The sequence below is a fragment of the Myxocyprinus asiaticus genome, chromosome 18, assembly GCF_019703515.2.
Source record: "Myxocyprinus asiaticus isolate MX2 ecotype Aquarium Trade chromosome 18, UBuf_Myxa_2, whole genome shotgun sequence".
Classification (NCBI taxonomy): Eukaryota; Metazoa; Chordata; class Actinopteri; order Cypriniformes; family Catostomidae; genus Myxocyprinus; species Myxocyprinus asiaticus.
Genome location: NC_059361.1, coordinates 26,085,094 through 26,287,009, shown reverse-complemented (window position 1 = coordinate 26,287,009; position 201,916 = coordinate 26,085,094). Strand labels below are relative to the sequence as shown.

The 201,916-nt window shown below is 38.3% G+C and overlaps 1 protein-coding gene across 2 annotated transcripts; it reads right to left on the bottom strand.

The window, feature by feature from the left end:
- Positions 1–1,754: 1,754 nt before the first annotated feature.
- On the bottom strand, positions 1,755–198,331 carry LOC127455990 (multiple epidermal growth factor-like domains protein 11). 2 transcript variants are annotated; one of them, XM_051724242.1, is made up of 26 exons: positions 198,238–198,331; positions 151,030–151,154; positions 145,844–145,967; positions 142,145–142,246; positions 140,766–140,866; positions 122,089–122,181; positions 86,750–86,996; positions 79,659–79,779; positions 76,031–76,167; positions 72,275–72,487; positions 71,184–71,358; positions 62,683–62,803; positions 47,249–47,412; positions 46,657–46,759; positions 35,331–35,477; positions 30,343–30,477; positions 23,899–24,027; positions 19,805–19,933; positions 18,816–18,944; positions 18,033–18,161; positions 17,210–17,443; positions 14,387–14,505; positions 13,385–13,439; positions 9,287–9,346; positions 7,822–8,031; positions 1,755–3,251 (listed from the first exon to the last, which is right to left on the bottom strand). In XM_051724242.1, the coding sequence occupies exons 3-26, from the start codon at positions 145,957–145,959 to the stop codon at positions 3,076–3,078; spliced, it is 3,345 nt and encodes a 1,114-aa protein (XP_051580202.1). In that variant the 5' UTR covers positions 145,960–145,967; positions 151,030–151,154; positions 198,238–198,331; the 3' UTR covers positions 1,755–3,075. The 2 variants fall into 2 exon arrangements, with proteins under 2 accessions (XP_051580202.1, XP_051580203.1); XM_051724243.1 differs by having other exon boundaries at positions 151,030–151,112; positions 198,238–198,254.
- Between the last annotated feature and the right edge of the window lie 3,585 nt (positions 198,332–201,916).

The window sequence follows — 201,916 nt, the reverse complement described above, 5'->3', positions numbered from 1 at the left end:
AAAACAACGGGTTTCCAGGCTAGGCAAAGTCATGGAAATTTCTAAAGTGAATACAATATACACTCACTGAGCACTTTATAAGGAGCACTATACTAATACTTGGTAGGGTCTCACTTTGCTCTCAAAACAGCCTCAATTCTTGGTGGCATGGATTCCAAAAGATGTTGGAAATATTCCTCTGAGATTCTGGTCCATGTTGACATGATTGCATCATGCAGATTTGTCAGCTAAACATTCATGCTGCAAATCTCTAGTTCTACCACATCCCAAAGAATGAGTATCTGCATTATTATATTCACTGCACTGTCGCCACACGACTGGCTGACTTTTATCTTATCACATAAATTAGATGGACAGGTGTTTCTAATAGTGAAATGAGTGTGTGTGGATATACAGTATAATATATATATATATATTAGTGTAGTGGCAAGTAAAAGTATGTGAACCCTTTGGAATTCGCTGTTTTTCTGCATTAATTGGTCCTAAAATGTGAAATCAACGTCACGAGTATAGACAAATGCAATGTGCTTAAGCTAACAACAAAAACAATTATAGTATTTCATGTCTTTATTGAACATATGCCATTAAACATTCACAGTACTGTGGAAAAAGTAAGTGAACCCTTGGATTTATTAACCCTCAACCAAGCGTTTCCATTAGCAGCGGATTAGACTTGCACAACGTTGAGAAGGAATTTTGGATCATTCTCCCTAACAGAACAGCTTCAGCTCAGCCATATTCTTAGGATGTCTGGTGTGAACGGCTTTCTTGAGGTCATTCCACAGCATCTCTATTGGGTTAAGGTCTGGGCTCTGACTGGGGCATTCCAAAAGGTGGATTTTGAAGCCATTCTGTAGTGGATTTACTTTGATGTTTAGGGTCATTGTCCTGCTACATCACCCACCTTCTACCGAGCTTCAGCTGGCGCACAGCCACCCGGACATTATCCTGAAGAATACCTTGATAACCTTGGGAATTTATTTTTGTAAGTCAAAGTAGCTCTAACCCACACCTCCATCTTGTTTTATTAACTGGATGCCAAGTTTGCCAACTCCTGACTCTAGCTTTTTTGACATCATTAGCCTAGGGGTTCACATACTTTTTCCAACCCTCACTATGACTGTTTGAATGATGTATTCAATATGTACAAGAGCAATACAATAATTTGTGTTATTAGTTAAAACAGATTGTTTGTGTTCATCATTGGAACGTAGATGATCAAACTAGATTTTAAGACAAATTTATACATACAGTAAATGCAGGTAATTCCAAAGGGTTCACATACTCTTGCCACTGTGTATATGTATATATAATATAAAGTGTTCATTGGATTTAATGGCTCTTTGTGAGTGTACTCTTTATACATAGATGAGTAAAAATGCTTATCCAATATTCTTGAAAAAATCATGCAAAATGAATTGGTCCAAAAGTGTTGGAACCCAGAACATATAATGTCCTCTGTACAATCACTGAGGTCTAAAGAGGATTTTGCTTTCTTTTATGTTTTATAAGAAAATGTCAAGCAGCAATTATGGTAAGAAATGGAATAAATTTGGTGATCTGGAAATAAAAAAAGCTAGTGGGGAACCACTATTGAGTTGTAGAGCTGGCATGGTTAATGAAATGCATTGTTTTTTGAATAAATGAATGATTGTCGCTATGTTATTGCTATAATGAGGGAATGTTGCCTTTTTAGAACAAAGCTCAAATCAAAGCAGCACTGGACTAGTCGAACAAACTGCTGAAACACAAGGAATGGGACACTTCTCCAAAACTATTTATGTCGTTTTTTTCTTCTTTTCTTTTTAAGACATGTATGAGGTCTCATTCTGTTGTGGAGTCTATTTTGACATGAGAGCTAACATATAATGTTCACTTTATATACTAATACTGTGCACAAATAGCACAAGCACATGAAAATAATTGGTCACTTTGGGTATCATCATTTGTTCATGCAAATTTTTTCCCTTTTAAAATATGTATAACTTTTACACTAAAGAAAACATCACTTGCACAAACAAGGTATAAACATCATAAATACATAATCACAAAATAAAAACCCTTCAAGGCCTGCTAACAGATTTTTTAAGAATGTAAACTTACAAAAAATAAAAATAAAAGAGAGAGTTGGCTCAGAAAAGTATTACTCAAGATAGACAACTTAACATCATGTTCTAAAGACATACACACCCAAATAACTGATAGCAACAGTCATAAACTCCTATGTAAAGTAGAAAGCACCAGGCTGGTACGCTAATAAGCAATGTATTACAAAACTCATGTTGACCTGGGATCTCTCATAAACTTGAATAAATACCTCTGTTTGTTTATAAGTGACAAATATCATAAGAATTAATTATAGTATTGAGCAATACTCCCGTCAACCAAAGTGATACTGAATCTCTATGTGTACATTCTGGTAATTGTCTTTATACGGTAAGAACTCTTAGTAATTCTAAGGCCTTGAAGTCCCCTCTAAATTGCTTAGGGGTCAAAAAAAAGAAAAGAAAAGAAAAAGAGACTGCCCCTTCATGGTCACCCCTGGCTCTTAGTTTCAAATCGATGCCAACTCCAAATGAAAAGTTCTGGATCATTGAGTTGCATTGATTATCTGTTCCAGTGTGCAGGGCTCAAGTCATTAAAAGTGAATATATTGTTGAGTATGTTTCAATGTAAATCTCTCTGTGTATAATGCTCATTCATTCCATGTTAGGAACCCACCAAAAGCCACTTTCAAAGACCTAAAAACAAAAAATGCTTTTCTAGACTTGTATTTCCTGATGTTATATTCACAGCTTGTTATAAAAGGTCTCTGAGAGGGATAAGGAAGTGTCGCTGGTGTACAAATCTTTTCAGCAGTGGAGCTCTTGCTTTGTTGTGTATCCTCAACAGAAAGAGGTATGCAAAGTCTCCCACGTGTCCTGTCCAATATAATCTACTCATGCATCTGTACTTGAATGTGTGTTTGAGAGAAAGAGAAATAACAAGAGAGAGATATTTTAAAAAACAGGTCCCAGAACTGCCAGTCTTCAGTCTGTCTTCTTCAGGCAGGCTTGGTTGACCAAGGGCTGGGCTCTACAGCAGGGAACTTGGGGGGCTCTCTGGAGGCGGAGGAGTGTGTGGGGGGCTGTGGCGCATGGGCAAGATGTCATAGTGACTCTGAATGTGGCTGTTCCTTGGGAGGTCGTAAGGACTCTGGGAGAAACCTGTTGCCAGTCCATTAGGTCCCTGAAGAACACTCACTGTGGGTTCTGAAAAAGAAATGTGGTGAGGGGGTCAACTACATTTAGTTGCCTTTGATTTGCTAAACTGCTCAGTTACATTTATTAAAATCTCTCTGAATCTTTAAAAAGGAGGGGGGGGGGGTAGAACAAATAATGGGAAATGTTGCCATATGGCAACATTTACATTTATTCATTTAGCAGATGCTTTAATCCAAAGCGACTTACAAAATGAGGAAGGATACAACATATGCGATTCATCTTAAGGAGAGAGTAACATGAAAAGTGCTGCATTACAAAGTTTCAGTTGCATCAGAAAAGTACTATCCATGACAGCGATTAGAGTGCAACTAATTTTTTGATTAATTTGAGTGTATGGTCAAGTGCTCATGAAAAAGTGTGTACCCTGCAGTAAAATTGTCTAATAATAGTTCTTAAGAGCATCAATCATGTAAATAAATTTTTATTATGAATTGATACATTTATACATGGGAACTCCTACAAACTCAAACTGAGTGAATCATTATCATTTATTCAGTTATATCCAATTCTGAAACATAAATCATTTATGTTACTTATGCATAGATAAAATGTTATTACTATAAACACTTCTAAATATAAAAGATACCACCACATACAAAAAGCCTCATATTTAATTTTGTTTTAATATACTGTATACACATATCTTCGTGCGACCCCGCATACACAAGCGTGTATGTTGTATTTTGGCGTCGCAATACGCAACACATAGTTAAAATGAATTTAAACCGACTGAATACTGTTCACGACACTTTAGGCTGTCATTTAAGGGTTAAACTTCTGACACGAGTCACGTGACGCAACAGTATGCCGTTGATTTCTGTGAAGTGCTTCTATAAGCGCAGAGCCAACAAAAAGGCCTCTGGTAAGAAACTTCTTTTAGGTTTTTCACTGAAACCTGTTTGGGTGTAAAGAGTAGCATCTCTAGTTTCATTTGATGTGCCAAAAAAAGTTAGTGCGATGATAAACACGATGTACACATAAGTGTATTGTGGATATTATTCCCACAAAAGTTGAAAAAAAATAAATAAAATAAAAATTAGTTTTTGTTAGTTATTTTAAAAAAAAATTTATTCTCTCCCCTTTTTCTCCCCAATTCCTAATGCACTCTAAGTCCTCGTGGTGGCTTTGTGACTCACCTCAATCCGGGTGGCGGAGGACGAATCTCAGTTGCCTCCGCGTCTGAGACCGTCAACCTGCGCATCTTATCACGTGGATTGTTGAGCGCGTTACCGCGGAGACATAGCACGTGTGGAGGCTTCACGCCATCTACCGCGGCATCCACTCACAACTCACCACGTGCACCACCGAGAGCGAACCACATTATAGCGACCACGAGGAGGTTACCCCATGTGACTCTACCCTCCCTAGCAACCAGGCCAATTTGGTTGCTTAGGAGACCTGGCTGGAGTCACTCAGCAATGTTAGTTATTTTTAATAACATTCCACATTAATAAATCTGTGGGTTATTTTGCTTAATTTTAATAGAAATTTAGTTATATCTTATTTTGTTATCACTGCACAATAAATATCGTGGACATCAAGTTTTAGGAAAACTAGATGCTCTAGATTTTTTTCCCCATTGTTTATTAGGTGCTACTAGTTACAAAACAAAAAGGGAATTGGGAAATGCCCACAGCAGTCATGCTCGGTTCCCAGGAGGTCTACAGTATACCTATATATATATATACATACAGGTGCTGGTCATATAATTAGAATATCATCAAAAAGTTGATTTATTTCTCTAATTCCATTCAAAAAGTGAAACTTGTGTATTATATTCATTCATTACACACAGACTGATATATTTCAAATGTTTATTTCTTTTAATTTTGATGATTATAACTGACAACTAAGGAAAATCCCAAATTCAGTATCTCAGAAAATTAGAATATTGTGAAAAGGTTCAATATTGAAGACACCTGGTGCCACACTCTAATCAGCTAATTAACTCAAAACACCTGCAAAGGCCTTTAAATGGTCTCTCAGTCTAGTTCTGTACACTACACAATCATGGGGAAGACTGCTGACTTGACAGTTGTCCAAAAGATGACCATTGACATGTTGCACAAGGAGGGCAAGACACAAATGTCATTGCAAAAGAGACTGGCTGTTCACAGAGCTCTGTGTCCAAGCACATTAATAGAGAGGCGAAGGGAAGGTAAAGATGTGGTAGAAAAAAGTGTACAAGCAATAGGGATAACCGCACCTTGGAGAGGATTGTGAAACAAAACCCATTCAAAAATGTGGGGGAGAACCACTACGCACAGACGTATGCAAGACATGGGTTTCAGCTGTCGCATTCCTTGTGTCAAGCCACTCTTGAACAACAGACAGCGTCTGAAGCGTCTCACCTGGGCTAAAGACAAAAAGGACTGGACTGCTGCTGAGTGGTCCAAAGTTATGTTCTCTGATGAAAGTAAATTTAGCATTTCCTTTGGAAATCAGGGTCCCAGAGTCTGGAGGAAGAGAGGAGAGGCACACAATCCACGTTGCTTGAGGTCCAGTGTAAAGTTTCCACAGTCAGTGATGGTTTGGGGTGCCATGTCATCTGCTGGTGTTGGTCCACTTTGTTTTCTGAGGTCCAAGGTCAACGCAGCCGTATACCAGGAAGTTTTAGAGCACTTCATGCATCCTGCTGTTGACCAACTTTATGGAGATGCAGATTTCATTTTCCAACAGGACTTGGCACCTGCACACAGTGCCAAAGCAACCAGTATCTGGTTTAAAGACCATGGTATCCCTGTTCTTAATTGGCCAGCAAACTCGCCTGACCTTAACCCCATAGAAAATCTATGGGGTATTGTGAAGAGGAAGATGCGATATGCCAGACCCAACAATGCAGAAGAGCTGAAGGCCACTATCAGAGCAACCTGGGCTCTCATAACACCTGAGCAGTGCCACAGACTGATCGACTCCATACCACGCCGCATTGCTGCAGTAATTCAGGCAAAAGGAGCCCCAACTAAGTATTGAGTGCTGTACATGCTCATACTTTTCATGTTCATACTTTTCAGTTGGCCAAGATTTCTAAAAATCCTTTCTTTGTATTGGTCTTAAGTAATATTCTAATTTTCTGAGATACTGAATTTGGGATTTTCCTTAGTTGTCAGTTATAATCATCAAAATTAAAAGAAATAAACATTTGAAATATATCAGTCTGTGTGTAATGAATGAATATAATATACAAGTTTCACTTTTTGGATGGAATTAGTGAAATAAATCAACTTTTTGATGATATTCTAATTATATGACCAGCACCTGTATATATATACCCCCAGATCATCACCGATCAAAGCCTCTCTAGGTCTCCGTCTAACCATTAGACGATCAGGTGGAGGATCGGTGATGATCTGGGGGTGCTTCAGCAAGGCTGGAATCGGGCAGATACATCTTTGTGAAGGACACATGAATCAACCCAAGTACAAGGTTATCCTGGAAGAAAACATGCTTCCTTCTGCTCTGAAAATGTCCCCCAACTCTGAGGATTGTTTTTTCCAGCAGGACAATGCTCCATGCCACACAGCCAGGTCAATCAAGGTGTGGATGGAGGACCACCGGATCCAGATCCTGTCATGGCCATCCCAATCTCTAGACCTGAACCCCTTTGAAAACCTCTGGAATGTGATCAAGAGAAAGATGGATGGCTATAAGCCATCAAACAAAGCTGAGCTGCTTGAATTTTTGCTCCAGGAGTGGCATAAAGTCATCCAACGATGTGAAAGACTGATAGAGAGCATGCCAAGATGCATGAAATCTGTGATTGAAAATCAGTGTTATTCCACCAAATATTGATTTCTGAACTCTTCCTAAGTTAAAACATTAGTATTGTGTTGTTTAAAAATGAATATGAACTTGTTTTCTTTGCATTATTTGAGGTCTGAAAACACTGCATCTTTTTTGTTATTTTGACCAGTTGCCATTTTCTACAAATAAATGCTCTAAAAAACAATATTTCTATTTGGAATTTGGGAGAAATGTTGTCAGTACTTTATAGAATAAAACAAAAATGTTAATTTTACTCAAACACATACCTATAAATAGTACATCCAGAGAAACTGATAATTTTGCAGTGGTCTTTAAATTTTTTCCAGAGCTGTATATATATATATATATATATATATATATATATATATATATATATATATATATATATATATTCCACATTTTTGTGAAATTATATTAGATTTACATCTATCTGACTTAAAATCTCAAATATATTTAAATAAATAAATAGTTGAAAATGAAATGTTCAGAAATGTGAAACTAATGCATGTGTCTTCCTAGTAAGGGGTGACCCTAAGAAAATCAGTCAAGTGATATTATTGGTTTCTTTAAAGGCTGCCTTTTTAATTCCCACCATGAAATCTGTTGCAGTTATTTGTGAATAGCAAGAAAGTGAAGGAAATTTGTTGCCATATGGCAACACCATACCACATTCACAACTCAAGTTGTGCTTAAAAAAAATAAATATGATAAATCTGGTAAAAAGGAATAGACTAAATACGCTCACATGACCTTGTGTAAGAAGTGCGTGCCCGTTTGCATTCATCAGACTCACCTATGTCATAGACGTTCCTGCTGGCAGTGCTCAGGGTTTTACTGGTGCTGGAGCAGAAGGTCAGGTCTCTGTGAGCAGGGGACTTCATCTCCACATAGCTGCTCTCAGTGTGCTTGCAGGCCAGACCGGGCGGATCTCTGATGGTGGCGTATGGGTTTTCACTGTTCAGGGAACATGAGCTGGAGCTGCACATGGAGGCCTTTATGTAATCTACACGCATCAGAGAACAGATATTACACTCACACATTCATTATTTTCATTTCAGGAAATGTAATCACCACATCAGCTTCTGGGAGAGAAAAGAACTAGGAGAGACAAGAAAGGAATAAATGATCTTGTTTATATACAGAACCATAGAAAAATTAAGTTAGATTCAAGAATTTCTAGTCAAAGATTCAAAAGAAGCACTTTTCAGTGATGAAAAGAAACAGAGTCCTAGATTTCCCCAGTGTAACATAGTGTTACACACAGCAGTTAAAGAGCACCTATTATGGTTTTTCAAATATTACCTTTCATGTAGTGTGTTATATAGCTGTTTGTGGATGTAAAAAGTCTGCAAAGTTTCAAAAATCAAAGTGCACGACAAATGGAGTTATTGACTCCCAAAAGAAAGAACCGATTCTGAACACCTGAAACGAGTCGTTAGCAATTCCAGACTTACTTCCTGTACTAACCTACGTAATTTGGTAACAAAAAACCCACCTCTGGTCTTCACTGGCTGCTCGCGAACAGCTTTGACCCGCCCTCAAACAACTACACTACGCGGTAGACCAATTACAACAGACTGGGACATCTGACCAATCAGAGCAGAGTAGGCTCTCTGAAAGGAGGAGTTTAGAATGAATCCTTTAGAACGGATCACTGAACGAGTCACTTTTGACGCTGGGAAAAAAAGCTAATGCTGCAATTTAAATTATGAGCAAATTAAAGTGTTTTTTGACCTTGGATGCATGTAAATCTATTGTATGAGACCTTTAAAACAAAATTAGGCACGTTTAAAAACCTTAATAGGTACTCTTTAAGATACAATAAAGCTCTGCATGTTGCTTGAAGATGAGTTTGTGAGTGTCTAAGATAGATGGTGGCTGCATTACATCATAAATCAGCCAAAAATATTGAGGATGAAATAAGTTGTACTATTTAGAATGAGAATTATTTATAATAATGACAGTACTACAGGCTTTTTATAAATCTTTTACACAAATGAGAACTGAACGTACTGCATTGTGAATGAGGCAAACACACTTCCAGATCAGATCTCAATGTGACCACAACAGTGTGTCAGTTGGCCAACTTTTCAAATCTTTGAATTTTCAAAGAGAAAGCAGTGATCTTGGTAATGAGACCACCACAAAGATGGAAGAGGGAACATTTTGTTTAGTTTGGTATGTTCATACATTTCATACGAAAGAAACAGTTGATAAAATAATGTCCAACACACACATACTCTATACACAGTCATTACCTTTGGCGATACGGGTGGTTTTGTTGTCCCTCATTGTAAGTGTGTCTCCACTTGTTACTCCTAGTGAGGCACATGAACAAACACATTCTGAGTAATTAATGACTCAGTATAAATGGATAATGAAGAATTAATAATGGTGATGGTAATTGTAAAGGTCCATTTATAATGACATGGTGATGGGGACAGGTAAGCTAGACTATTGTGCAAACGATGTGTTGCCCGTCAAAACAGAGCATGTGTGTGCTATATATGTCCTCATGACTTACTACTATATAATTAACAGGATATTAGTCAGACTATTTGATAAATTTAACTCTGTGTAATGCAAAAGAAATATTAAAACAAAATAATTTCTTTTTTTTTTTACACAAATTTGTACATTGCTTTTCATCAGCATTACATTTAAATGGGTTATAAAGAATAAATAAAAATTCCCCAAATTTGGCTTCTATTGAAATTAAAATATATAAAAAAATTTTCATTACAATGTGTGGGCATGATTTAGGAGTTATAGTTTCAGAATCGGTCAATCAAGAACATGTGTTGGTGGTTACAATCCTGGTACTTTGGACCCAAACTGAGAAAATATGATTTCTTCAAAGTTCAACAGTAACCTTTTCAAAATGGGGGGTGGGGGGTTTCCCAGGTGCAAACAACAGTACAAATATATGGAGCCCTTTAGAGGACAGAGCGGGAACTTTTTTTTCCCTGAAAAATCATTTTTGCGTTCACTCACAATAGTTTGTGCTCCCTCGTGATACATTTACCATGTTTTTTTTTTTACAGTAACCATATTTTAACCATGATATTCTTGGGGTTCTAGCACAGGGGCCTGGGCAGCTCAACGAGTATTGATGCTGACTACCACCCCTGGAGTCACGAGTTCGAATCAGGGTGTGCTGAGTGACTCCAGCCAGGTCTCCTAAGCAACCAAATTAGCCCGGTTGCTAGGGAGGGTAGAGTCACATGGGGCAACCTCCTTTTGGTTGCGATTAGTGGTTCTCGCTCTCAATTGGGCACGTGGTAAGTTGTGCATGGATCGCAGAGAGTAGCATGAGCCTCCACATGCTGTGATTCTCATGCACAACGAGCCACGTGATAAGATGCATAGATTGACTGTCTCAGAAGCGGAGGCAACTGAGACTTGTCCTCCGCCACCCGGATTGAGGTGAGTAACCACGCCACCATGAGGACCTACTAAGCAGTGGGAATTGGGCTTTCCAAATTGGGAAAAAAAAAAAAAAAAGAGGATAAAAAAAACAAAACAAATGATTCTAGCACATATGGCATCATTTCCTGAAAATCCTTTCCTAGGTGCTATCTCCAAACAACAGTCCAAATATATGGAGCCCTTTAGAGGACAGAGCGGGAATTTTTTCTTTTTTTTTCTGAAAAATCACGAGTTTTGCATTCACTCACAATAGTTTGTGCTCCCTCGCAATACATTTACCATGGTTTTACAACAGTAACCATATTTTAACCATGATATTCATAGTGAAACTTTAGTAATAATACAGGAAAACGAAAACTATGGTAATAAAATAATAATTTTGTGGTTATTATAGTTTTACTATACAAATACCATAGTTTAACGAATGTTCTATAATAATATTTTAGACTGTATTAACCATAGTTTTTGGCAGTAATCCTTTTTCTATAGTAATTGCAGTAACCATGACTGTTGTAGGCAAACCATGTTTTGTTTTTGTTTTATGGCTGAAAACATGGTTTTATTATAATATTATTGTAGTAACTTTGAAAAAAAAAAAAAAAAGTAAGTTAAAGGAATATTCCAGGTCCAATTTTGGGAGGGTTTAAAGGCAGAAATGTGAAGCTTATAATTGTATAAAAGCACTAATATAAACTTTTCTGTTAAAACTCATGTATTATTTGAGCTGTAAAGTTTTTTAAATCGTCATCTTGACAGTCATTTTAGGGTTTGTTGACATTACATCGCCATGGCAACTAAGTTATAAAATTGCCAATAACTTTACACAGAAAAGGTTAGTAAGCAATTTTATCAGACTAAAATCATGTTAACATGTATATTGTTTGTCTTGTGACTATACTTCTGAAACAGTATTTTAACGTTTACAGTTTGGCCCCATTCACTGTCTTTGTACTGTAAGTGCCTCACTTTAACTTCAATTTTTGCTTTTTTTAATTAAAGGAGGGGTAAGTCAAAACACATTTTTGTGTAATCAACATTATGCCACAAATGCTGTCTATAGAGCTTAACGTGTATCGAACCCAGAACATTCCTTTTCAGTAAACATGTTTGTCGGCAGTTTTAGATTAACCATTGTAATTCTTGTGGTTTACTACAAATAGTATTTGGAGTAAAACCATAATAACCACAAAATTATGATTTTTTTATTACCATAGTTTTCATTTTCATGTATTATTACTCTGATTTGACTACAAATATCAAGGTTAAAATATGGTTACTATAGTAAAACCATGGTAAATTTATTGCGAGGGTATGCAAAACTATTGCAAGCGCATGCAAAACTTATTGCAAGAGAACGCAAAACATATTGCAAGGGCACAGAAACCTATTTCAGAAAAATACATTCCCGCCCTGTCCTCTAAGGGGCTCTGTACAAATAGGCAATGTCCCATGAAATTTTTCTATACCTGTACTCAGGAGAACACTTAAAGTCCAAACCTGACTGTCATTGTGTCATGCGAGTCATTCTCAAACTGAAGCAGATCATTATTGCAATTAGGCAAGAAAATATGAAGATCATTATAGCAGAATACACAGACTGGCAGGCAGATAGGCAAGCAGAACTCCAGCTGAAAACAGTTAATGTAGGAAGAACTGTCTTTCCATCACATAACATTGCATGGGATATGCAAACTCTTTCGCGAAACCTAGTCACTCTTATGAGTATAATGAGTTAACCTTTAACCAAATCACGTCACTAAATCATGTTTCTCAACTGAACACCCAGAAATACTGCCAGGCCTTCAAGGTGACATGTTAAGATCATAAAATGAAATGCATCAAACAGTCCAGCAGTTCTAAATGTTCTAAAGTGGCAAGTGTTTTTTTTTTTTTTCTATATATATTTGTTTGGCTCAGTTGATAGAGGACAGTTGATAATATGATTTTAACTGAAAGTAAACATGAAATGAAAATAGACTCATTTAATGTTATTCATGTTTTGTTTTTCATATTGTGCAGGATTTATCAAGAAAAAATGCTTGTCTTTGTAATCTTTCATTAAAATGTAACTACTTGTTCAGGCTCTGAAATTAATTTCCATTTTCTAAGGGGTGTTTGGATTATTTGGTTTAGGGTGAAACTAAAGCAGGTCATTATTACAATTAGGCCAAAAAAGATGATGAATATGGACTCTTGAATTTTCCTTTCCACTGACATCAACTAGGCAACACGATCTCTAGTATAATGTTAACCAATAGCCAAACAGCTAATCGTGCAAGTGTTAAAAAGCATCATTCAACACTGTAATCAGAAAACAGTGTCACTTCCAAAAACAACATGGTGAAATCACTCTCCCACTTTGAATCTGTGGTCACTGGTCTTATTTCACTTCCTCTCTGGGCTCGCACTAGAAAATAATGGAATTACCCAACCTCGAACCTAAGTCTCTGAGGCCTCATATGTTCTGCCGAGGCCTTATCAGCAAACCTGCAGGCAGACATAATGGGGTGAGATGACTTGGGATGGGAAGTCACAGAGGTAATGAACTCCTCTCTCCCCTAGCCCGAGTGACCTTGGATAATGTAGGCTCAGCCTGACCTTCCACTGTGTGCCTGTGCCACCTAAAGTAAGGGCTTATTAAAATCGCAGCAGGGGGAGTTCTTGCTCTGGTGCCCGAAACTTCAATCAGTGCAAGACTTTAGCTCCGGCTGAGTGTTCGTGGCATGAAACCCCCAGGAATGAGTAAATAGTTCATTTCTATGGTGCTTTAAGAGAACAAAAATGTCTTATTTGTTTTGCAGAATAGACTGTAAAGAAAAGGATGATATATTTAATTCAATTCAGAGTTGTGTGAAAACTTTTCAGGCCATGTCTGACTGGATGGTTTGAATAGAGGGTAAGATAAGAAATTAAGTGAGGACACTGACCCAGGTCATTGAGGTTGCAGTACGCTCTCCATTTTGAACTGTTCCTGTCTCCTTTCTAAAGGGAAAAAGGAGAATTAGTAAATTATCTCTGCAAGATCTTTGCCTTGATAGTTTTGGTTAGAGATACAGTGTGTAATAATTGTGTATATATATATATATATATACAGTATACACATGTACATTAGAGCTGTCAGAATTAACGCGTTAACGAATGCAATTGATTAAAAAAGTTTGACGTGTTTTAAAAAATTTCAGGGGTTACACATAACACACATCCAACACATTGCATCTGAATATATAAAACTGTTGATCAAGCTCAACTGTTAACACTCACACCCTGTCTACACCAGACGTGAGAGTCGCGTCAAAGGCAATAGAACCCATTATAATCAATGATGCTGTCTACCATGGAAGCGTCCGTTATGGCGCATTGCGTTGCGCCAACAGTAAACAGATGTCCCGTTCCATTTTGCGCTGCATGCACTGGCACTACTACTGCCAACAACACAAATAAACAGTTTAGAAAGTTTGTGTCAATGTGCCCGGTGTAGACAGCCTCAAGCTGTTGCATTCCATCGCGTCAACGGATGGGCCCGGTGTAAACAGGATGTCAGCACCATAAAATATCAAACAGTCATGATATTTGATATATTCATGAATGGAACTGTTTACTTACAGTTTTGCATCAGGTCCAAGTGTTTATAACTGCCCCATGCTTCAATAACAATTCCTTTGCAAAGCTTGAATTGTTTTATGACTGGTTCACAAGCAATCCACATTGATATGAGTTAAAAAAAAACATGCAATCCACGCTGAAATACGCTGAATACACATCCACATCCAGATCCCAGTATCATCATGCACTGAAATACACATCGCTGGAAACGCGTTTAAATGGTCAAAGACATCCATCCTATGCATGATTTGTGAGGTATGTCCTATGCATGAAATGAGGTATGTCCTCATTTAGACAGCCAAGTAAAAGTTTGTTTGTGTGCTTGCCTTAAGAGTGAGAGTGCCATCCAGGTTGTTTGTGATGGAGGAAGAGATGTTGCACTGTGCCACAGTGTGGTAGCTTGGATTGGAGAAACACTGGCCACTGCTGCTGCTCTGTGATGTTTCTATAAGAGATTGCAAGGCAACAGATTTCACTTAACCACATTAAAACTCCAACGCACCACACCATTAAGCATACAACTAAACTACACTCCTGTCCTGTTCCATAAATGTAGGACACTCTGCTCTTGCAATAACTGAGTAGAAGGCAGTTTAATGGTAGAATGGGTAATATGACAGAAATGTATTTGATCAAGCCATTTACTGTATAGCCACATCATTAAAACTAGCATCTATGCAGCTTGCTTATGAAATGACCAAAAATATATTGTATTTTCACATGAATAAAATATTAATATGATATTTCAAGGAAGTTCTCTTAAAGGCATTCTCTTTGAGTTACTGAATAGACAAACATGCTACTATACACACTTTTCCAATAAAAAATAATTATATATGTTAACTGAATCTATAGCTATACTTTTTACATTGTAAAAACATTCATGAATTTCCAGAAGTACATTATTAAGTTGCTCCAAATTGTATTTGGACACTTTTAGACACTTGAGTCACACTTACAAAAGTTTGAAATGAGTGTCATTGCACTACATTAGATAAGAAATATCAAGTCACATGGCATCTGCAAACAAATGTAGACCTTTTCTCATATTTCATTTTTCAAAGCCATTTTTTGCAGTTACTTTTAACCAACTGGCTTCAAGGTCATTTTTAGAGGTTGTTTGAAGTCAGTTCCCCTCAAGTCCACACAGGTGTCCTAGCAGAGTAACCACAGGTTTAGTTAATCATGTTAACTATGGACATGTTTTATGACTGACAACTAGAAATAGTCACCAATCTTTGTCTTAGTTTTTAACAATACAGTGCATCCGGAAAGTATTCACAGCGCTTCACTTTTTCCACATTTTGTTGTGTTACAGCCTTATTCCAAAATGGATAAAATTCATTATTTTCCTCAAAATTCTACAAACAAAACCCCATAATGACAACGTGAAAGAAGTTTGTTTGAAATCTTTGCAAATTTATGAAAATAAAAAAAAAAACGAAAAAATAAATAAATAAATCACATGTACATAAGTATTCACAGCCTTTGCTCAATACTTTGTTGAAGCACCTTTGGCACCAATTACAGCCTCAAGTCTTTTTGAGTATGATGCTACAAGCTTGGCACACCTATTTATGGGCAGTTTATCCCATTCTTCTTTGCAGGACCTCTCAAGCTCCATCAGGTTGGATGGGGAGCATTGGTGCACAGCCATTTTCAGATCTCTCCAGAGATGTTCAATCGGGTTCAAGTCTGGGCTCTGGCTGGGCCACTCAAAGACATTCACAGAGTTGTCCCGTAGCCACTCCTTTGTTATCTTGGCTGTGTGCTTAGGGTTGTTGTCCTGTTGGAAGATGAACCTTCACCCCAGTCTGAGGTCCAGAGCACTCTGGAGCAGGTTTTCATCAAGGATGTCTCTGTACATTGCTGCATTCATCTTTCCCTCGATCCTGACTAGTCTCCCAGTTCCTGCCGCTGAAAAACATCCCCACAGCATGATGCTGCCACCACCATGCTTCACTGTAGGGATGGTTTTGTCCAGGTGATGAGCGGTGCTTGGTTTCCTCCAGACATGACGCTTGCCATTCAGGCCAAAGAGTTCAATCTTTGTTTCTTATGGTCTGAGAGTCCTTCAGGTGCCTTTTGGCAAACTCCAGGCGGGCTGTCATGTGCCTTTTACTGAGGAGTGGCTTCCGTCTGGCCACTCTACCATACAGGCCTGATTGGTGGAGTGCTGCAGAGATGGTTGTTCTTCTGGAAGGTTCTCCTCTCTCCACAGAGAAATGCTGGAGCTCTGTCAGAGTGACCATCGGGTTCTTGGTCACCTCCCTGTCTAAGGCCCTTCTCCCCCAATCGCTCAGTTTGGCCAGGCGGCCAGCTCTAGGAAGAGTCCTGGTGGTTCCAAACTTCTTCCATTTACGGATGATGGAGGCCACTGTGCTCATTTGGACCTTCAATGCTGCAGAAAGTTTTCTGTACCCTTACCCAGATCTGTGCCTCGATACAATCCTGTCTCGGAGGTCTACAGACAATTCCTTGGACTTCATGGCTTGGTTTGTGCTCTGACATGCAATGTTAACTGTGGGACTTTATATAGACAGGTGTGTGCCTTTCCAAATCATGTCCAATCAACTGAATTTATCACAGGTGGACTCCAATCAAGTTGTAGAAACATCTCAAGGATGATCAGTGGAAACAGGATGCACCTGAGCTCAATTTTGAGTGTCATGGCAAAGGCTGTGAATACTTACGTACATGTGATTTTTTTTGTTTTTTATTTTTAATAAATTTGCAAAGATTTTAAACAAACTTCTTTCACGTTGTCATTATGGGGTATTGTTTGTAGAATTTTGAGAAAAATAATGAATTTAATCCATTTTGGAATAAGGCTGTAACATAACAAAATGTGGAAAAAGTGAAGCGCTGTGAATACTTTCCGGATGCACTGTATACTGCATATTTGTATTTCAAAATAACAATGATAACAAAACATTTCATTTTGTCATGTTTTGCTATATTTCTCTGACAAATAAATGCTGCTTGGTTAGATTATTTATTATGTAAAACAAAGACATTCATACATTTTTTGTGTCCAAATACATTTTGAGACCACTGTACAATAGTTGCTTTGCATATTTGAATATTTGAATTTTTCCCAATATGAATATTTAATGATGATGATTCATAGTGCCAATGACAGTTCTCACCGGAGAGGGAGTAGTCAGTGTTGGTGACACGCAGGGCTGGGGTGTAAGAGACACTAGGCATGTCCTGACCCTTGTCTCTCTGTCTTTGCCTGAACCAAACAAACAAGCTGAGCATGGCAATGATGATGAGGAGCAGGAAGATGATGCCCATGACAGCGCCTGTGGACTGGCGCTCTGAACCCAGAGCGGGACTGATCTTAGTGTAAGGGTTCAACTCCTCCATCACCAGAGCGGCTAGGACAAGTAAAGTATAAAATAAGAAATATAAAGTATACAAGAAAAATATAAAGAATAAATGTTATGTACATAATAATTATTAGGATAAAGTGTGTGGCTCTCTTGTTTATGTTGTGAAATCAAGGGTAAAACTATTTGTTTCTGTGTTTGATTATTTCTGAAAAACACTGGGGTCCAAAAGTCCGCGACAACTAGTGACAATGCACCTATTTTGCATTACTCTAATTTATGACACAATTTTCATTATATTAAGAAATTAAAAACGTTATGTTCCATGATTTGAGAATGTGAGAATCATGTGTGCTTCAATAGAAGTAATAAAATCTGACCTTTTGTACAAAGGATTCAACATGGTCAATGTCATAAATGTGCTTTTATTTGATTAGTGATCATGAAACTATAGTGCAGAATATTTCTTCATTTTACGTCGTAATGTTCTTTGCTTTTAACATTTCAATATCCAAAAAAGTTCAATTTATTTCCAAAAAAATATATCAGACTTTCAATGTGTTCTCAGATTGTATGTGTTTGATCTGTAAAATAACAATGGATGTTGAGAGACAATGAAAGTAAAAGAGAGTATTACCCTGATCACAGCGGATTCCTTTGTATCCAAGGCTGCAGTAGCACGTTCCTGTCACATAATCACAGGTGGCATTGTTCATACATTCACACAGCTGCTGACAGCCATAGCCAAATGTCCCGGGAGGACACTCTGTAAAAAAAAACACAAGCACAAATAAAATTAACCAAAGGGCACACACTTTGTAAACAAAGAATTCAGAAACACAAGGTTTGTGAATGGCTGCAGTTGGTAGATGATGGTTGATGGGAAACACACACACACACAGATGCACAGTCACACTCACACACACAGATGCACACACACACACACACCCACCCACCCACACACACATACACACACATACATGTTGGTTTTGCTATACTTGTGAGGACCCTCCATAGACATAATGATTTTTATACTGTACAAACTATAGATTCTATCCCCTACCCCTAACCCTACCTCTAAACCTAACCCTCACAGAAACCTTTTTGCATTTTTACATAAAAATAAATAAAAAAAAAACATAATTTATTATGCCATTTCCCAAAAGGTCCTCACAACCAGAAATGTCCTCACAGAACAGGTTGATTCTCAATACTTGGTCCTCACAAGTATAGCAAAACCTGTACACACTCACTCACACACACACACAAACATACACACACACACACACAGATCATAACCACCATCATATTCATCTGAGCATCAAACATCTCTTTTAAGGTCTAGGTGGAATTAAACCCCCTCACAACCCCCTAACACAATCACACACCACCACATTCTTAAATAGGCTACAGCACTCACTCTGTTCACAGTTGGTCCCAATAAAGCCAGTCCGACATGCACACTGGCCAGTGATATGATCACAGTCAGCTCCATTTTGACAGCGGCACACCTCTGCACAGTCTCGCCCATAAAACCCTGAGGGACAGCCTGAAGAAAGAGATATCCTGCTACATCACATTAACCTACAACACAGTTGGTGTACGCTGATGGCACCAGCAATGGGAAACCCAGAGTTAAAGGGAGGGCGTCTGAGAAGCAAATTCCACAACATTCATTATCAGCGGATGACCTGAATTTATTGTAACACGTAACTGAATTAAACTGTATTAGCATGGCACTGTTTCCCCACTTCTGATGGCCTTATAATTTCAGACACTAATAGCAAGTCATAGACACACACACATTTTTACATAAATACAGAAACACGCAAAGACAGCCTGGCCACTACAAATAACAAGCTCACTGGAGCAAACATTGCAGCAAATCACAAACTGATTTCATCACTTCTCAAGAAAAAGAGTTTATATCAATGCTGTCATATGAAAAAAGTATCAAACAGAGTGGCAGCAAAGGAGGCATCAAGATCTTTGAAATGACTGATGTAATGAATGGGAGATGGATTTCATTTTTAGGTGTAATGCTGATGGTTTTTGATTTCTGCCTTCAGCAAGGTCATGAGTTAAATGACTGACATGAAAAAAAAAAACATTCATTTATTATTAAGGACAAATATCTGTGTGTCATCATAACATCTTAGGGTTTCACCAGTGCATGTTCACCATTGCTCAGCTGCAAATTACTCTCTCTGGTGCATTCTTCAAAAGCTGCCAACAGATGTCACTGTGTCACTTTGTAGAATGTTCATCACGTGTGCGTAGGACAGAAAATGTGTGCAGAGGAGAGTGTTTGTGTGTATTTGTATGTATATGTGTATAAAAGAGGCTTGTTTGTACATTTATATCTGTGAATGTGTGGGTATGTTCGTATTTGTGTTTGTGTTGACTCACGCTGTGTGCAGTAGAGACCGGTCCAGCCTGGGCTGCACCTGCACTCTCCATCGTAGGCACTACATTGGGCTCCGTTGTGACAGTTACATGAGTTCAAGCAGTCAGGGCCCCACTGGCCTAATGGACAAACTGCGGATGCCAGAGACATTGTCAAAAGACTAACACACACAAACACCTACAACTCTAATTGTGTGTGTATAGATAGACAGATAGACAGACAGACATACAGACAGATAGATACAATAGATAGACAGACAGACAGGCATGCAGACAGACACAGACAGACAGACAGAGACTATCTATACTAAATATTCTAATCTGCACCTTAACACTTTAATATCAAACGCATCTGTCGAGGCACATACAGTGAACAGGCCCCCTCATGTTCATTGTCATCACACACATACAAAATGATGAATTTAATGTAAAAACTCCTAATGCTTAGCAAATAAAATGTGGTGCTGGTACAGCCAAAATGAGGAAAAAAAATCACATTAAAATGAGGGCCATAGCTAGAAACCAAATAAAAAAAGATTTAATTCAGTTTTAAGCAAAACAAATTATAGAATTAATCATTTATAGGGGTCATGTCATGCATTTTTTTTTACGTTATTATTTTTCTTGAGGTTCACTTATAATGTAAGTATAGACTTTTACACAAAAAACTCATAATATACTATAAAAAAAATATATAAAATAAAAAAATTCCACCCTGTCTCTGGCCCTCTGTCTGAATACGTTTTCTGTGCTGTTCCCTTTAAGACCTCAATACGCACCCACTGTGTTATGATTGGCTAACATCTCTGATGCGCAAATACCATTGCCAACACTTGTGGAATTTTTTTCTTCCAAGAATAAAATAATGAAAATGTGCAAGAAATTTACAAAATCACTCAGTCCAGGAAAACATTAATAGCTACAGTATATGTCCCAATTTATGCGAAGCACGCAATTAAACTACTGCAGTTGTTCCTGTAATTGAACAAAACTGAACAACAAACTGAACAAAGTTGGTATACTGTTGCTCCCCAATACTTATATTATTAGGCATACAAGATTTGGTAATACAATAATTAGGGTGGCCAGACAGCCCGTTTTTCCCTGGACTTTTATTTAAGCACTTTTTCTAGTGTCCCAATTTATTCTGAAAAAATCGTGTTTTGTCCCGTATTTCCCCTCTCCTAAAATTTCTCTATTGTCTATGCGGCTTTCTCAGTCATGTGAGTATCCTAATCAAAGGTAGCCAAGGATACGGCTGGTAAAACCAATAAAATCACACCGTGTTATTTGAACTTTTATTAATTTGACTATCCAATCACAATCCCCTATCATTAGACATCCAGTTAGTGAAATGCTTGAAGAGTCAGTATGAAAGAGCACACAGATAAAATTGCGGCTGGAAAAATGTCAAGGAAGTGTGCATGTACATTTAATGAGGATCTTCAAAAAGAGTTTAGATATCTAAAAAAGGAGTTACAGACAGAGCCAAGTGAAATGAGGGGTGTGATTTGTGGAGGTCGCTTTTCCATCACCCATGGAGGCCACACCAACACTGCACAGCATCTTCATACAAAAAAGCATGTGGTTGCTGCTAAAAGTTAGTGTGCCACACCAAGTGATAGCGATTTTTTTGTCAAGCAAAGTTCTGAATCTGACAAGGTGCACACAAGTGAAGGACTATTTGCTTATCATTCTGTTGTGCACAGCCATAGCTTTGCACATTCGTGACCTGAGAAAAGTCTTGCAGGCCAGGCTGGAGGAATCATTCATACCCTTTGACATTAAAACGCAGTTGGATGCCCTGGTTGAAGCTGGTGACATGCGAGCAGATGATGTCTTTTGTGCAGTGAGAAACTTTTATTCAGCATTGGTGGATTACCTCCAAAATTGGAGCTGCTCATTGGAGAACACAGAAAAACTTGAGTGGGCCCTACTGAGAGACATCCCAGAGTGGAAAGGCATTCAGAGCAGCCTCGAATACTTCTACTCCAGAATCCCCGCTCTCAGTTTGATTGACGAAACCACGCTCTTTGATGAGCGCGAAAAACATTGCCACTCGTCGCATCACTGAGTGGAACATGAACAAGACAGCTGTCTGAGAGATGGACAGACGTTTTTCGTGAGCTAGAGAGCAAGACCATCAACTTCGGAGTCTTAGCCAAGGTCGTGAAGTTTGTTTTATGCCTGCCTGGGACATCTGCATCTGTGGGGCGTGTGTTCTCATTAATGAATGCAGCATTGACACTGGATAAATATTGACTCAGAAGAGTCATGAAGACTATGCTTTTTGTACATCTTAATTTTGGACTGGACTGCTCTGCATTTTACAATAAACTCTTGAAAGGCAAGCGCACACTGAGAAAAATTGATGCCAGTGAAAAGTACAAGGTGCAAAAAGTACAGTTACAGATGCGGATGCACCCTCTACTTCCCATTGATCTGCGCCTAGGCAAGGATACACCAATTTCATTTTTGCTGGGAGGGGGCAGTCCCATTTTCCACAAGCAGGAATCTGGTCACCCTAACAATATAATGCTATATGAAGTTGAGAAAAGTGACAATAATCCAGACTAAACAAGCTGCGAATGTGAAGGGTTAATAAATCTGTATACAGCTTTAATGGATGATCAACCTGGGTGTTTGCCTTTGAAGTGTGGCCGCTTCAATATGCATGCCGTGTAATGGGAAATACGGACATCCTGATGCGTTCATTTCTGCCAAAATACGGGACTTCCTGGGAAATACAAGACTGATAAGGCGGCAGCCACAAGACTATATATCATTGTGCTTTGTTGCACTCCGTGCTACGTGTTATTCTTACATAATAAAGTCATTTAATCTTACATCAATATTTTCTGAGCAATTATGTATTTCTTTGGTAAGTAACCATGTAATAAGCACAATCCGCTCTGGAGACCTTATCATGGTTTATTTTGCGATAAAATGGCAGACTATACAATTCCTTACATATCAAACAAACACAGAAGGATGAAACAGTAGTATTAAATGTGTTACTCACCAGCATTACTGTCAGGTCCAATAAGGTTGCTACATCTTTCAATATAAGTTTATTTGCAAAGTCTGAATCATAATAGTTCTCAAAAGAATCCTTAGAGAAATGTGCTGAACATAACATTTAACCCCACATTGACATGTTCAGGAACTTTGTTTTAATAAGCCACTCATTTCTAATGTTGGGATCCTTCAGCTGACTATGAAATGCTGTTTTTCCACAACCAGGAACATTTCCCAACAACATTTTGGGACCTTACTTGACATCTTAATCTTTTTGTTGGTTAAAGGCAAACTTAAGTAACAATAGTACCACCTTCAGAGTAGAAGTACCTCAACCATTCTATCAGTTCACCACGATGATTATGTATGTTGTGGAGGTGGGGCTATTCAAATGACACTGCACAGTGACGTCACAATGTAGCCGATTTTTAAAACAGGTCGTTTTTGCAGAGTAGATACAATAAATGCTTTTTTCAGATTGGAGAGGAAGTTTTGAGTTCTGAAACTTACAGTCTGTTTTTATAGTATAATGACCTCTTATATGTCAAAATATCAAGGAATTTTATTCCTCATGGCATGACCCCTTTAAACAAAAACCTTCCTTTTCCCTTGCATAAGGATAGAAAGGGTCACTGCAAATCCTGAGCGCTTCACATACAGCAAACACCATTAGATTTATGGCTCTAACTGATCTCACCTCAGCGCAAGAGTATGGGTGAGCTATAAATTTTGCAGGACATTGTTGCACTCATCTCAGTTTCATATAGCCGCTCTCCTGTGTGGAGTAAATTATTGAGAGTGTGCTATCAAGTAATTTATTGAGGAAACTGTTGCTCTCCATCAGCGGTGCTTGTGGGTTATTTGGCAAAGAAAATGGACATGGTAATGATTTACATGGCAATATGACATGTGGCGCCTATGATACAGCACAAGAGAAATGGAGGGAAATGGATGAAAATGGATGACAGTGAGAGGAAGTAGGAGAACAAAACAGAAACACACATAGAGGGTGAGAAGAAAGCACGGGAAGAAAGTGAAACTGAAAGCGTAACAGAGAGAAGGACTTAATTGGTTCATACTCTGTGTGCAGTCGTCACCAGTCCAACCTGGAAAGCACTGGCAAGAGCCGTCAATGGGGTTGCAGGTGCCGTTGATTGTACACTGACAGATCTCAGCACAGGCTTTTCCAAATTTCCCACTGGGACACACTGATGGGACACAAACACACATAACAGACATAAAGCAGAGGTTAAACCTGAAAAGTGATACTTTCAATGGTAATCATAAAGCAGAATATCTGTGGGATGCTAGCAATACTTTTACTCCTTACACAGATCTTAGGTCAGAAATTAAGTGGGGAATGGGTCAAAAATACCACGAAATACAGTTGTGCTCAAAAGTTTGCATACCCTGGCAGAAATTGTGAAATTTTGGCATTGATTTTGAAAATATGACTGATCATGCAATAAAACTGTCTTTTATTTAAGGATAGTGATCATATGAAGCCATTTATTATCACATAGTTGTTTGGCTCCTTTTTAAATCATAATGATAACAGAAATCACCCAAATGGACCTGATCAAAAGTTTACATACCCTTGAATGTTTGGCCTTGTTACAGACACACAAGGTGACACACAGGTTTAAATGGCAATTAAAGTTTAATTTCCCATACCTGTGGCTTTTAAAATTGCAATTAGTGTCTGTATATAAATAGTCAATGAGTTTGTTTGCTCTCACGTGGATGCACTGAGCAGGCTAGATACTGAGCCATGGGGAGCAGAAAAGAACTGTCAAAAGACCATTACTGTTTTTTTATTTGTAACAACTGATTTAGTTCTTAATATTCTATTATAGTCCTAGATATACATGAGTTAATGTTTTAATTCTTAGGGTAAGAGGTAATACATTCTCAATCTTGAGAGTTTGAATTAAAAAATTAAGTATTTTGTTCAAAGTATTTGACAAACAGATTTATGAGTTTATCTTTTAAACAATTAGAACAAAAATGCCCTCATAAAGGTCAAAAATGCCCCTGAAAATCAAATCCAGGGGTCAAATATTGCCTCTTAATGTAAAAGTAAATTTCTGACCCTGTCTATAGTAATGTCATAGTGCATACAGGTTACAAAGGTGAACAGGCAATATGTTTAAAAACGGCTTTTGCGATCACACATTGAAGTTAAAGATAATTGTGCCATTAGCGTCAATAATTGGATTTAATGATTGAATTGTTGAAAAATAATTATTGCTTCCCAAATACTCCTAGTTTAGCCAGTGCTGAGTAGTAATGGATTACATGTAACCTGGATTACATAATAAGATTACAAAAAAAATCAAGTACTTATTATTGGATTAAATTACATTTTAAAATACTTATAATCCGATTAAAGTTACTTTTAATGGATTATATGATTACATGGTAATTAGGCATGGGCAGTAAATTGTTCAAAATTTATAGATCCCCTTACCTGATAGTAGCCATTAGCCAGGTGGCTATAATTAAACTGAAGATGAAGAGGTCTCACTCAGCATTTGACCACTGGATTTACAAAAATCATTTCACTTTTAAGGAGACACAGGGCAAAAACAATACTGTGCAATGTAAACTCTGTCTTCCAAAACTTTATATCCTATCCACTGCAACCGATTCCACGTCAAATCTAAAGAAGCTTTAGGAGGTGTGCTTGCGTGTTTTTTCAACCTTACATTGCATATCTGAACTATCACTCCGTGTGTTCATATTCACAATGTAATCCACTCACATAAATGCAGAACAGATTGCATTAGTGCAGTAAAGTTAGTTTTAGTTTTGCAAATTGCTTTTGTTCTCAACTTCAAAAATGTAAATAGTTGCAATTTTGCTTTTGTGATGACCTTTGAGACTTTTTTGTGACGCTGATCTACAAATATAACTAGTCTGACCTGTTACCACACAGGGTTGGTGTTGGTAATGTCAAAATTGCCAGTGTAAGATCATGTTTGTTTAACATGACCCGTGGCACTTGTTCATAATTCTTGAAAGACTCCCATAAGAAATGCCTGTTAGAGGGCCTAGAGTTATAACAGCATCACAGGAGAAAACATGCAATTCCTTTTTTATCTTCACACTTTGTGAATACATTTGCGATCTGTGCTTCTTAATTTGTGGACAAAAGCACCACTCAAACAATTAGACCATGCCTTCTCATGAGGAATAATTATGCAAGTTACTAAACACTGCTAATATATAGCTGTGAAATACTATGTCTACATCATAATCAGTGATCTAACTAATTATTGATTCTGGAAGTCTGGGGAAAAAAAGCCATCTCGTACAAAACATTCATTTCAGTTAAAATGTGTTTTTGTGTTTCATCACCCTTTAAGTGCATTTTTTATTTCAGTATTTTCAGTAACAGACACATAGTGATTAAAACACAAAAAATCATATAAATTCTCAATTTGATTTATTAGTAGCTATGTTTTTAAAAAAATGCATTTAAGCAACACTGCATCAAAATTGAATAGATTATCCAACTCAAACGCATTTGACATCAAATAAACAAGAGATAGGTCAGAGGTAATCCAAAAGTAATCCAAAGCAATTAGATTAGATTACTTGAAAAATTTAATGCAACAGATTACGTTACAAATTAAAATTTTTGTCATGTAATTTGAATCAGTATCGGATTGCAATTCAGAAGTAATCTGCCCAGCACCGAGCTCCGCCCTCTGTCCTTCATGGTTTGGACAAACAAGTAATCCCACCCCAAACTCACACTATTTATTGAGCCAGAAATTGTCATGTTGGACTGCTCAAACAAACTCTCTGCATGTGAAAGCCCCATGAGATGGCTAGATAAGCACAATTTTCTTTCCCTTATATTAAATTGCAAGTAGCCTTTAGTCTACATAACATGTCAAATCAGGGTTCACAATCACATGGTCCATGATTTGCTACTGCTAGTTGGAGGCATGTGGTACTGGGGAAGGAGACATTCTCATTCTAGAGAGTATTTTACTGAACAAAAATGCAGATATGCCTGTGAGTGCAAGAGGAGTCATCAATATTTAGTTTTCCTAGAAGGGAAATACGAATATCTGCTAAAAGTTTTGTCAAATGTTAGGAGTACACTAGCATATAGATGGCCTCAAAGCAAACAGACATGGATTTTAAGGCACACAGTTGATTTTGTCTGGTCTTAACACTGGGATGGGAGAAATGTATTTTAACATCGAAAACATTTACACACTTCACCTTTAAAGTCATTAAGAACTTTATTGTGTACTATAAACATACTAAAATGTGTGTTTGTGTGTAGTTCTGTGAAAGTTCAGCAGAGTGAATTATCAGTACCTAATGATAAAGCAGAGTGACACAAGCACAAGTGATTGTAAGTCACTTCAAAGCGAAATCACCCTTCAAACATATACTGCAGTCACACTGTCCAATTATCCGACTTTGCCATCTCCGCTCGACACAGGCAAGAACAAGGACGACTGGTGTACAACAGAATTAAAAATAGAGCTTGTGTACATTTTAAATAAAATGAATATTTCACAGCGTACTGACACTTGCTTAATTTGAGATTTCATTTTAGATTAAAGCCCAACACTTTTTTGCCCCACTCTTTTATCTTGTTTCAATGAGTTCAGCTAGGTATATCGACGGTACTGTACCTCCTTTGTCAAAGACAAGGTCGTGATATGCAACAGGTAAATACCAGTCCCTGGAGAGCAGAAATATTATGGAATCACGTGTACGTTCCAATCAGATAGATCGTCCAATTAGAAGATGAATCTGAATCTTTATGGCGCTGGCTTTTACTAATTATATTTCCACAATCTTCTAATTTTATAGAAACTCTTTCAACTAACTCAAAGCTCGCTCTTATTAGCTAGTGTCCTCCTCATGCCACTGGCTCAGATTCACTCCGACAGTGACTAGCTAGTTCATTAGCTCGTTTTGAAATGGGTGAACGTGGGCTCAAGACATCTGAGGACGCCAAACTACAAAAAAGTAGGTATGTGGGCTAGGCATGGTTCCCCTGAGCCCTGACTTTCTTCTAGTCATTATGATCTGGACAAATTAAAACAAGCTTTCTCTCGAACCTTCTCCTTCCTCTCCTTTAAGATATCAAATATTTATTCACGAGACAGCTCTGAAAGCAATGAAAGTGAATTCCATATATTCTTGCAGCCTTTCCTTAATTTATGAAAAGACTAGTTAATTATTATGAGACGGTCTATCCATATTTCATCTGGACGCCTCAGTAGGGTTCTGTGGAGAGGGACGTGAATGTTTGGATTCATTAGTTTGCGTTTGAAATCTGCCTCATTGACCTGAAACTTGTCTCAATAACACATAACTGTATCTATGCTACAGTCAAAATTGAGTCTATATTTACTGTACTGAAAAACAGATCCCATGAAAATGTACAGTAAGTCTCAAAGAAAATATTACAAGAAAGTAGTATAAGTTATGTGCCAAAAATATGTGGACACCCCTTCTAATTAACAGCTTTGGCTATTCCAGTATTTTCAGTGAAGATAAATATTAATTATATGGCTTAAAATTATATTTGTAACTATTGTGTGCTTTCAGCTTTGTGTCAACAGTTTGGGTGGGGTACAAAGCGAAGTCCATAAATGGTTTACTGAATTTGGTTTGGAAGAACATGACTGGCCTGCAAAAAGTCCAGAGCTGAACCACACTAAACACCTTTGGGATGAATTGGAAGGTCGAATGTGAGCCAGGTCCCATTGCCCAACATCAAGGCCTGACCTTACTGTTGCTCTTGTGCCTAAATGGGAGCAAATCCCCACAGTCATGTTCCAACATTAATGGCCATGGTTTTGAAATGAACTGTTCGACAAGCACATATGGGTGTAGTTTTCATGCATCCACATACTTTTGGTCATGTAGTATACATTAGGTCCTATCACTATATTGTCTCTGGTTTTCAACTGGAGCTCAACAAAAACAGAGAGTGGCAATATCGACCTGACTCTTCACTGTTTGTCTCACTCAAAAGAAAGCTCAGCAATATTCAGATTTCCTGTGAAGGTTATTTGTCAGAGTGTCAGTGATAATGCCAATTATTTGCAGTATGGCGGAGCCGGAGAGTCAGCGTGGCATTGTGCAGATGGGCACAGTGCCAATGGCAGCACACACACATTATGGCTTAACATGCCATGCCATTGAAATTATAGATGGCAAGTACAGTGTGACAGGGAAACTGTAATTTATGGGCATCATTTATGTACTGTCTCTCTGAAAGGTTTATGAAATGCAACACCATCATTACATACCAGTCAAAATACAAATAAGCAATTAAAGGGATAGGTCACCCAAAAATTTGAATTCTCTCATTATTTACTCACCCTCATGCCATCCCAGATGTGTATGACTTTCTTTATTATGCTAAACACAAGATTTTTAAAGAGTATTTCAGCTCTCTAGGTCCATACAATGCAAGTGAATGGTGATCAGACCTTTAAAGCTCCAAAAATCACATAATGGCAGCATAAAAGTAATCCATATGACTACAGTGGTTAAATCTATGTCTTCAGAAGAGATATGATAGGTGACGGTGAGAAACAGATCAATATTTAAGTCAATTTTAACTGTAAATCTCAACTTTCACTTTCACATTGTGTAAGTGGAGATTTATAGTAAAACAGAACTGAAATATGGATCTGTTTCTCACCCAAAGTGATTGCAAAACTTCAGAAGACATGCCACTGGAGTCGTATGGATTACTTTTATGTGGCCTTTATGTGATTTTTGGAGCTTGAAAGGTCTGATCACCATTCTCTTGCATTGAAACTACCTACAGAGCTGAGATAGGCTTCTAAAAATGTTGGTTTGTCTTCAGCACAACAAAAAAAAGTCATACACATCTGGGATGGCATGAAAGTGAGTAAATGATGAGAGAATTTTAATTTTTGGTTGAACTATACCTTTAAACATTTCAGGCCAACAACCTCTTGGTGGATAAAGAGATGGAGCAGGCTCATATATTGTAAAATGTTGCATTTTAAGCGTGGCCTATAATAATTCACGTTTAGTACCACATTAATGTATTTACATTCTTGGTATTGAAGCCATTTGAAGGTATTTAAGTCATTTACATGTAAATTTCATTTGAATATTACTTCGCACATTTGAATGCGTGAGGGACAATGAAACATTTAGCTGAACTTTAGCTTCTTTAGCCTTGGTTGCAGTTAACTTAATATTGCATTAATACATATTTTCACTTGTTCAACAAATTAGCTTGAGATCAAACAACTTTTAGCAAGCCCCCTGCAGTACTGCTGCAGCCCTCTAGGGGTTGCAGACCACCTGTTGAAGACCTCTGGTTTAGATATTTAATTAGAAAGAAATTAAGAGTGGTTTATTGCGTAATTAGAGTGAAAGTATGGCCATAACTCTCTCTTAGAGCTAGGCTCCATGGATGTGAGGAGCCCATTGGTGAAGAAGAGAGAAAAAGGGAAACATGGCAGAGAAACAGAAGGAGAAAGATAAGAGCTACTTGCCTTGGTTGCAAAGCGAGCCGAAGAAGCCGGCCAGACACTCACAGTGACCCGTAATGTGATGGCACGGCCCTGTACTATGCACACACTGTGGGCATGACTGGCTGCAGCGGTGCCCATAGAAACCAGGAGGGCAAACTGTCACAGGAGCAAAAGACAGGAAGGAGGGGAGGAGAGGCAAGTGTTAAAAAACAGTATGACTGAGATGGAAGAAGAGATTAAGAGGGAAAGAGATGATAAAGCAGAAGTTTGAGTTAATAAGCGGAAAATAAGATTACAAGTCAACCTTATTTTCACATTACAGGGCTTAGTGTGCCTACACGCAACTAGAAATACAATCAAAAGAGTAAAAAAAAAATGTTGTACATGCACAAAATATGCTCGTCTTAAACTTTAGTTCAGTACTAGAACTATTATTGTATAGTCATCATATAAGGAATCCGCAACTGGGGTTTGAAATAGTTACCATGCTTTAACATTAACCCCGATGCTAATGCCACCTGTATTGCTAAAGCTGAAGAAATAATGAGGTGGATAGTCATCCTCATGGTCCGTCTCATTTCACAGTGCACGAGAGCTCAGTCTATCTATGACACTCAGCTCTGTCTGAGACTGGAGCTCCTGCAGGTAATCTTTCTTTATTAGAGTCTTGAACGGCTTTAATTGCTGTAGCTTTGTGTAATGCAGGAGAGTGGTGTGTGCTGACCTTTCCACCATGGGTGGTGGGACTTTGTAATTAAGATAATTGTACAAAAACGAATAGTGTGGGAAAGATTAAATCGCATTCCCTTGCTCTGCTCTCTCTAATCTTTCTACACACATGCACAACTCCTTACTGGGTGAACTTCATGAAACCTGCAAGAACATGTACTGGTCATATTTGACCCAACAATAATATATATATATATATATATATATATATATATATATATATATATATACAGGTGCTTCTCAATAAATTAGAATGTCGTGGAAAAGTTCATTTATTTCAGTAATTCAACTCAAATTGTGAAACTCGTGTATTAAATAAATTCAATGCACACAGACTGAAATAGTTTAAGTCTTTGGTGCTTTTAATTGTGATGATTTTGGCTCACATTTAACAAAAACCCACCAATTCATTATCTCAAAAAATTAGAATATGGTGACATGCCAATCAGCTATCAACTCAAAACACCTGCAAAGGTTTCCTGAGCCTTCAAAATGATCTCTCAGTTTGGTTCACTAGGCTACACAATCATGGGGAAGACTGCTGTTCTGACAGTTGTCCAGAAGACAATCATTGACACCCTTCACAAGGAGGGTAAGCCACAAACATTCATTGCCAAAGAAGCTGGCTGTTCACAGAGTGCTGTATCCAAGCATATTAACAAGTGTGGAAGAAAAAGATGCACAACCAACCGAGAGAACCGCAGCCTAATGAGGATTGTCAAGCAAAATCGATTCAAGAATTTGGGTGAACTTCACAAGGAATGGACTGAGGCTGGGGTCAAGGCATCAAGAGCCACCACACACAGACATGTCAAGGAATTTGGCTACAGTTGTCGTATTCCTCTTGTTAAGCCACTCCTGAACCACAGACAACATCAGAGGCGTCTTACCTGGGCTAAGGAGAAGAAGAACTGGACTGTTGCCCAGTGTTCCAAAGTCCTCTTTTCAGATGAGAGCAAGTTTTGTATTTCATTTGGAAACCAAGGTCCTAGAGTCTGGAGGAAGGGTGGAGAAGCTCATAGCCCAAGTTGCTTGAAGTCCAGTGTTAAGTTTCCACAGTCTGTGATGATTTGGGGTGCAATGTCATCTGCTGGTGTTGGTCCATTGTGTTTTTTGAAAACCAAAGTCACTGCACCCGTTTACCAAGAAATTTTGATGCTTCCTTCTGCTGACCAGCTTTTTAAAGATGCTGATTTCATTTTCCAGCAGGATTTGGCACCTGCCCACACTGCCAAAAGCACCAAAAGTTGGTTAAATGACCATGGTGTTGGTGTGCTTGACTGGCCAGCAAACTCACCAGACCTGAACCCCATAGAGAATCTATGGGGTATTGTCAAGAGGAAAATGAGAAACAAGAGACCAAAAAATGCAGATGAGCTGAAGGCCACTATCAAAGAAACCTGGGCTTCCATACCACCTCAGCAGTGCCACAAACTTATCGCCTCCATGCCACGCCGAATTGAGGCAGTAATTAAAGCAAAAGGAGCCCCTACCAAGTATTGAGTACATATACAGTAAATAAACATACTTTCCAGAAGGCCAACAATTCACTAAAAATGTTTTTTTTATTGGTCTTAAGATGTATTCTAATTTGTTGAGATAGTGAATTGGTGGGTTTTTGTTAAATGTGAGCCAAAATCATCACAATTAAAAGAACCAAAGACTTAAACTACTTCAGTCTGTGTGCACTGAATTTATTTAATACACGAGTTTCACAATTTGAGTTGAATTACTGAAATAAATGAACTTTTCCACGACATTCTAATTTATTGAGATGCACCTGTATATATATATATATATATATATATATATAAAATAGAAATAAGAAATAAGTATATTTTGTAAAAAAAAAATAAAAAAAAATGAAGCCTATTTTTCGACAATTAAGATCTTTTTAAATATGACATTATTTTTATGACAATTAAGCACATCACCACCATATTCTCATCATAATAATGCAATGTATATATACATATATATATTAAATTATTATGATAATATATGTTATATTAATATAGTTTTTTTTAAATGAGGTATTATTTAAATTCCAATTTGTGTATACTTTGTGGTATAGTATGTCTTTACTGCCTTTAAATTATTCAGATTATAATAATAATAATAATAATTTAAAAAAAATAATAATATAGTATTTTTACCGTAATACAGCAAAAATGAGTGATTACAGTAATAATTTTGATTTTAGGGTGAAATGTGACCTGGACATGTTTTTGTGAGATTCACCCTCCTCCTGCCACATACAAAACAACATACAAAACATACAGACTATTGTTTTGGCATTTCCTGTTTTCGATCCTTTAAAATGACAGCAATCAGTTGGCTTTTGCCTTGAGGGCACAACATGGTAAAGAGAGACAGCAAGAGCGGGAGAGAAAGAAAGACAGACACAGAGTGATGGAGAGAGATGGTGTCTTAAGAGGAAGACCCCTGAGAGGTTGGGTAAACACTTTTCCTCACAGAGAGGCTGATGAGAGCCCCATACGGACACTGCATCTCCACAGCGATCCAGGCACAGAAGTGGGGCTGAAGTGATTAAGATGTGTGTGATTAAAGATTTGCTTGCACATGTTCATGACTCTTCACTAAGTGCCTCCCTCTTCAGCCATCCCCACTCCACTCCAAGAGGGTCACTGTCTTGATGCAACAGCCATGACCTCCACTCATTCGCAACAGTTGTTTGAAGAGTTTTCAAATCAAACACTTAAGTGAGAAGTTCTGAGAAGGTGACATTGTACAAGTTAGTGTAAGTGTTGGGCAAAGTCAGAAATTAATCCGGTCTTGGAGCAAAAATAAAAATAAAAAAAAATAAAAAAAAATGCAGCAGATATTTAAAATGTGGGGCAAAAAATTCCCCTATCAACTTCCACTCTTTTTCATCTGTTATCTAACTTTCAATATTTTTCATAATATTCTACTCTAGGCTTACCTAGTTAGGTTTAGTTTCTTTGCAGACACTGTAGTGACCTGTGACTATCAAATTAGCTCTTTATTCTGTGTCCCAGATAAGTTTTTATGAAACAATCTAAAATCTAATCTAAAATCAGCTCTAAAAACACTAAATGTTGTTTTTTTCATTTGACAAAAATTTGCCCTGATAAAGGTAAAAATGCCTCTGAAAATCAATTCCAAATGGCAAATATTGCAACTTAAAGGTGCACTCAGTAACTTTTTTATTTGTGTCATCGTGAGCTTACACTGACACCTAGTGGTGTGGATGCTGAATCATTCAAACACAATAGCTTTCAGTTACAGATGCCATTGTAGAAATTCACTATTCACAGTCAGCCATGAAAAATTTAATCCATCAGTGAAAGTATCCAATAAAAGGGCGTTTACTGAGATCAAGCGAGTAGTCATGCAATCCTAACATGGCAGCCCCCATGAGGGGACCCTCTCCATGTAGAATAAAACAGCTTTTATAAGGTTACCGATATGACTGGAGTCTTTATCTCAAGTAAGTGGTTATGATTTTACACATATCTTTCAAAAATACAATTCATTTCATTAGTAGTACATTTTTGTAAATGAGGGAAAATTACTGAGTGCACATTTAATAAAAAAGTTAATTTCCAACACCTAGTTTTGCCAAAAAAGACAACATGTTTTGTTGGTCCTGGAAAAACATTCTGGTCAAAGAAACACAGTCCTGATCCTATCCCAAACCCGAATTTAACCCTAAAAATTAAAGGAATAGTTCACCCAAAATGAAAATCTTGTTTTGGTTTAGTGCTAAATAATGCAAGTTCTCACATGAACACGCAAGCCACTGTAAACAAGCTTCTCTCATAGCTCGCATGAATGCGCAACGGACGACTTAAATTGTGGGTTGTTTCTCAGCAAAACCTATTGTATGCCTTCAGAAGACTTGGAATATGACACATGAGCTGCTGACCCTAACTTTAAGATATTTTTGGGTCCTTTTTTTAGTTTAAAGTGATTACCTATAAACTGCCATTGTATTGAAAAGACGAACTGGGATACTCATTAAAAATTATAATTTTATGTTCAGCATTAGAAAGAAAGTCATACAGGTTTGGAACGACATGTGAGTAAATGACATAATTTAAATTTTAGGGTAAACTAGTCCTTTAACTACCCATTAAATCAGAGGGAATGGATTGGTTGATAATAATGGTGTACAAGATACAAACCCCAGCACCAAACCTAACAATCCAATTGGATGTAGATCCAGGAGCTTGTCCTATTTGGTAAAATCACAGTCACCATGAGGGTTGAAGGAAGGAAGCTGACAAGAAGCTTACTTCTTTTGCAGGAAGTGCCGCGGTAGCCGGGAGCGCATACACAAGTTCCATCTTCAGGAGAGCAAGAGCCTCCGTTCTGGCAGGAGCAGGTCATTGAGCAGTTAGGTCCCCAGAAGCCTTGAGGGCAGATGCTGTCACAGTGGATCCCTGTTAAAAGAAAGGGAAATATCAATGCATGATCTCACAAGCACATATTTACTTGCTTCCATAACAGACAGCAGGAGTGAGGATTGGATACAGAAAAGCAGAATAAAAAAAGCAAAATAAATAATATACATGTGTTTGGAGAAGGAACATGTACATGTATGGTTGGGATACTAGAACCTTAAGGGCATTGCTTTTTTGTTTTTTGGTAATATCGTATTTTCCATTGACATGGTAAATGAGCAGTGATCAGCTTTTCTTTGTACATGACAAAAGAAAAATTTACTGGAAAAGAAAACAATGTGGAAGATAATTTTCAAGATAATAATTTTTTCAGAGTATATATTTTATTAAGTTTCTTTCCCTGTCTGTTACTCATTCGACGTTATGGCTATGTAGTGACACTAGGGGTTCGCTCTTGAGAGCCCAAATCACCATTGCTTTATTCAGAAAAGGCCAATGAAAATTTGCGAGTGGAATTTGCATGCCACTCTCAGCCACAGACATATGGGTATAAAAGGAGATGGGGTGCACCACTCATTCAGACTTGTTCTTCGGAGCCGAGTGCACGTGTCTCTGTGTTCGTCCCGTCACCTTATTCTTTGCTGCTAGAATTTACGGACCATATCAGCGGTCGCCCCCACACGGTCGAGTGTTGTGCTTCCCCTGGGCGCTTCGGAGGCTGAGTCCACAGGTGTTAAAAGAGTATATTCCAAAAGAGTATATTTTCTCTAAAAGAGCTCGCACAAACGATTGGCATCTTTTTAAAGATGTCCTTTTGCATTTGTGCTACTGGGTGCGGCCATTATCTCTCCCCACCGGATGGCCATGAGATCTGTCTCGAGTGCTTGGGTCGCCAGCACGCCGAGGCAGCTTTCGTGGAGGGGTTATATTCTCACTGCGAGAACATACCCATGAGAACGTTGCAGTCGCAGCTCTCTTCCTTCTTCGTGAAGCAGAGAGCCAACGCGGCTGCTTCCTGACCCGGTCCGTCCTGGGTTGAAAATCAGGCGGCTGTGTCGGCAAGCGCTGCAGGCAATCTGGATGTGGATATGGGGGTGTTTCCGCTGGCTCAATCCCCGCAGACCTCCCAGTCCCCAGCATGCTTGTTCTGCCCGGTAGAGTTCATGAGCGAGGTAGGCAGTCCGCCTCAGGGAGGATTTAATATCTTGTTCGGGGCTCACGACGAGGATGAGTTATTGGTTGCAGCATCGGAGGGTGGGCTTCTGCTTTCGGAAGTGGATGAATCTTCTGAGCTCCCGCTCTCAGGTGGTAGAGCTCAGGATGGGGCGGACACTGAGTTGGCAGCCGTGCTTGCCCGGGCAGCCACGAACATCGAGCTTGAGAGGAACCCTCCACCCTGCCCTGAGCACTCGTGGCTAGATGATTAGTTTCTGGGCTCGAAGCGTGACGCTCAAAGATCTGCACGAGGGTAAGACTGACTTAGGGCTTATGTAGGAACTGCGTACCATGACCGACCTCGCTCTATGGGCGACGAAAGTCACGGCGTACACCCTGGACCAGACAATGTCCGCCTTGGTGGTCCAAGAGCAGCACCTGTGGCTCAACCTTGCGGAAATGCATGACGCCAAGAAGGTCTGCTTTCTTGATGCGCCCATCTCCCAAGGGGGGGCTCTTTGGCGACACTGTCGAGGATTTTGCCCACCAGTTCTCGACAGTAAAGAAGCAGACGGAGGCCATCAAACACATCCTGCCACAGCGCAGCTCGGCCGCCAATAGGCCTCTGAAGTCCCACGCCCCGTCTGCCTCCCATAAGAACGTTGTGGTCTCGGCTCTCTTCCTTCTTCGTGAAGCAGAGAGCCACCGCGGCTGCTTTCCGACCCAGTCCGTCCTGGGTTGAAACTCAGGCGGCTGTGTTGGCGAGTGCCACGGGCGATCTGGAGAAGGTCCGCTTTCTTGATGCGCCCATCTCCCAAGGGGGGCTCTTTGATGACACTGTCGAGGATTTTGCCCACCAGTTCTCGATGGTGAAGAAGCAGACGGAGGCCATCAAACACATCCTGCCATGGTGCAGCTCGGCCGCCTATAGGCCTCCAATGTCCCGCGCCCCGTCTGCCTCTCGCCAAGACCATCCTCCTGCGGTGCTGGCCCCGGCTCCCCCACCATCGGAGGTATTCTCCACATGTTAACCTCCCTCCAGTAGGATGTGGTCTCTGTAGTGCTCTCCCTTCTGGAGAGGGAAGAGCACTTCCCCAGTGCTATTCTAGCAGGTGTTCAGTGGGAAATTGCTTAATACAAAAATTAGGTAAGTCCTCCTCGCATCCTTATTGGGACCCTGGAGACGCCTTACCTAACTCGCTGGAAGGTCACGATGTGGTCAAGCGCTTGCTGCGAGGCACACAGCAGCCTGCCCGTGTCCGCTCCTCCATACCTCGCGACACGGTTCAGCGCCTGCGGCGTTTCATATAGGAACCCCTAGTGTCACTACATTGACACAACATCGAGTGAGTGACAGACAGGGAACGTCTTGGTTACTGATGTAACCTCTGTTCCCTGATGGAGGGAATGAGACGTAGTGTCCCTCCTGCCACGGCGCTAAACTGACCGCTGACATGGCTGGGACTCTCTCTCGGCTCCTCCGCACAACTCTGAATGAGTGGTGCACGCCATCTCCTTTTATACCCGTATGTCCGTGGCATGCAAATTCCACTCGCCAATTTTCATTGGCCTTTTCTGAATAAAGCAAAGGTGATTGGGACTCTCAAGAGCGAACCCATAGTGTCACCACATCAACACAACGTCTCATTCCCTCCATCAGGGAGCAGAGGTTACATCAGTAACTAAGACGTTTTTCTTCTCATTGGCAAATTGTATTTTCTTTTCTTTTTTTTTTTAACCATAAACCTCACTACATTTTGCTAGATTTATATTCAAAACAAGAAACAGAGATTGCCAATGGGGTAAGAAAGAAAAATAAACTTTACTCAAGAAATGCTCTCTGAAAACAAGTCTAATGCATCTTATAAGATTAAACATATAAATTAATAAGTAATGTAAATTTATCTTGTTTGAAGGATGTTAAAAATTGTACTTACAAAATTGATATTTTTACAAAAAAATAGAGTTTTTGAAAAGAGTTTTTGAAGTGTATGTGTGTATATGTGTTGAGTCCCAGTTTCTCTGAAAGGAGCAGTCCTGGTTTTGAAAGTGGTGTGTAGGTTCAGGCAACTCTTGGCCGCAGCACTAGGCTGCACTGTGCTGTGCTCTGTATACATTTTTGATCAGACTGGGCCTCCCTACCAGTGCAGTGTGTTCATTAACAGGGCCAAGACGAGCCTCTTCTCCCATTCTCTTTTAGCTGGCTTGTGTGTAGAGCTCCTCGAGGGACATGCGCCAGTACACACACATACGCACGCACGCGCACGCACACACACACACACACACACACAAATATATAAAAAGAAGAGACCTACATAGTCTCAAATGTTGAAATGCATTGAAATTAGTCAAGCTAACACAGTCATTTTGGGATTACAACACACTGTCAAGTCACACTGACACACTCGTAAACAAGTTCACATTCAGAAATCTCACAGTGCAGAAAGAGCTAAATACATATTATGAAATGGATAGTTCCAAAATCTATGAAGCCATTGTAAAATGTTAACTTTTAATTAATGACAAATTAATGATTGATAAATTTGATATTAATGCAGAAATTTGCAAGGTGCTTGGCAACTATCAACAGTTTACAGCAGGCTAATGAACTCTGGCAGAAGAATTGTCTATTCTAATTATTAGTAAATGTAACTAATTACTGAATAATATTTATTGAAAGTTGGTGTCTTTTATCATACTGTGGTTATCGCTGTTGTATAAAAATGTTTTATGAAACTTTATGTTTTTGAAGCATATATGGGTGTTTCTTCAGCTTAGGGACTTCAAAATTTTTCTTTTTGTTATATGAAGATCACATTAAAACTGACTTGGACACCTTTTATTGTGTAATAATGATTTCTATAAATGTTTAAAAAATTACGACTGTCCCACAGTCATTTCACAATGAAAACTTTGTCTCTAATAAAGCCTTTTCAAAAGTTAGTGTACTTGTTAACCATGTTGACAAAAGTGCCAGTGAAGAGCATGCTTGAGATAAAATATGAGACAAGTGATGTTTGAAGAAAACAGAAAAATCAAGGTAAATATCACTTGTGATTACACATCATATCACTGTGTAACAATTTTTATTTTATTTTTTCCTGGGTAGTAAGTGTTATTTCCTAATTACTTATGCCTCAAAAGTATAGAAAAATGGCTATTATTTCCCACAAACTTTGCTTTTGTGACCAGGACAGTGATGTACACTATATTGCCAAAAGTATTCGCTCACCCATCCAAATAATTGAATTCGGGTGTTCCAATCACTTCCATGGCCACAGGTGTATAAAATGAAGCACCTAGGCATGCAGACTGCTTCTACAAACATTCGTGAAAGAATGGGCCGCTCTCAGGAGCTCAGTGAATTCCAGCGTGGTACTGTGATAGGATGCCACCTGTGCAACAAGTCCAGTCGTGAAATTTCCTCGCTACTAAATATTCCACAGTCAACTGTCAGTGGTATTATAACAAAGTGGAAGTGATTGGGAATGACAGCAACTCAGCCATGAAGTGATAGGCCACGTAAAATGACAGAGCGGGGTCAGCGGATGCTGAGGCGCATAGTGCGCAGAGGTCGCCAACTTTCTGCAGAGTCAATCGCTACAGACCTCCAAAGTTCATGTGGCCTTCAGATTAGCTCAAGAACAGTGCATAGAGAGCTTCATGGAATGGGTTTCCATGGCCGAGCAGCTGCATCCAAGCCATACATCACCAAGTGCAATGCAAAGCATCGGATGCAGTGAATGCAATTGTAGAGCTCTTTAATTGCAATTCTTACTAGTAAGAATGTAATCTCAGTGCTTTGTAATTCAATAGTAGAGCTCTGCAATTGTACTCCTACTAATACAAATGCAAATAGTCCTATAATTGGACTTTTACAAGTAAAAATTAAATTACAGAGCTATGTAATTCATTTGTAGAGCCCAACTGCATTCTTACTAGTGAAAATGCAAACAGAGAGCTCTGTAATTGGAATTCTTACTAAAAGTAAATCTATTGTAGAGCTCTCTAATTAAATATTACTAGTAAAGATGCAATTACAATGAGCAAAGCTGGGAGAATTAAAAGCTAAATTATCTTGCTATATGCATGTACATACACTGTTGGACAAAACAAAAGAGTGTAATTTTTTTTTTTAACTTTAAAGAAGTCCACAGTGCTAAAAGTGCCTGAAGTTAAAGAAACAACAATTTACATACACAGATCTCATCAACTGAATTATACATAAATGCGTCAAGTCTATGTAAAATATCACCTACAGTTATGCTAATGAACAGTATTACGTGGCATAAGAATTGATAGTTATTCATTCAATATTGGTGTCTTTTATAATATAGCTGTTGCCGCTATTTTATAAAAGCAAGAAGCCACTCCCGGGCATATACATTATTTTATCAGGGTTAAGCGCTTTTTTGGCACTCCACTCAACGTTATGCCTAAGAATACCCCTTACTCATGGTAAAATCGTGTAACACAGGCCTCTTGTGGCTTATTGCTTTAATTATAAAATCTTAATAAATCAGCATCTATGTTCCAAATTCCATAAGCAAAATATAATAGCATAGAAGGGAGAAATTATGAGCACACACACTCCCTTATACACACACACACACATCCATACATACATACATATTTTCACACAAAGAATCAGAACACCCTTTCAAGCTGCAGCTCAGGAACCTCATTTGCAATTTCCTTTGACAGAGACTTTTCTGAGCGAGTGGCACGGCCCATTAAAACAGCATTAGTCCCAGGCCTTTGAATTAGACCAGGTCTAAACTCCAGGGACAGGCATCATGCCTGCATCACCTCGGTGGCAGAACAGAGAGGTGGCAGGATGGGGGGGCAGCAGGGATGAGCGATTAAGACAAGCCCAGCCAACACACATCAAAGGAGGGGCAAGCCTATTTGAGCTTCTGCTGGGCAGGGAAGAAAAAAGTCCTGCACTTCCTTTATTGTCAGCAAAGAATGAGAACAGAAGATCCCCCTGAAAGCCTAATGGTGACAAACATAGAGGCTTTTAAGCAGAGTGAGGAAAGAGAAGAAAGAGAAGAAGTGACTCTTTGCATATGAGACTTTTCTAGCAGAGAACTGCCAGAGGGACCGCCAGCCAATTAATGAGTGACCCGCAAGTACTATCACAAATTACTTTCCACTTTACATGTTAAGGGGACACACAAGTGCATGTGCCTGCACACACAATGCAAGGGTCTCTGCAGGGCACTCGGTTATATACTCACAATCCTCCACTACAGAGGCCCTGGAGCTTCTAAAATCGTTCCTCAATGTTTCTTTGCTTTCTTACTCCATCTATCTCTGTTACTTTGTCTTTTTCTCTTCCTTACCCCATTACACCAAAACTCATACTTAAACAAAAAGGTATGAGAGACTCTGTTACACATAAATGGTTACATAAAAAACCTATTACATAAATAAAAATACATAATACAAATATTAAGTACACATATTTTAATGAAATGATATTTTATTAGGCAAATTCAGAGCTTTTCAATTGGTGAGGCACGTCTCCCCTGGGGGGCACCAGAGAGCCCCAGGGGAGGCGCAGCGCGGGAAAAAAAAACATAACGGTTCACGTCTGTACATATCTGTCCTGCTAGCTTGCATGTTATGCATATGCGTGTTGCAAAATGGATCACTTTGTAGTGTCTACAATACAAAAGTCTACAGGAGAGGAGGCAGATTCCCTTCACCTCCACTTACTTATGTGAGTGGGTTTTCCGCTTTGACCCTGCTTAAAAGCAAATACCGATCAAGGCTGCCTGTGGAGGATGATTTACGTTTATTCCTTTCTACTGTGCAGCCCCGCATCGATCACCTGTGCTCATCAAAAAGTCGGACTCATTGTTCCCACTGATGTAGGGGCGATGAAAATGAAGAGGCAAAATCGGCAATCAGATTTATTTCTTTTCTTTTTCTTTTTTTGCTTAACGTAGGCCTATATGGAAGTGATTTTTACGCATTTGATACTGTGACAAAACAGCCCTGTCCATCTTGCTGATGTTGTTTGATGTCTGATGTTGATGTTTTCAAAGTTGAATTGGCTTAAGTAGCCTAAAATCTCCAAAATAGCTCTTATTCAATTGAGATAACGTTAGTAGCCTGTGACTGTTAATGAACATGTTTCCAGTTTAGTTATTTGACCGTCGAGGGTTATCTGTTCAGTGATCAGAATATAGAGCTGTCCATCGTGCTGATTTCATTCTATGTCTGATTTTGTTGGCTCTTTGGTTATAGGGCTGTTGAGAATACTTCGTTTAGTTTTTTGACTGTGGAGGACTCTATTCAGAAGGCAAATTTTTTATTTTATTTTTTCTCCCAATTTGGAATGCCCAAATTGGTGGCGTGGTGGTGATTCACCTCAGTCCGGGTGGCGGAGGACGAATCCCAGTTGCCTCGGCGTCTGAGATTGTCAACCCGCGCATCTTATCACGTGGCTTGTTGAGCGTGTTGCCATGGAGACATAGCGTGTGCGGAGGCTTCACGATACCCACCGCGGCAACCATGCCCAACTCACCATGCGCCCCACCGAGAACGAACCACATTATAGTGATCACAAGAAGGTTACCCCATGTGACTCTACCCTCCCTAGCATCCGGGCCAATTTGGTTGCTTAGTAGACCTGGCTTGAGTCACTCAGCATGCCCTGGGATTCAAACTAGCGAGCTAGAGAACCCCAGGAGTGGTAGCCGGCGTCTTTACCACTGAGCTACCCAGGCCCTCAGAAGGCTAATTTTAACAGTTTCCCAATTGCTTGAACGTGGTAAAAATGTGTTGCAAAGTATGTGTTCACAATATGTTTTAAAAAGAAAGACAAACGTGTTTGAAATGTTTTGAAAAAATATAACCTATTTCAAAATGAAACTGAATTTAAAATGGAATGTTGATAGCTTAATAAAAAAGTTTATCTTAATAAAAAAAATTATGTATATTGATGAACATAGCTTAAAAGCAATACTACTAATAAAACGTCTGTCTTCAAGTTCTCTAGTACCCAATTTGAAAACCCCTGCACTAGAAGATTTAGTGCCTGACATGTAAACTAAGGTTAGTTGGCTTCTATGGGTTATGCACAAAGTATTTACAAAGAAGGTAAACAAGTGTTTCACATCATAGCTCTTACTGTATCATGTATTCTACACTGTATGAAGTGATAACCTGCCATTGTTACCTTTCTACTTGATCTAATCCTTAAAATTAATTTTGCTTGCGTAACCTAATATAGTCAGGTTAAGTGTTTTTTAATTATTAAATTTATAATTATAATTTTATTAATTATATTTTTGACTTGAATCAAACCAGTTCATTTAATTAATTTTTTCCCCCAGTGTAGCATCAATGGAATGCTGCATTGACCAATCAGCATTCAGGACTGAAACTATACATTTCACACTGTGTTCTTAGAAGGTGCAACATTTCTCTGGCGTCACACTACATAGCACAGCATTTACTCTTTCAGTATGGACAGGAAAATAGCTTGTCGCTGGAAACTTGGTTATAATGTTTTATTTAGAGTGGCCATTTATTTTCACTCATCTCTCACTTGCCTTTTTTCTCTCTTTTGATAAAACACTCTTAGCTCGTCTATCCTCGGGCGTATCTCCACTCTCTTCCTGTACGTTTTACTCCTTCTAGTTTAGTCATTCTTATCCCTTGAATGTCAGAAGTCTTACACCTATTGCTCTCTGAGGATCATCTCTTTATCTTCTTACCTTCTCTAACTACAATTCTTAAATTAACAGCCTCAATATTATATTTATGACTACAGTTGAGTCTAGAATAGTCTACAGATTCCAGAGTTTCCTCATCAAATGTTCTCTTGCAATCTCTCTCTCTCTCTCTGTACGCATATTCTTTGTATCAGACTTGATGCTATCTTCTCATATATGCACTATGTAAGCCTAGCTCTGTCTCTCGATAGCTTCCATAAATCACTGATCTGCATAGTCTCTTTGTTCAGATGCTCGCAGTCTCTGAGGCCTATTTGCACCCTGGTGACTCCATTAAGACTGGCAGATGGTGGAGACCTGGGCAGGATTCAGAGCATGAGATTTTTGCATTGCTGGCTCCTTCTTGCAGATAATGAAAGCCACATCATTTCCCAGAGCACATGGTCAAAATTTAGAGTCCCGAACGGAGAGAGTGATCGAGGGCTTGCGGGCAAAGTCACACCTACAGACCCAACCTGCTCCATCTCTCTTTCTCTTGATCTTTCGCTCTCTTGTTGTGTAACACTTTCACATGTTACTGTAATGTTTCATAGATTGTAAACACAGCCCTTCTGTGGTATTCAAACATGTCCAATCAATGCCTCTCAAACTTTTTCTCACATGGACACACAGTGCTGAGACCGCTATAACAGAAGGTGTAAACACAGTGTGAAAGGCGAGTAAGCAAGCCGCAGAATGACTGCTTCATTCTGGGTCAGTGCAATCTAATTAGGTAATATGTTCAGCAACAGTTATAATAAATGCTTCATGGTTTGAAAGATCTCTTATTAATCTGCCCACAGGCTGAATCCTTGAACTCCTCCAAAGTGAGAACTCTTCAAATGTGGCATGTAGATGTCATGTGAGTAAATCTTTTGGAGGCATGGTGGTCCTGTCCGTGTACTGATTTGAACATTATACTGTATTTAACATGAATAATTTAATCTAACATACTGTATAGCATTACTAGGAGTTGAAGTAAAAAAATTGCTTTTGATTCGCTACTGAAATAGAAAGAGATTTCATATATATTTTCGTATATATAATTAGATTTCATAACTATTCGAAAATCACACATTTCCCTCTGGTAGAAGGCAATTTAAAGATTAATACTTGCTTGATTACAGAGACATTTGTTTTTAATATTACATTTAAAAGATGAAACAGATTGATACCACAACACTTTGTTGTTCTATTTTATTAATTCATATGGACAACTTGTCTTTCTTTTTTTTTTTTTTTTTTGAGTCACAGAAGCCATTATAATATCACAAATAAATGAAATGCTTCTGAATGTATTATATAGCATTTGCTTCATGAAAATCCCATTGGGTACACTGTAATATCTTGAGAGGTTTTGATATCTTCAAAATTGTGCCAGCTGACTCTGATAATTATTAGTGGTAGGTGATTATTACAAGGGCTAAATGATATAGCTTAAAAATTATAGCTCAATATTTATGTTTTGCTCTGAAATGGCTTAAAGGAATAGTTCACCTACAAATTAAAATTCTGTCATTATTCACATACCCTGATGCAGTCCCAGATGTGTAAGACTGTCTTTCTTCAGCAGAACACAAATTAAGTTTTTTGGAAGATAGAGCTCTGTCAGGTCTTTATAACAGAAGTACATGGCTGCCAGCACTTTGACGGTCCAAAATCCACATTTAGGCAGCATAAAAGTAATCCATGCGACTCCAGTCGAACAATGAATGTCTTCTGAAGTGAACTGATAGGTTTATGTAAAAAACAAGTCGATAATTAAAACGTTTTTAACTCTAAATCGGCGCTTCCATCCAGGGCTCTGATGCAGTTTGAAATGGCCGAACTGTCGCATGACGTTCGTTCTTCTGTTGTAAATAAGCGCCACTTCCGAATTCTTGCGTGAACTTGCCGACACGCTTTTTAAAAGTTAATAACGTTTTAATTATTGATTTATTTTTTACACAAACATATCGATTTGCTTTAAAAGACATTCATTGATCGACTGGAGTCATGTGGATTACTTTATTGCTGCCTAAATATGACTAACGGACCATCAAAGTGCTGGCACCCGTGTACTTCTATTATAAGGACCTCACAGAGCTCTATCTTCTTCTAAAAATCTTAATTTGTGTTCTGTTGAAGAAAGACAGTCATACACATCTGGGACGGCATCAGGGTAAGTGAATAATGAGAGAATTTTAATTGCAAAATTTCACAATTTCTGCCAGGGTATGCAAACTTTTGAGCACAACTGTATGTTGGTGTTATATAGGTAACATTGTGTATCAGATTTCCCTTTAAGAATTTCGTCCCTTTTCAAGTTAACTTATGTCAATGTGACTGTCACTCACCTGTCCATCCTGGCAGACAGCGACAGAAACCACTCACAAGGTCGCATCCATCAGCATGGTTACAGTCACAACGTTCGTGACACTCCAGCCCATATCTGCCATTCTGAATATTTGCACACACACACACACACACACACACACACACGTAGGTGCAGCTATCATTATGAGGACTCTCCACAGACATAATGATTTTTATACTGTACAAACTATAGATTCTATCCCCTAACCCTACCCCTAAACCTAACCCTCACAAAAAACGTTCTGCATTTTTACATTTTCAATAAAACATGGTTTAGTATGTTTTTTTAAGCGATTTCAATTATGGGGACACTAGAAATGTCCTCATAAACCATATTTATAGCATAATACACTTGTAATTACCAGTTTGTAACCTAAAAAAAAGTCCTTGAAAACCACTTAAACCTGCCCACACACACACACACACACACACACACACACACACACACACACACACACACCACAACCCATACTGATGAGTTTAAACTGCACTGTCATGACAAATATAAATATATAAATCAAATGTCAAATGTCTGCAGACAGATAGTGGAATCAGTCCCAGGAACACACTCACGGGGCAGGGTTGCTGGCATCGTTCTCCTCTCCAGCCTGAAGAGCATGTACATGAGCCATCTATTGGGTCACAAGCCGCACCATTGGCACACAAACAAGTCTGGTTACAGCCCAAACCCCAAGTCCCGCTGGAGCAAAGGATTGAGCAGTCCACACCCTGCCAACCTGCCAAGGAAAGGGAGATAGCACAGACATTTATAAATTTATTAGCACCATTCGTTCCTTTAGTAATTTAATTGCTTCCTTTTCCCACATTACCAGTCAAAAGTTTGGATACACTTGACAGAATATACAGTATATTTATCATGATCTTAAAGGAATATTCTGGGATCAATACAAGTTAAACCCAATTTACAGCATTTGTGGCATAATGTTGATTACCACAAAAAATAATATTGAAAAAAGCAAAACTCTGGGTTACAGTGAGTCACTTACAATGTATGTGAATGGGGCCAATCCATAAATGTTAAAATACTGTTACAAATGTTTAGCCACAAGACAATATGCGTGCTATTATGATTCTAATGTGATAAAATCGCTTACTAACCTTTCCTGTGTAAAATTATATCCAATTTTACAACTACGTTGCCATGACACCGTAAACCTTGTAATCCCAGTAAACAATGATTTACACAATTTTACAGCTAAAATAATACATGAGTTTTAACAGAAGAATTAATGTAAGTGCTTTCATAAAATTATAAGCTTCACATTTCTGTCTTTAAACCCTCCAAAAAATTACCCCATTCACTTCCATTGTAAGTGACTCACTGTAACCTCCATTTGTGCTTATTTTTTTTTTTTTAAGAAAAGGAGGGATGAGTCAAAACTATTTTTGCATAACATTATGCCATAACATTATGCCACAAATGCTGTCGATATACTAAATCATGAAAGAATTATCATTTTTGGGTGAACTAATCCTTTAACTTGTATTGAATCCAGAATATTCCTTCAAATGCCTGAAATTTATTTTGTAGCCAAATATAAATTGTTTTACTGCCTACATGCCTTTCCCATCTTTACAAAACTAAAACTTATTTTTTAAAATATTTTTCTATTCCTTTTTTTATCTTCTTTGTCTTTTTAAATGGATGAGTTAAACCAGATTTTGAAGGAAAAACAGCCAACAAGTGCCTAGCATATGCTGTATAACTCCAATACTGTTTAAAAAGCATCCTAGGTTGATACCTCATAAAGTTGGTTGAGGGAATGCTCAAAGTGTGCAAAACTTTAATCTACACAAAGTGAGGAAGAAGAAACGTAAGTTAGTTTTGATTTGTTACAATTTTTTTGGCCACTACACAATTCCCATTCTTCCATTTGTGTTATTTCATAATTTTGATGACTTTATTATTATTCTTGATTGTGGGAAATAGCTATAATAAAGAATGAGTAGGTGAGTCCAAACTTTTGACTAGTAGTGAATGTAAGTGCTAAGCATGAGATCAACACAACCAAGAGTCAACAAATTCAACTATCTTAGTTTTCACCTTTTCTCCCTAAGTTTTACACAAATAAACCTTCTCTGAGCTCAGCTAATGGAGCAGCAGAGGGAGAAGTAAGGTCATATCTAACAGAGGATCTAGAAGATTCGGTAACACTTTCTATAAAGCCCATATTTATAATAGGTTGTAAATGCATTGTAACTAATTATTAATGTATCATAATACACCTTATAATGTTATAACTTCTCATAAATAATTATAACCATAATTATAATAAATTATAATATTCATAGTTATAGAGTATAATGCATTATAACACATGCAACATCCAATTTTATCTGCAGAAGTTATAATGTATTATATATATATTATAGCATATTATATATATATATATATATATATATATATATATATATATATATATATATATATATATATATATATATATATAGACACACACACACACACACACTTGTGGCCAAAACGTTGGAATAATGTACAGATTTTTCTCTTATGGAAAAAAATTGGTACTTTTATTCACCAAAGTGGCATTCACACAATCACAATGTGTAGTCAGGACATTAATAACGTGAAAAATTACTATTACAATTTGAAAAAAATGTAAACTACTTCAAAGAGTTCTCATCAAAAAATCCTCCACATGCAGCAATGACAGCTTTGCAGATCCTTGGCATTCTTTTTTTTTTTTTTTTTTATATATATTTTTTTATTGGAATACACAAAGGGTACAACAATATTAATAAATCTATACATTCCTTATATATATATATATATATATATAAACAACTACTAAGGGTGGACACAAACATGAACAGTCACATCCCTCAGTGGGCCCTACCCCCCACCCACCCCCAAAAGAAGGAGAATAAAACAGAGAGGTATATTTACAAATAAATAAAACACATACATACACACCTACATCAATCTTGCACCTAGACATTCATACATAAATATATAATGTGACAAAGGAGTGTAGACACAGGATATCCGTAAGTTAATAACTACATATTATAAATCAGCAAAGACAGAGGGTGTATTCTTTACAAACATTTAGTAGAGGATCCCAGTTTTTATAAAATTTGTCAGTGGAACCTTTTAGTGCAAACTTTATTTTTTCAATATATAAAAAAGACATCAAATCTTCTAACCACGAGAAAGTGGGAGGAGATTTAGAGGACTTCCAGTGTAATAGAATTAGTCTACGAGCTATCAGTGAGGCAAAGGCAAGAACATTAGTATACTTCTTTGTATGTTCATCTAGAACTGCTGGGACACCAAAGATAGCAATCAAAGGGCATAGTTCGAGGGAAATATTAAGAATGGTAGAAAAAGTATCAAAAAAGGAATACCAAAAATCTTCCAGCTCTGGGCAATAAAAAACATGTGAGTGTGATCAGCAGGAGCCAGAGAACACCTATTGCAAGTGACATCTACGCCCAGAAATAGCTTACTTAGTTTGACATTTATAAGGTGAATTCTATGGAAAACCTTAAATTGAATCAGACTTAGTCTGGCACAAGATGAAGACGAATTAACCCTGCCAGCAGCAATTTCCCACCATTCCTTGTCCAGACTACGTCCGAGTTATAACTCCCATTGGTGTTTAAGCTGAGAGGTAGAAGACAAAACATAAGTATGAATTAAACTGTATAAAATAGATATAGAGCCATGTTTCTGTAATAAGCACTAAGTAATAATGAAAGGCCTCTGTTTTTCCATAGAACATAAGCAGAGTCTAAGGTTGAAGGCACAAACAAATGATTATTGCACATAGCACCATAAAGAGAAGTAGCAGCAAGTTTAAAATGCTGTTTGAATTGCCTCCATATCCTAAGAGAAGTGCGTAAAACCAAATTTGTTGTGTAATTTGAGGGACGACTAGACAAAGGAGCACACGCTAAGGCAGAAAGTGAGGATTAAGAGCAGGACTGTACTACTACCCTACACCAATCTATATGGGGAGAATTATACCAGCTGTGAATTTTGCTAATGTTTGCTGCCCAGTAGTAAATCAAAAAATTAGGCGGAGCAAGACCTCCATCTTTTTTATGTCTCTGAAGATTTGCCTTACTTAACCTGGGAGGTCTGCCCTGCCATATATAAGTGGAAATTGCACCATCCAATGATTTAAAGAAGGATTTAGGTAGAAACACCAGGAGTGTCTGAAAAAGAAACAAAAACCTAGGCAAAAAAATTCATTTTAATTGACTGAATTCTACCAAACAGAGTAAGAGGTAGCTTATCCCATCGCTGTAAATCTAGATCGAATAGATCGAAGAAGTATGAGATATTTACTCCTAAATAATGAAACTTTGTGGAGGAATGATGGAATGGCAACACCTCAGCTGGAATTTGTTTAGCTAAGTTATTTACTAGGAAACATTCACTTTTATTTATATTAAGCTTGTATCCTGAAAAAGAACCAAAGGTGTTAAAAATATGTAAAAGGTCTAAAACCGAGCTGACAGGATCAGAAACATAGAGCAGAAGGTCATCAGCATAGAGCGAGACATGATGTTCTATCCCTCCCCTAACAGTACCCGAGAAGAGCAGGGGATTTTTCAAAGCTATGAAAAGAGGTTCTATTGCTAAAGCGAACAGAAGGGGAGAAAGAGGACACCCTTGACCGGTACCTCTGGTGAGGGGGAAATATTGTGAACATAAAAAGTTTGTTCTCACATTAGCAACAGGAACAGTATATAGAAGGCGTATCCATGATGTAAAAAGAGGGCCATAGCCAAATCTATCTAATATATTGAATAAATAATTCCACTCCAACCGGTCGAAGGCCTTTTCTGCATCCAATGAAATGACCAGCTCACTAGTTGTGGTGGTAGATGGAGAAAGAATAGTATTTAAGAGTCGTCGAATATTTGATGACAATTGTCGCCCCCTGATAAAACCGGTCTGATCTTCAGAGATTATTTTAGGTAGACAGGGATCCAGACGGCAAGCCAGCACCTTAGCTAACAATTTCACATCCAAATTTAGCAGACTTATTGGCCTCCAGCTGCCACATTCATCTGGATTCTTATCACGCTTGAGTATAAGTGAAACAGAGGTCTGAGTGAGAGTTAGAGGAAGAGAACCATTCATTAAGGAATCATTATACAGGTGCATCTCAATAAATTAGAATGGCATGGAAAAGTTCATTTATTTCAGTAATTCAACTCAAATTGTGAAACTCGTGTATTAAATAAATTCAATGCACACAGACTGAAGTAGTTTAAGTCTTTGGTTCTTTTAATTGTGATGATTTTGGCTCACATTTAACAAAAACCCACCAATTCACTATCTCAAAAAATTAGAATATGGTGACATGCCAATCAGCTAATCAACTCAAAACATCTGCAAAGGTTTCCTGAGCCTTCAAAATGGTCTCTCAGTTTGGTTCACTAGGCTACACAATCATGGGGAAGACTGCTGATCTGACAGTTGTCCAGAAGACAATCATTGACACCCTTCACAAGGAGGGTAAGCCACAAACATTCATTGCCAAAGAAGCTGGCTGTTCACAGAGTGCTGTATCCAAGCATGTTAACAGAAAGTTGAGTGGAAGGAAAAAGTGTGGAAGAAAAAGATGCACAACCAACCGAGAGAACTGCAGCCTTATGAGGATTGTCAAGCAAAATCGATTCAAGAATTTGGGTAACTTCACAAGGAATGGACTGAGGCTGGGGTCAAGGCATCAAAAGCCACCACACACAGACGTGTCAAGGAATTTGGCTACAGTTGTCGTATTCCTCTTGTTAAGCCACTCCTGAACCACAGACAACGTCAAAGGTGTCTTACCTGGGCTAAGGAGAAGAAGAACTGGACTGTTGCCCAGTGGTCCAAAGTCCTCTTTTCAGATGAGAGCAAGTTTTGTATTTCATTTGGAAACCAAGGTCCTAGAGTCTGGAGGAAGGGTGGAGAAGCTCATAGCCCAAATTGCTTGAAGTCCAGTGTTAAGTTTCCACAGTCTGTGATGATTTGGGGTGCAATGTCATCTGCTGGTGTTGGTCCATTGTGTTTTTTGAAAACCAAAGTCACTGCACCCGTTTACCAAGAAGTTTTGGAGCACTTCATGCTTCCTTCTGCTGACCAGCTTTTTAAAGATGCTGATTTCATTTTCCAGCAGGATTTGGCACCTGCCCACAAAATGAGAAACAAGAGACCAAAAAATGCAGATGAGCTGAAGGCCACTGTCAAAGAAACCTGGGCTTCCATACCACCTCAGCAGTGCCACAAACTGATCACCTCCATGCCACGCCGAATTGAGGCAGTAATTAAAGCAAAAGGAGCCCCTACCAAGTATTGAGTACATGTACAGTAAATGAACATACTTTCCAGAAGGCCAACAATTCACTAAAAATGTTTTTTTTATTGGTCTTATGATGTATTCAAATTTTTTGAGATAGTGAATTGGTGGGTTTTTGTTAAATGTGAGCCAAAATCATCACAATTAAAATAACCAAAGACTTAAACTACTTCAGTCTGTGTGCATTGAATTTATTTAATACACGAGTTTCACAATTTGAGTTGAATTACTGAAATAAATGAACTTTTCTATGACATTCTAATTTATTGAGATGCACCTGTACATGTCTAACAATAAAGGTGTCAGATGTTTGGCAAAACTTTTGTAGAAATAAATTGGAAAACCATCCGGACCTGCTGCCTTGCCACGTTGCATAAGCTGGAGACCTTTCAAAATCTCATCTAAATCTAGAGGCTTATCAAGATCAGCTATATCAATGAGGAATGTCTAGACTGTCTAAGACATGTTCCATGATGGAATCATCTTCAGGTGGTTCTGATTTATAAAGGTCAGAGTAGTAAGAGGAAAAAACATCATTGATATCAGATTGATTTTTAGTTAAAGAACCAGACGAATCATACACCTGAGTAATTAGACGAGAGGCAGCAAAACCTTTAAACTGGGACGCCAGTAGCCAACCAGCTTTGTCTCCATAATCATAATAATGTAGCATCTGGACCAATCAGACACACAATTATTCATTATTTAATGAACAATCCAACAGATCGTCTCAAGACCTTAACAAGCAAAGGTCCAAGTAGGCCCAAGCAGACTCCGAGATGTCGGCTCTCCCACTAATCATTATGAGCTTTTACTCCCCCTTTGCTGACACTAGTCCAGCAACTAGTGGACCTCAGAGACACTCCAGGTGGGGGAAGGTAGCCACATGCAATGCAAAGGAATGTGGGAAGAAGTAACTCACTCCATTCCCCCATAGGAAAGACACATAAAGCCCATAAAACAGACTTTTCTTCATTAATTTATAGACAAAGTGTTCTATAAATGAACATGCATATCCTCAGGACATTGTGTATGATTATTACTGTCTCGTATAGTGTCTTTTGTACTGTATACCGTTTTGTACATGTTTATGACAGAACCACTAGATAATGTAAAATGATTAGTATCATGTTTCCTATCGAATTAATCCTTGTGCGATGCCCTAAACATTGGAGTATAGCACCCCCTTATAGAATGCGTTGTATGCTTGTTATATTAATCAGAGCATAAAGGGGCACAAACTGCTAGCTTACTCCAATGATGCAAATGAGTCAGCTTCCAAACAAAGGAACTTTTCCCGCTGGAAAATTGCACCTTTCTCATTGGTCAAGCCAAACTCGAGAGGAGTGACCTCCCTCAGGAGTTAAAGGGCACTGTCGGAGTGACCTCCCTCCTCTTCTTCTCTCTCTCTCTTCCCTCTTCTCTTTCTCCCTTCTGCTCATGGTTGCTGCTCATGTGGGACCGGAAACACCCGGTCCGACCGCGAGGTCACGGGCAGGCAGGCCTCAACACATCAAGCCATGTGTAACTACCTCGACCATAATGGAGTCAAACTAACACCGCAAGTTCATCATTTCTTCATTCAACACGGAAGAAATTGATTGCAACTTCAACACCATCAACTCCAGGAACCATCAAGACTTTCTGCTGAGACTGCATCCAGGCTCTCTCTCAACAGCCAAGGCATTGCAAGTATCATACAATTAACTAACTAAACAGAGGTTTAGTATAAGCTGTGAACCCCTTTGTTAACAAAGGTGCTTTGAAGTAAGAAACTGATGGTTCTTTCAGATGGTTAAATGACTCTTTTCATAGCTTCATTCATCTGTTCTATTCCGGTTTCATTCACTTTCACTTTTCCATTTCCCATGTATGCATGATTTGTGTGTATGTGTTTGTTTAGATTAGTTATGTGTTCGTGATTTAGTTAAATAAAGCTTTTGTGTACATTCTTGTGAGTTGATTCTGGTCTGCTTGTAAATCAACATCAATTTAATGATTTGATCACAGCTACATGCTAAGAAAGAATTATTTTTCTGTGGCCATGGAAAATATCCTTTCTGAGAGTTGATAGACGATCAATACTGAGTGTTCGCTGGACGAACAGATTAACTGATTGTAATATTAATTCAGCTACATCAAGTTAATTCTATTGACTAATACAAATATTTATAATTAATTATATTGAGTTATGGTTAATTATCCATATTCCACTTTTAAAGATAATTTGACTGTGGTATATTTTGATAAATAATCTCATCCCTGTTTTTAAAAGATTTCGCTTCAAAACTGTACCTAAATATGTGTAATATTATTTTCAATAAGCCATGAGAATAATATTACTCCAATAAGATAATTAATCATAATTCCCTTATTAAAGCTAATTCCTTACAATAGAAATTGTGAGCGGATACAACAAAATATTGTATTACGATTTTAATGGTGGAGAATTTTATTCAGACAAATAATCTAGTTATTTGTCATTTATCTAATTTATAATGGTTGTCGAATGCAACTAATTCCATTATAAATTTCCTTACATAATAATGTAGAATAAGGACAGTTTAATTTAATTCCTAGCTCACACATACTGTTTCCCTATATATAATGGTGGAGGTACGCGGGCACTTTAACCCATCCCGTGTACATTTATACTACCAAATTCGCTACAATAAGTAGCTTTAGTTCTTTGCAGCATAAATTCAGCATTCTTTGTACTAAGCAGATCAAATTCTGATTTTAGCTCCAATTTCTTAGCCCGCAGCTCAGGAGTAGGATTATTAAGAGACTGCTTATCAGTCTCAATGATGGAATTAATCAGGTCTTGTAACTTTTGTTTTCTTTGTTTGTTTTTATAACCAGTGTATGAAATAATGTGTCCTCGAATTACCACTTTGAAGGTTTCCCATCACATAGATTCTGACTTACTGGTCTTAATAAACACATCAATATTGGTACTGATATATTTACAGAACTGTTTATCTGATAATAATCCTGAATCAAACCTCCATTGATTTGCCCTACCTCTATTACAAGTGAAAATCAGGTTAAGGGAGTGTGGAGCATGATCGGAAATAACCATAGCTGAATATTCCAAGGAATTAATTAATGGCAAGAGAGCTTTATCTAAAAAAAAAAAAATCATTGTGCGAATATGATTGGTGTACACTGGAAAAAAAAAGAAAATTCCTTTTTTGACGGGTGAAGAAAGCAGCATGGGTCAATGCATCCAATCTGATCCATGAATGCAGACACTGCCTTAGCCATAGCTGTTTGCTCTAGAGTTTTAGGATTTGACCGATCGTATCTTGGGTCCATAACACAATTAAAATTGCCTCCTAATATAAGGTGATGGGAGTTTAAATTTGGAATAGATGAAAAAAGGGAAGTGAAAAATGTGGGATTATCCCAGTTTGGGGCATAAATATTCACAAGCACAGCTGGCATATAAAAGAGATTTCCAACGACTATAACATAACGTCCCTTGGGATCTGCAATGGTCTGCAGCGGAGAGAAATTAACTCGTTTATGCATAACAATGGCAGTACCTCTGGCTCTACTGTTAAAATTAGAATGAAACACCTGACCTATCCAGGGTTTCTGTAATCTGATATGATCTTTAATGCGCAGATGTGTTTCCTGAAGAATAACAAAATCAGAGTTCAAATTCTTAAGATGAGAAAACACTCTAGAACGTTTAATTGGTCCTCTCAAGCCTCGAACATTCCAACTGACCAAATTAACAGAAATCCCTCTACTACTTAGGCCCATATCAGAAAGAGCCATTTCTTTAGAGCAGAAAAAAAAAAAAAACAGAATCAAGAAGAAGAAAAAAAGAAAGACTGACCTTTAGTGTCAGGGAAGCAAAAATAATCTAATAGATGCAGTCTTAGCAAATAAGGGAGAGAGCATGTGGATTTAACTGTAAACTATGTTAACTGATGTAAGTAAGACAGCGTAGAAACTCGGTTTATGAAATAGTCTATTATCACAGTTCAGTCAAAGATCTAGTATGATGCTTCATAGGAAAAAGATAAACAAAGACAGCACAACTGGACATTATCCATTTTGAATATGTTCCTGGAAGTAATGTTCAGCAGCCTCCGGGGTGTCAAAAACATGCTCACCGTTATGAGTGATGCGCAGTTGGGCGGGGTAAATCATCCCAAAGTGTATTCCCTTCTTGTAGAGGCTTGACTTCACTTTGTTGAAGGCTGCACGCTTCTTGGTGATACCCACGCTGAAGTCCTCATAGATCTTTATGGTATGAACTTGATTTGAGATCTCTTTATGTTCCTTGGCCCAGCACAGCACCAAATCTTTGTCCAGAAACCTGTGGAATCTGACTATGAACAGCCGCGGTCTATCGCCTTGACGGGGCTTAAGCTGCGTTCACACTGCCAGCTACTTTGTCGCTGCACGTCACCAGTGGCTGGCGGTTAGGTCGCTAGAGGTGTGTATGGAGAATCTAAACAGCACTGTTTCTTTACAATTAATATTATTATTAAAATATTAGGTTGACTCTTTTCATAGCTTCATATTAGGTAAAAAGTAAGGTTATTAATATGGTATGTTTATTCACTATATCTGATCATTTATATGGTTTCGTTTGCTGTCATACATGTAACACATTTTCAAAACAAATTATTTAATAGTTAATTTTACAGGCTATTTGATGAATTAAACCTACTTGGAATCCCCGTGATCTCAGATATACCTTTCCACGCATAATTTTTCTTAAATATGTCCCTGTACGTGGGCAGAGTTATATAACACTGGTAAATTGCTAACAGCAAGGATTAGCCATTCCTCCATCTTTCCATCACTGCAGGAGCTGAGAGAGAGAAGGATCATGTGAGCTCTACCATCTTCTCTCATATTGGCTGTCGCTTCCGAATGTCGCTCTTCATTTGCATAAAGTTAAACATTTCTCAACTTTTTCGCATCGCTGGACGTGCCCACATCCGTTTGCCAACGGTAGCCATCGCTCGTGTCGCTGGAAGTCGCCAGCTCTCATTGAAAATGAATGAGATGAGGTCGTTTTGTCGTTGCGTGTCGCTGGCAGTGTGAACGCAGCTTTAGGCGCCAGACTCCGATGAGCGCGATCAATTTCAGGAGGGGTTGACAGAACATCTCCCATAGTTTTAAAGAAAAAGTCAGTCATGAATTCTCTTGCATTTCTGCTCAATTCCCTCTGGAAAGCCTACCACCCATAGATTCTGTCGCTTCGAACGGGACACCAAATCATCCACAGCGGAACCAAGCGTCGCATTTAGATCGTTTATTTGGCCTTTAACGAAGTGAATTTTCCAACTCAGTAATCCTACTGCTGTGATCGGCGAGAGCCGTCTCCATCTCCGAAATAGTGGCAGTATGAGAAGCCAGAGTGCTGTGAATGCTCTCCAAAGCTGTTTGAAAAGGGGATAGAGAAGAGTTCAGCAAAGCTGTAAATTCCTCTGACCAACTTCACCTTGACTTTAAGCTCCAACACGAGTACCTCTGTTGTTAAAGGAACAGGCGCCGCCGCCATGTCGGAAGCCTCCTTGCCTTTACCTGCGGTTTGCTGGTCTTGGTTTTTAGCACTGCCAAGTTTAGTATTTTTGCCCATTTCTGAATTTGCTCCACTCTCTATTCACCAAAGACACTTTATCACGTGCAAATTGTAAGTAAGGACAGTAGCAATAAACACTAATTAAGCAAAAAAGTCAGAGCACAGACACCGTGTGACCTCTCACTACATCGTAAAACCGAAGTCCGATCCTTGGCATTCTAGCTGTCAGTATGTCCAGATACAGTACTGTGCAAAAGTTTTAGGCACTTGTCAAAAATGTTTCATAGTGAGGATGTCTTCAAAAATAATGACATAAATAGATTTCATTTATCACTTAATGTCATACAAAGTCCAGTAAAAATAAAAAAAGCTAAATCAATATTTGGTGTGGCCACCTTTGCCTTTAAAACAGCACCAATTCTCCTAGGTACACCAGGACACAGTTTTTCTTGGTTGTTGGCAGATTGGATGTTCTAAGCTTCTTGGAGTATTCGCCACAGTTCTTCTCTCTATTTAGACTGTCGCAATTGCTTCTGTCTCTTTATGTAATCTCAGACTAACACGATGTTCAGTGGGGGGCTTTGTGGGGGCCATAACATCTGTTGCAGGGCTCCCTGTTCTTCTATTCTAATCTTTTCTATTTGCAAAAGTAATGTTTGAGAGTCTAACATTTAAATTTCCTACTGACACACTAAAGCTGAAGATATAAATAACCATCTTAAGACAAATGCTTTTGTGAAACATCTTATGTGCCTAAAACTTTTGCACAGTACTGTACTCAGGTGACATTTCACCCCACGCTTCCTGTAGCACTTGCCATAGATGTGGCTGTCTTGTCAGGCACTTCTCACGCACCTTACAGTCTAGCTGATCCCACAAAATCTCAATGGGGTTAAGATCCATAACACTCTTTTCCAATTATCTGTTGTCCAATGTCTGTGTTTCTTTGCCCACTCTAACCTTTTCTTTTTGTTTTTCTGTTTCAAAAGTGTTTTTTTCTTTGCAATTCTTCCCATAAGGCCTGCACCCCTGAGTCTTCTTTACTGTTGTACATGAAACTGGTGTTGAGTGGGTAGAATTCAATGAAGCTGTCAGCTGAGGACATGTGAGGCGTCTATTTCTCAAACTAGAGACTCTGATGTGCTTATCCTCTTGTTTAGTTGTACATCTGGCCTTCCACTTCTCTTTCTGTCCTTGTTAGAGCCTGTTGTCCTTTGTCTTTGAAGACTGTAGTGTACACCTTTGTACGAAATCTTCAGTTTTTTGGCAATTTCAAGCATTGTATAGCCTTCAATCCTCAAAACAATGATTGACTGATGAGTTTCTAGAGAAAGCTGTTTCTTTTTTTACCATTTTTGTCCTAATATTGACCTTAAGTCATGCCAGTCTATTACATACTGTGGCAACTCAAAAACAAACACAAAGACAATGTTAAGCTTCATTTAACGAACCAAATAGCTTTCAGCAGTGTTTGATATAATGGCAAGTGATTTGCTAGTACCAAATTAGCAATTTAGCATGATTACTGAAGGATAAGGTGTTGGAGTGATGGCTGCTGGAAATGGGGCCTGTCTAGATTTTATCAAAAATGACTTTTTTCAAATAGTGATGGTGCTTTTTTTTTTACATCAGCAATGTCCTGACTATACTTTGTGATCAGTTGAATGCCACTTTGGTGAATTAAAGTACCAATCTCCTTCCGAAACAGCTAAATCTGTACATTATTCCAAACTTATGGCCACCAGTGTATACTGTATATATATAACATACAGTATATATAATAGGTATGCTTTAAGTAAAGTGACAAAAGCAATGCTTTATAAATATCCATAAGATATTTTTAAGTGGTTATAAGACATTACAAGTCATGCTGGAAGATATATACATGCACAAAATACAAAATAACACACATTCAATGTACATTTTGAGGTATTATGAAAAACACTTGTAAAGCTACAAGGTTAAAATATATCAGAAACTCTAAATGTGTAATGTTGATCACACATGTATCCAATATTCTTACACCGAAGTATAAATAAAATCAAACTGATTCTATACTGGATTCTATTCAATAAACATTAATGTTTGTGCATCTTATTTGGAGACTTAATAAATAACTTCCATTATATAAGTTTGACTTGTATTGTATGATACAAGTTTATGTTATGGCTGTTTATTAGAAAATATTGCTTTTGTAACTTTACTTAAAGCAGGCAAAGAATGCTTATAATATGATCACGTCATAAAGCCTTTTGATTGTTTACACTATACAGCACTTATACGATTAACTTTATTAACTTCTGCTGCGTTAAAATTGAATGTTGCTTGTGTTATAATGCATCACTGACGTGCACAGAACGGGGGCTACAGGGGTGCAAGCCCCTGCCCCCTTCGTTCACAAATCTAAAGGTGCCCTTTTGGTCGAGGGGAGATTTAAGTGGAGGTGCCTTTAAGAGGACATGCTACAGCACAATCCCCCGCTGACAGGCTGAAGCGGGCAGCACAACAACCCCCCACCGACAACTTTTGGGTAGGTTTATATTTCAAGTCCCTGACCGATTTCTCTTCCCACTCTCTCCATTTCCTTGTTCCTGCTAAGGTCTGTGCACATCACTATAATGCATTATACTCTAAAGTATAACTATGAATAAGGGAAGTCTTATAATGTGTTATAACTGTAGTTATAATTATTTATGAGAAGTAATAACTTATTCTAAGATGTATTACGAGACATTATGAATGAAGTATGCATTTATAATGCCTTTACAATTCATTTTAAATATGGGCTTCATAGAAAGTGTTACCGCGGATTATTTTCTCTTGTGACTAACACTGCAAAGCAGTCAATGAGTGGAATATATGCATGGTTTGAGGTCAACATGAGAGCAGGGAGGGAGAGGCAGAAACGTTGTGTAGCACACTAGGGTTCTGCATTTTGAATGGGATGAGGATTATAAAGGTAGTGTCTCTAATGAGCTTCCTCCTAAACTGAAGGGACCTGAGTGGATGCTCCACTGGTGCAAGCCTTTCAGGATGAGCCAATGTTTATGCAATACAAGAGCTGCCCCACAGGTATGCTTAGCTGCGGTCAGCCAAATGCTGAACACATGGCTCTTGAGTATTCCTACTGATTTGTTATGCTTTTACAGCTGAAATAAGCCATACTATGTCTTAGTAAGTTGTAAGTGGTTATGTATCATTTGAAAGTGACCTAAAGGGGCTTTGAATCCTTTGATACTGAACAACCAGCTTTGCATAATGACAAAAATGGATATATGAGAGTGTCTGATGTCTGATGTACAGAGAGTGTTTGATTTAGCAGTATAATGGGCTAGTAAGGTGTACTAAATAAAAATTTTCAATTTCTGTTTCTTTTACTGTTTCATTACATTGATTTCAGTCTGTAAAGTAAAGTGAAAAATGATTAATCGTGCCTGGAAAAATCAATTGTAAAGATTACGATTCATCCTCACAATTTTATTGTATGTATTGATTTAATATTGATCTATTCATGTTGTTAATTTTACAACCTTGTTTTCGGGTTGGTTAAAAACCCACAATCTTCCATGGCTTTTTCTTTCTCACTACACAACGGAAAGCAAAAACAACAAATGAGATCTCTTTAATATCTCAATTGTTTCTCCTCAACAGCAAGAGATTAATTAAATAGAGATTAAATGGAGACTTCTACTTAAGTTTCTGGCTGATAAGATTTTGCTCCTGAGAAAAAGTCCCCAGTAATCTCACATGTCTCCATCAGAATTTCAGAAGACATCTCAACAATGTAGCAAAGTCTGCAATCAAATGTCTTAGATTTCAATATGAACTCATAAAATTATTTTAAAAAATCACATTTGAGGTAGACTATCCACACGCATTTTAAATCTCTTAACTCTTACTCTATGTCAACAATTATCTCATTTGGGTCTATTGTTATTTCTATCTAAGAAATTTTAGGAGAAACATCTGAGACAAAAGTTCTTAAGTCTCCAGAGCTATGAAAGAGCAATCTCTGCACATTCAAATTTTCCTTTGGGTATCCCTGTCTATAAGAGAGACACTGGGATAAGGACAGATGAAAAAGAGGGAAAGCATGAGAGCAGGTTATGCTGTACCTTCTTTACAGATGCAGGAGCCATTGATCGGGGAGCAGGACGCCTGGTTGTGACAGTGGCAGGTGGAAGTGCAGTTAGTCCCATATAGTCCTAGGGGGCAGTTCTGGGAACAGTCATCTCCCTGAAAAATGCAAAAACACAGGAATTGTTGAACCATTCATTAAATAGTAGCACTTTACATTACAGTGTCCATGTTACACATATTACATTTTCAAATAATTAGGTGTGCTTGCTAGGGTGCAGCCATCATTTCAGAAGTGAGGGGGACAGAATGTCAAATATAATAACAATTTTTACTGACCACTGACTTATTGATTGAGGTTTATTTTCTCTCATATCTCTACTTGCTCTTAATTGGCTTAATAGACTATTTATGCAATAAAATAGAAAGAAAGAAAGCCATGCATATGTTTTGTACTGTTTATAGCACATTACACTGTATATTGTACTATACCGTTTATATGTTGCAAATTTTATTGTTTAGTGTTTTTTTATATTGTATTGTATGTACATTGCACACAGTAATGGATACTTGCACATTCACATTCTATTTTAACTATTCTATTCTATTCTGTTCTATTCTGTTCTATTCTATTCTATTCTACAGTCCACTGTTGGGGAAAGCAATAAAAAAGTCACTCAAACAACACTATTGCAAAGAGACTATGTAATTGACCTGAAGTGGCAGCATTTCACTGTAAGAAAACTACTTTTATTAAAATATGATCAGATCTTATATCAATAGAGCTAAGAATAACATGCAGGACATCTTCAATCAACATTTAATTTCAAACAACTTTTTCAAGCTATTTTTAACATCTTTCTCTTTATGCTTTCTGACTAGTTTGTTCAAACTCAACAAAATATTACATAATACAGAAAAGACATGTACAATATTGCAAAAATAGAGAACCCTACAAATTAAAAACCATCACAAATCTTTAATGCATAACACATCTAAACTGTGAGTAACTTTAAATGCTACACATCCACAAAACTACTTTGTTTCAGCTATCTGCCTTTTCAATTGAATTATAAAGTATCATGCAAAAGAAAATGGTAGGGTTAAAACATGTTTTCCTAACGGTATGCTTGGAGTCAACTAACTGAAACTGCATAATGTTTAAAGTTATTATAGCAGCCTGCTGAGAGTCAGTCATTTTATTTATAAAATGCCAATGCTCAATACTGTAATTAGTGTAATTTTCGTTATCCTTTTGGGGTCATTACAATAAAAGTGATTGTTAAAACATGCAGAATACAGCAATGATAAAGACAGACAAATGTAGTGGCTGTTAATGTGTGAAAATATCAATAAAACATTAACAATCATCCTCTTTATTTTGAATTGAAGGGCTTTGGTAACATATTTGTGAAAATAAAAACAAAGTTTACGTGCACGTTTCAGTGAGTCGTTAATATTTGCAAATTATATTTATAAAATAGCTTTCTAATATTCACCAAGGAAAATAGGCAGAGTAAAAAAAAAAAATAGTAAATGATTAATCTTTGTACAGCACAATTCAGAGACCACATGGCAACTTACGTTACTTGACTTAATTGTAAGAAACAAGTGAAGGGTTTTTGCCACTTCGAGCTCATCATGATCTATGACTGTGTTAGTTGAGATTCAGCGTGGGTGTCTCTGGTGGGTGTGAGTGAGGGCGTGACAGGCGAATGATTGGGTTGTCATGGAAATGACGATGGAAGGTCACGTACTGTCTCTTTAGAGATTGGACAGGTGAATTTTAAATCTGGATTTATACATACTCATTTGCCCGATGAAAAAAATAACGTAAACCAATTTGCCCAATAAAAAAAAGTGCAGAGGACGAATTTAAATTTTATTAAAAGTTCAGGGGACACGTCCCCCAAGTATTCTACACCCAGGCTCATATTTATGCTTAGGAATTTTTGAAAACCCCTAACACAAAGTATAAAGTATAAATATTAGATGCACAACCCATCCCACACCATTTGTGCTTCAAACATGGATACCTAAAAAATTTTAGGGACCAGAATATCATAGAGAAAGGGGGGTTGGCTCATTTGATTTGGGCCAGTAAGCAATGCCCGAGCAACCACCCAGAACACCCTAGCAACTACACAGCACCACCCTGGCAACCACCCTCAACACCCTAGCATCGTGATGGCGAGTTTTGAAGCACCACTCATATTTTCTTTCAGAATTTAGTCTAGTAATTAATATTATTCAGTACTTCAGTAGTATCATTCAGTAAATTTCCAAAATATCAAAGCATATGAGTCAGATATGATTTTATGTCAGCCACAGTTGTGCTCAGAAAGGTGAAGAGCCTATATTAGGTTCAGATTATATTTCATCAGCAGCAAAACATGAAGTTTATATGTAGCTTGTGTCCTCATTGCTATCACAGACTGAGGATGCTCAGAGCTCTGTGCTAAAGGCCTGCTTTCCCCAGCTGCATTAATGAGCACACAGCCCCTGGCCCTCTGCACCTAATAAATCCTCTTTCCCAGCCAAACAACACCACTACAGTATCTGTGCTTTACCAGGCCTAACAAGGGAGGCGTCTGTATCCCAGAGCTGGCCGTCACCAGTTTCACCTTGCCTCATCCCTGGCTGTGACTGACAGCTGACAAAATGATTTAGACTCCCAATTAGTGGGGTCATGGCAGTTTGCCGTGTGGCTGCTGCCTCCATCTCCCTAGTGCTGCAGATTGAGCAGCAAAGGACCCGCTCTCTCATTATCATCTGGAACTAGAACTGAGCGGGAGACAGGATAAGATATGCCACAGGACACCATGGGCACCAAGAGGGACTTAAAGTTAGACTGAGCCTCTCAATATATATTTTATTTCCCCCTCTCTATCTTTCAATCTGTCATAATTTATCTTTCTCTCTCATTCTTTCACTTTGATACAATCATCTACAATATTTTCTCTTATTCCTACACTTTCCTTTCTTGTATGCTGTCTCTTTCTCTCTCTCTTCCACATTCTTCCACTGCATTCCATATTTCAAATATTCTCTCCATCTATCCATCTGCCTCACTCGTCCATCTTCTCCCCACATGAAAAGCTTACATCTGTGGATAAATATTTTATCAATCTACATGCAGTTATCTTTTTTCCACTAAAAAGTGACAGCAACAGGACTGCTAACAATGGCAGTTCTGTTTTACGGAAAAAGAGACTTAAAACTAGCGAGTATGCGGGGCGAGAAAGTTTGTCGGTTCAATTTTTCAGCCGACCTGCAAATTACTGGTGAATGGGCTGTAGGTTAAAGAGCGTCCGGCTCACAAATGACCACAGGGATTTGGTGAGTCCCATGAATGCTCCAAATTATACTGACACAGCCCTGAGAGCACTCACTCAACTGAACTCTTCTAAAAGCAAGGTAAAGCAAGTCTTATGTTCAGAGGTTACACATTCTGTAAACCTAAAGTTTTTATTATATAAAAAGAGGTCAGGATTTCACAAGGATCTTGTAGGCGTCCATGAATGTACAGACTACTACATGAAAGGGTCATTATAAGCTGATCAGAATTACCCAATTTTTAAAATCAATTTACATAGTAAAAATAATTCCATACCTGATCTGCCTCTTAAAAAGTAGGCAAATAGCGATAGATGCTATTTACACTAAGCAGTCTTGTTGCACTAAGTGTAAATAGCAACCAAAAGCATATTCTTTGCACTAAGTGCAAATAGTGTTAGGTGCAATTTGCACTGGTGCAAATAGTGGCAAATACCATTTGCACCCCTTATTAAATACTAACATACAGTATAGGGGCAGCACTGCAGCATGATTATTTAGAACCCCACAGACACCCTACACCAACCCCTTTCCCTAAACATAACCCTAACCTTTCCTTACTAAATTAACCATGGTTTTACTACAGTAACCATAGTTTCACCATGACATTTTGTGGTAAAATCATAGTAACCACAAAATTATACATGTACTGTATTAACACCATATTACTGAAGTAACACCATGGTTGATTTTACTCGGATCAAACCTTTCTCTCAACTCCCTGACCTTCACCGTGACCTTATCACTGCGAGGAAAACAACTTTTTTATTATTTTTTATTTATTATTATAAGTAGTATTAAAGGAAATATTAAAGAGTGGAGACAGGAAACTGGATGGGAAAAAGTGGGAAAAAAGGCAGAATCGAACCCGGGTCATCCTCACGAAAAAAGCACATCCACATTGTCGTTATACCCCACGCCAATGCAGCAAAACTGGGGGCGCAGATTGTCTTCAATTTGTGTGTTTCTACTAGACTACTGGAGTGCAAATAGCCGCACTGTGGCAGGTGCTATTAACACCTAGTGCAAATAGTCACTCCATAAAAAAGAATTATTTTCATGCAGTCTGGTTGATTCAATCATATTAAACAATTTTTTTTTACTTGAATTATAACAGTTTAATTAGATTAGGCTTAGGGTTTAGATGCACATTTTTTAAGGTTACCTGACAACATTTTTATAATGTACCAGTGATTTAAAGGGAGTTTTAGAAAAAGACTGAGGCGTTGTATTGATAACCAAAAAAGGTTTATTAAAAAATAAAAATAAAAAACACAAATATAATACAAATATATTACAAGTATAAAAATATTTAAGATTATTTAAAAATATTACAAATATTTGGTTTCAGTGGCATACCCCCCCCATAAAACAAAAAACAAAAAAAAAACAAACAAGGAGGATCAATTTGTTGGTATAATTAAAAGTTTTTTTTTTTTTTTTTAATGATATAGATTATGATAAATTATGAGACTCTCAGCCTAAGAAACTGCTGAAAAAACACAAAAATCTTGAGCCAAAAATGAACTTTTCTTATTTTTTATTTTATTTGACATTATATATCTCGGGGTATAAATAAGGTGGCTCCGATAATGTCACTTGTAACTGAGTAAAAATTTGTGTTGGTACGAGAAAGCAATCAAAAGTTAAAGCATTACAAAAATAATTTAGTGTCCAAAAACGTCTCCAAGTGTCCAAAAGTATCTCCAAACAAATAAAACATAATGATTGTACATAAGAATGAATAACATAACAATGACTAAAGGTATGCTCTCTCTCAAAAGCATGCAGGCATGAGTAACGAGATCTCATTCAGTTCCATTCAGTCATTTGAGTCATCATTGATTCCGTGTCATGTACTTGGCGCCATCTCCTGGTGGCCATATGTAATTAGAGAGAACAATCCTCTCTGCCCATATTTGGATGACTTCCAGCTCTGGTTGCAGCAATCGGAATCCTAATACAATTGGTTTAGTGTTTCATGATGCTGGACAACGTACTACATTTCCGATGGCCATCTGATCCTGGAAAGCTAACGTGTTTTTAGCCAGATAGCACATTATGTGCTGTATGCACATTGTCCTTTGTGTGGATTATCTAATGATACTGTATATACATCCGATTATGATATTTTATGTTCTGTTTATTTTTTATGAAGCTATTAGTGAAAACACAACATATAAGCAACACCTGTTTACATGTAAACAAATGGATCTCAAAAACCTACATGTGTTTTCAACAAGGCAGTACCAGCACTTTCGGCATCTACCCACTAGACACACAGTACCAGCAGCTCAAGCAAATATATGTTCATTTTCTGCCCTCATAAATATCACTCCCTCAGAACTCTATAGATGAGAGCTTTGGTGGCCATTACCCCTCTTGTTTTCAACCAGACTGCGGTCAACCTGTTAACCACTGTTGTTCTATAGGCCAAATGGAAGAGCTGGCTGGGAAATGGAGCATCATGTCCCCATTCCATCCCATCTCGGTCGTCTCAGACGTCTTGGCCAAAACTCCTCGAGCAGTGTTTAATAGAACTGGCAGTAGGACGCCTTAAATCCAACACAAAGAGCAGGTGGTGAAAATTAAGTTACAGCCTGTGCCTCCATCTGCTAGTACAAATTGCAATAGTAGTTCTGCCACAGAACACGGCTACGGCTACAGCCAATGTAGGAGTTGGCCATAAGTTCCTGGTACTGTGTCTTTATCATCCATATTGTACAGGTTTTTACCTGCAGCAATGTCTTTATTTTCTCAGCACACTTTCTGGTTTGCTTTTGCGTTCCATGGAAAAAAGATAGTCATCCAGGTTTTTTAGAGTATCATTACTGAACACAGAGAGTCTAGCCTTGATCCCAGCCTCCCTGCGGGAGGTTTTGCGTTTGTGTGTGTGTGTTATGTGTGTGTGTGTGTGTGTGTGTGTCAGTGCGTGAGAGAGAGAGAGAGAGAGAGAGAGAGAGAGAGAGAGTGAGACCGCTATAGAGATAATTTTCAAAGCAATAAACTGTATTCGCTGACACATCTGCTTTAAGTATGAGGACACAAAAATATTTGAGAGAATGATCAACGGAAGTGCTGAGTGGAAATGTTCTATGTTTATTTTTTTTTTCTCGTACTTCCAGTGTTCCCTTAAAATCCACAATCATAAACCATTAATCATAAACCATTTTAATGTAATTATTGGTTTTTCCACCTTCATATGCAGGGTTGGGGAGTAATGGAATACATGTAACCGGATTACATATTTAGTCTATTCAGTTGGAAAACATTTATCCATATAAATGATGCGATCCAAAGTGTGTTCGAACAGCGATGAAACACTTTCTTAAGATGTGTTTCATTCATATGAGCAGACAGAAGTAAGTTTGAAGTAAGTTTAGGGCAGCAGAAATAGAAATAAACCTTGTGTAAATTGTCAGCTTTACGTTAAGCTAAAATGCTATTTCAAGCCATTTTACAAGCACCTGTTACCTGCCACAATCATATTTTTTTATCAAGAAAATCCATGTTAGATCTTTTTTTTCTCTATTAAGACCTTTGATATAAGGGCAATTGCATTCTTGATAATAACTTTTGTATTGTTTTCCTGTAAAAATATCTAAAAATCCTTAAAACCAGATCAATTTGCTTTATCTTGTTTTGGAAGCAATAATGCATAACACATTTAGGCTTTTTCAGAGAATGTATTTTTGACATGTGTATTTTGTCTTTCTGTACTGGCAAAGTTTTTATAGTCAAAACAAGTGAAAAAATCTACCAGTGCTGAAGAAGTAATCCAAAGTATTTAGAATACGTTACTGACCTTGAGTAATTTAATGTAATACATTTTACAGCATGTATCCTGTAATCTATAGTGGAATACATTTTAAAAGTAACCCTCCCAACCCTGTTCATATGTCATATAATGCATGCACACACTGCAGCTAAATAATCGACAACTGTCATTCCTCTTCTGAGTGCTTAAATGAATATTCCGGGTTCAAAACAAGTTAAGCTCAATCGACAGCATTTGTGGCATAATATTGATTACCACAAAAAATAATTTTGACTCGTCCCTCCTTTTCTTTAAAATAAGCAAAATTCTGGGTTACAGTGAGGCACTTACAATCGAAGAAAATGGGGCCAATCCATAAAAGTTAAAATACTCACTGTTTTAAAAGTATAGCCACAAGATGTAAACAATATGCATGTTAACATGATTTTAGTGATAAAATCGCTTACTAACCTTTTCTGTGTAAAGTTATAGCCAATTTTACAACTTAATTGACATGACGACATAATGTCAAACCATAAAACCTTAAAACAACTGTAAAAAATGACGATTTAAACAACTTCACATCTCAACTAATACATGAGTTTTAACAGAAGAATCAATGTGCTTCACATTGCTGCCTTTAAACCCTCCAAATATTTGCCCCATTCACTTCCATTGTAAGTGCCTCACTGTAACCCTGATTTTTCCTTTTTTTAAAGGAAAGGATGGACAAGTCGAAACTGTTTTTTTGTGGTAATCAACATTATGCCACAAATGCTGTCGATTGAGTTGAACTTGTATTGAACCCAGGTTATTCCTTTAATCCAGTACACACAGAGATTGCTTGTGTCATTGTGGTGTTGGAGTGTGTTCTTGGCCTATATGCAGTGTTGGGTATATTTCTTCTGAAATGTAATCTTCTACTGATTACAAATTAGACAACTTAAATGGTTGTGTTTTGATGTCACTTTTGAGGTTATCTAATCTGATTACTTTTAGACTACGTATTTTGATGAAAATCTAATTTTAAGTGAATTAAGTACCAATTTCCACTTTTTACACACTTTTATTAAACACTGGTAAACATGAAATCAAACAACTTGCTACGTCAGTCCCTGAGACACACTCCCCTCGGCGATTCTTTGAAATTCAAGACTGATTTTTTTCATCGATTTGAAATCATGCAATCCATAAACAAGTTAATGTAATCTTATTACACCCATTTAAAAATATAATCTAATTACACATACTTGATTTCTGTAATCTGATTATGTCACTACCTATATGTCATGATTTTTTGACAAGAAAAAAAAAGACTATAATTTAAAACATTAGCAACTGTAATCATTAATGCTTAGTCAATTCCATGTGACAGTATTTCAGCCTGGCAAGATTTAGTAGAATTTAATGGATGTAGACAATGATAAATGATAAACATGGACTCACTGTGTAGCCTGGGGCACAGATACAGGCCCCAGTGAGACCGTGACAGTCTGCTCCATTAGCACACTGGCACGGCACACTACATCCTTCTCCATAGTAACCCGGGGGACAGGTCTCATTGCAGTATAGACCCGACCATCCTGCTGTACATGAGCATTCACCTGTCAGAGGGTGGCAACTGACAAAAAAAAAAAAAAAAAAAAGAGGGAAAGAAATTTAGGAGCAAATATACTTAGATATGTTATGTATGAAGCATCTAAACAGAAACAAAGGAGCCAAATCTGGAGACTAAAATCATTTGAAGTCCATTCATCCTGGTGTCTGTGAGCTCCACTCAGATGAATGGGGTGTCCTTTCTCTCCTTCATGTAGTAATGAGCCCCAGTGTCTTAGGGACTAATCTGCCCATACCAGGCATTAACATTGCATTAGCCATGAACGTAGCTAAGAAATAATGAATGAAGCACAGGACGCGATAAAGAGCAAGTGCTATGCTAAAGCTGAAAGGTGTTCAAATTTTTACTTGCAAGTCAAATGAAGTCAAATGGAGCCAAAAGCTCTTTACTCATGCCTGGCTCCAAAAGGTTAACCCAAGATAAATAGTGATGTCAGAAAAGTTATGAGCATGGAACTGACTCTTGTGTTTAACCAGAGGGGACTTCACAGAGATGTATAGTTTGGGTCAACTCATTTATAATCCATCAAGAAATATTTCTGTCCTGTTTTACAAATGTTGGGCACATAAATTAAGCTTGATCGCTTTGTAAGGAAAATATAGTGCAAGGGTCGGCAACCTTTTTGACATTAAGTGCCACTATTTATCTTTCTTGCTAATCACAGTGTCATATCACCCACCTATCACACCCAGTTACAGTATACAGTATATATTATCTCACAAATTCCTGATATAACTGATTCTATATCACTGAAATTATCAAAGGTGATCAGTCGACTACTGAACACAAACGTACCATTTAATTTGATTTGCTTTTTGTTCTCAAAATTCTGACATCAAATTATTACTCACTGCCCCTAAAACCAATTCTAAGCTTGTCAATTTGGTGCAGTCTTTTCACATGCCATAGTGTGTCTTACCTGAGTGTGTTGGTAGAATTACAGGGGCAGTATCTGTCACATATGAGACCGTAGAGGCCTGGTGGACAGAATCTGTCCTGGCAGTGAGGCCCTTTGAATCCTGTATCACACAAACACGCCCCATTGATGTGGTAACACTTGGCTCCATTCTGACAGTCACAATGAAGGGCACATTGGGGACCATAGGTACCGACCGGACACTCCTCCTGGCACCTGGGAACATTTCAAGAGAAACATTACAGAGGAAAGAGGGAAGAGGGTGGACACCCAAACACCACACCCATATGTGATTGTTAAGCATTTCATTTTAAAACCATGGGCTTAAATAGCAAGTTGGCCCTTCTTTTGCTGCTTAAACAGCTTCCACTGGTAGAAGGCTTTACATGGGCGTTTCCCATTCAGACACAAGAGTTTAGTGAGGACAGGCCTGGCTTGCAGTCAGTTAACCCCAAAGGTTTTCATGTCTGGGCTTTGTGCAGGCAAGTAAAGCCTTGTTCCATGCCATAATCAGTAAACCATTTCTTTATGGACCTCGCTTTGTGAGTGGATTTATGCACAAAGGGGGTTTGGTACACCCATTCTCCTTTAACACATTCTATGGCTGTATGCTTGATTTTATGCACCTGTTAGTAATGGGTGTAGCTGAAATAATCAAACTTGTTCATTAGAACAAGGTGTTCAAATTCCTTTGGAGTAGTTCTAAAAAAAAGTTAGGGAGAGTTAGGGGTCGTTCACACCGAACACGTTTTGAGCTGTTTGTAATTGTTTTTCTAGATAAACATGCTCTAGTAGCATGCACTGTTGTTTTTCAGCACCGTTTTTTTTAAGACAGTGTCAAGTTAAAAGAACTTCAACTTTAAAAACGTGCCTAAAGGCTCCTGCATTCTATTAATTGCGCTAAGTCTAGCTTTTTTAGCGTAAGAAAAAAACGTGGTCTGAACGGCCCCTTTCGTCAGCTATCTTCTAATCTAAGGGTCAAGGCTTTAGCCTTCTTTTTTGTTACTTTGGTTCATCAGTCCCCTGGCTTCTCCTCTGGGGCAACAGCAAAGTGAGACCGCAGCCATTAATTACAGTGAATACAATTAGACCTGGGCCCACTCTCTCTATTGAATAGCAAAGCTACTTAAGGAACAAAGACTTCCACAAGAACTTCAATATACAATCCTGGCAGAGCATCAATCTTGAGTGTCCAAAGAAGCCATTAGGAGACAGATAAATAGCTCAATTAAATTATAAAATGGACAAGGCATGTTTCATGTTGAAATTACACCCACGTCGTTTGTATCAGGAGAGACGGGTGTGAGAAGTACTGGGGGGATGGTGCTAACACAATCTGAAATTATCCCTGCTGGGATAATTCACCTGTCACAGATCAAATGAATGAGGGCAATTTTGTTAAATATTAGAGGATAAGAGGTGCCTGTCGTGGAAGTGTTTTCATTCTGCAGACAATCACTTTAGTACGCTAATAAACCTTAAGCTGCTGCAGTAGACACAGGGAAATAAAGACACCCAGCAATTTCAATTGGATCCTAATAAAGCTCCATTACTGGTAATTAATGGGAAGAAACTTAACAGACCAGTGCAGAGCTAGGAGTAGGGATCAATGGACACAGGGAATGCCATTAAAAAAAAAAAAATCATAAATTATTTACCACCAAATTTAGCATGCATGTTTATGTTAATGTTTTTTTTTTTTTTTTTTTTTTTTTTTTTTTAAAGCTTAAGTGTGCAATTTCTGCACCACTAGCTTTGCAGTCAAAAATATTGGCCCTGTCCCAATACCCTCACTTGCGGTTTTGGTCTTGCCTACTTACCCAATTGTCTTACGTATTTCCGGTGTTTGGCCACTAGTGTGCAAGTAGATGTGAAGACTGCAAGTGTGTGGATGACTTTTGATTGCACGTTGGGACACTCGTAAATTTATAGATGTTAGTGCTGGTTGCGACAGCTGTTTTTGTCTTTTCACGCAGCTGAAGACTGATTTGTTTTTGGTAGCAGTGACTGTTATAGCCTACTTAAAATAATAAATAACTGAAAATTTTACCAGTCTTTTCATTTATTAATACACTACTGGTTGGTAGAAATGTATTGTGCTGTAGAAAATATGTAAGTAAAAATTTGTATAATGTTTTTATTATGTGAAAATAATTGCAAAAGTTTATTATGTTTACTTATTTTGATTTTCAATACTTTGCACATTAAAACAATTTTAACTGTAAAATTGCATCATCCATAACTGCTGTAAAATATTAAATATATGCAATTTCTTTTTACTTTGTTTCTCAATACACTGCATAAAACTTAAAAATTAAAACTTTATTCTATAAACCTGTGTGATCCATTAATAGCTACTAATACAAACCATTTAAATTATACGCTTTGGCTTGTCATATATATAAGATGACCAAAGACTGCTTTACACAACTTATCAGTATGTGGTTTCATAAAACAAATAAAAAGCATTAAAACTTATATTTTAAATACATAAAGATGAGAAAGAACCTGTGGAAGTAGTTGATACATTTTTCATTTTAAAACAACATTTACTAGACCACATATTGTATGCCACACTGGCTGATAAATGACCAAAATAACCAGCAGTATTAGGCAAGAACAAACAAAATAAGGTGATTAATGGGCTAGAAGGTTAACAAAGAGGTATATAAATATACATATAAATAATATTTTGTAATTATGATGCTGCTATTAAGTCATCCCAAACACATTATATAATGTTCATTTATACTAAAATAAAAATATGCTTCACTTACGTTTCACTATCTGATTATAATAAATAACTTATGTTGAAAAGCTTCCCTTGACGTCATCATGGTGAAAATACACCGATCGCTCGTGTAGGCAGGGTGTGGCTCCTGATCGTGATGAACTCTGGGATACACCTAGCCTGAAAGACCGCTCCGAAGCAGTATTCGCACTAGTGTGGATTTAGTGTGGGTTAAGTGCACTGAGCTTTGGCATGTTTTAGACATGGGACAGTCTTGAACACATACTTCCTGTCACGTGCACACGCACTCAAGTGGCCAAAACCTCAAGTGTGGGTATTGGGACAGGCCAATGATTGTTCAAGCACTTTCCCCAAACACTCCCCCTGCTGCCATTAGTCAGACAAATGGGTAGCCCTGCCCCAAGCTCATGCAATAGGTTGAGCCAATGTTGCTTTGTCTTGAATATATTGATAGTGCCACAGAGCTTACACTTTTTTTGGGAAATCAACCTAAGAATTTTTATAAACTTCAGTGGTAAAAAAATATAAACTTCAGTGGTAACTCTTTACAATAAGGTTCCATTTGTTTATATGAGTTAACAACATTAGTTAACATTACCTTACAATGAACAATATTTATAAGGCATTTATTAATCTTAGTTTATGTTAATTTCATTATATAGTAATACATTTTTAAAATCAAAAGATGTATTTGTTAAAATTAGTTTATGCACTGTGAACTACCATGAAATAACTATAAACAATAGTATTTTTATTAACTAACATTAACAAAGATTAATAAATGGTGTAAATATATTGTTCATTGTCATTGTTCATGATACCTAATGCATTAACTAATGTTAACGAATGGAACCTTATTGTTAAGTGTTACCACTTCAGCTTGAAAGGACATGGAGAACTCAAAAAGGAAATAAAATTGGGCTGACTCTTACTGTCATGAACAGAAATAAAATCAGAACTGAATTTCCCTAATGACACTGAGTCTAGCCACAGTGCATCCATTTTACCTGTGGCCACTGTATCCTGCCATACACTGGCATTGTCCTGTGATGTGGTCACACAATCCTCCATTGCGGCATGAGCATTCCTTGCTGCAATTGATGCCATATTTGCCGAATGGGCACGGCTGGGCACACACAGACCCCTGTCATGCAAGAGGGTGGAGAGAGAGAGTTTACATTTGAAAACATTTTTTTTTATGGAGGACAGTTAAAGTGTGTTATAAGTTAATATACAAGGAAGCATAAAACATTTTGTTTATAATTAGTCCTCAATCTTTCCCTCAAGATTAGGAAGTCATCAAGTATCAACCTGATACTGCAATGTTAGAATATTATATAACTTAAAATAAGTATAAATTTAAGCTCCTAAAATGGCCAAAGAGAAACAGAACATGAGGGTTAAAGGGGTCATATTCTATGCCTTCAAAGCCACTTGTAATGTTAGTCAAGATTGCAAATTTAGTTTTATCTGATCATTTTCCACTGCCTGTCTGACCCTTAGAATTAATCAGACTTTTTATTGCTATTGTACAGATTTCTATGTAAATCACATTTGTTATGATTGGCTAACCTCTGTGTGCCAGCGTACTTCACACTGTTGATCATCAGGGCAGGCCAAGTTGCTAAATACTGAATAGGTGTTGATATGTATATTACAGAGGGCGCTCATATGTTAATGTGCTAATGTTTCTGACAATAATACCATGACAGTTTCTTAATGACCAGTATTTGCAGCTTAGTTTCAATAATAAAAACCACCAGCATTGCTAGTTACCAGCATATCTTGTGTCCCCAGGATGGGATGCTCATGTTCCTATCAGGTTTCTTAAAAGCTGTACTTGCAAGACTTCAACAAGCTTCACCAGAAAGTCCATGTTGGATGACAACCAATTTTTTTGTTGGTTAAAGGGATAGTTCACCCACAAATAAAAATGCTCTCATCATTTACTCACCCTCATGCCATACCAGATGTGTATGACTTTCTTTTTTTTTCTGCAGAACACAAACAAATATTTTTAGAAGAATATCTCAGCTCTGTTAGTCACTTTCAAAATGTGAAAGCATGTGAAAGTGAAAGTTGAGATTTATGGTAAAAAAGGAATTAAATATTGATCTGTTTCTCACCCACACTTATCACATCATTTCTGAAGATATGGATTTAACCACTAGAGTATTATGGATTACGTTTTTGTGGTATTTATGTGATTTTTGTAGCTTCGAAGGTCTGGTCACCATTCACTTGCATTATAAGGACCAACAGAGCTGAAATATACTTCTAAAAACTTTGTTTGAGTTCTGCAGAAGAAAGAAAGTCATACACATCTGGGATGGCATAAGAATGAGTAAATGATGAGAGGATTTAAATTTTTGGGTGAACTATCCCTTTAACATCAAGGCTATGCTGGTCCATCTGTTTGACCAGCACCAAACCAGCATCAACCAAGATGGAAATTCATACAGGTCTTTACAGCAGGCAGGTCTGCGTGAACTGAGGAGGGAAATTTGCATTGTGAACAGTTAAGCCCAAAGTATACTTCGGTTAGGAATACAGGACGTCTGATGCAAATTTCATCATTAGCAGTGCTCGAGCACTGAACGTGTGCAGTCCGATTTTTTTTAACCACACATATTTTGAACGTGCAGTGTGCAAATGCGCCCGGAATTATTTGCACTAGGTGGCAACACTCACACTTGAGCCATTGCTGGCAAGAAGAAGCACTAGAAGATGATGTATTGTAAACAACACAGAGACGAATGTGGAAACAACAACAGTGGATGTGCACATCATGAACGCGTGTGTGAGGAGGTCTGGACATACCTGCATTTGTATAACTCGAGTCTGAAGAAATATAAAGACATCTTTATGGGTGTAAACACCAATAGCTGTCATAGTGTGCAAGCGGCAACCACCTGAGTATGTGCGCTAGGCATGTCATGGTATAACATTTTCGCATCACGATAATTGCTTAAGCTTTTATCATAGTAAACAATATTATCACGGTAGTGAATTACATGACAAAAATGGGTTGAAAGATAAACAAACTTTATTGTTGTTCTCTTTATAAAAAGTTTAATTACTTTTTTCAATAGCAAACTGGCCTTTTAAATGAACAGAATTTTGAAACAAAATTGAAAAATTTAACAACTAATTGGCCAAAACAATAGTATGCATGATTTTTTACAATATAACAAGATAGTTGATAATATATAGCTAGGTGCTGGCTACAAATTTAACAACCGCAAATTCACAGCATAGCAACATACAATTGCATTGCATTCCAACTTGAACTTAATACTGAAATAATCATTGTGCCACATTGCCATTATTCTTCACATGACTAATTATTAGCTGACTATAACTGTATTTTAGTTGTTACTAGAAGAGTTTACTGTGTAGCTAGTGGAGTTTTAGCAAACTACTCTTCAGCCACTTGAAAGCACTCTAGACATTATCTGCAAATGGCAACATCAGTTCACTTTCTTTGTCATCATAGTTGCCACTTAGCTAGTTGTCTCTTAGAGTGTTGTCTTTCAGTTTTCAAAAACAGTTTGGAAAAACGAGCAGAAATGTCATAACTTACCTTTATCTCTATGAATTGCACAGGATGACTGTCCCGCAGATGAGCGAACATGTTGGAGGTGTTCCCTTGTTTTGCTGGCACTTTTCTGCCACATGTTTTACACAAAGGTAAACCATCATCCACAATCCCTCTACATTTTTATGGAACCCAAAATACTTCCACACTTCAGACTTAACCCTATTAGAATGCGAATAAAGGGTCAGCTGTGTTCCTCCTTCAGCCATGCTTCTCATCCATGCTGGTTTTGTTTATATCAAAGTGCGCATGTGTCATTTATGCTGCAGTGTTGTGAATCTTGATACGTTGATGGGAAAAAAAATACTGTGCGATCAGAAAAATGTAAACAGTTTGGCTAAAAGGTTATCTAGAAATATTTACGGTATTTTGAAGTGCCCATGATAACAATATTGTGCATGTTAATTACCATGATATACCATATTACTGAATACTGTCACATGCCTAATGCGCACACAGTCAAATGAATTATACTGTATGCACTGTATGCAGATGCTAAGCTTTGGCGTCAAAAACAAAATATATTTTGGTCTTAAGAATAAGCCTACACAGTACATTGACCTCTTTTATTTCAAAAGAGCATGTTTTTGATGTTATGTCCTCTTTCCGAGTGTATGATGATGCAAGGGAAGCAGTACTGAGGCTCAGGAAACTTCATGATTTTTTTCAAAATAATAATGTAAATTGCTCTGTCATGCTCTCTGCAGATCACTGCCGGTTTGTCCATGAATCTCCATTCAGATTCTACTCCACTCCACATCATTTACCACTAAAACTCTTTCTCCTTCCTTCTATTCACTTAACCCTCCCTTTTACTCTCTAATTACTCTCTATTCTCCTTCCTTCCTTTTAAGTGTGACTCACCTCTTCCATCATTTTAGTAGTTGGCCCTCTTACTCCCCTTCACTCTCTGTCCTCTCATTTGTCTTCTCATCCTTATTCCCCTCTGTCTCTTTTCTGTCTTTCATTTTCCCAGTCACTTTCCCTCTGTCCCTCATGTTTACAGTCTTTCGGTCCCCCCGTGTGCATTTTCTTACCGTCCAACCAGCCGGGCAGGAGCATTCGCCAGTGATGTGATGGCAGGTTCCTCCGTTCTGACAGGGGCAGCGTTGCTCACACTGTGGTCCGTGACTTCCAGAGGGACAGCGCTCGCCACAGCTACCAAACCACAGGAGCAAAAACATGAAACTCAGACAGTCATTGCATGGGATTGCAACATAAAACACATGAGTGTTCATAGACTTATGAACCAAAACTAATGACCCCCCCCCCCCACACACACACACACACACACACACACACACACACACACACATTTAGTACCCTCACAAGTACTTCACAGTGTTTCTGCTACAATGAATATAGACAAAGAATAATTATGTAGTATGTAGATTAAAGGAATGAGCCAGGAGTGCGTTACAGTGATTTAACTATGAGAAAGGGGTGTTCTTAAGCATGACACAACGCAGAGTGCATTCAATGCCCTTACCTATGATAAAAAAGCAGCAGCAACAGCAATATGATTATAAAACACCCCTATTTAAAATATTTATATATATATATATATATATATATAAGAGCATATTTTTTAAATATTTTAAATAGGGGTGTGTATATACAGTGGTGTGAAAAAGTGTTTGCACCCTTCCTGATTTCTTATTCTTTTGCATGTTTGTCACACTTAAATGTTTCAGATCATCAAACAAGTTTAAATATTAGTCAAAAATAACACAAGTAAACACAAAATGCAGTTTTTAAATGAAGGTTGTTATTATTAAGGGAAAACAAAATCCAAACCTACATGGCCCTGTGTGAAAAAGTGATTGCCCCCTAAACCTAATAACTGTTTGGGCCACCCTTAGCAGCAACAACTGCAATCAAGTGTTTGCAATAACTTGCAATGAGTCTTTTACAGCGCTATGGAGGAATTTTGGCCCACTCATCTTTGCAGAATTGTTGTAATTCAGCCACATTGGAGGGTTTTCGAGCATGAACTGCCTTTTTAAGGTCATGAAACAGCATCTCAATAGGATTCAGGTCAGGACTTTAACTAGGCCACTCCAAAGTCTTCATTTTGTTTTTCTTCAGCCATTCAGAGGTGGACTTGCTGGTGTGTTTTGGATCATTGTCCTGCTAACAGAACCCAAGTTCGCTTCAGCTTGAGGTCACGAACAGATGGCCGGATATTGTCCTTCAGGATACAGCAGAATTCATGTTTCCATTTATCACAGCAAGTCTTCCAGGTCCTGAAGCAGCTAAACAGCCCCAGACCACCACACTACCACCACCATATTTTACTGTTGGTATGATGTTCTTTTTCTGAAATGCGGTGTTACTTCTACGCCAGATGTAATGGGACACACACCTTCCAAAAAGTTCAACTTTTCTCTCGTCAGTCCACAGAGTATTTTCCCAAAAGTCTTGGGGATCATCAAGATGTTTTCTGGCAAAAATGAGACGAGCCTTAATGTTCTTTTTGCTCAGCAGTGGTTTTCGTCTTGGAACTCTGCCATGCAGGCCATTTTTGCCCAGTCTCTTTCTTATGGTGGAGTCATGAACACTGACCTTAACTGAGGCAAGTGAGGCCTGCAGTTCTTTGGATGTTGTTGTGGGGTCTTTTGTGACCTCTTGGATGAGTCGTCGCTGCGCTCTTGGGGTAATTTTGGTCTGCCGGCCACTCCTGGGAAGGTTCACCACTGTTCCATGTTTTCGCCATTTGTGGATAATGGCTCTCACTGTGGTTCTCTGGAGTCCCAAAGCTTTAGAAATGGCTTTATAACCTTTTCCAGACTGATAGATCTCAATTACTTTCTTTCTCATTTGTTCCTGAATATCTTTGGATCTCGGCATGATGTCTAGCTTTTGAAGATCTTTTGGTCTACTTCACTTTGTCAGGCAGGTCCTATTTAAGTGATTTCTTGATTGAGAACAGGTGTGGCAGTAATCAGGCCTGGGTGTGGCTAGAGAAATTGAACTCAGGTGTGATAAACCACAGTTAAGTTATGTTTTAACAGGTGGGGCAAACACTTTTTCACACAGGGCCATGTAGGTTTGGATTTTGTTTTCCCTTAATAATAACAACCTTCATTTAAAAACTGCATTTTGTGTTTACTTGTGTTATTTTTGACTAATATTTAAACTTGTTTGATGATCTGAAACATTTAAGTGTGACAAACATGCAAAAAAATAAGAAATCAGGAAGGGGGCAAACACTTTTTCACACCACTGTGTATATATATATATATATATATATATATATATATATATATATATATATATATATATATAGTATATATACACATAAACACACCGATCAGCCACAACATTAAAATCACCTGCCTAATATTGTGTAGGTCCCCCTAGTGCCGCCAAAACAGCGCCAAACCGCATCACAGAATAGCATTCTGAGATGATATTCTTCTCAGCACAATTGTACAAAGCGGTTATCTGAGTTACCGTAGACTTTGTCAGTTCGAACCAGTCTGGCCATTCTCTGTTGACCTCTCTCATCAACAAGGCATTTCCGTCTGCAGAACTGCCGCTCACTGGATGCTTTTTGTTTTTGGCACCATTCTGAGTAAATTCTAGAGACTGTTGTGTTTGAAAATCCCAGGAGTACAGCAGTTACAGAAATACTCAAACCAGCCCATCTGTCACCAACAATCACACCACGCTTCAAATCACTGAGATCACATTTTTACCCATTTTGATTGATGATGTGAACATTAACTGAAGCTCCTGACATGTATCTGCATGATTTTATACACTGCACTGCTGCTACACGATTGGCTGATTAGATAATCGCATGGATGATTGTTGGTGCCAGACAGGTTGGTTTGAGTATTTCTGTAACTGCTGATCTCCTGGGATTTTCACACACAACAATCTCTAGAATTTACTCAGAATGGTGCCAACAACAAAAAAACATCCAGTGAGCGGCAGTTCTGTGGACGGAAATGCCTTGTTGATGAGAGAGGTCAACAGAGAATGGCCAGACTGACAAAGTCTACGGTAACTCAGATAACTGATCTGTACAATTGTGCTGAGAAGAATAGCATCTCAGAAAGCTATTCTGAGATGCTGGTTGGCGCTGTTTTGGCGACACAAGGGGGACCTAAACAATATTAGGCAGGTGGTTTTAATGTTGTGGCTGATCAGTATATATATATATATATATATATATATATATATATATATATATATATATATATATATATATATATATTAGACACACACAGGTGTGCTCAAAAGTTTACATACCCTGGCAGATATTGTGAAATTTTGGCATTGATTTTGAAAATAGGATTGATCATGCAATAGGATTGATCTTTTATTTAAGGATAGTGATCATATGAAGCCATTTATTATCACATAGTTTTTTGGCTCCTTTTTAAATCATAATGGTAACAGAAATCACCCAAATGGCCCTGATCAAAAGTTTACATACCCTTGAATGTTTGGCCTTGTTACAGACACACAAGGTGACACACACAGGTTTAAATGGCAATTAAAGGTTAATTTCCCACACCTGTGGCTTTTTAAATTGCAGTTAGTGTCTGTGTATAAATAGTCAATGAGTTTGTTAGCTCTCACGTGGATGCACTGAGCAGGCTAGATACTGAGCCATGGGGAGAAGAAAAGAACTATAAGAACTTTATAAAGATGGAAAAGGATATAAAAAGGTATCCAAAGCCTTGAAAATGCCAGTCAGTACTGTTCAATTACTTAATAAGAAGTGGAAAATTCGGGGATCTTTTGATACCAAGCCAAGGTCAGGTAGACCAAGAAAGATTTCAGCCACAACTGCCAGAAGAATTGTTCAGGAGTAAAGGCTTCTTTCTGGCAACTCGACCATGCAGCTCATTTTTGTTCAAGTATTGTCATACTGTGCTCCTTGAAACAACCACACCGTCTTTTTCCAGAGCAGCCTGTATTTCTCCTGAGGTTACCTGTGGGTTTTTCTTTGTATCCCGAACAATTCTTCTGGCAGTTGTGGCTGAAATCTTTCTTGGTCTGCCTGACCTTGGCTTGGTATCAAGACATCCCCGAATGTTCCACTTCTTAATAAGTGATTGAACAGTACTGACTGACATTTTCAAAGCTTTGGATATCTTTTTATATCCTTTTCCATCTTTATAAAGTTCCATTACCTTGTTACGCAGGTCTTTTGACAGTTCTTTTCTGCTCCCCATGGCTCAGTATCTAGCCTGCTCAGTGCATCCACGTGAGAGCTAACAAACTCACTGACTATTTATACACAGACACTAATTGCAATTTAAAAAACCACAGGTGTGCGAAATTAACCTTTAATTGCCATTTAAACCTGTGTGTGTCACCTTGTGTGTCTGTAACAAGGCCAAACATTCAAGGGTATGTAAACTTTTGATCAGGGCCATTTGGGTGATTTCTGTTATCATTATGATTTAAAAAGGAGTCAAACAACTATGTGATAATAAATGGCTTCATATGATCACTATCTTTAAATAAAAGACAGTTTTCTTGCATGATCAGTCCTATTTTCAAAATCAATGCCAAAATTTCACAATTTCTGCCAGGGTATGCAAACTTCTGAGCAAAACTGAATATATATATATATATATATATATATATATATATATATATATATATATATATATATATATATATATATATATATATATACACTACCAGTCAAAAGTTTTGAAACACTTGATTGAACTGTTTCTCATGATCTTAAAAATCTTTTGATCTGAAGGCATATGCTTAAATGTTTGAAATTAGTTTTGTAGACAAAAATATAATTGTACCACCATACTAATTTATTTCATTATAAAACTAAAATTTAATAAATAAAAAAAAATGTATTATATGGAAAAGTTATTCCATAGTTTTGATGACTTTACTATTATTCTAAAATGTGAAGAAAAAAAATAATAAAGAATGAGTAAGTGTTTCAAAACTTTTGACCGTAAGTGTATATATATATACAGCACTGTGCAAATGTTTTAGGCACTTGTCAAAAATGTTGCATAGTGAGGATCTCTTCAAAAATAATGACATAAATAGTTTTTATTTATCACTTAATGTCATACAAAGTCCAGTAAACATAAAAAAGCTAAATCAATATTCGGTGTGACCACCTTTGCCTTTAAAACAGGACCAATTCTCCTAGGTAACCTTGGACACGGTTTTTCTTGGTTGTTGGCAGATTGGATGTTCCAAGCTTCTTGGAGAATTCGCTACAGTTCTTCTCTCTATTCCGGTTGTCTCAACTGCTTCTGTCTCTTTATGTAATCTCAGACTGACACAATGTTCAGTGGGGGGCTTTGTGGGGGCCATGACATCTGTTGCAGGGCTCCCTGTTCTTCTATTCTAATCTTTTCTATTTGCAAATGTTTGGGAGTCCAACATTTATATTTCCTATTGACACACTAAAGCTGAAGATATAATTAACCATCTTAAGACAAATGCTTTTGTGAAAAATATTATGTGCCTAAGACTTTTGCACAGTACTATATAGTGGCATATATAATATATATATATGCCAGTATATATATGTATATGTATATATATATATATATATATATATATATATATATATATATATATATATATATATATATATATACTGGCGGCCAAAATTTGGTATAATGTACAGATTTTGCTCTTATGGAAAGAAATTGGTACTTTTATTCACCAAAGTGGCATTCAACTGATCACAATGTATAGTCAGGACATTAATAACGTGAAAAATTACTATTACAATTTGAAAAAAAAAAAAAATGTTCAGAACTTCTTAAACTTCTTCAAAGAGTTTTCATCAAAAAAATCCTCCACGTGCAGCAATGACAGCTTTGCAGATCCTTGGCATTCTAGCTGTCAGTTTGTCCAGATACTCAGGTGAAATTTCACCCCATGCTACCTGTAGCACTTGCCATAGATGTGGCTGTCTTGTCAGGCACTTCTCACGCACCTTACAGTCTAGCTGATCCCACAAAAGCTCATTGGAGTTATGATCCATAACTCTCTTTTCCAATTATCTGTAGTCCAATGTCTGTGTTTCTTTGCCCACTCTAACCTTTTTTTTTTAATTTTTCTGTTTCAAAAGTGGCTTTTTCTTTGCAATTCTTCCCATAAGGCCTGCACCCCTGAGTCTTCTCTTTACTGTTGTACATGAAACTGGTGTTGAGCAGGTAGAATTCAATGAAGCTGTCAGCTGAGGACATGTGAGGCGTCTATTTCTCAAACTAGAGACTCTGATGTACTTATCCTCTTGTTTAGTTGTACATCTGGCCTTCCACATCTCTTCCTGTCCTTGTTAGAGCCAGTTGTCCTTTGTCTTTGAAGACTGTAGTGTACACCTTTGTATAAAATCTTCAGTTTCTGGCAATTTCAAGCATTGTATAGCCTTCATTCCTCAAAACAATGATTGACTGATGAGTTTCTAGAGAAAGCTGTTTCTTTTTTGCCATTTTTGACCTAATATTGACCTTAAGACATGCCAGTCTATTGCATACTGTGGCAACTCAAAAACAAACACAAAGACAATGTTAAGCTTCATTTAATGAACCAAACAGCTTTCAACTGTGTTTGATATAATGGCAAGTGATTTTCTAGTACCAAAGTAGCAACTTAGCATGATTACTGAAGGATAAGGTGTTGGAGTGATGGCTGCTGGAAATGGGGCCTGTCTAGATTTGATCAAAAATGACTTTTTTCAAATAGTGATGGTGCTGTTTTTTTTACATCAGTAATGTCCTGACTATACTTCGTGATCAGCTGAATGCCACTTTGGTGAATTAAAGTACCAATTTCCTTCCGAAACAGCAAAATCTGTACATTATTCCAAACTTATGGCCACCAGTGTTTATATACAGTATATATACAGTATAAAATATAAACATATGTGTTATATAATACAATAATATATACAATATTAAAATATAATACACACACATAATAAATTGTATATGTGTGTGTATTATATTTTAATATTGTATATATTATTATATAACACATGTTTATATTTTATACTTATATATACTGTATATATGTATACATATAGAATATTTCTTTAATATCAGAATACATTGCAAATACCTTATATACCCTACATTGCAAACCAGATGACTTTATCTCTGGTACTCACATGGGGCCCATATAGCCTGGTGCACATATGCATTCCCCTGTCTCATGGTGACAGGTAGCCCCGTTGAGGCATTGGCATTGCAGCTGGCAGCCCTTGCCATAGTAGCCAGGCTCACACTGATCCTCGCAGCGCCAGCCTTGGTAGCCGTCTGTGCATACACAGGCTCCTGTGATGGGGTTACACAGGGCCCCATTCTTGCACTGGCAGCGGTTGCTGCAGTGGGGCCCCCAGTGGCCACTTTCACAACCTGATACACAAAGGAGAAGAAACGGGGCTTTTTACACCAGCACAAAAAGGAGATTCTTCTACATAAATGCTGCCATACACTAGCCTGAGTTGAGGGAGGACACTCGCTGATCAGAATGACTTGGTTGTAATAAATCCTGAGCAACAGGTTGTGGACTGATAACCTGTAATCCCTAAATTGGCAAGTCATGAGATTTGTGAAGTAATTTAATTTTATTACTTACCAAATACTGAAATATATGGCTTTGCACAGCGTTTTATCAATACAAGTGAATCCCACTGAGAGTGGGGATAAGCTGAAGCATAGATTATTTACATTCTGCCCTCTATTCATGCTAAATTATCAACAAGCTAATATCACGATGGAATAAAAACCCATCAATAAAATGGGTGATTTTGCAAGCAAGTAACTAATATTGTAGCCAGTGGCCCAGAGATGCTATAAAAGACTGACACAGTTGTTTTTGTGTTTACACTGTGTTACAGTAGCTAGCATAAATGTTTCTCTGTGCACCTGGTGGTGTTTGACGTGATTGTGAGAGCCTTTTATCTCCGGGATCTCCCACCTCATACCCTAAAATTACTGCCTACTCAATATTTCTGCATTATTTCTGATATAGCAAACATGCTCACTAAAAGTGAAGTGAAAGTGCAATTCCCACACCACTAAATATTTAGCGAACTCTCCCCCTGTCGTCCATTGATTAGACAAACCCCACCCCAAACTCATGCTGTTGGTTGAGCTAGTGTTGCTATGTCTGGCTAGTTGAGATGCTAAAAAAAAAGAGCAATATTTTGATAATACCACAGAGCCACTTTGTTTACATTTATTGGGGGAATCAGCCATGGCTTGCCTATAGTTGTCTCTGCACATTATGTATAATGTTATGGACTGAAAATCTCAGTAACCATTCACTTTCAATGTATGGAAAAGTGAATGGTGACTGAGGCTGTCATTTTGCCAAACATCTTTTGTATTCCATGGAAGAAAGTCATACGGGTTTGGAACAACATGATTAAATGATACAATTTTCATATGGAAATAATGGAGTTTAATGTTTTGATGAACTATCACTGGATAGTAGAAAATATTTAAGATTAAACAAATTTTTTATTAATTAAGATTAATAGTTAAACTTCAGTAATTTTCTTGATGTTAAAACTGATTCACTCAAAAAGTGAAAACACCGTGGCTCTGTGGCAATATCAAAACATTGCTCTGTGTGTTTGAACATCCCGACCAGCTTGACACAGCAACACTGATTCATCCAATGGCATGTGTTTGGGGTGGGGCTATTTTTAAATTGGATAAGGCCTTAATGAGGGCTGTTTGCTGTGAAGCACCAGTGTCCGGTGTCCGTGCCAGACAAACACCAGGTGAATGATCAGCACTTTAAGAAGACAGCCTGGCACAGAGGAGGGTCACGGAACATCACGGCATCATGGCGAGTCTTTCCTGAGAGGAAAACACAATGTAGGCTGCTTTAAGCAGATAACAGAGGCCAGGAGGCAAGTTATTGATTTGAGTAAATCTGCCACGGATGAGTTCTCCTGTTGGTTGAGCTCTCACACCACACAAATGACCAGACCGCATTAAAGACCAGGAATCTGCGGGAGGTCAGTGGAGACAGATGAGCAGCTCATTGCCTGCTCCACTCGCAGTCAATCAGCACTCATCACTCTCCTTTCAGCTCTCCCACGCTGATGAGAGTAAAAAAAGAGCAGAAAAACACAACACATCCACTGTTTCCTACACTCGCCAGCCCCCAGAACTCGTCAACTCCCCATTAGCCTCAGAGTGAGTACTTCACTCTCAAAGATACGTCATACTGAGCCACAAACAGTTTCCCTCCCATTCAACATGGCAAATCCACTCTGCTTTGGCTTCATGTCTGCCTGAACTCTTCATCTGCAGCTCTACTAAATCATTGCGGAGGAGGCCAAATAAAGTGAAAATCTTGACAGAGCTTAATTTGCAGAAGTCTTTTTCTCAGAAGCTCCACAAAACGTTGCCATTGAAGAATCAAAGCCTCTTTTCCCCCTACAGCGAGATGCCTCAGCAGCACATTTCTTCCTAAAGCCCATTATCTGTCGGACTATCTCTTCTGCGTTTAGTTTTTCAGACTCGCCGCTGGCTGCCTCTCACTGTGGGCCCTTTGACAGCATTTAGCCGTGATTCAAGAGTAAGAGTTCACTTGGTGCCATGGGCAAGGCTGTAAAACACACAATCTTATTCCTATTTCTCTGTGTTTAAAGCTTGAAGGAAAGCTTCCGTAAGGATGAGTCTAAACAGAGAAAAGATGATGGAGAAGTGGATGAGGCCCCCTGTGGAGCAATGAACATTAGTGTGTGTGCATGTGTGGGCAGAGACTTCATGGTAAGTACACAAAACGGGCGACCTAAACAGCAACCCCTATTAAAAGAACTCGGCATTGCACTAACAGGCTAATCAAAGGATGTGTACTGGGAGAGAACCCATGCTCTCCTTCACAATATTGCACCTCAAGGCATCAGAGCTGAGTTGTGAGCATGAGTTTGTGTACTGTACTTTGATAAGCAGGAAAATCGAATGGTCTGCTCTGATCAGATGGTTGAGAAAGATCTCAGTGTAGGGCAGTGTCATGCACATTCCTGAGAGAACTGAGGCTGAAAAATCTGAAATGCTGCTACTTGAAGTTCTCCCACAAGTATGGTAAGTCTGCGCTAGCCTATCCTTATTACAGAGAAAGTTAAATCATTTCAGCTGCAGGCCTGATTCAAAAATTAATAAGGCTGAAAAGATAAATATGTATTTTGGTGCTGCCTAAATAAACAAACACTACAAAAGGCTAATTAGACAGACTTTCAAAGTGTAAACAGCTGTTTACATGCTGTCATAATTATTTAATTACCCTCATGTTGTTCTTAACCCACATGCTGTAATTTTTCTGTGGAACATAAAAGTTTTCAAAACTTTTAAGGAATTCTCACACAGCTCTTTTCCATTCAACAACAGTTCATATGACCACAACTGTCAAAAACACCATACAACAACCTGAAATTAGTCAGTTCAACTTGTGCACTACTGTATATTCCAAGTTATTCTTAATAGTGGTGGTGATTTTGATTCATCTTGGTGACTCAAGCCTTTTGAATCTGTTCACCAAAAAGATTTGGTTAGAGTCGTTCATTAATTTGTTCATTGACCATTTCTGCAAATTACGACCTTGTGCCAGTATTTTACATTTTGAACGAGTATTAACACTGAACCAAAAGCACAGTCATTCACGACTGGAACAAGTCTAATTATCTTTTATAAAACTTTGCGTCAACAAACATACTAAGAGACTTCAGCACTGCAGAGTGTTTAAGCATCATAAGCGTTTCCCCACAACTGACAACAAAGAATATTGATCATATTGTGAACTGCTGAGCATAACTTTTTATCAAGCTATACAAAAAAGACAACAATACTAGCCTATAAGATAATTATGAGTTTCATTAACGTCCATATGTCACAGTCCTGTCAGACCAAAACACAGACTGAGAGTGACTGGACCGTGGTACGTTTCATTGTCTGTCTTTGTGTAAGCGCACGGTTTGTATTTCCTACCGTGCGCTCTTTGGTCTGTCTTGTTTCATGTCTGGAGCACAGTGTCTGGATCCTGACTTCCTGTCTGGTTCGGTTTCGGTCTGTGTCGGGATCCGGATGTCTATCTTTTATTGACGTGGATACATCGTGCCTATGTCATCTTGGCAGCATGCACTCCTGTCAATAGTTTGTCTGGCTCTCGTGAACGCGGGTGCACCTTGCGTCATGCTCTCGTTGCGTGCCCGGGTCGCGAGCCATCTTCATGTTGTGCTGAGGTTCTAACACTTCGACCTAAGGTGTCGGGCGTGTGTGTGGCCGAACTCTCGCACAGGTGTCCTGTCTTGTTTTTGTCGCCTGTTGCGTGTATCGCGTGGCATATGCCTCAGGTTTGGTTTAGTGTGAGAATGCGTGGCATCGCTTTGTTTGCCGTTGCTACACATTCTCTCGTCTCGTTTGTTGGTTGGCATGGGCGTGTATTTCCTTATTGTCTTGGCGATGTGCGCTCATGCCATTCGGGTGTTTTGTTGTCTTGTAAAAGTACATGGCTTTGTTTTGTTTCTGTATCGCCGCATGTCTCTCTGTCCTACATCATACCCCGCCTCCTTGTTTGCTTATTATTAGTTAATTTGCCTGACCTGTCTCCTGTTAACCCATTTGATTTCTCTCCCTATTTTAGTCTCCTCGTGTTTGCTCTCCAGTGCCAGTTCCTCTTGTTTCCAGTCTTGTGTGTCTTGTGTTTCCAGTCGGTCTTGCTTCCAGTCCCAGTCATGTTTGGTCCGGTCGGTCCTAATTTCCAGTTACCCTCTGCCCCAGCCCTAGATTATATTTCCTTTGTTTTTTTCCCTTCGGGGTAGTTTATGTTTATTGTTTTTCCCCCTTGTGGGAGTTTTGGTTTGATTTTTGCCTTTTTTGTTTGTATTAATAAACATTTATTTTAACTCTGTGTTTGGGTCGTGAGTCTCTGTGTAATGTGTGATCATCATGCACTTTTATTCATAATTAATCCGGCCACTTTTCTTGTTGCACGAGAACATTCAGCTCATTCATGAACGAGTCTCATTCAGATTCAAATGACCGACTACTACTGGTTCAGTGAAGGGGCGTATTCGTTAAGTTGGTCAAACCAATAATTTGCTCCTCATAGCCAGAACTCAAATGCTACTGGCTCATGCTAAAGGCTTCAAAAGCAGGACAAGCAACACAAATGGAATTTACATGTCTACAAATTTTCAAATAAACTTTAAAAATAGAGTTTAAACACTATAACCATTTTCACCACAAATGGCAGGTTTTACTTTTCCTATAGGCTATTTTGTCAAAAGCTGGGACTAACTTTTACCAAGACACAGAAAATGTTCAAGAAAAGCCTATATATATTACACTGTGCACCAAAGCACAACATTTCCATTCATTATTGATGTTATTTTAACTTTATGGTCTTTAGTAATTTTTACACATTCATAAATTGGGGATTATGTTTTGTGCATACCTATTAACTTGTCTTAGTGCATTTCACCTCTTTCTCTCCTTGTTGAACACAGTTGACTTTCATGGCGATGACAGAAAATAATGACAGAATTTTCATTTCCGGGTGTACAGTGCTCTTCCTTTAACAAACCGTTGGGAAATTTACCCAAAAGCTTCAACAGTTGTCAAGCTGCAATTTGCCATTTTTTATCATCCAAGAGATAGACTGCAGCCATCAAAATGTTTGTAACAGGGCCAAGGGTTCCTGAATCGGTAAGTGTAAAAGGAAACACTGCACAAGAGCCTGATTACAGCACTGTGTCTCTATCACAGCACACAATGCCTCCAGGGCCAATTACTACTTCCTTGCACCCAGTCCAGCCCATTCTATTCCTTTAATTAGAGCTCCAGCAGTGGAAGGACACTCTGGACAACCTATCACCCAAGTTTTAGCGTTTGTGGTTAATGACTTGAGGAATTACATTCTAGACAATTACAGATAAATGAAGATCCCAAACCTTGACAGCTGAACTCTTCTGTTTGAGTTCATCTCTGCTAAGCCATGATGAATACAGGATGGGAGTTTCCTTACATGACAGAATGTATTAATTACTGCAAGTCAATGTCACTGTGCTGTTTGCTACATGACTCAAGTCTGTCTCTGTGCCTCAGTGACATTCAGAGCAAGTTCTATTTAGTTCCAGTTGAATGTCTTTTTCAGAGCACAGGTTATACAAAAAAAAACATATTAAGCCACTGTTAAACAGCATACAAAATGACTAAATGTGTCAGAAAAGATGCTGTTTTAAAATACATTGTAAATGGGAAACATTAATGTGCTCTGATATTACAAGAGAGAAATCATGTGATGGTTCACATTCAGAAACCACTTCTGACAGGATTTAGGTAGCAGTGAAAGCAATCTGAACCAATCAGGGGCATCATGCACCTATCGTTTATTGGTTGGCAGTACTGGTGCACTTCAAGGAATAAATAACTCTTTTGGACAGCCTGGTTTCATGAACATTACATGACTGTTGCAAAATTTTTGCAAAACAAAATTAGGTGTCTTATTACATGTTTGGCTGCAGTTTCCCAGTGAAATATCCAATACAATAGTACAATATTAGATACAATAGTGATCTAAAATCAAATGAGAGGTGAACAAAAAAGACATCTTACCCTAAACCAACACCTAAACCTAACCAACAGTGTCAAAAAAAATAAAAAAATAAATAAAAGAGAAATAAAAAAGCACATTTTTTGAAATAATCACATCATTTTGTGTCCCTTCTATGACACTCTCGTCTCACGTGTAAGCTTGCGTGCTTGACTGGTCTCAAAATCTAACTTTCTATGAGGTGAGCTGCCAGGGAAGATATTCACATTGGATTAAGTGTGTAAATGTACAGGTGAGTCTGTAAAACAAGCATTAAAATTAGAGCTGTCAAAATGAACGCTGTAATGCATGCAATTAATTAAAAAAGTTTAACGTGTTAATTTTTCTTAATGACAATTAACGCATTTACCGCTAATACAGCATAAACCAGCATAAACACTGGTTGGAAGGGCAGAACCTTTGCTATGTGTCTGCCCGGAGTCATTACACTGATGCACACACCACAACTCACACACAGCAGTGATTCAGTGTCAGTGACAAAGTGATGGAGAAAGGAGCTCTTGATGCTATATGTAGTACAAAACAAGCCCAGATGGAACTTCTGACAAAAATCAAGTATTTATCAGCCTAAGTAGGGCACATTTTAATTACCACAGAAGCACATCATGTCTTAACTATCACCAAAATTCAGAATGAGACGTTTTTGTCTGCAAGCGCTTTTCATGTGGAGTTCAAAGCAGCACTTGATGCTGGCGTCCTAATGCAAATCATGAACGTGGCTTCACGATTGCTGTAACAAAGTGGATAGCCACAGTCTTCTAGCAGATTAATATTGTGGAGGATGAGAGTTTAAGAGATTTAATGCCCATTACAATGAATATGCAGCCTATGTGGGGACTAGTTCTTTCAATTAGTTAACCTCCCACTTTGACTTTGGGAAACGTTTAATGTTACTTGAACTGGTACTATTTTGGTGCATTTCTATCTTTACAATGTTGAAGGCCTCGTTTGGAAAATTTTAATAAAGCATTATATTGCTACATATTCTTTTCTAAGAAGGAAATAAATGCATTTTTGACAGGAAAAGAAGTATATTTAGAGTCACATTTCAGCACCTTCAAAATCTGTGATTAATCACGATTAACTATGAAACATTATGCGATTAATAGCGTTTTTAAAAAAAATATCAAATGACTGCACTATTTAAAATGTATTGTTTTTCAAATGATGCCTTATATTAAAAGTGTTTAGATATCATAACATAGCAGTGTGTGAGTTATAGTGCAAAAAATAAGTGTTTATAAAGTCATAATCAGCCGTTGTAGTCATGATTTGTGTGAAAGTGAATAAAACACACAGTTGTTGTAGTGCCTTTAGCGTTAATTTCACCAGGAAACTACTGAAAAATGTCGAATTTGGCACGTAAAAGTCAGTTTGCAAAAATATAGTTATAGTAACTTTCATTCTATAAGACTAGGTTGCTTTTGGAAGTTGGACTAAAAAGTCTCTTGGCTCAAATACCTAAGTGGAAACATTTAAAGCTAAAAAAAATAAATAAAATACTACACACAAATATACTGCCTCTTTTCTCTCATGCTCCATATTTACCTCTCTCACCACTGCCATTGTTCTCTTAGCTGCCTGCAACAGACGAACGGGCCTTATATAGCTCTTTTTTTTTTTATACATTTATAAACATGACTCTTTTTGCCGAAAGTGACGATTGTTTGGTACACTGGGATGATAAATGTCTACTGGACATGCTGTTAAACTTACAGTTGTAAAAGCTGCCAATATTCTAACCATCAAATGACCCAGTGTGTCCTCTAGAGCGCCACTGACACTTATCACTATGTTATTTATTAGCACGCTGAAAGAGTCGACTGCTAAAGAATGAATTAGGGATACATTAGGGAATTTCTGATAAATTGTCTGGGGTGGGGAGCTGATGGATGTTTTTCTAAATATACAGAAGAAACTGCCAATATGAGGAGCGGATAGTGCTGAGTTGTAACAACAGAGGGGGGAGCGCTTGCACTGCAGCTGCCAGGCTGCCTCGACAGACTGGGGAGTCCCTCCTACCATAATTTATCTCAGACAAGCCCCTGCTACATGTTTCCTTTTCCCCAGGAGAGTGGAACAGCATGGGACATGCCAGCCAAAGCCTCAGGAGAGTCACGTAGCATAAGGATGTGCTGATGTCGTATCTTTTGCACTACAATTCACGCTGTGTTATGGTTCACATGTAAAGACTTTTAGTGTATTGTATTTTTGATGTATTATAGTACCTGCAGTACAAGAACAATTCTTGGAGCTTGTTCAAATGAATATGAACAGGTCCAATTCCTGGTTTAGTTGTGATGAAGGTATTTGTTTAACATTAAACTCGAATAATGTGAGAGTATGTGAGAGAAAATGTTTTATTACTATTTAATACTACTATTTACTACTACTAATATTGCTGTGGATTGAAATGCAACAAAGTGGCCATTCAAATAACCACCTCAACAATCTGTTTTAAAAGATCTTTAAAATCTTTCAAAGATTCAACTTTGCAAACTTTGGCAAATCCAAAGTTTGCAACTATTCTTCCTCAGACGTGCTCATTCTCGCTGCCTGGTAACGAAAAACTAAATTTTACTATTTTACTGTTTACAGTTTTACAAGTAGGCCTACAGAAACTAAATACAATTAGGCTACATTCACACCGCAGCTGAATGTGGCCCAAATCTGATTTTTTCACACACATGTGACACAGATATGTCACAGATATGTTAATTTGATAGAAATGTGAACTGCCACAAGCGCATTGAATCTGACATTTTCAAATCCGATCTGGGCCACTTTCAAATGTGGAAATATATCGCATACATATCTCATTTTTTCGATTTTTTTCAGTGTGAACAGCTAGGTCAGATTTAATGTGATTTTTATATCAATATAACTAAAATTTGCATACTTGATTTCCTGCTTATATAGACAATTAATGTTTAAAACGTTTAATTCCTAGTCATATCTTTTCTATTTAATGCATTCAGTTCTTTTTAATGAAAGATAAGAAAATTAAACGCTCAAAGGTTTGGTTCTCCCATTCGTTCGGACTACACGTAGTAAAATATGCGCATGAAAGCATCCAGAAATAGATTTAAGTAAGTGCTCTACTGGTGTCACTCGCACAGAAAACGCTCTTTCTATATTTCCTCAAACTGTATCAAAACGCGAATGCAAGCAATTCAGTGGAAATCTAAAACAATTATAGATAACAACTCTTCTTACCTTATATACAGTATATGTAATGCCACTTTTCCTGCTGTCCTTCAATACTATGGTTTCGCTCTTCGATGATAATTAAATTGCACCATACAAAGGCAAACTACTTAAAAATACTTTATCCATCAAGCCGGGCTTTCTCCATCACTTGCTGACGTATTATAAGATATATAGGCATTAACTGTCCTATCTGCCTTAAAAAAAAAAAAAAAAAACAGCTAATTCCATTTTTAACTGTTACTTAACTATTCATATTATCATGATGAACATGCCAGAGTTTGTTATACAGACAGTATCTGGGCTACATTTAAAATATCATGTGAACAACCTTGCACCCAGTCCAGCCCATTCCATTCCTTTAATTAGAGCTCTAGCAGTGGAAGGACACTCTGGACACCCTGTCACCCAAGTTTTAGCATTTGTGGTTAATGACTTGAGGAATTACATTCTAGACAATTACAGATAAATGGAGATTTGAACAGAAAATCTGATTTGGGTCACATTCAGCTGCGGTGTAAACGTTGCCTAATAGCGCAATATATGCTACTTAATCACTTATTTATTAAAACCATATCCATAACAATATTTTGATTCAATTATATATTTTGAATGACATATATGATATAATTCAATATTTTATTAATATAAATAGCTATTCATCACAAAATTATTCATTGTGAAGCAATATCCTAACAAATAGGTCAGTGGTAGCCCACTATAAAGTTTGAGCGCTCGAGAATTGGCAATAGCAGAGCAGACATCAGACTCATTGTACTTGTCCTTGTTCAGAAATGTTAGTACAACTACATTTTTGCAAAATGAGTTTTACATGCCTCGTTCTACGTATCGCTGGTGGACGTTTTCTGGTGAAATAACCACTAGAGGCACTATAACAACAACAAATTGTATTCACTTTCACACAAATCATGAGTAACATGGCAGATTATCACTTCATAAACAGTTATTTTTCACTCTGTTCCCCATAAAATACTATCTTATTTTATAAAAACTCTTTTACTATAACGCATGATTTGAAAGACGATACATTTTAATGCTTGCATTACCTAATCGGCTACGTGTATAAGCTTATTCAAGCATGATTGACTTGCACGGTGGCCGACTGATAGAGCGTCAGACTTTAAACGCAGAAGAGATCAGCAAAGCACACAAGTCGACATGTGAGCCGAAAGTGTCATAAAGGCGCCACAAAATGATTTGGCTGCTTCAGCTATTGAGTTTTTCATCTCACATTTGCCTTTATGACACTATCGTTTAGGTTTAGGTGTCAGATTTAGGGTAAGGATGTCTGTTTTGTTCACCTCACATTTGCTTAGGTTAAGTTTAGAAGATGTAGTCAGGGTAGGGATGATGGTTTTGCTAAATTCAAAATAGAAAAAAAGATCATCCCACATTTGCTTTCAGGACACTATTGGTTAGATTTTGGTTAAAGGTTTAGGTCAGAGAGGTAGGTTTTATAAATTTAAAACTCCATAGCATTAACCTTAGTGCCCCTCAGTGGACATTTCACCTCAAAACTGCAGCGAAACATGTAATGAACCACTTGCAAAAATGTTGCAATTTTCATGAGATCAGGCTGCCTTTGTTACAATGCTCCTCGTAGGTAGAAATAACTTTTGTTGTTGTTAAAATGTGTCGTCGCTAATTCCAATTTTTAACCACAAACGTGAGCAAAACTGTCACTCTGTACAGCACTGTTTAATGATTAAGTGTATAATTCATGTCATGTCACCAAAAGAAATGGCAAAAATGATGACTGTTTTCCTGTTCATCATTGGTTGGTCAGACAAAGTCCTACCCTAAACTCATACCATTGGTTGAGCCAATATTGCTGGATGCGCAAATAAAAAAATGTTTGACACCCAAAGAGCCACTTTATTTACATGTTTTGTGCAAATCATCTTACAAAAGGCTTACTTTTACTTGTCTATCCACATTGAGGAGGGAAATGTGAAAGTATTTTAACATAAAAAAAAAAAAAAAATTACACACATCACTGAATTCTGAATTCTTTGGTAAATCTGGCAATCTGTTTTCAAACAAAGCTCCTTGAACATGTTGTGTTCACAGAGGGTTGTTTAGAGACAATCTAGAGAAAGACATCTACAGTATATCAAATTAATTGCTGACTAATAACTTTCTAGGGAAGATGTTCCCCTGTGGATACAACTGGGTCATTTGTTCAAAATATATCTAGTGTGTGATCAAGATCAATATCAGCCCTGAGAAGTTACCTTCTATTCAATACTGCGCTACAGACATTTCACAGGCATACTGAGGGACACCACTATACGATCGCAGCTTCTTTTGTGAGGGTGGAGATGCAGGGATCTTTAAAGTGACTGATGCAGGCACAAGTCGGGTCATTATTGCACTCGTGAATAATTTGAAAAAAGCCATGACCTAGTGCAGCAAACCAGTAGCTTATTCAACAAAAGTCAAGAGTGTCCTCCTCAGCAGATTGTTACACGGGCCGTTGCTTTACCAAATTAATAATTCTATATTCCTCTTCTCCCTTGAGAAAACTATACAAGATCTCTATAGAAGGAGGCCAACAAACAAGTAAAGAGTTGTGGCTCTTTTAGGTTTCCTCCATTTTGAAAAGAAGGACCCGAGATAAAGAGATTCATGAGATGGAGATACATGAGACAAATGTGAGATCGGCAGTGACCAACAACTGCTGCTCTTGAGACAATGTCAACCCAATAAAGCCCACTAGTGCAGTGCTTAATTTGCACCCATCGATTTCCTATTTTCAATTATTAATTCTAATTAGGATGAAGTAGATTGTGCCAGAGGCTGTGGCAGTGGTTCGATGATGGAGAGACCAGGCAGATGTAGGCGAGTGATCCACATACGAGAGATACTGTGACTCTATCCTAATGCTGCATTTTGATGATGATAAACATAGATCACCAATTTAAACCCACATATTTAGCCATTATCTCCACATGTCCCATTGTTTTTATCATTGTGTATCCTGGGCCAAGAGGATATTTTGCTCACAATAGCACTTATTCCTGACCTGATGGCATGAAACTCTCTCACCAGGGGGCAGTAAACCACATTTAGTTAAACTGCGGGTCAATTTGCAGGAAAAGCCGTGTGTGCGCCAGCTGCCTGCCTAAAGAATGGTGCCTCATGATGTATGTTTAATTATGAAGTTGCTACAATGCAGTGATGCTTGCAGTCCCTCCCCCAACCTTGCACACCCATCTAGTGCTGAAAACACAACAACAGCCATGATGCATTGCCAATAATCCACAATACATTAATCAGAAAACATGGCAGCCCATTTTAAGAAAAGGGTTTCTTAAAGGGATAATTCACACTAAAATTAAAATTCTCATCATTTATTAACAGTATGACTTTCTGTCTCCGGTGGCAGAAAGTCATTCACTTTCATTGCATTTTCTTCAATACAATGAAAGTAAATGTGACCGAGGCTAACATTTTGCCAAACATTTCCATTTGTGTTCCATAGATGAATATAGGTTTAAAAAAGCATAATCTTGGGGCTAACTATCCCTTAAAGAACTACAAGAACCACTTGATCATTATTCCAAAGCAAATTAACAGAGAAATAAAGACCCAAAATAGGGCAATTAAAAATCATGTGTGGACAGGGAGACAATGACAGAGTAATGTAACACACAGATCTCTCTTGACCTACACTGCCAATGCATTATGAGTTACCATGGCATCTACACCTGCTGGAAACTGGTAAGGGGGGAAAAGGTGGAAATTAGGTTATGTTATACATCTTTCCTTCGGTCTGTTGCTAGTCTACTGAGCATGAACTCATTCTGCAGGTGTTGGCAATAGTATACACTATATTATGTGAAAAGGAAGGATCACATACAAAAGTTGTAAATAGGAGTAGGAGCAGAAATAGCAAGCCATCACGGATAAAAGTAACAAGCCATTTTGGTAAATTAATTGTAACATACTCAAGTGTCAAGCTTATTTCTTTAATAGAAATCATGACAAAATACACTAATGTTCAATAAACAGTTAAAGGAATATGTCATGACACCATTCACTGTCATTGCATCTTCTTTCCATACAATGAAAGTGAATGGTGACTGAGGCTGTCATTCTGCCTAACATCTCGTTTGTGTTCCATGGAAGAAAGAAAGTCATACAGGTTCGAAACAACATAAGGATGAGTAAATGATGACAGAAGTAACATTTTCAGGCAAACTATTCCTTTAAATGTATTATTACTTTTGGAATAAACAATTATTCCGCTAAATATTATTGTTCATTTTAACTGTAGGCAGTTTGCAGTTGCAAGCAAAGTAGCAACTTGCCGCATTAATATCAAACTTGCGGTCACATGTGTGTGCCTAAAGTCATTTTACAGCTTATTGGCTTAAAACGTGGCTCATCCACTCAGAATTTAGAGTCAAATTCATCCGCTTTTCCGAAAACAATTTTTTTTGCCATTTTTCTTTTAAATTGATTCACACAATTATAATGCACAGACATGTTGGAAAGAATGGTATTATAGGACCAGCACACATAAACTAACATTAGGTAGTGAAAAATTTGAGAAACTTTTTGTTCATCCCACCAAACGTACACCACACAGATCAGTATAATTGGCTTTTAATGATCTGACATTATGCTAATGTTCATTGTGAGGAGATACATTTTTTCGAGGGGTTTACGACTCTCGGCAGGTGGCCGTCTGCCCACCAGAGCCGTGGAGATTAAATATGGAGGACAGACTCAAGAAAACAACAATGACGTGCTCCATTATTGAGGGTCAGAGTGCATCAATTACTGCATTATATCAGATTGCGTGGGAGCGCAGATTATCTTATCTCCGCAATGATGACTTCATTTGTTTAATTCATCAACATTAGGTTGAAATTAAAACTTTATTTCAATTAAAACTTAGGTTACTATTTCTATTTTGTTAATCAAATAAGCAAATTTGTAACACTGACCATGTTAACTCTTCCCTACAAAAGGTCAGATTTCCTTGTTTCCACTGAAGCACACAAGATGCTCTTTGAAACATTCAATTCAAATCACAACATGGATCATCAGGGTTGGCACAAACATGTGAAGTCCAGTGCATACGGTCATTAAAGCAAAAGAGGGTCATACCAAATACTGCGCAATTAAATTCTAATTTTTCTCAATTGTTATGTTCATAATGTAATTTGTAATGAAAAAAAAAATTACAATATAAAATGCAAAATTGAAACATTTCTACAAGTGGACTCAAACATTGTATTTGTAAACATCAAAAGCTGTCATTGTTTGATTAAATAAGTGGGATAATTTAAATAATCCACAACCTATGCAAAACGTCCTATGAAAGTAAATACAGAGTGTTTAGGTTTTTTGATAAATATTGGGCTAATATGAAATTGCACTCTCTTAGCCTGTTTTCCACTTGAGCTCCATCAGAGAGCTACCCACTTCAGCAAGGAGCACATTAAGGCTTCATTAGCTGAGTGACTGCAGTGGTGAGAGAGGAGGTAAGGGAACAGTCTCAATGGTTGTAGGAGGCTTTGGAGTGAAGAGACAGATTCTGCGGCCGAGCTCTGAGGGTCTGAGGGTCCTGTGAAGTGGCCAATGTGTGTCAATCACAGCTGTCCCTCTCCTTTCTCATCCACTCAGCAGTCACATGAAGAACCCCTCAGGAGAGCTCCAGCCTCTCCGGAAAAGGTTGGCAGGTTCAGGGGCGCAGAAAATATCTGGAATGAGCAACGAGATCTCTGAATGCAGTTTTGTTCTTTCCATCTTTGGAAGCTCACTGGGGCCCATGAATTATTCCTGTGGATTCTCAAAGTCACAGTGAAGTCAAAGGTGCACATCAATGACTCCCTGTGAAATCAATTGTGTATCTCTTTCTCTAACTGACAGTTAAAATAGATTTGAAGAAAACGAAAGCCTGTTGCTGGCAGAGTTGATGGATTATTAGTCATGAACTCTTGCATGGCAATAAAACTGCTTGGCAATGAAAACAACTGGCAATCACAAGCCTCCCAACACAACCTGAGTGATTTGTAACCCGACAAGACAAACAGAAAGTAAATTAGAAAATTTTGGTTCATCCATTCTGTGGTAAAATTTGCGACAAAGAGAGAGAGAGAGAGAGAGAGAGAGAGAGAGAGAGAGAGAGAGAGAGAGAGAGAGAGAGAGAGACTGCCGTATTGATCCAATGAGGAAAAATACTTTTTAATCCCCTGATGAACAAAAGCAAACGATCTTATCTAAATCAGCCTTAAAATTAGTCTGCCTTGCAATAGCTGGTATTTACTCTTGCAGAAGTGTGTTCTGGAAAAACATTAATCAATACTGAACCAGACATTTAAAAATGATGTCAAAGAATGTTAACTTGAAGATTTTTGATGTACCAAATGTCTCAGGTGACCTCAGTTGACAACATGAACTCTTAGTCATAATTTTTACAATTATTATTAGAAAATAATTTTCATGCAATCTAAGCATAAAATTATGCTTACTTCCTTTCAGTGTCAATTAATGTTTTCATTGCAAACTTTATTATTTTATTGCAGCCCTCACAGTGACCTTGATTTTAATCATGGAAGCAACTAAATGTTCTGTAAAACTCTCCTTTGAACCTTATAATTTCATATGAACAGACTATAGACCCTATCCCTTCTTTCCTATCTTTACCATTGTGTACCGGCCTTTTTATTTCCCTTTGCCTCTCTCCTTTTACTCTGAGCCAAAAGACAAGAATTTAATTTAATTTCTGGGCTTTTAATGTCTGTATCAGGATAATCAAAGCAATCCAGTCTTCAGTTGTTTATCATGACCTTGAGTGCACAAGCAAGGACACATTAAGAGATAGCCATTGTCCTTTGTTTAAAAAACGAAAAACTAACAGTAATGCATAGAATTTTCAGTAATGCATAGAATTTTGACTCTGAAAAATACCAAAAGAAAGATGCCCAGGGTCCCTGCTTATCTGCGTGAACGTGCCTTAGGCATGCTGCATAGAGGCATGAGGACTGCAGATGTGGCCAGGGCAATAAATTGCAATGTCCGTACTGTGAGACGCCTAAGACAGTGCTACAGGAAGACAGGAAGGACAGCTGATCGTCCTCGCAGTGGCAGACCATGTGTAACAACACCTGCACAGGATCGGTACATCCGAATATCACACCTGCGGGACAGGTACAGGATGGCAACAACAACTGCCTGAGTTACACCAGGAATGCACAATCCCTCCATCAGTGCTCAGACTGTCCGCAATAGGCTGAGAGAGGCTGGACTGAGGGCTTGTAGGCCTGTTGTAAGGCAGGTCCTTACCAGACATCACCGGCGACAACGTCGCCTATGGGCACAAATCCACCTTCGCTGGACCAGACAGGACTGGCGAAAAGTGCTCTTCACTGACGAGTCGCAGTTTTGTCTCACCAGGGGTGATGGTCGGACTCGTGTTTACCGTCGAAGGAATGAGCGTTACACCAAGGCCTGTACTCTGGAGCGGGATCGATTTGGAGGTGGAGGGTCTGTCACGGTCTGCGGTGTGTCACAGCATCTTCGGACTGAGTTTGCTGTCATTACAGGCAATCTCAATGCTGTGCGTTACAGGGAAGACATCCTCCTCCCTCATGTGGTACCCTTCCTGCAGGCTCATCCTGACATGACCCTCCAGCATGACAATACCACCAGCAAGACAGGAATGTCAGTATTCTGCCATGGCCAGCGAAGAGCCCGGATCTCAATCCCATTGAGCACGTCTGGGACCTGTTGGATCGGAGGGTGAGGGCTAGGCCATTCTGCCCAGAAATGTCAGGGAACTTGCAAGTGCCTTGGTGGAAGAGTGGGGTAACATCTCACAGCAAGAACTGGCAAATCTGGTGCAGTCCACGAGGAGGAGATGCACTGCAGTACTTAATGCAGCTGGTGGCCACACCAGATACTGACTGTTAATTTTGATTTTGATTTTGACCCCCCCCCCCCCCCTTTGTTCAGGGACACATTATTCCATTTCTGTTAGTCACATGTCTGTGAAACTTGTTCAGTTTATGTCTTAGTTGTTGAATCTTTTTATGTTCATACAAATATTTACACATTTAAGTTTGCTGAAAATAAAAGCAGTTGAAAGTGAGAGGACGTTTCTTTTTTTGCTGAGTTTATATAAACAGACTTACTGTATGTCTAGGCCCAATTCTGCAAATTGGTCTTAAATATCAGGTACAAAATTGTACACTTTTTTGTTTTACATTTTGACAGTGCAACATGGTCAATCCTTCATTGCATAATAGATTAAATAAACAATTAAAAACTTCAATAGATTTATAGATATGCAATTCACAATAAAAAGCTGAAGACAGGAATTTCAAACTGCCAATCAGTTGTAGTCTTAGAGCACAGAACAACAAGACAGATGTAGAGAAAAATGCAAAAATGCAAAGCTGCCATTAAAGAGGTGAAGCTGGGGATGGAGGAAGATGTTAAGTGCAGTTTGCATCCATGCAATTGGAAGGCAGCTAAAGCACTGAATATAATGGAGGACTTACTGTAAATTGAACTGCTCTGATGAGCATCTGAAATGTATTGGCAGACGTGATCATGATCAGCTGAGCATCAGCTGACTGCAGCTTGACTAACGTGACCTGCCTGAACAGACGCTACACTTGATATACTCTCTAGTTAGTAGAGGTAACTTGAAATACATTTCGTTTTTTGAGTTTAGAAGCATACCGTCATTGCACAAGGAAAGATGCAGACATCCACATTCTTACAATATGATTTTTGAATTTATTTATTTATTTTGATTTTGCAAGAAAATCTACCGAATGGATTTTAAGTATTAAAGTATTACACTGTGATTGGTAGCTGACAGCATAATCAAACTGGCCAAAATACGTACATAATCAACAAACATGCAAGGTATTCCAGGTATTCCAATTCTGAGGAAATCCACTGAGCTTTCTGTGGAGTTTAGTGGGTGCAGATTCCGTGTGGTTGTTGGGCCTCATGTATTCAGATAGAAGACAAAGGCAGGCCTAACACAGTCGTAAAAACCTAACTCAAGCCCCCACATTCCAAGTCGTAAATTATACTGATAAAAATCGCGCCAAAATCAAACAAAGGGAGTCCAAAACAGACTACAAATCCCATGAAGCCTTGCTCACTAAAGGATCGAACTCTCAACTCCTATTGGATGAGGCACACAACAGAACGTCCCTCAAACATGACATCATCAGGAGTTGAAATACCTCTGAAATGCTTCCGGGATTTGCTTCCAGCAACTTTGTTTGCAGCGTGTGGACGCAGCTCATCGCTGCTCTCAGGTGCAACCTCGTGGCACAAGGAAGTAACATCCGACTTGAAACTGTAGCCATACAATCTCCATCTCGCTGGTCGAGTTGAGATTACTCTGTGTTCAACTGAACACTCTAACGGATCCGAAGGAGACCACCGAGCAATTTGCATCTTCATCCGTTTGCCTACAGAAGTGAAGAGATTAAAGATTTCTCTTCCATCTTCAATCAAGTCGACATTTCTGAGTTCTCCGCTAGCCCGCCGAGAATCAACAGCCGTGTCCACCAACAGAGAGAGGAAACGGCCTCCAGTCATCACCCGAGCCTCAAGGAACCGGATCGGAGTTAAAGGATGGAGGAAAACACATTCTACCTGTGTCCTCATGCGATTCAAGTAAGAGGTTTACGTCTGGGCAGAGATAGAATATTATAGTGTGTTATTCTTGTGTTTCAAGTTTTTTTGCCATGTCCGCTCATTATTAATACTAAGGGTATTAATTATCACGAATTTGTTTTGCTGTATTGTGGTCCAACCAAACTGGACTGTTGTGCAAATTTCACTATCGCGGGTGAGACAGGTAAACTGAGTTCATCCATTAAAGAGTCAAAGAACGCGGGACTATTTACGAGCTGTCCACCGCGTCTCTGAGCGATGAACTAACAGCTGCTTTCTCTCCCACGATCGTGAAATCGGCTTTAGGGCTGTCACTTCTCTCTCTCTCGTACTAACCACACACACACACACACACACACACATACACACACGCGACCCCTCACAAACATTCTGGCATACATTTTTGGCTCCTAGATAGCTTAATGCTAAAGCCCAGCTTTGTCCCTAAGCTATCGTACAAGCGAATACACGCGGTAACTGGTAGATGCCATTGACTGGTTTCTCTCCACCCACATTCGCGGTCATATTCCCTGGCCGGAAGTCTCGCGTGACATACTCTCCACGAGAGTCACATCCGCCATTTTGTGCGCGTTCCTCCTTACACACACACATACACACACTGTCACACACACACCTTATGTGTTATAGGATTATAATTATTTCCGTATCTAATCATATCACTGTTTAGTTTGTAGTTGTAAGTCAGAAGTTTATTGACTGCATTTTATTAATTATTAATTGATATTACTGCATAAATAAACTTTGTTATATTACAAAGAGAAGTGTTTTGGTTTGTTTTGCATACGCCTGTGTCATGCTGACGGGATGTCAGTGCTCAGATTCAAACCTTCATTCATTGTTTTTTTTCCCGAAAACTGATATTCTTCGGATGTTGATTTTCCTAAGAAAACAATCTAATATTGAGACTGTTTTACTATCTGGTTATTAGTCCCTAATTCCAGGGTGGTGCCTCGTCACTGTTAATCCTTATTAATATTCTGTTGATTTTTGATAATTGATAATTATCTTTGATGATTGTTGAATTTGAATGATCAATAAGCTAGTGTTAATTTTAATTAATGTTTCATCGATGTTAACAATTAACGATTATCTTTGATAATTGTTGATTTAGAGGATTAAAAAAAAGCTAACATTGATTCTCATCAATGTTCTATTGATTTTAATAATTAATAATTATCTTTGATAATTATTAATTATTGCTAATAACCAAACCCACTCCTAAACGTAGCGCACTACATTTACTGGAGCCCCATATGAGGTTTTAATGAGTTAGATTCAATTAATTAATTTAAATATTAATTAATAACTAAAGAAATAATTATTAATTATTTCTGATAGTAACACTGATCTAAACAACCAGTAAAGCCCTACATGGTCCTACTTGCATCTAATCAGATACATATATTAAACATCGCATTCATATACAGTATATGCTGGTTGAAAACCACCCATCATTAAAATGTGAAGCCAGCTGTTCCTGGTCCTTAATCATGCAAAAACAAATGGTTCTCTCAACAACCTTCTTAAGAAAAGTGTGTAACCGCCGACAAAGAGGAATGGAGCAGAATTCAGAATAAAACCCCAGTTACCTTGGGGCCTGCAGCACAATTTGATTAAAAGTTTGTTTTTCTTCCCTCTCTCAGTAACGGAGGGGGCTCGTCGATGCAGCACTGACAGTTAATTGGACTTGGCAGGGCCAGGAGTTCATTCGTCAGCATTGTGTGGGGTTTGCCAGAGAGGAATAGGACAATCAATGCCCCCCAGGATCGCCAGTAATCAGTGCAACACTACCATGGAGTGCAGGGCTAAACATCAGGAGACTGCAGGTGCAAGAGGATCTGAGGCATACTGCTAATACTTTAACCCCCCCACCCCACCACCACCTTCCTGAATGCACGTAATCAACCGAGCACCTCCAAGGACACCGCAGAGGCAAGGCAATGTGAGGTGGTGCCACAAGAACAAACACGTCATATACAGTGTGTACACATAAACAAGACAACACATGCTTTTTATACTGCATAATACAAGCAACAGCCTAAAATACCAAAACTGTCACTCATTCTGAGAACCTTTGTTCTATGAAACAAATCATTTGACTCAAAGGTGATGTAAACATTTTAAAATGTCCCTACTGCATGACAGATATCACTGAAATCGGTGTCCTGAAAAATCACACCTGTCTCTGTGACAGCCCTAGGCTCTGTAACAGCAAAAAAAGAGTCAAGGGGGCTGCCCGCAAATCAGAGAACTAGCCAGTCAGAAATGCTCTTTGTGTGTCAGTCATTTTGCACATTCAGGTTTGCTAACATTCGGTTGACTGACATGTCTTTGGAGGCCGGTGTTTTGGAAAGAGGACACATGCGGACAGAACACCGCACTAAAATACTCAGACACTCCAGAATCTACAGAGCGAAAACACACAGCGTGACCAGTGTAGTCCGAATCCAGAACAAGTGACCTTTTTTGAGCCGGTTCTTTTAATCTAGTGACACATACAGTGTGAGCAGTGTAATCCGATTCCAGAACAAATGACCTTATATGAGCCGGTTTCTTTTGAATCTATACAGTGACAAATACAGCGCGACCAGTTTAATCCGATTCCCGAACAAATTACTGTTATGAGACGGTTCTTTTGAATCTATAGAGTGACACACATTGCAACCAGTTTAACATGTTTCTCGAACAAATGATTGTTATGAGCCGTTTTTTTCTGTCTATAGAGTGACACATACAGTGCGACCAGTTTAATTAGATTCCCGAACGAATGACTGTTATGATCTCGTTCTTTTGTGTCTACAGAGCGACACATACAGCATGACCAGTTTAATTCAATTCCTGAACAAATGACTGTTCTTTTGATTTTCTGTGAAATTCTGAAATTCCATTTTTGTAAGAATCTCTTCAATTAAAATATGAGATGAACTCATCATTTGGTAACAGGCTGCTGAGGGATGCAAATCTAATAAGAATTGCATTTCTTATTTCCAAATATTTATTTCCCAAAAGTAGTAAAAGAATAGTTCACGGAACCATTAAGGAACCAGGATCGTTAAAGGTGCACAAAGTAATTTTTATAAGTATGTTGAAGTGGCTTACATTGGCTTACACTGACACCTAGTGGCCTGGATGCTGTCTCATTCAAACACAGTAGTTTCCAGTTACCAGTGCCATTATAGAAATTCACTATGCACAGTAAACCAGAATTAATTTAATCCATGAATGAAAGTGTATAATAACAGGGCAGTCACAGATTAAGCAAGTAGCATTCCGCTTGTCATGTGATTCTAACATGGCTGCCATGAGGCGACCCTACTAGTATGTAGAAAAAAAGAGCTTTTATAAGGTTACTGATATGACTGAACTCTTCATCTCACACTAGTGGTCATGATTTTATACATACAGTTGAAGTTTATATACACTTACTGTAGGTTGAAGTCATTAAAACTCATTTTTTTAACCACTCCACATTTAATATTAGCAAACTATAGTTTTGGCAAGTCATTTAGGACATCTACTTTGTGCATGACACAAGTAATTTATCCAAAAATTGTTCACAGACAGAATGTTTAACTTTTAATTGACTATCACAATTCCAGTGGGTCAGAAGTTTACATACACCAAGTTAACTGTGCCTTTAAGCAGCTTGGAAAATTCTAGAAAATGATGTCAAGCCTTTAGACAGTTAGCAAATTAGCTTCTGATAGGAGGTGTACTGAATTGGACATGTACCTGTGGATGTATTTTAAGGCCTACCTTCAAACTCAGTGCCTCTTTGCCTGACATCGTGGGATAATCAAAAGAAATCATCCAAGACCTCAGAAAAAACATTCATCTGTACAAGCAAAAGTACGCAAGTATAAACACCATGGGAGCACACAGCCATCATACCGCTCAGGAAGGAGACGCATTCTGTTTCCTAAAGATGAACATAGTTTGGTGCGAAAAGTGCAAATCAATCCCAGAACAACAGCAAAGGACCTTGAGAAGATGCTGGAGTAAACAGGTAGACAAGTATCTAGATCCACAGTAAAACGAGTCCTATATTGAACTAACCTGAAAGGCTGCTCAGCAAAGAAAAAGCCACTGCTCCAAAACCACCATAAAAAAGCCAGACTACAGTTTGCAAGTGCACATGGGGACAAAGATCTTACTTTTTGGAGAAATGTCCTCTGGTCTAATGAAACAAAAAAATTAACTGTTTGGCCATAATGACCATTGTTAGAGGAAAAAGGGTGAGGCTTGCAAGATGAAGAACACCATCCCAACTGTGAAGCATAGGGGTGGCAGCATTATGTTGTGGGGGTGCTTTGCTGCAAGAGGGACTGGTGCACTTCATAAAATATCAACATAAGAAAGGAAAATTATGTGGAATTTCAAGCAACATCTCAAGACATCAGCCAGGAAGTTAAAGCTCGGTCGCAAATGGGTCTTCAAAATGGACTATGACCCCAAGCATACCTCCAAAGTTGTGGCAAAATGGCTTAAGGACAGCAAAGTCAAGGTATTGGAGTGGCCATCACAAAGCCCTGAACTCAATCCGATAAAAAAGTTGGGGGCAGAACTGAAAAAGCATGTGCAAGCAAGGAGGCCTACAAACCTGACTCAGTTACAACAGTTTTGTCTGGAGGAATGGGCCAAAATTTCAGCAACTTATTATGAGAAGCTTGTGGAAGGCTACCCAAAACGGTTGACCCAAGTTAAACAATTTAAAGGCAATGCTACCAAATATAACAAAGTTTATGTAAACTTCTGACCCACTGGGAATGTGATGAAAGAAATAAAAGCTGAAATAAATAATTCTCTCTACTATTATTCTGACATCCTTAAAATAGTGATCCTAACTGACCTAAGACAGGGAATGTATTTTTACAATTAAATGTCAGGAATTGTGAAAAACTGAGAAAACTTCTGACTTCAACTGTATGCTTCAAGGTTACTATTCATTTCGCATTCAACTTTTTAAATGAGGAAAAAAAATTACTGAGTGAACTTTTAAGAGAGATCAGAATAGGAACCAGAATTGTTAAACTCATTTTTGTTCCCATACCTACTAGTGACTAGTGAGCATGAGAGGGCATGTATTCCTTAAATTCACAAATTAGCTAGTGAGAGAAGACCAGATCTTTTCCAACCTTCACATCATCATAACCCGACCTCTAATGCCAACAGCAATTTGTGTTCAGAATTTACATCACAGCCAGCAAAGAGATCATCAAAAGTAATGATCAATGCAATAAATTGAATTCTGTAGCGCTAAACTTCATAAACATGGAAATCAACCTCAAAATCAAGCGTGACACTGACTGTGAAATGACCACGACAGAGCCTGTTCTTCTATTAGTATGCATCCAGCAGCTTGTGGCTGCACTGTCATCATAACGTGTCAGCTATTTCAGACCTCACAAATATGTGATAGAGCTTTACAATGTCCTCATTCAATTATTCCACCTAAAGGTTGTTTAAAGTATGGATAATATTCCAGAATCTGGCTTTAAATCATTTGTGGGCATCTATTTGGCAATGATATCCAGTAACGGAAGGCATAAGTGATATCAGCGCAATCACAAGCACTGCTATCATCCCCGACACTCATCAAAATGGCTGGACCTTTTCTAAAAAGCATTCATTTGAGAAAGTCGCTGACTATGTTATGAGACAATATTGCTGATATCAACAATGTGCAATATGGAAATAACAGTGGCAGAGAAATATGCAAGCTACAATAGGCCGTATGGGACATTACTCTAAAATAAATTATGCTTGAATACAACAAAAGGCTGATGAAAAACTTTTCTCCTGGCGGGATAGCAAAAATATATTCAGGGCTAAGTTAAACAATACCAGTGGGGTAGTTTTTGGGAGCTTGAGGGTTTGTTTCTGTAAATACATATTTACAGTTGAAGTCAGAAGTTTACGTATACTTAGGTTGAAGTCATTGAAACTCATTTTTTTAACCACTCCACATTTAATATTAGCAAACTATAGTTTTGGCAAGTCATTTAGGACATCTACTTTGTGCATGACATGAGTAATTCTTCCAACAATTGCTTACAGACAGATTGTTTCACTTTTAACTGACTATATCACAATTCTAGTGGGTCAGAAGTTTACATCCACTAAGTTAACTGTGCCTTTAAGCAGCTTGGAAAATTCCAGAAAATGATTTCAAGCCTTTAGACAATTAGCCAGTAAGATTCTGATAGGAGGTGTACTGAAATAGAGGAGTACCTGTGGATATACTTTAAGGCCTACCTTCAAACTCGGTGCTTCTTTGCTTGACATCATGGGAAAATCAAAAGAATTCAGCCAAGATCTTAGAAAACAAATTGTGGACCTCCACAAGTCTGGTTCATCCTTGGGAGCAATTTCCAAATGCCTGAAGGTACCACGTTCATGTGTACAAACAATAGTATGCAAGTATAAACACCATGGGACCATGCATTTCAAGCAACATCTCAAGACATCAGCCAGGAAGTTAAAGCTTGGTCGCAAATGGGTCTTCCAAATGGACAGTGACCCTAAGCATACCTCCAAAGTTGTGGCAAAATGGCTTATGGACAACAAAGTCAAGGTACTGGAGTGACCGTCACAAGGCCCTGACCTCAATCTGATAGAACATTTGTGGGCAGAATTGAAAAAGCATGTGCGAGCAAGGAGGCCTACAAACCTGACTCAGTTATACCAGTTCTGTCTGGAGGAATGGGCCAAAATTACAGAAACTTATTGTGAAAGAAAGCTTGTGGAAGACTACCCAAAATATCTGACCCAAGTTAAACAATTTAAAGCAATGCTACCAAATACTAACAAAGTGTATGTAAACATCTAACCCACAGGGAATGTGATGAAAGAAATAAAAGCTGCAAATCATTCTCTCTACTATTATTCTGACACGAGTTTAAACTGAGTCTAAACTAAGTTTAAATGTATTTGGCTAAGGTGTATGTACATTTCTGACTTCAACTGTATATATATATTATATATATATATATATATATAAAAAGAACAGTGATTTGTACAACCAATTCTTATAAAAACACATAATTTATCAATGTTCTAATCATGGAGGAACATACATGCCAACACACACCTTGAATCCACTAATGGATAGCTGAAGGATTGGAGCAAACTTTCTTCAAGGTGTCTCAACTATTTCTTTTGTTTTGACTTTTTGGTATCCATTATATTTTCATTCCATCCTCATCCTCCTGCGTTGAGTTCTGAGAGTTTGGGGTCACTTACACAATACCAACAAACAGCAGCCCCCAGTCCCTTGCTTTCATCAACAGACATGCATCACGGGGGGGGTGTTGGGAGGGGTTTGACTGCAAACACCTGGGCAGTGTTGATCCAATTAGTGCAGGGAGGTCTCTGAGCGAAGCACACTCCCTTGCCACCCCTAACAGCGTGCTTTGATTTTTCAAAGTCAGAGGAAAAGTCTGTATTGCTGGTAATATCTGAAAGCTGCAGGTTTTGACCGTGAGAAGCACGCTGCAATGCAAAGCTGCTTTTTAAAGAAAACCTGCGCATATCGAACGATCACATTCATTCAGCTATATAATTTGTTTTTCCTCCAGCTCAAAATAAATTATTTGTGTTTACAGATGAGACGGATGAGTTGTCACTGTGTTTAGAATGCTCAATTACTGTAAGTGATAAGGTGCTGGACTTTCCTGTCACATTTATTTTTTATTTTTTTTGCAGATGCTCAAAAGAGAAAATCGAGGTTACAGAGGCCAATTTCTGGATGGTTTAAAGGCAGAAATGTGAAGCTAATAATTTTATAAAATCACTTAGATTAATTCTTCTGTTAAAATTCATGTATTATCTGAGCTGAAAAGTTATATAAATTGTAATTTTTAAAGTAATTTTAGGGTTAGTTGACATTTCATTGTCATGGCAATGAAGTTGTAAAATGGGCTATTATTTTACACAGAAAAGATTAGTATGTGATTTTATCACACTAAAATCACGTTAACATGCATACTGTTTATGTCTTGTGGCTATACTTTTGAAACAGTGAGTATTTTAACATTCAGAAATTGGCCCCATTCACTGTCACTGTAAGTCCCTCACTGTAACCCAGTTTTTTGCTTTTTTTAAAGAAAAGGAGGGGCAAGTCAAAATTATTTTTTGTGGTAATCAATATTATACCATAAATGCTGTTGATGGAAAAAAATAAACAATCGTCATAATATTAATAACTACAGTCTTGACCAACACAAAATAGGTTTCGCTTGAAAGCTTAGAAGCTCTCCATTCCAATGCATGCAGGCATTATGACCAAAACTGAACAAGTACATTGAAATTTGCAGATAAATCAGAAGTGTTCCGTTTTGATAATTTATAAAGAAATTTGCACTGTACATATTATTGCAATCAGTAAAACCATCAAACTGATCAAATAGCCATGTGTCATATGTCATTAGAAAGCTCTCAAAGAGTAGAATACAACCTGCCTATTTGTTACTAACAGACAAAAATATAACGAGTAATAACAAAGTATATGTCTTTGACAATTATGTTGTTATAGCATGTATGCCGCGTTTTTGCACATAATTTCACGAAAAAGTTGATATTTATTTCTGTTGTAATTAACATTATGCCACAAATGTTGTCGACTGAGCATAACTTGTATTGAACCCGGAACATTCCTTTAATTGTTCTGACAGTATTGAACTTTGGTTACAGAAATATCTAATTAGTTGAGAAAACTGTATTCAATGTATCAGGGAATAGATAGAAATAATGAATTTAAAAATAATGATCATTATTAAAAACATTTTTTACATTTGACTGATGAAATCCCTTTGTTGACAGTAAATTGCAATTCAGTAAATTCCTCTTCCTGTCATTCCCATTCAAATTACAATTCAGCATCCTGTGGGCCATTGCCTATTCAATTAAACTTTCTCACAAATTGAAAGGGAATTCAATTTAATTTATTTCCTGAATTCATTATTTTGCCCAACCCTGACATATGCCAGAAAACATTTAGAAATTAAAAAAAAATTAAAAATTCCTTTCTCGCTTACATACATAGAAAGCCTCACATGTATCCTGTACATAAAACAAATAATACAGCTTCAAAAAAGCTCTTATGAGTGTGAGCTGAAAGCACTTTCTGGTACGGAGTGTTTGTATTTTGAGTTTTTGAGAGCACAGCAGAAGCGGTGCTGTGAGATTAAAGGAGGCAAAGAGGAGAGAGGGATGGTAGAATAAGGAATGAGAGAATGATTTATTTAACTTCTTTGTAGATGACAGAGGAGAGTGGGAGAGAGTGTGTCCTTCTTTAATGCCAACTTTCACTTCTTGCCCCACCTTGAACATTGAATAGGTCTTCCATTTTTTTTCTGGTGTTTGCTCCCTCTATGTAAATTTCGATCTTGTCCTTGTTCCCCACTCTCTAATTACACCATCCATCTGTCGCATTTAATTCATTTCAGTACAATTCAAAGTTCAGTTCAGGTACATTCAATTCTCTCTCTCTCTTTGACAGTGTCATGTCAACACCATCTGTTTGAGGACCTCTGTTGATAAATGAGGTGTCGTAAGCAGGTAAGACTTGGGGCCCCTGGCGACCCCATCTCTTCCGTTTCTCCTCCCTTCAAAGCCTCCATTCTTTCACACCATCACAACTCACACTAATACAGAGAAATTGGCTCCTAAACTCATCCCAAGACAACTTCTATTAGAAGTCATTAGTTGAGAGTGCACTGTATAACTCTGATCATGATCTGACTCATCCAAACAGTGGGGCTACATCACAGTACTTTGTCATCTGAAATTAATCATTTGAATAGCAGTGCATTGGTAAAAGAAGACAAGAAGAGTAAGTGAAGCATTAGAATATTTTTTTTATCATTCACACAGACATGATCAGACATGATCTGTCACTCTTAAACCTCTCATTTTCACCTCAAATTAAATAATCTTTCTTTCCCGTTGCCAGTAGACTCTGCCATTTGTTGCCATGGCAGTCAGGCTGCCACAGAACCTCTCATATTCAGCAATGCAAAAATCATATCATCATATATTGTGCAACTCGACAGAGAATTTAATTATCACTGCCAAACAAATAATATGAAATGGTGCATGCTTGCTATTCAAAATATCTCTCTCTCTATATATTTTTTAAAGCAAATTCATCTTTGGTGGAATGAAGTCCATGTACTAATATAGAATTGAAATATGGGTTTAACCTGCCATAACTTAGTAAATCCTTAAGGGGCAGTTAACACCAAATGCATTTTGTGAACATCTGCACGTTTTAATTGTTTTTCTATGTAAGGCAGACGTCTTTGACTGAGAGTCTCGCAGTTTTTTCAGCATCTTAAGCAGGAACATTTTTAAGGTGCCTTGTCAAATTAAAAGAACTAGAATTTTTAAAAACTCCCCTCAAAGACTGAATTCTGTTGCACTCTTCATATCTTGCTGAATGGCCCCTAAGGGGTTCTGTCTTGGGGAAATGACCAGGAATCAGATTTTACTTGTTGACTAAAGGTTCAGAAAAAAGGTGACTATTTATAATTTTATTTCAAAACAGCTAGTAGTAACAAATAAAAGATGAAATGCATAAAAAATATAACTTTGATGTGATTGGTTTAACCATAAAATGCATAAATCGGGTCTTTAGTGACCTGGGACCTCATTCCACCCCTTGTACATCATCCATTTTTTGGAGCTGTGCCCACACCTCTTTAGTATTCCTCAATCTCTCTCTCTTATAAATAGTGTAACACACACAAAAAAAAAAAAAAAAAAAAAAAAAAATTCGGCATTTGGGTGTACTACTGAAATTATGTAAGTCTATTTAGACTCAATATGTGCCTGAATACTTATGTGCAGAGCATGTGAGTGGAGCGGAGCATTGAGCGGTGATAATTCCACCTGAGCGGAGAGCGCATTTTTGAAGATTCCGCTCCGCTTGCTCGGGCCGCTCAGTGCCACTCCCTCAACCCAGAATGCGCTTCGTGATATGCTGGTTTGGGAATCTGCGAAATAAGCAATAGGCCTGAGGTTATGGAGCACTAACATTGTTTTAGTGAATTTGCAAACCTTATAACCTAAATAAATGCAAAGTATTAATCAAAGCTAAGAACGAAGAAATCGAAAGGGAGTGTGGAGAGACCGTGAGAATTAGCAAATATTCCTTTTGGAATCATACACGTCACATTGCCAGAGAGCACGAGGATGTGCTATGCGAACATGGTAGCACAGCAGAAGGTGAGCTTGTAGGCTACTCTACTATTCGATAATAAATTAATAGATAAGTAATGTATCTTGTTATTTTGCCATCATGTCAGTGCAGCTGCCAGCTAGATGCAGACCCGGGTCTGCAGGGTTGCGAACATTAGAGCACCCTCAATTGAATATGTAAGCTTAATAATACTGTATATTGACAAAGCATTTTTCCTTGAATCCCGGCGAACACACAAAAAATCCCTGCATCAAACCTAATAAACATGTATGATCTTGCAGATCAGTGTGTCCTAATTTGCTGGCGCAGCATTCTGCTTTCATGCCTCTATTGTACAATTGATAATTTGATTAGTAAAGATTTCCACTCTCACATAGAGAATTTCATATTGGAATTATCTTACTTAATCGAACGCCTGTTGCTTTCGATTCCTGCTTCGGGATAAAGTGGCACATAACTGCTGGTCAGTTTTCCAAAGCCAAATCCACACCTTAATGAGAAGTGAAACTTAAACAAAAAAAGATTCTAAATTAGTGGTTGCAGATAACATCTTCCGACATCGCTTGCTGCATTCATGCGCAGAGAAAAAAAGCTACAAATGATTGTACATTAGAAAAAATTAAATGTTGGACTATAGTCTATATTTCACCCAGAGGGGCTCCTCAGCCCATGTGGGCAAAGGGGCAGTTGCTTGGGCCACTGTAGCTACCCCTGTGTACATGCTTGGAACCAAGTATACTACAGAAAAATGTAACGTCAGAGCGGGATTTGTGCGAACGCTTTTTTACCGGTGAGCGTGAGCGGTACTTGAGCGGAGCGTCTGCTTGGGCCGTGAGCGGCTGAGCGGAGCGCACACGCATGGACCGGGTTATTGAGCGGAATGTCACACCTCGCATGCTCTGCTTATGTGTAGCTTATGTATAGTTTATGTGTTATGTATAGCATAATATGTGTTTGAGACTCAGTTGCATCTCATAAAATTTCAGTGTGAAGTAATGAATACTATTCTAGATTTGTCCTGATTTGTTGCTCATTGAGATATGAAAAATAAAACATCAACATATATCAAAATATATTTTATTCTATTATTTTCAAATTGTCTTGAAAATATTTCAAAAATGTTACACTATCTGGGTATTTTGTAGATCCATTTGTGATAGATATACGTGCCGGGTCTCTAAAGACCCGAATATGTAAAAGTGTTTGGTGAAATTCCCATGCATTATATGGTTAAATAAACAGTATGTTAATACTGTATAAACATCTAGTAGCCTACAGAATATTACAGTATTGGTGCTTGTTGACAGTCGCAAGTGTAGCTACACTAAATGTTCCATGTGCATTTAAGCCAGAACCTGTGTAAACATTATTATGAAACGGGAGCATGAATTTACATTAGACTAAATAACAAAAAACAAATCCAAACCCAGAGAGGGGATTTTGCCTTGTAATTTCAGAAGTCCACCACGCACCACAGCCAGGAATGTTGTCTCATGCTCTGAATAGACGGATTTTTCATTGATAGATTACTTATTGATTGCTTAAGCTAAACTGGGATCTACAAACATCTAAGTAATAAAAATACATATGTTTGTTTTTGTTAATGCAGCACTCATTTGCACATTGAATCACGTTTAATGAAAGCTTTGTGCCAAACCGTCATGAATGTTTCAGGCAGTGATGGCAGCTAGAGACTTGAGACTTCCAGGAAAGTGTAGCCATCATACAGACTGCAGCTGGTGCAATATCAAACAAACCAAAATCTGTTACACAACATCCATCCTCAACCCCAGGCTGATCAATATCAAATGGAGACATCCGTAAATGTATTCTGGAGAAACTTTTCTCTGGAACACTCCCCAAACTCAGCATTCTCTTCAGTCCTCCATTCGACCATTAATTCTAATGCTTTGAACAAATTATCAAATAGAATGAAATCCGGTTGCCAAAGCAGTGGAAACAAATTTGAGACAGAAATCTTAAATAGAGCGTATGTGAGAGTGACTGATAAATGCACAGTGCTTCAATGTAAGAGTGTAATTCAGATCAGTGTAAAAGCTTTCACGTTGGCGAAGATCTTGCAGCGACTTTTAACACCAAGAGCTTTCTGGATGCTCCAAGGTTAGATCTCATCTTTGCAATTTGATAAATGTGATGGCTACATTGTCTTTAGGCAATTGTAGATTGACCTCAGCAGGAGTGAAATGACAGTCCCTTTCTATTCACCCTTCACAAGGCTCTCTTTCTGATTCTTTCATTTCAGTTCAGTTTTATCCCCTCATCCCGGCGATAAGCCCCACCATTCAGTCTTCATTTCTGACCCAAATAGCAGGCTCCTGGTGGGTGCTGCTCCAGTAACTCTGGCCAGCCTCTTTGATGTTGCTCCAGAGCGTCAGCGCAAAGCCTGTCACTTCAACTCTGAAGCTCTTCAGCCGCCCAAAAGCAGCTCTGCTTTTCATAGCCATATCATCCCCATTGCTTAGCATTATCCTATATACTTCATTCAGCAAATACATAATACTCAGCTTTAGCTCACTCTCATATCTCCTCATTGACTCCAACAGCAAACATATCAGTCTGTGACCCAACGCCCTGATTGTGATTAACAATCTATGACTATGTGTCTCTGTTAGCTAGGTGGATCCTCAGTGTGGTTGCAATATCCACTCTTGGGCCAGTAGAGCTTCCCACTACTTATCCATAAGAAAGAGAGGGAGAAAAAGAGGAATTTACAGTGAATGGCAAAAAAATGATGCACCATTTATGTATGGGTGAAAAAGGAGGTCAGATTTAATTTAAAAATTGGCTCCCATTTCTCATTTCTACAGATGAAAGCTCATAAATGAAAAAGCCTGGCCTAACGCCCAGTATGGAAATATAAATGTTATGAATAATGCTTCTGTCTCAATCACCAGGTCTCCTTTAGTAAGGTGGATTAGTATGGAACAGCACCTGCTCAAAAGAATGCACGTCTTCAATTAAAGAAATCCAAGGGGGGTCTCGAGTCTCAGAGGTGGGTTCCTTTCCTCTGTCCCACTCTGAGGAACCTTGTTATGGTCTGCAAATAAAATGTGCTGTAGAAAATCAGTCTGGATCATTAGCAGCATCCATGGCTGCACCTCCTCCACTGTGGCCAGTGCCTCAGAAACCAAGCTGGTGATTTACAGACTGTTGGTAATCATGAAATGGCTCCTTTGTTAATGAAAATGCCCACAGATCCATACAGACCGTTTTGCAACCATCATTCACTGGTAAATATGTAGCAGTAAGTGAGCCACAACCAAGCTGCACTGATAAGGCAGTAGATTTAACAAATTGGCTCAAAACATATGTCTTGAGTCAGAAAATCAGCATGTCTATGTCATGTACATTGACAAAGGCTGTACATCAGTGACTAATGTTGCACAGAAAGGACTAAGGCTTACAGTACATGCACACTAACTGTCAAATGTGCTCGCATTTATACACCTTTATCAGCAGGGAAGGACAAGGTCAAGAAGTTGGCTGTCCTGCTATCCTTGACGTGAAAGAGGTATATTGTTGTTCCCTGCCTTCAAGTTCCTCTTAACATATAAAAATCAAACTGCAAACTTTCTGCAGTTTCTTAAACTATCAGCATTTAGTTCAGGGATTGGCAAACTTTTTGACATGGAGTGCCATTTTTTATTTTCCTGGTCAATGGCTGTGCCAACAAATATGCTGCGTGATCATGAGGAAGGATTACATCAAGATGTAGATTGGAACGAAGATGCGGAATTTCATATGAATAAAATAGTCTACTCCTCTCTCGCTGTTGCTGATGTGCCAGTGATTACCCCTCCGTGTGCCATAGGTTGCCGACCACTGATTTAGTTGATTAGATAGTAAATATCGATTGTTTTCCATTTTTTTCCCTGATGTTTTAGCCATAGTGATAAAGCCCTGTTAACCAATTCATCTTAAAGGCACAGTCCACCCAAAAATCAACCTCATGTTGTTCCAAACCCCTATGACTTCTTTTAGTCCCAAAATAGAGCTGGCCAGCTTTGTCTTATCCATCAATCCTTCTGTCTATCCATCCTTCTTACCATCCATCCATAAAACCCTCCCTCCATCTATCCCAATCCATCCATCCATCCATCCATCCATAAACCTATCCTTCCAGCAATCCACTCATCCATCCATTCAATCTTCCTTTTATTTGTCCATCTATCACTCATCATTCTTGCCCACTTTGTATTTCGAATGTATGTTTGTCTCTTAGAGCTTTACCACAAAGCTTTACCATTTAATGCGACTGTATGATTAAACATCTCCTTTGTCCTCCATGACTTTCAGGTTCACTAGTTATTTCATATGGTAATTACATTGCTCATGCGAAGAAATATGGCATTCCGCTGCAGATGAAAGTTCAAGTTTGGCGATACAAAGAATACATACAGTATTTCAAAGCTGCATATTTTATTGTTGCAGGAAAGTGAGTAGAAAATATCTTTAAGATTTTGAATACAATATAATTTATAATTTGCTATTTGTGATTTATTATTTACTAAAACTAGAAGCCCTCCTGTGTGACATTATATCTTGGTCTGTTGCGTTGTCCGAAAAAAATTAGCGTGATCAAAGCCTAGTGTGACTGCCCCTTCATGCAGTGGAAGAAGGGGAAGAAAAAGAAACATGGTAGCTTTACAGTGGCATCTGGGGACTGGTGCAACCATTAACTATGTGAGAGTGAGAGGGCCTTAATGAAGTGAACTGTGCTCTCAGAGTTAATGAGAGAGTGAACTCACCACTAGAGCAGTCCAGTCCTCCCCAGCCTGGCTCGCACTGACACGTATCAGGAGATACACAGCGACCGTGGGCACACTCCTCAGAACAGCGAGCTATCAAAGAGAGAGAGAGAGAGAGCAAGAGAAAGAGAGAGGGGGAAAACAATAGGAAGAAAAAGAACAAGAGCAAAGAGATTTAAAAATAACAGAGATGGCCAAAATATTCTATTAAAACATTTTGCAGAGAATGAAAGATGTTTGAGATATGGTGCCATCATTAGCAGACACAAAAAAGAGGTTGGATCCATCTTGCATATGACTGTTCTCTGCAAAAATTACTGTTTAAACTCCTAAAGGTGTCCTTTTGACTGCTAAAGGAATTTTATCACACAATATGTAATTTCTACCACTAAACTAATAAGGTTATATTCCGTTCATTATAATTACTGAGTCAACCTCTTAGATTCAGCACAAGAATTTATATTTTACAAACAACAGTGAATATGCTGAATCTAATGAGCATGTGCAAGAGGAAATTAACATTATAGAACTCATTGCTCACTCACTCTAAATTAAAACCAAATGAACGGTGAGTCTCTTAAACCCTTAAAGCTGACTAGGTAGAGCATCGCACTAGCAACGTCAAGGTCAACTGTTTGATTCCCAAGAAGCACACATACAGTATACCTTGAATAAATCTGTTTAAAAAGGCTAGATGCAAAAGTACAAATATGTATTTTTATTTAAGCCCACATGATAGTATTAACATCACAACTTACAGTAAAATTTGATTATTTAAAGAACTTTTATTATAGAAATAGCTCACCCAAAAATGAAAATTCTGTCATTATTTGCTCACCCTCATGTTGTTCCAGACCGATATGACTTTCGTTTTCTGTGAAACACAAAATGTGTATGGATAAAACATGGAATGAAAGTGAATAGTGACTGAGACTAACATACACATACATTCAACATCTCCTTTTGTGTTTCATGGAAGAGTTTGCAACAAAATATGGGTGAGTAAATGATGACACACACTCATTCAAATAATTTTAAGATTTACACATTTAATTTAATAACAAAATTCCATTAAATTTGAGTAATCTTCCATTAAAAAAAAAAAAAAAAAAAAATACACATTTGAAGTTTTATTAATTTAATTTTGTTAAACATTAAACATTACACATTACATTTGATGGAACTTCAAAAAAAAAAAAAAAAAACAAACTGCATTTTTAAAACTAGAAATTTAAGGTATAACAAGTCACTAAACATTTTTTATTTGAAGAGACATTCATGTTTTTTAAAGTGCAGTTTTGAGTTTCCCGCAAGCCTTAATTTAGCCGCCCCCAAGTCTCAGCTGATCTGCTGAAATGAAGGATAATGACCAGACTGGCCATTTTCCAAAGATGGCTGTAACTTGTGCATTCTCACCAGAGCTGTCGAACAGAGAGCAAAACTGCACCTTTAAAACGCTCACTCTGATCAAACACTGAATACCAAACAATTACTTAGTACTTAGTCAACATCTTCACATGAACTGGTTGATCTGTGCAAAACAAGCCGATATAAGCAGCCAGAGCCATAAGGAAACAAGCTGTAAATCCCTCCAAATATGATCAGCCTGCTCTTACCACAATGCTCAAGCGCAGCACCAGCCAGGCTTCGTGCTGTTTACAAAGTGTGCAGTTTTCTTGAAAGTTGTTTATTCCTATTGAATAACACGGCAACAAATTGATTGTCTATAGTAGAATTAGTATTTCTGCCTGGGCCCTTGCATTCAGTCAGGTATTTGGATTTGGTAAAATTATAAAATGACCTACTTTGATTTTTTGCCAGCTTTTTTTCTAAATGTTTTTTTAAGCTTTTTTGTTGGACAGTATATTGAAGGAAAAGATGAATTTAAAGGCAAAATACATAGGCATATAGCATGAATAATGCTTGAGGTAGTGAAGGTCACCTGGCACAGCAGGACTCAAAGCTACAGGCTCTTATCAGAGTCAGGAAACAGTCGGTCCCCAAAGCTTCTGGAACAATCCACTTTGATTGGAATCAGCAGTGACTCTCAAAGTATGGGCGGAAGAGAGTTTGTACTTTAAGGGATTTCAGCGTGAAGGCAGCAAAAATATGTGTCAGGTGCTATGCCCTTATCTTTGACCATGAAATATGTGAAGGTTGGTTCTATCACCACTGCAGAATTAATATGGCTGGTCATCCATTTTTTGGAAAGAAACTTAATAAAACACAACATGATAACCAGCATTTATCTTGTCCAGTATCTTAGCAGTTAATGCTCGTATTATGATTCTCGAGTAACAGTGAGCGAAGTCATCGCTAACCTCACTGATATGCAAACTCAAAGTTTGTTAATGAATAATCCAGCTTCCCATAAAGTGTTATGTACCAGTGCACTGTTAATCTGAATAAATCAATTCAAAGAGAGCTAAGAGATATACATTTACTGGGGTTTCTCTGTTGCCTATTGTCCTTCTATGTGGGGCTCTAAATCACAAAAGAGTCACTCAGTAAGAAACAATATTTCAAGTTCTTTCACGTTCACAGGAGTCCAAAGTATGACACAAATCTTAAATGTCAACACCTTGGGAACTGTGTGTTATTTTGCCAAAGTCGTAAGCTGTATGCTTATGATAATCTGTTTTTAACCAAAAAATTGTTTTCCAATATTTCTATACATATTTACACTGAGAAGGATTGCAGATAATTTTTTTGATGCAAGGTGTCTTTATAAATAACATAAAGAAAGTTTTTATGCTTTGAAAATAAGTCTTCATCAGGAGTTCCACAATGGTACTGCAAGGGGAGCACCACTTATTGTTTAATCTCAAACAAATTTTTGTGAAAAAATTAAAATATGCAACGAACAAAATTCAATATTAACTAAAGATCAGCTAAATCTTTCATTGTCTCTCCAACATTAAAATATATTGAGTAAAATAAAATGTAATGTGCAAATGTCTGACTCTGTACAACTTTAATGATTATTTAAATGGATTTGCAATGCAATCATCACACACATACATTAATAATGGTACTATTGTATATGCATGTTATAATAGTCAAGATTTAAAATGCAACACTCAGTTGTATACAATATGTGACATGGGCTACCTGCTCACCAAGAGGTTCTTTGCCTAAAAAAAGGTTGAAAACCTGATTTTGAAAGCTTTTTAAGCCATAACGTAAAACAAATATTCTGGTCCAAATAAATGTTGTATGCAGACATTGCACATTGCTGTCTTGGTTGAAATATTTCAGTTGAATCTTTAAAAATGATTATAAATGACACTGTTTGAGAGAATGAATCATGCTCATATGAGTGAATTCATGTGCATGTTTTGATGCTGGCACACACTAAAGCTGGCCGCAGTAGGTAATGGATGAAGCAGGACTTGCCCTCATTCCTGGCCAGCCTATAGATTATCACTCATTCCACCTTTGGCTGGGCCCACACTACATTGCATGCCCAATTATTAGGCAAACTGTATTCCTCAGGATTAATTTTATTGTTGAACAAACACAATGCTCTCAGTCAATCCAAAATGTTATTGAACCTCAAACCTGAATGTTTAACAAAGTAAAAGTGAGTTTTGTCTTTCTCAGGGGAATATATAAGTGTGCACAATTATTAGGCAACTATTAGTGTGCACAATTATTAGGCAACTAAATTACAACAATAATTTCTCCCAACTCAATTGTTTATTCTCAATTTTTAGAGTAGGTGCAACAAATAAGTAACACAAAATGACAATTAAATAACATTTTTGGCCTTTCAAAAATATTCAGTGACCAATATAGCCATCCTTCTTTTCAATAACTGCCATGAGCCTTCCATCCATGGAGTCTGTCAGTTTCTTGATCTGTTCACGATCAACTTTAGCTGAAGCAGCAACCACAGCCTCCCAAATGCTGTTCCAAGAGGTGTATTGTCTTCCCTCACTGTAAATCTCACATTTGAGAAGGGCCCACAAGTTCTCAGTAGGATTTAAGTCAGGTGAGGAAGGGAGCCAAGTCATTATTTGGGCATCTTTGAGGCCCTTGCTGGCTAGCCAAGCAGTGGAGTACTTGGATGCATGTGATGGAGCATTGTCCTGCATAGAGATCATGGCCTTCTTGAATGCTGAGGACTTCTTCCTGTACCACTGCTTGAAGAAAGTACTTTCCAGAAACTGGCAGTAGGTTTGAGAGTTGAGTTTCAGTCCATCTTCAACTCGAAAAGGTCCAACTACCTCATCCTTAATGATAGCATCCCATACCAGTACCCCTCCTCCACCTTGCTGGCACCTGACTCGAAGTGGTGCCCTGTGTCCATTAGTGATTAGTGATCTGTCCATAAAACATTTGAAAAATCTGTCTTCATGTATTTCTTTGCCCAATCTTGACGCTTCAACTTGTGAATATGTTCAGTGGTGGTAGTGTTTCAGCCTTCTTGACCTTGGCCATGTCTCTGAGCACTTGACACCTTGTACTTCTGGACAGTCCAGGTAGGTTGCAGTTCTGGAATATGGTAGCATTGGAGGATAATGGGTTTCTGGTAGCTTCACGTTTAATTCTTCTCAAGTCATTTTTTGAATTTGCGCCTTTTCTTCTCCATGCGTTTTTTGCACCCCAGTTGACTATTCACAACAAAACGTTTGATTGTCCGGTGGTCACGCCTCAATAGTTTAGCTATTTCAAGAGTGTTGCATCCGTCTGAAAGGCATTTAACAATATTTGACTTTTCGTGCCAGTTAAATCTCTTTTTTGGCCCATTTTACCTGAGGTAAAGAAGCTGCCTAATAATTATGCACACCTTGATATAAGGTGTTAGTCACTTTCGCCACAGCCTCCCTCATTACACAAATACATACCACCTGAAAATGATTGAATCCAATAAGCATTCAAGTTTATATGATTTGGAGTTGGAAAATGTGCATGGAAATAATGATAAGATCAGAATACACACTTGCCTAATAATTGGGCATGCAGTGTATTAAGCACAGAAATGGGATGGGGGAGAGGGAGAATCCCAAGAACCCAAAGGACAGTACTTACTGCAAAAATGTTCCACACACAGAAAAAGCTAAATCTGCCACTGGCAAATAATGTAGTATGGATTTACACAGGACTGACGACCTGATATCCAAGTGTACCAGTTCTCCTCTAGCTTAAGAACAATAATTTAAAAAACCTTAGCATTTTGTGCTGACAAAGTCATGAATTTTACTTCTTGAAATCAATGAAGCTATATGACGCAAAGGCAAGGTTAAAAAAAAAAAACAGCCGGTGATGAAATAATTGATTTTTGTTACAATCAGCAATTTCTGATCAGACAGCAGAGAAGCAATGCTAATTTGTCACATCTTTTCAGGAAATTAAAATTAATTTATGTAATGTAGGTGAAAGGATAAAGCATGCCTTCTCCCGAGAGCTGAATGTACGTGTCTATAATACTTGAGAAAATAGGTCTTGAATTTTAATTAAAATTCAATGAATCTTCCTCCTCCTACACACAAAAAAGTCTATGTCTGCAGGCTCTGGTGACAAATTAAGTCTTTCATTTTGATAAAAGGCTAATCTAACTCATTACACAGTGGTGTTATCATACCATGTAACAATAGAGCTAATTGTAATTGTCATGCATTATTACACTGAATATTCTTCTGACTAAAGATTTAAACATACATTCTGACAATCAGTCAACCAATCATCGAAAAACCTATGGGTCGTTCCACCTACGCATCTACTGTAAAGGATTTATTTTCGACAGTTCACCCAAATATTACAATTCTTTTATCAGTTACTCACCCTACATTTTCCCCATATGACTTTCTTTCTTCAGTGGAATAAAAAAAGGAGATGTTAGGCAGAACGACAGCCTCAGACACAATTCACTTTCATTGTATGGAAAAAAGATGCAATGTAAGTGAATGGTAAATGAGGCTGTCAATTTGCCTAACTTTTTATTTTGTGCTCCACGGAAGAAAGTTTTTGGGTTACTATCCCTTTAAAAAAAGATCTGTAATCAAATGCAGGCAAATGCAAGATCTCATCATCTAATCCATTATTAAAACTGAGATGTGAAATCTACTTCTAATTGGTGTATGGGACTTTATTAGAGCACCTAATTCTCTAGTTAAAAGCTGCAGCATGCACATAGCATCATTAATACTTCATCACTAACTATTTGAGACTCTTCTAACCAGATGGTGTAAACTGCTTTGGCTCCATGTCCTTGTGGCAGCGGGGGCGTGGTCAAGCATCTCTCCGGAGAGAGAGAAAGCGGTAAGGGCGCTTACACCTGAGCTAAATTATGTCTAACACCTGTCTCTAATTTCAGTGAGCATGGGGAGAGCGGCATAAATAGAGCGACACAACACTTAGTCGAGAGAGAGACTGGATACGACAGAGCAGAGCCAGAGCAAGGATTTTTTAATTGTGAAAGTTTATTTGTGAAAGCAGTGTGTGTTAGTGTTTAGTTTAGTGCATAGAGGTAAACTGTAAAGTGGTGTCGAGGAAGAGGGGAAATAAAGCCTCACCTTAAGAAGGAAAAACTGCTTCTCGCTTCATCTTTTACACTGGTGCCGAAACCCGGGATTGAATTTTGGGTCGAAGATGGATGGAGGTCGTCCCGTAGAGTCCTCCCAGTTGGCGGAGATCCTCCAAGCCCTCGCCAGCCTACATCAGAACCACCAACAAACGCTGCTTGAGCTCCGACAAGATCAAGACCGCCGGTTTGTCGAGCTCATGCATGCTCAAGCCGAGGATCAGCAGGCGATCCGGAGCCTCCTCAGCCAGGGGGCATCCTCAGCCGCGACCCCGGACACACCCACGCCGTTACCCCCGCCAGCATTACAGAAAATGGGGGCGGCGGACGACCCCGAGGCCTTCCTGGATTTGTTTGAGTGGACCGCCGAGATCTGGGGCTGGCCGCTCGGCCAATGGGCAGCCCGATTGATCCCACTATTGTCCGGGGAAGCCCAGCTCGTGGCTCAACAACTGCCAGCGTCGAGCCTCCTGGCCTACGGAGATCTAAAATGAGCCATCTTGCAACGGGTTGGTCGCACTCCGGAGGAAAGTCGCCAACTCTTCCGGAGCTTGAAGTTGGAAAGCTCCGACCGCCCATTTGCCTTTGCCCAGCGGCTCCGTGACGCCTGCCGAAGATGGCTGCTAGCGGGGGATCACGACGTCCAGGGAATTATCGACCAGGTGGTACTGGAACAGTTCACAGTTTGACTGCCAAAAGGGATGGCGGAGTGGGTCCAGTGCCACCGCCCGGCGTCGTTGGAGGAAGCTATCCGACTTGCGGAGGACCACATGGCGGCGATCCCGAGGGCGGAAGGTCCCTCCTACGTTTTCTCTCCTCCCTCTGTTTCTTCCCCCTCCCCTCTCTCTCTCTCGTCTGCTCTCTCTCCAGGTCCCGTTCCTGCCCCATGCAGACGAGGAGGAACTCAGCCCCTGAGACCAGTTCCCCGGGTGTGGGAGGCGACACCTTCCCCTACTCCAATGCCCCGCCGCTCTCCCCCTCAGGGGGGGCGCCCGCCGATGCAAGTGCGGGCGTAGCGCCTGGGCCGGCCTGCTGGAGGTGCGGAGACCCGAGCCACTTCCGAGATCAGTGCCCTCTGATGGAGCTGGGGACGGTGGTGCGGGTCTCTGACCTCCCACAGGCTGCCCCCGACCGGGCCGGATCATACCGGATACCGGTAAGTGTCAAGGGGGGTACTCACCAAGCGTTGGTGGATACCGGGTGTAATCAAACCACTATCCACCAACGCCTGGTTCAACCCGAGACATTGGTCACAACCAAAACGGTGAAGGTGAAATGTGTACATGGGGATATTCACAAGTATCCGGTGGTGACCCTGACAATTAAATTTCGGGGGAAAAAGCATAGAGTGGAGGCCGCGGTTAGTTCCCGCCTCACCCATCCACTGATTCTGGGGACTGATTGGCCTGATTTTAGAATTTTATTAAAGGGTATTTGCGCGGATGGGTCCTGTATGAAAATAGGGAGATGTGTGATGTGCGATGCTCTTGCAGGGGAGGCGGAGCCGGGGCCGTCCTCGACAGCTCCACGTCATGATGACGAGAGAGGGGGAGAGGCTGCGGCCCCTCCCCTTCTCAGGGAATTCCCTGACGGGGATTTCCCTTTGGAGCAGTCGCGAAATGAAACCCTCAAACACGCCTTTGACCAAGTGAGAGTCATCGATGGTCAACGACTCCAGCCTGACATCGCCCTTTCATACCCCTATTTTGCAATTATAAATGAGCGGTTGTATCGAGTGACACAGGACACTCGGACCAAAGAGGATACAACCCAACTTTTGATTCCAAGGAGCCGTCGGGAAATGGTATTCCAGGCGGCTCTTTATAATCCCATGGCGGGTCACCTAGGAGAAAGAAAAACATTGAACCGTCTAATAGCCCGTTTCTATTGGCCGGGCATTGGCGGCGATGTCCGCAGGTGGTGTGCGGCATGCCGCGAATGCCAGCTGGTTAACCCACCGGCCACCCCAAAAGCGCCATTGCGCCCTCTCCCTCTGATCGAGGTCCCCTTTGAGAGAATTGGAATGGACCTCGTTGGGCCATTAGAATGGTCAGCACGCGGACATCGCTTTGTATTGGTCCTAGTGGACTATGCAACGCGATATCCGGAAGCAGTGCCTCTTCGCAACATCTCAGCACGCAGTGTTGCGGAGGCACTCTTCAAAATAATCTCCCGGGTGGGGATTCCGAAAGAAATCCTCACCGATCAGGGCACAACATTTATGTCACGGACACTACGCGAACTGTACGAGTTGTTAAATATTAAATCGATTCGCACCAGCATATACCATCCTCAAACGGATGGCCTGGTGGAACGATTTAATAAAACCCTCAAAAACATGATTCGTAAGTTCGTGCACGATGATGCTAGAAATTGGGATAAATGGCTCGACCCCCTGTTATTTGCAGTACGAGAGGTCCCGCAAGCCTCCACTGGCTTCTCCCCATTCGAGCTGCTGTATGGGCGACGCCCACGCGGTGTGCTTGATGTATTGCGAGAGGCCTGGGAGGAAGGACCTTCAAACAGTAAAAATGAAATTCAGTACGTTCTTGATCTTAGAGCAAAACTCCACACTTTGGGACAACTAACACAGGAGAATTTGCTCCAAGCTCAAGAACGACAGCGCCGACTGTATGACAGGGGAACTCAGCTAAGGGAATTTGCACCGGGAGATAAAGTGCTTGTATTGCTTCCCACATCGAGCTCTAAATTACTCGCCAAGTGGCAAGGACCCTTTGAGGTCACACGACGAGTGGGAGATCTCGATTATGAGGTTAAACGGACCGATAGAGGGGACGCTCGTCAAATATACCACCTCAATCTCCTGAAATTGTGGAGGGAGGCGGTTCCCGTGACGTTGGCCACGGTAGTTCCCGAGAAGGCGGAGCTTGGACCGGAGGTGAGTTCAAAACATAAACAGTTCACCCCAGTCATTTGCGGAGACCACCTCTCACCGAGCCAACTCACGGAGGTTGCTAGGTTGCAACAGGAGTTTGCGGATGTGTTCTCCCCTCTACCAGGACGCACAAACCTCATCCATCACCACATCGAGACCGAGCCGGGGGTGGTGGTACGTAGCCGCCCCTATCGATTACCCGAACACAAAAAGAAAATTGTTCGGGAAGAATTGGATGCGATGCTTGATATGGGGGTAACAGAAGAATCCCACAGCGACTGGTCCAGCCCAGTTGTTCTAGTGCCTAAGAGCGACGGGTCTGTACGGTTCTGTGTGGATTACAGGAAAGTCAACGCGGTGTCTAAATTTGATGCACATCCAATGCTCGATCGGTTGGGCACTGCTCGTTTTTATTCGACATTGGATTTGACGAAGGGTTATTGGCAGATCCCCTTGACACCAATTTCCCGTGAGAAAACCGCCTTCTCCACACCGTTTGGTTTACACCAATTTGTGACACTTCCATTCGGTTTGTTTGGAGCCCCGGCTACGTTTCAGCGTCTCATGGACCGAATCCTCAGACCGCATTCAACCTACGCCGCTGCCTATTTAGATGACATCATCATTTATAGCAATGATTGGCAGCGGCATATGCAACATGAGGGCGGTTCTGAGATCGCTGCGCCGAGCGGGACTCGCAGCGAATCCGAAGAAGTGCGCGATTGGACGGGTGGAAGTACGGTATCTGGGGTTCCACTTGGGCCACGGGCAGGTGCGTCCCCAAATTGACAAGACAGCAGCGATTGCGACCTGCCCGAGACCCAAGACCAAAAAGGGGGTGAGACAGTTCCTGGGGCTGGCTGGCTATTATAGAATGTTCGTACCTAATTATTCGGACGTCACCAGCCCGCTGACTGATCGCCTGGTGCTGTACATTAGCCGTAAGCTCTCGTTAAGGGAAACTAAGTACAGCACTGTAGAAAACGAGTGTCTTGCCATCAAGTGGGCGGTCCAACACTTAGTCGAGAGAGAGACTGGATACGACAGAGCCGAGCCAGAGCAAGGATTTTCTAATAGTGAAAGTTTATTTGTGAAAGCAGTGTGTGTTAGTGTTTAGTTTAGTGCATAGAGGTAAACTGTAAAGTGGTGTCGAGGAAGAGGGGAAATAAAGCCTCACCTTAAGAAGGAAAAACTGCTTCTCGCTTCATCTTTTACAGTCCTGTAAGCCTTTCTTGTGCAAAGAAGAGCTATTTCATCTTAGTATGTGCAAAATCTCTGTGTGGTTGTGGGGGGCGTGGTTGAGCGCCGATTTGTGAATGGAGAGCAAGATCGGGAGATGGGAACGGTAAAGATCATCACCTGTCATTGATTGTCTCTAACAGTTGTTTGTCATTGCAGTGAGTTGGAGACGGATTTAAGAGTGAGCCAGAAGCCAGTGAGACAGAGAGAGAGAGCTACCACACACACCGAGAATGTGTTGATTAAGCATGATTATTGAGTGAAGTGCTGAAAAGCCAATTTTGTGTAATAAAATAAATTCCGTTTGAGTTGGATTCGCCGTCTTCCTCCTTGCAACCCCATTACGAACTTTGTTACAATCTGCCTTCATTTTAAGGGCACAATCAAAGCTTCCCTTAAAAAACAATGGTAATGTTATGACGTCTTCCGTTGGTCTTAACATACATAGGTGCACCCCAAACTCACGTCATTGGTTGAACCAATGTTGCTGTGTCGGGTTGGCTGGGATGCTCAAACAAACAGAGTACTGTTTTGAAAGGGCCACAGATACCCTCTGTTTGCAGTTTTCAGGGGAAGTCAATAGCTTACACTTACTTATAATATACCAGCAGATAGGAGAAAGTAGCCCTTGTAACACTGAAAAAAATACATCAACTTAGTAGAATTTTATTTTTTGAAAGCAAACTATTTGCTGCATTTGTGTTGTCCTTTTAAACCCACTAATACAGTATGAGATTGATAGTAAGCCCATCAAGGTTAAATGATTGGTCACATAAAAGAAGAAAATGTCCTGTAATTGACCTGAACACAGTAGAAAACTCACCAACACATTACCTTCAAAGCAACTAAAGGCTATTTTGGTTTAGGCTATTCAAGAATGATGAAATTACAATATGGCTAATACACAAGGGACTGATTTGACTAGAAAAACAGCTCATAAAAGGCACATATGAGAGGATAAAACCTGCAAAAATCAACATATGTGTAATGAAAATGGCTTTAATACCTCCTCTTGTCCCTGTGCGGTTAACACAGCTAGTTCTACAAAGCTCTTAATCCTGCCAGTGAGAGCAGTGGGATTATTCACAAAGCAGAGACAGCAAAAAAGACAACCTGAAAGCCCACACACCACAATCTAAGATGACCACACCATCACACACACCTTATTAGTCTTCTTGCTGACTGGTCACATCACAAATTATCAAATTATCCACTGAAATCAAATAGTCAGCAAACAAATCCATGTCCAAATAAGGAAATATTTAACTTCAACTGCAAAAATTGTTTAAAAATAATAGCATCATTGCTTCAGGTGCATTGAGCCGTTGTGCTCATGCATGTGACAAAGGTTTGAGTCTGGTCTGTAATGTCAGTTCATATCCCCCTTTTCTATCTCTATTCATAATTTCCGGTCACTCTCGATTATTAGCGAGCTGGTGCAAATTAACCTACAGCTGTATGATCATTCGCATAGATACATTTTCCAAGACCATGTCATGCGATTTTTTTTGTTTTTATTTAATTAGTCTACAAAAGGAATCAAATCTACTCAAATACTAATACTTTAATTAATACAGAATTAAACTGCTGTGTGATCAGGTGTGGGTATAGGAGCAATTTTTACAACGGCTTTGAATGTGGCTCATCCAATCAGATTTCACAGTCAGTGATTTAACTATCCGTTTATCCTGTTTTGTTTAACTCTATGTACTGCCACATCCTGGCAAAATCAGTTGTGTAAATGTAAATAAGTTCTCAATCCCTTAAGCCTAGTGAACACTACATGAACTCAAGTTCGTCTCCTTTGATGTCCTGAGTCGGCGACTGATCTGCTACGAGAAGTCTTGGATTTCACGATGAACAGTCTTGTTATGTGTGCACTCCTGCGACATGCCAAGACTAGTCCCAGACGCTACGGCAGTTTTCAAAACAGCTTGATATCTAGACGTCTTGTCATCATGTGTGCACACAGTTCCAATGAGCGAAGACGGACAATGAGCCACAGCCAATGAAATATAGAGAGAGCGCAAGAGGAGGGCAAGGTATTAATAAGCAGAAGACAAAAAATAATTAGAAAATAAAATGAAACTTCACCCACATCTCCCTATTTTCCCTATTTATCTCCCTGTTTTTATTATTTTCAGCTGCTTTTCTTAAATGTTTCATTCTGCAAATAGCAAAATGGGCACAAGCCGTTCTTTCATGTTTGTTGAAAGAGGAGAGCAAGGTTTGGGTAGCAGGAGACAAAAAATAATTAGGAGATAAAATAAAACATAATCCACATCTCCCTACCCACTGTCTTTATTATTTTCAGCTGTTTTTATTATTTTTTCATTGGCAAATTAAAAACGGGAGCGAGCTGTTCTTTCATGTTTGTTGAAAAAGTGGAGCAAGGTATTATGTAGCAGGAGAAAAAAATAAATTAAAATAAATTAAAACATCCACGTCTCCCTACTTTTTTTTTTTATTACTATTATCAGCTGTTATTATTATTTTTTCCTGTGCAAATGGTGCCAATAAGTGCGAAATCATATTTGTTGACATGTTATCAAGAATAAACTGCATGAGTTTGTGAATGAATTTCATTATCTTTTGAAACTGGATTACGCTAAAGGCAACTGTAACGGACAGTTTTTTTGCCAGTTCCATGCCAATTTAAAGGGATATAAGCGTACGATCAGAAAATTTTAAAAAGTGAATGCATGAATATGTACAATAGGGACACAGTAATGAGCAGCATGCACATTAGAAGCTCAATTACAGGTACTGCACTAAAACAACTCAGAATTCTGCTCTAAACATAATGTTTGCGAATAATTAAAAAAGCAGTTTTTAAACGATGTGTGATGTGAAAGGCACTATACAAATAAAAATGACTTGACTTAAGAGAAACTTTGCAGCAGGTTTTTAGTGCTTTTTTTTCTCGTCTTTTATAATAATTATTTTTGCTTTTTTATCATTCTGTAAAACACAGACGTAATAATAGAGCGCAACAGTCACATTTTCAGCCACCTGGGTTCCAGAAATATTTTTCCCATTCATTTCTTCCATAGCCTTTTAATAAAATCCTTCATAAAAGAGTTGTGAGCCATGAACCAAACCAACCAGCTCAGAGGAGAATCACATCATCACAAACTTTGTTTTGAGGCAAAAAATTATTTGAAAATCGAACATAAAGACAAAGGTACAAGGCTGTGTACCATCTTTTATGAGGGCATGGACTACAATCCCATAAAGCATTGCGAATGATGTCACTGAATAAAAAACGATGGGAATATATAAAACTATTGATTTTAGGTTGTTAATTATAAGTATATAAACAATATATTTTACATTAATTGCCAATTATTTCGATATGTACAAATATATAGGTCGTTTAAAAATAAAGGGAGACCAACTCGATTATGTCATTCACAATGCGTCATGGGAGTGGGCGGTCACTCCGAGGTATGTTTCGTGGGTTTCGATGGCCGCGGTTCTCTGATTGGTGGTTCTTTCTCTGCTGTACCATGGGTAATGTAATTGTTTACCATGAATTCTGCTATCAAATATGATTTTTAAACAGTGGAGCTGAAATAACGCATACGAATGGCTTTAACGGAAGCATATTTAGTATCAACAATGAACAACCTCGGAGCTCATGGTAGGTTTATAAGTTATCGTTGACAATCAATTAAATCTATGGGATAAATGAATGGAATTTTTACTTCCGGAACCAGACTGTTGCGCTCTATTGATGTATGTCCTCATGAAATGAGAGACTCTCTCCTCGAAATCTGAACACAAGTGGTCAAAAGAGACAACCAGGTCTAACAGTGATGTGTCTCGCTTGTACATTTGTGATCGGATCAACCAAAACGCATCTTAATACCAGTGTACACATGGCCTCAGTAGGGGACGAATGATCGTGTAGTTGATACACTACAGTCCTGTAGTGTTCACACCAGCATGACTAAAAACAGGACAGTGAGTTGCGGGGCGCTGACCTACAAGTCATTACTTGGCTTTAAACTGGACAACAGTGCAGAAGCCATAAACACAACGTGCTGTCTGAGGTCACTGAGGAGAGAAAAAATTATTATCGTCTTCTCCACAGATGGTATGGTTCCATTACAGCAACAACTGTCTGTTAACATTAAATTGTTGCAGCTATTGTGTGGTAATGAGAACATTATTGATTACTGGCATTCCCTCCTTCCACTCACCAGACCACCAGACAATGTCAAAACTGATCCCTATCCCAGCTGCCCCTAATCCCATGGCTGTTAACGGTGCCTTCAGGCTACCAAGAGAGCTGGCCCCGATCCCACTGAGTAACGACAAAAACACAAGATCATCGTTATCTTCAACAGACCATGGTCACTCTCATTCAACCTTAAAAAAATTCTGGTTACTAAAGGTCATTGCAGAAACCTTATTCTTTTTATGACGGGAGAACATATGGTGCACAACCTGTTGATTTAAGTGGAGGGTTATATTTAATGTCTCTTTCTTTTATTAGCCTTTTATTGTTTAGTAATCTAAATTTCAGTGAAAGTGTACCAAGAAACTGTCAGTCTGTTTAGGAAATCAATAGTGTTATGTCATTTTCATCTTAAATATGTATAATTATCCACAGCTAAAAACAGAATCACTAAGTTTGAGTGTCAGTATATCAATTAAGTAATAGCCTGACACATCAAAGTGTTCAATACCTGTTATCCTGGGAGCTGGCTATGCGGTACAATTAAAGGCCAACGTCCCTGGATCAAAAAGTGTTTTCTATGGCATATGGAAATGACTATGCTTTTAAATTAAACTACAAAGACTGACAAAATCAGTTTGGTCCCCGTGACATGACAACGGCAAAACAACTGCTGAGTCTCAAGCCTCATTCCATGATAATGGGCAAAATTCTCTTTGACTGAGAAAAATTACAATGAAAATCAATTATGTATTAGTGTGACTTCATATAACATAATTGCAGGTTTATAATCAACATTTTAGGCAAGTACACTGTCTTTGGCTTCACCTACACTCTTTTCTTCATAATATTAAACTGAAGAAAAATTTTATGACTCCTCCCAGAGCTAGATATCACAGCGGTCCATATCAGGACTTAATTTAGGCAGTAAATTTCTCATGGAGGTCCAATCAAAATGCACTGGCTGATGAATTACATGATCTAACGCTTATTAACATCAGGATGCTTTAAGAGTGGACATAGAGACTGGACAGAATACATTTGCTTCTCTTTTTATTATAACCTTACACATGCACAGCATTAAAACACGATAATGCTGTAGACCAGGCATAAATTTAATATGGTCTATGTGACAGAATGTACCACTCAATGGTAGTAATGTCTCAACGGTAGATTTAGCCATACCTTTTATACCGCTGTAGATATATACGCATAGCTTTCAGTGGGTCAGACTGCTTTATGTTATTTACATGAGAGAGTGATGAAGAAACATTGGGTAATGAGAAAGTACAGAGCGGGACCTGTCCACAACAAGTCAAGATGAGAATTTGTTATTAAGGAGTTTAACACAAAGCAGAGTTAGGGCTCTATATTTGTAAGCATGCAAAGCGCAGTGCTCCGCGCAAAGACTGTGCAACATCTTATCCAATTTTCGTGAAAGCACTTATTCTGTGAGGAATTTATGTGCCAGTGCAAAGCGCAAGTGGGCGTTGGTGGGAGTGTTTGCACTATTTGTGGGTGTATGCGTGCAAACTGTGGGTGTATTGTATGTAAATGAAGTGGTGCAAAGCGCAATTTGCTATTTTCCTGAGAAATAGGTCATTGCGCTAACGTCTGTTTTAGCGCAAATTCTAAATTCAGTTCCTGCATTTGCAGTTTGGAGATTCCACCAGCAGGTGGTAATAAAGTTTATGTCCAAACTCTGAAAATGTAGTGGAACATCAAATTATGTCCATGACTATCACTGATGTAGTCATTTTATGAAACAAATATGTATGAGATTTGTGTTAAACTATCTTTAGGTCATGGTTTATTTTTCAATTATTATTATGTTTATATTTACCATTGTATTTATGATCTAATTAATATTGGTATTTTTCCACCTGTTGTCATAGAGTGATTTTTAAGTCACAGCAAAAGGGGCAGGTGGAAGAAATTGGAGAGGGTAAAATGTTTGGATTTGGTATGATTGTTTTGATCACTTTGTTATTTTGATTATATTTTTATTTTGTCTGAAGTGTAATTTGAATTTAAAGATGTTTTTGGTTATTTATTTTTTTTGTGTGTGTTTCAATAAATCAATTTAATTTTTCAAAATCGTCTGAAAGTAGTGAAGTTTCAATTCTTCTAATTCAGTGCATACAGTCCATTTACACTACTAACTTCTTATAAATGTGCTGCCTTTGTTTTTATTGTGGGTGCTTGAGGGAATTGCGTATATAATAGGATGCAGATGCTGCAATAACCGAAGAAGAACCTCTGAATTAATCTGCACCAAACCCATAAGCGTCAAACCCACTTGCGCCTAAACTTAGCACAAGCTTGCACGAAAATACCAAAACTTCCTGGCCATGCCCACTGATTTTGCGGTTATGATTTATGGAATAGTGCTGCGCTTAGCACTAGTGCTCTTAAAATAGGGCCCTTAGTTGTTTATGGGCGTTTAGGAACATTGGTACTTGTCGCCTTAATATAGACTTTATAAATTAATATAAACTGGCTATTTCAATCAAAAAGTATTATTCGCTTTATAATATAAGTTTGACTGTTTTATGTCTTTTGTTTTTAACTTGTGTTACATAATTTGAAGCAGTTTTTGCACTGACGCCAGACTTATCGTTCATTTGCTATCAATACTCTTATCATTTAGCTTGCATCCATCAAGATCCTTATAAAAAGAGAAAATAATCAAATCAGATCAAGTTCCTTTTATTCAGAAATAATTAATTTCACTGGATTATCTAAATTTAGGCATTACCGCATGACTATTAAGATATACATTTATTTAATTTTTTTATTTACAGCAAAAATAACTATATTGTGATATATCCTGTTAATGTCATTTAAAATTAGGCCAACTCATACCGTGTGATGTACTATTTTGTTCATACAGCACACCCCTAATGTAGTGTATATTTGGCATTGTTGTCTCTACTAGTTAGTCCAACAAGAGGAAGAAAAAGCTATCCAGCAAGGAATGTACTGCACAGACATCCATCAGAAAGGCCGCCCCGCCCCCTTCTTAATAATGCAGAGTAGCTGTGAGGGCATCACATCCCATTTACCGTTATGCTACATGTGTCGATTTTGATCCCCTCCCTGGAGCTCGGTAGGACCGTCATTTAACTCATCACCTTGACACATTCTTGTGTGAGGTCCTTTCATGCAGAGATTTTAGCATATTGTCAAATACCCGCTGAACCATGCAAGCCAAAGGTCTGCGCTGACTGATAGGATTCGCTCACTCATGATTAAAGCACATTAGAGAATAATGAGTCTGGCCTACACAATAACCAAAACACACATTTACAGTCTTGGCAGTATGAAAAGACAATGAACTAGTATAAAAGCTAACGTTTTTAACATTTATTGCTCATGAGAATAATCACTAAATCTATCATTAAGACCACGGCGAGTAAATTGTTATTTCCTTTATTAGTGCATTATCTCTGGAATGGGAGGAATTAGGGTAATGTATTTGTAGTGAATCATTCAAGGTTCTTTATTCCAAAAATGAGTGATAACTGAATGCTATTAACAGTGTTGTAATGGTGAACTGGCTGGGTTAAAACTGAATAAATGAGCAAATCCAATATAAGTAGGAACAGTAATGAAAGGAACAAATTATGCCAGATATATGCAGTTGCAAAAATGCCACAAAGATGGCTGAGATTTTGATGAATGCCTCCAGAGGAAGGAAGGAGCGAGGTTCAAGGCTTAAGAGGACATTGCTCAAGCAGATGAATGCTTTTATTGTGCTCATAACCACCTGCAAGAAAGAGAAATTAGACTGCACTGATTTAAGAGGAAATAAGCGAGCGAAAGACACTCACGGACACACAAGTCTCCATTTTCAAAGTAGCCGGGGCAACATTGTGAACGGCGCCGGTACATGGTCCTGACTCCGCGCCGGTAAGCAGTCTTGTAGCTGGTCCTGAGATGGAAACACGCACACACACACAAAGACACACAGTAGAAAGTATGATCATCAATAACCTGGCAGGTGAGCTCCACAATGACAGAGACACAAGGACATTACGACATGCAGCTGGCTACCATTAGCAATCTCTCCATGTTTAATAGGGATGGGTGGAACGATCCTAAAGTAACGATACTTCCAATACTGGTGTATCAAAAATATCGACCCTCACACAAAAATATAGATAAAAAAATAATAATATTTAAACTAGGGATATTATCATTTGGTTCCCATGAACATAAACAATAATCATAATATTCAAAGTGAAATAAAAGGATTAGGCTATATTGGCAAATACTTGTGCAGGATGGGAACTATTTCTTCTTCCGCTCATCTTAACATGAATAAATGCTGAAAGATACAAGCAGACAAGCGCTTGCACTGTCACAAGACTCGTTCAAACAAGAGAGATCAGTGCCTTGTAGAGATAATGATAGAAAATCAAAGAAACAGCTTCTGGAGTAAATTCACATTAAAATAACAACATATCTAAAGACATTTCTTATAATGAGTTTGTGGGTAATAGTCGTTAATAAATAATTAAATAAAATAGTTAACCATGGTTTTTCTAAAGTAATATTGAAGTAAGGGTAAACAAAACAGAAGTCTAATAATTTTCTGTTTAGGGTCACAAAATAAATAAATAAATAAATAAATAAATAATGACTTGAATTATATTTAAAATTACCCATAAAATCCCAAGGAAAAAAAAAAAATTTTAATAGAAGTATCGGTATTGGTATTTGTATCGATGATATTGGACTTGAAATTATTGGTATCGGATCGAAAAGAAAATAAGTGGTATCGCCCATCCCTAATGTTTAATCCAAGCTACACCCTAGAGTCGCATGCTAAAGAGGTGGAAGAGAAGAAAAAACATAATTAAAGCAAGTTAAGTAAACGTTTCTGTGTTAGTTGAAGGACATCACCCTTCTGAATGCTACATTTCAGCAAGGTGACACATTGAGCCTGCCGCTTTTAGCCACGACACTGGCAATAAAGTCTTAATGCAGCAATTAAAACCAATATAATGTCTGATGACTGTCAAATGGTCATTTCCATCCCAGCTCTGACCACAACAATCAAGGGCTGGTAACAATAACATGCGGTACTAAAGACACATCAGCATCTCTTCTGACACCTTAATTTTTATGTGCCTAATGAGAGAGTGCTGCTTGTTGCCATGGAGTCGAATCGTGACTACAGTAGATCAGAGGTCAGGGACTTGCTCACCTGTGTCTGGTGCATTTAAACCAGTTGAGGATGTCGGTGCACCTGGTGTAGTAGATCTGATCAAAAGGATGAGCGTAGGACTCTTGAACAGTCACTGCATAGCTGAGATAGGGGAATAATAGGGAGAGATTTAAAACCATTATTTATTGATCACTTTTATAAACTGTGGTTTAAATTATTTTTGTCCCTTTGCAGAAAAAACTATTTGAAATCGCACAAACTGCCAAAAAGATTTCTGATTCTATTTTAGAGAAACAAAGACATCCACTGAGGTCTGCCACTGACAAGTGTGACCAGAGGTTGCGCTAGAAAAAATCTTTATCCATCATTTTGATGGGCTGAGTTGTAAAATTTCCATCATGGTCTATTTTTACTCGTCAGAGCCTACAACATTCAGAGGCGTAGAATCCATTATAATGGCATATACATGAGAGTGGATAGGCTTAAATGCTAGATCTTTTTTGTTTTACATGTCAATCAGCCACTGCGCTAAAACAAGATTTTTATACTATTCTGGTTATGTGCGGCTTTAAAAGGAAATAAACATCCGAATGGAACATTTGAAAATGCACATACATACATAAAATGTCACAGATAAGAACCACACACATCTCTGAGGCTCTGATGCAGGTACTTGACTGAAATGTTTGCGCTTAGATTAAAAATGCAAGTTAGCAGAAACAATGTGCCGCTTTTTCTGCGCTTTCTTTTTGATATCATACTTTGCTCTTTATTATAATAAAATAAAACACTAATCATGCAGTAACACACTAACATAATGATTGATGTATGCAGTCATTAATTCAGAGTCACTGTCCTCGAAATCCGAACACAGTTGGTCAAAAGAGACGCACATTTCAGGTGTTAACGCTGATGATGCCTCTAAATACACATCTTAATACCAGGCAATAAACGGGGCGCACACACAGTGGGAGTGTACGTGAAAGAGACAGTGAAGTCAAAACTTACGCTCTAGGTTAAAACGATCTTTTTTTATCTGTCAAAATGACGGACAGCATTTGGAATTATCTGTCAATGTTTAAAAAAATCAGTAAATGACGGAGAACTTTCGGTTAACGCAACCCGAGTATGACCATAAAGTGTGAGGAAGGTTGTTTTCTTATTCAATTATTGCAGATTTCAGTGTTTGTATTTCCCATGCTTTTTGATGCAATTTGAAAAAAATAATAATAATAATTATGTGTTGTTCTTTGAGCGAGTTAGATAAGTAAATGGCAATTTTGCTATCTGTCTAGTGCCATTATGTAGATATGCGTATATTCTGCTATAAGTGTCATCCACAAAAATGCTGGATCAAATAATTACAAAATATTACGTTTTTTCCTCAAAGAGGAACTGAATGCGTTAACATGTTAATAAGAAAACATTATGAGATTACCATAATTAAATATTTTAATCAGTTGACAGCCCTTATTTTCCATAAAAAAATGTGCAACTTCAAGTGAATAGATTGATACTTGTCAGAATATTACATTTTATTTGTTAATTGAAATATAGTTGATTATACCACAGGTCTGCTAAATGCTTGATTCTGATTGGTTCATGGACGTTCTAAGGTGTGCAATTATTTTTCAAGGAAACGCACGGCTATAAAGTAGTTCCTCGCATAACGGTTCCATATCACTTCGCCAAATTATTTCAGTTATTTCAAAGAGCAGTATAGGCTCAACCATGGTAGCTCAGTGGTAAAGACACTGGCTTTTAGGTCTCCTAAGCAACCAAATTGGCCCGGTTGCTAGAGAGGGTAGAGTCACATGGGGTAACCTCCTCATGATCACTATAATGTGGTTCGTTCTCGGTGGGGTGCGTGGTGAGTTGAGCATGGTTGCCACGGTGGATGGCGTGAAGCCTCCACACGCGCTATGTCTCCGTGGCAATATGCTCAACAAGCCACTTGATAAATGTTGACGATCTCAGACACGGAGGCAACTGGGATTCGTCCTCCGCCACCCGGACTGAGGCAAATCACTACATGACCATGAAGACTTAAAAGCACATTGGGAATTGGGCATTCCAAATTGGGAGAAAAATTATTATTTAAAAAAAATAAAAATAATAAAGAAAATAATTTATTCCTTACTTCAAGTTGATTGTAGTTTTGAAACGTGTGTGTGTGTGTGTGTGTGTGTGTGTGTGTGTGGTTGTGCTGTGGCTCCATTCAGTTACAATCAGCTCTGAATTTTCTGATCACAATCACACAGAACATAATGATAATGATTGTAGAAACTTAATAACTTGATTAAAAAATAACATTCACTTAATCTTGTGCATTAATGTGTTAACTTTGACAGTCTTAAATAATGTGGAATCAAGATTGTTATACTAGCATGACATTTCGCTTCCATGTCGTCTTATTAAAAAAAAAAAAAAAAAAAAAAAAATTATATATATATATATATATATATATATATATATATATATATATATATATATAAGTTGTTGCCAACAGAATGACAATAAAGGTCTAAAATATTTTCTTTCTGTGAGGCATTACAGCTCATCACTCCTCCCCTCTGCAGAGGCAACCATTTCTGCTTATTTTTCATAATTGATAACACCCTTTACAAATAATATTTCTCAGGCAATATGTTCATTCAAAACAGATTGTGCTGGTCAGTTGGCTGCTGTTCTGCTGCCTGTTTTATTTTAGCAACTTATTACTACTCTCTCTCCCAAACACACACACACACACACACACACACACACACACAAACACAAAGACCATCAATACTGTTCTGGGTATTTAGTGACTGAACCCCATATATGTAGGCAGGTTTAACCAAATCAACACTCCCATCACAATATTTTACATCCCTTCAACTGTCCCATTTAAAGCAAATACAGTTAATTCAGCAACAAACAAATGTAAATCCTCTAAATCTCTGAGATTCTATACCAGTTAAGGGGTCTAGTATAGGGCTGAAATACTTACATGTTAAATTATAGGGCAAATTTGTATACACGGCTCTAAATTCTCAATAAGTATGTACCATCAAATATATAAATTAATTATTTTAATGAACACTACCAGCCCGTAGGAAAGAAAAAACACAAATGAGATCTCCTCAACATCTGAATTGTGTCTCCTAGAGAGCAATTATATTTAATACAGAGCAAACCGTGAATATTTGCACAGGTTTCCAAATTTATCTCCTGAGAAAAAGATCCCAGTAATTTCTAGAATTTCAATCCAATCTGTCTCAAACTGTGTTCAAATTTGCAAAGACTCCAAAGTCTGCAACAAAGTCATTTTTATCAACTTTCAGTATGATTTCAAGTTGAATTCAAACATTTCTCATACAATTCTTTGAAAATTAAATTATCTAAGCTATTCTATCAATATATGTTTTATAACTATGTACTTTCTGCATGTCCAAATATATATATATATATATATATATTTCTCCAAAGGCATTTTAGGAGAAAGATGTGAGACAAAGTTGATACTTGAATTAAACATAACTGAGCGACAAAATTTTCTTCTGGGAAAGCACATTATAATACTCAAACATTCACACATACAGTACATAAACCACTGCACTGTTAAGTTATGATCCTTTCCTTTATCAAACAAAAAATCCTTCTGGGTTGTTGGAGAACATGTCTAAACAGTGTGAATCCTCCATTAGATAAATGGAAGGTAAAACAGAGTTTAACACTATAGTGCCCCTCTCTCACCTCTCCCAGTGGCTGCAGACATTGGGGTCATCAGGGTTGAGGCTCCATACACTGATAATGAGGCCCAGAACAGCCAGCACAGGCAGGGCTAATAGGTAGGTCCGTACCGAACCCATGACTCCTCCTGTGAGATTGAGAGTTAGAAAAAGAGAGTGAGAGTGAGAGACAAGGACATTTTTTGTCCTTTACCACTAGAGAACAGGGGTACTTCAATGGAACTTCGGCTGACATAAAAATATGCGCACTTCTGGCGCATGCATTAATAGTAGTATAGCATGGGTATTGACTGAAAAGGAGTGACTACTTGCTGCTTTGATTCATTGCTTTTCTATTCTTGATAGAAAATAATGATCAAACTGGTCTCCCTCAAGCAATCAGAAGGTCAGACTTCAGCAACTTTAACAAGCTATGGGCACTTAACAAACACGCTTCATCAAGCTTTGAAATATTAACAAACAATTTGTTTGGACCCACTTTATATTAGGTGGCCTTAACTACAATGTACTCATTTGATACAATGTACTTATTATGTACATACATGTTGTTGCATTGTAATTACATTTAAAGTACTTGCATTTAATTACATTTGTAGTTACACTTTTAACTTTACCCCTAACCCAACCCTTACCCCCAAACCTAACTCTAACCCCTAATACTAACACTAACCCTCCCCTTACTCCTAAGCCTACCCGTAGTAGCAGTAGCAGCAAATGTGGGCATTTTGCAGAACAACATGTAGTTACACAGTAAATACATAGTCTTGTATGAATTTAATGTTAGTACATAGTAGTTAGACCACCTAATATAAAGTGTCACCACTTGATTCAAACTAATGCTTCTACACGTACATCACAATGGTTAAGTCATATGATTTCACCAGCAGGTGTTGCCAATGAATGGCAGAACAAGTGCTTCGAAAAACACAGAATTACTTACCAAATAATTTACCGAATCAAATGATTCATTTGATTCAGAGCTCCGTAAAGCTTTATGTTCACCATTGTTATGTGAAACAATATCACAACTAACTCAAAGGAACACTAATCTTACCCACAAAAAAAAATAAAAAAAATAAATCATGTCATAACTTAGAACGACATAATTAACATTAAACGGAACTTAAAACATAACTATAACCCCTAATAACTTTTAACTGTTAATTATAAACACCCCCAAACAGTCCCTGAAACCTGCACAGATGAACCTCATTAATTATGCAATGACAACAGCCAACAGCAAGCCCTCAAGCATAAACAACAACAGACGTTAAAGTATATTCCTGGTAAGAACTATTATTCAAAGTAGTTTAACATCTGATATTCATTTAAATAGGTAAACGTGCCATTTTGCACTTTGCACAAAGAAAAGTGAACCAATGCAGACGTCTGATCGATCCATCTAACCACTGATCTACAAACGCCCCGGAACCTGAATTAAAAAAGCAAGAAATGAATGAAAGTGGATGAGGGCACTCTGGCTAGCTGTCACTGTCATTCTATGTTGTTTGAAGAAACGTGCTGAACTATACGAAGATATTCCGTTATACACATGTCCAGATGTTTAAGTAGGTAGTTATAACTTGCATGATATGACTTATTGTCAGGGTTCTGCCCTTAGTTTTGTCTTCCTGACTGTTCTGGCAGAGCCCTGACACTCATATCTTGTTAGTCTCTGTCTTGTGTCTAGATTCAGACACTTCGGTTGGTTTGGTTTTACTTGGTGGCTGAGTCCAGGCACTTGTGTTCTGTCTCATGTGGTGTGATTTCATATTTTGTGTCTTATCTAGTCTGTGTCTTGCGTGAGAATGCATGGCTTGTCTTATTGGCATTGTCATGCATTCTCTTGTCTTGTCGTTTATTGGCGTGAGTGCACTGCTCTTAAGTCATCTTGGCGGCATGCACTCATGTCAATTGTTTGTGTCTGTCCCTCGTGACCTCAGGTGTACTTCGTGTTGCGCTGCACGTCCGGGGCGCGATCCGTCTTCATGTTGTGCTGGGGTTTGGCCACTTCTGTCTTAGGTGCCTGTTTATTTGTGGCCGAACTCTCGCATAAATGTCCCATCTCGTTTTGTCGCCTGTTGCGAGCATCGCATGGTATTTGCTTTGTGGTATGCGCTCAGGCTTTGTCTAGTGTGAGGGTGCATGGCATCGCTTTGTTGGCTGCAGACGGGATAGATTACAAAAGGACTTTTTTAACACCTGCCTTGAGTGTGCTTGGGAGATGGGAGGTCTGGCAACCTTGTCGTTTGAGGGGTTTGTGAGCTACCTATCCCATTGGGTGCTATGGATTACCCCTGATTATGGACAGCCAAGGACTCGTGTGCTCTGTCCTGGGTGAGTTCGTCTAGTATTATCCAGTTGGTCCCTGTCTGTCTTGCTCTCTCTAGTCTGTTCCAGTTGGCTTCGTTTTCCAGTTTAGATTCCTGTTTTGTTTTAGTCTGTTTGTTTTTTTTTATTTTTGAGTTAATCAATTTACCCATTCCCTGCATTCTTGAGTCCTGCCCTTTTTCTTCGATTATGCTTGTTAGCGTTTCGTGACACTTATATGATAGTCGTAGAATGACCATATACTGTTTGCACAATGTTATCAAGCTAAACTCTTTGCACAATGTTATCAAGCTTATTAAGTAAAATAACTGTTTTAAAACCAATGTGGATTTAGTGTTATTCTTCTTTCAAGAGGGAAATTTGTGTTAATTCACAGTAAGACAAGATTGATATCGAAGATCATTCATAAAGTCAGCAGAATTAGGCAAAGTAGGATAATGAACAAATATTGCTTTGTATCCTATTATTGGGGATATATATATATATATATATATATATATATATATATATATATATATATATATATATATTGTATATATACTGTATATTCATGGTTTGGGCCACTGCCTCTCAAAATGTCTGTGCCCTGCCCTGGTAAAAACCGACCTGTAATTTAAATAATGTTTCAGTAAAAATCTTGACATTCTTTGCATGTTCATGAGCACTATGTGCGCTACATTGAGTCCTTTATTAATCTTTAAAGTGAGGCACTATCCACTGCCATTTTATTGAAAAGATGGACAGAGATATTCATTAAAAATCTTCCTTTGTGTTCCGCATAAAAAAGAAAGTCATACGGGTTTGGAATGACATGAGGGTGAGTTGATTGTCAAAATTTTGGGTAAAACTATTTATTTTATCCCCCAAGCGGGCACATTTACAAGACAATGCCGATAATCTCAAAATGGCCAAATTTCAGCCAATTTCTTGGTCTAACACTATTCTTTATGTTTATTACAGGAATGCTTGTGTGTGTATGTATTGCAATGCTTAAGGAATTGCTCAGGACATTAGACCCATGACAGTGATGAAGGACTCTTTGAGGCCACACAGGGTGAACTGTTTGTTTAAATTGTCAAGATATTTCATTAGACACATGATGGGAGATGAGCATGTTTGTGATGAATTGGCATGGCAGTGACAGATGTAGAAGGGCACATGAATGACTTACTGCTCAAGCATGGTATGGCAAAGCGTGAAAGCACTGTGTTAAACTGCAGAGGGTTTTGTAGAAGGACACAAGAAAAGGATTTTGATTGATTGTGGATAACTCTAAACTGTTTATTTTGTCTAATTTCTTACAGGAAAGAATCACAATAACAGATGCAAGAAAGGGTATGTGAATGTTTAAGATAAATTGTTCTGCATAAATTGGTCATAACTTTTGAATAACACACAAACAATGATACATTTTCCATGCCTTTATTCAATACAATGTGTAAAAATATAACTCCAAAGGGTTCACATACTTTTTCCTGCAACTGTAAAATCACTGACCTTCCTGCTGAGGTGCAAGTGAGCATGTAAATGTACACAACATATCAACACATTTCTATAATATTGTGCTTTCGATTGGACTCCATGTAAAAATATTGATTTAAAAGATATGCCTTCATCAAGCTACTGTATCTCTGATAACATGGGCTTTCACACAATTGCCAATCCCAAGCCATTGAAAGGTGTCCGCAGGTCAATCACACGTGAAAGGGAAATCAAAATCTCTTTCACTTCCACTACATAATAGTTCTTTCAATGCGGAGGCTAAAGTCATGTTCCTTTCCGTAAAAAGGTTAATTTACACTGACACCAATTGAAGCCTTTATATGACTCAACTTATCCAGTACTTCAGCTCCAGTTATGAGAGTAACACTTTTATGTTAATATTTTGCTCAGCTATAAAAAAAAATCATAAAAAATAAAAAATAAAAAAGTGGATATGTGCCTTAATCATACATTTCTACTTGATCTCTAACCCTTAAAATTATTTTCAGGAGTGTAACCACTTTACAAAGTGGTAACTTGGAATTGTCACAAAGTTAAGGAACTTTTGCCTGATCTTAAAATTATTTTTGTTGGTGTCACCTAATGTACTCAAGCTGATTCAGTGATTTAGTCATGTTAAATAATATTTATGACTATTTTAATGTAGATGTTACCACATAAAGCACATTTCTATGTTTCCTGACAACATCTTTCATAACATGCATTACAGTGTAATGAAGTCAGGTTTATTCAGTTAAATCAAATAATATTTTTGACTTGAATAAAACCAGTTAATTTAAATGTGACCACAAATTCGATATAGTGAATCAACAGAATGGCACCCTAGATGTTTGATATGGTTACAAATGGTACATACAGGTCAGTGATTGTAGTTGCCATCGTTTTGTGTGACTAATCCTTTAATAAATGCAAATTCTAAAGCATAACAGTTAATGACAACACTGAGTGACATAAAAAATATTGTTAATATAACATGACATATAGATGGCAAAAGTAATAACATTTTAGGTATGATCAGGCCCTTTCTGGTGAAATTAATTGCATGCATTATGAATCACTGATATTCACTGTAAGATCACTCAGCATTTAATCAAAATGCATCTGCCACTCTTATTATCCCCACAGACTTGCAGTGATTCTCGAGCATGAAAAAGATTGCACTGTTCTAGTGGCTTTAAGTAGAGTACCGTAATGAGGCATCTGACATCAAATTATTCTGTGGCTTCTCTTGAAGAGAAGGTGACTCTAATGAACACTGATTTCTAAGAATTAAGGCTACGTGGATCTGACTGGAATAATGGTGATTGTGAATGAGAAGAGACAGGAGGAAAGGAGATGGATCCCGGTCGGACTCACCTCAGACCAAAGGCTGCAGTCCCTGGTGGCGTCTGCTGTGAAAGATCACTGCTTGCTTCGACCAGATACAGATGAGCTGGAGACTAAACAGACTGATAATCAGACTCAAAGTAAAGAGAGGGCACCTGGGCATTGAGATAGAGAGAGAAGAAACAGAAACTTTAGAACAAGAGAGCAGGGAAAGGGAATATAAAATTGAGAAAAATGGTGGAAGATGATTGCTTGACTCTCAGGAGAAGCACTCAGAAGAACCAAGCATTAGATGCTCCCCAATGCAACAGCTGCTAAATCCCTGATATTAAATCAAAACTGTGCCTCCTGTTTGGAGGGCATGAAACATTGGGCTCATTCACCTCCTGCTAACACACAAGGGTCAGAGCTTACATTACCTTAAGAGCATGGAGTGTCATTGCATCTCATCTCCCAGCATGCACATGAGATCATTTTCAACAATAACAGAGAACAAGCTATTCATGGCACTTAACGACACAATGACAAGTACCGCAGAGCCAACAGCTTGGGTCTAACTAGGGGCCTTATATTCCTCTTATTATGTGGATCTTCTTATGCCCGAGTTGGGGCACAGGAAATCTTCATAGTAGTTAGGACATGAGAAAAAAAAAAAGCAACGACACTATGGATTTAAACAAAAGATGTTGGGCTTTTGCTTTACTGTCACCAGGATTCATTATTTATTTTCCTGCCCCTTCAGATGCAGGAGAGAGCAGGCGGAGAGCCGCAGGCGAGGACACGAGTGGAACAAGAGCAGGGAGATAAGCTGGAAGCACACTGGAGGGGACAGGCTGTCTGAAAGTGACCTATTCCACCAGTGCTCTGTCTACATGCTGAAGAGTTCACCCGGCAGCCTCTAGAGCTACTTGGTATTGATTGTCTGGGCTACTCTACGTGTCCACTGGCACGGCAGAAATCCGCTCAATGCCGCTCAAAATGCTAGAGATCTGTCGCTTTGGGATGTGTCTCTAAAATGTACAGCAAGCATAGTGTCTATGATTGGTTTCAGTACACCGTATTCAGGTGATGTACATGATTGACAATCTGACGCAGGGGCGGACTGGCTGTCGGGAGCACCGGGCGTTTTCACTGTGGGCCGCTGTGTAATTTGGGCTGGCCCATGCTGCAAGTACGGCCCGTCCTACAGACTATATAGGTGGCCGCACTGACCCCATTACAGAGTAAATATTCAAAATACTCCATAAGGTAAAGTCAATACAATGGCTTTTATTTAGAAAAATTGAAATGACTTTTATTTGAAATTACTTACAAATCATAGCGCATTTCCTTATATGAGTATGAACTCCTTACCTCACGTGGACCTCATTATTTGACATACAAATCACAATAATGGTGACAACCAAAGACAACATATTAAGTATAATATGAGCTCTGAATAACCACAAAATGACAAATAACTGCAAGTTACAACAAATAAAATAACAGCAGCGTATATAAAATCTGCAAAGAGTAAAGCTATGAGCAGTACATAGTCATTTTCATAATTTATTAATCAATGCATTGATTTACAGTAATAAGCATTACTGGGAGCAGAAGTGCGGCTTGCTGAATAATGCTCACGCCCGATAAAAATTTAGAAAATAAGTCATGAAAAATATTACTTTGTGGCTATTTGAGTCTTTGAGGCTTAGTTTTCTTTTTAAGGATAGCAGAAACAGTGCTTGTCAAAACATTGGGCTTTTCACTTTTTCTCAAGATTAATCTGAGGAAGGAATTAAAACACTGCAGATATAAAGATGCAACAAACTCACAGAGTGAAAATATGAGCAATTAATCTGCAAAATATCTGCAAAGATCTACACTTTAAGAGGTATGTTTATTTATACATATATTTATATTTGTTTATATTTATATATGTACATTGTTTTCATTGATTTGTTTTTAAATAAACATTTACACAGTATTGTGGGTAACTGACATGAAATTTTAAGCACTGTCATCAGTGTCCTGCTGTGTGACACTGTCTTCATCTAACTATTTTAAACAAAATGTTTTATTTTATATATATCACATTAAATATATCATATATATATGAGCTCGACTGATATGGGATTTTTGAGACCGATTTTAGAGAGGGAAAATTCACCGATTACCGATATGGTGACCCATATAACTCATTTTTGAGCTGGAATGAAAACAGACCTTTTCTATGTGGATTTTTCACCGATTTTGCACCGATATGACTATGCAAAGGTACTCGGAAGGCTGCTTTCTTAAACAAATATTTTTTATCAAAGAACATTTTACATTATTATTATATATTATCAACAAATTCTAGAAATGAACACTGAGAAAATAAAGAATAAATAAAAATACAATAAATAGCTAAATAAACAATCAGTACTGTTTAGTATCAGTCAATTGCTGACCATTTAAATAAAGAATAAATAAAAATAAAATAGCTTAATTAACATCAGTACTGTATGTTTAGTATAAGTCAATTACTGACCATTTAAATAAAGAATAGAAATACAATAAATAGCTAAATAAACATCAGTACTGTATGTTTAGTATCAGTCAATTGCTGACCATTTAAATAAAGAATAAATTCAAATAAAATAAATAGCTAAATAAACATCAGTACTGTATGTTTAGTATCAGTCAAATGCTGACAATTTAAATAAAGAATAAATACAAATAAAATAAATAGCTAAATAAATATCAGTACTGTTTAGTATCAGTCAAATGTTGATCATTAAAATAAAGAATAAATAAAAAATAAAATAAACAGCTAAATAAACATCAGTACTGTTTAGTATCAGTCAAATGCTGACCATTAAAATAAAGAATAAATAAAAATAAAAATACAATAAACTAAATAAACATCAGTACTGTTTAACATCAGTCAAATGCTGACCATTAAAATAAGGAATAAATAAAAATAAAATAAATAGCTAAATAAACATCAGTATTGTTTAGTATCAGTCAATTGCTGACCATTTAAATAAAATAAATACAATAAAATCAGTACTGTATGTTTAGTATCAGTCAATTGCCCACCATTTAAATAAAGAATAAATAAAAATAAATAAATAGCTTAATTAACATCAGTACTGTATGTTTAGTATCAGTCAATTGTTGACCATTTAAATAAAATAAATACAATAAAATCAGTACTGTATGTTTAGTATCAGTCAATTGCCCACTATTTAAATAAAGAATAAATAAAAATAAATAAATAGCTTAATTAACATCAGTACTGTATGTTTAGTATCAGTCAATTGCTGACCATTTAAATAAAGAATAAAAATACAGTAAATAGCTAAATAAACATCAGTACTGTATGTTTAGTATCAGTCAATTGCTGACCATTTAAATAAAGAATAAAAATACAGTAAATAGCTAAATAAACATCAGTACTGTTTAGTATCAGTCAAATGCTGACCATTAAAATAAAGAATAAATACAAATAAAATAAATAACTAAAACATCAGTACTGTTTAGTATCAGTCAAATGCTGACCATTAAAATAAAGAATAAATACAAATAAAATAAATATGTAAATAAACATCAGTACTGTTTAGTATCAGTCAAATGCTGACCATTTAAATAAAGAATAAATAACAAATAAAAAAATAATTTGCTAAATAAACATCAGTACTGTTTAGTATCAGTCCAATGCTGACCATTAAAATAAAGAATAAATAAAAATAAAATAAATAACTAAATAAACATCAGTACTGTTTAGTATCAGTCAAATACTGACCATTAAAATAACGAATAAATAAAAATAAGATAAATAGCTAAATAAACATCAGTACTGTTTAGTGTCAGTCAAATGCTGACCATTTAAATAAAGAATAAATTAAAATAAAATAAATAGCTAAATAAACATCAGGGGCCGGTTGCACCAGCTATACGTACATTGCAACTTAGCCTAGTTGTGGCATAAATGGGCACTAAGTCACAATTTACGTTCTACTAAATATTTGAGCATTGCACCATTCAATTTAGGTAGGACGTAACCCTACGTATAAACTAAATATATACAGCAGCCTCCGATCAGGAGTAATTGATGGAATAAAAAAGTCATTTTTATGTCATTTAATGACATCAATGAGCTCATGTTTTGGTTCAGTCCTTTCGATATATATGATGATGTTGGCATTTACACTCATGTACATTTATGAGAGAGAAAAAAAACGTACTTTTAAGCGGCTCTTCAGTATGAAACTGATCTAACGGTGCCATTTTTAGTGTGCGTCGCCCGGTGTCAAGTTTCAACACATTCAAAATATATATATATATAGGATAATGAAATAATGTCTATTTTTCCAGCCTGTTGTATTAGTATGTATCACCCCTCATTTATTTTAGATACAGTTCCTATATATTATTATTTACACAGGTCAAATATACTATTTATTAAATCTACTTTTATTACATATCATATTTTAATGTCTGGAAAACCATACTTTTAAATATTACATTTTATAAATGCAACGACTGGAATTGTTCGTTTGAAGGGGGTACCAAACTGAATCCTGAACAAAACAGTTTGGTGAATACTAGGGATGTGCGATACTAGTCGAATAAATGGTTCTGATGCTGCTAGTCGACACTGGAATTATTAGTCGGTTAATATTTCCCCCCATTAAACTGATCATCATTTTTACACATTTACGTTTGGCTTTATAATTTTACAGAGGCTGCATTTAAATTACTGTCATATTAATGTTACATATTTTAAATAGAATTAATAATACAAATATTATTTAAAAAAGAGGATATCTGGAGTAGATACAGAGTTTAATTTCACCTCAGGCTGCGTGTGCGTCTTCCCTCTCTCGCGCAGCGCGCACAGGAAAATGTCCTCTCGCTAGACAAGCAAACTCAGTAAAGTAGTTATGAAATCACTTCGGTGGTGCGAGAATCGGCTTTCCAAATGTTCGAAAATCCCTAAGGACGTTTTCACAGTTGAGTCTTCTTTACATCTGTGCATGCTTGGATGTTATTTTTCCGCTGAGCAGGCTTTTTCAAGCACAGGATAGCCACCTCAGGTGAGTCACTTTTTTTTTTTTTTACTGTTTTCTGAAGGTTAGTTTCTCTTTAGACTAGTCGACTAGTCGGTTACAAACTTCCGTTTAAACAACAGTCAAATTAGTCATAGCGCACATCCCTAGTGAATACGTTTACACGCTGACAACAATGAAAGTAGCTACTGATTAGCTAGTTAGCTGTAAGCTCGTTGTCACAGAGAGTAAAAGATGGACTTTATTTACTTTCCTGCATTGCGTCTCACCAATTAGGTAACAGTGAAGCGTGAAATCAACACTCACCACACACAATCCACCACCGCACTGTTGTCGGCTGAGCTGCAAAAAGATGCTCTGATGTTTACCTTTCAATCTGCTACATTACTGACAGCACTGACAAACTATAGCTGGCTAACAGCAAGCAGATGTGATAAACATGAGTGACATGGTTGTCAGGGACAGGGTTAACATTATATCAGTTATATAAAACGATGGGGTAATTTTTTTATTAACTTTCCAGTATGTATTTCACAAACTAGTTAGCAATTTAAGGAGAAGACATCGCTCAAATCCGCACTGTTTAACCCTGTCTGCAGAGCCACCATCAGCTCTGAGTCAGCTCTGTAAACAGTGGAGTCGGAGCGCACCCTGCTGGACAAACTATGTAATTACACCAATTCTAAAGCATTGTTTTCTGCATTATATATTCTGAAAAAAAGTTTTCATATCGGCGCATATCGGTAAAATATACGTCGATACCGATATATCAGTGAAAGGCTAATATCGGCTTATAATATCGGTCGGGAACTAATATATATATATAATGTATATATACAGTTGAAATCTGAAGTTTACATACACTTAGGTTGAAGTCATTAAAACTCATTTTTTAACCACTCCACAGATTTCATATTAGCAAACAATAGTTTTGGCAAGTCATTTAGGACATCTACTTTGTGCATGACACAAGTAATTTTTCCAACAATTGTTTACAGACAGATTGTTTCACTTTTAATTGACTATATCACAAATCAAGTGGGTCAGAAGTTTACATACACTAAGTTAACTGTGCCTTTAAGCAGCTTGGAAAATTCCAGAAAATGGTGTCAAACCTTTAGGCAATTAGCTTCTGAAAGGCTAATTGGAGTCAATTGGAGGTGTACCTGTGGATGTATTTTAAGGCCTACCTTCAAACTCAGTGCCTCTTTGCTTGACATCATGGGAAAATCAACAGAAATCAGCCAAGACCTCAGAAAACAAATTGTGGACCTCCACAAGTCTGGTTCATTCTTGGGAGCAATTTCCAAATGCCTGAAGGTACCACGTTCATCTGTACAAACAATAGTACGCAAGTATAAACACTATGGGACCATGCAGCCATCATACCGCTCAGGAAGGAGATGCATTCTGTCTCCTAGAAATGAACGTAGTTAGGTGCAAAAAGTGCAACTCAATCTCAGAACAACAGCAAAGTTCCTTGTGAAGACAGGTATCTATATCCACATTAAAAAATGAGTCCTATATCGACAACCTGAAAGGCTGCTCAGCAAGGAAGAAGCCTCCAAAACCACCATAAAAAAGCCAGACTACAGTTTGCAAGTGCACATGGGGACAAATATCTTACTTTTTGGAGAAATGTCCACTTGTCTGATGAAACAATTTGAACTGTTTGGCTATAATGACCATTATTATCTTTGGAGGAAAAAGGGTGAGGCTTGCAAGCCGAAGAACACCAACCCGACCGTGAAGTACGGGGGTGGCAGCATCATGTTGTGGGGGTGCTTTGCTGCAGGAGGGACTGGTGCACTTCACAAAACAGATGGCATCATGAGGAAGGAAAATTATGTGGATATATTGAAACAACATCTCAAGACATCAGCCAGGAAGTTAAAGCTCGGTCGCAAATGGGCATTCCAAATGGACAATGACCCCAAGCATACCTCCAAAGTTGTGGCAAAATGGCTTAAGGACAACAAAATCAAGGTATTGGAGTGGCCATCACAAAGCTCTGACCTCAATCCGATAGAACATTTGTAGGCAGAACTGAAAAAGCGTGTGCGAGCAAGGAGGCCTACAAACCTGTCTCAGTTACACCAGTTCTGTCTGGAGGAATGGGCCAAAATTCCAGCAACTTTTTGTGAGAAGCTTGTGGAAGGCTCCCCAAAACATTTGACCCAAGCTAAACAATTTAAAGCAATGCTACCAAATACTAACAAAGTTTATGTAAACTTCTGACCCACTGGGAATGTGATAAAAGAAATTGAAACTGAAATAAATCATTCTCTCTACTATTATTCTGACATTTCACATTCTTAAATAAAGTAGTGATCCTAGCTGACATAAGACAGGGAATGTTTTCAACAATTAAATGTCAGGAATTGTGAAAAACTGAGTTTAAATGTATTTGGCTGAGGTGTATGTAAACTTCTGACTGTAAACTATATATATATATATATATATATATATATATATACACACACACACACACACACACATACACATACACATACACATACACATACACATACACATACACATACACACACACACACACACACACATACACACACATACACACACATACACACACATACACACACACACACACACACACACACACACACACACATTTCCACAACCTCATATTAACTAAGACAATAGCTTATTTGCACTTCTGGAAAAAAGTTGAAAGGTGAAGATCTTTAAAAAGTTTAAAACTTTAAGAAGAAATGCTGACTTGTCACAGCATAAAAAATACACATTTTCCCTTGTACTTTCATGTACATTTTAACCTAACATCTGTATGTTGGGAAAAAAGTTTGTTATTTTTCTGAGCTAAGTGCTTATTTTAGTGCTTTCTTTAAAAAATCCACTCATCACATTTACGGTGGTTTTATATGTTTTAAAGTTATTACAATTTTTGCCACTATACAATCCACACTATACAATCAATATACAATAATAATAAATGCGCAATTACAATTAAAAGATCAGATTTTATAACCAAATGGCCAATCGGTATACTTAAAAAATAAATAAATAAATAAATAAATACAAATTTATGATATATTTAAAAAAAAAAAAAACTTTTGTGAACCTAGCCAACACCTAGCTACAATGAAAATTCATTTTAATTCTAAATTAAATCTAATAAAAACAATTATGTGATTGAACTGCACTGAATCCACCAGAAACTCCAGCGTTAGCAGCAGCTGCTGGTTGCAAGAAACCACTTAAGTTAAGAAAACCCTTAGGGACAATAGCCTTACAATTATAACCAGGGCTTGACATTAACCTTTTTTGCTCACCAGCCACTGAGACGTGTGGTTCCAAAGCCACTCAGCATTTTAATTAGCCGAAATCTCCTGTCCCACAAAAAGTAATAAACGCAACTCCATCCATTTGTTTGGATATTTTATTTGAATCAGAATGATATGAGTTTAGCAGGACACAGGGCTATTGATTTCAGTCATCTCCTGGAATATCTGAAGGCAAACATGGCCAGTTAGAACAGCAGTAGGATAGAATAGGAGAAAAACTTCATGGAAATCCACACTTTAAACCCCTTTGCTCTAAATTTTACTTTTCCTTATGAAAGTTCACCATTGTTCTTTCATAGTTTAAAAGTGACATTTGTATTATTAATGCCTTAACCAGAGGTAAGACCACCTCTTTACAATGGTTAGGTCAATGTAGCTAGGTCAATGTAGCTAGTCAGTAAACTGTAATTGTTTTGAATAAAACTAACAGCCTAAACACATTTAGAAAAGTTAACTACAATTTTCACAGTTGTAGTTAGAAGTAATAAGTAATAAAAAGTTTTTTTTTCATACTAACAGATTTAATATAATCTATACAAGTTACCAGTTAGTGTAACTGCATTTAAAAAAAAAAAAAAAAAAAAAAAGAAAAAAGAAACTTCCTCTATATAGTGCTTTAAAGTACAACGGTCTCTTTAGAATTGAAATGGGTCACATACACTCACTAAACACTTTATTAGGAACATCTGTACACCTACTTATTCAAGCAATTATCTAATCAGTCAATCGTGTGGCGGCAGTGCAGTGCATAAAATCATGCAGATACGGGTCAGGAGCTTCAGTTAATGTTCCCATCAACCATCAGAATTGGGTAAAAATGTGATCTCAGTGATTTCGATTGTGGCATGATTGTTGATGGCAGACCGTTTGGTTTGAGTATTTCTGTAACTGCTGATCTCCTGGGATTTTCATGCACAACAGTCTCTAGAGTTTACTCAGAATGGTGCCAAAAACAAAAAACATCCAGTGAGCGGCAGTTCTGTGGATGGAAATGCCTTGTCGATGAGAGAGGTCAACGGAGAATGGCCAGACTGGTTCAAGCTAACAGAAAGGCTCAGATAACTCGGATAACCACTCTGTACAACTGTAGTGAGCGGAATAGCATCTCAGAATGCACAACATGTTGGACCTGGAGCCAGATGGGCTACAACAGCAGAAGACCACGTTGGGCACTTTATTAGGACCATAGTGTTCCTTATAAAATGCTAAGTAAGTGTAAGAGTAAGTTTTGTAGTCGCCGTCATGATATCAAGTGAATCCCGATTGACTCATGGTATCTCATCTCTGGCTGTGCTATCACTGGAGCACTCTGGTGTGTGTGCTGCGGTGGTTTGCGTGAAACCACACTCCATTCGCCTCACGCAGATGTGCATGTAAGATATGAGAGGTACATTTAATGCTTATAAAGAACTAATTGCGAGATGAATACAATTAAATTAGCTTCAATTTAATACAATTTTCCATTACAGAATTTTCAATGTAGGAAAAATCCTGAAACTTCACCCGCCAAATTGTCAAGTAAGATTGACAGAGATTCCCGCCACTGCCGTGATCTACCCGCATTTGGCAGATGGGCAGATGTTAATGTCAAGACCCTGACTATAAGTACGTTTTGTTATCTTATGGTCTTTCTTGGAACTAGACCCAGATTTTTAATATGCTTCTAACAGATGTCACTGCATTCAGCTCACTGTGATTGGCTGCCCAGTTTTTTTAGCCTCTCATTTGCATAAAGCTAAGAATTCTCTACTTTTTGACACTCACAGTTTGCTCTGTTTCAAGCTTGTGATTCAGCTCCCACAGAGAATGAATTGTGAACAACTGCGCCTGTGGACGGTTAGTCCATGATCCGTGAGTAGCCCGTACAGCACCATAGAGACACCATTTGATGACAGATAAACCAAGATCTGACGGAGGTGTTATAATCCATAACTCTGACTCATTACTCATGTTCTGTAGGATTTACATAAGATGTATATCTTAGAATCCTAAGGGGAAATGGTACTAACAAGCCATGCTCTGAATTCTTCTGTTTATTAGTGGCAAAATAGTGGTGCAAAATGGGATTGAATATATTACCCCAATGAGGCCCTTAGGGTAGAATGTATAGACACATCACTGGACTCATTACAGAACATAATGAAGTGTGTAATTGAAAGCTAACTGAATTGAAGGTGAGAATCAGATTGAACTGAATGTGGAATTTCCATTTGAAAATAATAAAAATGAAAACCACATCGCGATTGTATCTTCCTAAATGAGTGGCCTCTCACACAAAGCTAAATAGTGATGAAGGTACATTTTTCAGCAGCGCACTAAGAAAACTGTTGAATCAGGAAAAATATTCAGAGCTAAATTTGATTACTATTAATGAAGTGCCATTAATTTTAAAACAGCACCCCTCCATCATATTTCATTGCTTCTGGATTGATGTTCAAATGATACCTCTCAGACAAACAGCTCAGTGTTATTAAAATGGTAAAATGCATTATGCTCCATTCTGTCGGCATGTATTTTAGGGGTTGCAGAATTACATGACAATGATGAGACAAATGGGTGACAGTCTTTCACCCTAGACTGAATTATGGAGCCACACATTCTGTTTTTTCTCATTACTGAGTCTGTACACACAGAACAATACCCTAAAACTCAAATCAATATGGTTGGCTAGGGTGTGTGTTTGTCCTCTCCTCTGCCTGCCCGGCATTCACAATAGAAACAACATGTTTCATTGTCTCCAGTAATCTGTATTTCACACACTAAAGATTCCATTCCTAAAACTCCCTGTGTAAAAGAGTTTTGGCTTCTTTCATCTCACTGCAACACAAAAACAACAACACATTGTTTTATGTAAAAAAATAAAATAAATTAAAAAAAAAAAACATTGGAAACATTCACAGAATTAGTGTTTGGGATTGACAACTAGGGCTGGGTATTGACAACCACCTCACAATACAACATATATTAAGATACATATATCACAACTGAATATACAGTATATCGTTATAGATCAGGATTTCAAAATAAAATAACAGTTGAAATTGTGCCAAAAAAAGTAATGCAGGTTCAGTTACATTTTCTCTCATGCCTCATCTCAGCACAATGAGAAACACTATCTCAGAGTTTGCTCTTATTTAGGAGACCTGCTTCTTTAGTTTTGAAATGTTGGACATGATATGAATACACAAACAGATTAATAAAAACAGGGTCCTAAAGGATCAATATAGTATTGTGAGAAAAAGCATCACAATATACTGATATACTTAGTACAGTACTGTTTATACTGATAAACCGTACTGTACTAAGGGGTGTGACTCTCAAACTGTCCGGTTCATACATAAGCTTACATATTCGAATGCAAGCCCCTTTTCTATTCTAGCAATAGCTGTGAATAATACCTGTTACCTAATGACTAAAATACAATAAATATCAAACAGAGCAAGTTCCATAAAACCATAATGTCTTAACGCAATTGACACAATATTATTTAATAAACAAGTCCAATTGAGGCCCGAATTCATCTGTCAAATCTTAAAAAATAAAAGATGCTTTGAGTACTTTTTTAAACTAAATTAATTAGTATTTTAGTATAAAATTTGTCATTTTTAACTGAGTGAAGAGTGAAGCACCTGGGCCACACTCAGAGCACGAAACCGAAGGGAGCAGCTCCAATGGAATACAGCAACTGGATCGATGACAAACAGCTCATATCTCTATCTCTGTGAGTTACGCAACACATACAAAACAAGCTGTGAATGCTGTTCCAGACTCCTGTGTCCTTCAAAATACTCCAGAGAGGAAGACATTGACATGATTCAAGACACGCAAGTATTACATCTCAATGTAATTAACTGACCAATTCCCTGATCCCCCTGCATCTTGAGCTCTATGTGAGTGATATTATGGGTGTGCTGGCAGCTCTTGCAATGATAAAGTAAAATCAAGCAGAGTCACGAACGCAACTTACGTTTATGTCAGCATGTCATTATGCTATGGTTATTTATTTCTGTCTTCATTTAAGAGAATCTACAGCAGAGTCCATTTACATATAATAATTTTGAAAATGATTGCTGACTTGAGTGAAGGCTCAGATTGAAATTGCTGATATGATACTTGTTAACTGGGAATTTCAGTTAGTGACTGATTTCCTATAGAGAATAAAGTTCTGCTACATGTTTCCCACAATCCTGGGATTTTTTCTTCTTCTTTAAATGCAGAACTGTGTGTTTTTTTTTTATTTTTTAACTAAACTGCACCAGTTCCAGCCAAGAAGTGTGGTTTTGCCTCAGATACACCAACAGAGATAATGTAGTCAAATTATAGACAAGCTATGCTATCATATTTCTGTGTTTATATGCACAGATTTCTGTAAATCGAATTTAATTCAATCCAATTGCAAATTCTGAACATACTGTTTATATGTACCCTGAACCCTGTAATCTGATAAAAAACAAATATCTGTTTGCATGTGCAGATGAATCCTAAACCAAATTTCTGAGCAAGTGAAAAACTGCATTTAGTGTCCAAGTTACTACGGCAGTCAGAAGCTTGTGAGACCTGTCAGTGTTCTTGTCGGAGAAAGTGACCAATTCAGCTAATTAAAAAATTATCAACTCAGCATGGCACCCAGCATAATTGGCATGTTTGCCTTTTCTAAAAATATGCCAAGAAAGCTTTCTTCTCATGTGTTTAACTTTACTTTACAAAAATCAGGAATTAGACATAACGTCCCAAAATCCTATGCTGCTTAACCCATCCGTTATGTTTAAAATGAAAGACAACAGTGATGTTGGGGATAAAAATGACCCATATAGTGTACAATCAATTTGCAGTAGATTTACAGCACACTCATTTATTAATTATGAACATAAAAATTGGCATATGTTTTCACACTGAATACAGGCTTATATGTTATTTGAACTAGAAAGAGCACCAATTATATTTAAGTTGTGGTACTGCATGTGTACAATAGATATACAGTAAATTCTTACCTTTACTGTAAGGATTTAAAGTCCATAAAATAAGATGATACTTAGATTGCTTAAGAATTTTATTAGTCTGAAAGAAAAAGAGAATCAAGGCATCAATGGCATTTCATTGACAGTTTGACATTCCATAAATATTAACAAGTATTATAAAACCTAAAACTTTCTTTTTTAACATATTCATTTTGTCAATGTTGAGGAGAACCCAAAGGCATTTTGACCAAATTTTACATTAAGATTAGTTTTTCACTGTTTTTAACTCTTAAATGGGTCAAAAATGACCCAAACAGAAGAAGAGGGTTAAACATATCAGCCTCTGCCCATTCCTCCTCTAATAACATATCTGAATGAGAGAACTTATCAAAGATTTGTGGGTGAGCATGCACTGCATATGCACACCAGGTATTTTTCAGTCCTATTGTTAAATTGGTCAGATTCAAAGATTTAAATTTTTACTCTAACAATTTTCATTATTTACAATAATTTGAGATATTATTTAAGATCTGCAACACACCTCTTTTAATTGGATAGAAATTGTATTCAAATCCAGCTCAATTCATTCAGATCTAGATTTTCTGACTGCAGTACGTACATGAGAACATTTCGATTGAGTTATCAGTTGGATTATTAACAGATTATTAGGCCGCATGTAAATGTAAAGCATAAATATAATTATTTACGCAGATAAAAAAAAAATAAAATAAAAAAAATAATCAGGGTTTTCTAAAAATAATAAGGTACTACGATTACACTATGTAACACAATTTTTGTTCCTGGGTAGTAAGTGTTATTTCCTAATTGCTTATGCCTCAAAAGTATAGAAAATGGCTATTATTCCCCACAAACTTTGCTTTTGTGACCAGGACAGTGATATTTTGAAATGTACCTATTTCCAATGAGAAAACGGGTGAATGTGTGTCTTTTTGTTCATATAAGTCAGAAATAAACAACATATGAATCCAAATTAACATGTATTTATAATAAAGTAATACAAAAATGACTACAAAAGATTTTGAAGTGAGTAGTTTTTCGAGATTTACGATTATACTGTAAATCACTTTCACGAATCAGCCCCCAAATGTAGTCTCCCATCATGTTCTCGTTATACTGTCCTTGGTAGCGGCGTTCAAAGTCCAGTATATCCTGATGGAAGCGCTCGCCTTGCTCCTCCGAGTACGCTCCCAAGTTCTCCTTGAATTTATCAAGATGAGCATCAAGGATATGGACTTTGAGGGACATCCTACAGCCCATTGTGCCGTAGTTCTTCACCAGAGTCTCAACCAGCTCCACATAGCTTTCAGCCTTGTGATTGCCCAGGAAGCTCCGAACCACTGCAACAAAGTTGTTCCAAGCTGCTTTCTCCTTACTAGTGAGCTTTTTGGGGAACTGCACTCCAGGATCTTCATTATCTGTTGTCCGACAAAGACACCAGCTTTGACCTTTGCCTCAGACAGCTTAGGGAAGAAGTCTTGAAGGTACTTGAAGGCTGCCGACTCCTTACCTAGAGCTCTGACAAATTGTTTCATAAGGCCCAATTTGATGTGCAGTGGTGGCATCAGCACCTTCTGGGGCTCAGTTGTAATCCTCTTTGAGGTGCACCGAGTGAGCCAGGGGAAGAGACGGGTACTTGTTACCATTATGGAGCAGCACGGCTTTGAGGCTCCTGGATGAGCTGTCAATGAAGAGGCGCCACTCATTCTGGTTACAGGCAATTCCAATTGCCTTGAACAGACTGGTCACATTGTGGCAGAAGCGGAGACCATCTTGACGGGTGAAGAAGCTGGAAAAAGGTTGGTGACGCTTCCTCTGATCTGTGACTTGCACACTTTCGTCCAACAAGTTCCACTGCTTGAACCTAGATGTCAAAAGCTCAGCATTGGCCTTGTTGAGACCAAGATCTCTAATCAAGTCGCTGAGGTCTTTTTGGTTGGGGTAGTATGGGTTTCTCTCCTCAGCTCCACCTCTGAAATCCCTCAAAGTCCATATCCTTGATGCTCATCTTGATAAATTCAAGAAGAACATGGGAGCGTACTCGAAGGAGCAAGGCGAGAGCTTCCATCAGGATATACTGGACCTTGAATGCCGCTACCAAGGACAGTATAACGAGAACATGATGGGAGACTACATTTGGGGGCTGATTCGTGAAAGTGATTTACAGTATAATCGTAAATCTCGATAAACTACTCGCTTCTTTTGTAGTCATTTTTGTATTACTTAAGTATAAATTCATGTTAATTTGGATTCATAAGTTGTTTTTTTCTTTATGTGAACAAAAAGACACAAATTCGCCCGTTTTCTCATTGGAAATAGGTACATTTCAAAATATCACTGTCCTGGTCACAAAAGCAAAGATTGTGGGGAATAATAGCCATTTTCTATACTTCTGAGGCATAAGCAATTAGGAAATAACACTTACTACCCAGGAACCAAAAAAAAAATTTTTTTAAATGGTTAAACAGTGTTAATCGCTGAAACCAGTCTTTCTCCTAACCTAAAGGTCACAGACTTTATCTCAAAATGACCACACAGTTAACCCTGTAGTATCTAAGTACTGAATATAGTTTTGTCTCATTAGAAGGCATGCACCATTAAGATGGCCATGGTCTGCTAAATTGGTGTGGTCAAGCATTCCCTTCCTTTATCTGAAAGATCAGCGTGTGTGTTTGGGGGAGGTGGGGGAATGCAAGACCTAAGTGTTCATGCATGCTTTACCTCTAGCAATGGTTATCTCCACATATCAGGTTCAACAGGTATTAATCTCTCCTGATTTTGTGAGCTAAATCTCTCGATCACAATCAGTCTTGAGAAACACAAGTTACAAAGACTGTCAAAATGCTTTTAAGTAAAACATACCCAAACAGTATTCTTCAAAGGGCAAACAAACATCAGATAAGCCAATCTCTGAGATCAGCAGCTCTCTGTCCTGAATGAAGTGAGTGTGGATAAGAGAGCGTGGACCTGCGGGGGAAAAAAAACATAGCGGGGGAACTTTGCAAAAGCTCTAGGTTATTAAACTGGAACTTAATTCTGGGCACATGGATAATTCATGTGACAACCACTGATCATCACGACCCTCATAAATCAAACAATGTGGCTCCTCACACCACCACTGAGCCCAGTTACAGCCTGCTAATCTCAATGCCATCCTTCATCACTGTAACCTTTCCTTATCCATAGTCTACACCCCAAGACAGAACTGAGTAATAGTTGACCTGATCTTATTTTACCTGTTTATGCAAGGAGCAATGCAAACTTTAAACGTTAAACTTTCGACAGAGTCATGTGACAAAACAACATGGCGCCAATCTCAGCTGAGATTGTATTTGAGAGGAACACCAACAATACTACATCTGGTACAAAACATAATTACGTTTTTACATTGAAGACAAGTGCAGACAGAGAGCACACTGGAGGTTAAATCTTTCAATAAATAGGGAGCAAGGGAGCATCCTATAGCTTTCATATGAAGTTTTCTGCCTTTTTGTTTGACAGTGCAAAGAGAGAACACTGAGATTGTGTTGCCAAAATAGAAGAAAACTTTGTTACATAAAAGTCAAATCAAGTCAAATAATTTTTATTTGTATAGTTTTTATTTGTGCTTTTCCCAATACACACTGTTCCAAAGCAGCTTTACAGAAAATCAGCCGTAATGTCTGTAACGTCTCAAAATCAACACTCCTGGAAACATAAGCAATCCGATTAAACAAAAGTTGAATCGTTCTATAGCTTGGTACTAAAAATTTCACAACTTCGTCCCACTGTCCACATATGTGGACAACAATTTTTAGGAAAACTAATTGCTATAGAAGCAAAAGAAAATGTTTTTATTTATTTATTTTTTTTGCATGTTTAACTAGTTACAAATTAAACAGGCAAATGGAAAGTGCACACAGCAGTCACGCTAGTGACTAATATCTCCTTTTATGTTCCATGGAACAATGTCATGGGGGTTTGGAACAACATTTAGTAAATGATGACAGAATTTTCACTTTTGGGGAACTATCCCTTTAAGGTAACAATTGCATGCTGCACCTTATAGGTAAAAGAGCCAATCACCTTTTAGATACAGACTTTGCCTGTCAATTAACTTGAGAACGTGCATGCGCATTAGCTATACAAACCAGGAAAATGGCAGTTTATTTTTTTATTTTTTTTCCATAATCTGCGGTAAAGAAGCACAATTTATGATACCATTGTTGTCAGATTTTACTGCTGATTTGAAATATGCCCTTTGATCGTAATCTTGACCAACCGTTATTGAGATTTTGGTCTTTCCCCATTCAAGTAGATAGGAAACAGATTCCCAAGAGCATTCCAAAGATGCATGCCAGTGGACTGACTTGCTAGAAAGACTTTGCTTTAAGCACAATAAAATTAGCAAGATTTCAACAAGGTCATATTACAGCCTCTCTACAATTACATACATTTTTTTGTAGTTTATTTCTTGGTAACTTTGTGATAATAACACAAAACTTATGGACTAATCTTCATACTTTCTTAAGCTTCACACCCACTCAAGGTTTGAGACTGCCATCCCACTGCCCCAGTCAGAGGGCAAACAGCAGGGGCCACTTGTCTCCTTACCAACCCACAGCGTGATCCAAACAAGCCTCCTGCAACTCAGTCAATTAATTTCCCTGTGACATCTCACATAATAATAGGATCATATGCATCTGGTACATGTCATCTGGCAAATTAGAACTAATTAGTGTTGTGTCGGTGAAGGAGGCATGCTATGTTTGTATGAAACACCTACATACTTGCTGGTCCAGCAAACAAAAGTGGAACATTAAAGCTCTGAGTTCTAGTTGTAGTGCTTTGCAGTGGCGCATTCAAAACAAGGCAATCGGTTATTGCTTTATAAAACTCCAGCAGAACCTCAGGGCTTGTGTCAGCACAAGCACAGTGGGGCAAGGTGCAGAGATGGGAAGAGAAAGGGAGAAAAGGAAAGAAACTGGCTCTGTCCAAAACCTAGTGAGCTCCCTCGCTGCCTACATAGGCAGGTGCCTTCTAAGGAGCCATTCAGACTGAATGTGCTTTAGTGTTATAAAAAAGCCAGAGGCAGCACAACAAATTAAATTGTATGCAAGTTTCTTGAGACATGTTTTTAAAGGTTGAAGTTCTTTATACTTGAAATTGTCTCTTAAGAAAGTGGCACTCTTGCGCGAGATGTTGAAAAACAGCATGATGCGGTGCAACTAGCACATGTTTACATAGAAAAATGCTACCTTCAAACTCTATAGGAATCAGTTGTCTGTCTGCACTGTTTTGTAATTGTTTTTCTAAGATAACGACATGATACTCTAATAGCATAAACACTGTATACATAGAACAGTCAGTTTTATAAACAGTATATGTATTTAACTTTTGGACTAACTTTTGGAACATGCTTTTCATCAGGAGTGTGCCTATGACACCTTAAAAAGCTGCGTATGAACACAGCTCACTATTTTTTGCAACATAGCGACAGAGAGAGAAGGTGGGGGCAGGGAAGCCAGGAAGGGAGGAGGCAGGAAACAGGCAGAGCATCGTGCCATGAAATGCTGAAACAACAGCACGGCTGCCAGGGCAATTTTATAGCCCAGTGGTTTCACACCTCAGATGTCGCCCTTCCAACTCTGAACATCTAAGTCCATTCTGTGTCTTCATTTATTTGGCGTCAGCATCCGAGGACGCGAAAGGCTTGGCATGGATCAGGAGACTGTCCCAAATGTCTTCGGATAAGTGGTGTGTGAAGCATGAGAGTGAATGGAGAAATAAGGCATTACTGGGCTTCCTGAACTAGTGCTACAGGTGACTCTCTCTTACACATCTCTCAGCAAATCATTATTAATGAGATTTGAACACAAAACACACACCCAGATCAGCTTCGGCACATTTGCTTCAAACTTGATTTAAGAGAAGCTGTACATCTTCGCCTTGTCCTTGCGGGACAGATAAATGCATTCAGTCTAAATCTAGATGTCCTGCAGAAAAACAAAACAAATGAGGGTACTGATCTATGGTGTCCCTCAGCTTGAAGGCCAATCTTTAGAATTGCACTTAAAGGGACAGTTCACCTGAAAATGAAAGTTTATTTTCATCCTTTTAACATAATGTTGTCCCAAACCAGTATGACTGTCTTCTTCCCATGTAACATAAAATAAGATGTTAGGCAGAATGTTATGGACTGACATCCTCATTCCCCATTCACTATCATTGCATGAAAAAAGAGCAGTGTCAACATACTTAAACATTTCTCCTCTTGCATTCATGGAAGCAAGAAAGTCATATGGGTTTGGAACAACATGAGGGTGAGTAAATGATGAGTAAATAAATGTTTAAACGCTACAATTTTACAAAATAATCCACTGCGCCAACATTGCTTTCCCCTGAACTTTGACTTTGTCAAGGTCAAACCTGTAAGCTAATGGTTTATTAACCTGCGCTGTTCTTTGGCATCTACTCGGAAGTAAAAATCTATGATAGTGACATGAATGTATGAAATATAGCAGTATGATTGGGGTACTTGATGGAGTTGATGTCACCTTGTCTTAAGAATGGTGACATATCCACTCCATCTACTGTGCCCATTCTAGTAAATTTACATACTCAATTAATTTCAAAGGCCTCCTTAACAATATCCTTTAGCACTAAGCATGACGTCTTTAGCAATTCTAGAGTGTCATACAAGAACATCTAAATAGAGGTCAGTGCGCAACACACAAACAAACACATTCAAGCATGCATTCAAGCAAACACCTCTTAGAACTTGGCTTAGTGACATGCAAAATGTTAGAATTCATTAAGAATGAATGTTCTCTGTTACGCAAGGGAAGGAACATGTTCAAGCAAGCAACATTTTTGTGGTCTTGTGCAAAGTGAGGTAGTGCGATTAATCTTAAACCTCCCCCCATCCCAACGCCACAGCTCTCTCCACACAGGTCATTACGAGGGGTCCCTCACCACACACAGGCAAACAAATGAGCCATCACTCAGGCTCCAATTAAGCAAACCATGCAGCCCCTGCTTCTCACAATCACTGCTAATTAAAGCCCAGTTGTGTGAATTCCAACACCACTAATTACACAAATGTTATAGAACATTCTGACATTCCTCTCTAAAACTAATTTCCAATACTCTTCGAAATGTATAATTAATTGTGTTTTGCCCTGGGTACAAGCCATTCTGCACTTTTTTGTCAATTAAATCACTTTTTTAAAGGTTTCAAAAAAGTATGTTTCAAGGCAAAGTGCAATAGCTCAAATTAAATCAAGGCAAATGTGACTCGTCAAGGTGTAATTTGCGTTGGAAGCAAAATGTCAACTGCAGCAAATACTATGGCAGTGTTAAATATTTCACGGTAAGTTATAGGACTTGCATTAATATCGGAAAACTGGATCTCTTGAGGTGGCCCTTACACATATAGTCCCTCTAAATACATGTAAAGCTGAGCATCTAAAAGTTCATAGATTTCAAATAAATGTATAGAAGTGTTTTTCAACTTCAGGCACTTTCATGTCCCATGGGTTGAATTTTATGAAAACAGATTTCAACTTTTATGTATAGAGATTTTCAGTATTAAACTATGAACATATTATAAAAAGACAAATTATAATGTCTTAAAAACATTTCAATATTTAATGTGTGAAAATGGTTTCAGATCAGTTTAAAAAAAAATAACAACTGTCCCACAATTATGGCGTCATTCCACCACACCAAACAATTTTACCCCAATACATTTGTTTCCAAAAGTTAGTGTACTTGTTAACCAGTGTTGGTCAGTTACTAAAAAACATTATCCACTACACATTTCTAACTACTTCTCTAAAAATATAATCAAACTACTTTACTGATTACTTCATTGAAAATTAATCACATTACTATTGAGTTTACTTAAGTTACTTACTATTAAATAATATCTATTCTCTCCTTGTTCATTGTCGCACACCCTTCAGCTGTCACAGAAATGCAAACAGATGTACTTATGAACTTTTTAATTGTATTACACATAAATATATTTGTTTAGAAAATAAAATAAGAAATAAGTAAATGTACTAAAAGTAATTACTTTCATTGAAAGTCAGTAGTTGTAATCTGATTACAAGAATTTAAAATGTAATGTGTTACACTACTTTTTGTGCCTAAAAGTAATTAGATTACAGTAACTAATTACTTTGTAATCCAATTACACCCAACACTGTTAACCAAGTCCACAAAAGAGTCAGAGAAGAGCATGCTTGACATGAAATATGAGTGATATTTGAAATATGAGTGATGTTTGAAAAATGCAAAAAACAAAAAAACAAATTTAAGGAAAATATCACTTGAAGCCTGAAGTTTAAGAAACACCCATAGATATTAACAAAATCGTTAGCTGTAAGTCTCCACAGCAACAACCCCCTGGTTTTCAACATCAATTTCAGGTCCACATACAATGCAGTCTCTCATCAGATGACATAAACTTACCAGTAACTATCTGTCTTCTTCACAATCATTCTGCTATCCTAACCCCAAACAGAGTGGTGATGGCACAAGGCATGGTTACCAGAGGTAGTAACTGGTCTCCTTTGCCCTCACCCCAGGCTCTGCAGAAAAGATCTGCTCCATTCTCATGTTCTCATAACCAAGACTGATAGGAGTAAAACTGGCCTGGTCAGGGATCACTGAATTATTCATATGACTGGCAGGTGTTGTTGATAGGGCAGCTCTTCTGTACCTCCAAGTCCCAGGTGTGGCTTTAACAGCTTTCTGTTCATGGCCTTGCCTATAGCTGCCATTGATTGCAGGCTAAAGACCCTGCTGCTGAATAAGCAAAGAAGCTTTGCATAGTGGCACATGGTGCAACGCACCAATAACGCTACAGATCCATCAATTCCCATGACACCCACTAGTCTGTGAGTGAAGGAGCACCGGCTCAGAGATGGAGTAAAAGACAACGTAAAGAAAAATGACATTCAAACAAGACTGTTCAACATGATTGAAGCTAATCTAATATTCCACAGTGCACTGGTTGACCACTGAGACATGGATTTGACAGCAATAAAAAAGCGTCAATATAAGAGCATGCATCTGGACTTTGTGGAGTCATGCACAACAACAAAGTGGCTTTTTTAACTAAATAAGCAGGTTATGTTTTCCAAAAATTTACCACGTAGCTACATGGACAGAGAGGCCACCACCAATGCGCCATTATACACAGGCACAAGTATAGAGAATGTCGTTTAATAAAAACTTATTTTATCACTAATATTTCTCTGCCGTTAAAGGGATAATTCACCCAAAAATGAAATTCTGTCATCATTTACTCACATAAGGAGATGTTAGGCACAATGACAACCTCAGTCACCATTCACTTTCATTGTATGGAAGAAGGTGCAATGAAAGTGAATGGTGACTCAGACTAACATACTGCCTAACATCTCCTTTTGGGTTCCATGGGGGAAACAAAGTTAAACAGGTTTGTATTAAAGGTGCTTTAAGCGATTTTAGCCGTTCTACTTCCACGAGACCAAGCCATTGGATTAGCCATGCCCCCTCTTTCCAAAACCCTGCACTCCAAAGATACCAAATTAGCTTTATTGAGACCGATATCGTTCAGATACAGTTGTTAAAAACAACAGCAGCAAATAAGCGCCCTCAACTGACAACTGTTATGAACAACATGGCTTAAAAATGGCAGTAATGGCCTGTTTGTTTTTTTGGTGCGATTGTTCGTTCCGAACAAGCTTTTGAACGGTAACGATGGATTCCTATGGCGCTATTCACAGCCGTCAAATCGTCCGCTGACAATCCGAAGGTTTTTTTCACATAGAGTGGTACTATTTTCTTTTCTTCGGACTGCGATGAAAACTGACTGACCAATGAGAAAAGAGATTTTTTTCATTTTTCCCCAGAGTCACTGCATCTGCTCAATCCAGCGCACTGGTGGCGCTTATCAACTGTAAAACACTGGCATTGATGTGCAGCTGATACAAACCACGAAAATTATACACTTAAAAATAAATATTTGCAGTTCATGAACACTTTGTACTGAAAACATAAACCCAGTCTGTTTTTGAAAGTCTGCTTATGGAGTTTTGTCTTAATGTACATTATTTAATATGTATATCAATGTCCCTGCTGTATTCTCATGGCATTAAAAATAGCAGTTAGGTTTGGCAAGTTAGTTTGCACTAAGCTCATAGTAAAATATCCCATAAAAAGATTTGTTACATGCAATATTTTAGACAAACGAATTGCAGAACCACACTGCTATTTTTATTGCAAGGACAATGTACATTATTCCACAGGTATTTATATCACTGTACCTTGTGTTATATTATCCAGGCATTATAAAAATTGAGTTCAGGTGTCTGGAATATAGGCCTACTTGTAGCGAAATACATGTGCAAATAAATATGAAACAGCGCACTTTAATCATCTCACTTGCATAAAAACTGATTATATACTCCTCAAAATGCATCAACACCATGGAAAGAACATAATGAAACAGTTATGCCAAAGTAGGTAAATAAATGCTTTAATAGCATTCAGTATATTAATCTCTAACAGCTGAATGGTGCGGACAGGAGACTGGTATAACATCAGTGTCGCCTACTGTACTGAAGTAAAATAGTTTTTATTGTAATTTTTTTTACAGACTCGGTGTGAATAGACCTTCCGTCAGACGTTCGTCTTGCAAAATCATCGTGGATTTGGTGTGAACAGGCCTTTAGTCTCAATAATTTGCAGCATCTACAACACTATGAGAACATGCAAAATGACTGACAGGTCATTTTGCATTCATATTGGTATGCCGTAATGAAATACAAAACTGTGAAAATGCCTGTGGCACTACATTACATTAAAGGTCACAGTAGGTCATTTCTCAGAATCAACTGCCTCTGGCTCATAACATAGAGGCAGAAATGTCCCATGCAGGCCTTTAAAAGGAAGTTTCTCATGCTATTTTTCCATTACTTGATAAGAATTCCAAGCATTAGACAGAGCTTTATTGGATGCGTATTTGTATGTAGCAAATAAGCAGCAATGCTAGTTTTGTTTTAAAGAAAACATAATTGGCTGTAAAGAATGCTGATATGCACGATCCTTGTGTGAATGTAACTGCAAGCTCATTATAATGCATCTGAAATGTTACAACCTAACACTAGTACTTAGTAACAACCTCTTGTTTTATTAAAAGTTCAAAAACAGAGTTGTATCATCTGTTCTGGGGATAATGGTGAACTGTTTTTTGTTCACTTAAACTTCTGTATGGCATGAAACTGACAGAGCTGTTCTATGTTACAGGTTCAACTGAGATGTCCCTGAGCCCTGCTGTCTGGCCTAGGACAGGACAGAAGGGAACACTAAAAGCAATTTCCACCCAGGTGATCCCACCCCAGGGGCCCAGCAGGGTTTAGACAAGGAAATTAAACTCCATGCTGGTCCTGCTGCTAGAGAACTCCAATCAAATGAACAGCCAATGTGAAGTCCTTTACCATTTCACAGAGAAAATATTAACAGAATAAAGAAAAGGTTTCCTGCAGGGTGTGGAGTGGAGCGGCTCATGCAGAATCACTAATGTCTTCTCTCCTGAGTGATAGAGACGTCTGCAAGTTCAACTCTAACAACTCCCGGAGCCTGTGCTGAGAATATTAATTTAGCAATCATGCTACCCATACTTGAGGAGAGAACATGCCTGGTAAAAAAATACTATGATAAGTTCAGACACAGCTACAAGACTAACCCATCTTTCAGTGTGGTGTGAGACCAGCTGTACACAAACCACTCAAAAGTAGAGTCACTGCCCACAGGAAAGAAATCACAGATTAGAACTGATATAGAACGTCATGGTTACTTTCGTAACCTCCGTTCCCTGATGGAGGGAATGAGACGTTGTGTCGATGAAGTGACACTAGGGGTCACCCTTGGGAGCCCCAAACACCTCTGCTTTTTTTAAAACAGGCCAATGGGAATTGGCGAGGTTATGAAAGTAACCATGACGTTCCCTATCTGTCACTCACTCGACGTTGTGTCGATGTAGTGACACTAGGGGTCCCTATACAAAACGCCACAAATATCTGAACTGTGTCCGCTGTGTGCCTCGTAGCCAGTACACCAGGCCATCACGTAACCGCCCCCAATGCTCTTATGAGCGTTGAACGGTCCATGCAGGAACTGCGCTCGGCGACCGACCTCGTTCCCCGGGCGACGAAGATCACAGCGTGGTCTCTCGGACAGGCGATGTCCACCCTGGTGGTCCAGGATGTCGACTGCCCAACAATAGGGACAGGCTAGCCCAGCCGAGGCCTCTTTTCCTCTTTTTTTCTCCCCAAAAAGAGCGGAATTTGTTAACCGACTGGGAGCCATAAGTGTCTACATCGGGGGTATCCCTCCCAAGGGGAAGACACCGCAGAGACCACACCCCACCCAAAAAGGGGGGGGGGGTATTTTGAGTGGAATACGTCACATGGTCTTACCGAGTCTTGTCAGAAGTATGTCATGTGGAGAGGTCCCATGGTAGGTCCTACCCGAAGGGGGAGGAGTTTCTACAAAGCATGGCACCCAGGGACAGAGGGGCCTCTGCCCAAGGAAGACGCAGTTTACCGGCAGGAAAACGATTTTGCAGAAGATATCACATGGGGTCGCCTTCGGGGAACCAGCACATGTGGAGCACCTACCTCAGTACAGGGCCTCATTAGCACCCATTCTGGAGGGATTCAACCTCCTAGAGCCTCTCAGGAACCTGATGATCAAGTCGTGCTTCCCCAAGTACTTACCATCGTGATGAGCCGAAATAGCGGCTACAAACACCTTAAAAGTTGGTGAGGGGGGGCTGTCACAAGGTGCGTGAGATCCGAGAACCACGTCTGGGTGGGCCAGTAGGGTGCTACTAGGACGATCTGCTCTTCGTCCTCCCTGACCTTGCACAGGGTCTGTGCAAGTAGGCTCACTGGGGGAAACGTATATTTGCGTAGTCCAGGGGGCCAGCTGTGTGCCAGTGCATCTATACCGAGGGGTGCCTCGGTCAGGGCGTACCAAAATGGGCAGTGGGAGGAAGCAAACCGGTCTACCTGTACTCGAACGAATCGACTCCAAATCAGCTGGACCACCTGGGGGTGGAGTCTCCACTCTCCCCTGAGGGTAACCTGTCGTGACAGCGTGTCTGCTGCGGTGTTGAGGTCGCCCGGGATGGGAGTGGCTCGTAGCGACTTGAGGCACTGCTGACTCCAGAGGAGGAGATGGCGGGCGAGTTGTGACATGCAACGGGAGCGTAGACCACCTTGATGGTTGATGTACGCTACCGTCGCTGTGTTGTCCGTCCGGACCAACACGTGCTTGCCCTGGATCAACGGCCGGAACCTCCGCAGGGCGAGCAGTACTGCCAACAACTCTAGGCAGTTGATGTGCCAACACAGCCGCGGGCCAGTCCAGGAGCCGGCGGCTGTGTGCCCCAGCCCATCTTGGAGGCGTCTGTTGTAACCACGACGCGGAACCCCTGCCTGGTGAAATGCAAGGTCAATCCAAGGACTGAAGAGGTGGCTACAGATCGGCGTGATGGCCATGCGATGTGTCGAGGTAAGACCAAGATGTGGAAGTACGTGTCCTTCAGGTCTACTGCCGCGAACCAATCTTGATGCCGGACGCTCCCTAGAATGCGTTTTTGCGTCAGCATCTTGAACGGGAGCCTGTGCAAAGCCCGGTTCAGGACTCGCAGGTCCAGGATTGGTCGCAACCCACCGCCTTTCTTCGGTACGATGAAGTAAGGGCTGTAGAACCCTTTCTTCATCTCGGCTGGAGGGACAGGCTCTATCGCGCCCTTGCGCAGAAGGGTCGTGATCTCCGCATGCAAGGTAGCGGTGTTCTCGCCCTTCACCGAGGTGAAGCGGACACCGCTGAACCTGGGCAGGCGCCTGGCGAACTGAATCACGTAGCCGAGTCGGGCGGTCCAGGTCAGCCATCGCGACGGGTTGGAAAGCGCGAGCCACGTGCCCAAACTCTGGGCGAGGGGGACTAAGGGAAGGATCACGTCGGACGTACCTGTGGGTGGGGCCTCATGATGGGGGGACTCGAGCCCCGTGGCCATGCTGAGTCCCGGGTCATCGAAGCACTTACCTGGCTTCTGCCGCCCACCATAAGATTGGCCAAGGAGGGGGGAGGAGGAATCTCGTCCCCGTAGTCCACCGGAACCAATCCCGTGTGGCCGTGTTTGTGCCACAGCTGGGCGCACAGGGGCGGGGGGGTCCGCCGCTGGAGTGCCATACCTGCAAAAATGGGACGGTGGACAGTGGTCGTGACAACGGCCGTGCGCACCGGACATGTGACCCAGGAAACGAGAAAACCAATCTTTTGTCGAACTTTTGGGTACTACAGCCTCTTGGGCATGTGGCAAAAAATGAAACAAAGGATTCTCCTCCCAGCCCTCCACCGAGGGATAGAGTGGTCTGTTCACCAGCTCCAGAGAAGCAGGTCTCCTCGCCCCGGGGTCACCCATCTCAGGGGCGCTTCAAAGCCTTCCTCAGGTTCTTAGTGGCCGGCCATGCGACGGATGGCGTCTGCGTCCTGCGTTGGGCTCCACACGGGGGCCAGGCCTCAGGGGCGGGCTGTGGCGGAGCCAGTGTTGTTGCTGCAGGAGCACATCCATGGCGACGAGCAGATAGGGTGTGGGGTCTTGAGCAGCGCTGGGGCAGGATGTGTTGTATGGCCTCCGTCTGCTTCTTCATTGCCGAGAACTGCTGGGCAAAGTCCTCGATGGTGTCGCTGAACAGGCCAACCTGGGAGATGGGGGGGGTCAAGGAATCATGTCTTGTCAGCTTCTCGCATCTCAACCAAGTTGAGCCAAAGGTGGCGCTCCTGAACCACCAGGGTGGACATCGCCTGCCCGAGAGACCGTGCTGTGATCTTCGTCGCCCAGAGAGCGAGGTCGGTCGCCGAGCACAGTTTCTGCCTCAATCCCGGGTCAGAATTACCCTCATGCAGCTCCTTTAGCGCCTTGGCTTGGTGTACTTGCAGGAGGGCCATGTCGTGCAGGGCGGAGGCGGCATGTCCAGCGGCACCGTAGGCCCTAGTCGTCAGGGACAACATAAACCTACAGGCCCTGGACGGGAGCTTCGGGCGCCCGCGCCAGGTGGCGGCACTCTGCGGACACAAGTGCACCGTGAGCGCCTTATCCACCTGGGGGATCACCGAATACCCTCTGGTCGCTCCACCATCGAGGGTAGTGAGAGCAGGGGAGCTGAAAGACCGGGACTGGGCAGTAAAAGGTGCCTCTCATGATCTTGTCAGCTCCTCATGCACTTCTGGAATGAAAGGAGCCGGGGCGGGGTGTGGCCGCGGGCGGCGCTCCGAGCCCAGGAACCAATCATCGAGCCGTGAGGGTTCAGGGGAGAGTGGAGGGTTCCACTCTAGCCCGAAGCTCACGGCCGCCCGGGAAAGCATGTCTGTCATTTCCGCATCGGCCTGAGACTGGGCGACCATTCCCGAGGAGGAAGCCCAGCCGAAGCCTCTGCGTCCGACTGGACGAGCCCGCTCTCCGATGCTGCGCTCGATAACTCATCGGCTTCCCGGGCTCCAAACAAGAGGTCGAACTCGGTCTCGTCTGAGCGCCCGACCAGGGCAAGTGAGCGTGCTGGGGAATGGGAGGTCCGTGGGGGGATACCCGACGGAGGAGGTCCCATTGATGTCCCCAAATCGCCCCCAGTGCTAATCGACGCGGTCTCAAACCCATAGGTAGAAGGACCAGTGTGGGGAGCCGCGAAAGCAAGCCGCGACTGCAACGTTGCCATGGTTATGTTCTCGCAATGAGAACATGACCCATCCACGAACGATGTCTCCGCGTTGGCAGCACGCAGACACACAAGACAGCGATCGTGGCTATCAGAAGCGGAGAGATAACAACCGCAACCAGGAATAAACACACAAACGGAAAGGCATCTTTAAAAAGACGTTCCGTGTGTGCCGCTCTTTTTGTGAATGAAAATATACTCTTTTAGAATATACTCTATTTTTTCGCTCTGCCGAAGCACCCAGGGGCGTTCTCTGCACTCCACGGGTGCAGAGGGGGAGAAGCCGCTGAAATGCGCCGTAAATCCAGCAGTTTTTGGTGCGTCCTTGGAGGGAATTGAATTCAGTGCACTGAATACAACCGCTCGGCTCCAAAGAGAAAATCTGAATGAGTGGCATGCAAATTCCACTCGCCAATTCCCATTGACATTTTTTCAAAAAAGCAGAGGTGTTTGGGGCTCCCAAGAGTGACCCCTAGTGTCACTACATCGACACAACGTCGAGTGAGTGACAGATAGGGAACTGACTGAGACTCACTTAAGTCTCCTACTTCTCAGATGTTTCTGAACAGAAAAAGACCCCAGTAATGTCACGTGTCTCCTCCAGAGTTTCACAAGAGATCTCAAAAATGTGTCACATGTGCTCACATTTGCCAAGGTATCAAAGTCTGAAATAAAAAGTCAGAGTTATCAATATGAACTCAAACATTCAACCGGGTCTCATAGAATCCAGTTCCAATTCAGTACCTAAATTTTGCCGTGGCTGGTTGTTTGTATCGTGGCAGTTTCCTGGTGAAATCTACATTAGAGGTGGTACAACAACAACTTTCATTCACTTTCACATTTTTGAGGCATCAATATATAAACATCAGTCGACATTTAAATTAGAAGCCAAATTTGTGTGCTTTCAAATCACTGCCAGTTGCATTCCATTAAATGTAGTCTGATGTAATAGCTTTGGGAGACCACAAAAGGGCGACATAACATTTACTGAAGCCGGTCATGGTATGGACAAGGCATATATCACACACACATTACAAGCTGATGGCAGTCCAAAGTAACAAAGGTCTTCAAGAATTAACAAAGTGACGTTGATGAGTTTGCAGGTTAGTGTATTAATCTGGTGTAACTGTGCAAACTGAACGATTAGAAATGGTGACATTTTTTATGCAATTTCTCTGTAGGTAGCTTTGAAGAGGTTTCAAGCTGTCAAACCACAAAAAGACAACTGATGGCTAGAGTAAATAATCTATGTCCTTTGATAATGATTTAGGTCGAATGCAATGGAAAACTATGCGACTTGAGCGCCGTGACGCTGCAGAAGTTTTAACAACCTCCGGAGACGGCGTGCTCTGTGTATGTACCTTCACAGAAAATAATTGTTTTGCATTTTAGAACACGCTATGTTGTCCGCCAGACACGCCCACTTTAATTAACCCTGCCACTCACACTTTACCAAAGTTTTGTTTAGAAATATGTATGAAAAGACAAATACTACTGTACTATATTAACTTCCATTTAACACCACATAGTATTACAAAATGTATTTATGGCAACGTTTCGGTCACATGACCTTCGTCAGTGCACTCTGTGTTTGTAAATGCTTGACGAAGGTCGTGGCTATAAATACGTTTTGTAATACTCTTTGCAAGCTAAGACAGTGTGCAGGATTTTTTATTTTTTATTGACTGCTACAGCTTGTGTCCTACGCACCTGTCTATTACTCTTCAGGTGTGCGAGGTTAGTTGTTCATTAACACCACATAGTAGAAATTTTATCTCAGAACTGCCGCAAGATGTGTGAACCACGTAAAGTCATTTTGCAAAAATGTCGCCACAGTCACGTTATTTTAGGAGATTATGCTGCAAACATTTCTCATCAAATTCTTCCAAAATTAAATGATCTGAGCTATGCTATGCCTATTAATCTTTTAGCACTATACTTTTACTGTATGTCAACAGTTGTCTCATTTGATTCTCTTTTAATGTCATTTAAGGACTTTTAGGAGAATCATCTGAGAAAAGTTGATACTAAAAAGAAACAACTGAGAACTGAGTAATGAACAATAACATTTTTCCCTCTGGGTGAATGCAAGTCAATGATGGACTAAAAAGAAAACATAAAGCCAAATAGAATGCATGGAACACGAAGCACCAAGAGGAACAGACCCAGCATCACCCATAAATAGTGCATCCTCAGTGCATCCATTAAGATGTCTCACAATACAAGAGCTGAGCTACACAGATCCATGCTACACTGAGCTTGCTTAGGACTCTCCATTGTGAGCATAGGGACAGGAATAGCTTGGAGCTAAAAAGCATAAAGTTAATGGGGAACACACTCTCTGGGATTGCAATGGTAAGTTATGACTCCAATAATATACAATTCAGGGGCACTCTTGGTTTACAGTAAAGGGTGCATGAAGTCCTTGGGCTATAGTGCTCATAATGGGTGCAGTAACTGAAAGCCTGTAATGTTAATGAATTACCAACTCAATCCAAATCCAAAATGATGCAATAACTCCAAAGCTACAATGGAACCAACAACCAGATGGCCTGATTCTTTGAGCTACTCAATTTTGCATTAATGTAACCTTTCAATATAAGGAAAGATTTAATACAGTATTAAAAATATGACCCGTAAACCACTTCAATTACAAAGCAAAGCCAAACAATAAATTTTCTTTATTTTCCACGCTCACAATGATTCCTCATAAGAAGCGTCCTGCGGCGTGATGACAGTGTCTGATAGAGGGTCAGACAGGCTGTCTTTATGGTAATACTCCTCTGATTGAGATAAGTGGCAGACATAAGCAGTGTCATCAGCAGTATTTGTAAAAAGTCAGTTGATTCTCTTGGGAGAAGTGCTTGTCATTACAACCGCTGGGAAAAGACCTGATGAGTGCATTATTCAGGACCCAGCAGAGCAGCAGCTAAGAGGTGTGGAGTTGGCATCAGAGAGACGAGCTCTATTGAGCCTTGCTTTAAGCTCACATCAGTGCTTGTTAATTAGCTTTGGTTAAAGATGCTCACAGCCGATCTTTATGTGATTCTATTATTGTCTCCCCTGAACTCATAGGCCCTAATTCTATACCATATTTAGAAAAAAATCTATGATAATATGGTCTCTCTCGCTATGGTTCTCTGATATAAGAAGTGATCTCTAAGGTGTAACAGGCTCATACTGCTATGATTCAGGGAAATCGCAAAATAAAACAAAATGCACCCTTTTACATACACTCACTGAGCACTTAATTAGGAACACTATGGTCCTAATAAAGTGCCCAACATGGTCTTCTGTTGTAGCCCATCCACCTCAAGGTTCGACATGTTGTGCATTCTGAGATGCTAGTCTGCCCACTACAATTGTCCAGAGTTGTTATCCGAGTTACCGTAGCATTTCTGTCAGCTCAAACCAGTCTGGCCATTCTTCGTCGACCTCTCTCATCAACAAGGCATTTCCATTCGCAGAACTGCCGCTCACTGGATGTTTTTTGTTTTTGGCACCATTCTAAGTAAACTCTAGAGACTGTTGTGCATGAAATTCCCAGGAGATCAGCAGTTACAGAAATACTTAAACAGCCCATCTGGCATCAACAATCATGCCATGGTCTAAACCACTGAGATCACATTTTTTCCCCATTCTGATGGTTGATTTGAGAGTATATGCATCCATAGACAAATATTTGCTATTTTGATTGATTTAATAAAAGTGAAAATGTACCCTATTTATATTCTGAACGCATGTCCCTGGCCTTTTTGTAAACGATTCATTGCTGCACATTCTTCAAAACTTGAATTTATTATTATTAGAATTTGTCTTTGTAATCTTTAATCAAAATGCAACAACTTGCTCTCCTCAGACATGGCTTTCCTTTCTTAACTCCTGACACTTTGCACTTAAAATCAAAAGAAATACAGTATCTTTAGACCAATGCACAGTACCTCACAATTAAGGTGAGGGATGAGCTCCATTAAGGCTAAAATCATCCCTGTCATCCCTTGCCTAGATACATTTAATCTATAAAGCATTTGATAATTTAGGAGCAAGGTTACCTATAGGTTACTTATAATCAAGGTAAAGGATACTAATCTGACCTTGAATGTCTGACTTCATTTGACACAAATGTCTTTCGAAAGATTCGATGTCTGTCTAAACAATCTTTGTCTTACAAATGTTTTTTTGTATGAATGCAAGAACAAAGAATATTTTGATTATTAATAAGCAAAATCTCCTCTGTCCCCCAAATAAGTTTTCACATGTTGTGAGGGGGAAGCTGACTTAACTACATTTTTCAGTAGCTTAGGCCCTGGGTTACTGATCAGAAGGTCGGGGGTTCAAGCCCCAGCACCGCCAAGATGCCACTGTTGGGCCCTTGAGCAAGGCCCTTGAACCTATCTGCTCCAGCGGTGCCGTATCATGGCTGACCCTGCACTCTGACCCCAGCTTAGCTGGGATATGTGAAAAAAAAAGAATTTCACTGTATATGTGCAAATGTATAATGTGTGATAAATAAATATAATTAATTATAATTACATCCAAGCAAACCAAAGATTGTAATCAAATGCACTTACATACCCAAACTGTACTTTCTCTTTCACAAATAGCGCTGTGAAGTTCAAAAAATTTAAGTGAACTGATTTGTTCAGACTGTCACTGTTCATATGAATGAACTGGTTAAAATAAACAATACACATACACTTATTTGTAGTGTTGAAAATCACAAGTGAATCGGCTCGTTTTATTTGGTTCATGCAAATTAACAATCATCAATCATAATAGTTTTTGTGCTGGATAAATACTGTTCTGATTGCAAAATTAAATAATATAATCTATTAAAATAATCATCTATTCATTTAATATATTTTAATAGAATATTGTGTATTATTAATATAAAATTGTAGTATATATACTGCTCTGGAAAAAATTAAGTGACCACTGCAAAATGATCGGTTTCTCTGGATTTACTATTTATAGGTATGTGTTTGTGTATAGGTATGTGTTTGAGTAAAATGAACATTTTTGTTTTATTCTATAAACGACTGACAAAATTTCTCCTAAATTCCAAATAAAAATATTAATCGATGCACATTATTCCAAATTTAAAAATGCTTCTTGTTTGCAATCTTAATCAATATAAATGTACATTTCAAATTTAAGTAACTTGCTCTGCCTCTACAATGATTTTCCTTTTTGGCTGATATTGCAAATACTTCTTGCTTTTCAATCCTCCTCTCCAACCACTTGGCTCCATTCTGCTACATAAGATACAATTTCTTGATCCAATCAATTCCCGATAAAATCAAATACACCGTATTCTGTGATACAAGTTCAGGGGAAACATTCAATGGTGGAAAACCAGACTTTTAAATATTACATTTTATAAATGCAACAACTGGAATTGTTCGGTTGAAGGGGGTACCAAACTGTAAATCCTGAACAAAACAGTTTGGTGAATACGTTTACTCATTAGCTTCCACTCAATGAAAGTAGCTATGTGATTAGCTAGTTAGCTATAAGTCTCGTTGCCACGCAGAGTAACAGACAGACATTGTTTATTTTACTTTCCAGCATTGTGTCTCACCAACTAGGTAATAAAATCGCGTGAAATCAACACTCAACAGACAACATCCACCACCCCGTTGTCTGCTGAGCTGCAAAAAGATGCTCTGATGTTTACCTTTCAATCTGCTACATTACTGCACTGACAAACTATAACTGGCTAAAAGCAAACAGACATGAATGGCATGGTTGTCAGGGACAAGGTTAACGTTATATTAGTTATATTGAAAAGGGAAAATGATAGGGTCATTGTTTATTAAGTTTCCAGTATGTATTTCACAAACAAGTTAACAACTTTTCGTGATGACACCGCTTAACTCCACCCGTCAGTTCAGCTCTGTCAGAGCACGCTCTGCTGGACAAACTACGTAATGACACCAATTCTAAAGCATTGTTTTCTGCATTGTATGTTCTGAAAAAAAGTTTTCATATCGGCGCATATCGGTAAAATATACCTCGATACCGATATATCCGCGAAAGGCTATTATCGGTTGGGCACTAGTATTGACACAAAGATTTTTATTAAAAGAACACAATTTGCCATGATGACATGGAATACTGCAGTCTGCAGTACAAGAGATGCAGACTAAAGTCAGGAGACAAGGTCTGAAAAAGGGGAGAAGTGCTACATACTGTACACCCGTTTTTCCTGCACTGTTATTCAGCAGCGGCACACCACCGCTACTGAATCTCCAGCGGCATGGCAAAAGAACCCCAAGTTGTGAGCTTTGCAGTCTGAATTGAATGACGTGATGAGATCAAATTAGCGCATGCTGCGAAATAACGCAAAAACAACATGTCTTTCTGTTGCATTGTGTAGGACTGAACGATCCATCGAAATCAAGATATGACCTCTCACAGCGAAATTGTCAGGATTCGTATGACTTTTCTAAATTTGGCTAATTCGTATGATATCGTGCAACTGCACTTGTCTGAATTCCTACGACTTTCACTATTGCCAATGACATCGCTGAACATCGTTTCCATCTAATACGCGACAATTACTTGCTTCTGTCACATACAACAGCTTTCTATCATGTTTACAAACTCTACTGATTGGTTAAGTTTAGATAAGGGGTTTGGGTAAGGGCATAATATTAATAAGTATGTCCTTAACGCCTCGTGTGTGGAACTCACGCTTACTTCCGCATTAGATATCTGGGAATTTGCATGTGATGAAGTCGTACGAGTTTATGCGAACAACTTCACGCAAGACTATACGAAATAGCCAACTTGTAAATTATGTACGACTTTTTATGAGATCGGGTTGGAATATCAGATTTGTTTCATTGGTTTCAGTTTGGTAATGTGCGCTGAGTGTATTATATTTAGAGCGCTTTAAATTAACTTTAATTGTTCACTACAAGTTTCTATACAAATCTTAAACAACCCTATGACACCAGGTTTTTGTGGACAGGAGATGAGATCATCTCGAGGGTTTAACCAGATCCCATAGCAAAGAACGTGCTTATTAAATTATTAGAGAAATATTGCTTGAGCATAACAATATTATATAATATTATAGTATAGTTATTATTAGTTATAATAATACAATTGTAATATATTACTGTTACTTCTTAATGTAGTAAAAATAACCATTATTATTATTAATTTGGCGTGGGATTGCAGGTATTGAACACACATTTTATCAATCCCGCATTTCCACGTTCATAATGTTTGAAATTTCTGCACTATTTTCTTAATTTTAACATGTTGCTGAGAACTGGTAAACTAATCCATACAGATGAACAAATCAAATCAATAAGCTTATCTTTGTATCAAACTGTAATTCCAGAATCTGCGCAAATAAATCATCTCTTCTGCATCCCTCTCTCACTCTCTTGCTTTCAGCTGCTCATTAAATGCTTGTTGAGTTCAGTGTGAGCGTGTGCAGTGAGGACATGCATATTTACTGAATTAAGATGTTACAGGTTTATAAACCTGTTAATTTAACATGCGAATGCCGAGCAATGCATTAAAACTATCACTAAGTTTATAATCAACAATGCTGTCAACATTACAAGTGCGCGACGTTGGAGTAATCTGGTTTTTCCGGCTTTCATAACGTGGCGCTCCATCATAATAATACAGCACAAAGAAATTCAGAAATAGCAAAAGTGCTTTATATGCAACCAGAACTGCTCAGTTACAGGGTGAAGAGAAACACTATTACATCTCTCATTTCTCTTGGCATTTCTTAATATCGCGATGCATTTTAATAAATGTGCAATAATTTCCTGAGTAAGAGTAAATTAAATAGCTCAGAGCAAATCACACTCTTCAGTCCACTCTTCCAGGCTGTTGTGCTGGCCGGGACTGTCTTTCAACTTCACTCCGCAAAATAATTTATTAGGCACGTGCTCTCCGCGATATCCAGCGAGGCAGATGAGCTGTCACTCATCCTCACGGCACAGCGGTTTCCATGCGCACTCGCCTCACAAAAAGATGACCAATTCCTCAATTTGTTCCTAAGGAGCCAAATGGCTGTTTTTAGTAGCCAAATCATAGATTTTCTTAATTTAGATTGCAGTTCAGAAACAAGACAGAAAGCCGAAGAAAAGGAAGTCAGCTGATAACCCATTCATCAAAGTTTTAATAAACAGTACATATAGTTGAGAAGATAAGTTTGCATTCCCTTTTGTCTCATAAATGTTCACACCCTTTTCATAATTTATAAAAAATATAAGAGATAAAGATTTTTTTATTTAGAACTGCTCTTCAGAATCTACATTACAGATATTTACATAAATATAGTATGCATATAGTAGTGTGTTGTCTTCTTGAGCATCAATGAATGTTTGCACCTTGTGTAATAGTTGTGTACGAGTCCCTCAATTGTCCTAATTGTCAAAAGCCTGATTATATATATATATACACACACACACACACACACACAGGCGGCCAAATGTTTGGAATAATGTACAGATTTTGCTCTTATGGAAAGAAATTGGTACTTTTATTCACCAAAGTGGCATTCAACTGATCACAGTGTATAGTCAGGACATTAATAAATAAATAATAATAATTTCAGAACTTCTTAAACTACTTCAAAGAGTTCTCATCAAAAAATCCTCCATGTGCAGCAATGACAGCTTTGCAGATCCTTGGCATTCTAGTTGTCAGTTTGTCCAGATACTCAGGTGACATTTCACAACAACACTTCCTGTAGCACTTGCCATAGATGTGGCTGTCTTGTCGGGCACTTCTCACGCACCTTACAGTCTATCTGATCCCACAAAAGCTCATTGGAGTGAAGATCCATAACACTCTTTTCCAATTATCTGTTGTTCAATGTCTGTGTTTCTTTGCCCACTCTAACCTTTTCTTTTTGTTTTTCTGTTTCAAAAGTGGCTTCTTTGCAATTCTTTCCATAAGGCCTGCACCCCTGAGTCTTCTCTTTACTGTTGTACATGAAACTGGTGTTGAGCAGGTAGAATTCAATGAAGCTCTCAGCTGAGGACATGTGAGGCGTCTATTTCTCAAACTAGAGACTCTGATGTACTTATCCTCTTGTTTAGTTTTACATCTGGCTTTCCACATCTCTTTCTGTCCTTGTTAGAGCCTGTTGTCCTTTGTCTTTGAAGACTGTAGTGTACACCTTTGTATGAAATCTTCAGTTTTTTGGCAATTTCAAGCACTGTATTCATTCTTCAAAACAATGATTGACCTAATATTGACCTTAAGACATGCCAGTCTATTGCATACTGTGGCAACTCAAAAACAAACACAAAGACAATGTTAAGCTTCATTTAACAAACCAAATAGCTTTCAGCAGTGTTTGATATAATGGCAAGTGATTTGCTAGTACCAAATTAGCAACTTAGCATGATTACTCAAGCATAAGGTGCTGGAGTGATGGCTGCTGGAAATGGGTCAAAAATGACTTTTTTGATCATAAATAACTTTTTTTTAAATAGTGATGGTGCTGTTTTTTTACATCAGCAATGTCCTGACTATACTTTGTCATCAGTTGAATGCCACTTTGGTGAATTAAAGTACCAATTTCCTTCCGAGACAGCAAAATATGTACATTATTCCAAACTTTTGTCCGCCAGTGTATATATATAATTTTAGTTGTTTTAAAATATTGCCTTAGTCTTTCTCTACTGTTACTGAATGGACACAGACACAGAGACTACAACAGTGCAAATTGAATGAAATCCCAGATGTAGTTTATTGTGCTACTCCAATCCCAATCAATAATTACCAGAAGAAAAAAAGTGGTACACAATACTGGACTTTTAATTATAAAGAAGCCCAAAATACACACGGGACTCTTATTTTGAAATGTCTGCTCTCCCTGTTGTGAACTCACTGACGGCTGATTTGCTGAGAAAGTGATTCTGATTCAAACTGCTAACCTGAGCTCCTGAGTTCAAACCCTCAGTTCTTTTCGGGTGATTCATGAAAGATACTGTTCAAAAGAGTCATTTGTTCATGACTCTCTCGCGCTGGGTTTGTTGTTGCGTGTGGCGCAGCGCACTCATCAGAAACAGAACAGGTGAAAAGCAGCGCAAGACACACTGGTGGTGCGCATGCTAAAAATATATTCAATAACTGACAAGATGATATCTGACGAAACCGCATGTGAACGCACAACCCGACTGTCGCTAGTGGCGACTAGATTTTAAATTATTGTCGCAATCAATTGTTTTTTGTCGCATTTGCGACCATTTTAGTCGCAGTCTGGAGCCCTGTTAAATAACAATATCATACGAAGTCTCCTCACGCAGCACACGCAAAAATTTAGAACAAGACGAGAATCAGTCCTTCAAGTCAAGAAAATAGTTAAGACTATGAAACCGTAAAGCAGAAATACGTGAGTATTGGTTATAAAAGTGGAATGAGCAAGTTGCTTACAAACAATTGCTCTTTAATGTTGTGTCATACAGTTAATTTTTCATAGTTCAATCCTAAATGGTATTGTATGGCACTAATAAAATTGATTATATCTGTTCTGTTGAAAGTGTTACTCACAAGTGTTTGAACCTTTAACTTTGGTAACCAAAGTATCTGCCAAAATATCATAGTTACTGCAATTATTGTAACTATACATACTGTAAAACTCGAAACTCATATGTGATCACTTGTGCACAAAGAATCTTCCTGGCTAAAGTTGCCACCAGTTTTATTTTTATTTATTTATTTATTTTTTTGTTAGTGTACTGTATATAAATATTTTATTTTATTAACAATAATTGTAGTAACTGTGGTATTTTTGGCAGAACTATAGATGCCATGGTACATGTTCGTAGGGGTTAAAAAATATGATGCTTTCAAGTTCAAACTAAATTCAGTTTCAACATATATCATTTTTTCTACAATTTAAGAGTGTGCATTTTTGTGTGCTTGTTTAAATATTTCATTTCAGTGGTTTTGAAAAACAAACATGTTTTTTGAGTCTGTGAAAGAATAATAATGATTTATGTAAGAGTCTGTCTAAATCAAAAATGTTTTAAATAAATGGATAGTAAATATAGCATGTTACTTGGTTTATTGTAAGTGTGGGTCCTAGGTAAACACAAAATTACATATTTGGGTCCTGGAATGAGAAAGTTTAAATACCCTGTTCTAGAGCTCCATCTGACCTATACAGGTATTTTCTCTGCCATGTGAATCAGACAGTTTTAATAAATATGTAATATATTGTACATAAACAATAATAATATAGTAATATTAATACAATAATATTAATAATATACATAATATGCAAATAATATTATCAATTTATCTTTAATATACATGTTATATAAGCAAGGTTCTCTCAGGATTTCATTTGTTAACATTTTTAATGCATTCTGTCAACAATAAATGGCCATTTATAATGTAACTGGTGAGTAATGACTTGTATTCTTAAAGTGATTGTTCACTCAGAAATGACAGTTCTGTCGTGTTGTTGCTAACCTGTATGACTTTCTTCCATGGAACTTAAAAGGAGATGTTAGAGAGAATCTTTTAGTCACCATTCACTTTCATTGTATGGAAAAAAGATGTAGTGACTTGAATGGTGACTGAGACATACTGCCTAACATCTCCTTTTGTGTTCTACAAAAGAGGCAAATTCATATAGACTTGAGGGTGAATAATGATAGAAATTTCATTTTTGGGTAAACTGCCCTTTAACTACCTGTTAAAGTATTTGTTTAGGTGTCTGCCAAGAACAACAACATAATTGTTATTCAGCACATGATTATTCAGTATTATATTACAATGATATAATATTCAAGTTGACTGGTTCCAAAAAGTAATAAGGTAAAAGTGAGCCCCATCAAAAAGTGCACAGTCTGATGAATCCTTCACTGAATGAACTCACTGAATCAGTGTTGTTCAGTGTTCACATGACAATGTGTAGCTAGCTACAGATAAACTTTTGCAATACATTTATGTTATTAAAATTTAAACACTGAATGTTACTAACATATATATAATAAGCAATAAACTATATAAATCAATATAATATAATTACCAATTTTCTATAAAAATAATATAGTACAAGAGCTGAATTCTGTAAGAAACACTGCTGTACACTTTTCTGCGAGGAAAACTATGGCTGTCTTTGAGCTGAAACCTATAGCTACCCCATCACAGGGAATGAGAAACATACATCACGGTTTTCAATAACAGAGCGGAAGCTGACCCAAGAAGGTTCAGCTAATGGCTTTATATTTTTCATTAACGTTTTCTAATGCTCCCACCATAGCCTCAGGGTATTTGTTCAGTGTATAATGTTCAATACACTTTTGCTAAAATAACATCTATCAGGCAGCTCATTGAGAAATCAGCTTGATTTGCAGAATAAAGGTCAGGGCTTCCTATGCTATTTAGAGTTTATGATGGGGAACGATCTACTAAGAATTGATCTAAGAATTGTTGCTTACATCAGATACTGAATAATACATGAAATATTGAATGCCATCTTAAGGTAGAATTAGAGTAGAATTAGGTAGAATTAAGGTAGAGAACTGCTCTGAAATCAGCAGCTTTCAATAAAAAAAACCTGGACCAAACATAGGAGTATGCAGGGCCATATTAACGCACGGGCTTACCAGGGCTTAAGCCCTGGGGCCAGCGGAATCAGGGGGCCCATCGCGGCATCCTCCACCGTATTCTCCCCCATCGACGCTCTCAGGAAGGCGCGCATGAAAACGCGTTCAGCGGGATTTGCTGAGGTAAACACAGAGAAGGTGTGCAATGGTTAAATCCGTCCGTGTAGCGCATGGTGACTGAGTGCGAATGTTGAACCTGTATGATGAAGTGAACCCCAGAGGAGAAATGACTCGGGTCTAATTTTTTATGCCAATTTCAATTTAGTAAATGATCCATTCTTATTCTAATTGCCCAATGTTTCATTAATCATTTTATGTTGAGGTTTGCAAAGACAATATATTTAATAAGGAATCTCTACATATTCTGACAATGCCTACAAATTATGTATTGTTTCAGTGAAGGCAGGACATTTTCTTGGGGAAAAGTCATTGTTATGTCTATTCTTCTTGTATATAAAGCTCATTGGCAATGAAAGGACAGTAAAAGATAAAAGCAGCTAAGGATTAAAAATTATCTTAACTATTTTAAGACGGATGTACAATCAAACACAGGGATATAAACAATCAATCTCTTCCACAATCACTGCACTTCCTACAGCATCAGCAAAACCAACAGCTCTCTCTTCGTCTGTCCTGGTCTGTATATGTCTGTATATCCTGGTTTGTGTCTGTCTTATAAAAATTAAGGGTCAAAATTAACATGACAATGAGCAAGCATCCAGACAGAAGCCAAGGAAATTGAAACTAAGGAGAGAGTCTGATGAGGGTCACAACAAAACAAGGCAATTTCATCCGGTTTCCATTGCAATTTGATGAACACTGAAGATTACCAAAGCCCCTGCCACACAAACATTCACACACAAAGCATTTGAGTACAATTTTCCTCTTTAACACTCAAAATGTCTTTCCTAGTCCTTTTCAGATTTTGTCATGAATCTTTTAGCTTATATTAGCATCTCAATTTCCTCCCTAAAGTTCCCTTCAAAAGCTTTAAAATGACAAAGTACAAATATACAACAGCAGCTTCTGATGCTAATGTTAGATTTATTTTATTGGTGTTAACATTTAACCAGACAATAAAAAAAGAAATAAGCCTTTCATATCTGAATACGAAAACGAAAGGATGCAGTTCTTTTTCTTCATTGATTGGAGCAAATGTTAATGACAGAATACTAATGAATTCTTATTTTGAAAACTACCCCTATGCATAGGCATCATTTACTGGTGGGACAGATCACTATCACTTTTTGCCTTTGCCAATTTTGTTCCCACCACTTTTTTTTAAATAGCTTTCGTCAGATAAAGGCAGATTTATACTACTTCAAACCTACGCCGTAGGCTACGCATCGCTACGCTGGTTACGGCATAGCCTACGTTGCAGCCAGATGTGCATCTCTTCCAAAATGTAACTGCACGTCACGTCAACGCAGACCACAACAGCTGTGATTGGTCCACTTTGTTACCAGAGACCGTCCCCCAGCATGACAATAAATTATCTGAGGTAGTGTCACATTTTCTCCAAGATTATTCTAATCTATGCATCGTAGACCTATGTATCATTGATCAGTGATCATGTAACATTGTATTTGGACTTGTTTCGTTTTTTGTGAGCATCTGCTGTTTTTAAATTCTGTTTATTTCATGGACAAGCGAAAACGCGACAACGCGCATTTAGGTTGTTGTGCCAAAATGCATTGTAAAGATTCTAAGCTTTAAAACGACACCCATTGTGTGTTGGTCAAGCAAGCATTTACTTATTAATTTGATTAATATTTTCCGAATTTTCAAAATATGCTACAATATTTATTTATTATTATTTAAGTGACTCAGAGCAAGCATGAAGTATATCCCTGATTTATTGTCACTCTGCTTTGCAGGCAACATGTATAATAAATAATATGCACCTAAATACTACATATTTAAATGAACTCATTTTTAATGCTTTAATAATTTAATAAATATCATTACTGAATACCATTGCATTGCCTTTATTTATGAAATGTACAGTTATTTCAGAAATTATGGCATTTTCTCTCAATACAATAGCATTTTTGGCTGTTTACACACAAAACAACACAGACACACCAATGCAGAACTATAAATGCAAACCAACATGTTGGCCACTACATGGAGCCTGCGCCGTAGGTTCGACACAGAAGTATAAATCACTCTCAAGTGTCTAATGCAAATTAAACATCTCCAGTAGGAGCAGGACTTTCCATTTTGTTCGTGTGGATTATAATAAGTGCATTATAATAATCCGGCACTGAAGTCTGTTATATTTTATGTTATATTGAGTGATCATTGTGGCTATTTTCAGTGGCGTTGAGTGACAGGGGGCGGCGATGCTCTCTCATGCATCCAAACTAGCACTCTACTTGCTCCGCTGTTGCGTATAACTTGAGCTCCTGTCCAGTTAAATCACAAAACAAAATGCCAATTGTCCCCACCACTTTTTTTAATAGAGTGACGCCCCTGCCCCTTCGCCTCAAATTGCTAGCACCAACACCAAACCAATTAAAATGAGTCTCAATAGTTAAATTTTTCAATTGTACAAAAGCCTGTCATAAATTCAAATTGAACTCAGAAGTTAATATGCCAGGCAAAGCAGCAAGCCGATGCACTTCGTCCTTGGGAATTTAAACAACTGTCAGCATTGTGCCTCCAGTGTTTCTTCATTAATCAGCACTAATTAAGACTATTGATTGAAGAAAACATCAGGATTTCCAGCCGAAAGGGTTTACTAGACTGTAAACAGGAAACACAACAGGCAATGGCTTTGAAAAGAGTCAAAAGATCCGTCTTTGCCCTTGGTTCAAGCTTCACTTTGCAAAACAGCTTAGAAAATTAAACAAAAAATGCCCCTGCTTCCCAGTCATTAAGTGCTGTCAGGACGAATTAGAGCTCACAGGCCAGTGTTGCTGCACAAAGCAGCAGCGAATTCTGCACTTGCTCTCTGATTGTTTTGAGCCTCCTGTCTCCCTCACACACATGAGGTTAGGCTTGACAAGAGTGTCCCAGCACTCAAAACACAATATATCAAGGTCATTTTCAAATAGAGGTAAGGGGTACAGGCAGTCAACAATATCAGACAATCTTATTATGTACTAAATTACCAATTTTGCAAATCGAGTGCATTATTTATTTAGATAGTATTGCTGTAACACTGTATTATTATGATTCTCTGCCGCGACAATATTTACATAATAACCAAAATATTACATAGGAAGTTGATGCATAACATGTCCATGGACTTTATGTAAATCAGCATCAACATGTTAGGTTAAATTGTATATGAATATATAATGGAAAGTGTATATCTTAGGAGAATTGGACATGTTTTTCACCATTTTAATCACATTTATGCACTCACTAGTTCATTTTATATGGTCATGTGGTAAGATAATGATCCTATGGAGTCTCTCAATTATTATGAGGTCATAAAAAGATGCATGCATAATTAGAAAAATTATAATGTAATTAGCAAAATGCAATTTAAAATTGTGTTAGGTGGAGTATAGCATGTCAGACAAAGGTATTTCATGTCAACTACGCATATTCTGTGAAAAGTTAATCAAGACTTCAAAATTTGAACCTTATATTTACATAAACAGTTTTGCGCCCATTCAACTTTTAAATCTATTAGTAAACGCTGTACAGTAACAGTGTATTAATAGGAAAAAACTAAATGCAGGATGGCTGTTTTGGATTGTCCTAAAGGAATAATTGGGTAGAAAGAAAAACAGCAGCCAGCTAATGAATATTTTCTCAACAAGACTGCTGTTTAATTAGGCTAAAAGCACAAGACTCCAAACAAAAGCTGCATTACTGTATTGGCAAAGTGCATTTATGACTTTTTGACAGATGGCTGTAATGCAGTCTAGGCAAGCCGAGCAAAGCCGACTAAATAACACACAGGCAAACATACCCCTAGCTTTGCCAAACAGACAGGAAAACAAATCTTGAAAATCTTCTAAAATAAAACTGTTCAGACATTTGCTGCACGTGCAACAAAACTCATACTGTTCCACCACATTATAAACTGAATGCAGGTCATACACACTTTAAAGACAAGTGCAAAAAAAAGTATTTTTAGTCTACCTTTAACGTTAATTACAGAAATACGCAGCTTATATTATGTGGGGTCTTGATTGGTCATCTAAATCACATTAATTGCAATAAGGAAAACTCAACTCTGTTGTTATGAGAACTAGACAATATGACTGCAGTGCAAATTGACCAAAAGCATAACTGATCAGGAATAAACTTCTCATGTACTCAACCAAGAATCCCATAAAATAAGGGGTAGACCATTCATTAATACATATTAACAGAAAATGTCTTTATTTGACAGGGTTGTTCTCATCTTCAACCTCGTATTTCAGCAATCAGAAAAAGCATTGCCAAAACCTTAACGCCGTGTAATGGATCAGACAGGGAAAATATTTGAGATACTGACTCATTTCAAAGATAAAGTTACAAAATAAAAAAAAACAAACAAATAATTTCTACCATACCTTCTAAACGTACGATATTTCTTTATTTACAGGACAGAATGGGCGTTTGGTTATGCGCTGAAGTTCAGAAAAAGGCTGGCAAATTGCCTTCGCCTTGTTCAACAGTGCCATCTAGTGGCGAAACAACTTTAAATAATAAAAAGTAATGAATGGAAGGAACACATTCCCGGGCGAGCTGAGCTAAATCGATAGTGCTTCGTGTCGTCTCAAATGCTTTCTGCCTTTGAAGGAAAAGAACAGTAATTTACCTCTAGTATTAATGTTTACATACTTGTCAATCCCCGTTAGCATACACAAACTCGTTTTATGATTGCCAGTTAATGTTTTACAGTGAGAGTGTTATAGTAATCCTTGTGAATAACTGTACAGACTGAACGAGTGCACGAGTGAATTGGTAATGGGCAACTGTATTATTTCCTAAGATTCTGGAATATATGTGTCGATTAATTCAACATGTACAGTACGTTTAGCTTTGTTTATTTCTCATTCCCCAGCTAAAACAATAAAAGCATGAAAAAGTTAATGATCACATAGCTCCTGTCGCACAAACGGAGCTAAAATAATAATAATGATGATGATTAAATTGTTAAAACATTTGACGTTTTTCTGCCTTAATAACGTTTATTGACTTTTATTAGCACCTCCTACAACAGAATTAAAACCAGTGTAAGTGTCGTACAGGGTGTAAAAGTGGATATTAAGAGATCACAAAAAAACAAACAAACAAAAAAAAAAGCCTATGTCCTTATTATTCATCTTAATTATGGACCACAGATCAGACTCGTTTAAGTCTAAAATCGGTTGATTAGCCTGTACGAAAAACTAACACTAAAACAGTAACTGTTTTTCTAGTACGTTTAAACAGCATTTTGAAACATTGATAAACCTGTCTCAATTCAATTAATTGAACACCTTGTATGAATTCATGTAGCTACATTTCAGTATGTTCAAAATGATAATTGTTTTCTCACACAGTGTGAGCTAATCAGGCTGAAATGGCGAAATACAAAATGAGCTACATACCTTCTCCGGGTCTGTTTTACTTTCCCAGATTTTAAATCGCTTTATGATGTTCGTCCATATAGTCTTCGCCTTTGGAATCAAAGTGTCCACTTTCTCGAGGTTAATTTATGGCGGACTACATCAGAAGGAATCGCGAACTATATTTTATTCAATTGGACGTAGTGTTAGCGTTAACTGGCCAGCGTTACGACTGCGCTGCGCAGCGCTTCATCCTCTCTCACCGACACTGTTGCTGAATGTTTCTGCCTCTCGCGCGGCCTCATTTTAAACTCACGTGACGTCACTGGCCATGGAGCTGAAGCTGCTAGCGCTCGGTAAACAGATCTGCACCACAACCAGTGAAGAAGCACGTCACAGGTACAGTCTATACTAAATTATAATCATTATTACGAGATTTAAGTAAATATTCTCAGGGTCATTTGTGTCGATTATGTTCATATTTTCACTATAATGTTCCACCATCTATTTTATTTCATGCCAGAAATAATAGTCATACAAATTAATTATAAATAATTAAACACACTGTAGTCTATTTCTTTATCCTTTAAATGCAGAGCTAGGTAGTTAAGGATTACATGTAATCTGGATTATGTAATCAGATAGTAAAAATCAAGTACTTGTAATCAGATCATATTACATTTTAAAATACGCATAATTAGATTACAGTATTTCCTATGAATTACATGATTACATATTAATTAGGAAATTGCAGTAATTGGTCACTATTTAATATTTATCCAATTCTTCTTTTTAATTATTTTAACATTTTAATCAGCCTACAGCTAATATATGCTGAGTAAGTCTTCGAGTGTTTTTGTAAGGGGGGTGGGGGGATGTGTCATACACAGACCTGATATAAGCTATAAACCAGGTAGCTTGAATTACACTGAAGATGGAGCGGTACTCCATAGACAAATACCAAAACGACTACCTAACTTTACCCCATAATACAGTGGGGTAAAGTTAGGTAAAATTACTTTTGTACTCTGCTTCAAAAATGTACATGAATGCGCTTTTGTATTTGAGACCTTTTTGTTTTGTTTGGTTTTTTTGACGTTGATTCACAAATGTAACTGGTCTGATCTGCATGGAGCACTTTTACATGCACACCAATATGCAGGGCCGTAGCAAGGAATTCTGGGCCCCCTGAATGTATATTGCTCTGGGCCTCTTACCTATTAAAGAAATACAGTTTCGAATTTGTTTTGGGTCCACCTGTACCTTTGGGCCCCTAGAATCATTACCACCTTTCAGCCCACTAGCTATGGCCCTGCCAATATGCTGATAACTCCCAAAGTCAGTTTATTTAAAAAACCTGACAAAGCAAGAATACCGCATTTACATAAGATTTGAAATTTGGATAAGCCAGTAAGAACGCTGGTAAATGTGTTTGCATTCAACGTGAAATTGTTGTAATGTGCAAAAATCTACCCATCAATCGCTTTATTCTTAGACCGTTTAGGACCTTAAAAGGAGCCGTTTAATGCATTTACATGAACCATCTTACTAAGCACAATCAGTGTAAGAACGTGCATGTAAAAGTGATCGTGGGAAGGCATTTGTAATTCAAAAATTTACGGATTAAGAACATTTTAAGTGCCTTAACTTTACTCAGAAATGGGCAAATAGTGAGTAAAACACAAATCAGATACATTGTCATATTTTTATCCATTAAGTAGTTTTCTTTAATGCATTTAAGAAACATTTTGTCAAAATGGTACCAGCTTTTCCTTCTCAAATGCATGTGACATTAAATAAACAAGAATAAGGTCAGAAGTAATCCAAAAGTAATCTAAAAGCAATCATATTAGGTTACCTTAAAATGTAAACCAAGAGATTACATTACCGACTACAATTTTAGTCCGATTATTTGTAATCAGCACAGGATTACAATTCATAAGTAATCTACCCAGCACTGATTAGATGTTTGCAGTAAAAAAAACAAAAAACAAAGCCAACATTTGGGGCCAGACTATTAATCTAACAATTCAACCTTAGTTTCATCAGTACACACACACACACACACACAAACACACACAAAAGAAAAAATCCCAGTAGTGTTGTGGAGTGTCAAGGTGGTCTTTGGCAAACTTCAGGCGTGCAGCAATGTTTTCGTTGGAAAGCAGCAGCTTCTTTTGTGGTGTCCTGCCATGGACACCATGCCTGTTTAATGTTTTCCATATGTTATACTCATGAACAGAGATGTTAACCAGTTCCAATGATTCCTTCATATCTTCAGCTTTTACTCTAGGGTTCTTTTTTTCCCCTCATTGAGCATTCTGCGGTGTGCCCTTTGAGGCATCTTGGCTGGATGGCCACTTCTAGGGAGAGTAGCCACAGTAATAAATTGTCTCCATTTATAGACAATTTGTCTAACAGATGATTATCTAAGCTTTTCAAGATAACTTTGTAACCCCCTTCAGCTTTATGCAAAGCAGCAATTCTTGATCGTAGGTCTTCTGAGATCTCTTTTTTGCAAGGCATGGTCCACGTCAACAGATGCTTCTTGTGAATAGCAAACTCAAAATTTTTGAATGCTTTTTATAAATCAAATTAGCTCTAACCCACATCTCCAATCTAATTTCATTAACTGAATGCCAGGTTTGCCAAATCCTTACTCTAATTAGCTTATGTTGACATCATTAGCCAAGGGGTTCACATATTTTTTCCCAACTTACACTGTGAATGTTTGTATTGTGCATTCAATATGTACAAGAACAATACAATAATTTGTGTGTTATTATTTAAAACAGATTGTGTTTATTCATTATTATAACTTAGATGAAGTTCAAACCAGATTTTAAAACAATGTTATATATGAATGCAGGTAATTGCAAAGGGTTCACATACTTTTTCTTGCCACTCTATTTGCTAAGCCTTCCAATAGGAAAAGACAGACAATAAAACAATAGATCTTAGATTTCCTGGGCTAGTAAACACCATCAGATCTCAAATCGAACACTTTCTGAATAAAAATCTTCTGAGTAAAAACATTATGTGAAGGACGAGACCATTCATAACAGTAAATCAATTTCAGTTCATAAATATAATTTTCTGTTTTTGCTTTCAAAGTTATGCATCATTAATTTGACATCCCTTCAATTTTACTAATATCTAATGTTCCAAAGCGGACATGAATTATTGCAAACCTCCATGCAAATTCAGTAATTATCGTGATCTGCTCTTAAATGAAACCACTGGGGGATCCTATCAGAACAGCTGACAGAGCAAAACTTCCTGTTTCATAGAACTGTCCAGTAAGTTTAACTGTTAAATTATGTTTATAGTTAGAAAAGGCTGTGGTATACTGCTTACAATGCAGTACAATCTCTCCATCTAGGCCTATTTGTTGAGCCAAGATGAATGCAGTTGCATACATATTCAGAAACGTTGCCTTAACATATTAATTTCATGCTTTGTTGGCCAAGTCATTTCTTAAGAGTAAATAGATTAAACAAAATAAATATCTACGTTGTAATATTATTTCACCACAACTGCCGATAAAGTTGTCAGTTAGCACATAACCTTCATGAGGGGTGCTATGAGTTAGTACTTAATGTATTCAAAAACATAAATAATTTAAAAGTGCAGATTGTCTGACAAGCTTGCAGTTTGTTAGTGGTACTACAAAAACAAACAACAATCATTATTGATGAGTATCATTACTCCTATTTACTTT

Bases quoted from the DNA above. Each gene is read 5' to 3' on its own strand.
- LOC127455990 (XM_051724242.1), bottom strand. From the start codon at position 145,959: ATGGGTTCGGTACGGACCTACCTATTAGCCCTGCCTGTGCTGGCTGTT. The intron at 18,162-18,815 runs GTGAGTGCTGTA...TTTTTTTTACAG, and splicing joins TGGGACCAACTGTGAACAGA to AGTGTCCTCCCGGGACATTT. The intron at 13,440-14,386 runs GCAAGCACACAA...TTTTCCCTTTAG, and splicing joins ATGGCACTCTCACTCTTAAG to AAAGGAGACAGGAACAGTTC.